Below are 270,618 nucleotides of genomic sequence, written 5' to 3'. Positions count from 1 at the left end.
TTTTCCCAGTTGTTCATAATTTATGATTCATAAATTCCTTGACTGCTGAAATATTGCGGTGACATCTTGTGCCAGCTTCCCTCAGGATGCAGAAAGTTTATATCAAACTACACATTAGTTCAGTGCCATGGAGCAAGAGTCCTCATCCTTTTGGTGGCAGCCTCCCTTTCAGGTTTGTGGATGTGTGCTGTCATTTCTCTCTTAGAATGAAAAGGTTTGAGCTTCCCTTTACAAGCCTCAGGTCCTTGTCAGGAGTGCCTGCAGTAGTAACAGCTCCTGCTGTGTTGGTAATGTGTGTGGAACTTGGAGACAGTGCAGCCCAGGGACATGAGGTAACCTATACCTCATATATAACCTAGACCTGCCATGACTCTGAGAAAGGCTTCATTCCATGTACTTGCAGATAGAGAAGCATGTTTATCATGGAAAATGTGAAAAGGGATCTATAGATATGCATTAGTATTCCAAAGCTGTAAATTCTTCTAACCCATGCAACCTTAGCAAATACAAAGTACAAATATAATTACGTGCCTGAGTACCTTGAGCTGTTATGTGCTACAGGCATGAGCCAAGGAAGATCAAGTCAGTGTTTGTTCAGCTGAGACTTTTGCTCAGCAGAAGGGTCCTCTGTGCCCAACTGTCCTCTCTGCCCAACTTCTCCATCTGATTGGCCTCATGGGCTTCAGCAGCCACATCCAAACCTACGTTTGTTTGTAGGTTTTGTAGGCTTGGATGTGGCTGTAGGCACAGGCAGCTGAACTGCTGTCCAATTAGCTTTTCTTTTGGTAGCTCAGGTCTTTGGGGAGATAAAGAATGTCATCAGGTTTTATATACCACTAGCATGTCCTTCATCTTTTGGAACCCTTTCACCTTATGTGGTGCTGGAAAACCAGAAGCTGGTTGAGCAGCTGTGGTGCCTACCTCATTGGCATGGAATTTCTGTCTCCTCTCCTACCCTCGTTTTCACCCTCTGAAAGGATCTAAAAGTCTCTGATTTTTGCAAATGTATATGTAAGTTATTCCTAATGCATCTGAATTAGCCCAGTAAATTGAATTAGACTCTGTGCTTGAACTCATGTGGAAGGACTGGGTCTTCTAATTTGTAACTTTAGTGCTATTAAAGTTCTGAACACAGAGAGACTGAGAAAAATCCAGATCTTGCTTGGACTAGTAAAAATCAATGCACTAAAACTGCATCTGGTATTGTAGGAACAACTTGTCTGGCGAAGTGAACATTTTCTCAGTCTGGATTTGGTTAATTAACAGTGTCCCTTGGTCTGCTGCTCCACCTTCCCTGCACATGCAGCTTTAGGGAGGTACAGTGAGGGCTTGATTTGGGGGGCAAATATTTTGCACTAAACCACTATTATTGTAAGCTAACTTTGATTAGAATTGCTTCTTTTTATCCTTTTAAGTGGTACTGTCTGCCCTATTGTTTTAGAAATATTAAACTAAGGAAATAAGAAATTTTCTGTGTACATCATCTGGTTCTGATTACCCACTTTATTTTCTGAATAGCAGTGGAACTTGTTCAGAAAATCAGTGTACAATCCATAAATGCGGTATTAATTAATGAGGTACATGCTTTGGACTTGGCTGCCACCAGCTCAGTGGTTTCTGAGCATGTTGATGCATTGCAGAGAGTTCCTGATTTCTATGGCTACCTCCCAGCTGGGAGTTGATGTTGCTTAAACTAAAGACAGGGCAAAATACTGAAGGAAATACATTCTTTGCTATGGAACATCATTCTGTATTGTGTTTATGGGGTGCTCAAAGGATCATTTTACATTAATTATGATTTCTGTAGAAAAAACTCAGAAGTAATTGGCTCGAGTTTTATAGGAATATAATTTAATTACAGGCATTAGATTTAGTGTAAATAAAGAGCAGACAATTTTCTAGTAATGTCTTAGTAGGAAAATTAAAAACCAAATAGTCCCAAAAGTTGCATTTCCTCTTTCAAAGTCACCAGTTCCTTTCAGAGGGCAGCAATAGACACCATTGAAAGAATTAAATAGAGCAAGTGGTTAGAAAAATCTGTCCAGGTAGTGATATCTGTCATCACAAGAGTGATACTTGAGAAAGTAAGAAATTCTTGGCTTGTTTTATGGAATATACCATTGACATGTCAAATTTATTTGAAAGGGTACTACACATATCTAAAATGAGTTCTACCTTTACCATCTTTTTATTTCCTCTGCTTGAGGACAGCCCTGGGAATGTATTACATTAGTGATGGGTGCTGTGTTCCCTTCCCAGCCATTCTGGAGGCTCCAGCCAGCCCCTGCAGAGCTCCCCAAGGCTGTCAGGTGGGACTGGCCATGTGCCTCTGAAGAGAACATGCTGTAAGTCCCCAAACCCACTCTCAACCTGTGAGATGTGTCAGGGCATTTGCAGGAGGTGGAGGAACAGAACAAGCCCAGACCCACTTGCCAGGCTACTGCTGCAGTGTTTCCCCTCTCTGAAAAAGCAGAACTGTAACAGAACTGTGTCCTCTGGACACTGGAGGTAGATTTACTGTCAAGCAAACCTTTCTGAGTATTTAACTCATATTTCTTTTATTTATAACCATTACACACAAGCATTGTGTGGTGTGCCTTACACCCCTTGCTTCCAGATACAGCTGTAGCAAAAGAGTACATAGAAAATTAAATTAGTTAATTTCTAATAGTCTACAAACATTTGAAGGATGCTGTGAACTTTCCAAACCATTTTTGAGGTTACTCATTACTTGAATCAATTAATCTTTGTTTAAATGCAAACACAGCTGTTTTGTAGCTGTGTTGTTTGGTTTTTACCCTACGCACGAGGGACTTACAAGCTCAGCAAATGAAACACTTTGGGTTAACAAACCCTATTTCTCCAAAGCCCATAATCTCAAATGACAAATATTATTGCTCTTAGAATTTGGGGCATGAGGGTGGATGGGAAATCAGCCTGGGTTTTGGTTGGTTTTTCCTGATGTTGTTGCCTTTTGGTTTATAACCCTCCAAGCCACCATAAAATTCATAAACCTGAGCATCCAGTAATGGCTTTTAAGATGGATTTTGTCTCCATCAGTGTGTCAAGAAAAGGGACAAATATATTTGCAGTGTGCTCCCTGTGCCATATGTGGAATATATATTTGGCCTTACCAGCCCCAACAATCCTGGTGCTGATTCTCATCCCTGCTAGTGCCAGTGACCACACACAGCCCCCTTTGCCCCAGATGATGTTTGTGCTCTATTTAGGCAGCAGACACCCCTGGGATTACAAGACAGGCTTTACCTAGTCTAAAGAAGCAATGATAACCTTTTTCCCTCTAAAAACTTGGACCTGCCTAATATTTGCCAGTACTTTCAACCCCTCTGATCTACATTATGCACATTGTAGCCCTATTTCACTATTGGTTTACAGAAAATAGCCAGAAATGCCCCCTGTTTTTGAATCTCTCTCAGTAACAACCTTCCAAGAGGGCACTTCAGCATTTCTGAATTGTTCATTTTTTCCAGATTTCTATTACTCTAGTTTTTCTTCCCTTAAACAGATATTTCTTTAATTTACACTAATTTTCCTTTATGAACTTGAAAAACTAACTTTTTTTGTGGGCAAAAAGTAAATACAGGATTAGCAAACTTGCACAATGGCTTGGTTCACGTTTCATTCTTTGCAGTGTGATCTCATTAATGAATAGTCAAGTTGAATTTGGAAAATGAATACAGGATAAAAAAAAGCTGCTTTGTACCACTCAGATTTTACTTTAGAAATAATTAGTGTTGACTGGATCTAATAAAAAGGTAGGCTTTTCAATTTATGATTTTGAATTGAATGTTTGCTATGGAATTTCTTATTCTTCTAATTTCTTGAGAAATAGCAACACCTAAAGATCCCGAGATAATTTCCTTGGAACCCTGCTGATTTCATTCTTACTAAATTCTATAGATCTGAGCCTGTAGTTATTATGAAACTTAAAGGAAAATGACAATTCAAGTGATTATTTCAGTAAAATGTTAGGAAAATTAACCTAATCCCTATTGTTGAGCAGACAGATTTTTTTCCTCTATGGAGAAAAAGGTTTTAACAAATAATTCATTAAAAGTTTTAGTTTTCTGAGTTCTGTTAAGCTATTAATATTTTAAACTTTATTTTGATGAGAGCCACATTTGCATTAGTCTAGATGTGGTTTCCTTGTAACTCTTGAATCTCTTTTAAAAGGATGTCAGAAACAAGCACATGTTTTAGATTCCTTAATGAAGGCAGCCTACTTGTCCTGCTCAGGTTTGCTTCCTTGTAATGAATATTTAGCACATTAACCTGAGCACAGTGTCTTGTTCCATATTTCAGGCTGGATACCAAGCAGCTGTGAACTCTTCTATCTCTTGCATTGTTTGATTCATTGGGAATGGGAGAAGTGTGTAGAATTGGAAAGAGCAAAATTCACTGTTCCTGTCAGGGTTTTGCTTGGGCAAACTGTGCCTCACCTATGAGAACCACACATGTGGTGTCCAGAGCCTGATTGTTTGTGGAAAACAAAACAGAAACAAAACAGTTTCCAGATGCCATCTATGTTTTCCTTCTCCCTAAAACTTTGATTTTTTTTAAAGAAAAAATTGTATTGGTCTAAGGCTCTAGGTCCTGTGAATTTGGAGCAAACTAGTAAGATAGTAATTAAAACAACAACAGATATCAAAACAGATGAAAGAACAGCAGATGCTACAGAATAGTCTTACAGAATAAGACTTCAGTAAATTTACAGGAAATTAATATCAGTTCTATAAAGCTCCAACTGATAATCATGGGACTAAAAATTTAAGCAAAAAAGGATCTTCTACAGAAATAAAAAAATCAAAGCTTAAGAGTAAAACCCAGAGTCAAACCTAACTGTTGCCCAAGTCAAACTTAATCTGTTTTTCTCTGTGGTGTCATCTGCTGTGTTGCACATGCAGAGTTTTTGGGTCATCTCTGGTTGAACAGCTTTTCATTAATTAGTGTAATAAAACACTTAGAAAATTTTAGTAATCTTTCAAGTCCATTTGATGTGCCTGCAGGAAGCCTCCTTTCTGTTCTTTCCTATTCTTATTTAGAACAATGACCTAGACTGAATTTGTTGGCTTTCATTTTTTGGAATATATTTTCAGTCGATAGATCAGTAGGGTCTTAATGTGAGATTCTTGTCCCTGTGCATTTGTGCGTGATCATCTGGATCCTCTTCCCTCCCTGGTGCTGCAGGTGGCCCAGTGTGAGTTCAGGGAAAAGGCACAGCAGCTGCCTCTCCCACTTGGCATGACTGCCTAGGAGGGAGTTGTACAAAAGGGGAGAATTGATTTCTGCCTTGGTTCCGTGAGAAAAATGAAACTTCCTGCAATTTCTCTGTGTGTGTCTCCCTCAGCCCCGCTCCCCTCCCAAATAACTTTTGAACCCTTCGGTCAGTTTTGGCCCTGTTGGATCAGGAGGTTGCACTGCAGGGAGTTAATTGAGATGAGCAGAGAGTCTTCATGAACATCCCAGTGAAGAGGAGGCTGTGGCTCAGCACTAGAAGATTCATACGGAAAAGGGACGTGAATGCTCCAGGTAGATGAAAAGTAGTCATCAGACATCAAACCAAACCCAAAAAATTATGGGGAAAAACTAGCAACATTGTGCTGTGCATAGAACTTCTTGGGTTTCTTTCTCCTAAAAGCTTTAAGGAATGGGGTTTTTTAGCCTGTTCCCCTTTGCTATTCACTCTGCTTGCTGATGCTACTCTTGCAACCTGAGCGGCATCTGGGAGTCTGCAGATTGCTTCTCTCTTAACAAAGAGCTAAGCATGCTTAAAATTTATTTCTCTGGATGCAGGATTTCCATGTTAATACATCACACAGTTGTATTTAGTCTGGAAAACTATTTAAGCACTTCTGAAATTTTTGGAATGTAAATAGGAAGCTCTCCTTTTTTGACATGTTTGTTTGCATTAGTATCCATCTCTAAACTGAGGTCTCAACCATGGTTATATTATATTTAGCTATCTATAAAGAGATCTTTGCAGCATTTCTACAGGATCTACTGAATTGTTTTACCTGAACTGTGTAAGTAGCTTGATTTACCTCTGAGCTGAGAGGGGCAGCTGGAAATCTCCACTGTTTGTATATCTCAGCCCATCTTTAATTATTTTGTAAGTGGTTCTACTTATATTGCACTATTCTGAGTTGAGACGTTTTTTGGAACATTCTTTGCTGGTTAATTGGAAAGTTATTATTTATGGCTTCCAGGTGATTTGCACTGATGGGCATTCAGGGTGGTTTTCTGGCTTCATTTAACCAGTTGATTTAGAAGTGGGTATTTATTTTGCAGCTGATGTGAGTTTTTCTTTCCACTTAATCCTTGAGATCAGCTAGTAGATTTCATAGAAAAGGAAAGATAAACTGTCTGTGTATCCTGAGCCTACTCACAGAATATGCAGTCCAGAAATAACATACTGTACAGACTGATGGAGCAAGCAATATGAAAATTTTTCTTTCCTACAGATGTGATAGTTCTCAGAAATCCAGCTTTCATTTGCACTATGCCAAGTGAAAAAGGGCTCTTTTCAGGATGGGATATTTTACGGTTTAAATAGTCTCTTTGTACTAAGAGCTCATGCACTGTTTTTTAGTGTTTATATTTTTGGTATTTTTCCTTCTTTGAAGTGATGGGGGAAATGGAGCAATCTGCAGCTCACAAAAAAAAAACCCAAAAAACAGGAGGCTAAAGCAATGTTTTATATATAAAGCAATGTGCCCTTGGACCTGCTCTTCACTGTCTTTGCAGCTGTGATCCCAACAGTCCCTGTGCTCCTGCTCAGTCACAGGGCAACAGCCCAAGGTGTCAAACCCCTCTGATCCTCCTTCTGAGGCTGGATTCAGTTGTCTTTCATACTGAGAACTTAACATAATTTTAACAAATAAGAGGAACTTTGTGCTATGTTAAACTTCATTTTAAAAGTGGAAAAGGAAGAGCTGTGAAAGATGTCCCTGCTTTCCCTGTATTTGTTCCATAGAAGAGCTAGGACTGCAAGGAAGAGAAGAGTAGGGCCAAGGAAGCTCAAAGGACAGGGGAAACTTAGCCTGAACAAAACCTTTTGTTACAGAAGTGTCTGACTTTGGTGAAAATTATATATTGCTTTTGACTAGCGAACTTTATGAGAGGGCCAAGTTACTTTATTATTTTTAAAGTCAGTGGCTAAAAATGAAAGAGATACCATTTCAGATAATGTTGGAGAGTTTGTTTGTTGGCTTGTTTCGCTGGTTTGAGGAAGACATGAAAACTCCTTTGGTCACTAAAGGAAATCAAATAGCCAAGATATTCAACGCTTTGATCACAGTCTCGAATCTAAAAATAAAATAAACTTAAGTAGCACTGCAAACAAACATAAGTTGAGGCATCAATAGCAGTAACTGATAACCAGCTTTATGGCTGGATAATTTAGCTAGTTTAAATTAAAGGAGCTAGAGTGTAAGAAAGCCATTTTGAAAAACTGGAAAAACCTCTTGCTTTTCTGGGCACTGCCTCCTACCCACTCCTTTGTTGCTGCTCTCATGAAGAAATGAGATCAGTCGATGGCTGCAATGTCTGCTCTTGAATGATAAGCCTAATTCTTAGTTACACAGCTTCAACTGGAAGGGTCAACAGGAGACAAAGGTCATGGCTCCAATAATGATAATTCCTTATATGTTAAAAAGCTCACAATTCTTTAAGAGTTTGCATTTTAGAAACTAATAGAATAATCACCCTCAGCAGTTTAATGCCATCAGTCTAGAAGTATTTTCTTTGAACTGCTGGCCACTGCTTTATTTGTTTATTTACCTATTATTTTGGGAGAGGAGGAAGAGGGTGTAAGGGGAAACCAGGAATTGCTGCATGAGAGCTGAGCTGTCTCGGGTATCACACCAAACAAACATCTCTTGGGAATGTTCTAGGTGTGGCTGCAGCTCTCCTAGCACAAGGGACAGGCTCTGAGACAAATGGGAGTGAGATTTGGGTGTATAACATTAAAACTTCATGTTCTGAGCATAGAAAAAACTCTTGAAGAAAAGTCCTGCCCTGTTCTCAGTGGAACTGCAGTTCTGGGAACATCTTAAACTATTTATTCATGTATTATCTGGTTTTGCTATACGCAGATTTTTCCCCCAGCCAGTTCCCACAAAAGCAATGGGAGCTTGTGTTGGCACAGGAGATGCAGCAGCAGGCAGCAGATGTTAGCTGGGAGGTGGGAATTCTTCTTTCCATGGTGGCCACTTACATGTTCAAAGCATTTGAGAAACCACAGCCTCGGGAACTGCTGATAGGCAGGTTCCAGAGCTGTGGGGTAACTTTCCTTACAGCCACATGATGGTATTTACCTAAAGGGCTTCATTCCCCCTATTACCAACAATATTAACAAGAAATTCTTTGTAAGAAGCTGGGGCTACATTCACTTTCAGACCACACATACAACTCAGAACACTGCTTATAGCAGTATTTTAAGATTTGGTGCTTTACCTTGTTGCTGGCCTTGTGACTTTGTGACCCTGGACTATAAAGTGAAAGGGTGCTTTGTCAGTGATTTCTGAAGAGTAGGGATTTCATCCTGAGTTGGCTTTACAGTACAAACACAAATATTGTTCATTATTTCTGCCCTCTGATAATGATTTCATCTTGTGAAGAGACTACTGTGACAAGCTCACCCCTTTATGTTGGTGAAGAAATTAAAATGCAGAGCTGTTCAGAGTATTATTTAAATGTCTTTTGCAGCCTTAGAGGGGAATGACCTTGCTGCCCTGGCTAAATTCCAGTTTACATCATTACAGCCTACTACTTAACTCCTCAAGGAAATGCTGTGCAGAGGCTAAAGCTAAACCTGCACTGTTCAGTCTGAACTGGGATTTCCACAGAAACCAGTGCTCTGCAGGGATTCTGCACTGGGAGAGGGGTTTGCTGTGAAGCACTGGGGTGTTAGCTGATGCACAAATTGCTGCCTTTGCTTCTGCCATCACCAGAAAGACTCAGATACTAAAAGTAATCAGCAAGGAGTACAAGCCAGAACAGAGAAAGAACAGGCTTTAGGACTTCCCAGAAATGTATTAAATGGCTCTGACATGTTTTGCCCTTGAAATTACTCATTAGTAATATTTGACCTTTAAGCAATTACCCCAAAGAAGGGCTGAAGGACAGTTCTGGTGTTGCTAAGGACCAGGGAAAAGCAAAAATAAAAGTTATAAGGGATGTTATTTTATTTAAAGGAAATAGAGAAGCATGCTTTCATTTTTTTTATACAGACTCTTAATGACAAATGGCACAGAAATTTTGCAGGAAAGATTACTTTTATTAGGAAAAACTGTGTCTGTCAGAAAAGGTAAGCACTGAACAGATTCCATACCATAGAATGGCTTTTATCAGAGGCTTGCAAAATTAGTCTAGTATCTGTCAAGAACAAATATACCTCAGTTCCTCTGCTTTGGGGCAGAAAGCCTGTTCAGGGTTTCTCTGAGTTATATTTGAAGCTGTTGTTTTCCTCTGTCCTATTCTCTGCTGGTTCTAACTCTGGCTGTTAGCATGCGCTTTAGGCTCACTGCAGACTGAGGTTTGGCACACTGAGGTATTGCAAGAGCCTCCCCAAGGCCAGACAGACAATGTGATTGTTGGCTGAAATACCAAGATCCAGGTGATCCTAAAACACGCGGCACAATTTGCAGGCTTTTTTCTCCTGTTCTTGAACTCAAAAAACCATAGCAACTACTGCCCTTCTCTCATGGCTTTCCTGCCAAATCTGCCCACCAAGGCCAGGGCACGTGCTGGAGTTGCTGTTAAGCAATAACTGCTTTGGGCCTCACAAAATGCCAGTGAACAGCAGTGATTTCAGTCCCTGTGGAGCTGCACTTGACTGGAACACATGGGCTGAAATTACTGGGCACCTCTGCAGCATTTAGAGCAGCACCTGAGCAGTCTCAGGGGAGCAGCCCCTCAGTTAAAGCCCATTGCCATGATGTGCTCCATAAGGCCTTGCCTGTATATTTATTTTTTTTAATGCTTGCCATAGCTGCTGAATTTTCAGGCTCTCATGTTTATCCAACCACTTGTCTGAGTGGAAAATTTGGGAAGTAAACAAGTCCCTTTCCAGGCACCTGCCACCCTTGTGTGGTCTGTCCCTCAGCCTAAATAAAGCTGTGACTGCTTCTGTGGAAAATGGTGTCCTGCTGTGATGCATAGGACACCCACAGGTATTGAACACTGACCTCTACATGCTGCAGAGGTGTTTTTTTACCTGTTGTATTTATCATGTAACTGGAATCATGAGATTAAGTTCAATCTTCTTCTCTATGGTCTTTTGTGTCAAATCTTTCTATAAAATAATAAAATCTTGTAAAGTAGCCTTTAGAAGGAAGAAGGAGAAGCCAAAAAATTAAATTAAGATTTGACTTAGGGCATCACAGTAAATACAGGGACTGATTAAGGCTACTGAGATACCCAAGACTGAAATTTAAAAAAAAAAAAAGGAAAATAATGAAGGAACAGCAGAGAACTGTTTTAAAACGAAAGCAGCCACAGACAAATCAGTAGCAGCCCTCCCTCTGTATTCTTCATTGTTGTAATTGCAATATCAGTCAGAAAATGTTTTCTAAAGGGTTGGTCAAGAATGTGCCTATTAAATGTAGTAAAACTGTAACCAAAAATGTATTTCCTTCTTGAGCAGAAAATACAAACTGACAGAACTACAAAGTCAGGGCCCTCTCCCAGTTTGTTCAGTCTGCTGGGAAATGCAAAACTAAGTCAATAATGACAAAAGATTTAAGTCTAAAAGCTATATATATCTTGATGAAGATTTCTAACAAACACAATGCACTACTGCCTGAACACAAAACTGCACCTTCAGATGCTGACTTGCATGTGAACTGTCTCTTGCTCATGCCAGCCTGGCTTCCAGGAAAGCACTTGACTTTCATGTGAATTTAAAAAAGCCCCACATGAACAGATAATAAAGTTTCCTCCTTTAAAGCCACACTTAAATGTTGCTGACACAGTAACACAACACCAGGCTTTAAAGCAGCACTTTTGCAACAGCATGTGTACAGATCTCTGCTCAAGTCACACTTGTTTTTCCCAGAGCTGGTCTGATGTTATTTAAGAAAAAATTCCAAAACCTTTCAGTGTGTCTTTCCTAGTATGATGCATATTTTGGAGGGGGAATCTTTTTATTTTACTGTACTTTCTTAATGTTTCTGAATTCTCAAAACCTATCATTTGTCAGTTAGAGTCTTAAATAATTTACCCTATTTGTTCTGTTGAAACTTTCAGGGGAAAATCCACTGGGTCCACGGTTATAAAAGGCTGTATCAGTTTCAGCTCTGCAGGTAAGAGGGATGGAAATAAAAATTGCTAACATTTGGGGAGCTGTGATTTTTTTGTTTCAGTTACATATGAGGTTATCTAAAAAGCTGTTAAACAAAGGGAGCAAAATGTAAAAGCAGAAAACTGGCCAGAGTTGCGGTAGGGTGTGTTTTCCTTCTCTCCCTGTAAGTGTGATAGAAATAAGAGACATGAACTTACAAGCAAACTAACTTTGAAAAACTTTTACAGGTCTTAAAATGGAATTTTTCTGCCTACCAAGGCCCAAACAGGAAAATGCCTAACTATGATAAACTTCCCTTAAAAATTTCAGTAATACTAGTCCTAGTAAATAATCTATGAGAAGAAAATGTCACAGTCATAAGTAGTGGTAGTCTAAGAGCTGTGGTGCCTGACTATTGTATGAGGAGATGCAGAAGCCCCTTGATGCCATGGGAGTAAGTTAACCCTGGCTGCTTTAGTCTGAAACTGGATCAATTAACTATTTTTCACATTAATGTCTGACTAGAAGGAAATACAGAATGTGCAAGGGACTATCCTCACTTAATTCAAGTTGCATAGCAGACATTCCAAAGCTCTTTACATAAATTGTTTTCTTCTAAAATATCTTCATATCCTCACATTCGTGTTTTGACATCTATGATAGTGAATTTACAGAATTAAAAGGTAATTTTCTGTAACAAGTTTTAAACTAGTTTTTGGCTTATTTTTCCTGAGGCCAGCACTCAGACCTAATGGTGGAATTGTTTGTAAGAGCTCTTTACAGTGCCCCTGTCTCTAGGGCAGTGTTTCCATCTCCCAGGGTTTAAGACTCCCCCCACAGCCTCAGCATGGCAGGCCCAACATCCAAAGTACCTCACTCCTAAATGTACAGCTCACTGTTGTGCCACATTCTGGGTGCTGCTACAACATCCATTCCTCCCTGGCTGCAGCCTGGACCTGTTTAACCCTGTGGCAGCTGATGATGGACCTGCCAGCACACCAAGGGAGCAAACACTGCCTTGGTGTTCAAATGGGAGAGGTAAACCTGCTAGAAAAATGATTCTGAGCTGCTTTCCTTGATGCCTAAGGATGAATTTCAGCATTTCTATACATGGGTGGAAGTGACAGATTTTGTCTATTGTAGGGTAATTCCCCCAAAAAAGTTAAAATTGTTGCCACTAACTGCCTTCCACTGTATCATGTTAACACAAGAGAGGAAGCAAAGTGTCCTCTACTTTGTTTGAAAGGTAGAGTAAGGAGAACTCAGGTTTCACTGAACATTGGATTGTTCTTGCTCCAGCATTTTTAATCTGAATAGTTTTAGCACCACAGAGATTGTATTTGCACTTGGGCCCTCAAATTCACCACTTCAAACCAATTCTACACTCTGTTATGAATAGTTAAGTGATATATTGGAATTGCAGCTGATGCATTAAAGGCCTGTTAAACTAGCTGTTGCATAAACTGATGCATCTCCTACATGATGCAGTTTTCTTGAGTTCTGGAAAGGTTTCATAGTGCTCTGATACACTGTGCACCCTCCACCTGAGAATCTCCATACTCTGTGAACTCCACAAGCGTTAATAGCTATATTCTCTAACCAGGCATGTTAAACCACTTTTCATCTGTCTCAACAGCTGGAGAGGAAGTGGTGGGGAGGAGACTTGTTACTTACCTGCATACAGCACCAAGAACCACCCTGACTTCCCCTGCCACACCTTGAGCTAAGCTCTGTCACCAACTGAAGGCAGGCATTTGCTGCTGCTGCTCTGGCAGCAGTAACCCAACCTCAGTGGGGAAAATTTTTAGCAGCTGAGCTGTCACTTTGTTAACTGATCACAAGCCCGATAATGAACTCAGTTTTGCTATTAGCCTTTTAAATACACTTGCAAGGGGGTGGGGAGCCCCCAAACCAGGTTAAGCATTTTCTAAGGTCACAGAATCAGTAATAAACTAGGAGCAGAATCCGCTTTTCAAAACTTTAATCACTCCCCCTTGTTCTGCATTCCTTTGGAAAGAGAAGCTGATAAAATTTTTGGCCAGAGGACATGAAAAAAAAATTTAAAAGTATATTTAATCCACAAAGCTTCAACTTGCAGTATAAAAAAAGTAAGATGTCTGTTCAGAAGGCTGATAACCAGCTGTAGTCCATTTTTCTTATTTTTCGTAGCTCCTTTTCCTGGGATTTAGACAGTTTACATGTCATCTCTCCTAATAATTCCATAGGGCTTGTATCTTCTTCTTCCATTGCTGTGACATCTTCCTCATCTGACTCATCCTCTGCTTTTTCACTTTCCATTTCTACTTCATCAGCAACTTCTTCAGCACTGTAAGATGGTTGAAAACAACCCAATTAATAGGTACTTTCACATACTACAGTAGTACAGGGGAGAAGTATCATGCAAACAACTAAGTAAACAAGATTTTATCTTTTTTGGTTTTTTTTCATTTTAGTCTACCTACTATACTTCTCTTGCCAGCTCAATTTCAAGCCATTTTTTAAATAGCTCTCCTCTAAGTAAACTTAAAATAGTTTTCTTTCTTGAAATATAGTAAGTGCAGAGCAGGCAGGTCAGCATTTATGACAAATGTTACAACATTGCAGTCCTACAAGATCAGAAATGTTGGATGTACTGGTAGATAAGACAGTGTTCAAGAAGGTCACTCTTCTCTTTCAAATCTGAAAAGGGTCACTTGGTCTTAAAAACTGCTGCAATACCTAGAGCGTTACTAGGAAAGAAACAAGTTCCTTGGTTGTTCGGATTTTTTTCTCTAAACATAGAGAGATGTTTAAAGTGGCTGTTCCCTTTTGTGTTTAAGAGTTTTAAGCCTGTGCTGAAATAGAAAGCACAATTCCAACAAATTATATGGAACTCTTATAATTTAAAATGCATTAATCAATAGTATTAATTCAAGTGTCTGTTGTATAAATATTCCAGATCTATAAAGAGTGAACTGCATGGCAAAACAGTAGTGGTCTTCTAAAAATCATCTGTTCTAACACAAACTATTCATCACTCACAAAAAGTAAATGGAGAAGCACACAGTAATATCATATTGCCAAGAAAAATAGAAGTATTTAATGCTAATAATATATCCACTGTATAATATATACACTGATAAATTGTAGTAAAACTTCAAGGGCCCAATGCTTACAATTACATGTACCTTTAAATGCACAGCCACAGCAGTCACTGCTGCTCTGCAAGTGCAAATATTTACACAGGTCACTGAACTCCCCCATTCTTCAGGACTGAAACTAGATTCGAGTTCCTATGTATTAGATTTCTGCCACTGTTCTGTGGCTGTTTTGTTGTGCTGTGCAGTCAGAGATCTTGCAGCAGTGGCAGCACAAGGGGACAGAAGCCAGGACACAGAACAGGCTGTAGGGCAGAAGCCAGGGCACACTCCGGGGCTGAGACTGTTCCTGGGTGAGCTCTGGCCCTGTGAACCACCCACTCACCCATCTGGCAAATCCACACCAACACCTGATTGCAAGGACAGGCTTTCATCCCTGGCCTGGCAGAGTTTAATGAAGCACTTTAAAGAACAGATGGCACAAAAATGCAATCACTGAACTGGCTTCAGTGTGAGTGACAAGATATTAATCCTAAAACAAGACCACTGTCATAATCACTGTGCCTGCATTCCTTTGATCCCAAAGGAGAAAGCTGCAATTTTAAGTACCTATCAAACTCCTCTATTAATTTGGCATTAATGCACTGTAAGCCAAACTTAGATGTGCTTATAGTATACCCTTTTATTTTGTAGCTTAATTAGAAATGACATTTGAGTTCTAAACCAATTCTCAAGATCAAGCTTCTAACCTACTGGTGTATCTAGAAACTGAAACCAAAAATTACGCAGCAAGTCACAGTAATTTCAAATGAAGTTGAGAATCTAATATTTAACCAAAAATAGCACTAAGAAGCCATTAAATCCCTGGAATAAAGTTAAATTCATAGAGAACATTTGAGTGTAAAAGGCAGTGTTTTGCATATAAGCACATTATGCAAAACCCAGCAAAAACAACAGCAACAAAAGAGCCAATACACTGAACAGCCAGACCATTACCGCACTGAAGTATTCTACTAAATTTCTGAATAGATAAAGAGTGTTGGAAAACTGCTTTTACACTTTGAACAAAGATTCACATAATTTAAAGTAACTTTGATAACTAAGGAGAGTTCTTGAACTTTTCTTACCTTTTGTTCTCTTTGGAGATGAGCAATGAGTTAATAAATATAGTGCAGAGGAAGGAAGCAGATGGCAAAACGTGTGCTGGAGTGTGCAAAAGCTGCAAAGATAAAACAAAAGCTTTATGAAAGGCTTTGTTTGTCATTATTTTGCTTGTAATTACTTTTACTGTAATTACTCCTACCTCTTTGACAGCAGGTGAAGCTTGTTCCTGCCTATTATGAACAACTGGTTTTCCAAGGTCTGTATCCTCCTGTGCTTGCTGACGTCTGTGCTTTCCCAGCAGCACACTAAATGGTGTCACAGGAAGACTTTCTTCTACTGCCAGCTTGAAAAAAATATAAGTAGAATTTTAGTGTCACAAATCTAAGTTCTATCTCCTTTTAAGTTACCAAAATTCAGAATAAACCCAGATGAGAAAAGCCTACACTCAAATTTAAGTCAACTGAGCTATGTGGCTCTTTGTACTCATTCTCTGTCAGGTGTCTGGAGAGAATCCTGCACAGAGGGTTACAAAACTCTCCAGAATATGGCCCCAAGAACACTGGATTTTAGTTTGCTGATCTACCTATTAACTTCCAAGTATGGAAGGTGGTGCATGTGCCAGAAAACCAAAGGATGGTTTTTTCTGATTCCACAGAACCAAAAGATCATTTATACTCCAGCATCGTCTGCAGAGAGATTCAATTATGCAATGGGAAACAAAACATGGTACCTTGACTATTGGCATTTTCCTGCATCAATATACACTAATCTGAACACCAAATTATTTCCCCACCCTCCAAAGAAACTGACTGCTTATGCCCACAGTCCCACAGCATTTTATATTAGAAAGATACTAACCTCTACTTTGATCTACTTTATCTGAACAACCAAATCAATCAAATGCTGCTGTTACAGTTTTAACTTCTTCAAAATGAATTAAAAAAAAAAATCCAACTTCCCAGACTACTTCTCCACAGAAATACATACTGGAATGCAGTTCTGGAACGCCTTCTCACAGGTAAGTCACAATTGACTGACAACTGTTCATCCCCATAGTTCAGACCACACTCAAGGTTCCAAGTGTTACAGAAACCAAGATAAGGAAAGAGCTTACTCAAACGTTTAGCTTCATTTGTGTAACCTGAAGATTTTAGAAATTTTTTCCCCCCAGGCAAAATGGAGAGTAGCTCACTGATACTTAAAAAAAATTGCAAACAGCAATTCTTGTCAAAAAATAAGCAAATCCAATTACTGCCCCTTCAGCTAAGTGCCTGTGACTCCAGGTAACGATCTGGTGAGCATTTTCATGACAAAAGGGAATTTCAATATGACAGTATAACCAGCATCAGAATTTTGAACTGCTCTGCCCATCTCAGTCAGAAATTCTATGAGAGGTACCTGTTTGCTTGATGGTGTGAGCCTTTCTTCCAGAGATTTTGTGCTAAGTGTCATTAGCTCCTAAAATACAGAAGGATGTAGCAGAGTTATCATATGTGAAACTGCTTTCTATATTTACATAGCTTGCCTACAGAAGCTTCCAACTGGCCCAAAAGTTTTATCAGTCAAGTGGAAGAGGAAAACCCATCTCTTCATCTTTATTTTGAAAAGAAACTGAAGAGAAGCAAGAATGGACCTAGAGGTTCTATAAGCTTTTTGGGAAAACAAACAAAAAACCCACACCTCCATCCAGAAATTACAGGGAAACTGAATATCACATGGAACCTGTGAATAATCAGCAATAATCCATACAGCTTCTAGGTGACTGTTCAAGTTAAACCGCATAGGCAATGTTCCCATGTTATCTAGTGTCTTGTATCAATGAAGCAGCATAAAACTATTCACAGGAATAGTAGAAAACCAGTAAATAATATAATAGGCTGTTTTGGCAGTTAAAAGCTTTCAACAAAGCACAGCTTACAATGAAATGAAATCAAAAAAGGAACTCCTATGCTCATAAGCAGAACTCTGAGTTCCTATAAATCCATTTTAAAGAAAACAGTTTTTCCCCGGGAACCACCTACCAATTACTATTCCTTACTTGTGTATCTGTAAGAAAAAATAGCTGGGATTTTCTTAGCCAAAGGTATTTTTCTGAGCTTATCATTTCAGGTTCATCTCTTGGAACGAAGGCAGCAAGCAGGATCTTTTCTTTACAAAGATTTCTCTGGATGTAGACTGGCCATGGCTCACTTGGTTTAAACACAAACACTGCAAAACCAAAAATATCTTCTTCTTAAATCAGGAAATTCTTATGCTCCTGGCCAGCTGTCAAAGCCCTGCATATCACAGCCAGGAAGGCTGGACAGGATTGCCTCCAAGCACCACTTCACAGGAATTTAACTGGCTGACTTTACTCAATAATAGAAGGGACTTTTCACAATACTCAGTCCAGAGAACACACTTGGAAATTAACATTTCTGTAGGAAGAGTTATTTAATTTAATGTCAGAGTATATTTAATTTAATGTCAGAGCTCTAAAATGTAGCTGGATAGTTCTGCATTTACAAGAGAGGGTCAAGAACATTTGAGACCTTCACCAGGAAGTGTGGTTAATCCTGAGATCTATCCTGTACCTGAAACTACCTGCTGCAAGAAAAGGTAACACACTTTTTCTGAATGCTGATGTCAGATATGGCTCAGTTTCCACAGGTGCAAGCACACACTGAAGTCCCTCTCCAGCTTTTATGGTCTGAATTCTAAGAAAACCTTTTCTAGGAATTGTGCTTCCCCAGTTTTAAATTCTGCTGATTATGACTAGTGAAAGAAGGCTTTGTACTTACAGCTGGACTCTTTGGAGAGCCATGAGACTGCAGCAATGTGTTCAGAAAGAGGATCAGGTTGCAGAACCACGACGTTGAGGTGGGCACTCCACTCCACTGAAAAGCACAGCAAGAGGCAGAGGTGAAAAGGAGCCAAACAAAAGGTCAAACAAACAACACAGAAGGCCTTAGCTGCTGCAAGAGGCAGTCCCACCCATTCCCTGGTGAATTAAAACACACAAATGCTTCCAACTCCTACACAAGTGTAAGAAATACTACCTATTACTGGGTTATCATTCACCTAACCCAAGATTTATTCTGCACACACAAAACACATGCACAGACAGTATCCTACCCTAAGTATGAAAATAATCCCATTTCCACAGGGCATTTTGTAGTGTGTTAAATCTGAAACTGAACTAGAATGATTTCAAGGTTTCACAATAATTTCAAGTAATAAATTACTCCAGCACACATTCAAGCTGATCTTACATGCACAAGTGAGCAGGTTCCAGCAGCACAGAAAGCCATAATCAGTGGCACCAATAAGGTACTTGGAACATGTTAGTCTCCCAAAGCAGATATTCCTACAGAAGTAAAAAGTCACAACAAATTAGTCACCTTCAGAGTTGATCTTTGTTTTTCTATGTAGCAATTACAACTCACAAAAACCACTTAGTTATGATTTAGTTTTGGTATTTAAATCCAAAGTTTGCTTTTTGCATTCACCTCTAGTGGCATGAAACTCCACACACAACTATCAGATAAGTCTGATAATTTAAAGAGTGCATAATTATGTAAGGATTACATTTTTCTACAGCATTCCAATATAAAGGAGGGATTTAAAACTCTAAAATACATTACAAACCCATACATAACTGTAAGTATTCACATTGGGATTGGAAAATAATTTAATATTTAAAGAAGCCCTACTATTGTTTAGGAACTAGAATGAGAGAGGTAGTTAAAAAAGGGCTGTTAGAACTCCAGTTGAAGAAAGCATGTGATTTCATTTCTCAGTCTCTTGTTTGAGAATAACAGAACAGCCTTAGGACTTCTAATGATAAAGGATTTTAAAAAAAGCTAATAAGGGACAGAATTTCTATATTAAAGCATAGCCCTTTGACATTATGCAAATAATACAGCAATTCATTATATTCCTAGAGTAATTTATTTCTTTTTAATATAACAAACAGTAAAGTTTGTAAGAGGAGGCAGCTGGCCTGGGAAAAGCTTGCCACTGCACAAACTGGTGGCTCACATGCCTCCCACAGTTTTCCTCCACAGCTGTTTCAGAATAACATTTCTCAATTTCTAATCTTAGAGGACCAACATAAAACAGATTTCATCACACAAAAAAGGCGCTTACAAATATACACACAGCACATGGAAGGGAGAAACCTCTGTATGCTGCCATGATTCTTTGTGCCAAGAGTCTTTAAAATATTGTGACCATACAATGTTGATGTCTTTTATCATGACAGCATACAATGGAGCATTGCTGGGATAGTCTGCCAGGAAAACATGGATTTTTGAACAGAGGTTACAGAAGATCAAGATATGTATTTCATAGTACAGGTAAGGTCATCATGCCTTTATGGTTTATTGATATAATTTCCATTTGCATGCATGCATACACAAATAAAGAACCAACTGTTTGCATTTACACTTCTCCAGGACTTTGATTCACCCCTGGATTAATGGGGGAAAAGAGAAGGGCTATCAACACACTACTTGTGTTCTCCATAATACAGATTTAAGGATGACAGGTACAAGAGACATAAGCAAGTAAGAAGGAACTGCAATGCTCAAAATAACCAACACCTAAAAGCCATTTTAGTATTTTCTATATATGAATTTAAGACTGATAAATTCAATGTTTATGTGTATATGTTACGAACATATACAAGGTCTTGGACTGCTATGAATTGATTCTTTCTTTTCTCAAGAGTTCAAATGAGACACAAAAGAGCAGATGAAAAATGTACCTTATATTTCCAGGGGGATGGCAAAATGTACATTTAAGATCCCAAGTTAGTGAATCCCATACAGTGACAGTTTCTTCAAAGCTAACAGCCAGCAAAGAGCCATCTTCTGAGAAGCAGCAGTTTGTAGCTTGGTAGTTGTGGTAGCTGCCTACAAAGTCACAGCTCCAGCTCACACTCTGGTGTGCTGCATTGAATGAACAAGCCAGTTAATTCAAATCCATACATGAAGAAAGAAGAATTCAATTATTACTGCAAAACAAGCTCAAGGCAAGGCGGTTTTCTTTACAATTTTTGAAGAGTAGAGAGAATCTGCCCTGGTATATGAGAAACAGCTGATAGGGTTTTCATTTGTCCTCAGTTTTGCATTTGAACAGAGAACCTTGAGACTGACATGGTACAATATTCATGTTTAGTTTGCCAACTCCATTAACTGTGCTCTCACAGAGGCAGAGGTTAGGTAAAATGATACCCAAGTAGATTCAACACTTACTGTTCTGGAAAAATTGTTCTGTCATAACTCTAGCAAGAACACAAGAGCATTACTCAAAATCTGAACACAGCTTGCCTTTGAGTCCAACAAAGCTCATGGTTCATTTACAGAGGATTTGAGGATCATCAAGTGACCCATCAGCATATTCCTTTTGTTGGTTCACCTGCCACTGCATTCTGTTTGGACACATTTCCCACTGTTGGTAGTTACCAGAAAATAAACTGGAACAAAGTGATGTACTTACCACATTAACATACATTTCCTAGTATAAAATAATTCCTACAGCATGCTTTTGAAATATTTGAGTAGGATGAGGAAAAAAAAAAAACAAGGAAAATCACCCTATGCTAAGCTACCCTTTATATAATGGCTAGAAGTTGATGATTAAAAGACCTGCCTAAAAAAAAAAAAGAAAAAAAGCCAGAAACGATTGAGTACTTCCAACTGCATGGCACCACCTAGGGGCCCAGCAAGAGACCTGCTCTTTGCTGAACTAGTATTTTGAACTAGTACTTGCTGCACAGAAGCTGCAGCATGTCAAGCCCTTCTACCTAAGCATTCCTACTCTGCCCCACTGGGCAGATACACCACAGCAGCCACCACTAATTGGTGGCCACCACTTTCACATATGCCACGAAACAGAACCCTGTAGTCACTCAAATACAAACACCCTCATGAGGCCAGGCAGCAGATACAAAACTATTTTGTGGAAGGAAAAAAAAAAGTTTCATCCTCAACTGACACTATACTCAAGATCAAAGTATCTGCTCATTAAGTTACGATATGATTTAGCCTCAGAATAATTTATTAAAAAATGCAAAACCAAACACTCTTTCAGATACCACTGGGGAGATTACTACTAATACAGTAAATGACACGAGTTTTGTCTTTCTTCTCATGAGCAGCCACAGTTGAGGGATAAAGAGCTTGGAAAGAGAAAGTCTGGAAAAGTCTGCCAAATGGAAACCCTAGTAGCTCAAAAGTACTTTTGAACATGTTCTCACCTGCCCATGAAAAGACAAACAGATTACTAAACTGCAAGCAGTTCAGCAACACCACTATCACAGCTACTTAGGAACATGAAATGACAAGACAGCCAAGTGGCAGGAAAGTGCCACCTCACTTAAGTGTGCCTGACATTGTAATAACATTTAAGTAAAAGGACATTAATATGTTGGAAATCTTGTGTATTTCATGTCCTAAGGAATACAGAACAATCAATAAACATACACAGGTGGTGTGTTTGAAAGAAGTGAACATCAGCATGTCTTCCAAGAGGTTAAATTTGGTTATTAAAAGTATCTCAGAAATACCTAAATACCCATTCTATGATGTTCAAGTACCTAATGGAAAGGAAGGGTGCTCAAAAAATGAACTCTGAAGTGCTATTATTTTACTCTAATTCAGCTCAAACACAGTAACACATTTCTGTACCCTGCTCCTTTGAGCAGGAGTCTCAAATGAAAAGCCAACGCAGAGGACTGACAAAAATCCATTTTCTCAGCATGGAAAAATCACTACCACACACAGTTCTTTAACAAATGAACACAGGCTGCCACTCCCTTCTGCAGCAGCTTGCCAAGGTCTTTGGTTATATCAGGAACCTCCAGACCAAACTAATACTGTGGAACTATGGCAGAACTCCATCACAGGATGCTCAGGAGAACACAATACTTCATGCAGCAGCAGAAGCAGATGAATGCAGGGGACTAGGCAAATGAAAGTAGGGTCTTGATTTCTACAGCATGACTTCAAATGGCATTGTAGGCCCTTTCCAAATCAGGTTATTCTTACAGCTCTATGTTACAAGATGAAGTAAGTTATTTTTTGGCCATGCTTACCTTCTGGATCAGAGTCTCCTACCATCACCCAGACTTTAAACACACAGTCTCTGCCAGTTGTTACCAGTATGAGGGAGTCATCTCCCAGTTCATCCATGTCACGAAAGCACATGTCTGTGATATGGTTGTCATGGGGTGTGTTTATTCTGGTGTTCAGTGCAAAGCTATAGGAAAAGAAAGCAAAAGATTGCCATTCTATTTCATTTGGAACCTGGGGAAGAATTCAGTTCAAGCTGATTCTGGAATGGGCAGGGAGAAGAGCAATCAAAGGAATTTCTAATAAAGACAGCTAAATGGTATTGCATTAACAGATCAGGTTTCCCTAGTGGCTTCCATACAGTAGCCCAGCACCAAAAATTATCAGTAGACAAGCATCTGCCAAACACTCAGCCTGAAGCCTGGGCAGTCTTTCCAGTACTTAGAAAATCAGTCACGTGGTTGATCTGTGTAGTAGCTTTCTTCGGCCTTGTTTCTTTAAGAAAATAATTTGTAGTCAAAATGTAATTTTTTTAATAGGAAAATTAAGGAAAGGCTATTAACCAGGAAAAGAAAATTAAGGAAAGGCTATTAATGCATATGTTAGCTAAAGACAAAGACCAACAATACAATTTATAATCTTCTGAACCTTCTGGAGAAGGACTCTTTAATTAATGATTTAATTTCCCACAGAGGCGGGAAAACTATATGAGCTACAGAACCATTCTGTCAGGTCCATAATTCTTCATACCATGAAAATATGTGAATTTAAGTCCCATGGTTACAACAGTCTTTAATTACTGTAAATAAAATAGATCCAGAGCAATTATTTCCTGTGTGTATTCAGTGCAACTCTGTGCTCTGCTGTAGATGCTGTAGTGTGCATGGCAACTTCCCAGATCTGGGAAAACTCTGCCTTTGCAAGGCAGTATGTGTGTAGGGATTTGTGTGACTGACAGCTGGAAGGCCAGCTGTTACCATTACCTCTGTGTTTCTTCACTGTAGAACCACAGCTTCAGCTGTAGCTCGGGGTCAGCCACTTCCTCACTCTCCTCCACCGTGGCCAGCCAAGTGCCCCGCGCGCTGAACGCCACCTTCACCAGGTCCGACTGCTTCAGGCCCGCCTGGTGGATGTACTGCCGCTGCACGATGTCCAGCTGCAAAGCAAGGCCACAGGGGATTGAAATGCAGGTGCAGCTGGAAGAGATACCACTCATGAAACCACAGAGGAAGGAGGTTCTGAAGGCTCCAGTTAGACCTGACTGGGCCGTGGCATGAAGAAGTATGCCAGGGTGTGGGGAAAGCACAATTAGAGCATGTGCATTCCACAGTGATGCAAAGTGTAGGAAAGAATGAAAAATAATTTGAAGGTGTTTTACCTACAAATTTTTGACATTTAATAGGATAGCACATTGTTTTAGAGTACTTTTTTCAGTATCAATATTTAGATTTGCTTAGCACATGAATAGAGATAAACCCAAGAACATGTCAGCCTAGAATCCAGCCTTGTGGGATAGCTGCAAGGTTTTTTTCCCCATTTTCCATATTAAGTCTTCAAATAAATCCTGATGCACAAGTTACTTGACTGAATAAGGTAAAGTTTTGGTACAAGCCCATCCAACTTACACTGAACAACTGTTGGTCACTTTGGAGGGAATAGAACTGCAAGTGGCCTGGCTCTCCATTCAGGACCAAAGCTTTGGTTCTGGGATCAACCACTAGGCCAGTCTTGACATCCCTACCTGGAAACAAAATTCAGGTGACAAATGACCAAAGCTGTCAAGTGACACATTCCACCCTCTAAGTGGAAGACAAATTTTACTGCACTTACTTTTGATTAGCCCTTGAATACTTCTGGAAAACCTTAGGTTGCTGTTGATTATTGTTATTCCTGAAAGAGAAAGCAGACCAAGTCTCACAAAAGGCACACATCTCATGGTGGGAAAGAATGTAACCATCTGTACTGTAGAGGTATCTTTTCCCAGTTTATGACACCAAGGTGGAAAGCCAAGTTACAGTCACCAAGCAAATTCACAGAACTCATCAAAGAGCAAAAGAACAAGAATCTGTTTTTGCAGATCACTAATGAAATTTTATGCAGATCTTAGTTAATTCATCCAAAATCATCAAAATAAAGCTCATACAGATTTGCATTTCCACTGAAGTGATACTAGGATGTGTTTTGGCTTACTGTTGTCTGTGTGCAGGGTGCAGCAGAGAACGCCATCAGAGGACATGGAGATGCACTCGATGGGAGACCCCAAACGAGGCAGGAAATCCTTCTGGCATGAAGATTCATTGTGCCACTGGACTAGAACAGATTCAACTCCACCACTCAGCAACCTGGTTCCTTTTCCAGCAACAAAATACAGTTAAAAGGTTTTGCTTAAAAAGAAATGAAATCAGCAGCCTGTGTCTTTACAATGACAGATGGACATGAGTTTCTCAAAACTTTTTAAACTGAGAATGAGAAGACATGTTTTTCATTATCTCCTGGTAAATTGCTAGAGAAACTTGGATTAAGTAACAGGAACTTGTGTCTACAGTGAAATTTCAGCAATGCTTTGGGAGTAGTAGATCCCATCACCTTCTGAATCAGCTGAATATTTGTGTTAGGATATGGCTAAATTGTTCTCCTTCTGTGAAAAGTACTCTGCAGTAAGAAATACCTTAAGAAGAATAGTTCAGATGACACAAATCAAACAGAAGTGTATTATTTCTGACAGCAGGTTTGAGCTCAGACAAGACTGACTTGTTTTATTTGGATGCAAGAACTCATCAGTACTATTAATAAAACAGAAGGGGACGAAGAATGGAGGTGAGGGAGAAGAGGTGAGAGAAGGGGTTAGATTTCTCCTTCTACAGTAAGAGGAAGATATTTGACATTATAAAGCCAATCAAAATGCATATAAAAAATAACTCCTTTAGTTTTTATTTCAGATCCTTCCTGGATACACTTAAAATTCTAGAAATTAGCTTGTTAGTAAGTGGACAGACTTGGAGCTTCTACAGATTCTTCCTTGTCTGCTGCAACACTTAAAATTTGAGAAGGTTTTGTTTGTTTGATGGAGATTTTTGGGTTTTTTTGGTAGAGTTTTTTTTATTGCTTTGTTCTGGTTTTTATTTTTCTTTTACTCACCCTCCAAAGAATAAGCCAGATCCATGACAATATCATGATGCCAGTGCAGTGCAGAATATGTGTATGCTTTCTTGTGGTGGAAATTCCTCCTGTGTGGAGAGGAACAAAACAATTCTTTACTCACAACATCAATGACAGAGTAAACCAAAGGAGATATTGAACTGAACCGATTATATCATCCTGTCTTCTAACTTCTAGACTGGTTTATCCTATGCTCAATGATGCAGGAGGAGAGAAGGAACCACACTACAGGTTTTCAGAGGCCTCGTGGTCCACACCTCACATCTTAGATGTACAGAGCAACTGAGCCCTGGAAGCAACTTAACCATGTAGTGTTTCTCATCATGTATTCCACTGATGTGCTCTCCTTAGATGTGCCCATAAAGAGTTATTTCAGCTGTTCTTACATTACCTTTTACACATAAGTTTAGATTTAATGGAGCATAACTTAACATAGGCATTTTTTCCACTTGACATATAGACTGTCAGCACTGTAGGTTCATTGCTTATTCTGACTTCTGAAAATGGAAATGCTAAGGACAAATTAGACTGCTTTGCTAAGGTTTGACTTAATTCCTACAGTCAGAGGAGTTCATGGGATGCAGTTAACCAAACTGCACCTACCAGAGGCGAATCTTTCCATCAGCATGGCCAGTTGCAATGCAATCCTCCTTAGGATGGCACACGACACAACTGAAGCGATTGTCTCCTCCTTTTGTCTTCGCTGTACTTAATGAAAACCTTCAAAAGTTAAGAAAGGAACTTTAATTGTAAGAGTTAGGTTGTTTTTCCTAAAACAAATCTTCAAAAGGATCAGCTAGTGCACATAAAAAAATTCTGATTAGAAAAATTAAACATTTTCAAGTTGTTATGGTTACATGCACTCTCAAAAAATAGTGACAGCCTTATTTTCCTCTTGATTTCCTTAATTCTTCACCTTCAATCAAGGTGAAAGAGTTTTTGCTTTTGTCTTTCTCTCCCTCTCCTTTTCTCCTGCTTCCCTCCTGCTGCCTGGGCCCTGTCCAAACTATGTCACTTGTTTCAGGTCAGCATCAACCTAAGTATTTAACTGAAGAAAATACATTCCTGAGCTGCAAAGGTAAGGTACCACTGCCACTGGTCTGCTCACTGTTGACTTCTACAGGAAGTTTCTCATACAGTGACTACATCCCCTCCAGCATAAAACCAAATATGAGACCATGTGTGCAACACATCATGAGTTAAAAACCATTTAGGATATATCAGACTGAATCAATACCTGATATTTTGGTTCTTATTCTTACCTGTTCAACAATTTCTGTTTAAAAAAATAAACTTGGAGATTCACATCCTTCACTGATACCACATATGAATCCTGTGAAAATAAAGCCATTTAGGACATATAGATTATGTTTTCACACAAGAAAAATATAAAGTACATTTCACTACAAAATACTTTACTCTGGAGACAACATATAAGCTGACATTGAGTAAATATTTTCCCATTTTAAGTGTCAAAGTTTCCTTTTTTTTTTTTTTGTAATATTAAAAAAACTATAGTTCTTATACTGATTAATTTACTTTCAGTTTTGTTTCAGTACTGCTGTGCTTGTATAAAGGTATAAACAGCATAGAGTTCATCTGAGAGGGAAAAAACCTCCAACCAACCAACACCCAGAGAAGAAAAAAACCCAGAGGTGAACATACTTCTCTTCCAAATGCAATTTGCTTTGGTGATGCACCCACACCATCCAGAACCACTGAGAGCTCCTTGCCTTCCAGATCTTGGCCTGCTCCTTTTGTCAGCTTAACTGAGACCAGCTGGAATGTATCTGACCAAAGAAAAAAATCTGCCTGAAACCAACAGTAGTACTGAAGAACAAGGACCAGACAGTGTCAGCGTGTCAGTGCAAGTGTAAGCAGAAGAATCCAAGGGAAGCTGCAGAGTATTTGCTCTTACTCTGAAGTAGCAATATATTATAGTACACAGTAAGGCCAAGCTGTATGTATTGCAGACAAAATCCCATTAAAAAATACCTAGGCATGCTGTGAATAGGACAAGTCTGTTTATGGTATTACTGCCTAAGGTGGGAGAATAATCTCCAGAACTCATACCCAACTTCAGTAGTATAACCTGAACCTTGGTGAGCACTGCTCAAAGATGAACTGCATCTACGAGACCACATCCATGCAGTACATGCTTCAAAAGCAAAGACAAGCAGTCTTCTAGACAAATATTGGAATGACAGATGTCACAGAATGAGAACGAAAGAGGTACAAAGTGCAGTACTAGACATCTGTCACATGATTTAAAAAATATTTCACAATGAATATATTAAAGCCCATTCTTGCAGCACACTGCTCACTGCTGGAACAGTAGCACAGACACAGAATGACTGAGATGACATGGATGATGATGTATTTATTGCAGACAAAATCTCATTAAAAAATACCTAGGCATGCTGTGAATAGGACAAGTCTGTTTATGGTATTACTGCCTAAGGTGGGAGAATAATCTCACAGACTGAGAATGACTGAGATGACATGGATGATGCTGCCTGTACTGTACCTCGTTCACCCATCTTTGGAATGACAACAAACACCGAGTCCTCAGCACTAGCAAGTGCGTACAGTGCCAGAAGTTTGGATCCTACAGTGAAAGTCTGAAGGAAAGAAAAAAGAGAAGGAAATCAACAATTACTAGATTTGTGTGTATGTCTTTAAAATAAGGAAATCAGGTCTTAAAGAAATGTTCATGTATTAATCAAAACTGTTGATTCTAAAACAAATACACCTTAATTCTATTAAGGACTGATAAAAACAGTACTAATGAAATATGAGACATCAGATTTACTGAAAAACCTCAGAATACCTTATCCCTAACACAAAGCAGAAGGCACAGCCAGAGATGGGTATTTGGCAGAAAATATGAGCAAGAGTAAGCAGGCCACATTTTCAAGCCATTGGACCAATTTCTATGGGTGTATCCCGAACTGCAGAACAATTCCCAGAGCTACCCTGGACTCAAAACTGCAGCAGGTAGCAAAGTCAGTATGTCAGTACATCTCCCATCTTCTTCCCCAAAGGATCTGCATCATTATCGTCATCACACATTCTTTTACTGCCATAATTGGATGGGTTTTAGTTTGTGTTCATAGTAGAACAACCCATCTCAGACTGATTCGTGTCCATTTTTGACATGCTCTTAACACAAATAACTCAACATACTTTAATGGGAATGCCGTCCATGAAGTCCCACAGCTTAATGGTGCCATCGAGAGAGGAAGAATAGAGCTGAAGGAAAAAAACCAAATAAGTAATAGCAATATATAAAAACCAGATTCTACATAAAATCACAACCACATAACAGAATAATAAAAAATACAGCACAGAGACCAGCTCTGTGCTGACTTCAAATAAAGTGCAAACACAACACCATTACTCTAGTTCAAAATGTACATTGTCACAAAGAGTGAATGCACAGATACCCACCATGTGAACATCTAATTTTACAAAGCTAATATGCAAATCAGTCCCTCTTGGTAAGTAAGTCTGGTTTATATCCAGACACCAAAAAAGCCCAAGCAAACTAGGAGAGGGGAAGGCAGGCTGGGGGCAGAGGGAGCCATTGGGCAAGTTAAAGGGATTTAGTCACATCTGCATCACTACCAGCAGATACAGAACGGTCAACACCAACCACAGTATTTCTGATCTGCTCACATGCTTCTTTTACTCTTTCATTCAATTTTAACCGGAAATTTTGCTGTGTTTCCGTTTTGTTGTCATTCCATTCAAGTAGTGTAATCCACACGACATTTCACGTTTGTGTTTGTAAGAAACTGACATAGCTCTACCCTTCTTGTCAAATTTCAGCGCAACATCAGCTCCACGATGCCCTATCCACTCCCAGCCCCTTCCCAAACCCCAGCCAGCCCCGGCACAGCCCCCGCGGTGGCACACAAGGGTCTGGGGAAGCCCGGACCTCCCCCCGCAAACCTGCATGTGGTTGTGTGGGTTGAGCTGGATGCCGGTCACCAGGTCGGCATGGCCGCACAGCAGCCCCAGGGTCTCCTCGGTGTTCACGCTGTGCACCTTCACGAAGTCCCCCGAGGCGTACAGCAGGTACCTGCGGGGGGGAAACACCGTTACCCCGGCCCAAGAGGCCCGGGCGCCCCGCGGCAGCCGCAGGCCGCCGGGACACCGGCGGGCAGAGCCCCGCCCGGAGCTCAGGAGCCCCCTCGATCGCGGCAGCCCCGGCCCCCCGTGCCACTTGCTTGGAGTCGGCGGAGAACACGGCCCTGGCGCCGCGCTGGCCGCCGCCACCGCAGCGCACCACGCGGAGCGCGCCCGGCGACACCATCTTGTCCCGCCGCCACCCGCGTGCCGGCCCCGCCCCGCGCCGCGCCGATTGGCCCCGCCGCCGCCGCGTGCTGCGCGCGCGCCCCCTCACGGAGACACCGGGGCGGCGCAGGAGGGGAACGGCCCCGAAACGGCCTCATCCATCACACGGAGCGTGGCACCCAGCATCCAGACTTTCCCTAAACACCTCCAGGAGCTGCCACCTCCCCGGGCAGCTCCTTCCAAACACTTTCTGTAAAGAAATTCTTCTCAATGTCCCATCCAAACCTCCGCTGGCACAGCTTGAGCCTGTATCCTCCCGCCGGTTACCGGGCAGCAGAGCCCGCCCCTCACCTGGCCACAGCCGCCCACCAGGTGATTTGTACGGGGCGTTCCGCCCTCTATTAGTGCTCCTGCCGACCACCCCTCGAAGCTCCGGTGAGTGAAAGGAGCTGTGGAGCTTGCGGGCATGCTGCCCGTGCCCACTACCAGGGTTTTCATCCAAAACTTCCCCCGGCTGCTCTCCGCGGCCATTCCCAGGATGAAAGGCGGTGGGGGCGCTGGGCAGGGCTGTGCCGGCCCGTGAGGGGCTGTGCCCCGAGCACTCCGGTCCCTCCTGGCCTCAGCGCCTGGCACGGGCAGCCAGGGCACTGCAAGGGACAGTCCTCTGCCTGGGTCTGGAATTGCACCTGTCTGAGGAGAAAAATGCGCTAACTCCCTTGTTTAAGTGAGCAGAAAGTCTAAGCAGGGGAAACCGATGGGTAAGCTTTGCTAAAACCCCCCCCTTTGTTCGCCGACTTGGACGAGCTGTGGGTTTGCTGAGTTACTGAGCACATCGTGTTCTCGTATCTGGAGGAAAACCGCTGTCAGGAGCAATGCGAATGTCTGGAGTACAGCGTGATTTATGGTGTCTGCGCCCTTCACTGCTGCTCCGGAATGGCAATTGCAGTTCTTGCACAGCTGTGAAGTTTTGGCTGCTGTTTAGGCGATTGAAGGTATCTCTGGTATGCCTGTAATTGGTTTTTAAACAGTCGCCCTTCACAGACAATAACAGGGACAGGTTATGAGCGGGTAGTTGTGAGCATCCCGCTGTCCCCCTTTTCTTCCCTGCTGGCTGAATCCTTTTTCGCAGGTTAAGTGAGGATTGTGCAGGGGCAGGAGCACACACCGTGCAGTGTTGCAGTCATAGGGAGCTGGGGATGGGTGTGAGAGGGCGCAGTGCACCCAGAAACCTGGCTGCCATTCTCAGATGCTTTGACAATTAAATAGTGCACTCTCTCCGGAGCTGAGAGAAGAATTTACAAGTGCTGCCTAAATTGCAGTTGGGTGCAACAGCTGTGTTGTGCTCTCATTCTGGTGAATATTTTACAACCAAAGGCAGATGCAAGCTAGTGCTCCTCCTGTATGGGACAGTACATTGTGTCCAGGTCCTTAGCCACAGACTCTGAGTAAAGACAGAGGGGGAAAAAACCGAGGTCTCCAGGAAAAGCCAGTCCCTCTAATCCACATTATTATGTGAATGGGACTCTTTTGTCCGGTCTACACTAAATGTAGTCAAGTTTTGTTAAAAGACAGGAACTTGACATACTTATCCTTCTCCTTGATAAGGGAGAATTACAAATACCTTGTGCATCGTAATGCATATGTTTTTGTGATATGCGTTTATTTTTATAATTTTAGGAAATCTGCCCTAAGCTTTGAAGCTGATAAACCATGTAGAGATCAGGACTACCTCCAAACATGTATCCTAGGGCAGGAGCACAGAGTGATAAACCATAAACTCCGAGCATCAGTGCAGAGCACTGTTTCCCCACAGGACAGCCACTGCTTTCAGCACTGGCTTTCTCTGCTTCCAGCAGCATAATTAATTCAGTTTTCCTTCCCTCACTTCAGCAGAAAACCCAGTAATGCAACTACAGTTAATGTGATTTCAGTATCAATTTCACTAGTTGTAGATGCCCTGTGTAATTGTTCCAAGTAATGCAGCCCAAAGTTTTTAGTAGACCTATTCTAAATATGGAACGTTTCTGTGAATTAAATTGGGTCACTCTGGTAGAGTTTAAAAGACTTTTGTATTCAAAGTTAAAATGGTTGCCATAAATTTATTAGGAAAAAAATGAATAATAATTGTAAATAATAATATATAATATAGAATTACTAATAAATAGTAAACACACACACACAGAGTGTGTTTTTTTTTAAAAACTTTTTTTTTAGATGCACTCAGCCATTTAGTTAATTGTCACAACCTATATTTTAAGCATGGTTTGATGCACAGGTGTATAAAGAACCAAAATTTAGGTGTACCAGTTTTTGGAAGTTGAGGTAGTAGGAGATACTGAAAGTATCTGATTTGTGGTGCTCAATGGAGAAAGGAGCAAAACTAATCTAACCTGTTGTTTGGTTTTATTTGTTTGAAGTGTTGGCCTTGTATGCTTTTTCGAATGTTTTTTTGTTTAAATTTACGTCTTCAGTATACAAAATTCATAGGTTTGTCTGTCTGCATAAAGTTGCTTTTGTCTTTCCCAAAGTAGTGACTTGATTCAGTAAGGATTCTAGTGTATTCAGTTGATGCTTAGTTCCTTTAGGAGGAATTAATCAATAGAATGATTGAATGGTAGAATCAGTTGAATGATAGAAATCAATTCTATTTACTATAGAATGTAATTGTAAATACTACAAGGTGTATTTTTGCAAATTTTTGAACAAACATGTTGCAATGAATTGAGCAAATAGTTCGTAATTCATAACAAATAGTATTGGCCAAAGATTTATTTGCATTTAGAATTCACTGTGTGATTGTGTAAGTACAGATAAACTAGTTGGAAAGAATGCAGCTGTAGTTCTGAGACATCTAATTTAAATGTTGTAAATAAAAATAGAATAACTTTAAATATGTTACCAACTTAGATGGAAATCCTTCCAGGCCAAGAGGTGAGTTCTTTCTAAACAAGGGTTACTAGTTAGGTTTATGTACTCTGCCTAGTCTGTGAGTTTCTAAACTGTCCCATCACTTGTGAAATCCCATGTAAATAATACAGTGTAAGAGTGATTAAAGGAAAAAACCATTGTTGGGACTTCAAGGGAGCAGAATGATTGTCCTTAAGGAAGGGACTGTCCTGAAGAACTGCAGTACCACTGCAGTTCATTAAGTCCCTAGTACAACACAGGGCAGATATCTGATTTAAAATGCTAATTACATTTTATATTTGACTTGGTTTTCAGCAGGTTTCTTACTTTCCTATACCCTATTTGATCTCAGCCTTGCTCCTTAATAGACTGTCCAGCTCTGTATCCCTGTCTGGAGCCTGGGAGCTGTGATCTGTCACTCCGCACATGCTGCTTTCATACAAATGCTGGCTGGCCAGCATGGGGCAAAGGATCTAGTACATTTCAAAATCTGTTCTGTTTGTAAACTCCAACGCTGGTCTCGAATGGCTTTTTGTCTCCCATTTTGTTACCTTCTCAGCCAGCTTGAGGCTGCAAAGAGGAGAGAGGGTTCTGAAATACATGCCTTGAAGTCTTCTGTAAGGAAATCAGGGATAAGAAAGGCTGCTTGTTTAATAATGCCTTTGTATAGGAGGTGATGTGACCGACTCAAATAAATTATTACTAATTTGCCCAAGTATACAATACAATGTGCTCATATGTTGACTTCAGTTCAGGGGATATATTTATTTGAAGGGAAGTCACACTGTTTTCTTCGCGGTAACGAAAAATTCACATCTCCTTTGCTGAAAGAAAAACAAACGTGACAGAGATGAGAACGGAGTATGCGGCAGGAAGGCGTGGTGGGGTGGGACGCTCCTGCGGCGGGGCACATCCATAGTGTTCAAGTTGGCAAAGCAGCTCTGCGGGGAGGGGAGGCTCGCCTTATGGAGAGATGGTGTCCTCACTATAGTAACGAGTCAAAGCCGCCGCGGGCACTAGAGGGTGCTGGAAGAACGACTGCAACAAGAACAGCTCCGTGTTTGAAGCGCAGAAACCCGAAAAGGGGAGCTCGCCAAAGGCGTGGTGCCCCTCCGAGCTCTCTGTTCCGAGCCAGCCTCGCCATAAACAGCACACTGCTGTTCTCCTGGTGCATCCGCTGCTGTCAGAGGGAGGGCCGGCACCTTGGAGGGACTCTGCTGTTACTGTTTCCTTAGCAGTGCTCAACAGGTGATGGCAAAACAAGAGTAAACACTGCAATCACTTTTTCAAAGGAGTTTTGTTTTGAAATATCTCTGAATAGAGGGATTGAGCATATGGCGAGAATGAGTAGAGGCAAGCTTGATAAATGGAAATTTGAATCTTGATAATGATTCTGAAGTGGTCTTTAAAATAATGTCACATATGTTTTGGTGTCTGATAAATTGTGACTGAGTAAATAGTATAGTTTCAGTTTAATTTAAATAGTTGCTTTTGAAAGTACCTTTTTCTTTTGAAGATTATAAGACTGTTTAATACTACAGAATTCTTGATTATAATGTCATCCCATACTAGTTTGATTTTCCAAGTTCTTTAAGTACTTTGGAAATATTGGCCAATAATTACTGAAGTACATTTAGTTTGATGATAGAGCTGTTTGGAATTTTTGTTACTAACATTTTAAGGTAAGGAGATGTCAGTTACCTAGTAAGGAGGTAATGACACAGTGAGAAGCCTTGCAAGTAAATAAAATTGATATTTCATATGAGAATTTGACAACATGAATTCCACTGAAATTTCTTCCCATTTCATGTGTTCCTTTTTTTTTCTTTATGGTAAAAAGGGAATAGGATTTTTTTTCTGGCCATTTCTAGTAGTTATAATAGAAAAAACTGTAGAATGTGACAGCAGAAGCCCATCTTGAGGTGGTGTGAATGTACTTGACCTTTTCTTCATTCATAGGGTTGTGCCTTTCCCTTTGGAAAGGGCATTTTTTGGAGATGTGGTACCACCTGACCTCTATGCTAGCACAACTGTGCTTCTGTGTCCAGGTTGTGAACAGTCTCAGAGCCTTGCTATGGGAGCTCTGTATGGTCCTGTGTATGTGCTGTCCCAGATGGTGGTTTGTACCAGCTGTGCATCAAATGCATTTGCTGCATCTGTGTGTGCCTCACACCAAGGCAGTCACTGAAGAGACAGGGTTTCAGCTGGAGAAACAAGTGCCTGCTAGATAAAGTGCCAAGGGTCTTCTAGATTACCCCAACAGACAGAGTGGGGACAGTGTCAATCCACATGCGTTTTACAGCATGTTTTCCTCATTGAAAAGCAGAGATGATGTCTTGCACACGTCTGTCATGGCAATGCCAGTCAAATCCCATCACTATTAACTGCTTATTAAAACCAGCCAGGTGTAGAGGTGTGATGCTGATTTTGTGTTCTGATGTATCTCCTCTATTCTGATAAAGAAAAGAAGCTCTGAAATAAATGATAATAAGTATTTCCTAGTTAGCTGTGACACACACAGACTTTAAGTTGCTTTATCAATAAGGCATTGGCTACTGCTGCATACCTTTTCCTTGCCACAAAAATGCAAATGGAGCAACTCATAACAGCTGAAACAGATGCTGAGTATTCAAAAGATAACCTGAGAAGCAAAGCAGAGCCTGTGCTCCTCTAACTTGCTTCTGAACTGAAACTGTTCAGTGACAAGACTCTGCTATAAAAGGACAGGCATATACTCTATCTTATTGTTTACACTTGAAGGAAGTGTAAAGATATAATATATCTTTACACTTCCCTCATGTGTTTGTTCTTTAGGCTATGGCTGTTAGTAAGCAAGGATAGAGTTTTAGGGGAGCAGAGCTAAAATGGGTCCCAATCTTTTTTACATCAAGCAGCTGCTGAATCTTTAGTGTCCACTGTCCCATGTCTTTAAAGATTTTTTTCCCCTTACCAGTAGCAGGGGAGACAAAGCTTTGTTCAGCTAGGGAAGGTAAGTGCTGCAATAGTTACAAAAAGATTCTAGCTTAAAAGGAGAGGCTCTCAGTCTTTTAAAAGCTTTATGCCTGTAGTCTAACAAATGTTCACAGCCTCTCCTGTGATACAAACCAGCTGTAACCATGCATTACTGTGTGTAAACAGTGTTCTCTTGCTGTAAGTGTTTCCAACAACAAAGCAGGACATACAAGCTTTACTGTTCTCTTCTCAACTTGTGTTAATTCCCTACTACTGATAATCACCCTATTTTTAAAAATCCTGTCCCATTCTTGAAGCCAGCAAGAGGGGGACAGCAGAGGCCAGCACTGGATTGCATGCCAGCTGGGATTGCATGCCCAGTGACAGGCTGAAAGCTGGCCTAGGAGACTGGGGGCTTGGTGCAGCTTTTAGTATCTTTGGGAAAAATCTCATCTCAAAATCTTTGAACTCATGGAAACAATGTACTTTTGATACATTAGTTCAAAACCACGGCCCTACTTTTCAAGAAGTAATTCATCAAGCAAGCATAGGCTCATCTTTTTTTTCTTGTGTTTCATGAATTAACTCTAAAACATTCCTTACTGGAGGTGGTTATTTTTAATGGTAGTTATCTTCTCTCAGAGAACTCTGAGAGGAGCCTCGAGGGTTCACAGGTCAGAGTCAGTGATACTTCAGAACTCGTGGGTGTCCTAAGTAATGTAATATAATAGGTCAAGTAAATATCCACTTTCACTTTTCTGATAGTGCAGCTAGCAGAGTTACTTGTTTTTTTCTTCTCATATGTCTGTTTCTTACAAGAAATGTACCCTGATGCCTAGGCACTGATGCCTTGGCATTTGTGGCATCTGTCTGACACAAAGCGGCTGATTCTAAAGGGTGAGTGCCCTTTACTATTCACATGTCTCCTCTGAGATAAACAATGCCAACAGAACTCTATAAGTGTGTTCAAACTGACGTAAAATTCATTTCCCAAATGATTTCCAAGCAACAAGTCCAGATGCCTATTGTTAGGGTTTGGATTTTTCTCTTGCAGCAGCTGCAGAGTGGATTTTTTTTTTTTGACAGTTGTATCGAGTTTCATAGAAGGGAAAACTGTTTTGTTGCCAAATGGTTGTTACCATGATTTCTACTGAAAGAAGGATTTCGGAGGGGAGAGTGAGTCCGAATGTGTTGTTTATTTCAGAGTTTCGTCGTAACTTTTAATGCACAATGTTTTTAGTGGTCTGGGTAAATGCTGCTGCTTTAGCTAACAGGAAAAACCAACACAAGCCACGATGCACTCTGAACTGGGACTTTAACTGTTAGAAACAACAGTCAGTCATCATGGAATAGCTTTGTACTGTAAGGCCTATTGAACTGACAAGCATAAATTAACAGGAGACTATCTCCTAGCTTGCATGCAAGTAACAGGTTGTGTGAAATGTGGTTTAGGCATTATAGCCTCCAAATTCTGTCTTCCCTGACCCACACATGGCTGCTTACTTGTAGTGCTGCATACCTGCTTTTAACAGTCTTAATCCACAGGCACCAATTCTACCTAAGGACCTTCTAAAATGGTAGGCACATCTGTTACATCCTTTACATGCCTTTTCCCAAAGTTTACTGGAACTTGGTAGCTGGTGGAGCAAGGATTGCCTTTGGGTTAGGGCTCATGTTGCCTTTAGCAATTGTTGATATAATTCATATTCCTAATATTCTGTAGCTTCAATTAGAGTGGGTTTTTTTTCCTGTAGGTTTCATCTTCTCCTGGCACAGTGTGCTCCAGATCCACACAGTGCACTTGGAGGGGCCTGAGAGAGTGAGAGCTCATAGTTTTGACCTGCAGCTGATTTTGTGGCTTAGAAGAAAGGCATTGCTCCAGTGAACTAATAAGGATGGCATGAGGTTTTAGAAGGCACCAGCAGCAGCAATGTCTTTGCTGTCTTCAGATGATGGCAGGTCTTATTGAAGGATCCCAGCATAAGCAGTTCCATGAATTTCTGGATTTGTTTCATGCTATCCCTGAAATGCATTCTTGTAGCAAGAACCTGGGGTTGCTACAGACCATGCTTTTGGTTCATCTGGAGAGAACACTGTTAAACCCTCCTACTTTTAGAAGTCACAGAAGTGATGGAGTTTACCAGGTGTTAGATACAGTTTGTAATTAATTAAAGGCAGGTGAGAAAAAAGGCTCTATGCAATGGGAGCATTTATTTGGGTTACTTTAGTATTGTTCATGAACACTAAATCAGTCTCCTGTTCCAAATTATGCTTAAGTATAGTTTTGCTCTCTGTCTGTTGGACAAGTCTTTTTATGAATAAGCACCTTAGACTGTATTGTTTTAGGTCACCTTTGTACGTTTATGCCAATTTAAATTCTTTAATATTGTGGTAAAAGTAATCTTAATCTGATTACTCTAGTTGTCCATACTTGTTATTTCTCTGAGAGAGAATCTCACTGAGATACCTGTTCTTCTAAATACTTACCTAAAGTTATTTTGGTTGCAATCATTTGCTTATTTGTCTTGATTCCATTTCTTTTTTCTCTTCATGTAAATGCCTTCTCCTATCTTGACTATGTGTTTAATTTGTGGTTTGCTGTGGGTAAGTTAATACATCCTCAAGCTATTAGGGTTTCTATTGCAGATTTTAGTTTGGTCTTATTACTTCTACTCTCTTTAAAGGTAATTCATACAAATTCTTGTGGTATGCTCTGTGTAGTTTCACTTCTAGATTCACAATTGCCTTCCATTGTCTACAGTGCTATTCTGCTTGTAAACTGCAGTAAAACTGTTAAATGTGTTTCAGGGTTTTTTTGTGAAGATGAGTGTGTTAACTGTGCTACTTTTCCTGCTTAACATACAAATTTTTTTAATTTTCAAATTGCTTTCTTCGAAATTTCAAATCTTTCACTAGTTTCTTGACCAGTATCAGAGGTAATAAACTTCCACATCCTAGAAATGTCCCCAGCACAGTCCACAGGCTAGTGTATGGTGTGTCCTTTTGTTTTGCTGCCATTATAGGCAGGTGTCTAGGGAGCTAATGCCCTTTAGTTTCAGCAAGATCCTGCCATGTGCCCACTCCTGTCAGTCAGATTGACATACCACACAGATATTTCCCATCTCAGGGATGAATAAATAAGATCGTGTTTGACATTTGTGGATAAATATTTGGCCTCCACTCTTCCCTGAAACTTGCAGGTGTCATAATTTGGGAGAACTCATAGTTACTGGCTGTGAAAGGCTGGACAGAGCTCCTGCCAGAGCCATGAAAATCTCTTTTGTCAGCCAGCAGACAGGCGGTTGAGCAATCTGCGACCCTCCCTTCCCACAGAGACTGGATACTGTGTTACTGCAGTGCTTCCAGGCACTCCTGCATGGAGGAGAGAAAGCCGTCGGAAATGTTTGGTCTCTTACATGATGGTACAGGAGGAACTGCAGAATTTGGCTGGCAAGGCAGAGTTTGATAAGCACTGAGTCTCTCTATAAAATAGATTGCTTGTTAGCCAATTGATGACTTCTGTGGAGTCTGTGCTGCTCAGTAATTGTCAGGCCTGAGGAGCAGGACCAAAGGTTATAGTTTGCAGGTTAAATAATCTGTTTTAAAGGATGTGCAGCTTTTGAAATACTCAAAATAATCTAGACTGTCAAAGTAAAATAGCAAAGGTATCAGCTATTTTGGCTGAATTTTCTTCCTCTGTTGAGCAATAAGGTCTGTAGACAAAAAAAATAATTCTGAGAGCCCCACAAGAGAGTGGCTGCCAAATACAACAAAGGTTTCCTGTGCAAATCTAGAGAGCTAGGCTTCAGTCAGCCTTGTGGCAATTACTGGAATTTGCTTACCTCTGCATTTTGTTTGACTGGGTATCCTTCAGGCCCATGTGGGTAATCAGTTTTAACTTTGTGAATTACGAATTTTCAATGTAGATGGAAAAAAATGCAGATAGTGTTAGAGAAAACCATATTAGATGGTTTGAGCGAAATGTGGTTTACTTTTACTTGTGCCATTTATTACAAAGAGCCCACAAGCACAAGAACTCTCATGCTGTTGTATTTATAAACAATTTCCATGGGCAGTGCTGCATGTTCTTCCTGTTTTGTGTTACTTGAAGCCAATTGAATGTTAACTGGTGCAAGGTGATTTCTGGGTATCGCTCTTTCATTATGTTGTAACAAGAAGTGTTTTGTTCCCCTCTAGCAGACCTTCCCAGCTGGCTCTGCTGGGCAGCTATCTGGCACCAGCTGCTGTGTTGTGTCATTTTCCTTGTTGTTCTTTCCTTGTTGTTCTCTTCCTCAGCATGACATGTGCTGATGTTGTAAGAAAGATTTCTCACCTGCTTATCCCCCACGTCGTGGGTGTAAGTCTCTTATGGGTTTGTGCAGGAACTGTGGTTGAGATACCAGTGTGTGGAAGAAACTGACATGTAAGACAAAATAGAATGGAATAAATAAGAAAGTTCATCAACAAAAATATTTCTCTCTGCAGCATACTATCTGCACTTCAGTTGTAAGCTAGGCTATATTTGCTGCCTGGGAAGTCCAAGGGAAATAAAGGTTTTATGCTTACTTTGTCACACTTTAGATTAAATGGCCTTTCAGTGTAGACCCTCCTTTGACCCAGGACGCCCTGATGTCAAAAACAGAGTCACATGAAACTAACTTGGAATAATCTCGAAACAAAATTACTGAAGCTTTAATTTCCTTTTTTATTTGTGGATGCATATGGAATGATAATTTTGCTTCGTAATTTCAAGCTGAAAGATAGCTTTTCATATCTATCAAGATTTCCTTCAAATGCATTTAGTCTTTTATCCTTGATTCCTAAGAAGCACATTAACATTAGGAACAGGGGAATGAAAAAAGACCTCCTCAAGGACAGAGGAAAAGTTTTTTTTAATTGCTTAATTTTTTGTCTTTGTGTGACTTTGAAAACTAGAGGACAGAGTTTTCCAGCAGCAAAAGAAGCAGGAGGCATATATAAAAAATATAGGAGGCAGAGCAGGAGAGTCAAGACAAAGAAGCAAGGCAGTGTGAAAATAGAAATACCAAGTTTTCCTTTTAACAACATTGAAAAGGCAGTAGGTGAACAGAGCATATATTAAGTGAGGGGACAAATCTCAGTGTGATGTTACAGCTTTCTGACTTGTTAAGCACACCAGGAATTTGTAGAAAAGAAGGAAAGACAATGTTCAAAGCTGAATGTTTTGAACTATAATTAGTTTGAAAAGGCAAGTCCCCACATTGAAACTTTCAGACTTAGCAAAGAGGAGTCTTTCCCTTTGTGCCCCATATGAAAGGATCTGAGAAGACTCAGATCAGGAGACAGAGGAGATATTTATGGAATGTCAACAGCACACCAAGAAGCAGTTTGTACTTGTGCTTGTGGTGGAGGACCAGCAGAAGTAGAAAGGACTTAGAAGGGCGTGAAACTGCATTACTTTCATTTGACCTTTTTTGTGGATGGTCACTAGCCCAGAGCTCTGGAAATGTGAGGAGCCAGCTGAAGAGATGCTGTACTGCTGTACACTGTGTGTGCTGTGTGGGTGAAATCAGAGATCCTGCTTTTCACCATCCTCTCCCACTTCATTAGCCATAAAATTACATATAGTCTCAAGAGAATTTTAAACAGGGAAAACTGCCAGCCTGATCTTTCACAAAATAACAAAATTAACCTATTTGTGGCAGCAAAAACAGACCCTTTTTTAATCAGGGGCTTTGTATCCCTCCCAAAGGTTTTTCACTAGCAGTCTTAGTACAGCACCTAGTATGAGCATCTAACTTTTCAGCTTGCACAGAATAATCACAGAATTGCATGCAATCACACTGCAATTCCATTAAAATGGACAAATTGCTTAAGTACTCAAGGTCTGTTTAGCTGGAACAGGAGGACAGAAGGACATTTATAGAGGTTTATCTCTATATTCCTTGTGGATGATGCAACATGCATAGAGTGAAGTGAACTTACCTGAGGGGAGGGGGAGCTTGGTGATAAACTTTTTTTAGGACTTTCAACATCATGCAGTCTGGAGGAAACCAGCTCTTTTGGTTTGGGGATAATTTGAAAAGCATCTGTTTCCAGATGCTTTCATTAGGTCATTCCATTAGAAATGGAAGTACTGGAAATATATTTGATGGGAATTATGCAGTGGAAAAAGAATGCAGTTATATTTTATCTTTAAAATGGCTTTGTATTTCAAAGGAGTTTACAAAAAAAGGTGGGCTTCTGAGCATGCCAAGCAAGTTTGAAGATCAAATTTGTGAGTGGACTTGGTAATTGCATTTTCAGTTCTGATGTAAAAGTAGCATTTTGATGAGCACTTTTGTTACTCAGTTTAAATTATTGCACGTGGAACTCATTCTTGTATTAAATTAGAATTTTATCTGGAACTCGTATTGATTGAGACTAATGTAGATGTGCAATGAGATGTAACCTTGAGATGTGTTTTTAAAAGTGATTTTAATCATGATACTGAGGCCATTCTATTCTTTGAGAGCAATTTTCATAGCTGGAGCCCTCTATGCTGACTTGTTGAATGTGAGTGAAGTCCTGGTGCCAGTGTCAGAACTGGAGCATTCTCTTGCAGCAGACCTGCGGAGAGGAGACAGAGACAGGTCACTAAACACCACCTGCAGAGGGTATTGCCAAGGTCTGCAGATAGCTGAGACCAGCATCGTGTGATTAATGAGGAAAAGGACAGATTTTACACTGAGAAGGTATTCTGGGTCTCTGCATCAAAAGGGTCAAATAATGCCTTTTTCTGTCATGCAGATAGGAACATCTGTCATTGGTACAGCACATGAGAACAGGCTGGGGCAAATGGTGATTGTCTGTAGGAACTGGAAGTGATGGATTGCCAGGTGACTGTGTTGGAGAGAGCTGCCTGGTGCTTGAATGTGCCTGAGGAGGACATGGGGACAATACCTGTGTTTTCCTACCCTTTCCCTCTCAAGTTACTCAGTTTAAATGCATACCTTCCATTCAAAATGCATTAAAGAAACTAAAACTAAGAGCAGCTATGATGTCGGTAAGGCTTATTTTCTTAGGTAGCTAGGTCAGTATTTACAGAGAAGACCTGTTTTCTCAAACCTTGAGAGCAGTGTTAGCAGTTTATTTTCAAAGATAAAAGGAAAAAAAAAAAGGAAAATCCAAAGAAAAATCAAAAGACAAAATTTGTGTGGTCTTAATTTGTTAAAATGCTAATTGACGGAGATGAGAGAAGGAAGGTGCAGGACACTCTGGCTATTAGGGCTAGTATGAAATGAAATTTGAAAACAAATGAAGACAGGAGGTAGGTAAATAACTTCTGTGCAGCTTTTGGGTGGTTCTGTAAGTTGGTTTGGGGTTTTTCTGGTGGGGGGTTGGGGTTTGTTTTGGTTTTTGTCTTGGTTGGCTCTAGAAATCTTGGTTTCTGTACAAACTGTTAAAGGTATGGAGTGCTAAAGGAGGGAATCCAAGTGAGTTGGATGCCGGTTTAATTGCTCTGCGACTGACAAGAGTGTGCGACCCCTTGGCAGCTGCCCTGCCTGCTGGCAGCAGGCTGAGGGACAGGCAGGCAGAGGAACAATCTGATCAGTTTTTCCACTGAGCTAACTCCCAAGCACCTAATGTTACACACTGGTGTTTAATAAATCAGCTCTCAGAACATGAGTGGGGAGAAGTTACAATGTATGTGCAGCAATAGAATATATGTTTAAGTACACACTGTGTAGGTAATGATAGCTGCTCAATAGTCACCATGGCAGGTGCTAAAGGACATCCCTGTGTCTGAGTTTTGGGGAGAGTTCATCTGTGATATACATTAGAAGTCTGCACCAGATCATACTGTTCCATGGTGTTTTTTAGTTCACCTTTGTCTACTTACACTTGCAATATCCCTTTCTCTGCTTTCTTTGTGCCAGCTCCTGCTTTTGGGTTCAGGGGTCAGCCCTGATTGAGTAAGTTCACATGAAGTCAGCTCCTAAGTCATCCTCCCTACGCTCTGAGAGGGGCTTTGGCATAGAAAAGAGGAGTGGCTGGAGCCTAATGAGTCATACTCAGCTAGTAAGTAAGATTTATGTTGATAATAATTAAAAGTTAATTGAAAACAAAATAGTGACATTTTTGTTTTGAATGCACTGCACAGTCAAGCGTCCTTCAACTATTTTCCAGCCATGTTTTTTAGTCCCAGGAGACCTTACCATAAGTAAAGAAAAGGTTGGAAAGAACTTGTCCTTTGCTTAACCTTACTTTTAAATCTGTCCCCTGTCAAACAGAGGGTCTGCTTTCCAGAATGTGACTCATAATTTTTAAAGAAAATAAAATACTAATTACTAGCTGACAATGCTAATTGCTAAGATATTTGGGACAGTCTTCTATAAAATTTAAGTGAATTCCTTTTAGTTCTCTCTACACTAAGTGAAGCTTGAATTGTGTGTTTCCATTTGGCCTTTGGGAGTACAGCTGAGACTTGGAAAGATGCACTTGAAGAAAAATGTTTTGTCTTGGAGAGGTAATCACTTGTTCTGAACTGAGACCCGAGTGGCAAAATGTGTATGGTGCATAGACAGGAGAAGGGCAAAGCCTGTATGTCACCCTAAATAAACCAGTTCCTCCTAGGTGTGTAGGAAAAAGATTAACTTGTTCTAGGCTGAAAGGTACAGCAGTGTTACAAGGAAAGGTTTTCAGTAGTTAGGAGTTCTCCAGCAGTGAATTTGTTGTGGTCCTTTTGTTAGTTTGTGAATGATAATGAACTACTTTTGGATTGAAAAGAAACACCATTCTGCTGCTTCTACCTTGCAGGTGGAATTTTGACGTGAACAAAACTCTGGGGGTCTAGAGCTGCACTGGTTAATGTCTATAGTTATCAACATGTATTCATTATGTCAGGGGGTTTCTTACCTACATCTGTCATTGCATATCCCACATTCTCCTTCTGGTGAAACTTCTCACTTACCAGTATTCTACACATAGATTACTTGAGCTTATAAACTGTTCTTTAATATTTTCAGTTATTTTTGAGCATCAAAACAGATTTTCTTTCCAGTGTTTACTTAGAACTGACCCTCCCAGAGAGGAAAAGAAATATCCAGCCCATGTTATTTTTAAGGTGTTGCCTAAACCCATTCCAAAGCCAGTTCTTCAGAGGAAAGCAGAGACATAATTCATCTGCTAAAAAGGAATAACTTTTTTTTCAAACTATAGCGGAAAAATCATTCCCTCATTTTGTTAGACAGCCAAGCAGATCCCTGACAAGTAATTAATCAAAATAATATATCGACTTTTAGTAAGAAAAAGAGAAGAGTTGTATTCCTACTCAAAGAGATGTCCTAATGTTTTAGCTATACTGCAAAATATGTATTTGTATTAGTGATTGTAGGGAGAGAATTTGATTGTTGTAGGTTTATTTCTGTGGGCCTATTTGAAAATCAGGGTAAAATTTTTCCTTTGGAATAGTTCAGACACCTACAGAATACCTTCCTACATTGAACAGGTAAGAGCCAGCATCATCCAAGGACTTAACATAATGCCATATCAAGTGATATTTGTCTTCCTAATTCTGGGATTTTTTTTAGCCACCCATCTTCCTGGGAAATGTACATGATCCACTTATTCTGAGAACCAGGTTTTAAAATTCAGGATTGCAAAAAGAGAAATATAAAATTCTCTATGTGTTCACTTTTGGCTTTTCCATGTTCACCTTTCTTGTAGGGGTTTGTTGCTTATAAATATTGTGGATTCCCCCACCTAACTTTGACTTCATTGCCCTGTACAGCAGTTCGCAATATAAATTGTCATCCGGGCTGGGCTTGCTACCAGAGATGATGCCACAAAAGGTGGGGATGGGAGAAGCTGCAATACTCTAGACTGGAATTTACCTTTCAGGATGACAACAGTAGTGCTATAGTAAGTGGATTCAGGAGGTAAACTGAAAGAAAAGTATTTGTATGTTGCACACTTCAGACTAGTTCAGTTCTAAAGGCAGTTTCATGGGCTATGCTTGCAGGCACACACCCAGAAGAGAAACTTGAGAAGCAGCACAGGACCCTCATGGTGTTGCTTTACTTCACGTTCCACTGCTCTCTTCACCAGCCAATGGCATTTTGCAGACTTTGTATGAGCACCAAACCTTTTACTTTTTGTAGAGAGATTTGTGATTTTCCAGCAAAATACTATTAACACAAATATTTTTCATTCTTGCTTCCACCCAGCTTTGGTCAGTAGTGGGATAATTTGATCTTAATCCCCTACATTGTTTTATGAAAATGTGGCATTTTAAAAGGGGCATGTAAGTACTAAATACCTGAATGAACAGTATTGGTTTGTATTCCTGAGATATGAATTAAAAATGAATGAAAACAGATGTGTGTTATTTTGCATTTAAGAATGATTTTTTTTAAAGCTAATAATTAAATTATTCTTTGTTCAAGACTCTGAGGATAAAATACAGAACACAAAATACAGTTGTGCATGTCACTATTTTCTGTCATATTTGCATATACTGGGTGATATACTGGGAAAATCCCAATTCATGTTTGACCTGTATATGTCATTGTCTCCTAGCACCTGCTGTTGGCCAAGGTTGGTGTGCTCCCAAACAGGTACAGCTAAAGAAGTATTATACCAGTACCTCTGTCCCCAAGGACAGGTACAGCCAGAGGTAGGAGTTCATCTGTTCTTGCTGGTTTGGATATCTTCTGACTATTCTGCTGCTGTCACATACATCATTAAAGCAGTTTAAAGGGAATTGTTTCTGTACGTGGCTGTAGTGAAACAAAAATTTTCACTACTGTCTTGACTATTATTTTTCCATTACATGTTTGAGATGAATGGGAAGAAAAGTATGTGGCAAACTTCTACTGTAAGATAAATTAGGTTGGTATGTTTCAAAACACTTGAGAACTTTTGTTAGGAAGTTGACTTACAGATAGGTTGATTTGTTTATACAATGCACATCAGCCATAAATATTTTGAATTTTTGTTACCAAACCAAAGATGAGTTGATACTTTTTTTCCCCCAAGATGTCTATTGCTTTTGATTGTTCATTAGAATGCCTTGTTCAATACACATAACAGTCTGCCTTGAAGCTGTGTCAGTGGCTGTTTGACCTGTTAGCTGGCCATGTCAAGGTGCCTGCTTTTTCTTTAACCTGTCACTTACACTCGACCTGGTGTCCTGTACATTTTGAGAAAAAACAGGTAGTTAACACTGCCGATTTTTCTGCTATTTACAACGGTGTTCCTTAGCTACCATCACCGGAGTTCAAAGCACAGTTGTTCAGGCTTCTGTATGTTTGGGCAAGAGATTGACAGAAATAGCCTTAATGAATGTTTTTTCTAGAATTCTTCTAGCAACTGCTTTTGATGACAGTTTTAGTACCATGTATATAATCTCCCTTTTTGGAAATTCTAGTGACCCAATGATTTGTAGATCTAAAGTAAAACTCTTCTATATTCATCTGTTCTCTGGCCTTGCTGTGACAAAGTGAAAACCCTCATGTCTATGGCATGTTTTTTTAAGTTTAGGGGGAAGAAAGCATATTAATTAAACATTTACCAAAGCATGCCTTTGAATAATTTCTGTTCATATCTTCTCAAATATGTATGTGCTGTGAAATGTGTGATTTGTGCATGAAAATGGATTATTGGCAACTTGTCTTCTGATCAGTATTGTCAAGCACAAGTTTTTAAAGCTTTCTTCCCTTTGGTGCAGCATTCCACAAGAGATTCTATTTTGAAGGAACACTGAATTTTCTCCTGTATTTCAGTCCCAGTTTTTCTTAATTAAGCTTCCCCCCCCCCCCCCCACCCCCAGCAATGGCCTTCTCACTTTTAAATCTAGTGTTACAGTGAGTTCAAACTGATCAGACATTTTTCTCATGCAGTTTTTTTTTTTTTTTCTGGAGCTTCAATGCTCCTAAACCGTGCATGCTTTGGAATCTACAGCATTTCTCAGTAAAACAGATGCCATATATCAAAATCCATTTATAAGGTGGTGTAGCTTGCCTCTGCAATCACAAGATTCTGGTTTGGGTAACAGCTTAAGTTCTAGGTGTGTATGTTTTTTATTTTTAATGGGTCTGCTGGAGTGGCAGCCATGACATCAGTCCAAAACAGAATTACACAGTCACTGGAAAATGTACACTTTCATTAGCCAGCAGTGAAAGAAAGAAAGAGTGTGTTAGACTGTCAGAGTTTATGCTGTGGAACAGATAAAAGGCCAAGTGTAGCAACTGCCAGTTAAATAATTTCTAAAATAAGCCAGTGGATTTTTTTTCAATTGAGAGATCAGTTTTTCCATAACTCCTCTAATCTTCTAGTTACAGTTCCTGCTTTAGAAACACTACTGCAAAGCAGAGGCAGCAATACATAATCCAAGTTTTTTCTTGTTAATGTAGTTTTTATTTACACATGAATACAAGTTATATGTATATAATTTATTTTTTAAAATCACTCTCATTGCAGCCTGAGACACTATTTGTCAGTCTGCCTTGGTCTGGTGAATTTATTTTTTAAGCCTTTTTAAAGAACTTTGGGAAATGTGTGGCGTCTCAGATGATGCAATCAGGTAATGAAAATGAGAGTGAGTGTTGTAGAGGTGGAAATAGCTTCCAAGTATTGAAGACTTGGCTTCAAGCATATCTGAAAGTACTGATGTAGGACAACTGGCAACTTCTCCCCCTTCTTCTGAGTCTGGAGCTGTCTGAACTCTTTTTTCAGGAATTTTGGAATATTTTTTCTTCAGTTCTAAAATGTAAATTATTTTACAGGAAAATTGTCAAACAGCATCTTAGTTCTGTATGTGATCTGTCCTACTGTGATCTGTTCTTGTTGCTTTAGCTTCAGAATTGAGACTAAAAGTGATCAAGGCATTCAACAAAACCCCTTTGCATTTGAGTTTGGAGTAGAAATTTCCTTCTATCTGAATTAGCTGTGACTTGCTCACATTTTTGTCTGTGCTTACAAAGCTTAGTCCAAGCAGGATAAAAAACCAAAAACCAACATTTTTCTTCTCACCAGCCTTTGGAACATTTTGTGCTATTTATTACAGCTCTTTCCATCCACAGTGTATTCAGTGGCAAAAGACACATTACAGCTAAAAACCTACTTCTGGCTTTGTAATCCCGCTTCTGGTTCCAACAAAACTCTCAATACAAATGTGAATCCCAACCTTGTCACAGGTTTGTAAGAGATCAGGCATGCAAAAATTAGCTTAATTTAGTAATTGAGCTATTTGTTCATTTAGAACCAGCCTTCAAAGGTCTCTTTCAAGTCAGACTTGGGAGTTAAATATTTTGAGTCATAGCCTGCTTTCTTGGGAAGTGTAGGATTCTAGGGTCCAGGATACATTTTGTCTTTTGTCTTCCTTCGTGTGTTTTTGCTAGTTAAAAAACAAGGCTATGTACGATTGTCTCTGGCTTTCATTCTTTTCATATTACTTTTTTTTCCCCCTCTCCCAAAATAAAACTAATCGTGCGCATATAAAAAAGATGTTTGGAGCCTGATGGACCCTGGAGTTTCCAATCTTTCAACAGTTTAAGTATTCATACACTGTAGATTTAGCTTTATCAGCTTTGCATACATAGAAGCAAAACTTGGTTGGATACATACCAGCAACTTTGCAAGACAGTAAAACGAAACAAACTTTTGAACCTCTTTAGTGGAGGTTATACAGTAATTTTTCTTTCTATTGTATTACTCAGTTTCTGGCTCTGTGGAGGATTCATTTTTAAACTAGAGTTGTGTTACCTTACTACTCAGGCAGTTTCTTTCTGTTTCAGGGTTGCTTTGCAAATCATTTGGGTAGGTTTAAAGTACAGCAAGACAAAGTTTGGAAAACTTTGTTGCAGGGGAATGAAAAGTTGAGGGGTTTTTCTCCACTCTGTAGGAGGTATAAAACTGCAAAAGGAGAATAGACGTGGGCAAACTGTAGTAGATATTCCACAGATTAAGTCCAACTGGTTTTGATGCCACAAATAGAAATTCAGAAACATTTCAAACTCTTGCCAGTCAAACAAAAATCCCCTGAAACTAACCTTTGAGCTTCATTGATATTCCTTGGAACTGCATTGACCAAGTACATGGCATAGCAGCTGCCACTGCTTTGTAAATCAGTAAGAACTTTATTTACCCATTGATTTCAAGCATGTAAGAAATTTCCTTTCTGGATCAGTGGCAAGCATGTTCATGGGCTTATGTCTGTCCTCCTATAAATCTATCTTTAATATGCCAGCAGTAGGCTAGCTGTGCAGACATGCTTATTTTTCTTCACATATCACCTTCTCTGCTGTCTCCCTTTGCTGTCTTATGACTTTAATTCCAAGTCTAAGGATTTACTAAGCAGTTTTATTGTATGCTTGCTGTTAACACAACTCTTCTACCCCTGCTTATGATGAATCTGCAACTGAGCTCAGAGTTGCTGGCACTTTACACAAGTGTATCAAAGGACCATTTCCTCACAAAAATAGATTTACCACCAGAATTTCTGGGGAACTGAATGCTAAACTGCCACCACAATAAATGCTTTAAGAGAAAGGAAAATAATAGGAGACTTTTAGTATATCTTTGCATCTGGTTGTGCTTATGGCCCTTTCTGAGTATGAAATAACACGTAGCGCTGTCACGATAGAATTTTCCATGACAAAACCTACTGGCAAAGCCTTGATTTCTGCTTTTGGAAATTATTACCTATTTCTAACAACTAGGCCATTTCAGACAGATAAATTATTCACATTATTGAAATATTAATTGCACTAAGAAATCATCTCTGGAGATGAAATGTAGGAGTTCAGTTTTGAGAAGTCTAGTCCAAGGAGATCAGTCATTAATAGGACTTAGGTCTGTGGCAGGGCCAAATAGAAAAATGAAGACTTATGAATCATATCAACAAGTATTTTCTGAACTATGAAGAATATGTTTTGAACTGATATTTTCATTGTTGATTTTTCTATCCAGCTAATTCCCTGGAAATTATGGAGAGAAGATGAAGTTCTATTATATGAAAAGGTAGAAATGCCCTGGCTGTAAAAAGCTATCAAAATGTGTATGAGCCTGTGTCACACATTGGATTTGAGAGCCCTTACAGAAAGACAAAATACCTTGCAGATTCCCTCAAAACACATTTATGGTAACTGCTATTGTAATAGGCAGAACTTTCTAATATCGGATGGCCACAGAAATGTAATCCAATTTCAAAAATCTTTCCTTTTATATTTGTAAATCAAACCCATTTTTAACAACAATAGCTTCTAAGGAGTACCTCTGAAATATCTCTCCACCCTTAACTCATTTATCCTACATCAGAGGAACCACATAGATCTCTTAATACCCAGCTGACCAATTTTTGGTCTGAAGTCTCTTTCAACCTCTTTACAGGATTTGAATAAAGGACCTCAAATATGTATCTAATAAAAAATTCTATCATGGCCAAAGGAAATATCTTTTATCTGTGTTCAAATATTCTGTTCTGACCCACTTTCCTAGGCATCCATTAATTGCAGTATTTTTACAGGTGTTAAAGAGTATGACTTTATTTCAGTTTTTTGCAAGCTCTAAACTGAAAACAAAGAAATAATCAACAGCCTGGTAATTATTGTGGAGATAGAAGTGGAACAGAACACTTAGGAATGTTTAATATGCTCAAAAATAATCAGGAGCTGAACTTGTCTGGCCTTCTCTTGAAATAATCAATTTTCTTGTTGTCCTTTGTGGCCCTTCTGTGTGCACATCAATGCCAGGTAGCTTTGTTCTTCCCTATAATTTATAAACTACCCTTCAAGCTGGTTTTAAAGATGCTTGCTTGAATTCATGGTATTGTGTTGTTCCCTCATAAAACATATAACTCCTTAACAGCAGAGGGTACTACATCTATGTAACAAGAAAAATACCATCTGTGGTAGATCACAGAGTAGAACACACATGGTTCAAATAAGGAAAAAAATCCATTGTTTACTAGAATTTTATAATCTGCAACAAATACCACATGAAACTTGGGCACTTTTTTTCAGGCTGCTGTGTCAAATGTCAGGGAGAAAAGCAGGAAGAATGCATGAATTGTGGCATAAAATCTAGTGTTACATGTCTTACCTCTTGAAATATGCCAGAAATGTGTTTGTTTTCAGAAAGGGCAGCTGTATAGTGGGAAGGAAGGACAGAAATACTTTCTATGACTGTCTAGGAAGGCAAGCTTAGGACAGCCCTAGGTATTCTGTGCATGTCACTATGTTCACATGGATGTAATAAAGCTTTCCAGGCTTGGATACACTCCAGACTTTCATCCTGACCATGCAGTTTGGTACTCAGTGCACGTCCTGCACAGCAGATGAGTTTTCCATTGCTATCAGTAGTGTGGTGACATGTATATGGCCACCATCACCCCACCTATTTCATGGAAAGCAACAAGAAACAACTTCATGCTATTATGTTTCCCAAACTACTTGAAGCAGCTGTGAGGAATTTTTTAAAATTTGATTGTAAGTTGAAAAACCCCTACCTCTTATTGTAAAAATGAAGGTGCTGTTAAAAAAAAAAAAAGATAGTTTATATTGTCAAGCATGCTGTATGTTTGACTTCAGGGTGAGAACCTTGCAAGGGCAGCAGATTTGGTTTTGCCTGGAATTCTGTAGATTTATATTCACTTCTAACAAACTACGCTTGAGTAGGTGTGTGTTAGAGAATGCATGGTCTGTTGAGAGAAAGTTTTGGAGGCACATATCTGCATTTTTTGGATTTGTTTTGGGTAAGTAGCCAAAAATTGCTGTTGTTACATGATGGCTAAGTAAGGAATCAGCAGAGATCTGGGAAAAAATGTTGAGAATCTAACTTATGAGTAGTGCTGAGCTAGGTGGGTGATACAGGTAGGTAATAGAGGTACAACACAGGCAGCTTTTAAAGGCAGTGTGTATGGGTTGGAGTTTGGCTGTTCTTTATAACCCTCATGGCATCATAGGATGTTCCAGGCTGAGGTTCCTGGGTGCCCAGAGCACAAACTCCAGATGGAGTCATAACCTGTCTGGAGGCTTCTGTGAATGCATACAAGGTTGGTTTGAAAGCAGACTCCAATCACTCCTTGGGGTCTGCAAGCTGCCTTTCTGTATGTACAGCTGGAGCTGTCTTGCTGTAAAACCCATCCAGAATGCTGAGAAATGAACATGTGAGTGTTTTCACACACATCAGTGTGTGGAACAGTTGATACCAAGCGCTAAATCTCAGCGCTGACTTAAAATCCTACCCCAGTGAAAGCAATGGAAGACTAACAATTGCTTTGTTTATATTGGTACCAGGCTTAACTGAAATGGGTAAAACTGCCTAAAAAATAAGCACAGTAGACTGAAGTTGGTCTCAGTAAGATTATTATTGTTCCTAGAAACTCTTTTAGTTACTACCTTTGTGTCTTGTTTAATACCCTCTTATTCAGAAGTCAGCTGTCCCACTGTAGAGACTGTAGAGGGAGCAGCAATCTCTGTCTTGCTTTTACAGTGCCTGTGAAAGGGTTCTGGTTGACAGTAGTGGAAACTCAAACCTTTCCTTGGCCAGGCCTTCGTGCCAGCGACTGCTGGACAGGGCAAACTTTTCACTCTGGCATTGTGCCTTTGCCTAGGAACAAACCCCTCCTGGTGCAGACTGCAGTTCCTGGGGCCATCCCATGGCTGTCGCCTTTCCTGGAGCTGCTGGTGAGGTGTTTGCTGTACCTGGGAGAGTGGCCAATGCAGGGGGATCAGAGACTGCCAGCTTGGTGTTCCAAGCTATGCTGGATAGGAAAGGTCACACAAAAGAAAACTTTGTGTAAATTGCTGTTGGTAAGAGAGTAGGCTCTTCTTTTGTAGCAGACTAAGGAGGAGATACAAGATGAGTGAACAAATGTTTATTCTGGTGGTTGAATGTGTGTTACAGTTAACTGTGATGAGAAAGGCTGGGAGCAGAAATAAGCTTGGGCAGCTTCTTTTAATGGAAATTCTTCAAAGATAGGCACTTGCTGGTGTTGTACACAGGAATCAATTTAGAATTCATTAAATTCTTAGTTCTTGTTGTAGAAACTAATTTTTTTTTTCTAGTTGAATTATTTGAAATCTGAAAACCATGTAGTATTAGGCTCTAATGGGCCCCAAAACTGAGGATGTTTTGGAAGTGCCTGTGGGACAATGCCAACCCCTCCCTAGTCCTTACAGTTGTTTTCCAGAGACCTGGGTTTATAAGAGCATGCCAGGAAATCCCTTAACTATGGAAAGGGTGGGAAAAAGGGAAGGAGCATGACTGAGAGCTTAAAGAAGTCAGAAATAACTACATTGAAGTTATTACAGAGAGACTGCACAAATCAAAAATTGCATAATGATGGGTCCTGAATTTTCACACACACTGGTAGAAGAAAAATATAAATGTTATATTGCAAGCATATGAAAACAAATGTCAATTTGTAGTTCAATGCATTATTATTATCATGCAATAATGTTGAGTTGTGAAATTGTAGGGAGTCTTGGTTTCACTATGGCTGTAGGTTGTATCACAGGGAACCTGGTTTCTTCTTGGCCATACTTGGTAAGAGATGTAAAGATATAGAGCTCAATTAGCAGTTAGTAAAGGCATAATTCAAAAAGATGATCTTTCTCTTGACACTGAGTGTGCAACTGCAATATTCTGTAGTAAGCCAACCTGTAAAGCAGCCACCCCAAACTGCTGTTGCTGTTGCAGGCCAGTAAATAGGAAAAAAACAATCCATTCTGATTGAGTAAGCTGTTAGTGTAATGATGACAATCTGGAAGTGAGACAGAAAATAAACCAAAAAGGACAGTCTTTACTGCAATGTAACATGACTTTAAATTATAAAATGCTGTGGGGACTTTATTTGCCATTCTTGCCCAACTGTCTGCTACTGTGCTTTAATTCCCCTCCCCCAGTGAATTCCTTCCATCTTATCTATTATCTAGAGAAGGAGAGTTTCACCTTGTCTTCCACATTCTTTGCTTTACAGTTATTTTTCAAAAGTAATACTCCTAACGTAGGGCTTAGAAACTATCCATAATTTAAGTGCAATTTTGTAGTGGCAAAAGCAGTCAGTAAAATAAGGTGCTATAAACTGTGTGCCTTTTATATTTGCTCATATTTCCTTAGAGCAGAAGCTGCTGCTTGTTAGGGATCAGAGAACTGCAATGTCCTGGCACCTCCTGCAAGCAGGAAAATCACAAGCCTTGGCCATGCATCTGCTGAATTAGCTGTGGTATTTAAATAAAGGTCTTGAAACCTTAATTAAGATGAAATGAAAACTAATCAGCAACACTTGGCACTGATCAGGCAAACCATACTTCATTTTATTTGTCAGGCCATTGCACCTCCTTCCCTGACATGCACTCAAAATCCTGAATAGTGTTTTTCCCTGAATAGTCCCCTATATGGTTCTGGGATTTCAGTATTTTTTACTGTCTCAATTATAAAATAAAAAACAAAGGAAAAAATAAAACTGAAGAAAAAACACAAGCACAACTCTGTGTTCCAAAACCTCAAGACTTCACAAAATGAGTGCTTTTCCATTCATGGAACTTGCAGAGTTTATTACTGTTTCCATGTTTTTTAAAGATGTGGGGTTACAAAAGTTATTCAAAGTGCTCTCTTTGGATGGAGGCTTGGTGTGTGTCTCTCAATCAGGCTTTACTTGGGTAATCACAGATTTTTGAGGCAATGTTAAATTGGATTTCTTAAGGTAACAGAAACCTCTTTGTCAGAAACCTTCAATTCTAGAAATACCAAAGTGCAGTTTAGAGAAAAGAAATAAGAAACATCTGGTAAGTCAGGATGCTGTCTGCACTGGCACAAAGATGCAATAATAAAAAGCCACTTTTTTCCAAGTCTGTGCTTGCAAATAACATTATTACAAGAGTTTGCTGGCTGCAGAGTGCCTTATGGGAACAAGGACATGTTGCAAAGTATTTTGCTGTGAGGAACAGCTACATTTTGGAAATAGTTCTCTGTTGGCTACTTGCATGAGAGAGTAGTGAGATTGGCTTATATTTGGGGCAGGTTTGTGCATCTCACACAGATGTATTTGAGCTAGCAGCTAGTAGCAGAACTAAGGGCACTGTAAAATCTTAGTTTCTTACTTGGTAGGAGAGTCATACTCTGTTGTAATTGGTTCTTCATAGTCTTCAAAAGTCTTTTAAATACCATTGGGATCATCCTCTCTGCTGTGTCAGCCTGTCTTTGATATTTGTGGCAGTGAAAGGCTGTGGCTGACAAGGAAATGGACATTGGAAATGTGCATGTAAAGATTGCACCCCAAGCCCTACCTGTGCTAGACTCATTGATACATATTGGGCTCAATGCTCCATTGCCCAAGGACAGTTTGTTCTGGGCAAGTAGCCAAGAAGTGCTGGCACAGAGGAATTCTCCTGCCCACAAAATTGGGCATGTAGTGGTTGCAGCCATTCAAGCAAGGTAAGCTCATGCCAGCCACAATCTAAGCCCTTGCTTTCAGAATGAAACAACACTTGTGCTTTTTCTAGTGTGCAAGCTCTGCTCATCCTGGCACAGATTATTTTAATTCTATTCTTACAAAAATGGGGATCTCTGTTTTAGCAGCAGCTAAAATGATCTTGTGATATGACAGCCAATTTCACCATTTTGGAAAAAAGTGCATTACAGAAAAAATATTATTAATGTTCTCTCACTTTCTTCTCCTGGCTTTTAGTGTGTCCCTAGCATTTTTATTGTTTCATTTCTTTTCCCTGTAGTCAGACTCTGCTGTGGCTTGGTGCTGAATAGGAGAAGCTGATTTATCTTAGCATCAAACGAGCAACTCTTCAGTGAGGTGACAAGTGAGACCTTTGTCCCCGTGTAAGATGGCTCTGCTGGCACCAGATGTCAGTGTTGGGCCGTGCTAACGGGGCACGGGGCCGGGCACGTCTGTGTGGCCCCCTCCGCCCCAGGGGCTGCGAGTGCCTCAACAGCCTGGGAGCTGAGAGCCTACCTGTGAGGAGCCATCACCTGCAACTGAATTAGATATGAGAGCTGCCTTCGGATTAGGGGTTCTTTAAAGATAAAATCATTGCCGAAAAAAGTGATTTGATAAATTGTATCAACAAAACAACAGCCGTTTTGCTCAGTTACTATGAACTGTTGCTATTTAGCCAGTTCTAGCTATATTTTACCTCCAGCTGCTGTAACTATACTGAAAGTGCAGCTTGTGGAAATCTTCACAGATTTTGCATTTATATTGTGCTAGTTGTTCACAGGCAAATTATTTTTACTAGACACTGATTACAAAGAGCAGAGTATTAGGTTTACCAAGATGTATTAGGTTTACCAAGATGCCTCATAACTAATAGAAATAAATGGTCATTATTGTAAGTGAATAATAGTCCATGATGTAATGAATGACACAAATGATGCCAACTCAACCCATTGAAGTGTGTCTATGTGGGAAAAGGAGTTTGGATAAGCTAGCAAAGCAGATGTTTTGAGGCCAGTGACTGAATCAGATTTCTTGGTCAGGTTCTGTGTTTCACCTTTGGGAGGACTGTAGAGAATTCTTGGCTTGTGATCTATGAGCTGAAAGAGCTTTTGACATAACTTTGCTAGGGAAAATTACTCTGTGTAACAGAAGCAGGCTGGCTTTGCTTTTAATGGCCACAATGATGCGAAACCTTGTGCCAGTGTGTTTGGCCAGCACTGCTGGTAAAGGATGGCATTCCTACATAGTAGAGAGTCAGAGTTCAACGTTAGGGATGCCATTTCTTGACTGACACACTCCCTTTGAGGGGAGTAAGCAAATCTGTTTTGAAGTCATTTTAGTGAACCCAAGTACACCCTGTCTGTGACTTGAATTGCCTCTAGAGGTTCCTATTCATCTCTGATCACTGAGGGGAATACAGCAAGCAGTACCTTGGGTTATGTAGATCAGCCAAGTGCTTAAGATTTAATGTGATTGATATCTTGTTGTTTAAGACATCTTGATAAATTTTTCTACTCTTGCCACTATAAAATTGATATTTTCTACTATCAACTTATACAATTGCATTTTGCATTAGGTTCTCAGAGGAGGGAGAAGGTGAAGAAAAGCAAATGAGTTAACTTCAGCTTAATAGTACTAAAAAAAGAAATCTCTTTGCTAAGAGAGAATACGGACTGTGAGAGAATTGGAACGTTGCTCTAATTGAAAGGAATGCTGAACTAATGTTTGTATTAGAATAAATTACTGGAAAAAAACAAGAGCAAGTATGAAAACATATCTAGACCACAGAGTCAAAATAGATTAAATTTTAAGAGAACATAGGAATGAACTGGAAATTTCCTGTTATTCTCCTGAGTTAGATTTGTAATAGAAATAAGAAAGTGGTCTTAGCTAGAAATGTATTCTATTCTTGTCTCTTTTTTTCTTTTTTCATATTACCTTGAAAAAACAGGATAATGGGTACCAAAAATAAGAGCTCCATATGCCCTAGCGCACATGCTTTTCTGATTTATATTTTTGTTGGAAAAATTCTAATTCATATTTGTGATGTAAATTTGGGTATGAATGATATGAAAAAAAACCCCAACTTTTTTCCCTAATTGAGAATAGAGGGTACTCCCTACCCTGCCATGCCCCAGGATCTGTACACAGAGCAAAAGGACATGAAGGAATGGGAACCCTTGAACTTTAGAAAATATTGAAGTATTATCATTTGTTGTTTGATGCTGACATTCTCTAAAAGGAGACAGTGGCTAATAATAGACTTTAACCTTTTATGTGAATTTATGTGAATATTTATATCAGACCTTTTGTCTGTGCTTTTTAGCAGTGAGAACTCCTACAAACTTGGGCTTTTTGGCAAATATCAAGATTTCCATCCTTTTTTGGGGGGAGAGAGGAAGAAGACCAAAGGGAGACCAAGCTCAAAAATAGGCAAAGCAGAATAAGGCTATATCATTTTATGGACATTGTTGCATACCTTTTGTAAACTTACCTCAATGACAGCTCAAGTTGTCTTGCACCCAAAAGCCTGTTTTTCTTCAAGGAAAGTACAAAGAGTTTTATCAGCTATAGGGGCTGCTTCTGAGATGTTTGCTTCCAAAAATATCCTACCTACTACTCCATTTCACAGTACTAATTTAATTCACTTCTAATCAGTAAAGATGTTTTCTCTGACACTCCCTTTTCCAAATGAGTTTCTAGGTTGGAATATGCAGCTATGAGTAAGAAAGGATCTGGATATTTGTATTGTCCATTTAAAAGTTGTATTTCATATACTGTTGCATAAACTATCCTGTCAAGGAAAAACCCCTTACCCCTGCTCCAAACCCCAACCCCTGCCTGGGGCCATCTTTGTAATTCCTGTCAACCTGTAGGTACCTCAAATACTCAATTTAGCCAGGAGATTATTTCTAATTTTACATTGCTTAGTCATCCTATCTGCTTATTCCTTTTTTAGTTCTGTCTGTGATTTGCAGTCCCATCTCTTACACTCATTTCTCTCTTACTCTTTCCTGTTTTCACCATAATGCTGTTACAACATAAACTTTGCCTGGTACTTCTAAGACCTTCCACAAAATAAAATTAAGTCATCAGTTGTTTGAGTATATTCTGACAGGAGTAATTTAAAATATGTTCAAGCTGCAATAACTTGGTTAATAAATGGAAATACTGGTCTATTTTAGAAATATGTAGAAGCCAAAAAGTAGCCACAGCATATATTATAGCTTATAATTCTTGAAGAATTACAACCTGTCAGTGTATTTCTAGTTGTGTAGTAGGACTGCAATTTAAATACTCTATTTACTGAAATATTCCTGCTTGGTGGTAGTATGACCAACTGAAGTTATGGAAATGGTATGTTAATAATGTTTTGAGAGATGAAGTAATATTTTGAGTACTAAAAAGGATTGTCTTTCTTTAAGGATTTTTGTCTTGATCTTCTGAAGAACTGAAGAGCTTTCATTTGTGTGGATTTTATGTGTTTTATCCAGAGGGAAAAAAGTTATCATCTTCTAGTTCAGTGACACAGATCCAAATCCTATTGAAGTTTAAGAACTTGCTATCTGTTTCTGTAGATTTTTGCATCAAGTTAGAAGAGAATATCCCTTTGACTTTCATGCAAAGTGATCCACTTGTGTCTCAGATCATAAATCTAACAAGCAGTGGAAGTCAGACAGAAGAATGCCTCTTTGTAGGCACTGAGCCATTGTCTAGGATTTTTACACACACTCTTTCTCTTCTTGTTTGCAAGTAATGACTGAGCAGGACTCTGCTTTCCAGGGGGAAGGGCTGATGAATCTCTTCTTCCCCATTTTTTCCTCAGGGAGCAGACAAATCCCATCCTTCCCCAAGCTTGCCCAGCATGGTGTCCTCCTAAGAAAGCAAGAATAAGAAGAATGTTTAGCACAATTCTTTCTCACATTTCTTCTTTTAATAAGTCCTGTGTTTTATTTTCCTTGTACTGGATTTACTCCAAATGTTTCATCATGAGCTCAGAGTTTTACTTAAATTGTACATCTGTTAAATTAATCTATTTGTGTGTGGCAGACTGCTACAATGATTAATATTTCCCATCTTGGTGTAGACAGTTGATGCAAAGCACAGGATAATATATTTAAAACTGAACATTTCTAACTAGAATCCTATTAGTCATCTTTTCTAGACAAAAATGAAGGGTCATGTCTACACTCAAACTGAGGTTAGTTTAAAAAGCAGACAGAAAATATCATGTAAAAGCTCACAGCATTTTCAGACCATGCATTGATATATGTAGCTTTAAAAAATTCCAGGGTGTGAGTTTTTTCATTTCTGGAAGAAAATACAGATGTTCAAACTCCAGCATTACCCACAGCCCTAGTCATGTTTTCCAGGTTGGCTTCCTAGATGGACTGTGGCTTCCAGTCTTATATCTCTGGGATTCCTCTTCAACTACATCAATATCTGGCACAGTGATTTTATACAGTTTTGTTACTACTTTCCCCATTTAAAATACATACACCATGAAAAATATTACAGGATGGTGACATATATTATCATACAAAGGAAAAAGGTTGTGCTGCAAAACATCACCTCTGCTTTAATGGTTAAACATGAAGATTTAAGTCATGGGAGGATAGACACCCTGGTCATAACTTTGATTTAATTTTATTTTTCTTACCACTGAATAAGAACTTTGATCAAACAATAATCAGTAATAACCTAGGCATCTGAGTCATGCAGAATGACCAGTCTGTGGAGCAGTGGAGACACCAAGGAAGTTTTCAGTCACAGCCCAGTGACCTTTAGAGGGCTGCTGTTGTCCAGGCCTCCCTTTAGCAGCACTGAAAAATGCTGCTGAGAACAGAAGGTTTCAAAGAAGGGAAAGTCAATCATGGTTCTTGTTTATTCTACTTAAAGATGATAAAGCAGGTAAATAACCCATGTGTTGAACAAAATTGAGTTTTGAGAATGAAAATAATGCCCAAGGTGAATTTGGGGCAGATGGGATTGTGACAAAATCAGTTGACAAAAGGTGACTTCATAGAATTACAGACTTGGTCACTTTAGATCACTTCTACAAGTCTTTAGTTTGCAGCACCCAAATTGCAGGGGTTTGTCTTCAGTCTTAAATCACTCATTAAAAAAAAAAAAAAGACATGCTGTATTTCCATTGCCTTTCTCAATTCCTCATTTAAAACTATGGCTTTTATGGCTTTTATACATTTAGTTTTATATGAGGCCTGTGCTTTATGATGTCATATAAGGTAATTTCTACTATTTCTGCCCAGTTTCTGTCAGAGTTTCCTTAACATGTAGCTCCATGTGCTGCAGATACAGTTAGAGCTGCCAGAGCTGTATCTCCATGTTACCAACGTGGCTGAGCTGCACATAAAGTCATCTTGCTGGGTCTCAAAGACCAGGGGTTTGCAGGACTTAACTAGCTTGAACTTGGTGACTTCCAAGGATACTGGTAAATAAAATGTCTCTGTCAGGCACATTAAATATTTCTATTTTAGATTAAGGAAGAGGAAAGTAGTAGCTAGCCAACATTCTGTGTTTTAGTTTAATTGCAATTTGTGTAATCAAATTAAATCATCTAGTGCCTTAGATGTAGATTTCAGAAATTGATTTAAAATTAATAATAACAGAACTATTAATTCTTACATTTAATCTAGTTCAGACTGTTCCACAACCCAAAGCAAAAAGGATGGCTTATATGAAATTTTATCTTCTAAGTTTTTCATTTAATTAAGTAGTCCTACATGTCTGTCTTTTTCTTTAGTCTGACAATGGTAATTGGAATTCACCACTTCTGTGGAATGAAGGAGGGGAGCTGAATTCTGAGTACAGTAGTAAATGTAACTACCTATATTCCTTCCTAACAAGGAGTACCCACTGCCCTGTAATTCAGAGAGGGGTGGCCAAAGCTGCCTATAAGCATATAGTCATAAAATAGGAGCCCCAAACATTAAACCTTGATGTTTTCTTTGATAAGAATGCATCTGAATAAATCAATTAATAAACACATTTATTCCTCCCAAGCTCTCCTAGCAGTTATGCCATTGTAATGTCTTGCTTCCTGCTCTTCCTGCTTGCATTCTCAGAACTTTCAGAGTACAGTTTGACTTTCTACTGTAGCTTCTCAAGTTTGCCAGAATTTCTGAACTGTAGTCATCTTTGTAGCTGCAATCATGGCAAAGTCTCTTGTCTTGTGCTCCCCTGAGAGTGCCTCTTATTGGGATTCTTGGAAAATAAATCAGTGACTGTTTCAGCCCACGTTCTAGCGAGTGGCCGACCTCTGTATCCCTTTGGATAGCTCAGAAGTGACTCACAAGTCTTGTCCAATCCTGGCTTTCCTAGCATTTTTCCATTCACTTCAGTTGCAGAACAGTGTTTTTCCCTGCACTTGGGCTCTGAGAACATAAGGGAATTCTATTTAGCATACATTCAATTAGCAGACTAAGTCTGTGCTCCTTACTAACCTCTTCACGTGGCACTTCATTTCCTTTTCCCTGCCATGAGCTTCTGAGGTAGAGTGCTGAGCAAGCCAGGTGGGCATCTCCTGGCTGGCCCTTGGCTCTGTGTGCCAGCAGTGTGACTGACTTCTTCTGGCACTCCACAGATTGCTGCCATGCTCAGCCTGATTTAATTTACCCCTTTGCACAAATTGTATTTTGAAAAAGAAATCTGGCCACACTGATATGTGGAACAGTGCGTTGACAAAACCTCTGTGCTGCACTGCAGGAAGTTACTCATCTGTTTGCAAAAATGGACAACCCAAGTAAAGTATGCAGCCAGGACATAAGATTTTTAAAGGTACAAAACCCTACCAGGAATACGGCAGACATTAGACTTAGTTCTCATACAGCATTTCCACTAATAACCCTTCATTGAAAACCAGTTACAGAAAATTATATTCCATTACATGTACTCCACCAGAACAGATAATGAGACCTTGAGGGCTGTGGGTTCACCATGAGCAGGTTTCTGTAACTAGGAAACCATGGCATCAGTATTGGCTCCCCACATTTTGGGGAGGTAATGAATTTCAGCAATCTGCTCTATAAGACAGCTTTGTCCAGTCCATCAACAGAGTTCTTTTCAGAGCTTCCATAAACTCTATCTCAGTTTACAGTACTTTGTAATTTACTCTATCAAAGAGCGTGATTTCTTGTAAGAAGTAAAACTGAATGTTGTAATATTTCATAAACTATGAAAATGTATGATTTTCTTTGTATTTTTCTAGTTTTGGGAATTTATCATAGGTGTCATACTTTGTCAGACAAGCAACCTGAGATTTAGAATCATGGGATGATTAAACCCAGGTTATTGGAAGTATTTATTCATCTTAAGAGTCACATCAGATGTCTAAGGGCAGATCTAAAAGACATTTAAACAGCCAACAAAGTGCTGGTTTTGAATGCTTCATTTCTGCTCCCTCTGAAAGACTTTATAAAAAGTGAGCCGTGCCAATTTTAGTTTTGTTCAGGTTTTGAACACAGCACGAGTGTGGTTGCTGTACCAGTCCCCTGCTCTTGCACAGAACCTCCTGGGTCTGTCTGGGTAGTCAGGCTGTGCCTGGGGTTTCACTGATGTCAGGTTTGGGTTTTAGTCCTTACCTGTTTCCGGTTATAGCCCAGCCTCAGTTGCTGGGTTGTCCTTTCCATATTGCAGACAAAATCCTGTCAAGCCAGATTTAAGATCATACCACATTCCATATAAAACACAATATCCATCTGCTGTGACAAAGTTTAGCAATCACAATGATGGATTTATTGTGTGGTGTAAAAGGAGCAGGTCTCCTGATCTGAGTCCTGAAAATCATCTTGTATGCATAAACATGTTTATGAAACAGTCATTACAGAGGGGAAGGCTCAGTTGTTTGAAAACAAAATGTGTACTTTTAAAAATACAATTTTGTAACTGGAAATTTTTATCAGCAGATTTGATCTACTTTACAAGAAAGATCTATTTTGATGAAAAAGATTGGATCTGAGTGATGGAATCTTTATTCTCAGGGAGAGATTGTATGCAGTAAGTAGCAGAAATATTTTGTGATTCTTACTATATTCTTCAAATGTTTAAGACTCCAGCATAGTGTGCAGTAGAAATTATTTTATTGAGGCTGAGTTAATGATGTTTAATACTACTAGCTTCTGGAATGGCTAGAGCTCAATTTCTGTAAAGGGTTACCTGCCTTACATAGTTAATATTAATTTGGCTTCCCCCCCTCCCCCCACCCCTTTCCAGTTGAAATGACCTAGTTTTAGTCATTTAACAAAATACTGTTCTATGGCTTCACAGAGCTGAATCCAAGGGCACTGATACCTTTCTGTATTTACAGTACCTACTGCATTCTTCCAACTTTCACTTCCATGTAGTGGGTGAAAGAGAAGACTCACTGATCTCAAGTAAAAACAGCTCTCAAAGGTGCTGAAAAATAAAGATCTGAATGTTAGATTAAAAATATAAAGCTGCATTTCATTATAACAGCCAGCATTGCATTTCATGTGTTCCAGTATCAAATGGAGCTTTCTGTGCTAAACCCCACCCTTTTAAAATTTGTCCTTTTTGAAACACTAGAGATTGTTTTTTTTCAAATAGGGTAATGTCTTAGCAAACCTATGCCAGAAAGGTGTGTCTTTTTAAGAATAATTAACTGCTGAGAAAAGACAGCTTTGAAAAAGTATAGCAACCAATAATTGCAAAATGTTAATTAAAAAGCTGGCTTTACATCTGCAACTGATTACATTTCTGGGATTATTTTTCACAGCAGCCAAGAAATAGGTGCTTACTTGTTAGCAAAAATAAATTTTAATGACAGCTCTGAATCATCCAGGTTGCCAAGAGGTTAATTCGCAAACCAGGTGGTACTAGGTGGAGTGGAAAAAGTGTGCCAGGCACTGTAGGAACTTTTCCACAAGCAGTCAGGAGACTCTTCCAGTACCATGCAGCTGTGTCAGCTGGAGGGTCAAGGTAGGTGAATTGTAGCCTTCACAAAAAGCTTGGGCAAGTAACCCTTGGATGCACTGTCTTTGACCTGGACTTCTAAACCTGCAAAATGTTAAAGGAAAAACCAAAATGAATCAACTGCCAAGTGGAGGAGTTGATCTCTTCCTGTTCCTGAGAAGTGATTCAGGCGGCTTCATTTTTTATGTATTTCACTTGCTTTGAAAACAGCAACAACAAAAAACCCAACAAACCAAAATTCCACACCAAACCCTGCCTTCCCAGAATCCAGAAAAGCCCCCACCTGAATATATGCATCTGTGAACCAGATTTTTATGATGTTTGCCCTCATAGAGCTTGTTTGTGATAGAGTATCTGCAGTTTCTAATCTTCCCTCATATATTTTCCAGAAAAAAAAGATAGATATTAACTAGAGCAGTAATAGAAATTGCTAAAAAAATTACTTTTATCTTTTTGAAATAACCATAAAGAGCTTTCTCTGCAAAATTCTACTCTTTTTTTGGGTGGGATTTCTACTTATGTGATAGGACTTGACCACTTGGTAAAAATTACCAAATCCTCTAGATTCCAGAAATCTAGAGCTATGTGGGTGGTGTTGCCACCAAGTCCAGATAACTGAAAGTATCAGTTCTGACCTCCTCTATCTTGATTAGAACCAAAGAACTCTTCAGAGATGCCAGTTTACTGCAGTGATAAATCTTGAGGAGTGGAATTTTTATTGTTTTCTGTTAAAGGTTTTAAGAACAGAGTGTTGCAGGCCAATTGCTGAAGTTTATGAATCAGAGATGTGACACAAAAAATCCCACAGGTAAACTCCCTGTGCCTCTGGGGCTGGTAAATCACCCAGTATGTGGAATGCTAAGGGATCAGTGGTAAAAACTGTAAAATCAGTAACTAGTTGAAAATTTTTTGTATGTGCCAGCATTTGTGTCACAAAAAATGTGACCAGTTTTTGAAGGGTTATCTTAAATTCCTCTTTGAGTTTCTTTCTGCAGGCCTGTGTGGTGTCACTGAACTGCATTTACCCAACAAAATTGATTTTACAGGTGGGATATTTTGGATCAAAATGACAATCCTGTTTGTACAGAGTTTTGTAAGTTATAAAGACATAATTGGGCATTTTATATGAGCAGTATCTAAGAATGGTTGTGTTTTATCAATTTGGAAAGCAGTAAAGCTTGCACAAATTGTTTGCATTAGCCTTTGAAGTCTGCTGTCTTAACATCTTGAATTCTACTTTGGCTTCCTGGCTTTGTGACAGAGATGCTCTCTGGAATAATTAAAGAATGGTAGCAACTACACTTGATCCCAGCTGCTTCAGTGAATCCAGGCTTTGGTACATGGTTCTTATGACTTCCAGAAAAAACTATAATTTAAAATTGGCCAGAATGAGGAAGTCTCATTTGTAACATCAGTCATAGTAACACACTCCTTGTAACTCCTGCCTGCTAGAAAAGTTGCAGAGTTAAAATTGTATGAATTTGTTCTGTATTTCTACGAAGTAGAGCAAAAATTCTAAACTTTATGTTCATAAAGTTTGATATCATGTTCTTTTTGTTCCCTCTCTCCTCTCATAGGAGCTTAATAGGCACTTTAGGCATTGCAGTAAGTCACTGCAGGTTTGATGCTCTTCCATGCTGCACAGATGTGTGGGGTTTTTTCTTAGCTGTGATTCTCATCAGGTAGTTTGGACTCTAAGTTATGTAGCAGAGGAGAAAAGAGAAGAGGCTTGTGAAAAGAGAGACATGGACTTTAAGACCAAATAATAAATGGGAAAGGAGAAGAGAAACTTTGTTATCTCCAAAGGAAAAAAAAAAGGTGGGATTTTTTTCCTACATTTCCTCCATATTTGTTAGACTATAATTTGCACATTGTCTTACATAATGTTTTATTGAAAAGTCATATAAAACATGATTTTTTTTTTGTTTTGGGAAATTTTATTCTAAAAAAATTAAGGTTTTGCTGTTTTAACTGGATGACTTATTTTTAAAGCACTTCTGAATTCTACTGGGTTTTATGAGGAAGACTTTCACAGCTGTATGGTGAGGTATTCCCACTCAAATTCAGCTGTAGTTGAACACTGAACTCCTCTGGAAACTTCCCAGAGTACATTTGAGTATTGGGAAAGGGCTGCATGGCTCCCTGCAAGCTTGTGCAATGACTGGAACATTCAGAGAGCAGCTTAATTTGTGGCTTCTAAAATCACTGTTTGTGAAAATGATTAATAAAATGTGGGGAAGGAAATATTTTAAGAATTACACTGATGAAAAATTATGAGAGAACTTGTAAGAGAGCAACAGCCAAAATAACCTGAGCAACAACAAAATTCCAAACCAACTGAACTGCTGATATCAGTGTTCTGTAGTTAAAAAAAAAAAAAAGCGTACACCCCACACCCCCAAAAAACCCAAAACCAACTCAAACCTGAGATTCTGTAGTGTTGTAAACCCATGGTATGCTATTTTTAATGTGAAAATTCAAAGTGACTGAATCATGCATTCCCCCAGTTTAATAAACATATAAGCCAACAGAATATACTTCCTAAAACTCTGACTACAATTGCTCTTTTTAGATTAGGCTGACAAACCAAAAATTCTATCTGTTTATTAAGGGTTTTGTTTTCACAGTGGGTTAAATTGTGAACAGACTATTTCCCTGAGCATCCTTGGAAAAGTGAAATTTCATATATATTCTAGAGTGTATTTTTGGAGTGAAAAAGTTTTATAAATACTCCATACCTGTAGTACAAGAACACTGTAAAATTAGAAAGGTGGAGAGGGGAATGCAGGGGAGAACACAATGCTAAATCCCAAAGAAGCTGTGTTTTTCCTCACCCCTTTTTGGCAGTGGTGTGGGAGCTGTTGTCACCTTGAGCTGCTAATCACTTCCTGGGTGACATTTGCTGACAACTAACTTTACAGTCATCAGAAGAAAATTCTTTAAAAGGCACTTGTAAATTACCCTAGTTCCCTTATTATATTCTATGTATTAGTAATATAACTCTCCGAGTTAAAAAGGGAATTAAGTGCCTTTGATGTAATGCATTGAAAACCCATATGGGCAGTGGTCTCAGGGATTTCTGATGCCTGGCACTTTGCCCTGGCTCATGTTTCCACAGATACTCTGGAGATGAGTAAAAGGACACTTTTCCTTCAGTCTGTAAAAAGCTGATGGAGCATTGCTTTGGTATGAAAGACAAAGACCTGTCTATGAATTATGCAGTGGAAACTATATGGGAGAAATTAATACTGTAGGTATGGCTCTCCTTCTGCTGGGTCTTGGCAGTAGTTCCAGGATATTCCTGTGCACAAGTGCTGTGTGTTACTGACAGAGGGGGAAACTTCAAGGCCCCATGCAGGTCTGGAAAATTGCTTTAGGAAAATTCAGTCATGTCAGACCAAGTAAAACAGTAATGCAGAAACCGTAATAGGAACAGCAAAAACATTTGCAGTGTCTGCCTGCCTGGTCTCCTCTTGCTACTCTTCCTTTTCACTCCTGAGCATCTCATGGCTGTCAGAACTTCTTGGTTTTGTCTGTGCAACTGCTGCTCATGTTCTGATTGACTTACTGAGGAAAAAAATGAAAACCAAAACCCTCCAGAAATTAAGATGAACAGTTCCTACAGAAAGCAAGAGTGAAGTTTAAAAGTGAGGACTGGAGAGGACTTTGACAATTCTTGTCCTGACCTCCTTAATGCTTTATCTGAACTTCTATCTGAGTTTTTGTTGAGGATTTTGGGCAAAGATTGATTTATCACATATACAGTTTTCATCTAAAGCTGCACTCAAGTCATGAATGGGTAGGATAGGATTTGCTTTTGTGATGGCATTATAAAAATAGCACTGTCTGGAAGCAATTGAAAGAGTCCCTGCAACATGAACAGCACACTTTAAAGGCTTTCTGACTTATAAAATATTTTCTATGCCATCAGACTTAACTCTTCAGTGACTGTAGATGTGTAGCAGTAGACAAAATACATACAGTGATGTGATCTAGCAGGAGACATGCCACAAAGGACATAAAATTAAGATATTATAAAGTCAGAGGTATGGGTATTCCAAGGATGTGAGGATAAATTATTCATCTAAGTAGCATACTGCAGATTAAATGTCCGAAATACTTGTGGGCTTTTACTAAATATTATATAAATATCATATTTACATAGATGCATAGAATTGAAATACATGTGTGTTTCGTACTTTAGATACATTTTTCATGAATATTAACTGGGTTTGAAGTCCAGAAAATACTTGGACTTAAACTGTTAACAAACACTGTCCCAAGGGCACTTTCTTTAGAGAGAGCTTTTATGTAGGTTGGAAATGCTTTGCTGTTGATGCATAAGTGCATACACAATATGGACATTATAGGTGGGTGTGTAAAACAGCATCTGCAAGTGGTTTGTGGCCAGCTCAAGCTGCAAACTTCCATCTGTGCCCAGGGATGTCACTTCTTGTAACAACAATGAAAAGTGTTTCGTTTGCTCTAAAACTTTGGTTTCTCAATTGCATTTTTAGTATAAATAAAAGATGTGTCTTGTCTGGAAGTAGCTGATAAGACTATTATTCTTAGCTTTGTGTTGTCTGAGCTGCTCCTGAATTGAATTGAAGTCCACTACAATTTCCCTTGTAGCTCTTAAAGAAAAGTGAACTGTTGGTTTGTGTTTCCTTAAAATTGTGTGAATTGTGCCAGCTGAGGAGATGATTACTGAATATTCCAGTTGCCTCAGGCAGCTGAGGCGACTGTCTCAGCAATTTTCCCAAGCCAAGTCGTTTGTCTCTGTGGTCAGTGAGCTATGGCTTATTTCTCTTTTCCAGTGTATTTTGGACTTTAATGTACAGCTTTTTCTATTCCTTTTTCCTTAAAGAATCATGAATTGCAGTGTTACTGTGCTGAGAAAAAGAATGGCTGGTGTCCCAATAAAGGCCTGGTGGCTGAGGCAGGCAGGGCCAGTGTGAGGAAGGGAAGCTGCTGCAATGCAAGTCCTCCAGACAGGGTAGCACAGAGAGGGCTCGGATGGAGAGAAGTTTACTGCGTGTCTGTATAGTCTACATTGAGGAGAACATCTTTCTCCATTGATATGTTGTTTTCCTATGTGATTGGATAGATTATCTTCTCTAGCTGAAAAGCAGAAGGCAGAAAAATGCAGTATATTAGAGCAGGCCAGAGGTTTCAGGTTCTATGAGCAGTGAAACACATTTCTGGAGGAGCATATCTTATTGCATAACCTCTGCTTAGCAGCTAAAGGAGAAAGCAAGCACTTTCTCCAGGCTAACAGCCACTCAGGACATGCTTTTTACTCCAGTCTGAGAAGCTCACAAAATAGCCATTTACTCTGTACAAGTTTTCCATGTGAGCTGAAAGAATAGCTAGAGAAGATAATCTATCCAATCTGCAGCTATTACTTTCATCCAGTGTCAATGCTGTGTTCCAAAAGGTCTGTGTTTAGTCTCCAATGAATGAAAAAAAAAGTTCCCTGCTCCTACTGAAAAATCTTTCATCTTTTCCAAATAGTTTCTGTGTGAAACAGAGGATGTGTCTGAGCAGTAGAGGTGGCAGCAGTTATGCTATGCTTTGGCTACAACGGGAATTTGCAAAGTTCTCTCTGTCTGTAATCCAGGCTGAACAACCCTGCACTTGACATGCCCATGAGAAGGCAGGATAACAGAAGGAAACCATGTCCCTTGTGCTCCCTGCTTAGGGATGCACACGAGCAAAGCCCTAAAGGACCAAAGCCTGAGTGAATTTCAAAGTGCTTTCCTTTTATGAAATGTTTGCTGCTTTACATATTAGCTGTTCCTCTTTATTTATATACCACTAAACAACTTGGTGGAGGATATCTAATTAGGAAAAAATATTGCACCTTCAATTTTGATTTTTATTTTAAATTCGTTTCTAAGATTAAAAGTGCAAGCATTTTACAATAATGATTCTTTAGCATTTTAAAGAAATATTAATTCAGTGGGATCTTTTTTATTTGAAAGTAGTATTGAGACAGCCATATGGCTGTAAGAAGATTTTTAGGTTATTCCAATCTGAAAACCAGAATCAAAACTGCATCGTGTCCTTACTGTTCTTCATACTTGTACAGAAGCAGTTTATGAAGCTATTGTGTTAGAGAGGTGGGGGTTTTACACTGACCTCCACCAGGTAGAAATAGGTCTGCAAAGAACAAAGCGGAGGGAATCAGTCTCTGGTGGCTCAGTGCTCTTTAACAGCTTTACATATGACGTGCAAGTTCTCCATCTGTGTTTCAGAAGAGAGGGGTTGGTTACAGCAGTGCCCTGGCCAGATTCCAGCAGGGAACTCCAGAGCTCCATCTGCCAACTCCCTCCCGCAGTTACAGATGGGTAACTCTTGCCTAAATAAAGCATCCACCCACTGCAGACTCACTCCTGTGCACAAGTACATGCAGTATGCACAGTTTAAGTGTCTTCATGCCTATGTCTAAATAATCTTCCTGTTGTGATAGCACAGGAGCTTCTCATTGTTGTGTGTTACATGGCCTGGATGCTTGACCCCCACCAAATTTTCTGAAATGCCTAATTATTTTCTTTTTTTCCCCTCATATTTAAGCATGATTTTGGCTTTAGAGAAATTTTTTTTACTCTCTATCAAGTTCAATACTGAGGAGGAAATTGGCAGGAATTTCTTTTGTGATAATGTCTAAAAGTATCAAGTGCAAAATGAAGTACTATTATATAGGAGCTGGCAATCTCTGTGAGGTAAAGCAGAGAAGGCCTGGCATCTCTCAGCCTGAGGATACTGGAAGGAGGGAAACTTCTCTCTCCATCCAAAAGTAGGATTTAGGTTTTACAGCAGACTTTGACTTTTGAAGACATGCTTCAAAGAAGCAGTGATTGTAGTTTTACCTTCAGGAAATCTACATTGCTTGTCATGGACAAACTAAACGTGTGTCTTTAGCAGGATATAACTGAGCATTTTTTCCAGCCCTGCATTTTGTCTTTGCTTATTCCAAACTGCTCCTTTGAACAAGAGACAATAAGAAAGAAGCTATACAACAGCCTCCCAGGAAGGAAAATATTTGTTTTAATGAAAAGAGAAAAAGACATGCAATTCAACAGAGGCTTCTGATTTGAAGGACATTTGCAGACAGTGGCAGAAGGCAGTGTTAGTCTGACACAATGAACATCCTGGGCCAACAGTTGCGTTGCCTTTTTATTTTTGCTGTCTGCAAACCAGAGAAATTAAGTCAATTTACCCTGAGCATTAGTGTTATGTATATGGTATTTGCAGGCATTTTCTGACTCCAAAAGAAGTAATGAACATCTTTATTTGTTGCTGAAATAATATTTAATATTACTGTTCGAATGTATGTTTCTACTGTTACAGAAAAATAACAATTGTAGAACCATTGCCATGCTGCTGCTTCTACATTATTTTTAGTTGGATGTGAGGGAAAATGAAGTTCCTTATCTCTAGTTTTCAATAGATTTCGTTTTCCCATTTCCCCAAGGTTTGAGAAAGCAATTGCTCTTTGGCAGTCAAATTTGCAAACAGATTTCTTTGGCATATGTGCTTCTGGCATGGCTGTATGTTGATAATCAATTTTGCAACAGAATTGATACAAGAAGTAGATGATGGTAATTTAATATTTCTTGGATAATAAAAGGGTTATTCAGTATGTATTTTTGTACCCTAGCCCCAGACTTATGTTAATTGTTGCTAGACTCCTGCAGAATTCAATTATTTATAAACTCTTGTCATTGTCAGAATAATGGACAGTAGTTAAACATCTGGGCATATCAGATGCTAATAGGACTTCCAAAGTGATAGGATTTCACCCTTGGATTATGCTGAGCGTTCTCACTTGAGAGATGCCTGAAAGCTTAAGCAATTTCTCTTTTTTTTTTCTACTGGGAAATAAGTTGTGTCAGGCTTATGTCAGAATCCATCCGAGTGGGTATGGAAACAGGCAAGTTCCAAAATCACTTTAAATTAAAAATCAGGCCAATGATAGTTCACATTCCCTGCAAGCAAAAATTTCTCAGTATCCAAATATAGCTTTAAAATACATGGCCCCAAGAAAGGATTAGTACCATCTTATGATAAATATGATTAAATAGAAGAGTCTATTTGAAGTTCCTCTGGAATTTGCCACTCCTATATTTGCACACCTTTAGCTACTCCTGGAGGAAAGTGAGTGAAAGGAATTTTCCTGGGATTTGTATTTGAAAACTTCTAAGAGCGAAGGAGTCTTACATTACTCTAAAATTTATTTGGAATATGAGAATGTGAGTCTATTCTCTTTTTTTGTATTTTATCATATTGCTGATAAACAAAATATTGTGATATTTCAACCACAAATCCAGAAAAGCTGTCAGTCTTGTAATGCAGTAGAAGGTTTGGGGAAGTTTTGAGTGAATGGTTTCTTTTCTGAATGTCTAGTAAAATGAGTGTGAAGAATACACAGATTGAATTTACATTCTGAAACAGAATTTTGTGTTGAAAATAAGGAAAAAAACATGCAAGGGCTATCCTCTAAGCAACAATCACAGAATAAAAGTATGAAAAAAAAGTATTCTAAAATGTATCATTTTAATCTCCATGTTTTGTGAGATGTAGGAGGCTGTCACAGTCTTGGCAGAAAATGAATGCATTTAAAACTTAATGTGAAAATACTGGAGGGCATGACACAGGCAATGGATGTTCAGGGCGTTGAGTACTGTGGTGGTTTGGTAGATGATGGCACTGTGTGGCTCAATGGATCTTCTCCCTCCCTCATTTGGGTGATTGCTTGACACCAGCAATTTATTTACAGATGCAAACAGGACGGGCCTGCTATGGAAAGTGTCTCGAGCTATTTATTTTTTTCAGCATCAGTCTCATTACATGATTATGATGATGGAAAGATGCTAACAGCTCACAATCTAGGCAGCAGGCTAGAAAACTTAATGTTACAATATACTTTATAGGCTTCTCGACCAATCAGGCAAAGCAAAAGCATATTGACAGTAGTTGTATTCAATCACCATAAGCACACGTAGCTTTGGTTAAAACAATGCTTGCTTATTTCGAATTCAATACCCGTTTGTAAGAGACAACGCACAGAGCTCCAATCCTAAGCTTAACCTTCCTAATATCTTGCTAGATAAACTTTCTGCAACTTAGAAAGCTATTCAGACAAGCACTAATACATAGATTTATTGTTCTATTTGCCCTTATCTTTTCTACAGTTAAATAATTTTTTATGCTGACCTATTTCAAAACTGCTGCTTTAGCACCGTTCACAATTCTGCTGTATCTGAGGCCTGCCTTTTACAGCTTTCCTAAAACCCTCTAATTTTATAGATTCCCACAACTCCTCATATCCTCGGGACTTTTGTCTGAACAATTATTGTCATGGAAATCACCAGGTGAGCAGTTCTGTAAATGATTGGTACAACAGGTACAGAGGTAGAATTTTTGTGGCTGCTAAAGCTGTTTAGCCATAGGCATACTTAAGGGATCAGGAATAAGTGTTTCCCTGTTGGATGCTGCCCTCGTACTTCATTCTGTTTGTGTGGATTCTATATGTATGTATAAATATGCATGTGTAGAGCGCATATATCATGTAGAGTGAGTGAATTTTGTAAATGGAAAATTCTAATTTGGCAGCATTATTAGGCAAAATGGTTGGGAATTAAGGAGATTCTGTCAGGACAGTAAGGTCTCAGATTTTTTTTTTTAATTTAACCAGACATAATACTTGTGAGAGGTGTCATGTTGATAATACTAAAAAATAAGATTTATCTTTTATGAGGACAGACTCAGTTTGAGCAGGTATAGATCAAGCTGTTAATTTACTTACCCTAATTCAGAGAGACAACTTTAAAACATATTGCAGCCTCCAGGGCATCTTTTGATGGATAGGTATGACAGTTTATGTACTAATAGCACTTGTTCACTAGAAAATAATTTTGAAACCATAGATTGCCTATGTAGTAATCCCACAATTTAACTATCCATCGTTGTTGGAGTCAACTGCATTTGAGTCACAAGCCTACCAGTCAAAATTTTTATGTTTCTTTATGAACTCTCTGGTCCCGTTTTCTCCCCAGAATTATTTTATTTAGGCAACTAAATAAGCTGACATTTATTTTAACATAATTAGGGTAAATAATATTGGTAACTTAGAAAATCAAAGTAAAGTAATCTTGGGCAGGGTTATGAGAGATGAAAGGTCAAGCTGGTGTGTACAAGGTGGGTGGCCTTTACAAAACAGAGCAAATTCATTTAATAGTGTAGCTTTAAAAATTCATGACCTTAAAAATTCATTCAGGTTGCTGGTGTCTCCTTTGCAGTGTAGGTAAATAGGCTGCCTTTGACAGCTGCAGACACCATGATAGCATACAGGCCTCATATTTACTGTGAAAAGATTGAATAAAAATTTGCAGTTCTTTGACATTTCTGCTACTCTTAACACTATCATAAGTGCTTCTTCCCTCTTGACTGGCTACAGTGTTCCTTTTTTATAGTGGAAAACCATGGCTGATGGTGAATCATCAGACCAGCAACTACTGGCCTTGTCTGTAATGATGTAAGTGGTAGATGCATGTGAAAGGTAGTCATTATCTGAAGCAATGCTGAAATTACAATATTCTAGACAAAAAAAAAAAACCAAAAAAACCAGCTGCCACAGTAAAAAGGTTGCATTTTGAGCAGGATACTTAGGTTACTCAGGATACTCTGAAAATTATCATAGAGTGATGGGTCATTTCTTGTTTGAAGCAGACGGGGTTGTTCATATGTAAGTCTCCTGAGGAGCTTCTGAGGAACTCTAGACATGATATGTCGTATTTGTCCTATAATTTTACTATCATGTGCTGTATTGCTGTGCAGTTGACTTTAAGTTGCAGTTTTAGATGTGTCCCTGATGTGTTAAGTTTAGAGTGATCTATATTTAGCAAGTGCCGTGGTTTTCAGGGTAGCATTTTTCAAATTTTTTTTGGCATATTGTTCTGTCAAAATGCAGGGATTGAAACAGGTTTGTGCAGAATTCAGTGCTTGCTGAATGGAAGTCCATTCTTAGCACCTAAAATGGCAGCAGGTCCATGAGCACTGAAGATTCACAGCCTATATATTTTTAAACAATGGAGAACACTTTAAATGGACCACATTTAAACGTTGTACTGTCATGGAGGTACTATTAATGCTTTAATTAAGATCTGTTCTTAGTCTGCTGCTCAAATGCCTTTCAGACTCAAACTAGAAATGCAAAGCGCTTCAATGCACAGTTAAATGACTTATGCTTGTGTTGAGTCACATCCTGCCCCTTAAAGGAAATGAACACTGGAGACATTAGATTTTATGCCAGCAATGCTTAATGTGAAACACTTGGCCCTAACAGACCTCATTTTCTTGCTTATGCTGATTTTGCAGATTGGTAACTGCACTTATTTCAGTGGTGCTAGTGAGATTTCATCTTGGAGAGCAAAGCTGTGTTCACAAAGGGTAGAATGCAATCTTCAAAATGCATTAACAATGGCTTTGGGGAGAGCAAGAGTTTTTCATTTTCTACTCTACATGAAGATACCCATAATTTCTACACTAAGCTCCTTATGCTGGCTGGGAGAGGCAGTATGAATTCATTACTGCCTGGATAGAGAAGGTTGCTCTCAAAGAGAGCTTGAAACAAATAATTGTAATATAATTTTACTTTATTGGCATTGGTAATTAGGCACAACAGTTGCTGTGAAGTTCTGTAGGTGTTTTAGAGACAGAAATAAAATTAAATTATATATTTTCTGTGTCTCTACAAATCATTCTGTGAAAATCTGTTTTTTAATGAGACAGAGCTAACAATTTTTCTATCATTAACCACACCAAAATGTGGTGTAAGATGACTTTAGTTAAACTCTTGAATAGTTTCATGACTGCCTTGAGATTGCAATTAACTTTTTGTTTCATGGAGTACAATGTTATTAATAGCCAAGAGAACAGTGAGCTAACATTGTAACACAAATGTCTTGCTCAAATGGAGAATTAAAAATGGGAAATGTTAATGCTGCAGTGGTCTGTGAAGTGAATTGTTTATGGTTGATCTGTGCTGATAAAAGGTAGTTATCAAAAAAAAAAAAGATGGTGGGAGAGGTGCAGTTTTAGGGAATTTGATGACAGATGCCTTGAAGGTGGAGAGATGCTCCCTTAGTCTGGAGAAATTGTTGTAAGCGCCCAGAAAAGTCTGCTCCAAAAGCAGCATTGGAGAAACAATCAGCAGAGTTTGTCCAGTTTGTGGCAGCTGACAGGCAGGAGGTGACTCTGCTTTGCTTCCTTGTGGCAGGACAAGGCTCTCCAGCTCCTCCAGAGAAAGGGGCTGTGCCTGGAAGTTTGTTCCAAACTTTTCATTCTGGTCATAGTGCAGTATTTCCCTTTAGGTTCAGGTTTCAAACTTTTGAATGAATTTTTTAGCAGTATTGAGAGTTTGGACACATAATTTAGAGTTTATACCAATTTACTTTTTAAAGATGTGTATGAGGTTCAGTTCTTGCCCATGTTTGCTCAGCAAAAGTATTTTATTAATTAGGCAATGGAATATGACTGCCACACCTAATTTAAAATGTTGTAGGTACTTTTAAAGTCAAGAGGTGTGCAAGAAAGAACCTATTCAAATTTCTTTTTTCACAGAATCATAGAATGGTTTGGGGTAGAAGGGACCTAAATGTTACCTTGTTCAAACTCCTCTGCCATGGGCAGGGACACCTTCCACTATCCCAGGTTGCTCCAAGTTCCATCCAACCTGGGCTTGAACACTTGCAGGGATGAGGCATCCACAGCTTCTCTGGGAAACCTGTGCCAGGGCCTCACCACCCTCACAGTAAAGAACTTTTTCCTAATATCTAAACTAAACCTGCCCTCTTTCAGTTTGAATCCATCTCCCATTATCCTATAACTAAATGCCCTGTTTTTTCCTATACAAAGGTGTAAACCATATTTACAAATCTTAGAAATTTGCATTTCTAAACTAGCAGATTTCAAAAGGGTACCATCTGCACTGTTTCTTGAAAACATATTAAAAAGGCAAGACAAGTGAACTGTTCTTTAAAGAAAAAAGGATATTTTAGAATGCCTGGGGCTGCACATATACAAAATAAGGTTGTTCTTTCCTCATCTTTTTCCTTTCCTTCACTTGAACATAGTTGTGGAGAAGCTTAACCACCCTGGAATACCAGACTACTTTGGTAGGAACATAAATGATGACAGATGCAGCTATTTTAGGGACTCAAAGATGCTAATCCATGTAATTGTAAAAACACATGAAACTCCATAACAGCTTTTTTGTACACTGAAATGAAGATGTCCACTTGCACTTCTCTTTGAGCTTAATCTTAAGAACTCAGGGCAATCAGACTTCCCAAGAAATGGGGGTACCTCAAAAATAGAGTCAAAATTTTGGCAACCCATCTAGCAGTAAGTGGAATAGGCAGGTTGTGCTTTCCCTGCAGTGAAAATCCAGCTGTGATCCCTGAGGATGTCTGCAGGCAGCAGACCCCCAAGCTGGGTCTCAAATGACATTGTTTAGGATCCACTGCATCACTGTAGTCAGAGTATCACCTACTACTCTCTGCTCTGAAATGCCAATATTTGATCATTTAGAGTCTCCTCTTAGAGGGCACACAGCTGTTTCCTTTTATTATGCGTGGCTGCACATGTGAAAAGGCATCTCTTCTATAAGCATAGGTTGGAAAAAATTCCATCAGAGAATCAAACTTGTCCAACCTGTGTAACTTGGACAAAATTTTGCTTGGAAGCATAGATTTTTGACATAATCTGTCAGTGATGGGTACAAATCAAATTAATTTGAAGATCAGAACTGTAGAAAAGCCAGTTGGCTTCCAGGTTAAGAATAAGGTGGATTGAAATCTATTTAACAACAATTAATAATATCTGGGGAACAAGATGATCTACCAAAAATATCTGTAACAATACAAATAATATAAAGGTAAATATAAGTGCTATATATTAGAAATCCATTACATAAGTTTTCAAGAAAGAGAAATGACATCTGTTTTTACAGAATGTAAAAACATTTGCTATTTCATGTAACAAACAGGACACAAATTCAGTGAAATGTCAGTTTAGAAAATGTTGCACAATTGCTACATTTTGTTTTTACATGACAGGCAGATAGATTTCTCTGCCTGGAAATGGCCTTCATAATTGCTGTCCCTGTTTGTGCCACTGAGGTGAGACATCTAGCAAAGGGACAAACATAAAAAGGAAATGTCCATAGGGAAATTCTGCACAGAAGTTGGGTGTGCTGATGGAAGAGCAGCCCCCATTATATGATGGTGGCTGGGCTGGATTCTTCATCACTGGTTTTAAAGGGCAAGAGTATCATCCAATTGAATTTCTCCTTTCACACTAGGATACCATCAGGTAAAACTGAGGTCTGCCTGAAAGAGTTTTGTTCACTATCAATTAGACTTGCAATGACTGAAAATCATTGAAATAGCAGGCAACTGAGTGGAAAGACTTCCAAAGTAAAAAGTCAGTTGCTTGTTTTATACAGTTTCTCAACCTGTGTGTTCCCTGTTCACTTGAGAGCATCCACAGATGCTTGGCAGTGCAGGAAATGATGCATAAATCATTACTTCAAGGTTAGTAAATTTACTACTGGAAGTTAAAAGTTACTTGTGGTCAGAGAGAAGCAGTAAAACCTTTTAAATAGAGGCTGAAGAATTGAAATAAAATTTGAACAAACAGACAAATATTCTAATATTATGTATGTGTTTCTACTTTTCTTTAATAATGGCTAATTTAAATTTTTGTGTTTAAGGGAAACTGCATCTTTGGCTCTTTGGTCTTTTCTGAAAATGAGAAATATCACCATTAATGTGGAAACCACTTTTTATGTTTTATGGGAAGATTTTACTCTCTGTATTTCTATAGTGGTGATACTTCAGGTAAAGCTGTGACATTCTGTGTCTGAAACTTGACTTTTCTGCCAGCAGCCCACGTGCCCCTGGCACTGTAGCTGCTCTCTGATTCTTAACCCCTTTTTTCCTGGCTGGATCTGTTTTGTAGGCTCTTGGAGGTATAAAGGAGCAATAGCAGCACAGAGGTCTCGGTGTCTCTGTTCCCCCTACTTACATCCCTGTCAGACAGCTATGGTTGCCCACTCCTGTGGGAGCTGGCAGCAGGGATGTAGCATGTTCCTGTCAGGCTGGATAGGTATTTCACCATCAGGTATTCCCAGTGCTTTGGTGAAATGCATTGAGGCCCAACAAGCTTATTCAAGGAGTTTCATTTAATTCAAGTGCCCTTATTATCCCTCAGTTACCTGCTCCCATTGTGATGGTGATGCTCATTTCATTTCTGTAGGGCAGAGCTGCCAGGACATGGGCACAGTCCTGGGTAAGAGCTAAAACACTGGTTCACGGAAGGAATTAAGAATTTGCTTTTTGCTTCAGCCTTCTGGTATAGGGCAATTACAAATTGCAGCTTCCAGAAAAGGCACATCGCAGCACTGCTCCCCTGCACACTGATGCACTCTGAGATCAACAATCTGGTCATTCCTTCCAGCTCTGGGAGTATGAATATTACATGGACACGTGGATGCTTTTAGGCACACAAATAACTTTCATAATTTTCTTGTCTCTCTTCCTTGTAGTTATTTTGTATTTTCTTCTTATTCTTTTACTTAACATTTGTCTCAGATGTCTTTCTTACTGCCTATGGCCTTTATCTGATTGCCAAGGAATGGGGTTTGGGTGCTGAATCTTCTGGCTCAAGTCTTCTTCCATCCCTAGCTCAAATAAAAGTGAATTGCTTCTACAAAAATAAATGCAATAGAAGCACTGAACAGTATTGAGGACAGGAGTAATTTTTTATAAAGAATAACATGTGGCCAGGGTTTTTTTCCCCTATTTCAAGACATGTAATCAATACTGCTAGTTTTCCCAAAATACTGTTTTTACATTTCGAGCTTGCCCATTCAGGAATGATAGTATACCTAATCTAGGACCACTAATGTAATGAGTGGTCCTAGCTCCAATTTTTCCTACTGTTGGCCTGTCCTTTTAACTTTGCCTTGCTGGGTAATTTTTTAGTGTAATGGTCTGTATTCACTTCTGGACCATCATCTTCATTTATCAGGCAAATTAAAGTTTTCAAGTTTTCCACATAGGCAAACTGATGAAACTCTCATCTGTTGACTTTGGTAACCTTCAGTCAAGGCATTGCTGATATTGCATCTGAATCTGCAGCTTGTGATCTGTCATGACATCCCATAATGTGGATTTTTCAATGGTTTCCAACATGCCATCTGCAACTTTTTATATGCAGTTGTTATTGCTGTCTTTCCCTTTGCTAATTTGTTAATTTCAATTTTTTTTTTTTGTTAATTTCAGATTTTCAGAAAAATTTATGTTAGGAGCTATCTCTGCATGCTAACTAAATAAACTTCAAAAGCCTGAGGATTGTTATGAACACTGACTCCATCCAAGTCAAATTTTATTGTGGCTATTAATATATGGATATTGGTATTTTCAGCTGTGGGCAGAGATCCAAAAATCCATGCCCATTTTCCTGTCTGATTTACTTACTGACTTGTGTGTGCATGTATGTGTGTGTGTGTGTGTGTGTCAAGTTGAAATATTTTATCCTGGACCCAAGGCACAGGTACTGAAGCATGAGAATAAAGGATGAAAACAATTAGGGAATAAACACCATTGCATGGAAAAATACCATTGCACAGTGTTATAAAGTAAGCTATGGAATTGGCCCAAGTATGCAAATATTTTCTAATCTAATTTTGAGTAGGTAAAGATGTGCCATGCCCCAAATGCACAATTGTTTTTCCCATTACCTGTACTTGAAGAGAAATAGGGCCTCTTATAACATCAATTTTTAAAGGAGGGCAGCCTAGCACAAGGAGTGTCCACATAAAACACATTATGTTTTTTCTCACCTTAGGCAGCTGTATGTAACCTTGTCTTTAAGCAATGTAATCTTTATGCTAAGTCACTTTGGTTTAATGCTTGTAGTGCTCATGGGAATCTCTCAGTTCAGCAGCAGCCTCTGTGTCATAGTCTTTGAGGTGACATGATGCATCTCAGAGTGACATGTTCATCTGGATGCGCTTGAAGAATTTTTAAGTGAGATATCATCTTCCTCTACAAAAGTAAAAGGCAACAGGTTTTTAATTGCTTCAGTTGCTTCCAAAAAGTATTATTTTTCTCTTATCTTTTGCATGTTATCCAAAGATTAATAAGCTTTAAAGTCTCATTTTTAGCCCTTATTAAGACCTTGCATTTTAAACCATGTTGCTTTAGTGTGGAACCATCTCTTCACTGGATGTTAATAAAAAGCAATTGCAAAAATAAAAAGCAGGATGTAGTTATCTCTCTCTCCTGTTTACTTTTAATTAATTTTCACACTTTTCTTTTCATGTAATGTATGTCTGCCAGGTTAATTTAAAATAGGGTTTCCTTTTCTAGGCAAGTAGCAGACTATGTGTTACTTTTGAGAAATATTTTGGTCATCCTTTCACAAGACTTATTATTTCTGTACATTAAAAAGGTAACTTCTTCAGAGCTTTCCTGGAGTCAGGAATACCTTAGCCATTGAGTCAGAACCTCTTCATTCTGCCTTTTAATAACTTTCCAGTTGCAATGATTGTCTGCATTGTTTTTTCTAAACCCAAATATGTAAAAAAAAAAAAAAAAAAAATTCTAATTAAGTGAAAACAGACTGAAATGTGACTCATCCTTCTTGTCAGGGATTGGTTTGCAGCTGTAATTTTACTTTCTATAGCCAAAACCTGAGAATAGTTATAGCTAGTCTAACATGATATTATGTTTCTGCTCAACTAAATTAAATCTCAATACTTGTAAAAAAAGTTTCAATAAGAATTATTTTCTTGCAGCCCTCCGTTATTAAGTAAATTTGAGCACTCCCCAAATCAGTCCTGCACTCCTGCATGTTTCACTAGAACTTAAAAATCCAGCAGGGAATTTTTAAATAAAAGAGCAGCTTTTGTGTTGCAGTAAGAGGGATTCCTGGTTGATGACTGCACAGCTGTAGTAACCTCATTGTTCAGGGGAAAATGTGGTATTCCTTAGCATAATGCTGAATTTCCAATCTCCCTCTGTATTTTCTGGGGAACTTTGCTCTGAGACCAAAAAACCCACTTTCAACATTGAATTGCCACAGAAATACACAGGAAGTTAATTTTTGATACATTATACATTCTTTGGTGCCAAAATACTTTAGCTCACAATCTCTTTGCTTGCCTTATTATTCTATTAGCCTGGCTGGGAAAAAAAAGACTTTAAAGTTCTTATGTGGGAGGAGGAGGGAGGAGCAAATAGATTAACATCTGAGAGAGAATTACAAAGCTGGGAAATAAAAATAGCTTTTGGGACAGTATTGTGAAGTGAGTCAGACTTTTGGTTAGGGACTTAGATGAGGCAGGGCTGGGTAAGGAAAAAGCCATCTGCTGAGGGATGGCGTGGTGGGAGGATGCTTGGCCATCTGATGGAAAGGGGAAATCTCAGGCATGTCTGCTGCTTGAAGAAAATGATTTATTTCATGTTTCTCAGCTCTCCTAATCTAGCCAGAATTGTGTTTCTTGGAATTTGCAGACCTTTGAATGTCCTCGGTTGGGCATGAAGCTTGCACAGAACTGTCTTTGAAGCGGTTTTTGGCTTTTGAGCTGGTTTGAAAAAGTTCTGGTTCTCTGTTTGGCTCTGCCCTAGCCCTGACCTGCTTTTAAAGCCCTAGAAGCTTTCATAGCAATTTAAAGGGATGTATTTGGAACCCTAGTGAGAGATGGAAATGGGTCCTGAGGAAAGAGGACCCTGCCAAACAAGGGATCAATTGTGTCCAATCCCCAGAGCTGCTGCGTGAGCCCTTCTGGAATTTCATCACTGGGAGCAGACACCAGCAGCTCTCCTCATGGCCAGGTCTCTTTCTGAGAAGTGGGAAAGCTCAGAAAACAAGAGGCTGAGTCACATGGATGAGCCCTCCTTTGAACTGGCACGTGTTGGGCTGCCAGGCTGAGTCCCTTGCTGTCCCCTGGCAGTGTGGGGACAATGGGAGGAGCTGTGCTAGTGTGAGCCACAGATGTTGGCAGCTCCAGATCCAGCTCCCAGAGCTAAGTCTAAGCTAACACAAAGCCAAAAAAGTTGATTAATCTGTTGAAACATACTATGGTTTTTGCAATTTTAAATTATAATCTGGCCTACAGTCATAAAAAGCCATGAAAATGAGCAGTCGTTCAAAAGATCTGCAGCTGTAGGAGAGTGTTTTGCTCTCAACAAATGTATAAAATGTCAGTTAAGTTTAATGAGACTTACACAGGTGCATGATGACCTTGGGATTTCAAAGTATTTAATTTTTTGTTTGAGTACTAGTGATTGAATTTTCTTGCCTGGCACACAGCTGTTTTTCTTACAAAAATATTTATCTCCAGTTAGCCATTTAAACCCTTCCCCATTTCCACAATGGGAACAGAGAATTGCACAGATGAGGGACTGTGCTAATTTCACCTGATTTCCCCAAACAAGTTCTGTAATTACTCATTGAGTATACACATAATTATAAAACTGAATGTGGCATTACACCCTTAGGGAGGGTCATTCCACAGAAATTCTGCATTCATCAGTTCAAATGTGAAAAAGTAATATTTACATGAGTTGTTTGCTAGCTCTTTACTTTAGAAGTACATTTGCTTTTAAACGGATACTGTGTCACTTTTAAAAGATATGGAAAAAGTATTCACTGGGAACATTTTCCTAGATTGTTAAATCACAAACTACTGAAGTGCCGTAGACATAAATCTTCAGAGATGGAGGAAATAGGTGAATTCCTGTAGAATTCCAGGACCAACAGAAATAACTTGGAGGAGGATCAAGCTCCATAGGCCTGGTGTAGATCATGAACGTTTGCTAAAGAAGCAGATCAAACTTCAGTTATGTCTATCCTCAATAATATGGATAGATACACTTCTGAATAAAAACAGGAAAAAAATATTTAGGGCATGCTTGTCAGGATAAGTACTGGGCACATGTATGGTTAGAGAGGAGTACTGTAGACAAGCCAAGCTGTAGGATTAAAGCCTTCCAGTAGCCCCTGTGTAAATGTGAGTGAACAAAAGACAGAACTTTTGTTCCGTCCAATACTTTTGGTATATCCTTCTTATTGATAATGGAGAATGATTTCCATGAAGGCTGGTAAATATCAGAGAGTTTAGTTTCAATAGCACTTACAATAATGGTTTCCACAGTTTCTTTGACTAATTTCTCACCATCATTAGAAAAACATCATTTGACTTTGAGTTTTCTGACATTGGCTGACATCTCAGGGCATTTAGAGCTGACTTGATTCTGACTGTGTAAATGTGACACTAAATAAAGCTTGAAAATAAACAACTGCAAACAGCCTTTAGATGAATTGAAGGATTTACTGAAGCATCCACTGTTGTAGAAACTAATAGTTCTTTGGGTACAAAATGCAGTTTAAAACCTTACAATAGCACTAAAGGGGTATGCTGTTGGAAGGGATCCAGCTGTGTGAAAATAAAGTAATCATTCTATGATTCCTTTCTATTATTTTCTTTCATATATAACTTTGGGTAGTGACTTTTTTTTTGAGTTTGAATTCTTTAGTTCCTGCAAAAAGTGCGTGATTTGACCATGTTCCTGTTTATAGAGACCTGTTCTCTGCCAAAGAAAATATTTGTCTGTGTACCACTCTAACTAAGTACTTCCTCTAGTCTATGTGTGTGTTAGGTTCAGCTTGGTGTTCTGATGGTCTGTTGGAGCATATACATATAAGATTGTGGGCTTTTAAAATTCCTTGTTATAGGTCCAACAGCAAGCATTCAAATAGCCACTGCAAGATTGTCATAACAACATTGTATCAAGGTCTGACATCCACAGAGAGTGTAAAAAGCTCCATCTACCTTGTTGGTTTTTTTCCTACTGGAATCTGTATTTTATTTTGCTGGTGACAGGCAAGTTGATTTCCTTTGCTATCCTTTGGTGGAAGTCCTATGCCAGGATATGCTTTAGCAGGTCAGTGGGCTGAGTTTCTTCTACTACTGATCCTGAAGCTGTAGTGCAATGAGCTCTTTGTGGTCTATTGGTCCTCCCATCATTGGAAATGGCTTTATTCTACAATTTGAGTCATTTTTCAGGGACCTAAAAATTCTCCTTCGTGAGTATAAATAATATTTTTAAAGATCTGTGGCGCTGAGAGGTTAGGAGTAACTTTTCCCCCCTCCCTTCTCTTTCTATTTTCTACACATTAGAAACCTCACAAGATTATTCAGAAGGGCTGATGTACAAGCCTCAATCTAAGATTTAAAAAAAACTAAGAAAAAGAGAAGATGTATTAAATAAACTGGGTCCTGAAGACTGTCTAAGCCCTAGGGATATTTGACCAAATGCTGATAACTTTTTAAGAATTTGCTATATCCTTGAGTTAACATCTGCATGGAGCCCTGTGGCTTCAGTGGGGAATTTTTGACAATTCATAAGGGAGTCTTGCAGGTAAGACTGGGATCTTTGTCAAGTTCCTGACAGGACTTTACCTCTGAAATGTGTTTACTTTCTCTTCAGAGGGACATTGTCACAGGCTTCCTGAATGCAAATAAATTAGATCAAGATTTTATATTGAAACTTTTTCTGTGTTAGAAGAGTAGGGCTAGAATTTTACAAGTCTCTTATTCTTAGGTGTAATTCTAAAAGGAGTTCCAAGGCACAAATGAAAAAATCTGAAAATTCTTCCAGCTTCATTAAAATTGTATATGAATTGATATTTTCTATTGCAACCTTTGTCAGTAACAATAAAAAATATGATATGAATTGATAATAGCAGATAGTTAAAACTTGCATTCTAGCTGCAAAGGATAAGGTTTTTTACACTAAGCAAAACCACATACTTTATCCTGCTTGAAATGATCCTTCATGCAATTTAAACTTTGCTCTTCATAGGAGAATTAATGCATTGCTGAATGTTGGAAGTATAGAGAAGAAATTGAATGAGCATTTTCATCTGTTTTCTACCCAGTGTAGAGATGTTTAAGTATAAGGATAAAAATAGCCAATTACAATCAAACATTTAATTCCCAGTATCACAAAATCTGTGGAACATCAAGTACTTGGTAATCAGGCCTCTCTTCTTCCTAAAGATGTGATTGGGAGTGTATTTTAGAGACAATAATAGTCACATTAAATAACAAAGCCAAACAATCCTTTTGAAAGTACCCTGAATGATTGGTAAGAATATTGTGATCAAAATGATAATACAATATGAAATATCAATATGAAATATCAAAACAATATGAAATATCAATAAACCAGCCTGATCACAAGAAATAAGTAACTCACAAGTAACTCATACCTCTGCTTGGTTTTGTGGATATGCTTGTGCTTGAATTAAGTAAAAAAAGCTTAGTCCAGTAAGTTTGAATATATGTGACCATTAGAAATATAAAATAGTGCACATGGAATGAAGTGGACAGAGACTATTAAAAATCTGTCTTCCTACTGCCCATGTGCAGAGTGCCCTGCAGTGCCAGGCCTGTGTCCCTGAGCAGTGGGGGCTGCACTGCATGGGTAATTTCCCACAGGACTGGGTTTGGTTAGGGGACCCACATAGAAAGCACGTTAGCTGATGGAAATAAGCATGGTGAGAGAGATCTCTGGGGTTTGCCCACATTTTGTGCAGAGCTTTTTCACACATGGCTCAGCTTGCGTGGGCTTTGCTCTGTCTAGCAGCGATCAGATTTGATTTGCCTGCTGAGGTGATGTGGGTGTAATTTAATGTCCCAGCAGATTTGAGGAAGAGTATATGTGACATGGTCTGGTACTTTTCAAGTACCTGAATATGAATAATTTATGCAAACCCTTGCTTTCTAACAAGAACTCTCAATCTTTTCCAGATAGCAAACAGCCATTAACTCAGGGGAAAACGAGCAGTCCAGTTACCTGCTGTGGCTGTCACTTATCTCTGGGTGCATTTCAAACCCCCACATCGCTGGATCCAGGGCTACAAGGTGAGGTTGTGTCCATGTGCTGCAGGGCCACCAGGTTTGAGTATTTCAGCTGCTGCCAGAAATGATGTAACAAGAGGTATAAGAAGATTTTGTATGGTATTTTTTGCCTGCCATGAGGATCTTAGGGTAGGGGGATTTTTGAAAAGCAAATAAGTTATGCTATTGGGGAAATGTACAACCATCTTTAAGCTTTAATAACTATTTTCTAAAATGACTGAGGCTCATCTAAGCTATCAATCTTTAAAAAGGGTAAGAGGCAGATTTCCTGAACTACATCATGAAAGCAATCAGTTGAGTCAAAATAAAGCATATCAGTGAGTATGGAGAGTAGATATTCTCTTCCACAATCTGCTTCAGTCCATTAACCAGATGAAAATCCACTTGGTGATGGGTCATAACTTAGAAAATAAGCCTACCTCATAAAGAGTTCTGCATTGAAATAAAAATTTAAAATTTTTTTCTAAAAGGGCTTAGTTTGCACATTTTTCCACAGAAAAAATTAAATGTAAACTTGATGAATTGTTTCTGAGTAAACTATGTTTTCAATTAGCACTTAATGTTTAAAGGCAGTCCAAAATGTGCTCCACACATGCATTGACAGAATCTTAGTGCAGTAAGGCTCATAAAAGCTATAAAATATTGGAAAGAAGATAGCATGGAAAGGAAATAGAAAAGTAAAGCAGGCAGAATAAACCTCTTTTGCATTCTCTATTTGAACCTAGACACAGCTGTACTGACATTTATTTAATGTCCTGGGCTTATAGTTCTAGTAGTGACACCAACATCCCCAGTGCTAGAATTATACCTCTGTTACAGAAATTTTTCTTTGTTTCAGCTTTGTGTGAATGTGATGCATAAATTCAAGTCTTATATCCCTGACCCACACAAATTCTGATTCCTTTTTTCCTCCTTTTTCTCTATTACATCCTTCCACTGCTGTTGTTATTCCCATTTCTTTTATTAATTATCCATAATTTTGTCCATGTTGGCACAGTTTTCCCCTGTCTGCTTAAAAGAAAGAAATAGGGAATATCCATGTCAATATGGAAAACACTAAAAAGTTTTCCTTTTCCACAAGTTTTCCTTTTTCATGATTTTTAAAATTGCTTTTAAATTGGGTTTTATGAATGCCCTAGTTTTCCATTTATCAGATCTTACTACCTGATAGAGGTAGATCCTATTTTATAGAAGACTCACTTTTAAGAAAGAAGATAGCCTTTATATAAATTACATTTTCTTGCTAGAAGAAAAATAGTGCTCAAAAGAATCTAAAAGAATCATCTCGATTATTCCAATCCTTTAAAGCAGATGAAAGTTTATGTATTAACAGAGTGATGAAAGGATGGGTAAAAAAGGGGTGGAAGCTTCCATGGGAAGAGAAAACATTAATTCAGGAGCTGAAATATTGCTGTTAACTTCAACAGGGGCAATCTTTCACCTCTGTGTCTACTGCTTTGAGTTGTTGTCAAAAATGCCTGCCCCAAAATTATTAAATCTGTTTTTTTCTTACTAATTAAAGATATTGAATAATGTATTTTAAGAAGGTTACCTTATAGAAATCTGAGCAATTTCAGTAAGATGCTGAGCAAGGTAAGTTCCTTTTGTCAATGGAGCCTTTCCCAATTTTAAATGGTAAGTAAGTGGAATCAAAGGCACTTCAGCCATCCAGGACAAAAACCAACATGTTTAAAATTGGGGTTTTTCTGGAAAATGTATATTTAATATAGGGCATTATATCATAGAATATCTTAAGTTGGAAGGGACCCATCATAATCATCCAACTCATGCCCAAGCACAGCACACCCCAAGAATCCCACCACATGCCTGAGAATGTTGTCCAAATGTGTCTATAGATACTGAACATTCACTAAACATCTGCTAAGGTTTTTTTAACATGGGAAACAATATCCTGTGTAAATGGATCCCTTCAGTCCTACTTTATAATGTGTGTAAAGTCACAGGCACTTTGTTTCATATGGATGTAGTAATAAATGTGGGGTTTTAGGGGGGAAAATATATTCCTTATTTTAGTGGCCCTTTCCATGTGAGGGAAGACACTCCTTGGACCTGTCTCCACTTTTGGCTCGCACAGTGCCCCATCTGCTCAGGACACTCCCTTCTGCAGGCCACCCAGTGTGGTTCCCCCATAGCTCCCTGCAGGCAGCAGGCTCAGGCCCAGAGCCACTGCTGACAAAGTCTCAGTTTGAGCTCACACACATTCCAGTGCATTTGGTCACCTTGGGGTTTATCTTACTTGGAAACTTAGTCTGTAGAGCTTGATCAGTAACTAACTCTCCTTGGAGCATTATGTATATATTTTTCTCTAAGATTTATTTTAACATATGTGTTCTGTGACTGGCTTGGTGATTCTAAAGTCCCTCCTGGAGCTGCTTTAGCCATTCTCCAGTCACATCTGTAGGCCAGCTCTGTTAATTGGCATGTAGTGTGTACAGGCTTCTCAGCATTTTTATTTTACCAGGAAATCAGATGTAACTTGGGAGCAGTGTGGTTTGTAGGACTGCATTCTGAACTTCTTGCTCATGTTATGGTTGGTAAGAATGTTGCTACAAACTTAAATGTTTCATTCTCCAGTTTTCAAGTAGATGAGTCCATCAGCTTTAGATGTTCTACAAATTCAATTCTAAGGCTGAAGATCAGTGCTTTAAAAATAGGAGTGTAATGATAGGGAAAACAATTGGCTGGGGTATTTACTATACTTTGGTCACAGCCTGATAGTGGCCACTGGGATGTTAGTCCATGAGACCAAAATGGAAACCATGGGCTCTTTTTTTACCCAAACTGAAACAATTATAAAGACAGGAGAGCTGAACACAGGCCCAGGCAGCATGCTGTGCTAATATGACTATTTTTGCTTCTGGTAGTTGAGGACACACACTCTTAGGTCCATACCTTGCACATGAATACGGGTGACTAAAGGGCTCCATCTGCATGGGATTTCAGATAAGAGCGTGGGCAATGAGTTTAAGTGAGCTCCACATCATCTTCCTGTTCTTTCAGTGGGGTCATTTGTGCTTCTTACGTTGTGAGAATAAATTCTGTGATATTTCTGAATATGTGAAACCTGCAGCAATTTAAATTTTAAATTAAAATTCACATCTGTTTAAATAAACAGCAACAGATACAAAACTTAAACAACCATAGGTGAAATCAATGCATAAGATTTTAATCATGTCCTTAGTTTTCACAATTTAAACTCTCAAAGACAGATACTGTGGGTTTTTTATTCTTGAAGACATGTGTTATACTAGAACATGATGACAAGTTACCAAATAGCTCATTTAGTGCTTGGGGCTGCACTGAGCATATTAAAGCATAGTTCAGTGGTCTGAAATCTGTGTTAAGACAAAGTAGTTCTACATAGTCTTGGATTTGAATTTTAAGATAGAAAAATGAAAATGAAATAATACTATTTTAAAACTGTGCATAAAGTTTAGTGGTGGTGATTAAATAATCCTGAGCCTCAATATCTTATAGCAAGTTTATGCCCACAAGAGAATAGGGTTAAAAATAAACTTTCAGCCAAATTCTTTTTTTACAGTCCCATTGGTTTAAGTGATTCCCTAGGTCAGAAAAATTATTGGAGTTATGAATATGCTTGTTGCATAGGTCTTTAACTGCTTTTTCAGGGACTTTCAGTCAGTGAAAAGGAACAAAGTAAGCTATCTTAGGGTCCTCAGGTAAATTATTAAATATTAGGAAAAATAGTGAACGCCATCAGCTGGGACCCATTTGAATTACTGATTAGCATTTGCCCTTGCCACTTAACTGGGTAGCTTGCTGTGATCCTTTTATGTTCTCACTTAATCAGTTTAAGTTCTTAGGCAGACAAAAGCCAGCTTGACAATGAATTTGTAATAAAGAATAAAATAATGATGCTGTTTTTCCTGTTCTAGGTAAAGAATAAGTATAGTTTTCAGAGGACTTCATCAAGACTTTCCCTAATTACTTCCCTAGTTAATTCCTTGACTTTTTTGCTTAGATTAATGTTGAATTTAATTTAATTGAGACATTCTAAAGGAAAGGCTGCCAGTGCCAAAACCTTATTGAACTTACTGGGTTTGTAGCTCCTCATAGCAAAAGCCTATTTATGGTGACTGACATAATCCAAGACTCCTCACTAGCAGTTTTAAAGCAAAGTATCATCCTGTGTCCCAAAATTAAAAATAAACTGAAACATTACACAGATTGCATGCAACCAAGAAAGATATCTTTCCTCTATTAGAACTTGAATCCATTTATTAAACCTTCCTACTCAAAAGTTGATGGGAATATTCTCCTACAACTGGGCAGCAGTGTTACTGGTGTAGCATTGTTTAAATCTCTACCTATTCTAGTTTTTTTGATGGATTTCTCAGCAGGAAGATTATGATTTGGAGGCTGTGCAGTTTGCAATCTAGTCCATTTAAAATATGATTGAAAAGTAGTGTAATATTCTTCTGTTTTCATACTTGCCCTTTTCTGTAGTTTCCTATTACATTTTCTCATTTTAAATAGCAGAATTTTCTTTCCTTTTACTATGTGAAAGACCTGTATAAAATGGGGAAACTGATTCCTCATGCAGTAATGGTCTTAAAAGTGCAAAGTGAACACACTTCAAAGGTAGAACTATTTTCCTCTCATATATTATTTCAGTCATGTTCTTTTTAATGATTAATTCCAAGAAAGGGCAAGCATTTTATGTGGACTATATTTTTGCAAGTTAAATATATGGTGTGGAAATTTCCTGCCTTTTTTTTTTTAAGCTAAGTGTGTGATCGAAGAAGTTATACAAGGTGGAAATTTCAAACAGCACTTACTGTGGATTTAACTGCCTACATAAAACTTGATGGCAACTCTCACATTGGCGTGAGCTCCCTTTGGTGAAACCACACTGCTTTTGAAAATCTTGCTTGTCTTTGAACAGATACCCTTTGAATTCAGCTAGAGTTTATTTCCAGTTTCCATGAATCCACTGATTTCATATTGATCTAAAGCACTGGTGCAGGTTCTCATATGTAGCAGATGGCTCGCACATTTACGTGAAGATACTTTCTATCAACTTGGCACAGATTAGTTTAGAACAGGAGCACTGTCACTCTGTATGTAAAACAGTGTGAAAGGTGAGAGAGGCTCTTAAACTCCATTGGAGAGACCCTCATGGAGATTGGATTTTAATTGCTCATATGTATGCATGCTTGGATGCATCTGAAGCTGCTAATTGGGTTTCTCTGGCCCGACTTTGAGATTTTAAGTGTGTGAATTATATTTTAATATATTTCTGTGTCCTCACAATTACATAAGAGTATTCCCTAGCCACATCTATCACTCACAATGTGCTTTGACTTTTGAGTAATTTTGAATTTTACATGTGACTTTTAGGTCAGATAACTTACAGTACTGACTTACTGGCTGAAAGTAGGTAATAGCAGCAAACAGGATATTAGGGAGTATTTAGTTATATATTTTTTCAGAGCACTGTATCTTGACATTTCTAGGAGTGTCCTAGCTTTGGGGAGCTCTTATTTCACCTAGACTTTTTAGAGCTTATCACTGAGTAGACACTGCTTCTGTGTGAAGATTTTGCTGTTGTGATTTGTTGTTTCCCTACCTGTTGTATAAAGATTCTTAAAACATGAAGATTGCTCTAATGTGAAGCATGAAACACCTCTCCTGTGGCGACAGGCTGGAGGAGTTGGGGTTGTACAGCCTGGAGAGGGCTCTGGGGAGACCTTATAGTAACCTGCCAGTACCCAAAGGGCATCTGTCAGAAAGATGGGGACACATATTTTGGCAGGGCCTATTGCAATCGGACAAGGGGTAATGGCTTTAAACCAAAAGAATGTAGATTCACACTAGGTATAAAGAAGACTTCTATGATGAGAGTGGTGAAATTCTGTAGAAGGAGCCTCAGGGAGGTGGTGGATGCCTCATGTCTGGAAATCTTCAATGTCAGGCTGGACAGAGCTCTGAGAAGCCTGATCTATTTGAAGATATCCCTTCTTGTTGCAGGGGGCTTGGACTAGATGACCTATAAAAGTCCTTTACAACCTTAACTATTCTGTGATTCTATTAGAAAGTGATTTTTTAATCATGTCATATCACTTTTTCATCTCCTGTGAGTAATCAGCCACAAATTGATAAATGAGGCAATCCTGAATTCAAAGTGTCTCCTGCTGGTGGAAAGAGCCTGATTTTATTTCCTGCTTTTCCACATTTATTCCTCTACTGAGATGGACTAGACCAAGAGGATTCAGTCCTATGACTTCTGCAGTCTCTCTGTCTACTAAATTACTGAGGACTGTAAGCTGGATGTGTAACAATGAAGGTGGATTGGGGAAGAATCTGCTCCAGGAGTTGGGGCCCAGGATTCTCCTCCCAAAGAATTTTCTTGTTGTGTAAGTTTTCCTTGGCACAGAAGAAAAATGAGCTCCAAAAAAGGCTTTACTAGTGAATCCATGACCTTGGGCTAATTTGCGAAATTCCACATTCCTCTGATCTTACAGAATCCTAAAATCTATGGAAAAAAGTGAAAAAAAAAACCTTGGAGAGAAGTTGCTGCATAAATATACAATATTATTCTATGCAATGTTGGCTTCTCCCCTATTCAGAGGAAGAAGGGAGAAGTGACTCTGAGCATACTTGGACTTATTTATCTGCCCACTCTTAATTACCTGGTCTGACTCTATTCACAGTAGTGGTACCTGAAGATTTTCTCTCACTCATATCCAGTGGAATGCTATCAAATAGCTTAGACCTGGAAGTGAATTTGTTTAAATGAAAAATGATAGACTTAATGATTCCATATGATGCTTGTAATAAAACTGAAACCATCTCTAAATGCAGAACCATGATAGAAGGAAGTATTTATAAGGGAGCATAAGGGCATGGATTCAATTTGTGTCCTTTTCTATTCTGTTGTACATCTGTTTCAGTTACATGTCATAAATTGGTGGTGGAACCAAAGCAGAAATAGATATGAAGGGCAACTTTTAGATATCACTGTAGGAATCTCTTCTAGGAGTGAAATCACAGAAGCTATCTTTGAATACCTCAGGGGAAAAAAAAAGTGTCAAGGCAGCTTGGTGCAAGAGAGTAGAGAACTTTGATGTTGTTCTCTTTCAGTGCATTTTTATGGTCATCACTGGTTTTGCTATTCGAGTAGGTTTGATGTAGCATTGCAGGACTGTAACCCATTTTCTGGGTTACCTTTCTTCTTCTGGGCATTCTGGTCCTTTGAAGAGACAGAAGAAAACTTCACAGGTTTTAGAATTCTGCATCACTGAGAGGTGCTAAATCATCCTGTGATTAGCCAGGGAGTTTCCAATCTGTATGAATCCAGGTGAAGATGTTTACTTCAAATAGGATTGTTCTCGAGCTGAAATAGCTGAACACAGAAAACCTTCCAGCAGATGAATCTGTATTTCCCTGCAGCAGGTATAGATGACCCCATTCTTAGCTAATGAGGGGATTAGTGACTGAGCTTCCTTTCAGCAGACCATAAACACTGTGGGAAGAAAGAAATTTAACATTCTACTCCCAGTTGCAAGTGATCCACAAAAGAGAGATTTGCTTAGTGCTCACGCTAGAATGCTAATTAAGGCACATTGTTAAGGGCTAAATACTAGGCTGGGGCTTAGGTAGGTTTGTCAGGGAACAGGGGCAGAGAACCCTGAAGAAAAGCAGGTATTTGAACAGGCATTCTGGTATTAAAAATGTAGAGCATCTTCCAGTGATTTCCAACAGTCTGTCCAACTGGTAGGACAGTAAATATAAACCACGTAGGCATTCGAGGAAAGATTATTCAGCAAAAGAATTCATTTGAGAATGATTATTTCCCTTTGGGTGAAGGGGGCTTATTTCCAAGTTGCTGAAGCAAGCTGCCTTATTTTAGCTCTGTGAGCCCTTCTCAAGGGACTGGAGTCCCTATTGATAACACAGCGAGGCAGGGGGCAGTTATCAGGGGAGAAGAGGAAATCCTCCTCTGGCGTGCTGGAAGCGATCGAGTTCCTAATAAGGGAATCGGCTCCAAGTGGGGCTATACCCTCCATTTCCAGGAAGCGTGTGCTGGGTGTGGTAAAAGCAGAGCTTTCTCTTCCTGACAGCTTCTTAAAACTCTGCTTTTGCTTGCTTAATAAATGGTCCTGAAAAAGCACATGCACTGCACAGCAGCATGAAAGTATCCCGCAAGTGTGCTCGTAAAGAGAAAAGTTCAAGGAAGAGTGAAGCCGGCTCTGATTCGGTTATTTACCATCAATCAGACTGTTGCTTGGCAGGGAGTGGATGGTTAGGAGCCTGAACGAGCTGAAAAGGGGCAGGAAGAAAGTGGAGGCAGCATTCTTCCTATTTAAAGCTGCATCCCCTGAAAGGAGTGTTTGCAGACTGCGCTGGAGCTGGTGCTGAAAAGAGGGCTCGCAGACTTTGTCCTGGAACTGATGCGGAGAGGCAGAACGACTCCTCAGCTGGCTTCATGGTGCTAAAATAACCTTACGATTCTGCACTTTTTGCTGCCCAGGGAGGATACATGCCTAATATCTAGGCATGATGGCAGTCTCGGTACAAACGAGAACTTTTTTCATCCTCGCTGCTTTATTAGGCCGATTTGTAACCATAAAAGCGCAAGAAGTGGAAGAGTATGAAGGTGGTGAGTTTCTCTCTACCTCTAAAACAATTATCATAATCCCCCCTCTTTGCATGCGGTGTGTTTATTGTGAGATTTGGCTAATAAGTGGAGCGGAAAACCTCTGGGATACCAGAGTAAGACTTTTGCTTTCACGTTTTGAGAAGGGGGCAGAGAGGGGTTTGCGCTTTGGCTTTTTGAGCGGAAGACCGAGGTTTGCGGCGCTCGCTGCGGGCGCAGAGCGGGAGGGGCGGTCAAAGGCCAAGTGCTGCCGCGGGGCGCTCGGGCTGAGCCCCCGTCCCGGCGGGGCTGCGGCCGCTGGGAAGTTCCCAACAAAAGAAAGGGCTTGGGACGCGGCTGGAGGACAGCTGGGCAAGCGAGCTGGGAGAGTAAACAGCGAAGCCTCGCGGGGTGGAGTCGTTTGCGCTGAACTACATCTGCTTTCTCACATTCTTTGTTTTAGAGAAATGCAGAAACGTGGATTCTCCCTTTTTTCACCCCTCCCCCTCCTCCTTTTCTTTTCATTTTCCTTTCTTTCCTTCTCGGGCTCGTTTTCCCCCAGGCTCTTGCGGAGGGGCTGCCTGACGCCGAGGATGGCACGGAGCCTCCCCTCCGCCCGGGGGCTGGCGGAGCGGGGCAGCGGCGGCTCGGGGCGAGCTCCGTGCGGGCAGGAGCGCTGGCGAGCTGCGAGCCTCACCCGCCCGCCTGCACTGACTGCGGCTGCTTGGTAGCCCTTCGTGTTTAGTGCCATTTCAGTCCCTGCGAGGGAGACACTGATGGTCAGGAGAAGGCGTAGTGACTGTACTCTTTCATCAGTCGGGATGGATGTCGTGATCTGTGTTGATTTCCTGAAATGTGAGCAGGCTGGTGGTGGGACAGTCTGGAGCTATTGTACTCCGGAGCGTACTTCCTAGCCTTCTTATATGTAACGCTGGCTTCTTTTCCAAATTATACCCCACAAAGTCGCTTTGTAGGGCATTCCAGCACATTGTAGGATGTACCCTACAATGCAGTTTGCACTTACTTTATCGTGTATTTTTAAGAGTCTAATTTTTCTTGTAACTGAACCTCTCTGGTAATACACTGGATTGCATAAGTGAGGAGGAGTCAAAGCCTGATGAATAAACCAGTGCAATATTTCTGAAACTTTTGTTCTACAAAGCAAAATGAGACTGTCGTGCCCGTGCACAGCTGTGTGAGAAGTCCCATAGAGGGGGCACTTTATATAAACTTGTGAGTGTAATTCATATACTTGCTATAAAGGGAGGCATATATTATGCACTTTTCAGTTACATGTAACAGCAAACAAAACACTTGTGAAAGTACTGACTCCATTTTTGGTACCCATTTAATAAAAATTATAGCTTTTTGCCTATTTAAAAAAATTGCAAAATTTATATGAGTTTTCTGTGGGGCTATTACATTTACTAGATTTTTGGAATGATGGAAATTATGGGATAAGCCAGTAATGTAGCAACACGTTCTGGGATGTATTTCCAATGTGCTGATGGCTGAGGCCACTGAGACCTACGTGGTAAGTCAGAGAGCAAAATATGTTGTAATAAATTAGTGACATCTGTTTACACTTACATCACTTACTCATCTTCCTGTTTGAGAATTAATAGCTTTTGTCTATTATACAGACCCTTTTCCAATGTTCATTATATTAAAAGAAAACCAAGCCCAGACCTATTTTAATGTGGTGTGAGGGCTGGTGCAGTGAAGGTAGAAGTAGGGTACATTCTACACATTGGTCTGGTTTAATTGTATAAGAAAGGGATTTCACCCTTCATTTAGTTCCTGATGGGTGGGCTGGAATGCTGAAGGGTGGGCAGGTTTTACCCTTAGTTTGTCTTGGGTTTGGTATTTGTGTAGAGGTCTAACATCAGCCAACATTGTATTTTACTGCAGGTGACATTGTCTGTAGAGTTGCTTTATTTCTCATTCATTTATGTACTACTTGAATATAGGTACTATCAGATAAACAAATATTAGAGGTGCCTGGGAAAGCAAGAAGGGCACTTCAGGAAGTGTAGCTTAGAAAAATCTATCCATCTTTCAGAAAGGATGTAAACCAGTGTTGTACCAGTCATTTTTCATGACAGTCCTAGAAAAAATAAGGGTTGAATGCTGCTTGTCAACTTTAGATGCAGTGGCAGAAAGAAATAGCTTTTGTGGTAGTATGTTACAGAATTTATCATAAGGGGGATTGATATTGATAGATAAGTTGAATATAATAAAGCAGATAATATGGTTAAAAAACCTTAATGAAACAACTGTAATGCTTCAAACCAAACATACTGCTTAACTTTCTGGTACATACCATTCCTGTGCTTTTAAGCTATGCCAATTTCTTTATTATTTTTTTTCCTCTTGAAACCCTTGCAGATTGATCTGTTCTGCTCAAGAGCACTTGGCTGGTAGTGCTACATTGTGCATGTGCTTAAAATGCATGTAAAAATGTGAAAACCAGACACTTCCAAACCTATTATAGCAAAATTGGTCATTTTGAGACTGTTTAAATGTGCCTATTTAAAAGTTATTTCTCAATAAAGTCAGTGCTGCAAAATCCTAGAAGGACTGAAAGATCCTGGTTTTAATTTCTTTGTAGAGACCTGGTCTAGTTCAGAAATGCAACAGGATCAGAAATTTCTCAGGAGGTGACTGAAATTTTGTGCTGTTTAAGTGCTGAATACCTGAAAGATCTGAACCTTTCATACAGGGTTTTCCACACAACTCTACAATCCTTCCTCTTTCCCTAGTGCTTGGCATAGAGGGAACTACTAGCAGAAGCAGGATGTGCTTCTGGGATCCTTTCCTGTCCCCTTGGGAGTGTAAAAGTTTTTAAAAAATAAATTAGAAACACACCTTTAGTGGAAAATCAGTACACTTGAATCAGATTTGAAATTGTGGGAATCACCTTGTTAAAGAAGAATTGCCTGTGCAAATTGCATGTAGGTGTGGCAGTGGTGGTTTATTGCCACCATTTCCCATAGTTCTCTTCAATTCTATACTTGCCTTTGGTTCTCATCAGTTTTTGCAATGTACCTTTGTCTGAGTTATATTTTCCTGTCCACCTCTTGTGGTGTCAACACTCCTTCAGTTGAGATAAGTGTGAGCCCTGTTATTGATTTAAAAATATCTAATTTTTTTGATAGTGAACAAAGGAAAAAAATAAAGGGTCATTGTTCTGTTTAGATTAATGATCCTCTTTGCCTTTTTTGGATTCTCAGGATCTTTCATTTTGTCTGGAAACCATGCAAGGGAGACAGGATTGGACTGACTTTGGAGACACAAACAGCTCAGCTGCTGGAATGGGGGCTGTTAACTGTGTCCATTATCTTCTCACTGATATTATCTTTAGGGAGATAAGGCCTTATTACATTGCACAGTCCCAATAATGGGGCAGATGTTGGGAATAAGATGACAAGTGAAAGTCCTCTGCAGCTGTGAGAAAGTAAAAGAATTATTTAGTGTTTGTGCCAAATGCTTCTTTGGATTCTATAGGTCTTTCATCTGTGTAAATAGTCCTCATAGCTCCTAAGGAGAATGATATTGTACAATTCTACATGAAAGAGGAAAAGCACCCCTGTTTTTACAATTGTCACAATTTTAGTGAGGATCTGATAATACTTAGAATTACAGAATTATTGTTTAAGTTAGAAAAGACCCTTAAGATCATTGAACCCAACTGTTTGCAGAGCACTGCTTCAGCAGATTGGTGCTCCAGCTCAGCTTGGTGCTGGCTGTGAACTTGCTGTGATCCCCTCGTGCAGATCATTGGCAAAGATGTTGAACAGGACTGGGCCCTGTACTGAGCCCTGGGGAACACCACTGGTGACCAGATACCAACTGGATTTAACTCCATTCACCACCAAACTTAGGGCTTGGCCATCCAGGCAGTTTTTTACCCGGTGGACAGTGCACCCATCCAAACCATGAGCAGCCAATTTCTCCAGGAAAATGCCTTGGAAAACAGTGACCAAAGCTTTACTAAGTTCCAGGTAGACAACATCCCAGCCTTTTCCTCATCCCATAAGAGGATCACCTTGTCATAAAAGAAGATCAGTCTGGTCAAGCAAGACCTGCTTTTCATAAATCCATACTGATTGGACCTGGTTATGTATGTAAATGTAAATTATAATCCCCTGGTTATGCTGTATTGTTTTTTTTTCCTCCAAAAGTTTCAGATCCCCAGCTTATGTTTTTACCTCTGCTCTATTATGTCTGTACCTCTGCTTTCTTAGTGAGAAAACCTGCATTTGTGGTAGGTATATGTGTTTGGGGGTTTAAGCATAGTAAATAATTCAAAAAATAGGAATTAATACAACTCTAAGCAAGCAGCAAATAGGAATCTAATATCTGTTAGACAAAGTTGTAATTCTATGGGGACTAACTCATTGAATTAGAAAATTTGGGGTTGACTTTCCTGACTGTAAAAGTGTGGGAAGGATACTCTACACAGAAATTTCTACAAAAAGATTCCTCAAGAGGATTCCTTCTGTTCAGCCTGAGCAAAACTAAGCTCAAAATTATGGAATACTTAAAATTGAGGGTCATGTTGAACTGCCTACATTAACCTGTAGTTTTTTTTGGAAAATACATTATGATTGAAGAATAATTGCACGCTGTGTTTGTTAGTGCAGGCATTTTTTTCTCCCTGATGTTTACAAATATTGATTATTGCCATAGAAACTGAATGGTCATTTCATGACTCATGTTTTAACATGCTCAGTCTTCATTTCTTGGTGAGGTCTTCTCATCCTTGCAATTTGTTTCACTGTGATAACGTTCTATCATCTTGATTTGTTCATGCAAAACATGCAGGATCGGTCCTGTTTAACAATAGTTAAATGTAAGTTGGTTAAAAATACATACTTTTAAACTTGCTAATGCTTTAGAAGTTTTCAGAAAAAAAGAAATATCTACTAAATCCCTTGACTGATGATAAATGCTCCTAGGAAACCCTGCTTAGGAACAACTCCTGGTGTTGAAGTTGTGTTTACTATCTAGGTAAACTATAAGTTATGATTTTTCTGTGGTTAGAATTAAAAGTGGTCAACTGGACACATAACTTGGTTTTTGGTGGTTTGTCAGAAAAGAAACAGATTCTTATGTGTATGTGCAGGGAAGCAGGAACTGCAAAGGCAGATCTTCATGCAACAATATAATCCTTTTAAAAAACTGAGCAGATGTTCATGGCCTGTATACAACTATTTTTCCATATACAGAGGAAGGCAACAAACTCAGTGCCAAGAAATAACAAAGTAATAAAAAATAGTCGAAATTCCAGCTGGAGGCATGTGATCTATCCTTATATGTGCACTATTTCACTTATGTTTGTCATTGTGACCCTGTACATTTTTGTGTGTAAAGTCCTGATGATATAATTTTCTCAGAAATTCTTCTTAGAAAGAATAAATCAAAGTGTTATTCCAGTGGATTTCTCAGTTGGGTCAGGGAAGAGAGACTGGACTTGCAATTCAGTTTATTGTGTAGACAATCCCCCCATTCTTTATACAACCAACAAGGCAAACCCAAGTATCCTTTAATGTAAAATGAATAAATTAATCAGATTAACTTGGAATTTCAGTTTTTGACAAAGGCTTCTTGGAGTTTGAACTTTCAGAGCACGAGGAAGGATTGTTGCACTGCCTGAAATCTCAAGCTGCAACAGACCCACCTTGTTCAACTGTCCTTGAATGCCCTGGTGAGGCTGTCATGTGCAGAGGGGCAGGTATGATTTGAGCTGGAAACTAGGATGCGTTCATTCCAAGTTCAATGAAGAAAATGTATTTCTTTCCATGGCATAAAATGAGAAACCAGGTACTTTCAAGCAGGAGAAAAATGGCTCTTAACTATGACAGTCATGTAACGCTTAGAGGAACAGAGGTACCCCAGGGGGTGGCATCATGTATTATTTATGTCTTTTATGTAATCAGTGCATTGCGTATGTACAAATAATACCATTTCTCTAGATACTGGTTTTTTTTTTTTTGGTCATGGATTGTTTTGTGATTCTGTGCTTTTCCTAGCTTAAATTTAGAGAAATTTGAACAGTTAGTGCTGTTCCTGAACTACAAAAAAGGATAAACCAGTGGTACTGACTATAGGAAGTAACACAATTATTTTAATATAAATGGTTATTTTATAATGTGATATAATTATGAAAACAGTAATGTGCTGGAAGCTTTGAATGACCATAAAGGCTTGATTCTGTGGTAATTAAAATATCCAAACCGTTGCTTACAATTATCTCTTCTTAGTAAGCAACATACATTTTTCATAGCCTGCTGTGCTGCCTTTTATTCTGCAGTGAGAAACAATTCCATTATTCCACTATCCCACCCGCATTTGCTGCAGAAAGGTCATGTGTTATATAAGCACCAAGACTAAGAATGATTGTCAGAGGGCCAGTGGTGGGATGCTCCCTGTTCAGGAAACTTCTATTCATGCAGACCCTCGGGATTCTGTTTGTATCTGCTGCTGAAGATAGGTCTTGTCTTTGGAGAGCTGTCCTAAGATTGTTCCGTGGCCATGCTGCTGCCAGCTGAAACTTGTTTGGAGCTTTGGAGAATTTGCATTTTTCTGCAGCTCTGTGTGAGCAGTATAGCTGGGAGAGTGATATAATGAAGTTGTTTTCATACTGAAAAGCTTTCATGGTGGTTTGTGTCTTCACTACTTTTCATTTATAGCCTTTGGACTATGCAGCACTAGCATGGGAGGACTAAAGAATTAATTTGAATCTTTGTGCCCTTGTTCTTTGGATAATGTGGCTGAATAGAAACACAAACAACGACTCTGATACTGCTGGCAGGAATTCAGAGCTTTGGACATGAACTCATTTAGAGTAAGAACAGAAGAGTAAACTGTGTCCCTGAGGTCTGCTCCCTGCTGAGCAGGAGATGTCTGGCAGAGAAGGTCCATACAGTATCTTCTCCAAGTATTCTTTGGTCATTAAGTGCTTGCCAGCACCCTTCAGCAAGCTGACCACCTGAAGTGCAGGATTGTGGGCATAATGGCAGTGTAGTGTAGGAAGAGATTGAGGGAGAAAAAGGAAGAGTCATCACAGAACTGTACGGGTTAGAAGGGGCCTTGAAGCCCATCCTGTTTCACCCCCTGCCATGGGCAGGGGCACTTTCCACTGCACCAGCTTGCTCCAAGCCCCATCCAACCTGACCTTGAACATTTCCATGGATGGGGCAGCCACAGCTTCTCTTAGCAACCTGTGCCAGTGCTTCATCCAACGCACAGGAGAGAATTTCTTTCTAGTATCTAATCTAAACCTGCCAATTTGTGAGTTTGTCCTGGCCCAGTTGCTCCAAGATTATTGCTTCACATTAAAATGATAGTGAAAATCCAGCTAAAAGTCAGAAGGAAACTGTTCCTCATTTGAGGAGAACTGTCTTGGGCCAGCTGTATCATTGTAGGTACTCAGAGATTATGCTGAGGGAGCATTTTGTTTAAAGCAGTTCTCTCTCTTTCAAGAAATCATAGACAAGCTTGATTGACATTAAATCACTTTCTAGTCTGAAATCTCATGTCTCCTGTCCCAGTAGATCAAGAAAAAATATTTAAGAAAAGAATTAAAGCAGAATCAGCAAAAAGAAGCTGTTTTACACTCGGCTTTTCACAAATACTTTCTTTACAGTATTCCATCAGATCTTCAGATCTAATAAAAATGTGCTGAATTGCCATAGTGATTGCTATCCTATGACAGTTATTTATGACTTATTTTCTGTCTACTTTAAAGTAGGAGTTTTTCCCTTCAGCTGGAGTTTCTCATTTTCCAAATACTGAGGATGATTTAGTCATCTTTAAGCCATTTATGCTATTTCAGAAAAATCAAGTTACCCTGAATTTAGGTCATCCAGATTATGAATTATAGTTATTATTCACAAGTGATATAATCAATAAACCAATAAAGTTCTGGGTTTTTTAAACCAAGTATAATCTATTTTTGGCTTTCTTGCTTATATCAGTGATGAGCCTCTTGGTAGGAAAGATACCATTGAGTAGCTGGGTTATCTCACTTCTCAAGGGCTCCTGAAGGCTTCCTGAAATTTTTCTGAATAATCCTCAGTGTGTCCAAAGCTCTGAGAATACAAGAGGAAGGGAAACAAGAGGCAGGAACTTCCAGAGGGGGGTTGGTAGTGTGATGGGGCTTGGACCTCTCGAGGAGCCCTCAGCTCCATACAACTGAGGGGTCATTGTCCTGTTGTGACTTTGGGCTGTGGAAAAGGGATGGGAATAGTCTGCATTTTCTACTCCTTCATAGTGGAAAAAGTGCAAAGGAAAAAAAATGTTATCTCTTTTCCTCTGTATTAATTTTCCATTGGAGTGACTTCTTTTGCCCTTAAAATTCCCACACCAGCACACATGATGCATGCATTGAAAACCCGTTGGTTTCTAATACTAAAAAGATTTCATGTGTGAGGAAGAGAACACAATCCTAAGAGTAAATAACTGTACTTTAGAACTCTCTGGAATCAGGAGTGTTGTGGTTTGTAAAGATCCCCAGTATGTATGCTTACATCTTTAAAGAAAATAGCATGTTTGTAACTTACTGCAGGGTAAAGATTAAAGTGGTTTAATATATGGTGTGTTAGATTTTTTTAGGGCATTTTACAGATGTATGTGAGCGTGGTGTCTTTGCACTGTATGGGAACTACAGTGCAAGGCAGATGCACCTCGCTGGTGAAAGTAATGGAGGATGATTTCCAGATGTTTAATGCTTAATGCTTGCTTTGGCAAGAGGCAGAAAGGACTGGAACATGCATTGGCAGCAACAAAGGCAGGGAAGAACCTGATGTCAGAGGCATTGAGCCTGGTGACAAGCAGAGATGAACATGGAAAATGGAACCATGTGGGGAAGGAAGAGCCAACATGACAGTATGGCTGCTGTCACCACACTGAATCTTGGAATTATAGCGGTGCCTGGCAGAGTGGTGGGAGCCTACTTCAAAAATTAGGACTGAGGTTAGACAAAGTTATTCTTTACCCTTTTTTTCCCTTTTCTGTAATGATAGAAAATTCCATCTAAACCTGGACAGTGAGCTTGAATAACTTTAGCATGCTTTGATTTTATATTTTCTCTGTAAAGTGCAGGGCCTTCCTATGAATTTGTGCAGTGCAGAGCACAAAGCATCCTTGATATCAAATGTAGCCTTAGGGTACTACTGTAATATACATACTGAGTCATTGTGCTAATAATACATCTCTGGAATGGCATGGATTTTCATGTTGAATAGCTGGCTGGTTTCAGAAGTGGAATCTGGCTCCTCAGCAAAGAAATCTCTGGCTAGTGAATCACCTGCTTGCTGTAAGGTTTCAGTAAGCACCTCTCTGGGGCTGGCTGTCCTTTTCAGTGTACACGCCAACACTGCAGCCTTACCACATTTTAGCAAAAACACTCACAGTTCTTGGTTTGGTTTGTTGTTGTTTTTTGGAGAGGAGTGCAAGGTGAGATCGTGGGGAGAGAAGAGCTAAATCTTGATCTCTTTAGGCTGTGCATGTTTGCCCTTATGAAGAGTGCCAGGGCCAACCAGTGTGAGAGGCACTGCTTTAATGTTAGTGATATCATTCTTGTGGTTTTTAAAATGAGGGTATGGAGCACTTAGTTCTTGGGGTTAGCTTTTTTTTTTTTCCCTCCAGCTGTTCTCTGTTTCTTTGAGCCTTTCCTGGTTTCCTAGGAAACCTCTGCAGTATGGAATTTATCTATTTTACAGGCAGTTTATTTTTTTCTGTTTGAATGTAATGAACATGGGAAGTAAATATGGTAATTTGTTACAAGTAAATGTAATTTAATTACAAGTAAATGGTAATTTAAATCTCCCTTTCAGGAGAGTAGTTTAGACCCTAACTTGAGGCACATGAATAGTCTTATTTATTTAATGAGACAACTTATACTTTTTTTTTCTCCTTAATGAATGAAAAATTTAATTATTTCAGTTTTTCTTTTAAAAGAGGGCAACAAGCTTCAGGATCTTTCAAGCTGAAGTAAGATTTGATTAGGTGAAATGATGCAGCAATGAGTTGTCTTAAATAGAATCGCTTTCTTAAATAACTTTTATCAGTTATACTGACATTTTTGCACAAACTCACGTGGTTTGGTTTCCTGTCATCAGTAAACATCAGTACAGAAACACAGCCCAGTTTCTGGTTTCACTGGAAACCAAGGGAATATTGGTGGTTTTGGTTTGAGTTTGCTTTATGCTCAAATCTGACATATTAAAGGTTCTTGCATCATCTCAGATATACATGTACAGAAGAATATGGAAGTTAAGGCTTTTGGAGTTCTCAAGATCATCTGTGTGCCTAATAATGCTTAATGTAATAGATGAACTTCTGGTAAATTTTACATGAAGCTACAAAAGATTCAGGAAAGGTTTAAATTTGGGACAGACTTCAGCATACCTTAGTCTGGAGAGTGACTTGGCATTTGGTGCTTCTAACATCCTGATCTGTAGCTCTGTCTGGAAGAATGCTTTGGGACCCCTAGGGCTGGAGTGATGATAGCAGAAGGGAATGTGACTGCCTGGAAAGGGGATGCTCCTATGGTCCTGTTTTCTAACAGGATACAGCTGTGGCTTAGTCTGAGTCCTATAAATGTGAGTGTTGACTCAATGCCATGAGAGGAAACTTTCTGGTGTGACAGTACCCTGCCTTTATTTTACTGGGGTTGGAATCACACCTGAGCAATTCCTGACACGCAATTTCAAAATGCCAGAGAAGAGAGCACAACTCTGTTGCTGCTCTTCATGGCTGCATCCACATCCCTGCATTCAAAGCCCAAGTTACATCATTGGTACTACCTGCCAAGTAGAGTTCTCTTGAGAAAAGGAGTAAAGCATTCTGCCTGGGCTGCTTTTTTTCTCTTTTAAGTCTACTTACCCTATGGGTTAAATGTTTAAACTTCTGAAAAGGAGTCTGCAAATATAGCTGAAATACAGCCCTGCTTTTGAGCTGAAGCTGGTCTGTGGGCTGAAATATGGGTTGGAGTGAAAGCATGCACTCTTAAATAGTATTGTTATCCAGACTTAGTATTTGCCAATAGTCAAATTTGCTGGGGTGGTCTTAGGATGCAGGAGAATAGGTCCTGGAAATGTGTAGCTTCATCAAATAATGCCCTCTGTGCATTGCTCTTGGACACAGCTGGGAGACACTGTGCAGCACTTACTGTAGGGTATTACAGTAGATGTATGGGCTGTGCTGAGCCCACATTTAAAGACCTTTACCCAGTTTGTCCTTTGGTTTCCACCCTCACATAAGAAAAAAAGGTCTGGCTTTAATGGATGCCTGTTATCTCCCAGCATAATCATATAAATCTGAGTCTGGCTAGGATTAATGGAGTGGTTCATCTTCTGACTTTCAGCTGTTTACTTTGAAAGCACAGATCTGGGGCTGCTTTAGCAAAAAAATATGCTTCTACTAAAGTTAGTTTTTAGTTTGTAACAACTGCCCCCTTATGCTTCCAGTCACCAAAATCAAAAAATCAGAATTATTTTTTTACCCCAAAGTGGATTTTATTTCCTCATGAGATGGCTAAATAAGTCTTATTCTTGTGTGCATGTACTTTCTCTCTCTCTCTTTCTTTTTATTTTTTTTTCCCCTTAAATCTCCTCCCTTCCGGAGGCTGAGAGACTGAAATTCCTCCTTGAAGTTTGCATGACTTAGAAAATTCTAAGTAACTTGTTTATACAGTGGAATGCAGCTCACAATGAGATGTAAATACCAGCGCACTGATCCTCTGGCTTTTGCTTTTGTCTTGAATTATAACTATTTATTGAAATGGCAGAGTGAGCTTTAGGACATTTTGTCAGAATCAGGCAAGACAAATAGCTAATTATTATGAGCCCTTTTGATATCTAACAAACTGTGAAGTTTGAAGCTAGATCTTGCTTTGGCCTGGTTCTTTTTGTATTTGTCTCAGGAGGCACAAGGCAAGATTTTTTCACAGGGTGATATAAGTTTGTTAGATTTTTGGGGGAATGGGCATAGGTTTTTTTTTTCTCCTTCTTCCTGGAGTTATTTACCATAAGGAGGATGAAGATGTACAAGGGATTTCAGAGCTAATGCTGAAGAAGCTTCTCTTTCCTTTTCTGTGTCCTGTTAAAACAATGCTTCTTGTACTTCTTGCCTCGCTCTGAGAAGACATCAACAAATGGTATAGGACAAGCCTGGTTGAGACAAATTTAATAAAAAAAAATTGCAGGTGGTTCTGGCTGACATTAGCCTCTGTCACACTGAAAAACTTCTCTTCAGTTTGATTAGGAATAGAATGACAATGTTTCAGGAATACAGATATGAGAAAGAAGAATCATCTGCTGTGTCACTTATAGGTTGTTACAGCAATTATATTTTTGTGCAATGCAGCACAATATCTTCAAGCACCTAAAATGTTTCTTTCAAGTCTTAATGAACTAAACATAGCCCCTGACCCTGAGGGTGATGTAGGCGTGCGCCGTTCTCTGCTATACATTTTTGTAACCCAGTAGGAGATGTGAGGATGCAAGAAATTGCAGATCTAAATATTATCCCTAATGATAGATGTACTACTAAAGAACACAATGCATTTCTTCAAAATACCATTTTTGCTGTTCTAGCTTACACTACTTTTCTTGTTGGTTGTTGTCTTTTTTTTTTTTTTTTTCAATTCCCATCCTGTGGGAAACTTGTAGGAGGCTGCAACCAGACCGATCTGGTTTTGGAAATGAGAGTGTCTTCATGCAAAGTGCCTGAAGGGTAATGTTCTCCTTTTAGTCCAACTAAATGCATAATGAGTTTTCCAGTACCTGTGTTAGCACACTCAGAGCTATACAAGGAAGAGTCTGACATGCTTGCAAAATGCAGATTTTTGTAGCCTGTGAAATTTCTGGCACGTCATACGTGACTAAAGCTCATGGCATGTGTTATACCAGGGCTTTAGACTGTGTTTACTCAGAGAAACTTTCTGCAGAAAGAAATGGAAGTAGTATGGACTCTAATGTGGACTGTTTGGTCAGGGCATGAATATTCCTTTTCTAATAAAAAAGAAAAATTTAATGATGTCTTGAACAGGCTGGTCTATAAGTTATGCAGTCTGCATAAGAGTATAAAAATAGAACACAGAGCAGAAAATGAAACATATTGCAGCTCTTTTTGATCCAAAACCGACTTTGCTTAATTCATTGGGAATTTGAATTTGAATTCATTCATTTGAATGAATTTCTGCTTAATTCATTGGGAATTTGAATTCTCTATTTTCCTAACATGTGAATAGTTCAGCAATTACCTGGAATTAATCTGTTGTTGTGTAAGAAGGTTTCCCACTCAGCTTAAGGTGTTACATACCTTCATAAGAAGTTAATATTAGGGAAGATTGTACCAGGACACCAGGTGCTTTTGAGGCCTGATTGAAATGAAGTACATTTGTAAAGGCAGTTCTGGAGCCTGTGTGAAGCATAGCCTGGCTCATGTGCAGAGCACTTCTGAGGCAGTAGTATAAGCTTTCCTGGACTCTTAGGCTTGACACTAAAATGGCAGGAATATTCAATTGTGTAGCTCAGTTGCAGGAGGATGTTTTGCAAAAGACTGTTAGACATTTTTATGTGCAGTCCTATTTGAAAGAAGATGCTCCTGTAATCAGATGGATGAATGACATCAATGCTATTCTGTGCTTTCAGTGTTTATTTCCAGGTGTGCATCTGGGATTTAATTTGTTGCCCTTGAGAGATTCTCAAGGGTAATTATGTTCTGAATAAAGCAGTCACCAGTACCTTACCAACTGGGTCTTCTGCCTCTGTGCCTTTAGCACTGGGCTCCTCAGAGTGTATTCTTTTCAGAGATAGCTTGCCAATGATCAATGAGGCCTTTTTCCAAATTGACATCAAACTGTTCTCGATTACATAAATCCAGGCAGCCACAGCGATGAGATGTGCAGAGAAAATTTACTTCATGGAGGGACTTTATAGAGCTTACAGTGCAGTTAAGTTGAAATTACATAACTGTTATGGGAAATGCATGGTTAGTTATGCCTTCCCTCATGCTATGCCTTCCCTCAATTCTGTGCCATGAAAGAAACACATATCATTCACTCCAAGTTTGTTTTTCTTGTAGATTAATTACTTTGAAGGTAAAAAGGGAGAACTAGTTTCTTTAATATGTATCAATTCCCATTAGTGAAACAAACAGAAAACTAGTGCTTGACTGCTGATCCTAATTATGATTCCGAGTTGATTCCTACATTGGAAAAAACAGAATAAACATGTACACTTTCATTGTTTGCCTTTATAGATCAGCATGAAGGTAAGAAAAGTGATTAATTTCAAGTAAATGTTTTGAACAGTGAAGTTTTATTTTCACAACCAAGGAGATTGTGAAGTGGAAATTTGATTCTGATATGCTTGGCACTGAACTACTAACCTTAGATATTTTACATGTAGTGAAAATACTATTCACTGAAATAGCTTGAAGGAGAGCCACCTGTGCAGATTTTGTGTATAACTGAGATGATAAACACTTTATTTGAATCTGATATTTATAGGTTTATTTGTACAAGAAAAATTTTGGCTGAGAAAATGATGAGTGAAGCTTTTTTTTATTTTTATCATGCAGCTCCCAGGTTTTATTTGTTCACATGTTTTTTATTGTTTCACATGTTTTATTTATTTTTCCTCTGGTCTGCAGAATGTAGTGTAAATTCAGAGTTTGATAAACAGTGGTCTTTGGAAAACCGCTTGGAAATTTCTCCCTTTTGCCAGAAGAGTTTGGGCCTGATGTCAGTGCTGAGACCCAGGAGCTGATCCTGAGGTGACATCCAGACTGCCACTGTGTGTGATGAGCCTGCTCCCTTCTTTTAGGCTGTTACCTTTAAATGTCAAGCCAATCTTTGTAATTCCTGAATTTGACTCAGAACCAGTGAAATAAGGGCAAGCCACCATTTATTTACTTCAGCTTTCATGAAGGAGGCCTATCCCAGGCTCTAGGCAACCTGCCATCAATTATCCATACAATTCATAACAAAAAAGGCAAAAAAGCAGTAAACCATTCCCACGTTTGCCAACTGCCTTAGCTTAGGGGTAATGAAATCATCCAGCCCCTCGCATTCCCTTAGCCCTCTAACTCTGCTCCTATCAAGCATTTGTTCCAGAGACAAGCTATGTCTCTGTTGGAGTTAAAAATGTACATTTTAATATATTCCAACAGATAATGAAATTTCCTAGTTTAGAAAGCTGGCTGTGCCAAGCTCCTCTTCTATAGACTATAATTTCCTTTCTGAAGAGAGAAGGAGCATCTGGACCTACTCAGTCCCCAGCACAGAGCTCGTCCACGTCAGCAAACTGGAGCTCCAGTGTGGCTGCCCAGGGTCAGCTGTGGGCTGCCTGGAATCTCCTTATTAAACAAGCCCAGAATTTTGGATCTGGACCAAGCCCCTAGAACTGATCATGCTGGGACATTTGAAAAGTCCCGTTTCAATACCAGAACTCAATTGCAAAAGGTCATTGATGCATGCTGCAGACATTTCACTGTGTGCTCCAAGTCTCAGATTTCGAGTGCAAAATCTTATCCGAGCATAACTATGATTAAAAACACAATTAATGGCAGGGTCTGCTTTCATTCATTTCTCCAGTGGACAAGGGAATAGATTGTGTTTAACTTTAATGATCTTAAACTGTTAGTGTAAGATTGTCTTGGTTTCTATAGAAATATTTGTTTAGAACTTATATTCTTAGCCACTGACACTTGATAGAAATTTTCCAGCAATTAAACTTCTGTCAAAGGCCATACTTGAATTGCGGTAACATAAAGTTACAATTTGGCATTAATGGTAGATTATTAATTTTGGGGAGAGGCTGGTCTGAATCTAATTTCAGTCCTGGTTCTGTCTCCATGGTTCTTTCTAGATGACTGTTCTGACTTCACTAATAGAATATACACTAACATTATTTTTGGCACTAAACCCAAGGATTGTTGGCTACTGCCATGCTTGGGTAGATGGAGATATACAAATGGGATCCTCAGTACACATTAGTCAGGGAGATTGAAACAAGATGCTTCCACGGGACAGCAGTTGTCTCTGGACCTGATTGCCTCAAAAAAACCCAACCCCAAACCCCACACTAGAGACCCAACCCTCTTATCCCTCAAAGAAAACCCAGTACCAGTCTGGGTTTTCTGGGTTTCAAGGTGCTGTTGGCAGCCAAGTCCCACCCAGGACGTCTCTGAAAGGCTTGTTTGAGCAGTGCTGAACCAAGGTCACATCTGCAGTGGATTCTCTGGGGTTGGTTTTCAACACCAAATAATCTTGCAGTATATTTTTCCCTAAATGGCAATTTCATACTTAGGTTACTAATGCATGAAAAAAATGTACTGTCAAATCAGATCATTTGACTTACTCTCCTGACATTTCTGTTTGGAAGAGGCAGATCTTGGAATAGGTCTTCATCTGGTATAAATTACAGTGCTACCGTTACTTCAGTGGAACAATTTACGCAAGGTAAAGATCTGTAAGATAATCCAGAAACCAGGTGCGCCCCCTGTTCTGTGTTTGTTACACATTGTCTGTAAAATATCATGTATTAATGACTGATGAGATCCTATTGTGGTATTTCTTGTGGTGTCTATAGCTAATGCTGATCATAGTTAGCAGTCACACAATGAAATTCTTATTACTAAACTTAGCTTGCATGTAAAGGACATGCATGAATTTGGAAATATTTCCTAACATCCCGGCTATAATTTGGGGTTAGGAGAAACTTCCACAAAGCACACACACTTCTAAACTGGAAAAACAACTGAAAATGTAAGAAGCTGTTGTTGGCTACTTTTTGGGTTCTCATCCAACACAGTCCTGAAAAGCCTGAATAAAGGTTTGGATTAGGGACTAATCCAACAACTAATAACATTAGTTGTTATGATGTTGTTACTGAGATTCACAGTTCTTTTTCCTAATTGGAGAACATGAAAAATAGCTTTTCTTCCCTCCTGGGTGAGAAGTTGGGCCCTGGTATGGCCTTGTATTGAGTGATCAGTGGATACCATTTCAGGTACCATGTGATGTTGCACAGGAAGGGAACAGACAGGTTTCAGTGTGTTAATTCCTGTTCAGAAGTAGCTAACTTGGTATTTTCACTGATACCATTGTAATGTCTTAAAAGAGGAGCAGATCTTTTTGCCTGGTCCCTCAGGAGTTGGGCAAGTCCTCCTTAGGACTGCATGTGTTGCCTTAGATTCTGTGATATTACTAGAATTACTAATAGTACTACCTAAACGTAACTGTAGGAGGCTTGTTTGTCTCCTCCTGACTGAAATGCTTTGTTATTTAAATAAAGCATTGGTATATCATCAAGCTTGTGGTCCATTGAAGTGAATAAAATTAGGCAAATTATGTCCATGCTATTTTCTGTATGTTAAATCAGCAAGAAAAGCAACTGATAAGATTAATATCCAGATAAATGAACATTTGAAGTTCTTGAGATCACGTAATCTCCTGGAAATATAGAAATGTCCTGATTGCTACAGAGCTCTTCTTAATAGACTGGGGTAAATGCTGAAGTGTGTGTGAACAAATCTGTGTATGCATATGTGGGACAAAAGTAAGAAAAGCATTGACTATGTTGATGAATGAATATTAGAGTGTATCACTTAAAAAGAAAAGCAAGGCTTTATGAATGTTGGCATAGTGAGATATTATTTATTTTCCTCCCGCAATTTTTATGGAAATGTTTAGGAATAACTTATGCTTTAAAATTTCTTTATTTTCTGGTCAAACTGTATTCCCAAAAAAGAGGCAGAAAATAGCATAAAACAAATTTAACTTATTATGAAAAATTAAACTTTTATGTCAACAAATTTAATTATTAGACAAAAATGTGCTTAGAAATCAGACTTTTTACCATAGGAGAATTGCATAACTGGTGGTCCTGTGTAAGTAGTCCTTAATACAGTGAGATAAGCACCCCCCATCTCTTCCACAACATTTTTAACTGCTGTCCCCAGAACCAGGAAGATCTCTATCCTTGCTAGAGCACTACCATGGATGTTTCCAGTGTGCTGAATTGATTCAAAAATTATGTAAACAAGAAAAATGAACATGGAGCCAGAGAATTCACAAGCTGTGAAACTCGGGGGGGAAGAGTTGAGCCCCATGTTGAGGGGAGACATTTGTTGTTTCACTGGTTCCTTTCTTTGCAGCATCACTCAGCAGCACTGGACTGTTGGGGAGAACTGGGAGGGGAAAAAAGGGGGAAAAGAAGAGTATACCTTTCTTTCAGCCTTGTGCTAAATCAGCACAGATTTCAATTAAAACTAGGGATTTTCTCTTTGTTAAAGACCTTAATTTTCTGTGCTACTTAGTGTTCTCTGGAATTGTCCCAGAAGTTGGTAAGCAATGTGATTGAATTTAAGTCATTATTTAATATTGTGTATTGGTTAATAATATGCCTTGTGTTCCAGAATGAAAATAATCAAGAAAACATACATAAAAAAAAATAATGGCTTGACATGCTTTTGTATTTAATGACTAATTATAATGAGATGAGATACATTTCTTTGTTTCTCTTAATAACTATCTTCCCTCCTTTTTTCCCCCAGTTGATAAGCATAGTTTGGGAAAATGGAAGTATGAAATATGACACTGACATCAGATTTCTAAAATTATATTCTGACAAGCATTTTCTATACTTCCATTAGATCTTGACAGAAGTGCAATCAAAATATTTTGTAGCCAGTGCAGAAAGGCAGGAAATACTGTTAATCTTTGTGGGCTGGGGTGTTTATTTTTATAGCTCTGGATTAAAGCTGTCTCCTATATTTGGCAGGAGAACTTATTTGATAATGCTTAGTAACTTGGCATCACATTGGTTTCCATAATTGCTTTTCCATGTATTACACTGCAGTTGTTTTTTTTCCCGTGATCCAGGTATTGCACTCTGAGGTACCTGAGATGAAATCCCTGTGCTGTGTTAACAGGTATCTCTCCTGTGGGTGTAATGGTGGCAAGGCCCTTTAGAAAATGACTTTCTGTATGTTTAAAAATGAGTTAAAAGTGTAGCTCTTCATTTGGAAACATTTCTGACTGTAAGTATGTTTGTCACTCCAGTGTATGGAATAAACACTGCAGGTTCTGGCTTGTATTTCTGGAGGGTCAACATAAATGCTTATTTAAAACAATAACAACAAAACTTGTGTTATCACACAAGGCTCTTTGGTTATGATGAAAGTGTAAGTAACTGTGTGTAGCAGTTGATCCTTTTTTTCATGTGCAAATGTTTAATGTGGAGAAATCATATTTCCCTTAGTTATGGAGGGGACTAATGATAAAGTTTGTAGAGTAGAAAAAATAGGCAGAAGTTACTATGTAGTGTTTGAGAGTAAAATCTGTTCAAAAAGTGCACATAGAGAGTTTTAAAACCCACCTGGGGAGTGTCTGTGCATGAAAATGGGGGTTTCCACCTAGAGTAAACTTCAGCACCTTTGAGGCAGCCAGATACCATTTTTTCTTTTGAAGCAACTGTACCAGAGGATGGAATGTCCTTGCAAAAATATTCCTGTGAGGAAAGGTACCCAAACCATGAGAACTGGACAGCTTTGATTGCATTTGATAATCGCTCGTGAGATGAAATCAGACTGAGAAGTACCTTTGCTTGGCTGTTGTCTTCTGTCAGGATCAAAATGTAGTTAGTTCAGTGTGACGAAATAGGCCATGCAGTGTATTACAGAGACTTTTGGCTGTGAAGAGCAGGGATTAATCACCTTCTAGTAAAACTGAACCACCCCCCCCGCCCCCCCCAGATATTTGTGGAGCATCTCAGAAAAAAACAGATTTTTCTTTTTTTCCCAGTAGATGAAAGGTAGGTGATTGACTGTGTCTTTTCAATAAGTGTCGTTAATGTTGCATGTGATGAAGCTGTATTTCTAAGTAAAAGATACTCCATTAAAAAAAAATAATCTCTAAAATACTTTAAAAAAATTAGCAAAATATACTCAGCAAATTTAACTTCTTGTCCTTCAAAATCAGGTGAAATTAAGTGCAGTCATCTTGAGTACTTTTAAGACATGACCAGAGAGGCAGATCAAATACAGTATTGCTCCTGTAAAATTCTGGGAACAAATTTCTTTCCAGGAAACAGAACTAAATGAGTTCTCACAATGTGTGATTAGGCAAGCAATGGTGAAATGATTACAGAATTTTACATAGAATATCTTGTGTTAGACAGGACCTGCCAGGATGGTGGAGTCCAAGTCCCATCATAACATGAACACCAAAATCATCATCATTATTATTATGGAGGAGCAAGTAAACTAAGCAATAGTTTTCAGTCTGATATTGAAAATACTTTCAAATTTTATAAAAGTTATTAATTTAGATAAATCAGGTGTTAAATAGACTCTAGCTAAAAAGAAATTGAATTTATCTTTCCAGCTTAGTGCAGACTAAGGTCAAATTTCTGCTAAGTGACCTCTGGTTGGCCTGCCAAAAAAAAAAAAAAAAGAGGAAGGAATGTACTTGATGAGTAGCTGTCCTCACAGTATCTCAGGGTGAATGGGCCTACTATTTTGGAGAGGTAAAGATTTCAGTGTTCTAAATTGGGATACATGTAGGCCTGGATTTTTGAAAGAAGCAATTTATTTGCCCTTTTTACTTCAGGTCGAGTGGTGGTTGTGCATCATTTCATTAGAAAACAATAAAAGAAGTCTTTCCAGCTGAACAACCACAAACAAGGGACAAATACTTTCAAATACTACACATTCCTCAACTATAATATAGGAACAAAGTAATATTATATAACCTAAGGGCTTTTTTTTGAAACTTCAAAGTATTTAATATCCTTTGATGGAAATAATTACATTTCAAAATGTTTTATGTAAATTAAATGTCATCTTCAAATTGCTGTTTCATGGTATGATGGAAAAAGATCGCCTTATGTTACAAATTTATTAAATAATTTTCTTTAATGTTAATCATAACTAAAAAGGTAGCATGCTCAAATCACATCTGTGCATTTGAAATACTTTAGAATGTATACATAATAGATGCATGGTACAGAATTTTTTCAATACAAGTACAGAATCCTGATCTTAGGAGGAGATTGTACAGGACACTTCATAAAGTCTGTCTTTTCTGAATTCATTCAATGAACAGAAAGAAATCACCAGGAAAAAATTATTTTCAAAAGAGTTATCTGAGAACAATTAACATTAGTAGTTTTTAGACAGGATGTGTGCAAATTGTATCCCTGATTCCATTATTTGTCATGCTACATCAAATGTTTTAAGGACTTCAGAATTAGCCAAGATACTCTGCCTTTTCTCTGGAAGGCATGACATACCAGCAAAATATTTCCAACTTCATTAAAATTTACAGCAAATGGTTCATGTTAATTATGCAAAATAATATCTGGTAAATGATTTTCGTGTTCATAATACGAGTAAAAACAAATTATGGTTTAAGGCTCTAAATAATTTTGCAACTGGAGGATTACCTAATGGTTGTATTTGAATTCAAATATCAGGTTTTTGCAAAGCCAGACATGTGCAAGCTGAAACTGGAATGGAGTCAAACCAAAACACAGGTTATTCTACAAATATTAAAAACCCCCCAGCCTTGTGTGTAGGTTATTCAAAAGTCGCATGGAGCTTGCACACCAGTGCCAGCTAAAATCCTGAACATCCCAGCATGACCCAACCTGCTGGTGAAGCCACATGACAGCCTGCTGGAGGCACACACACTTGGAAAAGTAGTATTTGTTATCTACTAGGTCTACTTAGAGGTTGTCCACGCCTTGGTATCCAAAATATCACTAGAGGACCCATATTTAAGCAACTGAATCAAGCCAAAAATATTGATGAATGTGTTTAAATAGCTATTTGTGCCTACTTTGCACTTGAAGTAATATTCAGACATTATTTTTGTTTAGTGCAAACCTGCAGTTTTTTGGAGGGCAATTCACAGCCACATTTAAATTACTAATTCATGTTATGTAGTATTTTGAATCTTATAAAATGCCAAGAATTTTTTGAGTGAAATATATTTTACCTGTACTTTTGATTTGAGTGTAAAATTGGATAACTGATAACGATGATGTGATTACAGAGTAAAACCAGCACACATGTTAATAGTCACCTGTGCCAAGTCTGTATTGAGAGGGTTACAGTGAACCAGTTGGAAGATGCATAGCAGGTCATGAGAAATGCAGCCCACAGCAAGGTTCTCAGTGACACACAGACATCAAGGGAAGTCAGGGATGCATCAGGAGAACTAGGGAAGGAAATCCTGAGCAGGAGCAGGAATGAGGGCTCAGGAATCCTGAGCTCAGCTGTGGGAGGATGTATGTCAAGCAGAAAGTAAACCAAATAGCTTTCCCTTATATAAATAGCATAAATAAATATAAATAAATATCTGATATATCAGGATTTCAGTTTGAGGGAGACTGATTGTGAGTAGTGCAGACCTGCCAGAACCTGACACAAAACATGCGAAAGGCAGCAGGCCAGGACTCATCATTAAGCTTTTTCTGTTCTCATGACCTGGAAAGGATTTAACAGCAAAATACCTGAGCTCCATTTTATTTATAATTGAGTTGTTTTCTAAAAGGTGGGAAGGTAAACTAAGTTCAAGCTGCTTGATAATGCAGAAAACCAGTGTCCCCTTCATTTTTTTTGGATCAAGGCATATGATGAATGCCTGTTGCTCTGATGCTGACTAAATGGGAATTTATTAGCTGTGGTTTGCTTTACATTGTTTTGTGTGACTCTGCAGATGGTTTGTGGGAGGAGAATGTAGGAGCAAAGGTAGGAGTTGGAAAATTATTAGATGCATCTGATACATATATTGTTGATGTTAGGCTTTTCTTGAAAACTGGGGAAATGCATGTGCAGTTAATTAAGACTTGGTTACTAATAAAGCATTTTGAAATGGAAAACTAGCACTAAACAAAAAGAAAGAACATTCTGATGCTGATAATGGTAGATGAGGTAAATGTCATGAAACTAAAATACAGATAATGCTGCGTCGCTCATTAAGATCTTTAATTCTATGAAAAGTTAGCTGCTAAAAGTATAAACCATGACTGAATAGTACATTTGGTGCCAGAGATGACATTATTAAGCTTGTATTTTTTTGTTTAAAAGACTACAACCTCTCAGAAACAATAGATTAAATGCAGCCAAAGTGGGAGGATGCTTTCTGTTTATGTACGGGGGAGATGAGCAGACAGACATGTGCAGTTCTTGCACTGACTGCTCTGTATGAAATCTGTGTTTGAGTGTGACAGCAGCAGAGCAGGCCAGTGTGTCTTGTGTTCCCTGGGGCTTGTTCATATGTGCAGTCAGGTAACTGCAGTGTTCTGTGCAAGGGCTGAGTACTGGGTGTCTCTTACCACCACCATCAGGTGTGGAATGGTTTGGTTATCGTTTGCTTCATGCATTTTTTTCTTGCTCAAAATGTGTCAGTAGGTTGGGCTGCTGCTGTGGGAACATAGCAAAGGTCTCTTTTTTAGAAGGTCAAGACAAACAAACCAAAAAAGAGCTTTTCTGAGTGTTAGGAATTACAGAATTAAGGGTCCAGTTTTGACAAGGAACAACTTATAATTCAGAAACATCTTAATATCACCTTAGCAGAGCCTGTCTAGAATTTTGCCTGACATTTGTAAAATTGAAACGACCTTTTTCTGGAATTCAGCTGTGGGTGGGACTCTACTGTGTTTAAAGTAAAAGGTGCAAACATAAGCTTATCTGGGAAGAATTCCACTTCTATTTTTCCTTAATTTATTGATTTGTAGATTGATATTTTTCTTTGATTTTGTGTGTCTAAAACAGAAAAATCAGGAATAAACCTGTGTGGTAGTGAGGCTGATTTTATAGATGTCTTCTGTCCATTTAGCTTCGGGTGCCTAAAATTGCAGTGGTTAGCAGGTTAATGATACACCATGTACATTGATAATTAAATAATTAAACATCACGTATATGGATAATCAACACCAAAGGTGCTTCTGGCTTCATATCAGCCACCAAAATGAGAGTTTATGCATTCTAAATGAATCTGTGAACTGTTTCAATACTATCAGATGAAATATATTTGAAAACTGATTTTGTGCCAAAGTGAACAAAAAGATAGCTTTGTCCTCAGTGCCAAGAAGATGTGTTTTCACCACCAGATAATTAAAGTGCGTTTACTCATGCCAGTGTGGAAAACCAGCCTGAATTTTGCTGTAAGGTAACTGTGTGAGATAGAGTTACTCTAATGGTGGTTGACCTTGTCTCCATTGGGATTTTCAGTGTACTTTCTAATGCTAGTTCTTCCACGTTGAAAAAAAAGTCCAACAAAGGAAAAACTAAAACAGCTGTTTTGCTCTCACTCTAAGAAACCAAATTTATATTTATAAAGATTTTTTTTCATAGTAATAGTTATCTTAGTCTATATTTATTCTTTTCCAAGCAGCTGCAATCATACCAGGCAAGGAACATGAATAGGACAGGACTGGTCTGAAACTGGAAGCCCAGATAGTGAGGGAGAGAGTGCCAGGTGTTTCTTTACTTTCTGGAAGGACAATAGAGAACTTAAGGGGATGGTGAAGGAATGTTTTAGGGAATGAATGGAACTGAAATTCAAGGGACAGAACATGCTGTGATTTGGTAAGAAAGGGGATGCAGTCCTGACTACACACTTCTAAAGGGATTGCTGGAACAGAAATGTGTCAGTATTTCCAATGCAAAACCTTATGAAATCATGAGTCATATTAAAAAAAATTAAAGTAAGATTAGCTTTTAGTTCTCTTCACCACTGGTTTAGGCTTTTAGTTGTCCCTCCATGCTTTTTTCTTTTTTTTTTACATTACTTTGTTTTTTAAAGATTTCCTTTGCATGCTTGGGGCTAAAATTCTCTTTTTCATGAAAGATTAAATCCTCATAAATTATATGACCCACAACCTAGAGTTTTAATAAAAGCACTGTGTATCTTCAGTCCCATCATCAAATCATGACAGGAGATACAGTAATGTATCCACTATATCTTACTCCTTGGTACTGACAGATTGTGATTATGTTTGGATGATATGCAAGGTGGAAATGGGTAGAATTCACATTAAAAAGCAATTTAACAATGGAATAGTTTATAATAATCTTTATTATTGCCATTATGATAAATATGTTCTACTCATGACAAGCAGAGAAATAGATGACTTCCTTTGTCATGGTGAAAACCATGTATGTTAGACTAGTCAGTGCTTATAATTTATTGTCTCTCTGTAAATCAAAATTTATTTAAAATGAAGATTTTAAAACTTTTGCCTTTTATTTTTAATTTACACTATATTTGTCATTTTGAATTATGCAGAGATATATATTTTCTCAAAGTAGGAAGGAATTAGAACACATAATGCAAGTATTTGATATACCAGGAAATATCTAACCAAACTAAAACTTGGTGTTACACCATACAACATGGTGTAAAGTTTCTAAATGCTTTTTTGTACCCTTCCTCTTAGAAATTTCCAAGGCTGTTCACTATGTGTAAGAAAAGATGATACTGATCAGACTTCAGAAGCAAATGACAGATAAGAAATAAGGCTCAAGAGTTTAAAAATAACCACTGAAACACTCTCTGAAAGAACTATTTTTGGACTGCACCATACCTTAATTTTTGTGTATGTGAGAAAGAAAGAGATGCTTTAATGGATTTTTGTCTAACTTAACTCTAGGAAATTATTCTCAGGTGTGAGGCTCCTGTAAGTAAGCATTGGAACAATGATTTTTGAGGATAATTGATAAAACCTGCCATCCTTTATGTAACAATTAAATCCACACATAAGTAGGGGTTTGATACTGATTTGCCTCAAAGGGCTTGGAAGTTTTCAGCTCAAGGGTTGAATGCTGTGCTTGGTGGTGTTGGGCTTCTTGAATGCTCTTCTTGCCCTGGTTGTGTGAAATAATGTGTCATCAGAGGGAAAACTGTGTAGCGGTCTCTAAACCAGTACAAAGAGACACAGTTTTAGAACTGTGTGCATCCATCCCCTTTCATTATCATTGCTACCAATATATTGATTTGTGCCTGAGTGCAAGCCATGTATAAATTCTACATTGGGTTTTAATATACATATACATACACACATATATATATATAAATATATTCATATCTTGTGGTTGTAAGCTGAAAAGATGGGAGGGAGGTGGTGTGATCTTTAGTTGTGCTATTTCATCATCTCTAGGGGGAAGAATTACTTGTATAGGAAAGTGCTCTTCATAAAGACCTAGTGTGTTAGCAAGGGACCTTTTGTGGGAATTTTGCCACCATGGACCCATTGTTGTAAGTAACTTCTGTGGCTAGTAACATGTATGATTCTGTGTCAGTGAGTGCCACGTGTCAGAAAAGGTAGCCATTTTACATGTGAGGAACATTTTTAGAAATAAAAACCTGAAGCAATTGAAATTTTACAGGCAGGAAAACAGGGGTCTTTGCTTTACTGAAAGGAAAGTGCTCCACCAGTGCCTGCTCTGCATTTCCCAGACACACTGTGTGGTGAACACACAGTCACCACACTGAGGAAGCCCTGAGTGTACTTCATTAAAGGCTTGTTGGAGCTGCTGGGGTGTTCATACTCTACCATTCCTACAGCTCTCTGGAATTTTTATGCATTTACTATGATGTTCCATTTGCTTTATGAAGTAGATGTTGGTTAATGCCATGCCATGAAAATGGTGTCTTCTCACCGCCTAGCTGGTACTGCCTGCTGGCCATGAACTACATTCCCCATAAACTCCCCTTTGTTGATGTGTTTGAGACTAAAAAAAATCAGGGCCAAGCAAGCAGCTGACTTAGGGCTCAGCCCAGTGGTGCATCTCTGCTGGATTATGCTTTTCTCTTGCCATGAATGGCACCATTTCAGGTGCTGTTGGCTAGACCAGGCTTTTTCTTTATTTTTGAGTAAGCCAGGGTGATAGCCTGAAATAGAGAGGAAAAAATGCACAAGCAGTGATTTGTTGAGTGTAAATGGGAAGGGAAGTACACCCTGGCCAAGGGCTGAAAATGAATCTCATCAAGCTAACCTGGGCCTTCAGACTGATTTGTATTCCACATTTTCTGGATTTAATCTGCCTTGGGATTTAGGAGATATTTTTAAAAAATGGAATAGTTTTCTGAACTCTGGAAGACTGAAGCTATTTCCATTTGAAATGGCCTTCCTGGCTATATCTCAGTTTCCCATATGTACTAAAATACTTGAAAATGCGCTTTAGTTCTTTTGTAGTATGGTGGGATGTAATCAGTCATAAAGACACATGAAATGTAGATTTTTTTTCCCCCCATGCTTGGGTTAGTAATTATCACTGTCAGGAATTTCCCCTTATCAGTCTTTCATATTTATTTATTTCTCCAAGTACAAAATATATGGGAACTGCAGGGGGCAAGGGTGCGGTGACTGCAGGAAAGGAAACCCACAGATATTTGCTATGAGTAACTGATCCCTGGGATAATGGCTTTTTGGCAGTTTTTAATATGTAGGCCCTGAAAAATGTTGGGAGTGCAGTGTACTGCAGAGCATTTAAAATCTGCAAACAACACATTGCTTTTCCCTCTGGCTTTCTTTAAAGTGAGGGGCTGAGGTGCATCTCCTGTGTACATCTCAGTTCTGTGTTGGAAAAAGAGGAAATTTCCACAATTCTGGCTGGTTTCTTTGCTTTTATGCCCTGAGTTTTTTTGGGAAGAAGTGTCAGGGGCTGACTTAGAAGTAAGCTCTGATGTCGTCTGGTCAGGGCCCAGGTTTGGAATGTCAGGACACCTGGCTTCAGCCAGGACACGCAGCTGCGTTTACATTTTATGCACTTCATACACAGCTGCAGTTATCTTAGGGGACCTCTGTACATTAATAATGGATACATGAAATCCATTTGGAACTATATTTAAGAAACTATTTAAATAATTTGAGTTTAAATGTATTTTTCCTGTTTCTTATGTAATTCAATGTGTATATTTAATATGCTCTGAGTTTGATAAGTAAACAGTTGTATTTGCATGTAGTTCACAGAAATATGTGAATGATTTGTGAATTTAAGTTTGGTAGACACACTTATAAGACCATAAAAATTGCGATGGAAAAGTGATTGGAAAGACATTTGCTTGATTATTTTGGATTGAGTATTGCTAGAAATTGGTGGCCATGATAGCAACACTGGAAAAAAGAAGTATTTTCCAGAAATCCCCCCCCAATCCACTTTTGTTGTCTTTTCTGTCAGGAAGTTTTCTGTCTTTGATGCCTCTTTGTATTACTATACTTGGATAAATAGAAAATAAATAGAATAAAATAATTATTTACAATAATATAATGTATTCCTAATAAGAATATATTGATGCCTTCTCTCAAATTAGTTTGATTTTTTAAAAAATACAGCCCTACTGTCCTGATTTGGTCCTGGCCTCCTATATTATTATGGTATCACTTTTTTTAACTGGTCAGAACATGAACGAAATGTCTGTTAAATACAGTAAGCTGAATCTGGTACATTTCCAGACTGGCCTCTTTGAAAGACAGAAGGAAATTTAATGCATATAAATCCATAAAAAATTCAGAATGAATGAAATCCCAGAGTGATCGTGTCTGTTTTCCATTTATTATATATGCTATCCTGCACAGAGCAGGATATTATAAAATAATGTAATGCATAAGTCATGAAGAAAAATTTTGTGAGGGATTTTAATTCATGGAAAGAAAAAGGAAAACTCTGGCTCACATTTCTTGAAGTCACAAACTCCTGAACAGGACCTTCACCTGAGGACAGCAGTGTACATTGTAACCTTGTTGTAGGGTGGTACTTCAAGTGAACGGGTTTGTAGAAGAGATTCTGCACATCTGCCATGTATGTATCTTTTGGTAAACAGTTAAATAACCCACTGTGTCAGTAATTTAGATTTTGTGTTGCCAACAGGAATTATTATTTTGGGTTGTTAAAAATTCTGGTTTAGACTCAAATCCATATTTTAAGAATTTCTTTGTAAATGTGAGATAATTCTTGGTTTAGCTTAAAATAGGAAGAGAAGAAGAAATCTTTTGTTACTTTATGCTGTTTACCATTATTGACAGATGTATGAAAGTACTTTTTAAAAGCAGTTGAGGCCATTTCCTAACAAATAAAATAGATCCCGAGCAATGTGCTTGTTAGGTGCAGGGTTGTATCTGATTCAGCTGCTTCAGGTTTCCAGACCATCCAGCAATGGAAAGGGATGCAATAGGTTCGAGTCTCCTGTTCCCTGAAGTAGGATTGACTGGAGTCTTAGGGATGAAATACCGGAATCACAGCCTGGCTGTGATTAGCAGCCAGTGCCAGAAGATAAGTAAATAGCAGCAGGACATATTTCTCCTCACCATATGAGACAGAACACTTAAAAGGCAGAGCTGCTAGTAAGCTCTAAATAGAAGAGTCTGGAAAATAAATTCCTGCAGCATCGTTTTGATTTTCACTACATGTCTCAGAGCTTTGAAGTTGTTCTGGCAAGTGATGATTGGTTTGTTGTTGTTGGATATCTCAGCATGTATTCATTATGCTTACAGCACACATGAAGATTGCAAATAAGTTAAGTAAACCATTTAAAATATGCTATGTGATGTAGACAGAGGAAATTTGAGGAATGCGTTTAAATTTTAAGCTCTCACCACCTGTTTGCAGTCCAAAAAAAAGCTGATAGGTGCTGCCTCCTTTTTGACCCTAAGTTATGGGTAACTTCTGTGGAGGGATTCCTATAACATAAAAGTTGCTTATGTCATGGGGTAAGTGTTTTTCAAAGTGGTATTTCAAGCTCCTTCACATACATTCACACACACAAAAAAAGGGTAGTTTTTGTTTGCTGTAGTCAACTTCTTAAAATTTATTGTAAATAATTTGTTAATGATAGTAGAATTTTTCTAGATGTATTTATTACACTTAATTATGGTGCAACTGAAGCAATCTAAATTTACAGAGAGATCAAGGAAAATGGACTAAAAATTGAAAACCAAAGACTGAGCATCAGTAATGGTCTGCAGAGGGCAATTTTCATATGTGTTAAGGTGAAGAGCTGATGCGGAAGATTGATGTGTACTGGAACTTCAGTTTGCAAAACTTTGATCAGTGTTTTTTTTAGATAAATTCTTTGATCTGTGTTAAACCAGAGTTCCTTCTCTGGGTATTTTGAAGTGTTCACCATGAGAAGCTACAGTATGAGTGGGTGGATCTGGCAGGAAATTACCACTTTCAGCCTAGAAAAATGATCTCCTGTGGCATAAAAATAGATATAAAATGTTGCACAGAAGCTCTTTTGTCTCTTGGGTTTGGCAAGCTTTCTGTGAGGATGGAAATTTATGTGAAAGTGCTTATTGAAGGTATTGATCAGAGGTTTACCAGTCATCCACTGAAGGAAAATGAAAGAATTGCTGTACAGGTGGTTTTGAACCACTTGGGATTTGAGAGCCAAGAAATACATCTCCAATAATTGAATAGAAGTCTAAAGGTGTTATTTGAGTTAATCTTACCTTAAACAAACACAATTATGGTAGTTTAAACTAATTTAAGTCTAGTTACTTTTCTGAAATGCTTTGTTAGAAAAATCACTTTTAAAGCTTTTAGAACAGATTTTCATGAAGAATGAGAATCATTGAAGGATAATTAAGGCAGATTTTAGCGTTTGATTTAGAAAGGGACTTGTCTGTTATTGCAGCATAGGCAATGGTGCATCAGTTTCAGAGGACAATGTGCTTTGCTTGGTATATTGAAGAAGTCATTGGTTACCTCTCATTCTTGTCAAGTTGTTTTTGGACTGTTTTGTGAGATCTGACATTCCCAGTGGGTGTTTGTAGCCACAGGTCAATGTCTTGGTTTCTGCATTTTATGAAGTAGATGTCAGTATTTCAGTTCTATTGGCTCATGCTGTTGAGATGAAAGCATCCTGCAGAGCATATGCTGACAATCTAAAAAATGGCAGTTTTGTTGAAAATACCCAGTTTACATGTATGAAAACTTTTACATACCAACGTGGCAATAAGCATCTCTAGTAGGGAAAAAAGTAACCAGTCTGATTTAGTGATTAGAGACTAGTTATTTCATAAAGCTTAGTATGCTGACTCTCCAAGCTGTTCCATTGGCCTGGGCATCTAGGCAGCTCCCAGAGGAGCTGCTGGCTTGCTGCAGTCTGGGGCTCAGCATCCTGCTGGCTCTGTGCCCTTCCAGCCTTGCTCTGGGATTTGTGCTGGAACTGCCCCAGGCTTGAGCACACCCTGCAAGCAGAGTGCAGGTGTGTTTGGAGATGTCCATGGAGAAACTGCATCTGCCTGGGCAAGCAGAATCTCCTCCACAGATCTTAAATACCCTCCTGCTGCTCTCTAATTGACTCAGCAGGAGATGGAATTTATCACTTAGGGCTGCTTTTTTAGGCACTGCAAATTAGGCTCAGGTTGGTATGCCATGTTGCCCTGTGTGCTAAGAAATTTGTAGAAATCACTGGTTATGAAAATACTCAGGAATGACTCTTTTCAACATCCCCAAACCTTACCTGGATTTCAAATCCTGGACCATGTATTCTCACAAGCCATTATGATTAAGTGAGGAAGTTTTGCTTCCCTCTTTTATGATCTGAGGTGGCATCTTTGGCATTAGGCTAAAATGGTTTCCTGTTTGTGGAGATGGAAAAGTTCCCACCTGTTGAAAGGAGCATTATAAGACAGATGTGTTAAGGCTGAACCTTGCTGTTTGAATAACTGCTTAGTGTCTGTGCCATGTATTGTGACTTCAGGTTGGAGCTAGAGTTTCAGAAGGCAAACATGGAACAAACATTGCTCAGTTCTATAGATGGTAATATAGATAAAAATATATATAATACACACACAGTGAATACAAAAGGTTGGGGGTCCTTGTGTATTTACTACTTTTAAACATAAGTGGTCAGTGCTGAAGAGGGATTTTCATCACTATGAACTGATGTTCACTATATGAACATCATATCACAGTATGATGTTCATCTGTAAGCCATGGGTTTCGTCCCAGAACTTTTCTCCAGTATTTAAAGAATAATTCTTCCTAAGTATTTGAGTGAACTACTTATTCCATAGCACCAATAAAGGATCCTATAAAATTATACAGTTTGGAGTAAAAATAAATCATGTTGCCCAAATATAAATATGGGTATGTATAAACCAGAAATTTCTGTATCACTTTGTTAAATTTCTGAAAGATTATTCACTGGGTTCTTACATTTGGAGGTGAAAGTAATTGTTAGACCATCCATTATCTAACCCTTTTATCTCATACTTCATTCCCTCTCACCACTTTACCCTGAAGCTCAATATTCTTTGTTTTTATTGATAACATCACTATTGAAAAATGTAGTGTGCCTCATTATCCTAGTTTTTCCAGAACTGTTAAAGGTACCTTTTAGTTTTTTGGTGGCTCCTCACCTATCTAGCTGGAGAATGTGGTCCCTCAGGGAGGTTCTTGTGGATACTTGGTTCCCATCTGTGCTTCTGGATAATGTCAGTGGGGTCTAGTATGTCTGGTGTGATCCAATGTCATGTCTGTTTGCAGGCTGGAAGTCTTGGGGTCTCAGAGATGCAGAGATGTAGAAGAGTCTTGTCTGGTATCTCCACTCTCATTTCCTAACAAGACAGAATCTTTATTATTCTTTAGTACCTTGGTGCTAAAGCTCAGAAGTGACTTCTGTTACTTAGAGTTTGAAATTTTTACGTTAAATCAATATTCACGTTGACTTGAAATTTTGTCCTATGATTGTTTGGGGGTTTTATGAAGGCTGACTACAATGTGGTTGTTCTCTAATAGTGGATCCCATTATAACTTGGGAGGTTGCACTGCCTCTTACAGTGAGATTTAGTGGTTTGTCTTCAGTGATATTTACCTGGATCTGTGGAAAGCCTCAGAGATCAGCTCTAGTACAAATAACTTCCTTTCCAGTTGTAAAAGTCCTGGAACTGCTGCTAAACCAAGTGTGATGAGGCACAAGTCTCAAGTAAATTACATTATGGATAATAAGAAAACACACTAAGAAATTATACAGAATTTAAATTATTTTTGAGAGAAATAATTTAATATGATCAGAATCCAATTGGTATGCTGAGCTCTTATTTCATATCTAATATTATTTCTTTAAAAATGAGCAATGACTGGCCTACTAACATAATAGTTAAGAAAATATTAGATTAGCAGCATAAATTGAAATATTGTTTGAATCAGATCTTGAAATGTAATTACTATGTGCTGTGTAGTCACTATGGAGAATGTGGTTTCTGCAGATGTACCTGAGAGCATACAGAGGTGATCTATACCGAGCCAAAGCTTTCAATTAATTTGACAGGTTATATAATAAAATCAATAAATGATGGTGTCTAAGAATTATTTTTATGGTGTAATAATTTCAGTTAGATCATTTGAAAGCATTATTATCAAATGATATCTTGTTTTATATATAGAAATTGTGTATTTTCTGATGATTGAATAGAAACTAACAAGTGCAGGTATTTCTGGATTTTGCATTCAAGCCTAAAGAATACCAAGTCTTTTAGCCTGTTTCAATGGCCAGACACTCAGCAGCTAGCCAAGGTTATTTCTTAGAAGGGACATTTCTTATTTATGATTAGTTCTTTATTAATGCCACAACTGTATCTCACTCAGCAGTCACCTTTCTGATTCGTTGGCAAGATTTTATGAAGTGCAACAAGCAGCCTGTGAGCTACGTGCTTTTGTAAGTTGTTATATTTGATTTATAGACTGTATGGAGTGTCAACTGCACTGCTCTGCTTAATATCAAGAGTATAAGGGACCCTGAAACAACAAGGCTGTTTATATTCTTCAAGTGTTGATATCCAAGGAATGCCTCAGAGTCAGGTTTGCTTCAAACACAATATATTTGTAACTTCATTAAAATGCTGCAGCCAAACATGTGGAACTTGGGAATATTTAACTTGCATTGTTCTTCTAGTACACTGAAAAGATCATTTGCATCCCAGAACCTTTTTGATGCAGCTCTGTCAAGTTACAATCTTCTAACATATGACTGGATAATTTACAAAAATGAAGGTATACTTTGTAGTACCAAAAGAAGTTTATGTTTTTGGCATAATATATTTCAAGAACTAAGTCAGACTGACTTCTGGTATTTGCTCCTGATAGGAAAAAAAATCAGAAAAGCAGCAAATTACACTGTTCTGGTTTTAAATTACTGGATTTCTAGTAATTGGTGAGTATTGTATTAAAACCAAATCAGAGTGATTTCTATGTAATATCAGGCTTATCAGGTGTGCACAGTGGGGTGTTTCTGATCTTGAAAGTAAGCTTCTCCCTGTTTCTCTTACAGTACCTCCACAGGGAAGATTCTTCACGCACTTCAAACCAAACACAAATCTATATCAATTTCTTGTGTTTGCATTTATGGATTCAGAATTGCAGAGGAGGCTGCACCCCTGCTGAAATGTGTAGTCTCCTCTGCAATTCTCCTCTCAATACTCAGCTACATCGGTCATTCACTCAAAATTTTTTCAAAAAAAACCCCAGCCAAACCCAAAAAACGAGAGTCTTCAATTTTCTGAAAATTGCCTCTTGGGGGAATTTCTCTATCAAAACCCCCATGTATGTAATTTGCATAATATATAATTTAATATTTATATATCTATATAAAGTTAATACCTAGCTTTAGGTGGGTGCAGCCTTTGTTGCACTTTGTACATTTTCATGGTTTACGTATGAGAGTAACTGCAATAGCTCATGGCATCTGATACAAATTTAATCTGTCATGTTGACAGTGTTTATTATTCATTTTCAGTGCCTTCTACAACAGTAAGAAAACCAAAACAGCCCGCCAACTGCAAATAAACCCTGTCAAAAATTCCCCTGTCAAGCAGTTGAGCATATTCCTTGTCAAGAAAGGGTTTGTGATCCATATATAGGAGAAAATTCAAATACTCCAAAGTTTCTAAGCAGAAGAGCAGAGTGCTAGTCAATGTGAATTCTAAATGTACAAAGAGGAGCCTGATCCAAATTTATTGAAGCTAAAAAATGTTTTTGTAATTGTTGAATTAAGGGGTTATAAACGATAACATTAAATTCTGGGTTGGATCTAGAACACAGTAAGAGGCACATTGTTAGATTTATTTTTTCATATGTCTTCAAAATAATTGATTTTCAATAGATAAAGTTAGTGAAAATACATTACATTATCCCAGGTAATCATCAGTACTAGATCAAAGCAGTCAATGCTTTTGGGAAGGACAAAGCTGAACTAACAATTTCCAAAATGTATCTGAATGTGACTTGTTAACTTGGGTTTTGTTTCAGCAGTAATGAAATCCATGCTGGCTCATCCATTAGAGAGAGATTTTTACTGGGATTTTTTTTAGGACTGACCCAAATAGCTGTTTTATCTGTGTTGTTTTTGGTTTCTAACAGGTCTTATCCTTGGTTGAGGAGTATTCATATAAATATATTTTGTATCTGCACCTCTGGGCATAGATGGCACAGTGTCCAGTGCATTTTGAACAGGACAGGGATGCTGTGGGTTGGGGCTCTGTGTCAGTGAGGTCACTGCAGCAGTGCCTGAACAGTCACCCAAGCTGGTTGAGGTACAGCCCTGCACATCCCCTCCTTTCTGTCAGAAATACCCTCACACCCTCTCCCAGGCTGTCCCCCAAAATACCTCCCCTCTCTCTTTTCCAATGCTAGCTCAAGGATTACTCTTCCCCTGGTTTTTCCAGGTTATTCTGTGGTTTTATCTTACTCATTGAGGTAGAAATGTTGGCTGCCAGCTGGAAACTGCTGGAAACAGGGAGGCCTTTTATGGAAATGCTGACACAACTTTATCTATAGCATAGCAGTGCAAACCATCTGTTTCCAATAAGATGCTTATTATCTTTTCTTGTCAAACTTATCACTACAAAAATATTTTGCTCCCTTTAATATAAAGGGGTGCAGTTATGGACATGATAAGGATGAGCTTTATGAAGGATGGTTTTCCCTTCTGATACTGATTTATGCGTGTTTATTTTATTGCCAGAGGCAAAAAGCCATATTCCTTTTATATTCTCCCAGTTCATCTCTTTTGGTAGTTCTTTAGGGATACAGCACAGAGGACCACACTTATACATGTGTCTTATTCTGTGGCTTTTAAAATTGCTGCAATTTATTGTTTAAAAACTGGTGCACAGGTGACTGTGCTGAAGGGCAGTGGTAAACAGAGTCTGTCAGTGAGAATGTTGATCCATTAACCTCAGTGCAACTCTAGTTCTTCACACAAATTCTGTGTACTTAGTCTGTGAGAATTTGTCTGGTCTTCTGTTTTGTTCACTTAATGCAGTTCTGTCTGTTGTTTTACCATATGTAAAAGTAAGAATCATGACAACAGGTAGAGGTTAGGAGAGTGCAGGCTTTGAAGGATTTTACTTTAAACATTGAATAAGGCCTTGGTGAATAGAAGTAGAGAAGAATTAATTCATATGATGATACCAACTCAGTGCTGAAGGCCTGCTGCTTGTGGGTGGTCTATGAGTATCAATTTGTTTTATTACATTCATCTCCTGTGTGTTGCAACATTGCTGAAAGCCTGAACTCTCACATGAAGTTTTGAAAGGAGCCAGGCAGAAAGCCCTCTCCCATGGAGATGTTCTTTGGTGTGTCAGCACGTCGCATTTCCATCCCTGCTCTCCTTCAGGCAGAAGTTACCTTGTACCTGAGGGCTGGTGAAAAGCTGTTTTGGGGTACTGCCTGTTCATTGAGTGTTTGGGAGGTCTGGGTGCAGCACACAGGTGAGGCAGTTCTGCCTGGGATAAGATGCAGAGCTCGGTCTCACTGCATGTACGATACAATCTGGCTCTTTGCTCATATCTTGCCTCAGTGTTGGTGCAGATCAGTTGTGTCTCTCTCATGTGTTGTAGCTCCACTGTGGGGCACTCCTTTCTCAGAGTGCTCTGTCTTGAGCACTGGTGTGCATCTTTAGTGGGCTGAAATTGTCACTTCTTAAGCCCTGCAGTGCATTTTATTTGAGAAAACTTGATTATAACAACCCTTTAATGAATTTGATTCCAAGCCTACCAACCTCGTAGGATTAGTGATAATATAATGTAGTGATGACATGTTTAGCCTGATTTGCAGAAAAGATTGTTGGCGGTGGTTGCATGAGGCTGTGTTAGCCCAGACCACCAGTGGAGAAGGAGTTAGTGAGGCAGGGCATTGGCAATATTGCATTTCTTCACTAGTGTAAATAAATCTAGCAATAGGGCACTGCGTTCTGGAGATTGTCACAAACCTCTTTATGGGTAGATGCCAACTATTTCTAATCCTTTGGGAATTGTCCAATAGGTAGGTATCTATGTGAAAAACAGCTCCTGAGCAAGGGAGTGAAAGCCAGAATCTTCAGCTAGTGTTAACTGGAGCAGATACAAATTTCTCAGAGCTGGCTCTTCAAATTAGGTGTGAATGCAATGTATTTCCAGCCATTTTCTTCAAGAAAAATGAGTAGTTCTGGTGGTACCCTTGGTGATTTCAAAGTTCTAAAGGAGCTAAAAGATCAGATTTGTTTCAAAAGTTCTGCTAAGTCCGATCTATAACATCCTTGACTGACTAATTGAATTGCAGAACCAGGTAGAAGAAAACACATTAATTTGCAGAGATGTTCCAGTGTTGCTTTACAATAAAATGCAAGTAGTGACCTAGGCAATAAAGCCACCACTTAAAGAACTTGAACATAAATATCTTACAGGCTTTGAAGAACCAAGATAATGGTTTCACTTCCGTCCTTCAATGATTACAAGCATTGGTTTTTACTGTTACCTAGAGGGTATTCCAGCATATTCAGTGCTTGGCTGAACTGGATTCATATTTCTAAATTCACAGTAAAAAGCAGTCAAATGATTGCCTATTTAAGGTGTTGAGGTTTACTTCTTGCTTCAGAATTATCAATACCTAAAAGAGTCGAGCAGCTCTTAAATGGGAAATTGTAATGTTAAAGTGCCTTCTTGGTGTAACACTCAGATGTGTGAGGTGTTGAAGTAAGGCAAATATATGGGTTTTCCTTAGGGAAAAAGTTTCAAAGAAGTAATTTGGGGCTTGAATGGAAAAGTTGAAGTGGAAGGGTTTTGTGGTTCAGAAAATGAAAATATGTCAGAACCTTAAAAGATAGGAAATGAGGTTACTTTTGGAGGAAAAATAAGACCGCTGAAGACTCTGATGAGCTTGTGATAAGCTAGAGTTTATCTGAACCAAGCAAAACATTATTTGAGCTTCCCCAGGGACTGATTTGAAAAATATTGCAGAGATTTGGTGAAGGGACTTGCATTATTTTTGTATGCCAAACTGCTGTTTCAATCACAGTATATTGTTTTAATGCAAAGCCGGCAATAATTCCTTGTGCAAACAGAGCCCACAGGGCCTTTAGGTGGACCTTTATGTTGTTTATGAAAGTCCTGAACTGTAAGGTTCAAACAAGTGATTGGGCTCTTGTTATTTGTCGTTTGTATTGCAGTCTTAAATGCTGTGTGAAAGATGCAATTTGAGATGCATTTCTTGTACCACAGATAATCACTTCTAATGATCCCCTGCATTAGAGAGAAGAAAAAAGCCAAACTATGCCAAAAGGTGTTTATAAGAAGTTGATGTGATGCATCATGAAATTTCAGTGCCTCTAAATGTAACACAATTATGCTTTACATGGGATTAAAGCCCACTGACATTAATAAGTGTTTTTTGATGCCATTGGGTCTGTCCCCAAGGGTTTATCAATTAATGGCACTGAAGTCTTAAGTAAAAGAAAAAGGCTGGTTTACAGCTGGGTTTGTGCTAAATTCTTTCTTGAAACCTTTTCTCTAAGGAAAATGTAAATATTTGTTTTACTTACTATCATGTAAATTTGGAGATGGCTAAACTAAGACACTTCTACTGTCAAACTGGGTCAAACGTGTTGTGCAGGATTCCTGGCTTCCAGATGATGATTTCCACTTCAGAGCCCAATGTTTGGTCCTGTTAGAGCCCAGTTTTATGTCAGGGTTCCCTGTATGGATTATACTGGTTACTGAGTGCAGTGAAGACCAAGTTTTGATACCAGCAATGGGGCATAGTCACATTAGAGTGCCCACATACTGTGAATTGTTCCCTAGATGGTATCTTGAGCCTAATGCTGGAGTTGCATCCCTTAAACACGGATGCTTCTCTCAACCACACACAGGTTTCCATTCTTTTATAGAAATGCTTTATTTTCTCTTTTCTATTTTATGCATTTACATCACCTAATTTCAGGTCCTAGCTCTGCTTTGGAGTTAAGTGGTGCAACAAGATGTCAGTATTCAGAGTGCTTTGCTTTGGAAAAAAAATGTTATTGTAACTTGGATGCTGCCTCCTTGGGCTTTTAAAGGCCCATATCAAAGAAACAATAGTATGGTAAAATTAAAAAGATCTGAAAAATGATGAAGTAGTTTTGAAAGGAGGAAGTAAGGGAAATACTAAATAGATTAAGTTCAAAGCAAACAGTAGCTGGAGGTGATGACGGCTGGTTTGTTTTAAACTAGGCATCCCTACTTGAATTTTAATTAATTCCAAACTTTTTAGTATGGATTATTTGCCTGACAAAGTTCATAATGCTTGCTCCCTGAAGTATGGAATGATGTCCAATGATTAGAGCAGGAGAGCCTGCAGAAAAGCCTTTCATTTCCTCTGTCCCAGAAACCATAATCCTGCAGCAGAGCTAAGTAATGGCTGGTATGTATCCATTTATCACTGCTATGCATCTAAATGACAGGGTGGATAGTATGTCTTCTTTGCTGACCTTTTTCTTTTCTTTTTTTTTCCTTTTTAAAACATTTGTATGGACTAAGAATTGGGACAGTACCAAAGACATGTTAAAATTAAATGGAAATAAAAATATGTAATTTTTTCCAGTGTGTCATACCGTAACACAGAGTCTTCAGGTGGCAAAGATACCTGTAATTCTTCTTTCATGGGATTTTTCTTACAAAGTTAATGTTACCATTTTCCACTGTTTCAAGGCAAAAAAAAAGAAAGTGGATTTGGCTTAAAATTATTTTTTAAATGTGATGAAGTTATGCAGCATTCTGAAAATGGAATGAGGATGTTCTTCCCCTGACCTAGCTCTGTTCTTCTTCCAGTGGGATTTAAAGTACGTTGGTTTGCAAATATGAGTCTACTTGAAGTCATCCTTGTTGCATTGTACAATCACCAGCCTGTGCTAGAGGGGAAGCTGCTCTTAAATAACTGAGTTTTCCCTTGCTAGCCTGGATGAGCTGGGGCAACCTTGAAAAGGTCTCATGACTCAGAAATGATGAAAAAGATGGAATTGGGTCAGGTTGGTGAAAACATTTTTCTGCAGCTTGACTTAGACTTTTTACAAGGTTTTTATTGGTGTGAGGTTCCCTCTAGCAAATCCCAGTGGGTTTTTTTGACTGAAATAGGTGATTTCAAGTATCCTGAGAATGAAAGAAAAGGTTTTCAAGTTATGTAGCTAATAAAAGGACTGTCCTTGTTATTTCAGTAATGAAACGCTCTCCAACAAAAAATACCCTCAAAAAACCCACAACCTACATTGTAGAAAAATTCCTGAGCAATTCTAATTGTCTTGCTTTTATATTCAGTCTTAAGTTTTTTATCCTAAACCTTTATTGAAATGAGCTGAGTCCTACTCACTTGTTACTAACATTGCTCCTTTTACACACTGAAAGGAGGGAAACCGCTTATTGATTCTATATCGGTAAGTAATAAATAAGTTTAACTCTCTCTTGGGCATGAGACAAGTCCAAATCTCTGTCTCTTCCTCATGTACATGTGTGTGATTATCTTCAGGATGACACTTGAAAACTAGGGTGCTCCTTTAGACCCTCCCTCCCTGATGCTGTGTGGAAAGCTGCCATGGTGCCCTGAGGGCTGCCAAAGTCTTTTCCATGTCAATTAGGACCAGAAGTTGCTGACTGAGCTGTCTGAACTGTGGTAAAGGTAGTGGTGGCAGGAAAGAAACAAGAGGCTTTGTTCCTGAAATTTTTGCAGATTTTTTGCTTACCATTCTTCTTTTTTACTTTCTTAGAGGCTCAGAATTTCAGCAAATGAATGGCTTTGCTGTACAAACAGCATATTATGAGTACAGCTTTCCAGCAATACCTTCCTACTCCACCCAGACACTGGGTAGTTTTCACTTCAGTTTGAAATGCTGAGCCTGTTGGAATGCAAGGATTTTTAATTATGGAACTGAGTTTTCTTGCTAATTACAAATCTTTATTTTTAGTTGAAAAGGAGGGTGATATTAGCCAGCAAGGATGCATTTAGAGGATTACAGGAGTCCATTTTACAAACCACAATGTAGAATAGCTTTGTGGAAAAGGCAGGGTGTAATGATAGGTTGCTATTGAACTTTGATGTGTATGGCTTCAAAGAATGAGGGTGTTTGGGCAGCAGCAAGTGTTTCTCTTAGATATAATAAGAAAAGACATCCATATGCATTTTGTGTGACTTCAAAAGAGCTAAATCCTGCAAAACAAGGAAGGCAAACCAGTTATTTTGCAGTTCATTGCTCTTTTACCAGTTAGACTCAGTGTTAGAGCATATGTGAAACTGGAACAGGAGAACTTGTAAGATTTGGAATAGATGGGTAAGAGAGGAGCAGACAGAGCTAGGGGCTATTTATTTAATGCATTTTCCCCTTTCCATTGAATTGGTTAAATCTCATTTCCTTCTATGAGATGATTGGCTTGGTGCACAAGTGAAGCCACTGTTTACTTTTGGTTCAGCAACGCTTCTGACACCATCTCCCACAGCATCCATAGAAAAATTGGAGAAGTACTCACTATGGTACTGAACAGGTGGATAACAAGGTGAATGATGAACTGGTGGGACTATTGAGTTCACAGAGTAATGGCTGGCAATTCTGAGTCCAGCTGGTGGATAGATCATGGTGATATTCCACAGGGATCTGTGCTGGGAACACCAAGAGATGGTTGTTTCAGAACCTGGCTGACATAGTGCAACCTTACCCTGCACGGCTTGTTCCTCAGGCCATAGGTTTCTGGCTGACTGGACAGCCAGGGTGGCTTCTTGTGAATTATCCCTAGATTTACTACAGGATTCCAAATGGGCTGTGAATGGAAATTGTGTCTAACTGATAATGGCACAGGAAGTAGCTGAGAGAATTTTCTTCACAGCCAAAATGCATTATTTTTACTAAATCACAGCAGTCCAAGTCTAGCTTTTGGAAAGATAAAAATCAAACATTTATGGATTCCAGAAAGTGAGCCAAAATAGACTGTAGAATAATATTACATTTTTACTGTAATCTTGCTATTTTAGACTTAAGTTTAGAAATATTATGTGCAGTCATTATGTTGTGATCACATTTACTTAAATTTCCAGTAGCAGCAAGTTGGGCAGGATTTCCACTGTTGGGGTGTGTTTGCTTTCAGAAGGTTTCAACCTCTTACATTTTGGGAAATGTGCTAATTTGCAGGTTTAGTTTTGTTTTAGTTTTAAAGACAGTTCCTGCATTGCTGAACTTGTGTGTGTTCAGCAGTGCCAAGCCTAGGCCCTGCCTCCGCTGCCTGAAACGTGTTTGCTGTGTGTTCTCTTTGTGAGCTCCCCACCAAAAGAATCTGATGTTTCTCTGGGACCAGCCTGTCTTCATGCAAATGAAGTGATTCCTCTTAAAAATGTCATTCCTTAGTCAAGAATGTGCTCCAACGTTTTGCTTATAAAACGGAATGATCTCTGTTGCCTCAAGCTTCTTTTGAGATAATAAACAGAAAAATTGCCCATGATAAGCACTTTGTTTAGGCTTTTTCCACACTGAGTCAGCAGTAGCTGGACTGACTTGAACTACCTTGCATGACAAAGTCAAAGCAGAGCGTTTGTGGCTGTGTGGGCTCCAGCAGAGACCAGGGACCCTGCTACCAACTTTGCCTTTTGACTAATTTGCTCCAGCTGCTGAAATCTGCAGTAGTGTTTTCTCAGGCATGCCCTGAATGCCTCTCCATGACAGTCTCTGTGCAGCCTTGGACATTTGGAAGTAATATTTTTTCCCATTGTATGCTGGAGGCTTGAATGTGGTCATCCAAGAGTATTTGTATAAGCACTGCTGGCATATCAGTCACTTCAGCTCCCTCCTTCACCCAATTCTCCTGCAGGCACCCAGCAATGTGTCCAGCCAGCCTACTTGGGAACTGAAGTAAAAACAGAGAAAAACAAAGTTAAACTTGTTTACATCTAACCTTGTTCATGGGATAACTCTAATGAGTTAGTTTAACTGAGTGCTTTTGAAAAAGACACGTCCAAGACTGGGGTAACCAAAAGGAAAGGACCAGTCTGACTAAACTTTGAGCAAGGTTGCTTTTGCGCAGTTTCCTGCCTTGTCTGGAGTGTTGACTCAACAAGGGTTGAGGTCTTGTTCGGCAGCTCAGGACCAGTGAGGTTAAGATGCAGATACAACACCATGATTTGCTTTTAGGGAATTGAATAGTGTATTAAACATTGGATAGTGCTGTGGGACTGGTGAGAGAAAGTATTTTCTGCCTTTGTATTCAGCATGTGTTGGATCTTGTAATAAAAACATTGTTGATTGTTCTGTGTTGGAAATGAAAGTTATCCATAAAAAGGCAAGCAAAACTTCTCTTTGCTCTGATGGAGACATAAATTCATGAACCAGTGAGAAAAAGGAGAAATAGGGACTAAGAGAAATAGGAAATAGGGAATGAAGTTGCATACTTCAGATATTGATTTATAATTACTTTGGAGGTTTTTAAACTGTATCCTAAGCATAGTTTTTCCTATTCAGTTTTCCCCATTCAGTCAAAATTGAAATCACAGTGCTGAATGGAAAACAGATTTATTTATTTATTTATTTATTTATTTATTTAGGCACAATTTTCTGGAAGAAACAAACCCCAGCTGCCAGGTGGCACTAAGAAAGCCCTTCTCCCAAGTCAGGGTATATTGTTCTGCTGTTGCTTTCTGTTTCTGGACTGCTGTTTAGAGCTTGGAGGCTGGATTTTCTTATTTGGTGAAAATCTGAGGTTGAACTCCCTCCCAGCCAGAAGCAACTGGCCAGATGCAGTGTATGGCTTTAGGAAGGCTTCATTGATGGTCACAGCAATTTCAGCAATTAATTATCTTCTTGGGAGCTGACTTGCACCTTGATGCTTCACAGTATTAATTCATACTTAATGGTATTTGTGGCCTCTGCAGAAAAAGCAGTTGAGCCTGTAATTTTTCAGTTGAAAATACATATTTTAAAATTATCTACATTATTTAAGAGAATACCCTGGAACTTTTCTACTTCTAAAGTCTTGCAGCTCCTTGTCTAGAGAGCTGACCTCCTCAATCACATTGAAACTCACTTGGACTTTAAAGCATTCAACACCTTTTATTCTGTGGAATGCTGTTAAAAAGGTTTATTAATTGTCAACTTTGCAAATTATCCCCTAGGATTTTTTAAAGCAGGAACATTGGAGGATGGATTAACCCTCCCCCACCTCTTTTCCTAAGAAAAAGTTCTGATGAAGTCTGGTTTCCTACAGGTTTGTGTTTTAAACTTTGTGCCTCTATAAATTCCCATAAATACAATGGAAGGGATTCGTTCTTACTCACTTTTTTACAAGGGAAGTTGGGCAGTAACTTGGAACTCCCTTCTCTTCCTAAATGCTTATGTGCACAAGATTGGCAAAACTGTGTATCAATTCAGTCTTTTATTAGTAAAGTATTCCAGGTTCATCCTCATGTATGTAACTGTAAAGTACTTATGTGAATTCTCTCTGTTAATCATTATTAACAAGAATTGTTTCTGTGCAACAAATGCCAAATAGATTTTGTATTTGTCAGCACTCCTGAAAACTGATTTTCAGAATAATTGGTGTTGATATTACAATTTACAAGTCACAGTAATTATATATATTAGTATTATAAATGATACATATTAGTGTTATAAAAGATAATACTTGATTACTAAGAAAAAGAATAACAAAAAAAAAAAAAAAAAGATTCTTATTGGAGTGAATGGTTTTTCCCATTGATTTAATGGGATCTGGATCATGCCCTAGATTATTGTTGCAGCAGGCTGGCAGTCAAACATTATTAAGCCCAAGGTCCTCTTGTCCCTGTCCTGGCAGTCTGTACACATGCACAGCAGTACATCTGCAGAATGGTTGCTAGCACGTATCATCTTTCATGTTGATTTACTTCTGCACCTCTGCTTTGTGAGTCAGCAGGATTAACTTTTGTAATTCATATCTCAAAACTCAGCTTTTCATTTTCTAGCTTTTTAAACTTTAAAACCACTGTATCTGTGTAATCTTATATTTCTCTATGCTTTTCACAAGCTAGCATGACGATGACAGAGAGAGGATGAGAAGACCCCTGTGCAAGCAGTTTTATTTCCAACCTTTTTTCATTAAATAACTGTACCCCTTCTGTTCCAGTCTTTTTATGTTAAACAATGCAAAAGAATTGGACTTTGGTTACACTATGCATCAAGAAGCCCCTCCTGGCAGAAGAAAGCCTAAAACTGGCAGACTGCTTTCAGTACCAGTCATCATCTTTTTTGCTTTTGTTGGACTGTGCTCTCTACCACTGTAGGTCTGTCAGCCTCTAGATTCCTTTAATTAGCACATTTGGTAGGACCAGTAAAAATGTGATGAAATGGAGCTGCTTTGATGCCAAATCCTTTTCTTTTCCTTGTCATTTCATCTATGACTCAATGCTGTTCATGTCTGCAGAAAACACTCATATAAGCAGGTTTTGCTCAGGCCATTTATTTTCTTCAAGTAGGTCATTGAAAGATGTATTCCTGTCCTTCATATATCTGCCATCACCTCAGCTGAGGTGGTGGTGGTTCACTTATTCTACTTTTTATGGTACACAGTTTTGTGTTGTCATTTCCCCTCTTTCTTTCTGTCTTTCTTTCTGTCTGTCTTTCTTTCTTTCTATTTGTTCTGCTTGCTTCCATGTCCAGGCATTACTTTCCTTTTTCCATGTACAAGTTGGGAACCAGGAATCAGTGAAAGCAATATGGGCACAATAATGTGAAGTAAGTAGCCTTAAACAACAAATGAAGCAGCAGTAAATTTTTAGGTTTTGCTTTCAAAATGATGCGGTGAAAAATTGAAATGATTTCATATGCTGTCTTTTAAAACCCTTGTTCTGCTGTTGGCTTGAGAATTAACCTTGAGAGAGATGTACCTGAAATGAAAACAAGCTCAGCACAAGCAGCCCAAAGGAGGTTTTACACACCTGGTCTGTGCAGGACCTTTGACACTTGCTTGTGATGACTGATGGACATTGACAGCCATCTAGTGGCTGGGATGGCATGTTAGGTCCCCGTCCCCTTCCTCCCCTCTCAGTAATTAGTACAGCTTCAGTGGTGCCACCAAACTGGCTATGGCAGTGCCTGGTGTGATTTTACTTCCAAGCTGCTGATGCTAGCTTCTGCATCTGAGAATCTGGTAAATTAACTGTAACTGACAGTTTGACTGCTGATAAATTAGATCTTTAAAGTTAAACCATACTCCAATACATATAGCAGAAAAAAAATTGCATTTTACCTACTGTGCTTTGCATTGAAATTCTCTTTCTGAAGGTTGGTTGTTGTGTAAGCCCATGGATGAATGAGTCCTTAAGTGTATCATTGAGTATCTCTCCTACCTTGCCTTTTATATTTGCAGACTGCTTTGAGACTCGGCGGGTTTGAATCCTGTCACTTTAGTCGGGTCCAATACCAACTAGAGTTGTATTTTTTGTTGGTGAAAAAGGAATTAGTTAATGGCCTAGCAGATCCTTTTGCCTCATTAAAAATTTCCAAATCTGCTTCTCAAGCCACTCAGCACCTAATGTTACAGCTGTAGAGGTAGAAAGAACATGTGATATACAAAGAGTTTGTAACTTGGTCTCTGTGAATAAAACAAACCTGCACATTTGCAAGGCAGAGAGGAAATGGTAGAATGGTTTCCTTTGCTGCCTTTGCTGCTCTGGGTGTAGCTGGATAACACGCCTGCAGTTGAGGCCTGGGAATAGAATGTCAAAATGTTCTTGTGAAAGGAGCTGGCTTTGAAACAGCTGCCCTTTCCTACTCTTTCAGTGTAATGCAGTCACAGCAGAAAACAACCCCTAGGAGTACCACATGTAAATAAAAGATGTATCGTTGTGTTTTCTGACAATATTACGAGGTGGTATGTTTTTTTCTTTTTGTTTTGGCTTGTTTTTTGGATTTTTTTTTAATTGCCATCATATCTACAATCTGATAGGGAAGCAGACTTCTTAGTAGCTTTCAGAAGTTGGTATGTGCTTTTCCCCCTGCCTTTGTCTGCCTCTTTCCCAGCCACTGAGCAGGACCCAGGCAGAAGCTAGTCACCATCTGGCTCAGCTCTGATTTGCCAAAGCAGTTGCTATGTGGTTTATTTGAAGTTATGACAGAATGCTGACTTTGGGCTCAATAACTTAGAAATTTCATTTATGCAAACTGTTGCTCTTTTGAACAGCACAACGAGTTCTGTGGGTGATATGTTAAAGAAGACATAGACCATATGCCAGACATCTGGGGGGAAAAGGCTAAATATGTCAGACAGTGCATTATGTCATGCTCACAAGGGAGAAATGAGAAGAGTGGTTTCCAAAATACGATCTGCAGTTTGGAAAATGATTCTCACAGTGTCATAAATGGACTGTGCAGCATACTTAGTTGATGTCTTTACTTCACACTGAAAACATTTCCTCCCGAGCTTCTGCAGCACCTCTTCGAGTCATTTAGTCTGTTGGTGTGATAAAGCAATTGAAGAGGAGTTGACCTGGTGAAAATTTCAATTTGAGTTTGTGTTAAAAAGCTGTTAGTGATGGCAGGCAACAGTTAATGACACATCTGCTCCCTTTCTTCAGGCTTTGACTTTGATGGAGTAACTGGGCTTGAGATGAGGCACAAAGCTGAAATTCCAAATCTGCTCCTATTTATTACTTTGTGATTTTCTATTTACATCTGGTTTAAATTAGGACGGGAATATATAGAACTGTGAAATTGTCTTTGTGCTTAGAGCTGTTAATTTTTACACTAGTAACAGGTTTGCTTAAACAAACAATGGTTATGATCATTGATTAGGCAGATGTGTCCTGTGTATATAATTGACTCTACTCCCAGTCTTGTATCAGTTAGAAATTAGACCTGTTTGGGAACTTTCAGTAGTGCTTTTAACTAGATTGTCCAATTTCAAAGATATTTTGGATCGGAGGGATTTCTGTGGTCAGATGAAGCTCCCACCCACGTAAGATCAGTCTTCTCTGCAGCATCTCAGGGGTCAGGACAATAATTTTTGGACAGTGTGTGACAGCTTTGCCGTGTGTGACTCAGACACTGTCTTGGCACTGGGATTCTTGGTTTGCAAGTTGCGACACATGGTCTGTGGACAGCCTGGGGATGGTTCTTTGGTTTTGCAGCTGCTTGCTCCTTTAGGGGATAAAATATTTCATATTTGAGAAATTTCATTTCTCAAAATGAAAAAGTCCTTTCTTGCTACTAGGGTATTCTGTGAAATGTTGGATACACAAGCAAAACTTTCTACTTTACTTGTTTTGTGATCTCTTTCTCAGACATATTTTAATTTTAGGAGAAGATACTGAGATATACTCAGCTCATGATTAAAAAAAATTCCAAACATATCCAGTGTGTTTGGCTACAAAGTAGGAAGAAAACAAAGGCAAAGACTTATATATGGTAAAACAGTACAAATATGAACGTGACTGTGTGAATAAGTAAATAGAGAGGATGTATACATATAGTCAGTCCATACTGGTCCTGTATAAAAATAGTGACAAATATGGTTATGGTCTTTCATATGGTTAAAATATCTAAGAGCTATTTTGTATGCAGTTAAGAAAAATCCATGGCAGTATTGTGTGTGTGCTGGGTTAATCATTTGAGGCTATGACGAGCTGGATTATAAAAACTGGACATAAATCATGTGAGGAGCCTCTTGTTACTCAGGTGGAGACCCTGCTGCAAGTACCACTGTACCTGCTGTTGCCTCTGGACAGAGGCTGGCTGTCCTGTTTGGAAGACTTGATTCTCTATGCTGGTATTCCCCCACACCTGTACAAAAACCTCACTCAATAAATGAGTCTTTTATCTTTCCCCCAACTGCTGCTGGGTCTGTTGCGCCCTGTCCCATCTGGCTGTGTAGGCCAGCAGGGAGCAGGCAGCCTGTGCTGTTCCAGACAGAAGTCACAGGTTCTTGTCCCCAGTCAGACTCTGCAATGAGCTGTGCTCAGCACTTACACAGAGCAGGGAATTGGCAGGAGCTCCTCAGGGCAGAGGTGACACCCCACTGAGCAGAATGATATCCAAAGACTCATGAGGCAAAGTTCCTTTGATAGTGTGGGGAAATTGGGGACTCTATTTTACTTCTTTCTGATAAAGAAATGAGGTGGTAAAAGAAGAAAGACACATCTCTTAAAAGTCCTTAACATCAGCTATGCTGGTGCGTTGTTTTCTCTGTGTATGTAATGCTGCTTCTCATCTCCAGATGGGCTCCTTCCTTGTCCAGTCCCATTCCTTCAATTTCATGGTTGGAAAATGTGTTGTATATTCTCTCCTCTGTCCCAGGAGAAGATGGTGAAGAAATAGCCTGCACTCAGAATGGACAGATGTACCTGAACAGGGATATTTGGAAGCCCTCACCGTGCCAAATCTGTGTCTGTGACAATGGAGCTATTCTTTGCGATGAAATCCAGTGTCAGGACCTGCTGGAGTGTGAGAACCCCCAGGTGCCCCCGGGAGAGTGCTGTCCTGTGTGTCCCCACACACCACGGGACTTTGACCCCACCATAGGTAAGAGCCTTTTCTAGTTTGAGAGGAGAGGCAGCCCAAAGAACTAGAAACCTTGTGATACTAAAGTCCCTAAAGCTGTTTTAATGGTGAAAATTTAAGTCTGAAAATCGCATATACTTGGCACTTATCCTCCCTCTTGGGCTGCCCCATAGCCAACTCAAAACCGTTTGCTTTGGAACCATGAGTCTCATATAAGCCCAAATGGCTTTAGAGCTAAAAGGTTGATCTGCAATGTCTTGATGTTTTGAGGAGGTTGAATTCTGGCTTCTTTTTGTAATAAATATCTTATTAAGATATATAAATATCTTAATATGTTTATTACATATACTTCTCTTTCATCTGAAACTGAAAGAGAAGTATATATAATAAACATACTAAGATATATAAATATTGAATACATAACTATATATAATAAGTGCATTCTTTCAAATGCTCAATTCAGGGACCCTCTAATAAATGTAAACTGAGTCAATGTAAAATGTTTCCCCAAAGTGAAAACATCCTTTTGTGAGATATAAAAGAAGCATGAAGTATTATTGACTCCCTATTTGCATCTTTTCTATTATATGCCTTAAGGATTAAGTCTTTTCTTCCTGAAGAAACTTAGATAAAGGAATCCCCTTCAATTTTCCTAAAAGAAAATTTTTCACCTTGCAATTAAAGCCATGTAACACTGTGTATTGTATTATTAGAGCTACAGTCAATGCATAATAATTAATTTCTTCGGGAAATATAATTGCTGTTGATCAGCTTAATATTGAACAAAGTAGAGATAAAGACAAAAGCAGGGACTTTTGTAATTGAGCAGTGGAGCAAGATGTGGTGAGCATTAATAAATAGATGGTGCATCCTGCTCTGTGTTGGGAGGCATTGGGCCAACACCAGCAGGATACACCCAGCAAATATAAAAGCAGTATGGATACATTCCCAAATTCCTTATTGTTATTCAAGGCATTTATAAAATTTTTTATGAAGGATTTTTGTGGGCATGAGTGTGGCTATATGGCTCTGAATGCACACTCATGGTAGTGCAGGTGCTTTCTACAAAAAAAAAAAAAAGGCCAAAAATCCCTCTGTGAACTCTGTCTTCTGAAAAATACCATGTAATATGTTGTGGATCCATCAACAGTTATTGTTGGAGTCAGTAATAAAGCTTCCCTTGACTTCCTGTCAGTCATTAGGCCAGCATCTGACAATCCCTCACAAGATACTCTGCTTTCCCAATGTGTTTTTTGTTACTCTGTGCAATGAGGACAAAGGCTGAGAATTAGAGGACATTTTTGCACAGTGTTGTGATTCCTCACACCCAACCCAGGGAGTATGTGTGTCCCTGGGAACTCTCCCAGCTCCCTGTAGGTGATCCTCTGTCTCCAGGATCAGGGATGGCTCTAGGTACAACACCTTCACTCAACTCTTACTATTCTGTCTCTCAGAGTAAAATCACTAATTTCTTCTCTTTTCCTCTTTTGTCCTTTCTCATAGGTAGAGGAAGAAAGGTAAGATTTCCTTTACTTTTTTTGTAATGTATTACTACCATTAAAATACTCCCATGCATCTCCTTGAAGCATATCATAAAAGACACACATAATCTCTGTTAAAAATATATAGTTCTTTCTCTTGGCCTTCCTTGGTGGCAAGGGAGATTGCAGTCCACATGAAAAAACATTGGGATGCAGGCAGAAATCCTGATCTTAATATAGAGAATCCCCTGGCTGAAAATCCCTGCTGTCTACATCAAAGGAATTCCAGTTGGAGTAGTGTGGTTGTGTCACCTCTAGCAGTGCCACAGGCTGAGGGAAGGGACCATTGTGTCAGTAGATGCTAAACTGATAAGGCTTGCAGCTGGTTTATGTGCTGAGGCTGAGCTGCCCAGTGGGCAGGAGGTGGCACTGGAGTCATGTGTCCTTGCCCAGAGCCAAGGTTCTGTGGGCAGCTTCTCTCATTGTGTGCAATTAAATAAAGGGAAGACCTGCTCTTACAGAAGAAATGTAAAGGCATTCCCATAAATAGGCTTCTAAGATAGTAAGCAACTGCAAGAAATAATTGAAATAACTTTTAGATGATCCATAACTTTTAGTTTATGGAAATAAATGCACTGTACCCACCTTATTATTTATTATTTGGTAAGCAAGGCAGGACATTTTTTATCTTTGCAAAGCCCTCTTTTTTTCCTTAAAAAAACCAGTTACCACCAGTGGGTCTAAACCCAGTTATTTGATGTAATCATTGTCAACACATTCAACTCAAAGAAAAGTCAATTGTCAATTGCAGTTGTCCTTCACTCTGAAGCTATGCAATATCATTGTATTATAACCTGTCTCTAGGCTGCAGATGGATTTCTATATCTATGGATTTGATGATATGTATTTTAATTTAGTATCTTGAAGAAATGGACTCTAAAGACTGCTCTAGGCTCTGTATTTCACATGAATCAAGTCATCCAACAACAGAGCTCCAATGTACTTTCTAGCACTTTCTAGCAGTTCTAACAGAAAAGTTTCATGTTTTTTTAGTTTGATTATTCTTTCAGGCAGTATGTTATGCAGCTAGAGGATAATGTTAATTTATGGCCTTCATTTAGTCAGTGTCCTTAGTCATGAAAATAATACGGATTATTTGTCACAGGTACTTTAAATTAGTCTTGTTGTATTTTTAAGCAAGCCTTACTCTTATCACAGTCACAGGGATGGTGTTGCTGAAACTGGTACTGGTAATTGCACTTCTTTTCTGGCATCTGATGTTCTGGTGTCTTTTTCCTACAGGGACAAAAAGGAGAACCTGGAATAGTGCCACCTGTAAGTCACTATTTTCTTCATCCATCAGCACACCCTAGAAGTGCACATATTAGTGCTTTAAAACAGAATTGCAGTAATAAAGTAAATACAACAAAACCATACAGCCTAGGAATGAAAGGAGTGGAATTAAGTATGCTGTTTTACATATATAACATTAGAAATTCCTATTATTTGTTAGTTCTGCCATAATTATTTTTATGGTTAGATTTTTGTAGAAGTGTAATGGTAAATTAGTATCTAGAAAGGAGTGAAATATAATTTCGTTACCTATTTAATCCTTTCTAGTGTGAAGACAAACAGATTTAAATAATCAATAATTTGAACCTAAACAGTTGTAATTCACTTATTTATTTAATCTTTTTTAGAGGAGCAGTGATCCTTCTAAGATTTTACTCACATTGCTAATAAAAAGACTGCAAACTGGAAAAAGATAACTAGTGCAAATTATATTAACTACATTTTTTCCCCCTTTTCCCTAAAAAGCCTTTTAGCATGCTTGGTACTTTAATGTCCTGCCTTGCTATTTGCTTTTCAATGACTGATTTTCTGTAGGGCAGTCAGGACAGATGCAGCCATGACATGTGGTGACTTTAATTTATGTTCCCTGCTCTAGGTTTCGGGCATACGAGGCCGCCCGGGACCAGCCGTGAGTACTTTGTAATCTTCTGCTTCTCTGATGAGGCATCTGCCACTGCCTGCCATGCCTGCTTTGTGCTGGGAGGGTGATGTGAAGGAGGATTCTGGATTCTTCCACCCCTCAGTGGGTGCTATCTGCAGAGCCTCTGGCTCTGAGGAGGCAAGAAGATGATGGGATGTTTTTACCAGTGTCAGTTCAGCCCATGCCTGGAGTGAATGGATTGTGGCACATGGACATCTGAGGTCCTTAGTGCTGGGTGCTGGGGAATGCCTCCCCAGCTGGGTCCAAGCAGGAGTAGGAGGAGCTGCAGGATGCTCTGTGCTGTGGCTGACCACAGAGCAGTCCTGGACTAGCAGGGAGGGTGTCTCAAACCCAGCATTCAGAAAACCTCTGCTAGATTAACCTATGAAGCACATGAGAGATGAAACCATTCTGTAGATCTCTGCATCATGGTTCTACTCCCTTCAGGCAATGTCCAGTTGAGAAGAAATATTGAATACTTGGTTATTATAGCTGTCATCTTCATGATGATGTAGGAAAAGACCCACAAATTATTTTTCAAATAAGCATTGGATTTCATATTTGCAGAGCTTTTAAAATCATTAGGTAGTTTAAAAGAGACTTAATGTTTCTGGTCTTTCTTTTAGGGACCTCCAGGCTCACAAGGTCCACGAGGAGAACGAGGACCAAAGGGAAGACCTGTAAGTTATTAAATATCTCAGAAATAAAGTACCTGAAGCAACTTCAAAAGATTAAATGGCTTTAAACTGTCTCCATGTCTTCTAGAGTTACCAAAACTGTCCTCGTATTTTCCAGGAATCAGGTAACAAAGAGGAAAACATTTGTACTTCATCATTACTGGGGTAGATTGAACCCTGAATTTTTTGAGAAATGGACAGGGGTTTAGCAGTAATTCCACCACAGCCATACTTTCTCAACAAACATTCTCAGACAGAACTAGAACATCACATTCTCTTGATTAGAACTCAATGGTTGCTTGCTGGTGACTGCTGTGCAGCAGAAGCAGTGTGAGCTGCGTGGCTCAGAGCACTGCAGGAAGCTCAGAAGTTAGCAGGAGTTAATATGTGACTACATTTGTTGGTATGCTGGTGAATAATGTAACCAGGATTGCTCAGTGGAAATAAAGACTTCATAAGGGAATTTCAGTGTCTACATGTGGAGAACCACAGAAAGGCCAAAAAGGAGTGCTTGAAAATACCCCAGATGACATGTTCCTTTTCAAAAAGCTAGGTTGAAGAACAGAAGCTGCTAAAAGCAGATTTGAGAGTCAAATCATTGTAATTTCAATGTGGATATTTTCCTAACCCTCAGGAGACAGCAAGCCAATACTGAGGTTAGGCATAGGCCTAACTCAGACTCCCTTGCCCTGTTTCCAGTGTGTGCCTGTTGTCTGGAGGTGGTAATGACGTTGTTAAAGCAGTGAAGGAAGTGTGCAGCCTCTCTGAGATGCTGGCCAAGCCACTGCTGCTCTTCAGATCTCCAGAAGACATTTGTCAGAAGAAAGAGTATCAAAATGCTTAATAGAACTCTTGGAGTCCTTGTGCAATCTTGGGGTGCACAGAGAAATCTTGACTTGTGTTTTCTGAATGGGGCTGTGTCTGAAGTGCTTTCCTTATGTGCAGTATTCCCAATGAGATGTTAAATAAATTCTGATTCCCTGCCATTCATCCCTGCCATTCATGCCATTCATCCAGAGTGGTTGGTGGCCACAAGTACCTAAAATCCCAAGAGGCTGTAAATGGCTTTGAGTCCTTTTGACACAGGTTATTATTCAGCTTTCGAGGAATAACACAGGATTGAGAAATTGTCAGCTTCTTTGCAAAAGTTCCATCAGAGTTTTTGATGAGCTGTGTGTATGCCAGAGTGTGGGTCTGAGACCAAGACCACTGAGACACAGTGACTGCTAGTGTAGGGGTTTATTTTTACTTGTGGAAAAGAAATGTTAGCTCACACCTGCAGTTTATATTATGGAAAAAACCCCTCATGGAGCAGATAATCTTGTACAGACTGCTCTTGTAAAATTAATCTGGTTAAATACATTACTGACTGGGGATGTTACTAATGCACTAAGCACATTTCCAAGCTGTTTATTTATTTCTTCAGATTGTTTTTTGTTGTTTAAAGTCAGGCTCCTGCTGACTAGTGAGCAGAAAGAACTCAGCCTTGCTGTGAGTCTCCACCTTTTACAAAAGCAGGACCCTTGGATGTAAAATTGATCCAGGAATATTAGCATACTTTTTATACCAGATTCTTTGTTAGTGTAACAGTGAGAGACAGCTAGGGAATAGTATGGCTGCATTTTTAGAATGCATCTAGGGAGGGGGAGTTTTGGACAATGATGACATTTTAGTTGTTAACAAATGGTCTTTTGAGGACAGAAAATAAACTTGGACATCCTCAGACCCATTCATATGTTTTTCTTTCCATGTGGATTTACACTCAATTTTACTTGCAGTAGCAGTTTGAGTAAATAGAAATTTGGGAGTGTCCTACCGTGAGCTTCTTTTTCCTTTTTTTTTTTTTATTATAAGCAAAACCTTTAATTGTTTCCTGACCAGCAGCAGCAGTGGGCCAGAATGAGAAAATTGTGTTTAAAGGCTGCCACCTCGTGGCATTTGTGAGAATGTTTTTCCTTTTTCCTCTTTTTTTTTTTTTTTTTTTTTTTTTTTTAAACCTTACTGACCTTGAACTGTTGAAAGAAAACGGAAGGGTTTTTTTCTATACATATAATCTATAAATGCTGAAAAATAAATAAATTGTAATCAATATTTTATTAAAAACCCACCAGATTGGTTACATACCACTAGCTACCTACAAATACAAACATGCATTTTGATGACTTTTTGGTATTGAGGTATGTAGTTGCATTTTTGCTTTTGAACCAGCTTGAGTTTTGGTGACTAAAAAGTAGGTCCTTTTATAAAAAGGATTTTAAAAAGGCTTTTTTTCTCTATTAGATTTTGTTAAGGTGTCTTGTGTGGGTATTGAAAATCAGCAAGGACACAGACTTGCCAAATTCTTTATAGCAAGCTGTGGTTTTGTAGGGTTTTTTTCTCTAATGCTTAGCTTTGTTTTCTTTTTGTTTTGAGAACAAACAAATAAGGTATCTCATTCTTTTCCTCCTTGGGACAGTAAGCACTTTTAGATTTGGCAGTGTGTACTTGTGTTTATAACAGATACATTTAAGAATGAAGTTTTGTGCTGAAACGTTCTGCTTCCATCCAAGATGCACAGATCTTCACATTTGTTCAGAATACCATCTATTCACTGCTCCTTCTGTGAGCCATACTAGTTCAAACCATACCACTTCAGACATAAATTCCACTGAAATATATTGCAGACACAGCCCTCACCTCATGGAAATCCCAGCAGTCTGATTGTTAATTGTGTTTGAAAAGATGACTCAGTGAGCCAGGCTTCTAAAAGTCTATGTTTAAGGATCCTTAAAATGGAAGAGCTCATTACATAGTCTAAAACTTTATCTTGCCTTGGTCAAGCATGTTATTCTAATGAAGAAAAGTAGTAACAAGCACTTTAAAGCCTGTATTTATGATTGAAGCATGTCTGTATTGGTCCCATACCTACTCATTTTTCTCCACTAATGTTTTATTAGTTGCCTCCATATTTAATTCTAGTTCTTATATGAGTTGAGTGCAGTTTGGGAATTAAAAGTGGGAGACACATTAAAATGAGAGCTACAGGATGGGCTCTAACCTATTCTGTAAATACTGGCTAGAGGTGGCTTCAACGCCAGGTAACTTTCCTTGCATTTCTGGCATTACAACTGTGTTAAGAATTCAACAGTGCTATGAACTGGCTAAACCATTCATGATATCAAGTAGGCTTTAAAAATCCAGCATTACTCTGGAGTTTCCTAAGCCTCTGTGTATATTTACACTTACCTGAGCTGTACTCATTTTAAAAGTGAATTAACTTCATTCTATACAGTGGGCAAAGCAAGGAGGTTTTTGAGGAATAGTATACTCTAGTGTGGAATGATAGGAAGCCTGAGTTTCTAAAAAAGCCTGTGATAGAAATTACTACAGTTTACTTAATTGTTGGATCCATGATAAATTTCAGTCAGTGCTTCTGATCTGAGGGTGGGAACAGAGCTTTAGGGATGTTGTTTTTTTGAAGATCTTTCTGTAGAAATACAGATTTATCCCAAAGAGGCAAGTGTTTGCCAGTTACAATGATTTCAGTGAATACCTTTGCACACTGCTGGCATTCCTGATTTTCTTTGTAGGGTCCTCGTGGTCCTCAAGGGATTGATGGGGAACCTGGTATCCCTGGCCAGCCTGGTGACCCTGGTCCTCCAGGGCATCCCACTCACCCAGGACCAGATGGAATAAGCAGGGTAAGTTTACATTTGCTCTAGCTCAAAGTGGAGTGTTAGGCCACATCCACATGATATTTATTTGCATAAATGGTGATTTTCCTTTGGTTCTGTGACCATGGAACGCTGTGCCCACTTCTGTCTCTCAGTCATGAGGGGCAGCAGAAAGTGGCACTGCAAATTCTGCCAAAAACTGGGACAAGTTCAATGCGAGAAACCTGGGAAAGGATGCACCTTTCACAGCAGATTTTAGCATCTAGCAAAGCCAAATTGCCCTAATCTAGAACCACCACAAGGGTTCTTTTACTTTCACCAGCCAAGGCATCTGAGCAATAGTACAGAGGAAATGAGTGCACCAAGTTAGGAACATAGAAAAGTAAAAATTAAGATAAATGAATTAGAAATAACTAATGAGAGAAACTAAAATGTGGTTGATAATACTTCTTGCTGGAAGTATTCAGACAAACACTGAGAAGATTGAGAAATTGTTTGTGAAAGCAGTGCTAACCAGCCTTATAGATACAGACAAGGTATTCTGCAAAACTTTTTTTCTCCTCCTCCCTCTATTGGATACTAATTATGGTTGATAATTAAATACATCTTTGAATTTTTCAAGTGTATTCAGTTATGCATTTATTGCTGTTTTGATGCCTGTTATGATTTCTCATTCCATTGTTCCTGAGAAGTTACTGAAAACAATAGTTATGGTGACAAAAATCTGCAATCTTCATGTTAGGCCAATAGCTTGCAACTTTGGGCAGCATTTCATGACCTAGACACATTTCCCAGCAGTTCTGAATGCAGTAGACTCAGCCCAAGTAAATATCTTCAGCACACAGGAATCTCTTAGAATCACAGAAGCACCATAATGGATGCTAGGCTGTTATCCTACATAGAATTCCACAGAAAAATGGAAGAAAGGTGTGGCTGGAAATCTAAGACATTTTTTGTTTGTATTCCTGTCTCTGACCTCAGCTCTGGCCTGCTGTGAATGAGGCTCTGGCTCTGAATGAAGCAAAATAAAACTGTTGATTTCAACTATTTGCTTGCATAAGAAGGAGGGCACTGAAGTTTCTCCCTTCATTGGTCTCTGTTAATTAATAGGAACAGCAGTGGCTTTCAGCTTTGCTGGATAAGGGCAAGATGCTTAAAAATTCTAATTTGTCATAATGAAATCAGTTACATTTCCATTTACCTTAAGATATTTCTGAACTTGAAGCATGATAAGTGAAAAAAAGCCTTAGAAAACATGAAGGAATATGGCAGTTTTGGTCTAGATTTGTAAGTCATGAAAAAATGTAATTAATTTAGTGGGAGGCTTTCCTCTTTTTTGATAATTTTATACTTTTTTAATATTAAAGTGGAAATAGAATAATAATAATAAATCTTTGAAGCTTTAAACACCTCATATTTAGAGGAGAGATAAATTTTGGTTTAGTGTTTAAACCAAAGAATTGAGCTGTTATCACTGCAAAAGCAAGTTAAATGATGAAGATGTGATTGCATGGATTTTTGCCTTACAAACCATCAACATAACTTACAGCTGAAATCATCCATCTTATTTTTCCAGCCCTTTTCAGCTCAGATGGCAGGACTGGATGAGAAGTCTGGACTTGGTAGTCAGATGGGACTGATGCCTGGTGCAGTGGTAAGACCACATTAGCCCTGTACTGTAAGAGATGCTGGAAGTGGATTGCATGTCCAAAAACCTGAAAGGGAATTCATCCTCTACAGCTTCCTGTGCCTCTAGAACCTGGATGTACAGTATAATCTAGGAGAGTTTTGCACAGTACCTGGGGAAAAAAGTTTTTTTCTATTAAATGACAACTTCTTTTCCCACCTCTATCATCTCTCCTGAAATTTAGCAGCTACTAAGAGTAAGGTACAGGAGAAAAAAACAGCTCATTGCAGAGTGACTTGAAGTTGTCAGGTATAACACAAAGCAGAATAAACAAATATGTAACTTCTTTTCACATGTGACATCAAATCAGGGTTTTTTGTTAGTAATTAAAAAAATTTACGTTCAAAACCAACTCTTAACTCAAATCTGTGCTTTGTTGTTTCAAGACAGACTTCCTCTGTCTCTCCAGTCAGTCCAGTTTTTGCACTGGCATCCCTCACTATTTAGATATGCTCTTTACTTTGAGTGCACTGGGGACTTAACGGTAACACTGAAATTTTCTGTTGTCTCTGAGAGCTGTTTGAAGAGATATCTGAAGAGATAACCACCCTAAGTTATCTCTTCTGGAACTCTTGGGGTTTTTTCTTAATAATACCTCTCTGCCCTCGTGCACCTCTCTTCACATTTGATATCTTGGAAATACTGTTACCCTCTTCGCTGATATTTTTAACATCCATTCTGAAGGAAACCATCCTTTAGTGATTGTATTGCCCATGAGTTTGCCCACCTGAATCTTATCCAAGTCCCTTCAAGTAGCCTTCATAATCAGTTCCAGTGCCATGTGAAAGGTTCCAAAGATAAGCTGATACTTTACCTTAGGACTAACTTTTGCAGTGATTTCTTTAAAGAACTTTTTGATGAATGTCTCTCTTCAGTGAATTTGCTTTATGAACATAAAATGATTTGTTCCACAAGTCTGTCCAGTTTGGCCTGTCTGTTGCTTTAATTGTTTTGCTTAATCCTTTCACTCAGTTTTTCTCAAGGTGTTGCATCTCTTGTGCTGCCTCTTCTTTTATCATTCTCAAATATGATTAAATTTAATATTAATATATCTATGGCCTTACACAAAGTCTGCTAAAGTCAGTTGGCACTCACTTGCTCTTTGTCATGTTATGTGACATTCTTTTTTCATTCTCTTGTAAACTGGGTAACTGACAGCTGAAAGAATGTTTTGCTTCTAATGTTCATTAGCTTTTTTTTTTAAATGGCCCATTGCTAACTCTTCTACATTCGCTTTTTAAAAAATAGTAAAAAATATATTAAATTTTAAAAGACATAATTCTTGAATTTCTTTCAAAATGAATGGTTGTCTGTTATAGATATTTTTGTATTCCTAGAACCAAGATAATGACTTTCAAATAAGTTGATATTTTGTGTTACAAGTTACAATTAGGTTTGAGATTGTTCCTAAAAGTACCATGGCACTTTCTGAGGGACAATCTGAGTTTTGTGTAACTAACCACAATGATTTGGAGAGCTCTTTTGGTGGTTTGTATGATACATTTAAACACATCCTTTAATTACTGCTTTTCAGCTTGACTGAGAACAAGAAGATTAATTTAATTTGTCATTGATTCCATTATGAGATTCATCTGGGTAATGACATTCCCTTCAAGTGAAGACTATTCCCCTCAACTCTTACTTTGTTACTACATTTTTTTCATGGAGCTGGACAGACACTTTGGTTATTGTGATTCCAGAGACTGTGAGGTTGGAGGAAGCAGCCAAGTCCGTATTTTCAGCTGCTAATGAAATTACACTCCTGTGGCTTTTGGACTTTGAAGATTTCATTCAACATCTGTTTGTGTTTCATAACGCCAGTTTTCTGAGTAGAAACCTTTCAGGCTGTAGAAATGCTGGTGGTCACTATCAGGCCATTTTGCCCTTTCTAGAGTGAATCTTACTTGGGAAAGGTTGTTTTCCAGTGTGTAACAAGTTGTGTGTTCAACAGGGTCCAGTGGGTCCAAGAGGTCCTCAGGGTCTCCAAGGAAAACAAGTGAGTGCTTCACCTGAGGGGATTAAATTGGTCAGAGATGAGGGCAGAGCTTGTGGTGAGAAGGGTTTGTGCATCTCTGGGGCAGTGTCCATCCTCAGTGACTTGTGGCTGAGTGCACCTTCACCAAGAAGGGAATTTAAACAAGGGCTCTGCTCCAGATGGACTCCATACACAGGAATTGGCTCCAAAAGAACAGTTTATTAGATCTTTAACAGGGTTTTAACCCAACTTGTTTTTTAATGAGTGAGCAGCAATGAAAATGGAGACTGTTCTTGTTTCAGTATTGGCATGGTGTTAAGTTTCCAGTGGGGTTTGTGTATGGCACAGAATTTATCTACAGCTTCAGGGGAACTTTCACTCCTATGGAAATGTGAATTGGTTCTGAATTAGAATCCAGACTCTCAGCCCTAGGCTGTGATTTTCCTGGTCATGGATTTTAAATTATATCCTTATAATTGCTTTTGGAATTTGTAACTGTATTAATCTTTGGTTAATTTTAGGGTGGTGCTGGTCCCACAGGCCCACCTGGTGAACCTGGAGATCCAGGACCTATGGTAAGACCAATAAATGCAAACATTTCTACAACAGAATTGCAAATATGCTATACTTTTTAATTTCAGAACAGAATTTTTGTCATGTTGTTTCAGCTGAAACTATTAAGTAACTTCAGTGAAGACTTGTGCTGTTTAAAGCATGTTGTCATGGATCAGTGAATTTGAGTTGTTTTAAATGTGAATAGCAATGATTATATTAGAAACAATCATTCTCACTTTTCCAACACAGGCCTGAGAATGGTTAGGCACTGGTAAAACCATACCTGATAGTGTAACTTATAAAAAGGATGATGAAAATATTTTTTTTGAGGCAACAAAATGAAACAAAAGTAAAAGCAAGAGCCAGAGATTTGAAGCAAACAGCAACTGTGATTTTTAATGTTTTGGGTTTTTTTCCTAAAGAATCCATCCTGTATTTTCTTATAATACAATGCAGGTTTTCTAGAGTCAGGATGGTTAGAAAGAGCACCACAAAGCTGAGCAAATGTGCTTAGGCATAAAATCGTCCTTTTTCTACATCTGTTTTTGTAAAACCAGACTTTGAAATGAAGTAAATAGATATTTAAGTGATGGCTAACCTGACTTCTCAACAAATATATTAATTTCCTAGGGGCCAGTTGGTTCTCGTGGACCAGAGGGACCTCCAGGCAAACCTGGTGAAGATGTAAGTTTGTTATTCTTTGTATCTTGTTTTATTTTTAATAAAACAAACATTGGCATCTGTGAGGCAGTGACTAACCAGCAGATGTGCCTGTTCTAACTATTGTCTGCTTTCCTTTGTAATTGTACTCCTCATTAAATCCAGCATCTCAGCTGTGAATCTTGGCAACCATTCCCCAACCCCTCCTTTCTTTTCCTTACATGTCATCATCATACCTAAAGTCTACACCATCTCTATTTCTTGTCTCATTAAGTTCTTAACTGAGACAATCTTTCTTGAAATCAAACATAAAAATAAATCACTGGGAGTCATTTGGAGGCATCTCCTCTCTTTTGGGATTTTATGTTGGGTTAGAAGAGCAGTAATGGCAGCACACACGTGCGTCTGGATAAGATTTTAATATTTAATTTATTTTAAAAAATTATAATTGATTATGTTCCTAACTGATTTTTTTCTTTATCCATGTATGCATACATATATATGTAAAATGTACGTATTATATATATTGTATGGGTGTATATATACTGCTCAACAGTAGCTTACTGGTGGGTGTATGTTAGTTGTTTGCAAATCACACAAAATCCATCTAACTGTAATTTATAGCTTGGAAATTAGTTAGAAAACTGCAGATGCCATTTTAGTATAGAAATTAGTTGTGTAACAGCTACCTTCCCATTAAATTGTACAAGGTTAGGAATCCTTGGCAATAGTTAACTCTCAGTGCAGGGAAGTCAAATCTTGACACTGCTCTAAGAACTTCCCCCATTTCCTTCGTTTGGGTGTCTTTAATTGCATTTGTGAAGCCCTTTGCCTTCTCTCTGACCTGAAATTATTTTTCTGAAGCCTTTCATACTTCTGCATTCTGGTGTCCTGGGTATATTTGAACTGACTGATGCATGTAAAGGAATATTTGGCTGTGACTCTGGTGGGCTTTGATTCATCTTCAAAACATACTTGTTGGTTTCACCATATTGTTTTCCCTATTGCAATACACAGAAAATAGTCACTGTCCTAGAATGAAATTATACATATATTAAAACATTTAAACAGAAGGAGACTCACAAGCTACAATGCAGGTAGTTTTAAATTGCTGTTCCAGTGGGAAATAACAGCAATTTGATGCTCTGTGAGAAGATGACCTAAAGTTGACTCATTAATTCCCAGGAAAACCAGGTGGCAGCACCATCTCCTGATGACTGGGATACATTGTGGGTTCAGCCTTTCCCAGTTCTTGGTTAAAAACCCTTTGTGAGTTAATGTGTCTAATGCACGTTTGCTAGGCACATATTCAGTTGACTTATGTCACTGACATTGTTTCAGCAAAGAGAGTGCATAATACTGATGTGATGTCTTCATTTGTTTGAGTGGAAGAATGATACACAAAGTCCATTTTAAAATCTCCTCTTTTAATGAGTTCCTTTTCTTTTCTCTTTCCTTAGGGTGAACCTGGTAGACCAGGACAAACCGGTGAGCCTGGATTTCCAGGATCTCCAGTAAGAGCATGATCATTGAAATTTTAGCAAAATAATCATATGTCATCATATGATACTGGTTCCTTATTGCTTCATAGTGATGTGACTCATCAGTATTGCTTTTAATTATGGGTGCAAAATTCTGCCATTCAGTATCTGAAGTCCTTGTCTTAGCTCACTCCTAGGCTCCAGGTTGGTGTTTGCTTTGTTGCTGAGAGGATAACTGTTGTTATCTGAGATTTCTGCTCTGAATTCATATTGCCAATATTCTGACACAAGGCACTTCTGTTAGCCTTTCCAGAGAAACTTGGTAGGAAGCTAATTGCAAGAGAGCTTTGGTTCAGTTGCTAAATATGTTTTGGTAGCAGTTGTTTATCATGCTTTTGGACTGACATATTCTGAAAGAAAGAACAGGTACAGTTTGCAGGTCTGAGTATCTAATTCATTTTAAGTGTTTGCTCTGAATTTTGATCTCAGCCTAAGTAATGTTTGTCCATATTAACCCTCAAAACTTGACCTGCCACTCATCTTATTTCATTATTTTTGTGAAATTTGAACTTTGATCACACAACAATATAAATGATAAAGCTTTTAATGTCAATGAAAATGTGTGTAATGCTGAGAATAACTTCAAGGCTGTATCATCTGTGAGCTGCTCAAATGCTGTTCTTCACTATGATGAAAATTAAGGAGTGTTAGCAATATTAGTATTGCTGCTGTCCTTATCCCTTTTAGGACCATGATTCCTGGGTTTATCTGCAGAATCAGGATTATATTTGTTTTTTTTCTTTTTCATACCTAGGGCCCTCGAGGCTTTCCTGGTGCTCCTGGTCTCCCAGGTCTCAAGGGTCACCGGGTAAGAGACAAGGTTTTCCCTCTGATATAGATGATGTCTCCTGGCAGTTTCAGAATGAAGATTTTTCTTTGTATCTGTGCAGAATTTGCCTACGCTACAGATGAGGCAGCTGCAGCAAAAATCCTGGCATTTGAGAGAAAGGGGACCTTGCAGAAAATCAGTACAATTCCCCTTTAAGCTGACCTTTGTATTACATGCTCCAGTGCTTTTTTACTCTATTTCAAATGTTCTGGGAATCTGGAAGGAGCTTGCATGAGCCCTGCCAAGCTTCAGGAGGCGCAAACCTGACAGTTCTCTCACTTTGTTGGCAAGTCTTGCATTAGGGTGGGGAACTTGAGAGGTGGATATGTTTGCAACATGGAGTGATTACAAATTACCAAGTTTTCTGGCCAGAATTTTACTTCAGGGAGGAATAAATTGGTTTCCTATGGCTCAGAGCCTCCTCCTTGTTGTTTTAGGATTTTTTTTAAAAAACTTTTTTGTTTTAAAAAGGAAACCAAATCCAGGGAAATGTACCTTGTACAAATGGTTTCCATTTAGGAAATGTTTAAAAACTTTTATTCCATCTGTTTTTTTTCTTCTTTATTTTTTTCTTTTCTTACTCTTACCACCTCAGATCCATTCTTAATACTTTAATATCAAGTTACTTTAACAATAATAGTGGGAGTGCTCTCTGTGTGTACATATATAAATACAATTCCTTTATCTTTTTATAATTTACAGGGATTGAAAGGCCTTGATGGTCCAAAAGGTGAAATTGGAGCAGCTGGAGCAAAGGTATTTTTATGGCCAAAACAAATAAATGATTAAGCATGTTCTGTGTAGTACCAAAATCCTGAAAGGCAGGAGATCTTTTGAACACAGCTTTGTACCCCCTCTGACCTTTATATGGGGGATAGAATTCAAAGGTGCCAGTCCCAGCTGCAGCTGGGGCTGCTTTAGTCCTGTGAGAGATCACTGGGTGAGCTGAGTGCTCTATTTGTGACATGTGTGTAATACTGAACAGCAAAGTCTGTTAATAAAGGCCCCATGCACATCTTGCAGTTCTCCACTTGGACAGTTCATGGTTCCTGTTGGCTCTATGGGACCAAGTTGAACATTTTTTATTATAATCAAATAAAGCAATGCATAACTAAAACCTGGCTGTTCTCTTTCAAATTGTGATAGATTGGCTTAAAAGAAACAGGCACTGAAGAGGAGATGTATTGTAATCAAACAGACTATCTTATTAGTTTATTCTCAGAATTTTTCATCTCCATTGGCACTGCACCACTCTTACAACTTCAGATCAAAGCAGTGGTAACGCAGGATAGCCAGTTGGAGTCAGTCCTTTCAAGATAGGTTAAAAGATGTTTTAAAAGAGAACAGAACACTTTTTCAGGCTTTTCCACTTTCATCAGTGCTGATGCTGAAACATTTTTGGCCTGGCATAGGTGATAATTGAATGTGGGAGAGAATTATTCCTTTAGATTAAAAATGTAGTGAATGAAGTGAATCTTCCAAAATCTAAATTTAAGTGTGAGATTAGTAGTTAAGGAGAGTTTGTGTAAAAAAATGTTTCTTTCCCAAGATTGCCAACCATTTCCTATGGAACAACAACAGCAGCAGTCTTGGCAGAGACCACATAAACACTCAGAACACATAAACATGGCATTTCCATCAGAGTAGAGAGCAGTGTCCTTGCCAGGTGTGATGCATGCAGGTACCTGTGCAAACCTGCCCCTGAGGTCCATCATAAGCACAGAGGACAGGGGTGAGATGTGACTCCATTTTCCTTTCACCCATTTCTCTAATAATTTCATTTCTTTTTCTAGGGAGAGTCTGGACCAACGGGAGCCATGGGTCCAACTGGTCCTCTAGTGAGTGTCACATGCATTGGGTGTTGCAGAAGTGATTGTCAACACTACTGGTAGTGGGAATTGCAGGGCTTTGATATTTGTATCTGAGCTCATGGAGCTGAACTTTCTCTTCATGAACGCTTGGTTTCTGTTACTCTGACAGTGAATTTGGTCCACTGTGAGGTGTTCCTTCCCTCCATTCACAGACATAGGTAATAATGCTAAGTCTGAAGGCTCAGCAGAGACTTGGCTGTAGGTGTGGTGATGGTTTCCCAGCTCATGTAAGTGTAGGGTGATAGTGTTTTTGCATGTTGATGCCTCATGTGGAGTGATTTCAACATGAGAAATACTGGCTTGGGTTGCCCTGAAGTAGAACTGGAGTAATTTAGATCAGGAATGAACTGGCTAAGAAAACCATGGTCAGAGGGTTTTGGAGGTTATGGTGAGGGTAAGTATGCATGACCTGGAAGTGAAATGGAGAAACTTTTTTTTAGAATACTTTTCATTCACATGTAGTTTTGGAAACTGAATATGCATGAGTAGTGTTACATGACAAAAATTGACTCTCAGCAGTGCTCCTGGAAATAAAGCCTCTTTCTGATATCAGATAATGGCATCTCTCTGTGAAGCGCTATGTTGTGTGTAGAATTTAATATCCCTGAAGTGGAATCTAATTTGTGAATGAGATTTAGTGAAAGAAGTTGCATTATTGTCACTGGTAAGTATATAAAGAATTTATTCTAATGTGTTTAAAACTGGAAATACTGTTAGAATGGAAAACCAGAAATTACAGTTTGTTAAATTTCCACTGGGCAAGCCTGTGAAGCTGTAAGGATTTTTATGAGCTGCTACTTCTTTTCTGCTGTAGGACAAGATAACTTACTCCTGTGGGGTGAAAAAAACAACCCTTTTTTAATTCTGACATGATGACCTCCTGAATAATGCACTTTTTGATCTTTCTTCAAGGGACCTAGGGGAATGCCAGGAGAAAGAGGACGAATTGGACCACAGGGTGCCCCTGTAAGTAGAATCTTCCTTCTCTCTTGTTAATCCTCTCTTGTTAACTTAAATTTAAATCTCTGAGCCTGAAAGTGTTGGTTCATGTGACTTGCCAGTCACTTATGTTGTGAGCTCTGCTATAGCTTAAGAAAGTAAGGGCTGAGCAGTTTTGTGGGGTGAGATCTGTTCCATAAATTTTAAAAGTTAAAAACACTTTTAAAATGAGAGTGGTAACTATATGGTAGCTTCTCATAGCAGAGCTTCCCATGAGTCCAAATACCCTCACAGCACGATTTTCTGGGATATAAAAATGTCTTCTATGTTTCTATTGGATTTCTTGTGAGAGATTCTTTTCAGCAAAAATTACTGAACAGGAAATAATGTTTCAGTTTTATCTGGAAAAAGGTTTAAAATTAAAGTCAAGATTAAGTCTTTTAATTCAGATTTCAATTTAGATGAAATCTAAAAATTTAATTTCAAATAATAAGGCTATCTTCTTAAAAATATTTTGATTTTCAGCAAAAAGAGGGATTATCCTTGACATGAGATCATATTTGAATTAGAACTTTCATCCTGCTGCTTTTATATCCAGTGTCAAGTATTGTTTTTCTGGCATTTCTCCCCTGACTTTTATATGATCCACTTCATGTGTCACGTGCCCCATACAATGACACTCTCAAAATATTGTCCTTTCTGAAAACAGAGAAATCCATTAACTCAAATGGGAGAATAATTTCTTCCAGAAGTTTTCCATGCCAGTGTTTGGAGGAATGTGCAATCCATCGTTTCTTCAATCACCTTAGTATATACAGTTTTATCACAAATGCTGACAGTAAATAATTAAAAAATAGGTAGAGTTCTTGCAAATACTCTGTGTTTTCTATTTTCCTGTCTAGGGTGGACGTGGCCAGCATGGTATGCCTGGGAAGCCTGGCCCAATGGTAAGTGACTGGTTCTCAATCAACCACTTTTTCACTCTATATTTCCACTTGCCTTTTGACACTACCAAAAAAAAAAAAAATGTTGGCAGTTGCTGGTATCAGTTAAGTGCATCTGGAATTAATTATCTGAGAATGATTCCTAGTTCTACTCATTTTAGTTTTAGTGCTGCCCTCTGCAAAATTTTTCTCTGTAGTTTACTTCATCTAAAGGTTTTAATTTGCAGAGGAGTTGGCCATAGCCTCTCCTGGGGAGGTGATGCTCTGCTGCTCTTATGGAGCCCATATGGTGGGGAGGAAAGTGGCCCAAGTCCATGCACTGCAATCTAAAGCAGTTCATAATTGAATGTTATCTTCCTTCACTTGCAAAGCTGGCAAATGAGGCTTGTTGTCAGCAAGAAGAAAGGCACTCACTGATAGCACAACTTGCTCCCTGCAATTGTTCCATTACCAAATGTATAAAAGGGACTTTTAATTAAGGACAGTCACTTTTTGAACTGAAGGACAGAGGCCTGTGTCTGAATGTCTGCCAAGCTGAGAAAGCCTGGCTTTCAGGGCTGTTGAAGTTCTCCCACCATGGCAGCAGGGCTGCAGAGGAAGACATGGCTGTTTACACTTAGACTGTCAGTGTAGGAATGTTGGTGTTGATCCCACAGTCCAATCTCTCTGCATTTGCAGAATACATTTGTGTGAATTCACATGAGTCAGGAGTGTTTCTCACATACAGTTAATTTTGTGTTGCTTTTGCATGTGAAAACTGGTGATGGTTTTGTACTATTTGTGCAAGGCCAACTTCCACTTTAAAAATGTGGTATTTATGTTTGCTTTTTTTTTCTGAAAGCATCACTTGTAGGATATGGATAACAGCTTCTACCCATTGATGTAGTCAGCCTTAACCATTTTGTGATGTTCAGCTTAGAAAAAACCAAAGACCAACAACCAAAACAAACATCCCAAAAGCACTGCACAAAAAAAAACCCTCAAAACCCTAAACCACACCTACTTGCAGTTAGAATTTCATTTTGTGCATACTTGTTATTTACTTGAAAAAGTTCTGAGAAAAATACACTTACCTGTGTCATCGTAATGAACAGACTGTTTTATTAAACACTTCATTGAGAAATAATTAACTGTAATAGAAGCTCAAAAGATGAGTGTAAATGCCTAAAAGCTACAAAACTCAATTATTTAGTGTATCATGAAGGAAAGGTAAGTTGTTAGGAAAACCTTTCAAACAAAGAAAATATTTTTTTCAGTATTTAAACTACACAGTTAAAGGAAGCTGGGTGGCAAGCTGTGAGGTATGACACAAACCTTGTAATTTTTCTTTGGCATAAAATGTGAACTCAGCTTCACTGTACATGATAAGTGGTTGGCTAATATTTTTGGAAAATCCCATCAAGTGTCCCAAGGGAGATACTCATCCTTAATGTTTCTCACTGGAGAAAGTGTTACTGAAATGTGTTGTTATTTGGGTCAGTGCAGTGGTACAGCTTAATCCTGGAACTCTTCCTGCAACAAGAGAGGAATTTGGCAGACATTATTTGTGATCCAATAAACTGGGACATAGGTTTTCAAAAATATACTTGGTGAGCTGTTGCATCATTTCTGTAGAAATCCAGTGTAAGGTCATGGCAGAAATGTTGTCTGTAATTAATGCTCAGTGGGACAGATTGTTCTGATTAAGTTTGTCAGGAGAGCTTTATTACACAGAACATTTTTTCTCAGTACGAATCATATTTTACAACAAGACAGAAAATCAGGAAAAGATAAAGAGGAATTATCTGGGACCAGTGTTGCAGTGAGTATTGATAACCACTGTGTGCCGCCCTCCCAAGCCTTTGCAATACAGTAGAAAGTTCTCTTGAATGTCTTGTACACCACAAGAGACATTATGGAAATCGAAACATCTTTGTCTCTCTAGCCCTGAAATTTTGATACAAAGTCTGTGTTTTACAGCTTTCAAATGAATTTGCCTGTGTGTTTAGGAATCTTAATTCTATAATTGTTCACCGTGGATTGTGTACATTGCAATTCAGGCATTAATAGGTGAATCAAGAGCTGTAGCTTTGCTGAAGTCAGCAAACACATTGTTAAAGAACTGCACCATAATTCCATAAAATGTATATATATTGCTTAAAAACCTGATATTTATAGTTATTCTGGTTTTGTTATAACCAAATGTTTTATGCCTAAAAAATACAGGTAATTCTCGACCCACATTTACCCAGTGATGGGATACTAATCTGTGTAATCTAAATCACTGAATTACAGCTTTGTGTCTGTCTTTTCTAGGGACCACTTGGTATAACTGGATCTCCAGGTTTTCCTGGTATTCCTGGCCTAAAGGTAAAAAAAAAAATGAAAGTGTCTTTTTAAAATGTCTAACAACACACAACTAAAAATGTGTAGTAGACTGCACAGAGCTCAGGCTGACATGTGCACAGATCCCCAGGAGCTGTTGTGAAATCAGTCTTAGTTAAGACCTTCAGACAGAAGATAAAACCCAAAGCCAAATGAAGCAATTGCAATTCACCACTGTTAAGACACTTTGCTTTCCCATTTGCTCATGTCAGGAGGTGATTAAAAGATGACTGCCATGCTGTGCTTCAGGAATCTTGTCCAGAATATTCAAAGAATAGCAAGATACATTGATAGAAGTGAGGTTGTGAGGGCAAGTTGAAGACAATATGGAGGCAGGACCTTCTAGCTCTGGAACTGCTAGTTTTGGCCAAGAACAGTTTTTGAGATGATCTAGACTGGTAAGGGGGAAATGCCTGAACCCCCAAAGAAATGTGCAGCTCATCACAAAAGAGCAAATTACAGGTACTACCTATTGTGGCTCGGAGTGATTGGCATGAAAACTTTTCACTTGTTGTAGCACTGTCTTTGTGGCACTTCCTTCCTTCTCTCGCTTTGGAAGAAAGCGCTCTCTTTTGTTTTTTTTTTTGTTTTGCTTCTTAGCCTTGAGGCCAATGTCTTCAGAGATAGAAAAGACAACTCATACAGTTTCCTTAGACTTCTTATATATGCCCTGCATCCATGATAAGAAAATGTTATACAAGAATTGGTCAGGTAGCCAAGATCAGCAGATGTTTTTGTGTTGTTGTGAAGCTGGCAAGATTCATGACACTGTTTGGAAACAAGTCTTAATAACAGTATCAACTTAATCATAGAGTCATAGAATAGCAGGTTACAAGGGGACCTCTAGGATCATCTGTTCCAACCTTTCTTGGAAAAAGCACAGTCTAGACAAGAGGAGTGTACAGTTAAATGGTAGCCCTTGTAGTGCATGTCATAAAATGTTTTAGTATGGCTCAGCATTTTACCTAAGGAAATGTTTAAAAAGCTGTCACATGATGAATCACTTAGAGCTTTTGAAAAGGAGAAGTTACCTTCAGTTTGATCATCAGATGATGTAAAATTGGAATAGTTGAACTCATAAAAGCTCAGCAGATTATACAACGAAGATGTAGATTTGTTTTATGAAGATGTGACATTAATAGCCATCAGATCCAAAAGGCATATTTCCTATATAGAATTAAAATTCAATGAAGATTCTGGGAGGAATTTTTTATCATCCAGTCTAATCTTACAGGGATTTGATATTTAATGTATCTGGATTGGTATTTAATGTACACTGTTGTGTAACAGTGAGTTCATCTGTGCTGTGCAAAAAAACCCCCAAACAAACAAACAAACCAAATCAACCAATCTCAGATGTGTTACCATATCTAAATCTCAACAGCCTTGCTGTTAATGAAGGCAGAAAAAACTTGTAAAATTACAGACACTTAGTGGGATTTTAGAGAGACAGGTCTGTTCTTGATCTTATTTGGACTCCTGGATAGTGCTGCTTTTCTGCAGAGTTTCCTTGTCTTGTATACACTGAGAAAAAATCCTGTCTATACTTTTAATGTTCTCATTCACCTAAAAGTAATAGAAGCAAAATTAGGTAAGCAAAATTTCATTTTAAGGGTAATAAACTATTTCAAACATGAATTATTTTTCTGTTATAAGTTCAGTATTCCTCTTGAATTACTTTGTAGTGCTGCATTTTAGAGCAAAATAATCTGAAGTTGTTTTCTCATGTGGAATCCTAGGGTGAAGCAGGTCCAACAGGTCCTCGAGGTCCTGAAGGTCCTCAAGGACAAAGAGGTGAAACGGGTCCTCAGGGCCCAGCTGGGTCACAAGGTCTTCCTGTAAGTACATTGAATTGAGTTCCTCAGTGCTCAGCCTGTGCATATTCATCTGTTTATGGGGGTTTTTAGTGCCCTGACAGAGTTTTACTCAAATGAGACCTCTTTTCCTTTTCCCAAGGAAAAGAGGTCTCATTTGAGTAAAACTCTGTCCTTTTCCCAAGGAAAAGAGGTCTCATTCATTGGTTTTGTGCTTTTTTTATTGACAATAACTATTTGTTGTTTTATTACAAGTTGGAAAACTGAAAGTTGCACAATCTCAATACACTCTCAATCCTCAAAGAATTTAAAACTTAAGCTTAAACATAAGATCTTCAGCATTAAAAATTACTTTAACTTGCATGCTTTATTGCTCTTTTTGGCATTTGTGTATGCTGCTATATTTATTTAATAGCCTTTATTTTCTGGTCTTGTAAAGTGGATAAAATAACTATCTTCTGCTTTTGTGATTGATGCCCATCTCATTAAAATTATTTCTAATGATTGATACCTTATCTTTAGGGTGCTGAAGGGACAGATGGTTCCCCTGGTGCAAAAGGCCCTACTGTAAGTAATCATATTTCCTGTTGAAGAAATTGTGTAAGTTAATTTATTGTATTTCCTTATTTTGATTGCATTTCCTTACTGTGCTTCCTGTTTGTATTTGTAGGGATCTCCAGGCACTGGAGGCCCCCCTGGATTATCAGGCCCCCCTGGTTCCCCAGGACCACAGGGCAGCACCGGCCCCCCTGGGATTCGAGGCCAGCCGGTAACGGGGTCTTTGTCCCTTTGGGAATTGTAGTGCCTGGCACGTGTCACTCCATGGAACAGGGATTAGCAGTGGGCTTCCTTAAATACAGCAGTAGCATACTCAGATCCTGTGAATCTGCTGTGTATCCAAAATACAACTACTTCTTTCAAAAAGAAGTGTGTCTTTAAAAACCTCAGAAAAGAGATTTATTTAAGTTTTTTTTTTATATAGCATAATAATAAACAAGCATAATAAAGGTGAAGAAAAACCATTATAAGCATCATATTATACTACCTACAATTAGTCACTTAGCTAGGAAATGTTTGTTTTATGGCATAATACAAAGTGAAGTGGTTTATGCAGACTTTTAACTTTACTGGTGCTATTCATATGTTTGTTTTCAGGGAGACCCTGGTGTCCCAGGTTTCAAGGGAGAAGCAGGACCCAAAGGTGAACCTGTAAGTCTCCATATGCTTTTTAAGATGAAGAGGAAACACAGAGGCTTATAACTATGTAATTTTTGGGAGATAACCAACCATGCAGAGTTTGAGTTGGTTTATCAACCAGTCTTCAGCTTTTCTTTCTCACCAATTAAATAATCATTTATTATGTATATATTAATCATGTATTAACTGACAAAAATATAGAGGTGAAGTAACAGTTTCTTCACAACTGGCTTCTCCTTTGAAAATTTCTATTAGTCTCACTGGATTTTGACTCCTTTAAAGCTTGAAAAAATACAAATTATAGTGGGTGATTATAAGAAGCAGTGTCCGGCCCATCTGCAGAATTACAGTTTATTAGCTTATAAACATTGCAAAAGAGAAAAACAGATGCTGAAAAGCTGTTATTTTTAACTGATCCAAGACATAACTATTTTCTTCTCCTTTATTTGGAAAAATGTTTATAGTGTCCAGAAGAGAGTCTGTTTCAATATGCCTGAGAAATGGTGAGCTTAACAATGTTTTTTAAAAGAATATTTTATTCTCACTAGGGCCCACAAGGTCCCCAGGGTCCCATTGGGCCCATAGGTGAAGAAGGGAAAAGAGGCCCTCGAGGTGATCCAGGGTCAGTAGGTCCACCAGGTCCTGTTGGAGAGAGGGTAAGAAATCTACAGGAATAATATATTTTAAGAGATGCACTGCTAAGCTGAAAAACCTTTTGACCTATCCATGGATGTTCTTACAGCTTGATTGTGTATGTAGTCAAACCTTATTTTCCTAACAGTAGTTACTACTATGTGTTATTTTTTCACACTGGATACTTTTTTGTGGAGATTCAGTGCCCAGGATAGTATGGGAGGAGAAAGGATGGAGATAGGACAAGTTCATTACAGACTTTTTCCTACACCTGTACAACTGCTCATCTTGGCTTTCCATGAGGCTGTTCACACAGAAGGAGCTGTCCAGCATGCATGAATGAGACACTGATGTTTTTACCATTCTTAAGTCATAAACTCACCCGCACTCCCCACGTTAAAGTACTGAAGTAAGAAAATTGTAAGGAAATGAACTGAATCTTCAATCCACAAATCTGGCCCTTTATTTGTGATAACCTATGTAAAAATTAAGATAATTGTCTCATACCTACTGCTTTTCCTAGGGTGCTCCTGGTAACCGTGGTTTCCCAGGTTCTGATGGCTTGCCTGGACCAAAGGTAAATTAAATTGAAGTTTCCATCATTTATTGTGTAGTTTGTTAAATCTTCATATATATAGACATATAAAAGGGAAGTGTTCCATTAAAAATTTCTGCTTCTGGGCAAACAGGCAGATCCAATTTACAAATGCTAAAAGGGGATCTGAATGTTTTGAGACAAAAATTTTTTGGGAAAAGTCACTTTCAGTTCCCATGATGTTCAGCTGTGCTTGCTTGTCCCTGGCTTAAAGCTCCCTTGTGTAGAAATATGCACAGTGAAGGATTGACCTGTTCTACTCCTATATTCTTTATGTATTACTGTGTAGGAGAGGGCTCTGTGAAAAATTGCCTATTCTTTGTGTGTGGTGTGATTTTCTAGACTTGTCCCTTAAAAAGATGGGTTTACCTGGCTTTCCTAACTGCTCTAACACTTCCAGGGAAGTGACTCATATAGGCATTTGTCTAGTACTTCTGTAAATTCCTACCTTCTTGGTAAAAATACAAGGATTCTAAAATGCTTATATAAACTTGCTTTAAGGAAGATAAACATTTAAGCAATAATTTTGGGGAGAAAAATAATAATTAGGAAACTAATAATGGTAAAAATATTAATGATTTGTAACTTTGTTTGCAAAAATAGGTCCTTAATAGAACATAATGTTTTATTTCACCTGCTCTTCTGTCACTGTTCTAGCTGTTAACTAGTAGCTCACTTGTGTCTTTTTAGGGAGCCCAAGGAGAGCGTGGTCCAGCAGGATCTTCTGGACCTAAAGGAGGTCAGGGAGATCCTGGACGTCCTGGTGAGCCTGGCCTTCCAGGTGCAAGGGTAAGGGACTGCTAGCAGCATAAACCCTATAAACTGTGGTGCCTTTCATTTTCCAAAGGCAGCAGTGAATGCTGGGGAATTCAGAAACTGTTATGCAAGGGCAGACAGTGGGGCTAAAGGCCAAGAGACCTGTCTTTATTTCCTGCCAATGGTGGGAAGAACAGGTTTTTTCTTAGCAAAAGGAGAAATAGCCCTGATTGAGAACAGCTGATGCAAAGGAAGGATGTGTGTTTGTAAAGCACAGTTGCCACAGGGAACATGGATTGAAGGCCAACCTTCATTGACTTGGTGATCGTTCCATAGAAGATTGAGTGGTACATATCACCTAGAGATTTTTTTTCAGGAAAATTATTGGAGGACAATTCAAAATATCAGAAAAAGGGGATAAAAGGAGCAGTAAAATGTGATCTAGATCATGGCAGAAATAAAGATGAGCCTGTGAGAAGCTCAAGAGGTGTAAAGCAAGAAAGAATAGGAAGAAGAAAAATCAAAGACAGTGAGGGATGAAACTGTAAAGTGAATAAAAGAATGAAGACCTTTAACATGGAGAAGTTTGTGCTATAGCAGTAATAAAGCATTTCTTTGGGATTTTTTAATGTTTCTTGATTATTATAGAATTATAGACCTAACACCAATACTATTCCTGCTTTTAGGGTTTGACAGGAAATCCAGGTGTTCAAGGCCCTGAAGGAAAACTTGGCCCCTTGGTAAGTGACAAAAATTAGTCTCTTCAGTTAATGTCACAGTAATTCAAAGGTCCCATCTCACTGAAATTGCCTTTATTAACATGAGTTTTCTTTATTTATTAAGGCTCTTCTCTTTTGATAGTTCACTTTACATTCCTAACTTCAAAATTAGGAATTAGTACCAATAACATTTGTTTAGTTTTGTCTGTATCACAGTGTCTCTTGCTTACCTGCTGCTGCATCATTGATAAATGTTTGAACTAAATATTTTCCTAGTTGTTGCTTTAAGGACACAATAAATTATTTGTACACGATTCAGTTCTAATAACTGCATAGCATTTGGTTAAATCCACCAGTATGCCTATTGTTATATCTGCTGTAAAGACATTTTGACTAATAAGTGAAGCCCCAAGCCAGGTTAATGTTATATTTTTATAAATACAAGAATTTTCTTGGGATTAATAAATTCATATGAATAAATAGGAATAAATATATTTAGAATTTAATGTGGGAAATGCTTTATCTCTGCAGGGTGCTCCTGGGGAAGATGGACGTCCAGGCCCAGCAGGTTCCATAGGAATCAGAGGCCAGCCAGGCAGCATGGGCCTTCCTGGGCCAAAGGGTGGTAGTGTGAGTATGGCAATCCCTTTTTGACTTTACCCACTTTTGTATATTTTATGGGTGAAAAATATCTAAACCTGGTCATTTTTATTTCTGCAATTTAGGGTGATCCTGGAAAGCCTGGAGAAGCAGGCAATGCAGGAGTCCCAGGACAGAGAGTGAGTGTAGATGTTATTTGCAGTGTTTACGGAAAATGGTGCGTTTCTGTTATGTGTGTTCACTACACAAGATTTTTTCCCCTGTCATTTTAATGTAGGGAGCTCCTGGTAAAGATGGTGAAGTTGGCCCTTCTGGTCCTGTTGGCCCACCAGTAAGTCAGTTTTTACCTCTCTGCCTGCCTGCCTGGTACTCTATCTACTCACTCCTCTTTTGGCTTCTATTCTTATCAATCTTCATGCCAGTTGCTGATTCCAAGCAAAAAATTCCAAGAACATTTAAAGAAAAATTGTCCTAGAAAAATTGCCAGCTTTGTATTAAAATATATATCTTTGTAGTCTAATTCCTTTTACTAACCATTACAAAAAATAGTGCAAAGAGTAAAAAATTATCATAGTTAATTTTCATATCTTTCTTGGTTTTAATGGAACTGAATGTTTTCCTGTTACCAGAGAACCTTTAGGGGAAGGGTTTAAAAGAAATTATACACATCTTATTACATCTTTTTAGATAGGCTATCTTGTCCTGGGATAAGTAAAAATGTATAGTGAATAAATACCTAATTGAAAATATGCATATTCAGAGAAAAGAAAAAATTGTGGAGCCTGCCTGTATTTCTCTTCTGTTTACTTATTACTTTCTTTTGTGTAGGGTCTGGCAGGAGAAAGAGGAGAACAAGGCCCTCCAGGTCCTACAGGGTTTCAGGTATGTGCATCCATTTTTAATTTTTTTTAATTTAAAAAATAAACAGCCATGTCTTTATCAACTTAAATTGGAAAAAATTCAATCAAATGATGCATAATATAACTTCAGAACTAAGGCAAGGATATTCAGAATAATTAATGATCCATAAGTTTCATATCAGCTGTGCACTAAACCAAACTGGCAAAGGCTTAAACACCAGCTCTGTATCCCTTGAAAGGACCTTTGATGTCAATCAGTTTTAATTTGAAGATTTTCCAAAAAGGTTCCAAATATGTAGCAAAATAATTGACTTGATAATGAAGTATTAATTAAATCAATATCTTTTTATAGATAACTTTACTTCTAGGGCTGAGATGTCCTGCAAATGTTAAGGAAGGGCTGGTATCTGATTTAGAGAGGGGGAAGCACTTTGGTGAAATATTCATGCAACTCTTTCCTTTGAGAATGCTTGAGAGTGTGCTCTTGTACTGAGTGTACAGCAACATTCATGATCTTGGTGTCCTAGTTAAGTCTGGATTTACATAACTTTCTATCATATTAGTGACCATTTTATTTACTTTTTACAGGGCTTGCCTGGTCCACCAGGTCCTCCAGGTGAGGGAGGAAAGCCAGGTGATCAGGTAATGTATGTGTAACATAATATTAAAAATACAATTTATAAAGTAATTTTATGTTTTCTTCTCTCTCTAATTGAATTTCCCACTCTGTTTCAAAATACTTACTGATTGATGTAGTCTGCAAGCTAATTACTGCTTTGGCATAAAATAATGATGAGAATCTGTGTTCTTGGACTGAGCTGCACTATCACCTCTTGTCATTGACAGATAGGATTTAGAACTGGCCATCTACATTCACAGTACTTTGGAAATAAAAATGTTTGTCTCTAATTTCCATAACTATAAAATTATGAATAGTGACTTCATTCTAATGGTGAATTTTTGTTTTTAGGGCGTGCCTGGAGACCCTGGAGCTGTTGGTCCATTGGGCCCCAGGGTAAGTGTTTTCTTTCAGAGTTTAAATATTCATAACAGTTCTCTGAGGTTGGAAGTTGATGCATGCCATAGACTTTAACAGCTGAAGTCAGTATTTGACCTTTTCCCCCACCAACAAAATGAACAAAATGGTTTTAAATATGGATGTGTTTTAAGCTGGTTTCTGTAAGATCTACCACCTTTAATAATTTTGAAGCTCCTGAAGTGGTGTTGAGTACTAACTGCTAAATGATTTGGTTTATGCTGTAAATTGAGAGTTTTTAGTTTGCTGAGCAACATATTTTCCCCATGTCTAACAGCAAAAGCATAAAGCTAGTTTTTATTTAATCAGTTCTCCTAGAATTTTTTCACAGGCTCTGCTGCATTTATGGTGTATTTAGGATTTTACCTAATTCTACCCTGCCTTGTAAATAAATTACAATCTTCCATTTTGTAGGGAGAACGTGGCAATCCAGGGGAAAGGGGAGAACCAGGTGTCTCAGGTCTCCAGGGTGAAAAGGGGATGGCTGGAGGCCATGGTCCTGATGGCCCAAAGGTAAACTGAGTAGAGATTTGCATTGCTGCAGTGATGTGATGTATAATTTTGATCATTTGCATGAACATAAGAGAGATTTTCAATTATAAATATGAAGGCATCTCTGTTGTATAAGGAAGGACACACAATTCCAGTTATAACAATATTAAAGACTTGCAACGTACTTAAATGTTGAGAATTCACAGTAGAACTGGGCAAAGCCATTTCTGAACTGCAGAAAACCTTCTAGCAATGGTGTAAGAGCCATGCCAGTTTACACAAAGACACTTGGCAGGGCTAAGCAGTTAAAAGGAAATGCTGAAAGCTTCATGCCTGCATGCATGTATCTGCTGTGGATGTGACTGGGCCAGCAAAGTCAGGTCAAGCAGAGAGTGCCTCTAGTTATGTGAGACCTGTAATAGACATGAGCATGTCTGCCCCTGGCAACTTCTACCTGTACCTAGTTTCTATACTAAACCTATGTGACATCAATTCTCAAGCTTCTTTTTTTGTCTATTTTTATCTCTGGTATGCACTGATTAAATATTAATGTATTTGGAAGAACTACGGTATTACAGTTGAACTTCCTGAGTAACACAATGGGAAAAGAAAAGTATTTGGATGTGAATAAAGTCCAAATTTCAGATAAAATTATTACTTAAAACTGTACCCCAGAGACTTCAACACAGGCACAACATGTTCTGCAGCCTGGAGACAAAGATGCTTCTCAGATGAATAGGCAACAACTTGTCTTTTGTTCCAGGGAAGCCCAGGCCCTAGTGGGACACCTGGAGATCCAGGACCACCAGGCCTTCAGGGCATGCCTGGAGAGAGAGGGATTGCTGGAACACCTGGCCCTAAGGGTGATAGAGTAAGTGTATTTATTGCTGTCCTCTTGAGTAGCATGACCTGTCCCTTAACACCGAAGTTATTCCAGGGTATGACTTACTCAGCATTCAGTGCCATAACTGGGACTTTCTGGGTGTTTTCCATAGGGCGGCGTAGGTGAGAAAGGTGCTGAAGGTACAGCTGGCAATGATGGGGCAAGAGTAAGTACATCTATCCTTCCCTTTAGACCTGCTCTGCTCTTCACACACTGTTTGTGTACTGTGCTAGGGGACTCGGCTTGTGGAGTTAAACACAATGCAGTGTTATCATGGTATGTCATATGTTTACAGTCATTACCTCACCCTCCAAATCTTCAAGTTTTTCAAAACTGCTGTGCACAACGTTTTGGGGTCTCTGTGTTCCAAGCCCCTATTTGGTATCATCAGTAATGCAAGTTAAGAGCTCAATGGAAAGGATTCACAGTTGATTTGGGATTCGTCTAAGTTCACTCTAGTAAAAAATATGAACAAATGAGCAGGCAGATCTTCCAGATCTCAGTCTTGGACTAAGACTCCTTCTCCTTGTCTCCATCGAGTTGCCCACAATCTCTCCTAAATTTCACAGGTGAAAATTCCTGTCAGTGTACTAAGCTTCACGTAAGCAGTAATTTGCTGGCACTTCTAGAAAGTTTTCAATCTCCATTGCATTAATAAGGTCTCTAATCTGCTCAAGCTGTGTTCAAGACACATTGCACACACTCTGCTGCACAGACAGTTGGTGTGTATTTATAGTAATCTCTATTGCACTGGGTTTTCTTTGTGTGCACTGACCATTTTTCCTTCCTAGAAGTTATTCAAGTTACTTTTTACATGAATTAAGAATATATCTGAGATTTGTGGGTTGTGAAAACCAGTTGGAGTACTAGCTGCTAAGCATTTGGAAACCTGAGGTACAGTCAAAATACAAGGATCCTGTCTAGACTACATTTATTGTTAAAGAGAAAAATTTTTTCTGAGAAACCCTATTTTACAGAAGCTCTAATAAAGTTATCATCTGTGAGCTGGAATTGGTTATTTAAATCAAACATTATCTAAAGATACAGAGCAGTTCTTAGTCATCGTAAGGGATGTTTAGAGCTTACAGTAGTTAATGAGCAGGTGAAGTAATGGTGAGCTGAAGGATCATTATGTGGAGTTGGTGGGTTTGGATAGAGAGTTTGCAACCTATATGCCTGCCTTATGAAGGGATAAAAGATATTTTTGAGTAGTTTGTAAGATCTAAATGAATATTCAGAAAAAATGATGGATACTTTAAAACTAATTAAAAAAGTTAAATACTAACATGAAAGAAACAGAGCACTATGCAAGTGGGAAAAAATACTTGATTCCTTTTTGAGAGAGTAAAATAAATCTGGGGCTTTTTTTTTAATATCATTGCCCTTATTCATGAATACTGCATAAAGCAGATGATGAACTTAGAGAAGAAAGAGAGAATGAAGGAAAGCAGATATTTTGTGGGGATCTTGGTCATTGGGAGAGGAAATGCAAGTCAATTTTAGACAAAGAGACAAAAGAAGTTTCCAGAGATAAAGTAAAATTCAAAGGAATGAAAAAGGGAATGGTAATATAGGAGAAATTTTAAACTGTCTTTTTTGCAGCATCACTTTTCTAACTTCCTATCATCTTAATTTGTTCAAAAGGGTCTCCCTGGTCCAATAGGCCCAATGGGTCCAGCAGGTCCCACTGGTGAAAAGGTAAACAGATTCCTTTCCTTGCTGAAGTTTCTTAATATTATCAGACTTCATTAGCATTTTAATGACCAAACAAGTTAGTAACTTGGGAAATAAAATTCTTTCATTTTATTTTAAGGGTGAACCAGGTCCTCGAGGTCTAGTTGGTCCTCCTGGTTCCCGTGGAAACCCTGTGAGTAAACATGCTTTTTTTTTGTCTGGTATAAGTTTACAATATCTAATGCTGATCCAAACTCCAGGCATTTTTCTTATTTGCTGATATATTTTCCCCTTTTTCTTTGCCTTTCTCTGTAGCCAAGTGTAAATTCTGACTTGTTGCTGTGCACTTGCAAAAGTATTACCAGATTTTCCTTCTGTGACCTATACTTGTTTTAGGGCAAACTTTATGGAGTCACCCTTCACTTACCTCACTCCTGAAATGATGCCACCACTTGTAATTGTGTCAATGTTTTTAAAAGCATGCCCCTAGCAGATACCACTGCACATAAACAAATATTTAATGGGCAAAGCACAGAGGTAATCCTTAGTTCATCCAGTTATGTAACTCTTGTCATCTTCCATCTATTAGTGATTTGAAGTATTTTAAGGGTTGACTTCAATTAGGGAATTAGAGGCTCAGTCCTTCCAGATCCTTCACACTGCTTGAAATTGATTATGTCCCTGTCATAAATCAGAACACTCTTATTTCCAGTATAACTTGGAGGAGCTTCCACCCTTTTAGGGAGTGCTGGAGTTGGCAGCCTTCAGCTACTTCTTTTCCAAGCAAATGTTGAGTGGAAAGCTCAGTCAAAGCCTGTTGTGACCTTATAGAAGAGTACATCTTTGAACTACTGTGTTTTTTCCCCAGTGTGATTGGAGTGGTAGGTTGAATGCAGTGTGTGCTCTTTGGCCATCTCTGGAAGGGGGGGTGGGTTGTGACCAGAATTTCTCCCAATGCTGTTTTAATACTCACCTGTGCCTTCCATTTCTGAATTCTTAAAGCTCAATATACTCTTGAACGCATGGCAGCTTTTAACATCATAGCTAACATCCTTTATTTTGTGATTAAAAGATCATTTGATTCTGATTAATAGAGCAAATGTATAATGACACTTATGATGGTAAATAGTTTTGATGTATTGAACTGTAACTGATACTATCTGTAGAAAGATGATTTTTAAATACAGCTATTTCAATTTTTCTGCCCAGGGCTCCCGAGGAGAGAATGGCCCAACTGGCGCTGTTGGTTTTGCTGGCCCCCCGGTATGTGTTTTGAACACTAATGAGTTTCCTTTCCTCAAGCTATGACACACTTCATTTCCTTCATTATGAATAATATTGTGGTGTTCTGGATCAGGAGTCACATTTTTGCTGCAAAAAGAGCTGTTTTTTCTCCCATTAGTATATCAAGTGAAGGAAAGGGCCAATGAGCACCCTAGACAGCTGAAAAGTGGTTTTCTTGTTAAGATTATGTAATTGCTCACCAGATTTCATATTTTCATTAGTATGTTATGTTACTCCTTTGAGATTAAAATGAGGGAAGTTAAAATGTGTCTATTGAAGGTAGCAAAGATTTATGCCATGAGAAGTGAAGGCTGGAATGAGGTTATGGACCAGATGGACTGGAATACCCTAAGCTTTCCCACAGCCTAAGTATCCTGTTTCAGGATCCCTTTCACAGTCTTGCACCTGCTTCCCTTGATGGGAAAAAAAGCCTTGAAAAGACAATGTTTGTTTTGTAGCTGCTGAGGAAAATAGAAAATCTAAAGAGAAGAAAAATGTGATCTAGATAAATAAAATATTTAAAATGGAAATACTGGCTTCACAGTATTAGAAAGATTAGAAAGATATTAGAAAATGTCATGTGTGGTCTTCCAATGACCATGCTGAATTGTTAAAAAAAATTGCAGTGTTTTCTGGACTGATTTTTACCCCTGGTATTTTATTTTTACCCTTTTAAAAATTTTCTACAAAATTATTTTGTTAGAAAAGATTTGGTGTTGCCTGCCCTGATGTTTCTTCTAAATAATTTTTCTTATAGGGCCCTGATGGTCAGCCTGGTGTGAAAGGTGAACCTGGGGAACCTGGACAGAAAGGAGATGCTGGATCTCCAGGACCACAGGGTCTTGCTGGGTCTCATGGTCCCCCAGTAAGTACAAATAAAATCTTCTCAGAATCAGTGACATAGGCTGATATTTTTCATTAAAAAAGTTCTGGGTTTTCACTATCATCCCTCTCTTTCTCCTTTCCTTTTAGGGCCCTCCAGGTGTTCCTGGTCTGAAAGGTGGTAGAGGAACTCAAGGTCCACCTGTAAGTAGATATTATGTGTTGAGACCTGGCTGCAGATAATCTAATACTGAAATTTTATGTAATGTGTGTATTACTCCTTATCTCAGCTTGTTTTGTCAGTATGTAAATATAATTTGCTCAATAATTCAGTCAAGAACATTTGAGGTAACTAGTGCTGTGTTTCTTTTGATAAAGATGGCATTAAAAATGGGCTTTTTTTTAGGGTGCTACTGGATTCCCAGGATCTGCTGGAAGAGTTGGGCCTCCAGGACCTACTGTAAGTTAATTATAATTTTCCTAGTAGGTATGTTTTATGAAATGGTCACCAACAATCTGAAGGTTAAATAAAGCAAGAAAAGTGAAGCAGTGTTTATGGCCTGATACTATTGAAGAGAACATTTTGTCAGCACTGACTTCTATGACTGATTGCTTGCATCATTAAATAAAGCTCATTAGTCTTCAGCTTGGTCCAATGCCTGATATTGGTCCAAGGCTTTCCATTGGGGTAAGTAGATTTTCAAATTGCTGCTCAAATTCCTCCAATGACTTAATTGCTTAGAGGAATAGAAAAACCCAACTTATATTTTCCTCTATATTTTACTTTTTGTCCTTTTAGTGGTGACTCAAATCACGACAGTTTTTGGAAAAGAAAGAGCTTCTACTGGGCTCTTTCATTGGTGGAGTTACTCATAAGTCCCATTAAAATAAACTCAAACCGACAAACACAAAATCTCTTCTGTTCAAACATTTTCAGAAACACTATAAATAAATACTAGCTGTGGATCAAATTGAGGGTTGACCACACAGAGAACTGTGTCATGTTTCATATCCCTTTTAATGTTATGATGAAAAAAACAACTTGCATTCATTGTAAGGTTATCAAATGTGAAGTTTATGGAAAACTTAAAATGCTTGTGAAGTCTTTTAAAAGTATTTGAGAAATGAACAAAGGTCTGTTGAAACAATAATTTGTACCATGGAAATGAAAAGTTTGGATATAAACTTTAGCTTGATGATAGAAAGAATGGGCTTGGGTGCGTTTTCTAGCAGTGGTTATATACTTGAGGTGAAAGAAAAAAACAAAAAAGAGAGAAACCAAAAAGGGTCTTTTAAAGAGTGAGTTTGGAATTGAAAATTGAGGGGGGACATGGGTGGAACTTGGACATAATTTGATATTTATTTCATTTCATTTATTTGATCATAAAAGAGATGATAGCTTTTAGCTTATTCCCATTTGTTAGCCTCAGAGCATGCATTTATAGCTAATTGAAACACAGTCCTTAGAGTTTTATTGTCCTGGTCAGAAAAGGGCCCAATGTAATGATGTGTTTTCATTTTTTTAGGGAGCCCCAGGGCCTGCTGGGCCTATTGGTGAACCAGGAAAAGAAGGTCCCCCAGGTCTTCGTGGTGATCCTGGTTCTCATGGCCGTGTGGGAGATCGAGGGCCAACTGGGCCTCCTGGCGGCCCTGGGGACAAGGGTGACCCGGGCGATGACGGGCAGCCGGTACGTCCCTTGACTGGCCCTCCACCAGCTCCAGGCTCGCTCTCTTTGTTCATTGTTGCTGACATGACAGTGACATTACTTCCTCCTCTGTGGATTTCAGGGCCCAGATGGCCCCCCTGGCCCAGCAGGAACTACTGGTCAAAGAGGAATTGTTGGAATGCCAGGACAGCGAGGGGAGAGAGGCATGCCTGGGCTGCCAGGGCCTGCAGTAAGTGACCACCAGGCCATGTGCCACCAGCCTGGGATCTTCTGTGTGGGATTTGCCGGGTAGTGCTCCTTAGCATGAGGAGAAAGCTGGAAAACTCCAGTTGCAGGAGTGAATAGAGAGAGAATAGTAAAGAACTTAATCTCATGCAGAAGCATGAGATGGAAGGTTTACTTTGTTTATTTTTTCTGCCATAATGGAAAGTCTGAACCTGAATTAAGAGTAAGTGAATAATGGCATTAAGGCTCTGCCTAAAATGTTCCTATTTGACTTAAAACTTGATCCCTGAAAAAAACAGCCTTACACTGTCATTAATGTACCCAAATGTCACTTGAATGTGAGTAAATACTCTGCAAGCACTGTTTTATAAATTGTGAACTACAGCCTTCCAAATTGTCACTTGAGCTCTCTTTGCATTCATGTAGGATTTATAGATATTTGTTAGATGGCATAATGATCCAGTAGATCAAGCAATTAAATAGTAATAAATCAATTAGTAAAAAGATTGATATGGAGGATCTGGATCCATGAAGTCACTTTATAGCTAAAGTTCGCCAGAAATTTTTCCAGGCTAACAAGGTTTGTTGTTGTTGAGACAGAAAAATCATGTTAATTATTTCAAACTTCATTATATTTTTCTGAAATCTAAAACACCTTACCTATTGCAGATAATGACATCAGACTTACTGATTTATCAGTAACTTCTTAAAAATACAAAGCATATTAAATATGTATTCAAATTATGTAAGAACCTTTTCTTTAAATATCAGGGTTTTTTTTTCATTCACAAATGTAGATGGTATTTCAGTCTGGCAGTACTAGTTTTGCAGGCAGCAGGTTTTTAGTGCTTTCTTTGTTTTGTGATTAATATTTTAATATGTATTTGTCATCTTTGTTTAGGGTACTCCAGGAAAGCAGGGTCCCACAGGGCCACCTGGTGACAAAGGTCCCCCAGGACCTATTGGCCAGTCAGGTGCCACTGGGCCTGTAGGTGAAGCTGGTCCAGAAGTAAGTATTACAGCAGTGTAGCATGCAAGAAAAGGCACGGTCATTCTCCTTGACTTGAAGTTAGAGGTGGAGAACAACTTTCTAATTCTTCTAGAAATGCAGGATTACAGAGTTAATCAATAGCTTTATTTTTATTCCATAACTCCAGGGACCTGCTGGTAATGACGGTACTCCTGGACGAGATGGAGCTGTTGGAGAACGTGTAAGAATATATTCTCTTCTTAATTTTCTTCTGCAAACCCTCATTTTATTCTTGACTTATTGTAGATTTTCTTTTCATTCAGTTAACCTGATGGAGAGCTTGTTCTGAAAGTGTTTCCTAGCTTTGAATATAGTACCTCTCAAAGCTGAGGATGCCTGGCTAAGAGGCTAAGAACATCTGCTTCCACAAACTCAGACTTGAGTTCTTGCAGCAGGAATATCTTTGTAGGTTGCAATTGCTCAAAAATAGACTGGCAGTGCTACACTTTTGTTGCATTGGTCTAGACCAGTCCTCTTCAGATAAACAGTTGAAATTCTGCTTTGCAGGGTGATCGTGGTGAACCTGGCCCTGCAGGCTTACCAGGTTCTCCGGGAGGTCCAGGAACTCCAGGTCCTGTTGGCCCCCCAGGAGATGCAGGTCAAAGAGGTGAAACTGTAAGTGACACTTTTTTAAAAAATACTTTGTTTATCAAAAACGATTGTGTATGGTTTTCATGCATTGCCTCACATTCTTTCTGTATGCAATCTTTGTAGGGTTCTCGAGGTCCCATGGGTCCCCCAGGCCGTGCAGGAAAGAGAGGTTTGCCTGTAAGTTGCCCATGGTCACTGTGGTTTTGTCTGAGATACCACTGAGGAAAGTGTGTGAGGAATTCAGCCCAAATGAGAATGCCAAGCAAGGCTTCACCTTGTGTTCTGGCTGCAAGTGGGTGCAGGTAGTTCTGAGCTGCAAAGCTGCACAGATTTGGATATTTGGATACTCCAGTAGTGCTTTGGAAGCCTCTTTATTTGGAGCATGTTGCTGTCTGGATAATGGTAGGACCTGAGTTGACAAATGGCTGGAGTCTGGTCTAAATAAGGGGTAAGGAATGGAATACTTAACAAAAAGGGACGTTTTTAGATAAAAATGGCAGAAATACAACAAAATCACCTGTTCCCATTAAAAGGCCTTAATTCAACTCATGAACTTCCAACTTCAGTCTGAAAAGGAAAATAAACAAAAATCCTCTTTTTTATGTTACATAAGTCTTTTACATTCCAAGCCTGGAACAGAAAATTAATTGCAAACTTGGGAAATTCAAAACAATGTTGTCCTGTCCCTAAGCAGATGTCATTTGAGAGACAGTAAAGTTTATTGAGTAGTTAGTGATAATGATGCCATAGATAAACTATTTAGAATCTGGCATTGAGAAATTTAGCATGTAATTTGGGCTGAGAAATATAGAATTGAAAACAGCAGCCACATTTTGCAAGGATTCTTGAATTAGTGTAAGAAGTTTGCAATTAACAAAGCTAACAAGGAAATTGTGAAAGTAATAGGAACAAAGTATTTGTGCTGCCTGGATGTTGTTGTCTGTAGTTAGGGAATGTAACTTCAGTTGTATTTTAATCATAATGAAGGTGAAAGAAGCTGTGAGAAGTAAAGATGCAGCCTGGATGATTTCATACTAAAAATATGCTTTATCATAATGAATCTGTGAGAGATCCTTAATATTTCAATCTCATTAACAAAAATCATCTGCCATATACAGTAAGGTGAAGAAATACATTGATATTTTAAAAATTGGTTTTCTAAATTATTTATTATCATTAGTACAGTTCCATGGGGTTTTTACTGTATTATGTAGCTAAGTAGAGTAAATTTGCTACAACTGTATTTAAGCACAGCACAGTTTTCTGTAATTATTTACCTATTCTTTGGTAAAAAGTTAAGATTCTTGTAGCTGCTTCAAGATCATTATAATTTCCATCTCTAAAAGGGAAGGAGGTCTGAGTCCAGTGTCTAAAATCAAATGAGAGAGTTTTGAGGTTGGAGTTTTTTTCCCATTTCAGAATTTCACTCTTCATCATTGATATTTACAGGGTCCCCAAGGACCTCGTGGTGACAAAGGTGACAATGGAGATCGAGGTGATAGGGGCCAGAAAGGACACAGGGGTTTCACTGGACTTCAAGGCCTTCCTGGTCCTCCTGTACGTTGTTCTGCTTTTACTATAATTTTATTTGCTTGGTACTTAAATGGTGTATCAGGAACATAGTTATTTAAAGTGGAAAAAAAAGCAAACTAGTTATTTTTCCCCACAAGCTGTTTGAGTGGCCTGGTGTCTGTACTTGCTAATATTTTTAATGCAATTTTAAAATACTGTTACATGATGAGGTAAACCTCTTGTTGCAAGATGTGTGTTCTATTCTTGTTCCCTTTGCAAGGCCAATCCCTTACAGTTCATGACCTGTCAGCACAAGATGGTCACAAAAGCTGGTAGTTTGAGATAAGCAATTTGGAGTGTGAAATGCTTTTTGGCAGTGTTAGAATTCATTAGAGTCAAGGAACCCAGTGCAAAATCCCAAAAGGACTGTGAGAGCATCTCTTTCTAATATTTTCAAGAACTTTGTGATTTTGTTGTCAACTGAATGGAAATATCATGGAAAACTTGCTCTTTTTTTAAACATTTATTCACTGGTGCTGGGCAAATGCTGGAAGTTTCAACACACAGGAACAGCAGCAACAAAGAGAGCCCTACATCCAAATTACCTTTTCACTTGGTGATAGAGCTGTCATTTACTCTCTTGCGAGCCACTCTGATTAGAAATACTTCCAAACCAGGGCTTTTCTAGAGAAATAGCTTTACAGCCAAGCACCAGTGAATTTAATTAAGTTACTAAGGGATTAAGATAAAGGTACCACCCATTGTTTATGTACCTTTTAATCCTATTCATACCAAATTGTGTGTATCACACACTAGTGCCTTAAAACTAAAGCAATATGCTCTAAATGGCACAATGATATAATAATTTCTTCTTTTTAGGGTCCAATTGGTGAACAGGGCAGTCCTGGCATTCCAGGCCCATTTGGTCCTCGGGTGAGTATAACTTTTAAGGTTTTACTTGCTTGGGGTTTGTTTTTTTTTTTCTTGCTCAGATGTCTATTTCTGCATCACTCTTATTTCAATGACTTTTATTGACTTTGATATCATGTGATCATTACCCTAATAGCTTTTACTGAGACATCACCTTGTTTAATATAGTAAAGCTTTGTCATGAGTGTAGTTTTTTGTAGCTAAAGATGTTGGGTCAGAATGTCTACAGACCTGCAGTCTCTTTTTAAAGACACTTTTGCTGCAGCTGATACAAAGCCATGCACGTGGCAGCTCTGCCACTCATCCCCCATGTATGTAATTTACTCAAAAATAAAGGAGAAATACTGTCCCTTGGGAACATCCAAGGGAGGCATCTACATCTACCTCTGAGCCTGTATCTGAGGGTGTACAGAAGCTACTCCAGTCTGCACAGCATCTGGAACTGATCTCACTTAAATGGGATCAGTTAAGGAAAAAGATATACATCTGAACCGAGTTATATTATCTGAGGTGATTCCGTTCAGAAGAGCAGCTTTTAAACTGCCTTCTTACTTTTACAGAAGAAGAAAAAAGGTGATTTTTAAAAGTTTGGTAATAGGCATAAGTAATCAGATTGGTTCCTGACAAGATATTGCATATAATGGGCTGCTTTGTAAAAATTTGTTACTAAATGCTAAAATACATTCTATCTGTCTCCTATATTTTCTAGGGTCCTCCAGGTCCAGTTGGTCCTTCTGGAAAAGATGGAAGTCCCGGTCCACATGGGCCAACTGGGCCACCTGGTGTTAGAGGGACTGTGGGAGAGGCTGGACCTGAGGTAAATTGATGGGAATATGGGGGAAAAAGTTATCTTCAAATAATCAGATTCTTTTTTATAGTCCATCACATTATTTTCTTGAACATCTATGAGCTCGAGACAAATGATAAAATGTGGTAGTTTCTCCAAGAAACATCCAGGGTAACTGTACTGGAAGGTTTCATTTCTTACTCGTTTCCATCTTCTGAAGCTGGGATGATCCTAGCCTCATCCACCTGTGCCCTTTTTAGGCTGAGCTGGATGTAGTTCTGTGGGTGGCTTACTGGATCCTGCTGGATCTGTGGTCCAACATGGCTGTTTGGCCACTTGGGTCCTAAACCTCAGGCCCAAGCACAGGCCAGCAGTGGCTCAAAGCTGGCAGTCCCAGAGAGTGAGCACAGCCACCTGCCTGACTGCCAGCACCCTCCTCCACTGTGCCATGTGTTAGGGAGATCCTTCACTCCAAATCAACAGCCCAAACTCTAACACTGAGCCCAGCTGACCTTCATGCTGGGCTGAGGTTTACAGACACCAAACCATGAGCTGATTCACTACTGATGAAAACTGGTTTGATCAGTTTGGAAAGAGTTCTAAACCTTGCTGAATGCTCCAGGCATATTCCACACGCACCAATTCAAAATACTCAAAAAAGGGTAGTTAAACTATTTGAAAGAAGATAAATTTTAAAAAAATTAGAGAATTTGAGAAAAGAGTGATCTGGGTGGTCATGGGGAGAATTAAAAAATTGATATTGCTTATTTTGTGGAAGTGATAGAACAAAATAATGGGCAAGAAAAGGCAGGCAGTTTTGGCTATCTTTGTCTGGTAAGACATGGGGTTCCTTGTGTTTATCATGTGCTGATATTCTGTCTATTTCATTTGAATTTCTGCTAATTATCAGTATCTCCACTTCTGCCCAGACACCAAGACCTGTATGAAAAGTCTATGGCAGAGCATAAGAATAAAATATGTCTCTTTCAACTGTGTAATGAAACCACACAAGAAATATCACATTCTAGTATTTTTAGTTTTGCTTTCCATGGGGACTTGCATGCAGCTGTAAGTTGGAACTAAAAAGCAAGAAATAAAGGTTGAGATTTCACTTTTCAGACACAGTGTGTGTTAGTTTGGGTGTGTGCTCTGTATGTGCATTTGGAGCACTAGTTGTGAGTTCTGAAGTAATGACTCTCAAAGGAAAGGCCAGTTTTGATCCACCACCTGGTGCAGCAGAGCATCAAAATTCACCTAGAGGTACATTACAGACTTTGTGCTGCCAGAGAAGGGCTGGCAGGGTGAGATATGTTTATTAACAGATATCTTCTCATGTGTCCTGGTTCATGGTGACAGAAGGACCTCAGAACCCACCATTTGGGAAAATTTACTTAGTCAGGAAAACGCCTGCTCTTCCAAGTAAGGATGATGTAGATTCTGTAACACAGAAAGACCAGAGTTCTGTGGCCAGAGAGCTCAGCACTGTGCTGGATAAATATAAAGATGTTTCTAGTGCCAAATTTTCCATCCAGGAAAATGATCCAGAGGCAACTTATGGAAAGCAGGAATTTTAAGAAATAAAGTTGTTAGGCAGGGATCTGAACAAGGAGGGACAGGTTTAACAAAGGAAATGAGGGCATTCCTTGGAGACCTTTTCCAGCTATTAGTCTTAAAATCAGGAGTAAGAAGAAGTTGAGCAAGGCATTAAGGCAATCAGAGAGGACGTGAAGCAGAGTGAATACACACCTTAAATGCAGTTCTTTGAAAGGTGAATTCTTAATATCTGAATTTAGAGTGACTGGCCCAGAAGTTTTTGGGGTTTTTTGGTGGCAGGCCTTGCTGTCATTGGGCATAGTATTTACTCTGCTGGACCTCTGTTGCCTTCTTGTTTTGAACCTTAGGGCCCACCAGGTGAGCCTGGTCCTCCTGGCCCTCCGGGGCCCCCAGGCCACCTCACCGCTGCCATCGGTGACATCATGGGACACTATGACGATGCCATGGCGGATCCACTCCCAGAGTTCACTGAAGATGAAGCAGCCCCTGATGACCACAACAAAACAGACCCAGGAGTCCATGCCACGCTGAAGTCTCTGAGCAGCCAGATCGAGACCATGCGCAGCCCCGATGGCTCCAGGAAGCACCCAGCGCGCACCTGTGATGACCTGAAGCTGTGCCACCCCTCCAAGAGGAGCGGTGCGTGGTCACATCTCTGCTCTGGGCCCTCTGAGCCTGCCACGTGCCCAGTATGCCCTTGGGCACTGCTTTGCACTTCTGCAACATCATTCTGCTTGTGTCTTCCCAGTTGTTTAAAAAAATCTTTGTGATGCAACACAGTCACGTTTTATGTTCTTCGCAGGTGAATATTGGATTGATCCTAACCAAGGATGTGTTGAAGATGCTATAAAAGTGTACTGCAACATGGAAACTGGGGAGACCTGCATTTCTGCCAACCCATCCAGTGTGCCCCGCAAAACGTGGTGGGCCAGCAAGTCCTCTGACTTAAAGCCTGTTTGGTATGGCCTTGATATGAACAGGGGATCACAGGTAAATAAATACTGACACTCTTAAAATTGGCTTCTGTGTATTGTGGTTTGGAACTTTATCTGTTGCTCTGAGATGGTTCTGCTAGAGTTACCACATTATACCTGATGATTGACTGGCTTATAGTTGATTGATTGTTAGTATCATATAATAAAGATAGGAAATAACTGGGAAAAAACAATGCAAGTGCATCTAATGCAGGATTGGCTAAAGCAGACTACTGCTGGACAAAAACATCAGCTTCTCTATCAGTCTTTTACTAAATCTCTGTCGTGTCTTAAACAACTGTACTTCTACCCTGATACATAATGAGATCCCTGCTGTTTTAATTGAATTCTAATCTTCCTTTCAGAAAACTTAATACTGCTAAAAATTACAAAACTTTATAAATTTGTTTTTGAATGAAAATATGATTGCTATCATACGATCAGGTTGATCCATGATGAATCCATCAGTCTCTAGGCAGATAAAATTTCACTCACGTTTCTGCTGGGGTTTTCCTCTAGGATAACTTCTAAGATTAGGTTTAATGATCCTGACAAATAACAGAAGTTTACCCTATGTGAAGTATATAATTTATTAACTAGTTTTTGCTATTTTTATTTCTAGTTTATCAAAAGCACAGAGAATATCTTCAAATGTTATTTCATAGAGCATTATTATCTTTAAATTCAGTATTTGGTGTGTGAAAAATAACGCTGTTATCAACTGGATTACTAAGAACAGTTCAGAACATTAACAGCTGAGAACAGATATGATATTGATGGCTTTTTTGAGAAGCTTTCACTTATTACTAAATTCAGGAAGTCTTGCCATGACCTAACATATCCCAGTTGATGTTTAGCTGCCTGCAGAGCTACACAGAGGGGTTTGCAAGGCAGTTGCTCTGTGGAGGAACAAATTATCTTCAAGAATACTAAAAAAAGAATATTTCAGTATTTTTGAAACACTGTCAGATTTTGTAACTAGTATGAGCTATATAATAGTCAAGTGCACTCCTTATGGATTCTAAGTAATAAATGTGTCGAAGATTACCACACTTTATACATTATGACAGTACCAGTAAATAGGATTTTCTCTTCACCGTTTTCAGTGAAATGTATAAATTTTTAGTAATTCTTGATTGTTGTTCTTATGTTGGATTGATTCATAAAACATGAATAAAATGGAGCCTCCATGAACAGGGTAAAAAAACCTGAGGAATTTCAGAATTTGGCTTACTGGTAGAAAAATTGATTGTTTTTTACAGAAGCACTGACACTTCGTGAAACATTTGCCAAACTTGTGTGCCAATTGATTAGTTTATAAGGCTCATATGCAAACTTTGTTTATAAGGCCCATATAGTCAAACTTTCTTCTGCTTCGAGATACAATACAAACCCTACAGGAAACAAGTTAATGAATTGGCAATATATCAGGTGCATTGTAAAAGATGTTTCTGTGCTTGATGTTTCTAACCTGCTTCAAGGTTGCTTTAATGCATTATTTCATATATAAGAATCCCTTTCAGAAATGAGGCAGAATTCATTCCAAAGCTTGGCATATCTGTGGAGGCCCAACTTCTTCTGAGTTCAGTTGCAGAGAATTATGATCAACATTCTCCAAAATTCTCCCTGTTACAGAATGTCTAAATTTCTTTGTCCTATCTGGTGGCAAATGACAAAAGAAACCACTCGTACATTTTATGTAATAAGGCTCCTACTGGTCATGTCTGAAAGATGACAATAATGGCAGATGTTTCTAAATTCATCAACTCTTAATTTCAGTGTCCTGTTAATTGACCTATTTCTTTATCTCCAAAGTTTGTGTATGGGGATACAGCTGTCACTCAGATGACATTCCTGCGCCTCCTGTCCAAGGAAGCCTCCCAGAACATCACCTACCTTTGCAAAAACAGTGTTGGGTACCTGGATGACCAGACAAAGAACCTGAAGAAAGCTGTGATTCTGAAAGGGGCCAATGACCTGGAGATCAAGGCAGAGGGAAACAGCCGCTTCAGATACACTGTTCTGCACGACAGCTGCTCTGTAAGTTTGGGGGCTTTGCCCAAAAGGACTTTTGTACATTTTCACTTCTCTCTTGAATTGGAGAAAACATCCACGCAAGGAAGTAATTAAAATTCCACAGGATTTTGTAATGAATTGTAGACATAACTGATGAAACAGGGATTTTGTTATAATTCTAGCTTCACATAATAAAAGTCTGCACTGTTTAGTAGCTATTTGCAAATTCCTTCTTAGTGAGGACACTGAGATACCCATCTTGGCATTTTGCATTTGCCAGTACTTGTTTAGCTCTGAGCTGAGTGGAATCATACAAACTGGTGAGATAAACACAAACTTTTGTCTGCCAGATGGGCAAGATTATTGCAGCAGTACTGTGGAGGAAACTCACTGAGCTGGAAAGGAAAACTCGCCCTAAAATTTTGTGGTGAGCACGGAAAACAGAAAGTAGTAGATTTTTCAGAAACTTGGCAGTTTCAGCCAAGACCAACATACGGGCAAATATTCCTAAATCTAATCCTGCATCTGAAAAAAGTTAAGTATGCTTTGTGCTTTAAAGTAAACCCACAATTATGGGTGAAGGCACACATTATGAACACGTAGAGAAGAATTTCATAGCATAAGGGAAAAATCAGCCCTGATGTGTCAGTCTGATAGATTTGCTCATTAGAGACATTTCAAAATAACCCAGGTGTAGTGCAGACAGCGTTGCTCAGTGTTACTCAGCAAAGGTGCAGTTACACCCTCCTGAACAATCAGACAACTGACTCACCAGTTGCACTTCAGTCTGGTTTTGACATGAGCCTTGGCCTAATCTTTATCTTTTCCCCCCTTCTTTTCCCTCTAGAAACGTAATGGGAACGTGGGCAAGACAGTTTTCGAGTACAGAACGCAGAACGTGGCACGCTTACCCATCATCGATATTGCACCGGTGGACATTGGCAGTACCGACCAGGAATTTGGAATTGAAATTGGGCCAGTTTGCTTTGTGTAAGAGCAAGGGGGGAATATAACACATTACCCAGCAACAGCAGCATTAAACATGAACTTAGACTGATTGAAGTTAATCCTGAGACTCTTGAAGTAATGGCTGATATTGGATCAGCATTGTATATACAGCTCTTTCTAAATGCCCAGCCTCCTTTTGAATATTTATTTTACTTACAAACCTTCTGTTTTCAATGATTGAAACCAACTGTTTAATACAATTTTAAGAGGATTGATGACAACCTTCTAAAAGTAATATGAATCCTTTTCCTTGGTTTTGTTTCAAATTATTTTGACATTTCCAGGTATTCAAAATAGATAGATTTAATGTGGAACTATGTAAAAGCTCTAATGATTATTTCTTTTGCTTTGATGTGTACTGAATAACAGAAAAGTAGAGCACTTTTGTGAACCGTTGGCTGTACTTCAATCATACCTGCTCCCTGTACCCCAGTTTGTGTTCCTGTGGTTGCCATTCACAGAAAGCTGTGTCTTCTGTAAAAGAAAATCTCTTCAGACAAGACCATCTCAATTTGGCATTGTTTTTCTTGCACTTTTCTATGTAAGTCTGCTCAGAAGAGTGATCCATAGCCATGGTTAATTTATGAAGTAAAAATATTACTCGGGTAAATATCGGTGTCCCATAGTAGGGGTGTCCCATATCTTAACTTTTAAGACTAGATTTCACTTCTCACAATGTATCTATGTAATTCCATTAAATTATCCTCAATCTTCAAAATATGTCTTAAACCCAATACTTGTTGATTTTCCAATATTTGCCCATCTAAGAAGCCATTACATATCAAATTATTCAGATGTCTTATATATGGTGCCAATTTCTGTGTGTTGCAGACCATTCACATGTATACCAGACCGATTGCTAATAAAGAAAGTTTAGAAATTCCTTGGTTTTAGCTGACATCCAGACATGCATCACCAGTAATTTGACTTGCTGGCCTTGAGTTGTCAAGGCAGGAAAGTTCCATCATTTCTTAGCATAAGCTACCTCATCTCTGGAAGTTGGGATGCAATTAATATTCCTGGTTTTCTTTTAGGTATTAAAAGGTGCTATGCTTCTGTTGTTATTTCAAGATAGGAGATAGGCAGGGCAAAAAAAAAAAAAAAATCAAAAAGTGATGGTGCTAAATGACTCTCTAGAAGGCTGATGAAATAAAGATGCCTGCTGTCAATGTCATGTTCAGAGCTTAGCTGTTAGGCTTGCAGTGTTTGAGAGAACAATGTTACAGTGCATTTAACTGTTGGTCATTCAGTATATAGAATGTTTTGTACCTCAACATGCTTTATTTTGTAAAGTATGTGGGTACAAACTTACTTAGGTTTTTTGTTTCTTTACTGCATCTGTGCTCTCCACGTTTTTTTGTTGTTCCTTAAAAAAAAAATAAACAGCTGGGGCTCTCCCTAAAAAAAGTCATGCACATAGCTTTATTCATGTATCTTTTGCAAAGCATTTAATTAAATACATGCTTCTCGCTATGTAAGTGGTTTCCTTTTTGTAAAACTCCTTCCAGTGTGTTCATTCCATATCAGTTCATTCCCAGGAAATTAAAAATAGAAGTACTTAATTGTTGTTTGTTTGCTGTTTGCATAAATCATTTGCAAGGCATTGTGAAATATTTTGAAGGCAGGAGTAAAGGAGTATTTGTAAAGTACCTTCTGTGTCAGTTTTTACAGATAGGTGTCAGTTGTACGAAGGAAATCAGCAGGCCTAGATAATCTACATAAGTAATATTATTCGAGACTCCAGAGAGAATTTTTATTCAAGAATGAAACGTGATTTGGCCAATTCTTAGTGGCAATAGGAGTTAACACTGAGAGGAGACAGCTTCTGGACAAGACATAAAGTTGCATTTGTAGTGAAGCAAGCAAAAACTTCCCTTTCCCCCTTCTGTAGGGGCAGGGTCTTGGCAGGTTTCTAGATTGTCCAAACATGTGTCCCTGCAAGGGAGGTAAGGGCTGGGAAGTTGACAGGTTCATGCTGATGTTATCTGTTTGCTTTTACTGCCCATGCAGGAACTTTGATTTCTTTCTTACTGGCCTGAAATAATTTCTATAAATATGTGACTGAGAGGTTAACTTGGCATACTGGCTCCTAGAGAACTTTTAGATAATGTTAATTTCAAGCTGCAGTGTAAAGGCTTGCTGCAGTATGTTCAAGCAGAGGTGGCTGTGGTCGTATCTCTACAGCACGTTTATCCAGATGCACAAAATGAATAATATTTGGAGGATAGGTTTATATTTGTAATTAGTTTTAATCTCTAATTTTAATCAAGTATAATAATCCACGTTTAATATAAGTAGTTTGTAAGGTTGTTGAAGGAGAAGATTATTTGATTATGAAGAATTCATTTTCTTTTCTTTTCAAGTGTCTCTTTGCATCTCTATCTCCATATGAAGTGTGCAGTATTTCCTCAGCCAGGTGCTTTGAGCACTGAAAAAGAGCTGTAACTAGAGACCCATCTGAGGTAATATTCTGTAAAAACCAGGGCTGGAGAATCACTAAAGGAAAGTCTGCTCTGAAGTGCAAGCTCTCAGGTAGTTAACTGAGGAGTCTGTAATGCAAGTGGTTGGACATGCTTTTCTCTTCTCTTGACTCTGTTTAGAGCATACATAGATATTGCACCTCTTTCCCTGTTTTTGCATTCCTCAAAAGTATTGTAGAATCATATTAGGAAGGAAAAAACAAAAAAAGTGTGTGGGGGGCATTTTCTTATCCAGGAAACATGGCATAGCCTCATGTAATATAGCTTTAATTTTGTGAATGAGCTAATAATTTGTTGTTTATGAAGTAACATTAAGTAAATGTCAGCTATAACATTTAATGAAGTTCTGCCTTAGTGACAAATAACTTCAAAAATGGTAGGAAAAAGCCACTTCAGAGTGATTAAAATAATATAGTGATTAAAATAATACAGTATCAGACTGAATTTAAATTAAATTAAGTTACAAGAGTTGGTTCTGTTTTCCTTAACTAATCTGTCCTCAGGGAGAAACAAATCCCAGGACTGCCAGCACTGACAGAAACCTCTTGGTTTCTCAAAAGCAGTAGTGTAATATTTGTTTGGCAACCATTCATTAAAAGCTCATCTAGAAATTAAATTTCCAAACTGCTTCCCTGCCTTCTGCTAGCTTCCTTGTGGCTATGATAAATAACCAGCTCGAAGTTTTCAGTACTAAAAAGGTTCTGGAGAGCACCAGCAGTACTACATACAGTAGAAGAATGTACCAAGAAACACAGAAATCTAACAAAGACAATGTCATGGCATTACAGCTAGAAACAACACAGCCAAAGTCCACAAAACAGCAAGAAAATGGAAGATTTTTCTTCTCTGCAAAGGCAAGTAAAGAGTCTAAAAACAGAAGACTGTTTTTCTTATTGTTGTAGAATAAGAGCCCCTATGGCTTTCTTTTATCTCCTATAACTCCCTGAGACTGAGCATAGTAATTGAGCTGGTAAACACTCACATAACCTCTGGATATTTTAATTACTTTTTCAGGAAGTGCAGGCTATACTGAAGGTTTAATACTCACTGGGCAGTTTTTCCTCACTGAGAGAGTATTCCAGAAAGAGTAAAACAATTGCAAAAGGAAAAGCAAAGCTAAATGGAAATGTAGAAATGCTAATGAAGGAAAAAGATTCCCTGCAAGTAAGCAAATATCACAGAGAAAAAAATGGTAAAAATTAGAGCATTAGGTGGTTTAAAAAAATCATGAGAAAAGATAAAACTAAATCAGCAGTTCAATAGCTGAAATAGAAATGTCTTAGAAGCTGTAGACCCATAGACAAATTTTATTGTGAATTTGCTGCTCATTCATGTGAGGCAATTACTGGACAACATCTTCAGGATCAGTAAAAGAGAAAAAAAACAGTTTTTGCTTTTTCTAAAAGCCAGAAAAGAAAGGGCACAATATGAGAGCCAATGGCCTGTGCAGAGCTCAGGAAAACCTGAGCTGAGTGGTGCAAATATTAAAACTGAGAAGTTTTATGATATTGCACAACTCCAGAGAGCTTGATTGCTGATCTGTCTACTGTGCTCTTGGCATTACATGTTTTATCCTTTGCTGGGAGAAGGTCTGGAAAAGTACAAAGGCATCAGGCAACACTAGTTTGGGCAGAATGCTAAAGAGTCCAAGTTTAACTCCCTCCCCCATGTTTATTGTGTGCACATTCCCATTTCCTTGCTGGTAGAGTTGGAAGCCATCTTTCTATAAGCTCTGGCTTAAGTTTGGTTATGTTTTCAATATCAGAGAGTGGTGCACTGTCAAATGTTTCTGTTGCAAAATTAGTAATTTGTTCCTTGATAAATACTACTGTCCATCCTCCAGAAAAGGCTGCAGCCTTGTTCAGGGATGATTGTGCAGAGAAAAAGAAAAAAAACAAACAAGCAACTGCTTTTTGGCCTCAGTCAACTGAGTGAAAAGAATCTGATACAAACCCAAATAAGTACAACAAAAGAACATAACTACAATTCTAGAAATTCATTGAAATATTTCTGCATGTTTGGTATGGTACAATCTTCCCTGCCACAAAAGAACATGACAGTGACAGAAGATGGTGATGACTGCAGGACCCACCACTATAATTCAGGAGCCTCTGCCCTCTGAGGAACAAGCTGTGTGACTCTACACAAAAATCAGAGAAAGTCTGAGCATTTCTTTCTGCCATATTGCTATTTAACCCAGCCCTTAAACACCAGACAGGCACTTGCCTAGTCCTCAGCCCCCTCAGTGGGGCAGGGAGGAGAATTGGGGGGGTAAAGAAAACACAAGATTAATTGGATGAGAGAAAAGGAAAAGAAAATAACAAAAGAATTTAAATATACAAAACAATCGCGTAGAATGCAGTTGCTCGCCCCCCCAGTGACCTATATCCAGCCAGTTCCTGAGCAGTGGCCCCTGGCCAGCTTCCACCACAGATTTATGTGTGAGGATGACTCCATGTGGCCTGGAATGTCCCTTGGATCAGCTGAGATCAGCTGTCCTGATTGTCCCCTCCCAGCTCCCTGCGCTGGCAGCAATGTGAGAAGCTGACAAGGCCTCAAGGTAAGCACAGCTCAGCAGCCTGTTAGCAGCAAGATTGTCATCCCAAATCCCAAGGCGGTACTGGGAAGAAAATTAACTTTGTTGCAGCTGACACATATCAAGTCGGCCATTTCCTGCTAGGAATAAATTCCTGCTTTACAGATGCACCCAAACTGAGGAGTGAACAGACTTTTCCAGGTACCTTGGAAATGTTATAACAAATGCAGTAAAGCTGAAATGGGATATTCACAAAAACCCACAGGAAGCACATCTCCAGTGCCTCCAGGAGTGACCTTTCATTGACTGCCTTCTCAGTGGATGTGGACTCAACAATAAAACTTAAACTTTAATCTAGAGATGTCCATGGATAAGGGGTGTACTGAAAGGAGAGAAAGTTTGGATAAGCATAGATTTGCCAGATAAGACTGCAGGATTATAAATAAAAAAAGAAAAAAGAGAGTATCAGTGGGTTTCTCAGAAGGAGCCAGCTCAAGCCAGAGGAGCTTCTGTGATGGGGAAACAGTGTGGGTTACAGTCAGTCTTTTTAGACAAGACTCTAGGGTGAAGCTGTTGCAGGATGAAGAGCAGTTGGGAAGACAAGACCTACCAGGATTTTGTTCTGGTGGACTTCATCCATCCTGGAACAGCAATCCCCCAGTGTAGTGTGAACTAGTTTTTGCTTCCTCCCAATAAAGAGGTAGGTAAAAACATAGAAAGCATCTCTTCATCTCCCAAATCCTAAAACCTGCAAAATATCTTTCTCTTCTGGTACTTTAAATAGCGGTATCTACAGATTTTTCTTTTTAAGATCATAACAAGATACAGTTGAGGACATCTGATTACAATCTCAAGTTGTATTAAAATGTTAGATCATGATAAAAAATTTCATACACTCTGTAGCTTAAGATTTTTGCAACATTATGTATCTCATGAAATTTCCAGAAGAGAGGCACTTGGTTTAAATATGAAGTTTGCCAAACCCAACTTCTTTTCTGGTGCAAAGAACTGGATATCTCATTGAACCATCAGGCTTCTGGTCTGGGTTGAAATGAGTATGAAATGTGTATTATTAAGAAATATATTCTAATTTATTGACTACATTAATGCTGTCTTATTGCCATAAATAAAAACCAGTCCTCCAAAAGAACACCTTTTCCAGTCTGTATGAATAACATGCACCTGACAAGGAATAATGGACCTTACATTTTCCTAGTGAAGCTATCAGGACAGCCATAGCATGGCAAAGTGTTGGGAAGAACTTCCTCCTTTACTAATGCAAAATTCTTGTAGACAGCTCTTCGTCCAGGTTGCTGCCTGCAAATGGAGGCTTAATACTATTTAGCTGAAAGCACAACAAAAGAAGAGTTGCAAATTGCACCCAATGCTTATTTAAAAGTTGATTTTTTTTAGGAGGGAAAGGTATTTACAATTTTCCAGCTTTCAGAAGAAATTCCTAGCAGCTTCTCAAATTCAGAAGCCATCATGAGTCCACTCTAAGTGCTGCTTTATCCTTGCCTGGCTTTAGGTGCCAAATTATGGCTGGGAGAGGGGACCTGGGGGGGATTTACGGAAGCTGGCAGCCGTGGTGGCCATGGAGAAGCCTTACATGTCTCCCAGGGGAAGCTGAGGGTGTACACACTGAGTTACAGGTGTTTACAATTTGATTCCAATTAGGGCCTGATGAGGTAGCAAAGTTTTTCACTTAGACAAGGGCTGGCTGGATTCTTGTCATGTTCTAGAGTTTTTTACGCATGATTTTTGTAAAAAACCAACAAAATTGGATGTTGCAGTAGTCCCTGTGCCACAGACCATGGGATATCCACGTTCACTGGAAGAAAGGCTCTTATGTCCTACAAAACTGCTCCACCCTGAGATGACAACTTGCAGTTAACTGGAAAGGCAAATTCCAAGGTAATATTAAAGGCTAAATTAGTGATATTTTAAAGTCATTGATATGTCCTGAAAAAATCCTTGAGGAAGGGCGATTTCCTCTTGTTTCTTTTCTTCTCTCAGAGAGCCATGGGAATATGGTGCTGTGAAGTAAATGAGATCAGCTGGTGTAACAGAATGAGAAGCTGTAGATCCGAATTAGAGATTTCTTCTATCAGTCCTATTACTGTGTGGGCAACTTCTTTCCTTGATTTTTCCTGCCTCTCATTCAGGTTCATGCCTCTCTTTCAACTATGTGGAATATAATATTTTCTTCTTTTCTCCAGGGCACCTTGAAATTTAAATCCTTGAACACAGGTGTTGGTGTTTTCATCTAGAACAGTTTATACTGAGCAGTTCCAGAGGCTTAGGATGTAAAGGAAGGCAAACAGGGAATTCATGGCTTCAGCCCTCTCTGGGTGAGAGGCTTTGTTCAACCCACACTTTTGGATTTGTGCACCTCAGTTTTAGACTAACAGTGAAGAAAAGCTTTATTTTTATGGAGTTTTCCCTCTATGGAGGGAACTAAAAAGTCCAAAGATGGATTTAGAGCAAAAAAATATTATTCTTTTTCTCCTACTCTAGGGTGAGGGCCCCTGGGTTTCTTTTTTCCCCTTTAGCTGCCTGAGACTGAGCATAGTAGCTATTAGACTCATAATCTATGGATATTTTAATTAATTTTTTCAGGAACTTGATGCTATACTGGAGGTTTGATATTCACAAGGCAGTTGGTCTTGCAGAGAGAGGGTTCCAGGAAGACAGAGGATAAAGCAGTTGCAAAAGGAAAAGTTAAACTAAATGAAAATTTAGAAATGCTAATCAAGGAAAAAAAGATTCCCTGCAAGTATGCAAATATCACAGGAAAAACAAGGTAAAAATGATAATTAGACAGTGTTGGCATTATAGTTTAAAAATCATGATAAAGGGTAACAATCAGCAATTCAATGGCTGAAAATTATAGTAAAAGATATAATAAAATATATAAATATAATAAAAGATACAGTAAAAATATATAGTAAAGTATATAGTAAATATAAAGAAAATATAGTAAATATATAATAAAATACATATATAGTAAAAAATACATAGTAAAATATATAGTAAAATACATAAATATAATAAAATTATAGTTAGACAATGTTGGTATTATAGTTTAAAAATCATGATTTATAGTATTAAAAAAAGGTAAAAAATTACAATGTTGGTATTATAGTTTAAAAATCATTTTCATGGCTGAAAATTATAGTAAAATATATAGTAAAGTATATAAATAAAAATATATAGTAAAGTAAATAATAAATATAAAAATATATAGTAAATAAATAGTAAAACTATACAGTAAAAATGCATAATAAAATATATAGTAAATATATATAAATATAATAAAATGATACCTATTCAATGTTGGTATTATAGTTTAAAAATAATGACAAAAGGTAACAGCAATTCAATGGCTGAAATAGAAAATGCTAGAGAAACTGGGAATCCATAGATGTTGTCCAAATGGTGTGCTTATGCTAGAAAGAAATAATCTTGGATTATTTCTTTCACAGTTTGCTTGCTGGGAGCTCAAAGGTTCTGTTGAAGAGTGTGATTTCAGTCAGGTCCTGCAGAGTTCAGAATATCCACAAGGAGGCTGTTTGGGCAGAATGGCTATCTGAGTACCAGAACATTTAGACTGTTTTTAGCCTGCCTATTTTACCTGCTGTCATGCTATTCAGACATTCAGCCTGTGTTAAAATCAGAGGTAATGCTTCTTAATGTATGAAATAAATATGAAAGAAACATGAAGACTGTGCTGAATTACAGCTGAGAATCACCTGTGTTAAACCCTGCCCCAAAGGAGAACTTGTGTGCACAAAGGGAACACCTCAAACAACAGACCAGCTTTCTTGTGAAGCTGTTGTCAGTCCTGGGAGGAATTGGACAGCATCTTTAGGAACAGCAAAAAAAAATCTGCTTTTTCCACAAGCCAATGAAGAGGACACTGGGTGAGGAATGAGTCACAGGTGTTTATCATTTGTTAACAAGTAGGGTCTAATTAGATAACAAAGCCCTTCTGTTGGACAAGGGTTTGCTGGATTTCTGCTGTGTTTTGGAGTGTTTTAAAATAATCTTAATTAAAAAAGTTCAGAAAGGAGATGTTGAAATAGTCCTCATGCCATGGACTCCAACAGAAGAAAAGCTCTGCTATCCTGCAAATGGTGATGACCTGTAAGTAATTGGAAAGTTGAAGTTTCAAGACAATATTGAAACGTATATCAGTCATACTTTGCACTCCTGGTACGATTCAGGCAACTTTTTGTGGCAGGGTTTAGTTTAGGGAGGGTTTGGTAGGTTGATTTTTTGCTGGGGTTCTTTTGGGGGCTTTTTTTTCTAAGTGTTGTTTTTTTGGTTTTGCATTTTGTGCTTGTTATGGTTGAGTTTTTTCTTGTTTTCCCAAAATAGTAATGTGGTGATATAAAAGTACAGATATGTGACAGCCATGGTAGCCTAATTAGTGGCTCTGAAAAAAAATGAAGGTTTTTATATCAAGTAAATATTTTGTGGTTGTTGGTTGTTGTGTTGGTTGTTTCTTTTTTCTACAAATGTTCCAGAAAACCAACTTTCATTAGCAGACATCATTAATGGAAGACTTGATGAGTGTGTGTGCTTTAGAAAGCAGCCCCCAAAGCTTGAGTTTTAGTGTTGAGCCATTGTTCCCAGCCCCAGTAGCACTGGGTATTGCAAAGGCTATTTTCTTCTATTCTGTCCTGGCAGTTAAGAACAGGTGTTTCCAATGCATTTTTCCACAGCCAGCATTCTTACCAGCTGCTTTTATAAAACTCCAATCAAAGGCTTCCTACCATGTAATTGATGTCAGATTAATATTATTTAGTACAGGCAATTTGCATTTTCCATAAACAGTAGTTTATTTTCACCATCAAATGAGGAGGTTTCCTGCAAGAGCCAGTACTTTTTTGGAATTGTTGGCATTGCTGTTATATATTGCATTAAGTACAGTCACGTCTGTGGTGATGCTGCATTTGTGCTGTAAGGGCCTCCCCAGAGCCTCACTGTTTTCCTTCTGTGTGAGCAATGTCCAAATTTACAGTGCCAAAGCAGGGCAGTGTCTTGGCTCAGTCTCAAATCTGGTGGGATATCTTAAAAAAAACCAGCATTTCTTTGTTCATTTATTTTTTCCTCCTTGAGTGAATCAGAAAGTATTCTCTGAGGATGCATAATCCATATTGTCAAAGAGAATTTTTAAGAATTGGATTTTTTAATCCCTAGTTTTTGTTATCTGATCTTGTTGTAGAATATCTTTAATGGTCCTGGGCTGTGCAATAATGATGTAGGGACAGGCTCTGCCCTTGCTCCATGGGAAAGGCTGAGTGGCATTTTCAACATTTGACTGTGGGAGAGCGTTCCTGGCCTGGGCTCCATGGTGCTGTTTAGTTCCTTCTTCTGGCCTCAAGCTCAGGCACTGCCAAACTACTGTTGCTCATTAAATTTGCTAGGATCTGGGCATGACTGAGTTGTATAGCTCCATTGGCCATAAAAAGCTTTGTCAAACTGCTGGTGCTTCTGGCCTGCCCTGTGGGAGCCTTAAAACCTTTATCTAAGCTGCCCCCTGATAGGCTGGTAGCCTGTGACTGCCTGGTTATTCAGACTGAGGCAGGTTTCTTGGATTAGGGGAGGTTAAGATCTTCTATTTCCTCTAAAATGACCTGCCTTGGTGCATGGGCCCTGCTCTGGGTGATGCTGAGTCCCTGCTGACAGAGAAGCTGCCTGTGCTTGCAAATGTGAGTTACTGGATACAGAGGAGTAGAAAAAGCAAGAAAGAGAAAATGTCATAAACTGCATCCCTTAGGATTACCAAGTTTCCTTCAAACAGAAGAACTGATCTTTGAAAAATCATAGTGGTACCACAGCTGTGACCTGCCTTGTTCATTTGTTTGATCAAAGACACAAAAGGTAAAATTAAAAAAGAAAGTCAGTTTTATGAAACAACAAGAAATTTTATTAAGATATTTTATTATGTGTCTCTGTAAGGAATAGACCAACAACCATATAAAAGCTTACAAAGATGGTTAACCTTCAACACTATAAATGTGTTAACGTGACAGAAGAAATTCACAATTTTGCATCTTTTTTGACTTTTACAGAGTGAAGGGAGAAAATTCTCAACTATGACATGTCAATGACGATCTTTGACAGGAGACATTTACAATTGCTTTAAATCCTTTAATTTTTTGCTTTTTTGAGCAAGTCAATAACCCTGACTTGCAGAGTTAGGAGTGAAAAATACATTAGCACCATCATATTAGTCTTTTACACTTCCCTAATTTTAGTGGTCTTGACCAGCAATGACAGGAAAGTAGAGAAGCACCTTTGACAACAGAATACAATCCAACAATAAAATTATGGTGACTACTGACATTAAGGAATTAAACTCTTAAGATAAACTGTACCTTTCACAGCTAATCAGTACAGAAATAACAATTTTGTACCAAATGAATCCCTAGAATTGACCACTGGGTCCAATGCATTTTGATTGAATTGATTGATTTTTGGTTTGACTCATCAGACACATCCCAGTTTCTGTCCATGTTGAGGTAGTTGAAACAGGGAGGTCGTTCTAGCTTTATGGACTGCATCTTGAGAAAAGGGTAAACTTTGGTACTGGGAGCAATCAGTGCTTTGTAAATTGGCTAACATTCAACTAATAGAACACAGTGTTGTTTTATTAAGTGTTGAAGTTTCATTATAGCACCACGGAGACATGTTTTGAAGATGGAATTCAGTAAAAAAAATAGAGCAAAAAAAGCATTTTTACTGTATTTTGTGTAATAGCAAAAAAAAAAACAAACCAACCCTTGATATCAAATTGATTTTTCCCCCAGAAATTTTGTTAATAAATAACTGGGATACAGATGGGCACCTGTACTAGCTGACAAGGCTGAAACAAAGGAGCACAGTTGGAGTGTGAATCTGTTTGCTGGGGTTTCAGAAAAAGCAGGATCTTTGATTTATAAGAAGCAGACCGGGCCAATGTCCACGCCAAATTCCTGATCAGGACCACCAATATCTAATGGTGCAATATCAACCACCGGCAACCTCACAGTCTTGCGCGTCCTGTATTCGAAAACTGTTTTACCCCACTCACCAGTGTGCTTCTGTGAAGTTGAAGAGAAAAGAAAAAATTGTTAGAGACACAAGTGCTGGCCTACATGGCAGTCATCCCACAGCTTATCGGATTTCCAATTTCCTATTTCTGCAATAACAAACCCTCTCACCCTGTTGAAGGCTGGTTGCCATGTCTGTGGAAATGACCCCAGGAGGGAGAACTCATGGACAGTGTTAGAGTCGTCCATTTGTTACTGAAAAGGCTGCAGGTGCTGTCAGACCAGCATGCCCAGGGATGTTCCTGCTCCCCTCCAGGACAATCTGCTGCAGGGAAGCAATGCTGGATCTGCAAAATGACTGTGTTTGCCCCTTCCCATAACCACAGCCCATGGCTTCAACCATATAGCCATGGTTTGGTATGACTAGTTTTAGAGTTGACAGGGGATGGATGAAAACTGGGTGGCTGTGACTTCTCTGACATTGACTCTAAAGCAAGGAGATAGCTGTAGAGCACAGATTTAAGTGGAAGCGCACCTCACTTCCTACAGTTGCTACAGGAATTGCACTTCTGGTGCACAGAATCTAGGTTCCCCCTACTAGCTGTAGCTGTGTCCTTTCCTTACCCAGGCCATGCAAAGCTCTCTTCCTTTATCATGGGTCTAGTCATCTAGAGGGAATTATTTGTTAACTACAGCACTAAATTCCTGTTTACTTACAGTGCAGCCATCTTCCAGAACCGCATATGTGAATTTGCTGTTTCCTTCAGCCTTGATCTCACTTTCTGTAGAGCTCATGAGTTTCAGAGCTTTTTTAACATTCCCACTGTCGTGGTCCATGTAGGCAATGCTGTTCTTGCAGTGGTAGGTGATATTCTGGGAGGCACGGCTGGAGAGGATGCGCAGGAAGGCCAGCTGAACTTCAGAGACATCCTCTGGGAGCTCAGGATCTCCATAGCTGAACTGCAGAGTACCAACATAGGCACAGTGTTTGTTCAGTCATGTCTAGGCTTAGTCCACATCGGGATTTTTTCACATACTAACTGTCTCATTCAGTTTAATCAGAATTATTTTTTAGTGTGTTGTGTATGTTTTACTATGTACAATCTGGGCTGTTAACTGTGCTCATTTCTCACCTGGAAGCCTCCATTCATAGACTCTCCAAACCAAACGTGTTTCTTTCCACTGTTTCCACTGGTCCACCAGTTTTTCCTTGGCACAGTCCTGGGGTTAGCATTGAGGCAGGTCTCACCAGTTTCCATGTTGCAGTAGACTTTAATAGCATCCATCTTGCAGCCTTGGTTAGGATCAACCCAGTACTCTCCTAGAGGTAAGGGAAAATGTTAAGGGGTTTAATATATATGGAGAAGAACCTGACTGCATGATGGCCTTATTTCTATGAGAGATTTCTGAGCCAAATCAGGAAATGTACTAATTTTGACAGAAGAGATGCCACAGAACATAAGATGATATAAAAAGATACTCAGTTCATGTGAATTCTGTAAAGGGAATGTAATTTGGAATAAATTTAGAACTTGTAATATTTTTCTTTTTCTCCTAAAATGATTTAAACATATGTTCACTTCTAAGGACACAATTAGTGGAGTTGAAGTCAAATATATATTCAGTGTAAATGCATAGTTAATTATGTTTCAAATTGGTTTTACATTTATCATCTTTTTCATCACATTTGATTGAAAAAAAGTCAAATTTTTATGGAAGATATCCACATTTAAATTCTCAAGTTAGAAAAACCAAAACAGTGCCCAAGACCTGCTACCATTGGTGAAACTAAAACCTAAACATACCACTCTTGAGCTCGGGATGGCAGAACTTCAGGTCTCGGCAGTTACGAGCTGGATTCTTCCGTGACCCGTCAGGACTAATGATGTTTTCAATCTGGTTGTTAATGGATTTCATTGAAGAGACGATGTCACCCAGATTGATATCGTTCTCCTTGGGCTCATCTCGGTATTCATACCCATAGGAAACTGGACCTTTCTCACCAGCACCCAGGGCAGCTGCACCACCACCACAACATGGGCCAGGAGGTCCAGCAGGACCAGGAAGACCAGGCTGCCCTGGTGGACCCTAAAACATTAGTGAACAGGTTAAAACTAAAAGTCAGTGTGGGCCCTAGTCTTAAAAAAAATGAAAATTCTTACACAAATATGTAGTTTACTTATTCATTAATTAAACAGATGTATAAACATCTGTTTAATAGATTTTCCAGGCCTTTATTTTCTTAAAATTGTATTTTTTTCCCTTCATTTTGTCAAGTTTGACCATCTTTATGTGTGGGCTTTGAGAAGGAACCCTTTCCACTAAAATCCAGAGAATGACCATTTCTTGGCTTTAGCAGGTGACTGTGATAGTGACACCTTTGCAGCTCTGGCCTCTCTAGAGCAGTCTAGGAACCTCATTCCATGGCTTTTCAGACCCAAAGGGAAACTGAGAGGAGGAGATTCCATTGTTTGCAGAAAAGTCAATGATCAGCTGAGACCAACACAGCACCCAGTGCATCAATAGTTACACCAAACTGCAAACGAGCTGCATGGCTTTGGATTTAGCCTTGGCAGCTAGATAACCTGCCACAAATTTTGTCCATGAAATCGAGCGTTCCTGAGGGAGCTATTTAGAGTTGAGCATCCTCTGTTTCATGAATATTCCCAAAGATTTGCTGGTGTGAGTTTGCACCATTTACTTACGGCAGGGCCGCTTTCACCTCTGGTACCACGAGGGCCGGGAGGACCAATTGGACCTGGGTAGCCACTGGTACCATCTTTTCCAGGTGGCCCAGCTGGGCCTGGGGGACCCTAGAACAATGAAGAACACAGAATAGTTTATCAGATAATTCAGAAATACACTGTGAGGTATTTCAAATATTTCTGTATGATTTCTCAGGCGTTTTTTCTTTCTTCAGCTGCTGTCTGTTAAGATGGCCAATTAAAATTTGTGTCTATATCTATGTCTATATTAACTGAACAGTCTGAATTTTCCTTGCAGTTAGGCTGAGTAAGCAGCTTTTCTTACCCTTGCACCTGAAGCTCCTGGACCTCCAATTGCACCTTGTGGACCCAGGGGACCCTAAAAAAAAAAAAAGGAAAAGTCAGTCATACACCTCCTAGTAATATCTTGCAACTACCAGCACATGCCTTCAATAAAGACATTGAAAATGTCTTCAAGATTATACAAAACATATCCTTATAAAAAGGCTATGCCAGACATGAGAGAATGGTGGCCATTCTTTAATCAGAAAAAAATATTGAATGTTCTCTTACATGTTTTCATATAGAGATGTGCTATCCAAAATGCAAGAAAGCCAACTGACACCAATGAGCTTTGGATGAACCCTAATATTCATAAAAATACGTAGCTATAGCCAAAGTGCTGCAGTTTTAATATTACCAGTAATGTTATTTAAATAATTTGACAAACATTCATGATTTCAAATACTTTTACAGATTTGTTTCTTGTGTGCACTGCAAAGAACTAAACCATTTGTTTAAAAGTAACCTTTCCTCAAACGAGAATTTATCTTTTTCTTTTCCCTCATGTGATATGTTAGACCCCAGGTTCTATTGTCTTGTTGAATAGATTGGTACTGGTGCCATCTTTGGTATGTTAATTGTGTGAGCTTTGGTTTCTTGAATCTCACTTGTATCATGAGGGGATTTGTAGATTTTTTTAGAATAAATCCCTTCTTAAACCTTTACTGGTCATAAATATCTATGGCATGCCTGTCTATTCTTGACCTTCAGTTCTCTTAGCTATGTTCAAATGGTAATTCATGTTTTAGGGTAAGAAAGGGATAGAAAGAGTATGAAATTCAGTAGTTTACAATTTCTTGCCCATTTTGCCCCAGTATAAAAGATACATGGCAGAGGAGAGGTATTTGGACTCTGAGTAGCTTTAGTTGTCTTTCTAGGATAGATTTCTAACAGACATAGGCATTTCAACCCCTACCTCTTTCTTTCCTAATTAAATCAGAAATAGCCTGATTTTATTATATATAAATATATAAGAATTTTTTACTGAAAGGGTTGTAGTAAACCCATCTTTACTTCCTACCAGCTTCTTCCAGTTCTTTAATTATGCTTATGTCAGGTTGATTCAGGGAATCTGGATTTTGAAACATCTGACAATCAAATTTACATAGATTCCCATCAAATTAGCTAAGGTTGATTAGGTACCTGGGGCCTAAACACAGAAGCTAAGATCAGCTGTAATTCCCAATCCAATGCAAAATACTCACAGGAGGACCAGGGAGACCAGGGGTACCAGGAAACCCTCTGTGACCCTTTATGCCATTGCTCCCTCGTTCACCAGGTTCACCTTTATCACCACGAGGACCTTGAGGACCCTGTAAGGGTAGAAGGAAGAAGGAGATAAGAGCATTGCCCATATGACAGGAAATAGTGAATGGTTGACATCGCAAATACTTTAAATATGACTTACAGCAGGACCACGAGCACCAGCAGGACCAGTAGAGCCAGGAGGGCCAGGTGGACCCTGTGACATGGTAAGAATGAGAAGGTGTGGATCACTTGGAACTGCCTAGCCCACCTCTTTATTTCCAGATAAGCTGTATGTTCACAGCCAGCAGGCGTTGGGATACAAGGGGAAGCTCCACACACACTAGAATCAGCAAGAATCCTGGCCAGGCCATTTTTGTACCAATGTCAGCCTTTCTCAGCTGCCTGCAAGCACTGATCTGTACACAGGCACTACAGCCTTTCTTCCCTCTCTCAGTGAGGTGCTCAGTGTGCTGGTGTCAGCACTCCTGAGAAATAACTTGAAGGCTTCCAAAGTTACTCCCTTAGTTTAAATAAATAACACATTGCTTGTGCTGCATCAGCACCAGATGGGATGGAAATTAGGACAGGGCCTGGTGGGATGATGTGCTTTTTGGCATCCTATGGAGTACATTAATTTTGGGCTTAATTTCTTCAAGTTGTCAGAACATAAACTCTGAGATGTCTTTCCTCTGGATATTCTTGTAGAACCAGTCCTTGATATCAAGAAACTCTGACAATAACAAACTCTTTAAAACTTCCTCTCTATTCCTGCATGAAATGGACTTTGCCTAGGAAGGATATGTAAGTAAGCAGTAACCCATTTACTTTGGTCTTACCTGAAATCCTCTTTCACCAGATTTTCCAGGTGCACCAGCATTACCTGCAGGTCCAGGATGGCCAGGGGGTCCTGGAGGGCCAGGAGAGCCATTGTCACCACGGTCACCCTGCAGATAGTAAGGAGTAATAAACATCATGTTTTATAGAACTCAGTATGAGGAGTATATTGAGTGGAGCACAAGAGGTTCAAAGAACAAATTACATAGCATATAGATTGCATATTTGCCATGTAGTTCATGTCCTGTTTGTTGGGCAGTCTAAGGATATTGGTGATTTCTTACTTTGCCTCCTGGGGATCCGTCACGTCCAGGCAAGCCATCGGAGCCAGGGTTACCCTGCAAAACAGAGTGGCACAGTTTGTTCACGAACTGCATTACCAGTAGACAGCTTGTTTCCCACTAAGCTTGAACAATGCTCATCAAAGAAAGAGTTTTCAAGAGGGAAGAGTTGGAGTGGTTTCAAGAGGGAGGTGGAGTGGCTCCTAAAAGACCTGTAAGACCTGCATTATTTTGTAGGCAGAGCAGTTCCAAGAGCGACAGATGATGTTTGCAGGCAGAGAATGGGATAGCAGGGACAGGAGGCCACACCTTACAGGAGGGCAGAATCACAGGCCCCTGCCTTGTGAACCTTAAAGCATATTTGCCCCCAGAAGCTCCCATTTGTAATTCACAAGGTAGCAGGGAAATCCTATCCACTCACATCTCTGCCAGGCTCTCCAGGTAAGCCTCTTTGTCCAATAGGACCTTGGGGACCCGGAGCACCACGTTCTCCTGGGATACCATTGGTGCCTGGTTTACCATCTTCACCCTGAACAAAAAGAGAAAGGATTCCATTGCAGATAATGTTCTTAGGAGATACCAGTACATTTTGCATCTTATTAACTGTGCAGGGATTTCAAAGGAGACCTAATGAAGTGATGGGCCAACGTGGCTTTCCTGGTTGTGAATACACAAAACAAGAGATAAAAACTTGGCCAAACTGGTTTCTTTTCATTGCTGGTAATATTGATGCAAGGCCATTGAATGTTCCTCATTAACTGACAACTAAGAAATAATAAACAGATATATCTCTTATGTGCCTGAAAACAGTGGCCAAAGCTGTTAACCAAAAAATGCTGGTCTATCACTATATTAGTGATAAAATACAAACCAAGCCTCACTTCATCTTTTCTGAAGGGATGTGAGGGTACTTTTCTGTTTGGGTCATAATATTTAAGCAAGAAACATATTGAGAACTAAGCAAGGGTAAACAACAAGTGGTAGGTGATACTATGACTTGGATCTTGTACCCAGAAGAGGTTACAGCTTCCTCCTCCTCATGACCCTCCCAAAGTGTGTGAAGTGGGTAATATACTCCTAGATATATAATATATATAATATAATCTGAAATACAACCTCACATCCTACAGCAGCTGGATACCAGCCATTTAAAAGCCTGATCTTATGCATGTTATGTAAACACAAATAACTGTAAATTCTCTCATCTCTGGACTAGAAAGCATTAAACCCCCCAATACATTCATTACTTTTTGTGTCTCTAAGCTGTTTTTATCACTTTTTGCCTCTCTAGGCTAATTTTAGCAGCAGGGTTGGGGTTCTGTTAGGGTTGAGGCTGTGGCTGCAGTGAAGGGCTCTCACCTTGGCCCCTGCCATCCCGGGTGGGCCGCTGGGGCCACGCAGGCCTGGCAGACCCGTGTTCCCCCGGCCGCCAACGATGCCTTGAGGACCTGGCTCACCTGGAGCCCCCTGTTTGAGAAAAGGTCACTGCAGTCAGTGGGAGCACCTTCAACATTCCAGAGGTGGCTGCTTGTTCTGGACAGACATAATCCCTGTCTCCTGCTGGAACAGTCCCTGGCTGAAGGGACACTTACCCTTTCTCCTCGGGCTCCTGGGGGCCCTTTTTCTCCTGGTGCGCCGGGCTCACCTCTGATTCCAGCAGGTCCTGGACCTCCAGGAGCACCAGAACTGCCAGGGGGTCCAGGAGGCCCATCCTTGCCTGCAGGGCCTGCGTTACCAGGGGGACCTGGACTACCCTGGAAAGAGTTTTAAGAAGGAAAGTGTGAGCTGCACACATGCACTGGCATTGGTCTCATGAAAGCCAGCCAGACCTGAGTCATTGCCTGAAGGCAGATTTGGGGTCCAGCCCTGTGCACCCAAGTCTGATCTTGTGTTGTAAGAGAATCCTTTCATGTATCCCTTTCACAGCTGGCATTTTTTATCCCTGCTGTCTGGACATACACCTGCACATTTTGGATGCCCAGTGCCTGTAATGCATCCAACACAGGGTACACATTCCTTACTCATGGCTCTACCACAGAAACTGGAAATAGGCCGCAGGCCCTTCTGCTTTCTTGAATCACTCCTGCCATATGCCTTTAATATGGTGTCTTGGACATGTTCAGAATGAAGTGGCTTTCATTATAGTCTTAGCTGAGCCAATGAATGGAAAGAATTGCATTGACTCTAATGGTACCTTAATTAAAATCCTACTTTCTATTCCATACTGTAAGGATGATAAACTCTTTTTTGCAGATTTTTTTTCCTGAAGTACAACCATCATGTTCAGAATGTTTTTGCATTATATATTAATACACGTCTAAATGTATCCACAAAGTAAGACTAAAAGAAAAGGGGGATAAACCAACTTACATTGTTACCAGGGGGACCAGGTAGACCACGAGCACCAGGGAAACCAGCAGCACCCTAGAAGAGATCAATATTTTTTATTTTCTGAAAACTGGGAAACGGGAATAAATTGATTTTTACATACATCTGTGTTTAAATTATAGTCATGTTTTGTTTGAAATCTAAATTATATGTCCTGATAGGGAACAGAAAGTCAAATTATTATTTTTCTTTTGTAAGAGGAGGTCATATATCCTCCTCAAACTTGAGTTAGTGGGATTTGAGATAGTTGGCAAAGATGGCAAGTAAATTTAATAACTGTTGAGATAAGCCATTGTAGAGCTTTGGGTCATTGTGTCAAAAGCTATTTTGGCACCTTATATTAAAATCAAGGTAATCCAGATCACTAAAGACTTCTTCTTTAATTACTCCTTCTAGAACACTTTAAATATTTTTCAACTGTTAATACTATAGTCATTGAAGTTCTTATTTTTCATTTAGGTCACATTTATTGAAATAAATAGAGGCATTTAGCAGTGACTAAGTTGGAGAGATACTCACAGGCCCGCCAGGAGATCCACGGTCTCCTTTTATTCCTTGGGGACCAGGTGGACCCTACATGGAAGGAAGTAGATAAAGCAAAGGATTTGATAAAGATTAAAATTATAGGAAGTGTCAATAAGTTTCAGGCAGTTCATCTCCTTGCACTTGGGCCCACTGAGGCTGAGGGAGGGCTGAAGAAACCTCTCCATAGCAAAAAGGAACAGCAAACACTTACTGGGGCACCAGGGCCGCCCTGTGGACCAGCTGCTCCAGGGGGTCCGGCCTCTCCTCTCAGACCAGGGGGGCCTCTTTCTCCTTTGCCACCAGGTTCCCCATTTTGGCCCTGTAGAAAAATTATAGTGTTATATTACCACTCAAAAAAGCAGATGATATTGTGACAAGAAATGCTATCGAGGTACTTGTCTGAAGGGAACTTAAATATTAAATGAAGTGTGAATGCAGTCAAACTCTACTGCCCTACCAGTGCAGGAGAGGAAGGACAAAGCCATGTTGCCCTATGTGTGCCTGAGTAGTGCAGGAAGAGCAGTGCAGACACTTACTGGGGCTCCAGGGAAGCCAGCGGGCCCAGGAAGACCTTGTTCTCCTCGTTCACCCTGTAGAAAACCACATGTCAGCAATGGAAGATGTTAGAAAGATAAACTTCACTTTAAAAGTTAGAGAATACTGCTGTTAAGGCTGCTGAAGTTTCTTTGTCTTACCAGCCTGTGGAGAAAAACCCCACACATCTGATCCAAAACAACTTTTCCTCCAAAGAACTAAACACAGCTGTTCAGGAATTAACTGATAATTCTCTAAAATGGGGTAAACTTAACTCAGCTACACCTGTATGAACCCTGACCACAATCCATGGTGTTCAACTGAGATCCCGGAGTGTAAATATAAAAAATATAAATACAAAAAAAGGAGTCTTTTCGAAAGTTTACTTAACTTTAAATCAAGATGGACATGACTGTTGCTCAACTCCTGCCTTGCCCTGTCATCACAGCCCTCTGAACCCTTTGCAATGTTAAAAGCCCTGATTTTCTGAAGCCTTTAGTACCTATAAATCCCAAGAGTCAACAGGAGCTGAATGCGCTTGGTTTATTTACAGCCCAAGGCACATGTATTACTGATAGGTTTGGTGCAGCACTGATACCTACAGCAGGCAAGAGGAGCTATGGTGAGGTTATACAGGAAGAAAAGAAAGGTTCTGTCACTTACAGGACCTCCACGGGAACCCATTGGGCCAGGGGCACCTGCTGGGCCAGTCTCTCCCTGCAGGGAACAAACAAGGATGGTCACGGGGTGTTTGTCTGCTTCCCCTGAGACAGCCACCCCTGGGACTCCTTACAGTCCAAACCCCTTTGTGAGGATGCTTTACCTTATCTCCAGGTGGGCCAGCAGGACCAGGAGGGCCAATGGGACCTACATTGCCCTGAAAAATTGGAAAATGAGAAAATTATGTATCTTGTATCAAAATATGACAATGTTAACTCTTATGCTTTGATCAATAGTGTTTGTGTTTCAGTGTAAACAGGTTGCCAATGATAAATGAAGCAAATTACAGTGCCAAAGTGCATTTGCACACCATGTTTTGGAGTGATGCACTGAAATCACACCATTTTTCAGTGTGAGAGATCTCCAACTGAGTGGTTCCCTTTTTTTTTTCCCCAACCATCCAAACCTCATCCAAAACCACCTGAAATGAATAGGTGTCTTTCACTGGTATGCAATAAAAGTGACCTGTTGCTCCAATTTTCAGTTAGATAGTTGATCCACATTTCTTCAGCATCTCCTGACTAGCTCCCTGACTTATTTCTTTCTTGAAAATTTAATCTGTACCTTATGGTGTGAAATAAATTTTTTATATTTCCTCCAACTCAACCAAGCTGCATTTGTATATTTATCATCCCTCATTACTTTCATGTATATACTGCCTGCAGGTAGTGATTTGATAGATGTATGTATTTCAAGTGCCTATTTTATGTGTATTTGCTATATAGATGTATAAATACATCATATTTAGTAACCTGTAGGAATATTCTGCATGAGAATATTTACTACCAATGTCTTTTTGTGATTCATTATAACATCAGTCAGGTAGATTTTCTCTTTCATATGATTTCTTTCCTTCTAAAACATTGTCCCAATATTTCTCCAAAAAATTCCATTACATTGACCCAAGGAGTGGTAATCACAAAAACCTGTATTAGGCCTAATTTAGTTTACAAACCCAGTTTTGCACTGCTGGAATGAAACACAATGAGATTACAACTGTTGCTGTTGTAGGTCATTCAGTGTGAGGTTACTCCTGTTCTAAGAGCTGGCTGCATACAGCTGATGGATATACTGTTGGATGTTTAAATACTCACTCTCTCTCCTCTTGCACCAGGAAGGCCGTCAGCACCTTTACCACCAGGTTCTCCCTGGGAAGTTTAAGACATAAAAACCATGAGCAAAAAGGAAGCATGAGGAGATGAGCCTAAATGGGGGGAAGGATCTCATACTGAGGGGTCTCTCAATAGCCAGGTTTCCTTAATGAAATTGGGGATGATATTTTGCCCAGTATTCAGCGTCAGATACTACATCCTTTGATGAGGAAAAGAACCCAAATTGATTCAAAAGGAAGTCCAGGCCAAATTGTCTTCCCATGGTATGAACTATGCTCATCATTAATTAGATTCATTAGAACTGTTTTGCTGTACCCATCCCCCAAAAGACCCATTGCACCAAAGTATCTAGCATGTATTAAACTGAGGGAAAACCCCATATTTTTCAATACCTAGGACCCACATCCCATTGCTAAATCAACAGTGCTGCTACACAATCTGCACCTCTGAAATCAGGCCAAAGAGAAGACGTGGACAAACCCAGTGCCTTGTGGGACACTAACATTAAATCAGCATAAAATCAAAAGTGTGTGTGTTACCCTCTCCCCTTTTGGTCCAGGGCTTCCAGAAGCTCCTCTTTCTCCTGGCATTCCTTGTAAGCCAGGCAGTCCTGTGCCTCCAGGGGGACCAGGTGGGCCAGGAGGACCCTAAGGAGTAACAAAAAATAATTAGAAAAAAAAAATTAACCCAAATGGTAGCAGAATAGCAGAAAAGGAAGACATTCTGTGGGTACCTTGGCACCTTCTGTGCCAGCAGGACCTGGTCCACCTCTTGTTCCAGGAGGTCCTGGAGGACCCTGTGCACCACGTTCTCCTGGGATACCATTTTCACCCTGTGATAAGAAATGTGTTATTCTTTGTTTTCAGGCTCATATTTTGTTAATTAATTTATGCCATTACAAAATTTTCTTTATTATTTACCTTAGGGCCTGGGAATCCAGGTCCTCCAATATCACCTTTTGGCCCCTGGTTATGAGAAAATAAATGTAAGTTAGTTAGAACTTAGTACATCTGCATTGTGATTGGGATCCTGTTTCTCTCCCCTATGATTCCCCAAATCAGACTTTGCTGCTTTGAGGAGAGCTAAGAGCTGTCTCAATTTGGAAAAATAATTGAAGAAGAACTTTTCATTAGTTTTTGTTAAAAAAAAAAGGCAATTCACTACTTACTGGTTCTCCAGGCTTTCCATTCTCTCCAGCTGGTCCTGGTCCACCAGGCAATCCCTATATGAAAGAACAGGATTATCCGTGTTACACAGATAAGTTATGCATTTTACATCTTCAGATTTTTGCTTTTGACTCAAAGAAGTGTGGCCAACTCATTCCTTGTAACATTTGTCAAGTGGTTAATCTGTTGTATTCTATTATATTCAAAATATGGTGATATCTGGCACTCCAATATAAATGTTCAGATACCTTTTTTTTTTTAAATTTTGTGTGTTTGTGTTAGTCTATTAAAAAGAATCAGAAAACAATAAACACACAGCACCTGGAGGCCAGGTGGGCCTGCTGGTCCTGGTTCTCCTCTCTCTCCAGAAGCACCCTAGAATCAAACAAATGAGGAAGAAAATCCATGAACTTGCCTGAGAACACTTCAATATATAAACAACTCCTCACCACCTCTAATCTACACCTCCTTATTGTGACCTGATGATGACATTGCACAAGCTCAAAAACCAGTGTATGTTGGTGTTGTGGTAGTTGCTCTTTTCACTCCAACTCTTAGATGTGATTCAGCAGACACATTTTAACTTGATAGAAGTCTGAAATGCCATAAACATTAAAGGGAGCAACAATACATTTCTGCTTGAAAAGACCAAGAGCTCTAAATTGACTTTTCATTTCAATCTACACCGAGTATACCTGACTCATCTTTCTCCCACCAAAGTTTGTAATATTTGTTCATTAAAACAATGGCAAAGAAGAGCTCTTTTATTTGTCTTCATAAAAGTAGATTGCTTTGTATCATTAAGAATTTTTTCCTTCTGCTAAATTCCCAGTGTCTATCTGTAGCTGCCAGACCCCTGATCATTGCCTCAGATGGGACCACCACACTTACAGTAGGTCCTGGAGGACCTGGAAGGCCAACATCACCATTCTTCCCAGCAAGACCCTATTCAAAGACAAAATTAGGCTATGGTTAGAGAGTGATACCACTTTTGTAAGACTCATCAAGTTATTATTAATACTGTGTCATTATAAACAAAATATTAGCAAAACTTACAGGTGGTCCAGGTGGTCCACCAGGGCCTCTTTCTCCGTTCTTGCCTGGTGCACCCTTACAAAAAAGAAAGACTACATTTGAAATACTTGTTTATGGTCAGTGGACAATTGTCTAAAGCTGCAGTATGAGATAGCCCCACTACGGAGTAATTTAGTTTAACATTTGACTCACCAAACAAGGTGAGTCAAATTTCACAGAAGAGGAGAAATCCCACTCACCTCATTGCCCTTAGGACCAGGGAAACCCATCACACCAGGCTGGCCACGGGGGCCTGGAGGGCCAGGTGGGCCAGAGCGTCCAGATTCACCCTGATTGCCCTGGGATAAGCACAAAGAAAGGAAGATGTGGCATCTGTGAGGTGAAATAAAGCAATTCCCAGGACTCATTCAACATTGAGTGAGGGGGAGACACTGTTCAAAACTCATTATGTGCTCTGTTCTGCAACTGTGGCCCCTCTGCTCTGCATTTTACATGGTACCAAATGACAGAGTTTGCAGGCTGCTCTTACAATGATGCAGCATAAAAACGGCTCTGGTAGTTAAAGCAAACAGAGAGGAGGGAATAAATCTGGCTGTGATAACAACCTGTCATGTGGATGCTGTGGGATTAGGGTCGGGTTGGGTCAGCAGGAGGACTGGGGTAAAATATTTGCGCAATGTACATACGGGAGGGCCAGGCTTCCCATCGCTTCCAGGGCTTCCTGGAATTCCGGGCAAGCCCTGCAAATTGAAGGGAAAAAAAAGTGTTATACTTCAGTTTAAAGTGCACATTATGAAGTTTCAATTAATGAATATAAATATATAAAAACTGTTGCTTGTTATCATCCTCTTTAATAAAGATCTTTCCATTTCCCTCAGCCCATGAAGGTGAAAATTGGAGAAAGCAAACAAATTCTGCCATTATGGGTTTATTGTTTTTTTTTCTGAGAGTTGTATATCAGCAAGACACTAGATATTAATCAATTAGCACAAAAAAATTCCTTCATTATGTGGAAGAAAACCATATTTAGGTGGAAAAAAAAAGAAATTAAACAATTCTGACTACACACCTACTCTACCTAAAAGCAACACAATGTGCAACACTTTTTTCATTAACTTCTTTAAATTTCTAAATATAATTTTTGTTGTATTTTAAATAGTTCAGTTTCCTTGCCAATAAAATCTTTAGCTCCTAGCGGCCTGCATCTGGGCTTTTGAATGTCAATGTTGTTAGGAGTTGTTAATTCTTAGTACAGCTCCCAGAATGTTGTTCCATGTACAATTAGATGCTGTCTACACAATAGGCCATCTCTGAAATCTTACTGATATGTACTGTAAAAAACTGACCAACAGCTTATTTGCTCTAATTACAAATGTGCCAAAAATATAATACTCATGTATATTGAAATACTTATTTTCTAATTTAATTACTTAAGTCTATTTACATAATAACTGAAACATATATATAGAAACATATTTCAATAAAACCCCATAATACCTAATGTTAGAATTTGCTGAAATGCAAAGAGCTAATGCAGAAAATCACCCAGTGCTGACTCATATTAGAGTCATTTCTCATGGCAGAGCCTGGCATGCTCTGGGAGCCTCCCAAAACCTCTTGACTCTGTTGTGCCAGTGTCCTGGGAATGCCCTGTGACTCTGCTCCATTACCTGTCCCACCATGAATGGATGCTACTACTGCCTAAAGGAACTCATAGAAAGGATCTCTGGTTGGACTCCTCTACCACATCAGCTCAGATGAGTCATCTCTAGCAGAGTTTATCCCCTTTTCTCAGAGATGTCCTGTCTTACTCTCATTCCAGGAAGACCTGGGCCTCCGTCTTGTCCGCGCTCTCCTGCAGGTCCACTGGGGCCAGGGGGACCTGGGCTGCCACGCTCACCTGCAGGACCCTGGAAAGAGATGTGGAGATTCACAGCAAGGGAATCAGCATTGAATCTGAAATTGTCCATCCAAATTCACATGGATTCTCCAAAAGTTTGGAGGACTCCTTTGGAGGAAGATTTATACCTTTTCGCCTGGAAGCCCATTACTACCGGGTAAGCCACGGAAGCCAGGGGAGCCCTGCCAGATAAAAAACAAATTATGGATCACAGGCAGGATGACACAGGTAATAGCAACTGGGTTGTCTTCTAAACTATTTACCATTAGACTTAGCATTATGAAAATTAATGGGGAAAAAAATGAAAGTGGCATTTCAGTGTAGTAAGAAGATTATAGTGTTCCTGGTGAAATTATACCCTGTCCTCCTTTATTTTTAGCTGGCCCTGCATCATTATTTATGAGTTTTCTAAAGTACTATAAAAAACAAAAATCAGATTCAGTATTGACAATTATTTTCCTCTAATTCAATACTGAGAAGAGCTTTGTTGTATTGTTTTAATATTGATATTTGCTACTATCTTTATAAAAGAAATTTGAATTATAAATTTAATTTTGCAGCCCCCTTTATATGTTTAGTATAATTAATTAGTTCATTATGCATCTTTGGTTTCCTCATAGCTTCAGCAAATATTGCAACCAATTATTAAGTTAGCACTTTCAGATAGATCAGCACAGTTTCCTTTGTTTCTGATGGGAACAGAAATCTAAAATTTGTAATGATGTTGCTATTTATTTTGAATGAAACAATTAGTGGATTTCTCTGAGAGAATTATTAAATTTTTGGAAAATTATTTAATATACTAGCCAATAAACCTGTTTGCAGTTGAAATATTATAACATAGACAACATCCTGACAATACTGTTGTTACTGATATTGAAGATGTATTAGCAATAGAGATGTTGATATAAAGACATATCTTGAATGTAGAAGAATTTACATTAATTTCACTTTCCAGAGCAGAAATTCTTTTGATTGTTTATTTTTGTTAACTGAGAATTAATTTTGAAATTTTGATTATTCATTCCCCTTGTAGTTCTCATAGTTTATGATTGCTTCTCAGCAAAAATCTTTTGGTAAAACTTCCAGATATGTAAGATCACTGCTTCTTCTATATCAGAAACTGAAAGAAATTAATTTTTTTCCAACTGAGATCCAAGAGCTGCAATTCAGAGGAGAAACTAGATAAGAATTCTCCCCAGTTTTGTAACCCAGTTCACATGTGGAATTTTCTGAGAAGATACATGGAGCCAAACATCTCCTGCAAGTGTTTTGAATTTCAGAATTTTCTGTCTCTGTCTTGGCTCAAAGGGTCATGTACCACAGCTCACCCTTTCTCCAGGGGTACCAGGTACTCCGTTCTGCCCAGGTTCTCCATTTGCACCTCTCTTCCCTTCCTCACCAGGAGGCCCAGGAGCACCTGGGGTGCCGTTTTCACCCTGGCAACAGCAGAAACCAAGCCAATCAGTGAGTTGGAAGTCTCAAAAGCTCCACAGATTTTGTATGGGGAAAGATTAAGGGTTCAGGCTTCCCTGAAAGAAGTCTCTGGACACATCTTGAAATCACTTACGCGCTCGCCTTTTGGGCCTGGATCTCCTTTTGCACCATCCTTACCAGGGTCTCCCTAAAAAGCAGAAAATCCGATTAAAATTATGGGTTGCAGCTGGGCATCTTTCTAGATCTACTAGACATACTGAAATACTAGGAAGTAGACATGATATTTCAAATTATTGACTAATTTTTTTCATTTATTATTCTGCACAGGAATCAGCATGCGCTGGCCGAACCTGTAAGTGGAAGCCATGAGACTCCTTAAAAATGCAGTAAAGGAAAGAAGTGATACAATCTTAAACACCATTGAGTAAAATTTTATGTCTGTTCCTGAGCTATTTCAGACATCATTGAGTCTTTTGAAAGTCCCTGAGTATTTTCTCTAACAAAGAGCTACATGTGGTGTAAGGCTGTAAGAAAAGGGCCTGCTGGGGTAAGTGACAGTGAAAGACCAGATACAACTCACGGGGTTTAGTGGACTGTGGACTCAGCCCTTGGGAATTAAAACAGGTGAAAATAAGATTGTAAAACAGATTTTGTTTGATGTAGCCATTTTACAAAAGCAGTATCTTTGTTGTATCTGAATTCGTAGATAATTTAGGAAAGCAATTAGGTATTATCATCACATTTATGTATAATCTTTATATATAGCAATACCTATATATATGAAACAAAATATGTTATATATTTATAAAAATAATTTCCTATTTTCATAATAAAAGAATTTATTACACTATTTCAAGTAAATAGGAGAAGATCAATGGGGTTTTTTAACGGTACCAGGCTTACTTCCACCATATTTGTTGGTACAACCAGTGTAATTACCATCAATAACTCACCGGACTGCCTTTTGCCCCAGGGTTTCCACTTGCACCTGGAGGACCTGGAAGACCACGGCCTCCTGGCAGACCAGGAGCACCAGGAATACCAGAAGGTCCCTGCAGAGAGAGAACAACAGACAGAGATGAAGAGAGAGTGGCATTGGTGGACTCTACCCAGTCGAAACAGTGACCCTCACCAACAGAGTGCAGCAATGGCAGAGATGTGGAAAGTACCCACCATTTCACCCTTGTTGCCAGGGCTTCCAGCTCTTCCAGGAGGGCCCTGGAAAAAGAAATATAACAGAGTAACCAATGCTGCTAACCCAGAACCAGAGCAAAGGGCTCTGTGAAGAGCAGGTGGCACAGCACCTCTCAGGTCCCAAGTGCTATTCATGTACCTGAGGCCCAGGTGGCCCAGCATTTCCCTGAGGACCAGGTTCTCCCCTCTCTCCAGGACTACCACTAACACCAGCAGGACCAGGAGGACCAGCTTCACCCTATGGAAAAAAAAAAAAAACCCAGTAAAATGAGAAAATGAAGGCATTTTAGTCATCTCCATGGCAATCAGCATTAAATTAATGGTTTCTACCAATGGTTTTGTTGTGGGCATTCACAAAGATGATGAGGATTGGGTTTGTCTCATGCTGCATATAGCACATCTGTTCTAGGCTTGCAAGCAGTGTAATAGCAGCCAGGAAAAGGAGGGCCCATAAAATAATGATGTAGAGTGACATCAGCTGTGTAACTAGAGAAAGGACCAAATCCCATGTACTTATATGTCTTTAGTTGAATACCTTAAAACCTGGAGAGCCTGGAAATCCTGCGGTTCCAGGGGGACCTGGGGGACCCTTTAAAGTGAAAGAAATACTATTAATGCAAAAGGTAAAAGCCATATGGAATTAATCTTAAGTTAAAAAAGGGAGTCTGATTATGAGATTTTTCTCTGTGTAAGGAAACACCTGGAAACTAGCAAATATAAATCATGCTGTAAAAGATGAGATTTGGCTAGTCCTAAAATATCACACCTACATCTTAGTTACCTTGACTTTCAGATGTTCAGCTGAATTTCTGTGTTTTAAATTTAAAAACATGAAATCTATCATTAGGCAGATTAAGTTATAAAAAACTTTCAAAATTTGTTCTAATTATAAAAAAAGAAGGAGAAAAAACCAATGCAGCTGTTACACACCCAAGTGGACATGCTCAGGTTTCTAGGCAGATGGAAAAGAAAAATATTTGCCAACTCCAGACAGCAGAATAATTTATTTGATAAAATCATTCAAAATTTGATCTTCATGTAGTGCAGCGATTCCATCCATCTATATGTTCTCTGAGAATAATCTGGGTTTGGATTTTTGCATTTTCTGATTTACAGTGTTGAAGCTCTCCTATCACCCTGTGTCCTTTAAGTACATTAACCAACACAATGAAATATACACAATTGAAACACAAATAAATATAATGCTCATTCTTGAACAAGTGCACCCCAATTTTGGGTTTGCTGGCACTGCAGAACATCTGCTAGAAGTAATTGGATTAAAGCAACACAAATACTGAAAGTCAAAGTTGCCTTACAGGTGGGCCTGCTGCTCCTGGAGATCCATCTTTGCCGTGGGCACCCTACAGAAAGAGGAGAGGTATTAGGTGCAGAACACTACCCTGGACACAGAACCCACATCCTTTCATGTCCATGACTCAGGGACCATATTTTTGTGTCTGTTCTTTCCCACTTAGTTAACTAAGACCCAAGGATTCCTTAAATGAGAAATTCCAAAGTAATTATTAACCCTGGACACAGAACCCACATCCTTTCATGTCCATGACTCAGGGACCATATTTTTGTGTCTGTTCTTTCCCACTTAGTTAACTAAGACCCAAGGATTCCTTAAATGAGAAATTCCAAAGTAATTATTAACTGAATATTTTGTGAAGGAATATCCAACACTTTACGTGACTTGCACTGTGACAGGAAGATGTAAAAATACATTCCTATTAAATTTCTTAAGGAAATAACAGCTACATTCACGTTGTCTATGTGAATAAGTAAGATTGCAACAGATGTGTACTTCAAAATAACAGTCACTTCTGATTCACATAAAAGACTAAATTTCACTCCAAAAACCTGATGAACACTGATGACTTAAACCCTGTTGCCTGTCTTGTAGCCATATTAGACCAGACCCTCTGCTCAGGTTATGCAGTGTCTGCACAAACAAGGGGCTGGCTGTAAACTGCTTTGTTGATTGTGTTGAATGCTATGAAATAAGAGTTCCTTCAGAGAGAGGGATGTACCCTCTAACCTGTCAAAGGGGAATTTTATAGTTTCCCACAAGTTACTTCTGAGATTGCATTTTTTCTCTCTCTCTACCGTCCCCTGCCACTCTCTGCTTCTACTCCTCCCCCCTGCTTCTCTTTGCCAAACCTGAGCTTATGCTGAAACACTGAACTCTCCCTCAATGTGTAATCTTTTCATTTCAAAAAGCAAAACAGGAAATAAGGTAGTGAACGTGTTGTGGGTTAGAAGTGTTACATCTTTAATTGGGGACTGAAAAGGTTTCATGTGAGATTTTTTCATGCTATGTAGTTTTTTACTCCTTTACAATACAACTGCTTTAAGAAAGTAGGGAATTCTCAACATATTGAATCCACATATGTGCTGCCTCTAGATAAGAGCAATGTCTGCAATTACTTACAGGGCCACCGGGATTCCCAGGTCTTCCTCTTTCTCCAGCTGGACCTCTTGGTCCCTAGAAAACATAGTAAAAATGAATCTGTTAAATGGCCTCTAAAATCAGATGGCTGAGCAAAGAGACATTGCTCTTATTTGTGTAACTCACTATAGTCCACTGCATGTGGTAAAGTTAAAAGGATGAGGAACAACTCAGCTAACATTTAAACACTCCAGGATGCACATATTTACCGGTTGGCCTGGTGCTCCATTTACTCCAGGAAGACCAGTTTCACCCTGTTACAGAGAGAAAAGAAAATGAACTTTGGTTGGTGAGAACAATTTTTGGTTTATTCAAGGGGAAGAGACACTGAAAAAGCCCAACTTGTTATCCCTTTCTATGGGGTGCTGGGTGTCCTCAGCATGAACTGATTTCTGAGAAGTGTAAACAAGTGTCAAATCAAAAACTAAACAGGAAATAAAAATCAAAGAGTCAGCTTTCAAAATACTATGCAGGAAAGTCAGATGACCAAGACTTGTCCCTTCATTTTGGTATCTCATGTTTATTATGGCTGGAAAATTGGGACATGATGTGGTTCTGAATGTCTAACTACTTCAGAATGATTAATATTCTTTTCATGGAAGCATTAAATGGCTTTCTTTAATGACTATTGTATTTTTCTAATTGTTTAAGATGCAAAGCACAGCTATACAACAAATAATGGGCTCATTACTCTACCTACTTAGAAAGATGACACTCTAGATTTTTACCTTTGGACCAGGAGCACCACTGTCACCTTTGGCTCCATCTTTTCCATCAAAACCCTGTAGGAAAGTAAAACCATATCTGTGAATTGTATTCCTCCTGCATTCTGGAAAACTTGATTCCTCTTGGCAAAATATTAAGCCCCCAAAAGAGGCATATTTTCAATAATGAGTGCTATCAGCTGTTGGAACCCTTTTCAGCATTAGGGATGGAGCTCTACAACTGAGGTAACCAGAAAAAACTTGAATCTTTGTTATGGAAGTTCAGATTACATAGTGCAGAAATTAACTTTAGTTATATGATTCAGTCCTGGAAATGGCTGAAAGATCACAACTGTGCAACACCATCATTCAAGGAGAGTAACAGAGTCAGCTATAATCAACATACTCAATACTTACTCGTTGGCCTTTCATCCCAGGCATCCCAGGCATTCCAGGGTGTCCTTTGTGACCCTAAACACATAAATATAGAAATATTAATAAATAATGTACTTATTGTATGAAGAACACAAACCAACGTTCCCTGTGTGTCATGTTCATCCGACTAACTTGATGTGGGAAAACAAAACCTATGATTAGAAGACAATTGTTAATGGGAGATTTTCCATACCGGTAATCCAGGGATTCCGCGGTCTCCATTCCTGCCTGGTCTTCCTGGTTCTCCCTGTTGAAAGAAAATAATTTTTTTTTAGTGTTTTGTTATTGCTTGACTTACTGGCAAAGCACCAGTTGTGGTAGAACAAGGTGAGTTGGAGCAAACAGGTGAAACTTCCACCAAAGACAGTGGTGGTCGTGCAATTCCTCTCAGGGTGACAGTTCACTCTGTCACTGCCTTCTGGAAAACAACTGCCAGAATTTATAAACTCAGCCTTTAACAAGATTCTAGTTAATTTCTAAGCTGCTTCAAGACAATCTTTAGCAAGAGATGATCCCAGAAAACTTATTTTTCTCAGTAAAACACTCAAAATGGACACAAGGTGTAGATGTTTGTACCTTGGCTGGTACTCCATCTGTTCAGGACTCCCAGCTGTGACACACACAATGGTGTCAATGGCCGTAAGTCCCATAGTAAGATTTTAAGGGAGCAGAAAGCTACCACTACTGTTTGATTTTCTTTATAACTGCTAATTTATTTTGCACCAAATAAATTGCTTGTTTCATGCTTATGTATTTTTTTTAATCAATCAAATTGTCTGCTAAAATTGAATCTTTTATGGAATAGACAATTAGACCTCATGTAAGCCAAATTTATTTTCTTGAAGACATGTTGTCAAATAGAGAAATAGGGAGATGCTAAAAATTCTCAAATGCAATAAAATCAATGTCCTCTGTTGTCTTGCAACTTAATGAACTTTTTTATTCCTATTTATTAATAATGGGATGAATAATAGTGAACTTACATCTTTTCCTGGTGGACCAACTGGGCCTATCATTCCAACAGGGCCTGGAGGTCCCTGTAGAAAAGTAATTAATATTAACTACAATAACAACAAATATTAAGTCTTCAAGCTACAAATGCATTAGCCATCATAAATACTTTTACATTTTACATGCATCATAATAAACAACTAGGATAAACTGCAAAATTTCCATCCACTGCAGAGGTGACACAGATTCACACTTTTAAGGTCATGTCTCTAACATGCGCAGAGATACTGAACGGGTACATACGGGAGGGCCAGGTTGTCCTGGTTCTCCAGGGGAGCCCTGGTATCCAGCAGAGCCCTGGAATGCAGCAAAAAACTCAGTCAAGATGTGAACAGCTACATGCACCATTCCATGGTGCAGTTATATTTGATATAATTATATATTTTATATAATTTTCCATAATTGTAAGGAAAACTGTAGTCAGATCAGTCAACAAATGACTGAAGGTGAAATTACCAGAAACAGGTAGAACATGCCTCCAAGAAAACAGAATTAATCTGCTCTTCTAAAAGGAGATGGATGTTGAAAAACTCAGCCCCTTGGTGTGTTCACTGAAAGTGTATCCCACTTTCCTTTACCTTCTGTTAATATTTTGCATGGATAGACATTGGGAATGTCAGCAGGATGTCAGGCAGTGGCATGTCTTCAAATAATGTTAACTGACACCCCTTGGACTTGCAGAGATCTCAAGGGGTACACAAGGATTTAAGCCAGGACAGTACATTGACCTCAGCTCTTGAGTCCTGGCGATGGTACAGCCCAAAATGACATTTATGCATAAAATTCATCAGCATAGTATCCAGATTTATCAGTTGAAAAGGTGCTTAATGTTTATGACAGAGAAAAGGAGGAGCTCATGTAAAAGAATACAAGATGATTATGAAAAGATTAATGTTACTTACAGGGGGACCTGCATGTCCAGGTGGGCCAGGGGGGCCACTGGGGCCAGGGGGTCCTGGAAAGCCACTCTACAGTATAGATTAAAAAACAGTAGTTACATTAATGTAATATAGCTATGAAGCTTAATATAGTTGCAATAGCCATCAATAACTGTGAAATAAACTTTTACATAATTAGTTCAGAGAAAAGTCCTCAGTGACTTGCACTTGGTGCAGTAAAAAGGAAACAGCAGTATATTCACACAGTGCTGAAAAAATACATTTTCTAGTTGTCCCTTCAGAAAAGGCTTCACTGGGTTGCTCCTTGCAGGCTTGGCTAATATACTCCCAAGGTATTTTCAGAGCTGCAGCTTTTCATTTTTGAGTCACTACTGCCCTTCTCTAGACCCCAGAGGGATGCTCAGAACTCTGCTTTTCAGCTGCCTGAAGGGGAAGAATGGAAAGTAGAACTGAATTTCTGTTAGACAGAGAAAATGAGTGTCAGCTTCTCTGCCATGTAACTGAGCTTAATTAGCCCAACACTAGAGACTCCTCATGACCTAGAGATACACTGAATTAAGGCCATACTTTTGTTGTAGTCAGTAAGGCAAACATTTTCATCAGTGAAATATTTTCTGAGCTTTAACAGTATGAAGCCATAAGAAAGAAATGAGGTCTGAACTAATCAAACCTCAATATTTGTACTTCTTGTAGCAACAATGACAAAAGCATTTGATACTGCAAAACAGAAAACATTTATAAGTTAGCACAGTGGTTTACTGCAGCTATAAGGGGTTCTTTAAAAAAAAAAGCTTTTGTTAAACTCTTCATGTGTTTCCTACAGCCAAAAGAATCACATATATGGATGATACGAGGATCAATGTGTGCTGCAGTACTGGCAGAATATTCCATAATTAATATTGCACAGAATTTGTTTCACAAAATAGTGTCATATTGTGTCAGAAAAGGTCATGTATTACAATTTCATGAACCTAATTTTCATAATACAACATTATCAGTATTGCTGTACTATACTGGCATATGTAGGACAGTACCTTACTATACTACAAAAAAAAAAATAGTTCGCAGTTGTCTTTTGATGAAAAAATGTGTCACGTTAATGTTTGCTATTTTCTAGGAGACAAGTACAGCAAGAGGCATAGCTGTGAGGGTTTGGGAAATGGGGTTGCCTCTGATGTAAATACAACGAGCAGTCCCTGTTCATTATTAGAACTCATTTGGTATAAAGTAGCTATAGATCCAACCAGAATTAAAGCCATCAACAGCAATCAATCAATTACACATATAGCTATAAACAAACGAGATGTAATCTTTTTCAAGTTACACACTGAGGAGATAAACTGATAGTTAGGGGTGTGCTTGCTGCTAGAATCTCCAGACTTTGAACAGATGAGCATCCTCCAGTTAGAGAATGTGCACTGGTGGAAAGAGACAAAGACAATATGTGGAGGTTACATGGGCAAGTGAAGAGAAACTGAGATGTAAAGCACAAAACCAGTCTACAAGTGGTGTAAAACCATGGGAATGAATGCAGCAATGGAGAGATGTGTGACTGAGGAAATACCAGGCATGGTAACCACACACAGTCAATGCAGCTACTATATCTTATTGATTTGCTAGTATTCCAAATTATTTCAGTTTGGATATTTATTCATTAGGAGCATTTAAATTAAAATTGATAAATTTATAAAATAATAAAGAAATTAGTCTATGTAATGAAAATTATAAACATTATTTAGCTCTAGTGATTTCAGCCACATCTGCCTGTAACTGCTGGTACTTTGAGGTCATGTATGCTATGATGCAATATAAAAGCCCTTGTGACCTGAAAATATACAGACAACCCTGAAGATGTTCTAGGGTGCTCAATAAAGTAGTTTGGTGTGTTTTTTTAACCTGAGTCCAGGAGTCAGAGCACAAGAAATCACTAATCACTTCCAGGGAAAAAGCCAAAACAGAGAGGAGTTAACCACAGTTGTTAACTGAACGTGCCTCTGTTATCTGCCTGCTTCAGCACATCCCATATTAAGACACCAAGTAGCAGAATGCAGATGGCATGACAACTGTGGGTGAAAACTGTGAGGAGTGAATATGAATCAAAGAATAAACAAGGACAAAAATGGATGGTTGAAGAAAAATGCATGGATGATCATATTAGCAAATGAAGGAGGTAGAAATAGATTAAAATGAATGTGAGAAAATAATGATTATATTTCAGGAAAAAGAGCTGTTGTGATTAGTAAACCTTATTTCACAAGATGATCAAATGGAATTCCTCTCCTCTCCTCCCTCCATTTTCTTGGAACTGCCTTACTATGCTACAACATGTGATACCCAAACTATGTTATGCAGAATTGGGCTGAAAATAGTGATTATGCTCAATGAAGCACAGCCAATTTCCAGTTGCAGCAATTCACCACACCCTCTCTGTAGCAGATTGCCTGAATCAAGAACACTTCATGTTGAATATCTCTAAATCCCAGTGCCTAAAAGGAGAATAATGAGGTGCAACATTCAGATTTATATTACGCACGAAACATAGCTCAGGTACTGCTCTTTGAGGCAGTCCATGCTTTTTCTCACTTAAAAACCTGAAAATCTTGGACCAGGTCTAGCAGGCAGATACAGCATCCTTAGTACACAGTCTGAGTTGCTGTGGGTAAAAAAAATGGTAATTGTAAAAAGAAAAAGTGAAAATAGTTTGAGTTTTGGAATGAATAAAATTTATAAGAAGGGTTTACTCGTTATCAGGCAAGTTTGAATTGTGGAAAAGTTAGCAAGTGTGGAATATCATACTCAGTAAAAACAAATGATACTGAGTGGGTGAAGGAAGATTAAAGGCAGTGGAAGAGGTGAAAATTGTTGGAAGGAAAGGAAGAAATAAGTGGAAGAATATCAAGTAGATAAATGAAGAATGTACATGAGACAGAAAAGGAAAAATATTCAGGTAGTGTAAGAAGGCGAATCACAGACAGAGATCTGGAAAAGGAAGGTAAGAAACTGAAGAAAGAAAGTAGAAAATAAAAAATCCAGATCATCTATAGCTACTTTCTAGAACAGTGTTGCTGAACAAACTGGTGCCTTACATCACATTCAACTTCCAGGCAATAATTAAATGAAAACTTACATTGTTAGATTAAAATCAGGATACATACACATCCAAGGTATAATCTATGAGCAGAAAATATATTCTTTAAAAAGAAGAAAGGACAGAAAAAAAGGCTTTATCATCTTACAATGGGTTGCGGGTACCCGATACCAGCTCCACCAGCCTTCACATCATAGGAGTCATACTGTGGAGAAAAACTCTGTAAAAGAAATAGAGAAAAAAAGAAAGAGAAAAAAAAAAGAAAAAGAAAAAAAAAGTGATTGCTACATACCAAGTATTTTTTTACATTGGTATAACAAATGCATAGAAATAACTCATTTGTATCTGCTGAGTAGTACTAGCTTGACCTATAGCTGCCATATATTTACATAAGAGAGTCCCAGACAGTGTCTTCTTTCTGAGGTCATGGTGACATTAGCTCTCTAGGCTGGGCACATCCATTTTTCTTCTTGACAGCTGGTCCTTAGCTGAGCCACAAAATTACCTTTCTCTCTCCTTTTACTGTGGTTTGACTCCTTCTTAGCTTCTTTCCCATTTTCTCTGTCTGTCTCTTTTCTGTTGGACTTAGTTGTCACTCAAGGAAGTTGATGAAATATTTTTTGTTGCTCCAAAGAGCACAGCTGTTTATTATTATCATTATCATTTTCCTGATTTCTTTTAGCTGTGCCTAATGAATGACTCATTTCACATGAGCAGACAGTCAAATGATGCGGCGTTAGTGGAGTGATGCATTATTGGCCCACAGGTGGTTGAGCAGGAAGGGTTGAACACATGCAGTGTTCTGCCTGTTCCCCCAAAGCACTGTGGATCCAGCTCCTGCACTGACCAGGTGCAGGACTCCTGTGCTCTTGTCAGGATCCAACAGCACATCTTTGATACAGGGTTGGAATGGGAGGCTAATTCAGCCTGTTTTCCTCTCCTGTGTTTGCCTCTCCAAACCCCAAACCAGTGCCCACTGGGACTGGTAAGCTGATCCACAGCTCAGTCCTGCAGAAGCAATCCCTTTCAGGATTAAATAAAAATGAGACATCTTTCCTCACTTTCTGGCTTACCTGGGAGTGGGAAGTGTATATGGAAGTTATAATCAGTGTACTCAAAGGTAGCAATGATTTTAACATACAGTATATTTCTCAGCTTTGTGCTACAGAAGTCCCATCTTGTAACCCTGGGCTTGGTGGCCTGCATGGATGACAGGGTCACCCTGTCACAAAGCACTGCCTGGGCCTCAGTGCTAATACACTTCAGTTACAATCAGCTCTCTTGCTGGGTGTGCCCAGCTCTTCTGAAGTGACTTCAGCATCCAGTGAGCCAGAAATAAAGAGGCACCATGGCAAAGAGTACTTGCATAGCACTTCCCTGCCAGCAGAGGAGCAGTGCTTCAGTCTAGTCTTGTTGGAATGTTCTGTTATTAAACATGAATTGATGAAATATAGGACAGTAGGAGACTTCCCTAACTATTAAGCTTATGGAGAAATCCTCCATCACACTCTTTCCAATCAGATTATTTCTGAGTCCTTCAGCAGATCTGGCCCCAAAAGTTTAAAAAAATAAGGTAAGGCAGAGATTTAATTGCACTCCAGAGAAATTTTATGGACAAACACCCAAAACAAGAGCAAAACCCCACGTACCACCCATCTCTGTTTCCCAAAGGCACAAGTGGGATGGATGCCACTGAAAGCAAAGCACCTGGGAAGGTGCAGGGGACAGGTGCCTACAGCATTGCTTTGCATGGCTATGAGCACCAAGGGAGAAGCTGAACATAACAATGACTTACACCTCCACTTATACTGGGACATGACTGGCAGATTCCAGGGGGCCCAGGAGCTCCGGGGCTCCCTGGCTGTCCTGGTGGGCCAGGGGGACCATTTCTGCCTGGAACTCCAGGAGAACCCTGCGAAGACACAAACAGAGCAGACACAGATGTTGTCACTTGCCTCCAACTGCAAGGGCATTGAGGGACAAACCTTTCCATTCATAACAAAGGCCGTGTGTCTGTGGTGGGAAACCTCTCCTAAACAAGGCCACAACCAAACATTCAGGGAAGAGAGACAAAATTCACGCATGGAAACACTTGGGTAATGGAACCTTATTACAACTGATACATAATCAAACACATCAGAAATATTTAGTAGTTCAGTTCCTGAATCTGAAATTATTACTGCTAGTAGAGTCTTAAAGATTTTTTTTCTCCTTCTGTAAAGAAATATAAAAAAATATAACAAATGTGATACAGTTTGGATTAAATGCTGTTCTTTCAGTTTAAATTTTTGAGAGTGATGTTGAAGCTAAAGCTCCACTTCAAAATATCTATATGGTACAGTCTTGCTGCAGACAGTTCAGACATCAATGAAAGCAGGGTATCTTGGCAGCTTGAATGGGATATAAACCACTAGAAGAATGGGGTCTTGATTTTGTTGGTTTCCTTGGGGAAAAACAAACAAACAAACAAACTGCACTTACAGGATCTCCCTTGGGGCCTCGGCTGACTACTCCAGGAGTCTATGAAAAAAAAAAAAAAAAAATTGCACACAGTAACAAGAGCAAAATGCTTAAACATTTGATATAGTTTTCTCACATGAATTCCATTAATGCTTATTCAGGATATTTAAAAGCTGTAGGGTTTTTGGTCAGTCAAGCTACTATTGCTTGGATAATTTATAGAATTACACCTCCCCTAGAGGCAAGAACATGGCACTAATGAATTCAGTACAGATTTGCCATTGAGTGCAATGGGGACAGAATTCCACTGTGGAATGCTGTGATAGTTTTCTTGTGTCGTTCTCACTCCAGCATGTGAAGTGTGATGAGCTAACTTTAAATTCTCAGATCTACTGCAAACTTTAAATTCTCAGACCTACTGCTGCAATTTATTTATTTTTCAATTAATAATTCAGTTACATGGTACTACCTGGATTTTCAATTTTTGTCTTCAGCTGCTACCTTCAGTAGCAAAGAATATTCAGCTGAAACAATCTGGTATCTTTCAAGATGGCATTTCTCTATACACCACCCAAGGTCATCAGGACAGCTTCCAATGGCCTAACCAAACTCCTACATCAAAGAGAGAGGCTGTGGGTGGAGTTCACATGTTCTTCATTATCAGGAACTCCAGAACTGAAGAGTCTCTAAACAAAGAGGGGAAGGTATACTTGAATCTTCAGCATGCTTGTCTATACCATTCATGTCCACCTCTCAATATGTTCAGTGAAGTAGCTCAGGGGACCCTGGGTGCAGTGGAGTACTGCAAGTGAGGTGCAAATAAGACTAGGTGACATATCTGTGTGTGACATATCTGCATGTGACATTCCATGTGTAAACAGATGTGCTGCAGAAATGCATCTTCTCTCTCTCTTCCTCACATCTCTTTCACTCTTATTTTGTAGATAAGGATTTTTAATGTGTCTGTGGCAACCTAGGTACTTGAACAGAACCTCATGGATCTTTAACACTGGTGAAATGTTCAGATAAGCTGAAAGCTCAGTATAGCTGGCTCACTCCCTGAAAGACTTGGTTTGTATAATGTTGGTGTCTATAAAAAGATGGTGATAAATTAGGTATGTACAGTATAATCACCTTTCCTTTACAGGGCATTAAGTCAGCAATAAGACTGCAAAAGGAAATTCACTCTGTGATGACGTAGAATTGAGTTGATAAGAAATGAAGACTCAGAGATGCTATTAAAGTTCTCTAATTTTCTTTGACTCTGTGTTGACATTATTTTCATGGATTTGGGTTGAGTATGAAGTCAAAAATAAGGTGTTTGCATTATTCCTATGCTTTTCCATAAAATGAAAAATGTAATACTGAGTTGCTGCCTTCTGTCCCTTTCTACTATTTTGGTACTATTTGGTGTCCATTATCTACATAAAACTGAGTTGGAAGACTTAATATTATCAGCTGCATTGTCCATCCTAAGTATTTGCCTAAATTCAGAAAGTGGCATTGAAAAGAAAGCATTTAAGAAGACCTAAGCCAAAATGAATTGAGGTTGACGTGCATCAAGTAGGCAGAAAAACCAAAGAAACAACAGTAAGAATAAACTTACTCTTGGAGGTGGTGTTGTTGTTTGTGGACAAACTGGACAGCACTCTCCAAAAGGGATCTCTGGGTTGGGGCAGTCCAGCTCCTGATCATCACAGATGATGTCATCGCAGAGAACAGATCCCGAGTCGCACACGCAGATTTGGCATGGCTCTGGTTTCCAAACATCCCTGTCAGCATAAGCCTGCCCAAGATGGGTACATCCTGTGACTGAAAAGAGAAAAAGTTGTGTTGGACATTATTTCAAATGTGTTTTCCAAATTACAAATGAGTAACATGAAAGCTTTTGGATAGTTTGTTTGGTTTCCTGGTTCATGCATGTGAAGTAAAAGGCTAAATGTTGCTCTTCAGGCACTGGGGAATCTGTTACATTAATTGTAGAGTCCGCTCTGAGTTTATAAACAGACATCAGTGAAAACATCCTGGAGCTGAGCCAAAGCCCAATTAAATATGTGATAATCTTCTGTCTTGAGTAATTTTAGTGTCAGACAGAATTACTGTCTAATTAACAATCGAATTCTCTGCTGCAGCTAAAGAGTAAACAGGCCTAAGCTCTCCAGCAAGAGTGCCACCGGCCCCACGTGCCAACAGGAGCACTTGCACATGGATGTGGGATAAGCCATCTGTCCAGCACCAACCCCTGTCTCCAGCATCTTGCATTAATAGCTGCCACCAAGGGGCTTCAAAGAGTTTTTTGAAAGCCAGCATATGTGACAAATCTGAAAAAATGCTCACATTAATTGCCCAAATGGTTTGCAATTATTGTATCAGCTGGCCTGCTCAAATGTTACAAGTGTCTTTTCTTCAGAAAAAAATATTGTTCATCTGTAATATTCATGGCTTTGTGAATTCCTTCCAACAGCTGTTTTACTGATCAAACTTGTTATAGACTATGAATATGAAAAGGTTGACAAAAACTGCCTTGACACATTAAATTTTGGGATGGTATTTTCTTAAAAAACACAATCCAGACAGCCAGGTCATTTAAGAACCCAATGTAAAATAACACTAAGAGCATCTAATTTGAGTTTTACCAGCTCATTTAAGTTTTGTAGATGTTATTAGAAGTCTTAGATTGCAAACATAAGTATCACTGAACATCATGAATAATTTAATAAGATTTTTTTTTCATGGATAATTAAAAATAATTCACTTTATAAAAACAACATTCTGGAGAAAGAGCTATTTTTGTGCCTACATCATTCTAAAACTTTAATATGAGGATAATTTACCTACTATACCCTTCAAAAAGAAAAAAAAAAAGACAAAAGATGTGATTCAAAACTCTGACGTTAAAATTGCTGCTGGCTCCAGGAAAAAATTTCTGAATATCATCAAATTGTAATGGCCACAATTATCTAGCATGAGACTGAGCCCAAATTTATTGCAGTTTGTATCCTATGGGTTTTTCTCCCTCCCTGCATTTTTAATCTTTCCATCATTGCATTAGCATCCTGGTCTCTTTTTTCCTTTTTCTTCCTCTCTGTATTTGTGGGTGTGTATTCCCATTCCACACCAATATTCTTTGGCACACGTAGATGTATTTCCTTTCTTCTCCTGCCTCCTCTGCATTTCACCTTTCCCATAACACATAACTTCCCTTTTCATCTTCTGCAAATCCTTTCATTTTGTACCTGAGCAGTTCCCCTTCTTTATTGCCAGGTGCTCAACTGAGCTTAGTTTGCCCCTTCTGCTCCCTTCCCACTTTCTCACTCAGCTGGTTTTGCTTGGTCACGTGGACCTGACATTTTCCTCTATTTCACCCATGGAATTCATTACCTCCATTGAGCTCTGGAAGGGCAATGGGGAATACGATCATGGCTCCCTGAGGGGAGAGCCAGAGTTCAGATCCTGGGGCAGAGCACTCCCTGGAACAGGAGGGTTTATATTCCCAGTTTCAATCCTACTACAGGCGGTCCATGTCCATGCACACCATCTTGTGGGTTTTTTTTTTTTTTTGCACTTTCAATTGTAAAAGAAGGAAAAAGGAAAATGTTGACTTGCTAAGGCTGGCACTCCTTATGGTTAAGAGTTGATTTTGACCACTGTCTTGATTAGAACAACAAAGCTTCAAAAACCCTTTCCAGATATTTTCAAGCCAATACTTTTTTCTTTGCTTGATATCAAGCTGGAATCCAGTATTTTACCTTTCTTTGACCGCACAAAAAATCTTAACATGGAAAACCTTCCAATGGCATATGAAAACTCATTCCCCTCAGACATTCTCTATCACTTAGAAACTCAGATTTTCCTTTTCTGCCCCTTTTGGGCCTCTCTGGAAACTTCACATTCTGCACAAGAGAGATGTAGAAGAGCAGCTGCCCATTTTCAGGACAGCCTCTTCCCCACACCCACATGTCACAGGGTTATGGCATCAGAGGATGCTTCTTCAAAGGACCTAACAATGTGTACCCTCTGAATAGGGTCTAGACCTCCTTCCTAATCTGCCAGGCTAGAGCTACTTTCTAAAAATGTTGCTTGCCTTCCCAGTTCTCACCCCACAGAACCATATCCATGGAGCCCAGGGAAATAAGCTGATTCTCTGCTTAGTTAGATGCTGACTGTTCCTGCAAGAAACATTTTCCTCCTTTTCAAAAACCAGGATCTTGCTGTGGGCACTTAGGGAAAAAAACAGGCTGCCCAGTCTTGTCAAGGCTAATGACAAACGTTTCCTGACAAACAGGAAGGCTGAAACATAGAAGTGAAGGATTATGAATGAAATCTTGAAGTGACTCAAGAGAAAAACCAAATCATAGAGTGGCTCATTGCACATGTGGAGCCCTCGAAAGCTGTGTGCTGTGGGAGGCAGAGCCTCAGCAGAGCTGCTGCGGAGGTTAGAGCCTGTGAGCCATCCTGGAGGAGTGGTTGGATGCACCCTGGAGAGCATGGAGGGGCACAGATCCACACCACCCAGAGCAATGGATTGCTTGGCTGTCACTCTGCTTGAGCACCTACCAGCTCTGCAGCTTAAAATGCCCTTTTCATTTGGAACCATAATAAGGAAGGGGAGAAATTCCTTTTTCCTAGGGCAAGTCATAGTTGTTAAATAAAAATACCATTGTATGGACTTAAAAGAACCTAATACTGTTACTATTTGCACTTGTATGTACAGTTATATGAATTGCATACACATATAGAGAGATGCATAGCATACACACTTTTCTGTACCCAGATGTGTTTGATTGATTTTCAGCTTTTTCATGACTTTCTTAGCCTTTCAAAACCACATATTTTCAAACTATGTGTTTAAAACAACAAGGTCCTTATTTATTAGGAAATTCATATCCAAGGATTTGAGCATTCCTACATCAATTTTTTCATAATTCTTACTTTTTTTCATTTATTTGTTTTGTTGTTTTAGTTTTTTTTTTTTTTCAGAGATGTGATCTTGCTGCCTTACATCAAAGAGGCCAGCTCCAATGAGGAGCAGAAAAAGGCTATCTTTCCCCTGTTTTTGCACTGCTAGTTAATAAAGATTCTTTTTCCAAGACAGAAGCAGTCTTTCCTCAGTGCCCAATTTTTTACACTGTGAATACTCAGCTGCCATATATTATTCAAATTATCAATAAAAACCATAGAAATTTAAAATATGTCACAACGCCTGATAATTTTACATTAATAAGGAAATAAAGGAGATTTCTCTGCATTTTTACAAGCTTGTCATTCAGTTATGCTACAGTAGATGGCATCATTTAACAGGAAGACGACAAAAATTTGAAGACGTATGGATGTAATGATATTCATATTTGCTTCTAACTTTCTGGACATTGTTAAATGAATTAAGAAATAAGCTAGGAGAGCTGCAATGAAAACTGCTGTGGCCTTTGGCAGAATGAAAGTGTTAAACAGATTTCCAAAGGAAACTTACATCTGGGAAGACTCTGGGTGTTAAAGACACCTCCTCTGTGCTCAGATGTAGATCTGTGTGTCAGCATGTTATGACATAATGCATTTTGCATTGCTCATAAAGATTAACTGTTTGCTCCAAAATCCTTTGGAAAGCTGATTTGTGCTAAAGCACTGGTGAGTAACATATAGGAATAATGAGGTTATAAAAAAGCTGACTTGTCTGCTTCTAGACTTGTGGTATAACAGCCACATACTTGCCTTAGCCAGCTTTTCTTATTGATTCCTAACATTCCCATTAGCCTGAGATTTAAGAAACATTAGATCTCAACAGTATTTGTCTATGGCAATGCACAATCTTATTCTTCCTCCCAAAGCCCTAAATATGATAGCTGTACAGCACTTCACTTCTCTGGCACTTACTGCAATGCTTTGTTGGAAGCCCTGTCAATCTCTTGTGCACTGTTATAAAAGTTTAATATTTTAAAGCCTGAATTAATTTGAAATTATGCTGTTTACCAAGCACTCATGTTGTTATAGGTTTTGCTGTGTGTAGCACTTCCCTGGGCCAGCCCAAATACTGAATAAAATAAAAAAAAGGCAAGACAATAATTGTTGTATGTTGGTTTTGAATTATTTCCCATTCTAGGAAGACTGGCAGCTGTCCATAAGCAAACCAATATTGAAAGCTGAAAGGAAAATCACAATTTAGTTCCAAAGGACATATAAGTGGGGTACATAGAAGAGCCCAAATGTGTGCAAGGGAAAACACAGATGGCCATTGTCATATGGCCTGAAAGATGACAGATGTCATACAGGACATAATCCCAGTCCCAGTGAGGTAAAGGGGAATTTGTTATCATATGAGGCTCTGACCTGCTCTGTAGTTGGTTTTGGCTTTGCATTTGTGCAAGTACCATGATCATCACTTAACCACAATTTTATGGCAAAAGGAAAAAATTTCCTAATAGTATCCTCAAAAACCACAGGCTTTTCCACTTTGGAAAGGCAATGTCCAGCTATTGCATTAGTAGCAGACTTGCATATCCCATTTACAGAGAGGTGACTAAAGGGTTAGAAATTAAAAAACATCTTGAACTTGTCTGGTTCTGCCTCAGAGAGGGCAATAGTCCACACAGGGGTGACTCACGATCCTCCAGCAGCTGCCTGATGATGGCCTGGGAAGCAAAACTGAGGAGCTTTGGTCTGTGAGAATCTGATCACAAACATAATGAGTCAAACAAACAACTTCTGCTGTATTTAAAGTGAATCTGGTAAAGGCTAAAGCAGCAAGATGAAAAGGCCTTGCCTCTAACTTTCACAGAATCCAAAGCCTGATGAAGTTAAGAAAAGCATTTGTGTTACTCTTTTAACTGTACAAAACCTGTGCTTCCTCACCCTGACCTAGTTTTGGTCATTTCCTTTGCAGGATGAGTACTTCAAAAATTGTTTTACATTTCTTCTGTAGTAAATACATCTGTTAATTGCATACCCCAGCACTGCCTGATACATTGTTTAAGCAAAGCACAAAGTAGAAGGAAGATATGTTGTCTATTTTCAATACAAACACAATCATTCTCCCCTACTGGAGTAGGTGGAGGAATCCACCCCAGCATGTGCAGCAATGCTGCTTTCCATTTCCTGAGCAGAAAAGAATGCCACAGCATCTACCTCGAGGCAAATGGTTTGGGCTCCCTGTCTGGTATGAGGATGATGTTTACAAGAAACCCAAACACACTCATTCCATCCCATCATTAGTAATGGAAACAGGCAGGCTCATAATGAATGAATTGGCTGAAGCAGCAGGGATGGCCTGGTCTGTTGGCATGTCTGGTCAGTGCTGAGTACTCAAAAGGGCTCAAACCCTGTCTGGGTCACAGCAGTCAGGAAAAGATGTGGAAAAAAAGGAAAAGAAATCGTTTAATCAGTTGGGTTTGTTTTTTTTTTTTAACTGCAAAGCCTTCAAACATTCTCTCAGCTGGAATTGTCTTAATCAGCTAATTAATTGAATCCATTTCACATGATGCATGAGGACATAAGGGCCAATTTAGGTATCCATACATATTAGGATCTTTTCAGGTTTAATAGTAATGATGGAATATTTTGTAAGGCTTGTTCACATGTGATTGAAGGTAATGAAACCTCCATTTATTAAACTCCTAAATGCAGACCTAAACATCAAAACGTTGACCCAAAGTGGGTCAACCATAAAAATCCATTGATGCTCTGGGAGCTCTGGAAGGAAGAGCTGCTGTCAGGTGGGATGGAAAAGGAGCACGAATGAATAGTTCACAGACTTCCCAAGTTTCACACCAAAAAGGACAGCTACATCCCATGCTTTCAGAATGAAACTGAAGCTTTCTTACTTCTAGGGATTCTTGTCTGCCAAGAAAGCTGACATTGGAACAGTTCTGCTGCTGCGCTCGTCCCAGTTTTGCCGTTTTCTCAGATGCAGAGTAAGAAAGAGAAAGCTGCTTAAAAGAATGCTGGTTAAGCATTCGGAATACTGTACTTGTCTGTCAGAGGTGTTGCAGGATGGAGTCATGTGCTGTTTCACTGGCAATGTACAGAAGAGTCTGGATCCTCAGGTGAAGGATCCTTGTGTCACACAGCCAAACTGTCCTTGCTTTGAGACCCACCCAGTGTGTATGTCAGATTACAAAATGAATAAGAAAAAAGCAAGCCTGCACCGGTACAAACAAGTGCTTGCATTTTAAACGGCTCATTCCTTGTTCCCTTCATTTGTGTTTATATGCTACAAATGCCACAACCTTTCTGCAGCCTTTAGAAACTAAGAAATATCAGGATTAGAATATATCTTAAGCATGTTTGTTACCAAGTATAATACAAAATTCCTCTATTTCCCCTGTAGATTACTGGGTTTTTTCTAATATTTCAAAATGTGATTTAAAAACTCTAATTTTTCTGTTTTATCTTCAGAGGTTTAGGTTTCACAAATTGCTCTACTTGGGCACACATGCTGACACCCTGGAATGATGTTCTTCATACAACTTCCAAAGCTCACCCTGCCACAGCAGTGCTGCAAGGAAATCGTGACCAGAGATATCCCAGCAGAGATGTTGTTACACAACAGCCTCCCTGCTTCAGCTGGCGTCTGGCACGACAAACCATGGCAAAAGAACTGGCTTGTTTCAAAACTGGTAATTAGCAAACAAAGTGCAGGGTGGTTTCTCTGCTGGTTTAGTTGGAGAGGGTTGTTTTTTGGCAGAGCTGTCATTTCAAGCTGAGTCATACAAGGGGCAGGACAGAGCAGACTGCTCTATCACCTTGCTTCTTTCTTGGGGCTGCCCAGAGAAACGTTGACTGTCTGGTCCTGAACTCATAAAAGTAATTTTGAGGAAAAACTTCTGCTGCATTCAAGAGACAGTTATACAGTTATACCTTTTTTTTTCCTAGCTATTCCTTGACAACATCATGGGTCAAATTGCTTTTTGCAAGGGAGGAAGATATTCCTGGAAGACCATCTGTATTGAGATGTTACTCTGCGATTTCCTCTCCAGTGTCCCCTCTCAACAGGCTGACTATGGGACTAAATTATAATTATGCTTCTGTCTTTTCAGTAGAGATCAACCTCTTTTCTTCCAACAAAGCTGCAGAATTCAGATAATTCCTCCCTGATTAAGGGTGACCACTGCCTGATCAGAACCTCACTTGATTTTACTGGGCTTTGAATCAGACCTAAAAATTGTTAGCTTCTAATCATTCTGGTGTTAACTGAAGCTCTTCATTGCCTAAAAGATCAAATCTTTTACTAAGGGTAACATTAGCATTAGAGCAGGACACAAAGTAAGGAGACATTTCATCATAATTCAGACAAAGTCTTTTAGAGGGATCATTGCATCATACTTCAGCTACTCTTCAGTTAATGGTAAAATGCCTATGAGAGTTTTCCATCCCCTCTGTTCTTACATTACAATATTTTTTGGCACATCACTTTTTGTGCCATGTGGTGTTATGTTAAAAATAAGGAACAGGCTGCAAGAACTTCTTTTGTGGCTATTTAGTTGTAGTGCTAGCCTAAATTCTAATACTACTCTGCAGAAATATGATTTTAAGGTACTTCTTATCATTAGAGTGAATGATACCAAATTCTTCCATAAAGACTTGTGTCTTCAACTAAGCAAAAATGGACATAAATTCAAGGTCCAATATGATTTCTGATGATTTAATGGATTTATTAGTTTCTTTAAACATGTATTCTGCTCATTCCTTAGGCAGTCAATGAAGACTTCTAGAGTCAGAATCCAAGTGTAAAGGTTATGTTAGTTTTGAACACTTGACCACTTCCAATTGTATTCCATAAGAAGCTGGCCTAACATATTTCTAAAGAAAAGTGATAGTTCAAGCTCAACATTACTAGGATCAATTAATGGGAAAAATTTATTAAAATACAGCACGAGATTTTGCCAAACTTAAAAAAAAGTCAGCCCGAAGGTGTAGCTCAAAGACATAGTTCTGCATTCCTGATTTTAGCTAGGACCAGGCAGAGTTTATAACATTGGAGGGTTCTTTGACACATTTCTTGAATAGGTCTGTCCTGGGAAGAATAAAGAAAAAACTGGACAAGTCATTGTGCACAGGCTTCCCAGACTCTACAACCACTCTGACAGATCCAAAACCTCATGAGAGAGTGGTTCAGCTTTTGATCTGATAAGAAAAAGGGAACGAATGCAAATTGATAATTGTCGAAGTTTGGTCCACATAGAATCTCATTTAAAACACCGAACTATAACTCCTTAATTAATGATGCTTTAAGCTTCCAGCATGATAAAACCTAAACACTGTGTGGGGAAAAATGTATGACTTTTGTTTTGCATTGTCTAAATTTGTAATTAAAACAATTTTTGGCAGGTAATTAAAATTTCAAGTGGGACATGATCCTCTCTTTCCCCTCAGCTCTGTGAGAGAGTGAACAGATTTATGCAATGCCGTTTCTGTGGTTTGCCTTGGAAGAGATCAGCCTGATTCAATGCTTCTCTCCTGAGGCTGAAGCAGATGGGAAATGTTACAATGGCAGTATAATACATGTGGTAATATCATTTATATTTTCAGATACCTTGGACAAAGTCACCCCAATATAACTCCACAGCCATAATGGATTTACATCTGAGATGAGTAAAGCAGCAGGGGGGCAAATTCTACGCTGGCTTAAGTCCCTGCACGATTTTATTGGTTTCCCTGTAATTTCAGAAGTTGGAAGTAAATGAAGGATTTGGTTCTTGCATTTCATATTCCAGTGAAGGATTAAAGTGCTCTGGCATACTGTCTAAAGAAAAGAATCATATCTTTGGCTGCCAATAAATTAAGGGTTTTTGTAATTCAGAAGGTTGTGGTGGGGTTCTAAATGCATAGAGCATCATTAACCTAGATTTATCTGCAAAACAGTTTGTATTCATTCACTCCTTATTCCAGTTTGTACTAATTCACCCCACGTCCATTTTGGACAGTTTGTTGGATATGGATTGCAGTATTTGAAATTCTTCTTAATCTGCCTCATAGAGGATATTAAATGGCTATTTGTACCCTGGATACAACGCTCTCATTGTCAACCTCCTAGGGCTACTAAAGTAAGTATTGTGAGGGTTTTCTCAGGGTACTAAAGACAATTTAATTTTGGAGACACTTTTAAATATCAAGTTCTATGTCTGGCCATTTTTCAAGCACAAAGACCTACAGATCTTCCTAACTAATTCCCTTGTGAGGTGAAAATTCACACTTTTGGTGCAGCGAAGAGCCTGCAAGCAGAGATCTGGCTTTTTATTAATATCAGAGGTCAGCAGCCTTGCTACTGAAGTGGCTGCCTGAGGCCTGGCACACATTTAGCTCTCCCTGCTCTGTGCAGCAACAACCCCAGCTGGCACAGAGTGAGAATAAACAGCACCATATAGCCCAGGAGGGCTGGAACATCTGCAGCAGACACAACCTGATCCAGCACAGTTTATCTGTTGCAGCCCTTAAAAGGTATGAGTGGAAGAGCGAGAGCCAGAGCACACCTGATAAATGAAAAGGATCTGCACAATTCACTTTTTTTGATTCTTCACTGAAAGACATTTACAGCAATCTTTCTCTCTTTGGCTGCTCAGAAATAATCAGTTGGACTAGAAAACCTCTCTTCTTTCTTCCCCCCACCCCTCTATATTAATGCTATTCTGTTCATACAAAAAAGAGGGAGCTACAAAGAGGACCACCCTGCCAACAGCTAAGCCACCAACAGCCTTAGAATATTGTGCAAAGAATCTTCAAAATGTCTGAGCAGATTTCAATTACTCTTTTCAAAGATTTGCAATTCCCACTACACAGCCCATTGTTTGCTTTCACTAGGACATTCCTCTCTTAAACAGCTGGCACAGAATGACTACTGCTCTGCAGGGAAACAAGCAAACACCATACAGTAGATTAAAAGCCAAAACCAGAGAAGCTGTAGTTTTTTTTTTTTTTTAAAGAGGCTCTCATGAACATAAAAGTGTTTTCCAAGAAAATATGAATCCTATTTTTGCTGCTTATAGCTGAAGGACAGCATGGGGGATGTAGTTTACTCTCCTTTGATGCTCAGCATGGCAATTACAGTGAACATCAAAGGAACAATGAGCGATGCTTCCCATATTTCCCATTAGCTCTGTTCGGATGAGCAATTGTTTCTGCCTCATCTCTTTGAAAAAAAAAAAGATGCAATTTTGTTCTTGCTTATTTTCCTAAAAGAAAATGGAAAGAAGGAGAAGAGAAGAAGCAGCACAAAGGGAAAGAAGAGAGAAAAAAAGATGTTTGCCGCAGACAGCCTTCTAATGCACCCACTGGTCACTGGGCGTGAACTGCGGGGAGCTTCAGTGGGAACTGATTATGTCCAGGAGTTTTCCAAGAACTGCCAGAGCTGAATTGCTGTGGGAAGTATTTTCCAGACAGAGATCATCCTTTCATATCTACTGCTGCAAAACGTGCCTGGGTTGTTCCTGTGATTCTGCTGCCCTTTGCAGCACTGGACTTGGGAAAAAAGGGGTGCCTGAAGCTGCCCAAATAGCCCAAGAAAGGTTTGCACTCAGGAGGAAAGGTTTCACCTGATGGGAGAGCAGAGGTGACTGCTCTCATCCCTCCAGGGTGGGATGCACAGTGACTTGAAAGAGAAATCCAGCACCAGAAAGGGATATGTCTTCAGTGGCTGTGGATAACTTTGCATTTTGCTGAAGACTAAACTCTGCTAAAGTCTTAAATCTAAAAGTCACATCCTTCATTTCTTGACAGTCATTTGGGTGCCCTTTTAGCTGTAGGAGAAGGCCTAGTCTCTCAAAACAAAAAAGCCACATTCAGCCTTGAAATACATATATTTTCATTACCCTCACATTCTTCCTGTTCAAAGTCCTGTGCATGCTTTCTCCTTCCTGGCAGACATCTCTTCATGGAGTATTTGTGTGAATTAAAGCAAGACAAAAATGTGCAGACATTGTTAAAGGAGGTACCATTTGCATTCTCATTCTGATAGTTCATGTTTAAATGAAGGGTTTGACATAAATGGGGGGAAATGGAAGTAGTCTCTGAGCTAATCTGAAAGGAATCTCCTCTGCTAAACTAAACAAAGCCAGAAGTCCCAGAGCTGAAGTTTATCCAAACTAAAGCCAACAAGCGGTTGTTGTTGGAGGGGGTTATATCATGTTTTCCATTGTCATGTTGACATGAAACAGGCAGAGGCTTCCACTTTGCAAACTCAGAGACAAGACTGGCTCTGAAGTGAAAATAAATAAAGAGAAGCAGTGGCTGGAAGTAGGTTAAGTTTCCTCTAATCAAAATTCAAAGAACCTTTCCTATAAAAGAGAAGATGAGAAAAAATAATGACTGCTTAAAAATATAAATGAAAAATACAATGTACTATACCTATATGTGAAAGATGAGCTGCTCTACAGCCAATGATGGATCTCACTCCTCCTAGCACACTTCCAGCATCTAAGATTGGGTTAGCAGACCTCCTCCTGTCTCTCGTACTTTCTGATTCCAGTAATTCGTAATTTTTTACTCGGAGGTTCTCTCTTGATTAACCATAGTCAGAAGCAATGCAAGGGTTAATATTTAATTTTTTTTTAAAGTACAGTCTCAAAGCCATGTGAGAAATATTAATAGCATGGCCACCACATATAAATCTTATTTCCCTGAAACAAAGTCTCACCGTGTTGAATGGAGAAAAATCAGGAAATTCTGTGGGAATTCCTTACAGACTTTTCCAGTGACAAAATGTCTCTTGTCAGGGAAGCCACAGAGAGGACAGAATGGAAAGCTTCATGAACCCTGTGCATCAAAAGACTGAGTGGAAGAAAATCCCTAGAGAAGCAGCTGTCCTGCAGCAGTCACCAAGGCTGTGGGAAGCCACCAGCAGTGAGCCACCACACAGCATCTCTGCCACAGGGACACCACTGCTGTGACAAGCATGGCCCCAGAGAGCCAGCCCTCCAGGAGGAATCCACGGCATCCCCTGGGATGCATGTGGGCAGCACACTGAGGGCCAGGGCTGCAGCATGGTCTGCACCCAGCCATGGTGCCCTCAACAGCCTGACCTGCAGTTACAGAGGTAAAATAACCCTTTGTGCACCCATCCTGGAGCAGGAATCACATCTGTGCCCAGTCCTCCTTCTGTACAAGGTGTATCACCATGGATATGTAGAAGCAGGGATAGGCTGGCAAAGTATTGCAGCAGGTAAATGATGACACTGAAATTTGTGTTCCATTTAAGGTTGAAGGCTATTTATCATCTGCCAAAAACCAAAATCAGAATGTCTCAAAATTATAGACAATTGGTGGTAGATAACTGAACTCTAAACCATGTTAAAGTCATGTAATCTACAATTTACCAGGCTACAATATGGAGAATGGGCTAACAGTAACAATGTTGAATCAGAACAGATTTTATTATACCTTTCTCAAGTCTGTTTTATTTTTTTGGGTGCCGCCAATAATAAATTGAACTGTGTCCACCATATCAAACTGCAATGGTGTAGGACCCTAATCCAGTTACTTTAAGACCATAAAACCCCCTGTTTGTTAACAACATATCTTTGCCATTGCCAACAATTTTCCTTTCCTTAACTGAGATCTTTTGCCTAGTTTCTAAAACAAGCATGACTAAAGGACAGCATAATCTGGAACATTAATGGCATGACCATTGCATTAATATCTAATTCTGTGAGCTTTGACAAGTTATTACTCCAAACCAACAAATTAAATCTTGCAACTCTTACAGCAGCTGTGGCTTGTGCTCTTCAGCAGACTAGGAACCTACCACAGAAACATCAAGAGTGATACAGTGCTCCAGGTGCCCGCTAGCCTGGGAAAGTGCACTTTGTTATGGTTTGCCCTTCCTGGTAGGCTGAACCTTTCAACTCTGAAGAGGTTGCTTTTAACCCCAAAAGCTAAATGGTGCTCTGCATTGCTTCCATCTCCAACCCTCAGTATGCTGTCCCAATTAGGAGGGCAGGTATGTCCCATTTTCTGCAGATTTCTGATTAAAACAAGGTGTGAACAACACTAGCACATAACTGGGACAATGGATAATGGAACAGTGTCAGTCTGGTTTCTCAGCTAGCCTGTGGAACAAAAAAGTGACGGTAATTTCCTTTTTTTTTTTTGAGCAGCATTAATTACAACTCTCCCCCAGCTGTTGTGTAAGGCTGGCATCAGCAGAGTTTGCAAGTGACACCTGGCTGCTTATTTCAAACCTCAACACTTTGGCAGAAGCTGGAAGAGGAAACAGGATCTGCTTGTAATCTGCAGCACTAAGAGGAGAGCAAATGTAATGACTCTGACCCAGGCATCAACAGTGAGGTTTGTGCCAGCAACAACACCCTTCTACCTCTGCCTCTTCCCCCTGTAATAAAGCAGTGGATGTTTCCAACTCCACCTCCTCTTTCAGAAAAATCAGTCTGTGTAGATTTGGTGATTTGGTCTCAAGTCAAAAACAAATCTGGAAAATAATGAAAGGGTTATATAATAGTCTCATTTTCCTAAGGCTAATGTGTTCCAGGGGTGTGTGATATAAAATGTGTTTATGAAATTTGTCCTATTTCCAAGAACATATATATAATGTCTGGAAGGGGTGGATTCCCCAGGCTTTCATTTAGCATGATTTTTCCAGACCAGAAAGCAAAGTTTCAATTTTCCTAAGCATAACCTTGTCTGCTGTGTGCTTGGTAAAAAAATAGCTAGGAAAAATGGAAGAAGAGGAGCAGACCCCAGATATTTCATTACTTTGCATAGTCCAGGTTACTTACGATGGTTAATTATCTCTTGGCACACAGATGTGCATCATCTGGTTTTACTGTCAAAATTCTGGAGGGAAACCTTTCTGAGTTACCAAAACCTTTGAGGAGAGATAGTTCTGTTGTTAGCATTACCGTTAAACTGGAAATTTATCAACAAAGAGCACATGTGTGCAGTGTTCCATACAGCTAACTGCTAAACATGACAGTCTGGCAGTCTCACAAATAAACTACATCTGTACAGTACCCATCCACTTCACATGCTATCCAATCCTTCCCAGTTAATAAGAAAAGAAAGCAAAATGGCCAAATCAGCTGTTTACAAGTTTTCTTAAAGTATCATTTTTTTCTCTGAGATCAGAAATGGGTGCTCAGCATGAAAAGTAATTTGCACGCTGCCTCCTGAAACCTACATGTAATGGTTATATATCATTTTAAAACTGCAATTTGCAACTGAAAGTAGTATGAAAGGTCAATAAGTCTTGTCAGAGAGATTTTAGCATTCAGCCATTACCTCAGAAATGAGTTTCCTGACCAAACATCCAAGATAATACTTGCATTACAAGGAAAACACTAAATTACCTTAGAGCAAAAAATTACTTGGACTAGTATTGAAGGGTTTCTGGCATTGCTGCCACACTGCTTTCAGAGCAGTAGAGTTTTCCTAATGACCTCTGCAAAGTTCCTCAAGGACTGGGGTGTACCTATGAGAAGTGTCCTGCTCTGCCTCACTGAGGCGTCCTTTAAGCATCACAGATGCAGCTGAGACAGGCCCAAATCCATCTGACTTCCCTTTTGGCACTGATGTGAGGGCACTGTGGATGTGCTTCCTTTGTAGGCAGGTATTGCCAAATACCTCCAGTCTGGCTAGCTAAAACTTATTCTGTCTTCTGGAAGTAACTGTCATGATTGCCTCTACAAACTCAAGACAAATGGGATGAATGCAGGCTGCAAGGCTTAGCAAATGCCTGCACATCTAGGGTGGAGAATGGATTTCTTTCCTAAAGAAGCATTCTAATATCTTACACTTTTTTGAGTAGTCTAATATGCAGGATGCAAAGGTGCCTTCAAAGGGTGGAACCCAATGTACATTGCTGGACTCTGAATCATCTGTCATGTCCTGAAGTCCTGGCTTCATGTCCTGTCAGCCATCAGGGGGCATCTTATCTTGGACATGGGCAGGGCTGGAAAGCCCTGACACACATCAGAAAACCTGGATTGTGTCAAAGTGATTTCTCCTCCAGGCTAAAAACATCCTGGTGGATTACAAGGACACAGTTTTTGAGTTCACAGAGTATTCCTTGCTGCACAGTACCTTGATCCCAAGCTCTAGAAGAAGTTTAGCCTGAGGCTGTACTCAAATCTCCATTCCAAGCTATTACAGCAAGACAAAGAAATGCATAGCCCAGGGGTACATCTGACTACCCTAAACTCAGTGTATACCGAGCAGTTTCCTTAATATCTTGCCAAGTCTTGTGTCCTGGAAGGCTTTCCTAAGGAAAATTTTATATTCACTTACATTTGATACTAACCATATAAATGTTTTTCTTGACAAGAGAGAGCATTTCAGCATGTCTGGAAATTCTCTTTTCAGTTGTGGAAAATTTGGTTTCCCAGTCCATTCCCTGCCCTGCACATGAATTAGTGATATGAATAATCAACTCCTTCAATTATTATTTTCTGTGAGAAAAGCATATTCAAATGTGTGGAAAGAAACATTCTAAAGTGAGGAGAGCATCCAATTTTTAAGGGATAACTAGTGATTTATCAGTCTCTCTGTATAACCTCATCCCTGTAAATAGTATGGAAGTTAGCCCAGTAAGGAAATGTTACAACACCATGAAACAGGAATGTGGCAGGGAAAAGAGAATACTCATTCACACTTCATTTGTGTATTGTTCTTCTACCCAAAATTTACCATTTATTGAGTCAAATATATGTTGCACCTCAGAAATGTCCAGGGATATGACTAGAGTGAGGGAAGGAGACCTGGCACTCAGGAGGGGTTTGTTTATGGAGAGAAATAAAACTGATGTTCCTTCTCTATATTTTGGATTTGCTCTAAGTGCTTATCCTTCTGATGATAGACACAGGTATACAAAAAAACACTTACTGCATTTTAAATAGAAACAATATATATATTGTCTGCTGCTGTATGCAGAGAAAACTCACAGCACACATTTGCTCCAATTTTATAATCACTGAATTTTATAATCTTTACTCATTATTGGAGAGTTTGTATACGGCAAAGCAGAAACAGAAAAGGGTCAATTCACAGTAAATTCTGTTTACTCTCTACAGAATATATGCATTGGTTGGGGGTTTTTTCAATAGACACTTAGGCTTAGCCTGTGTCTGTGCTAGGTGAGGGGGGCTGGTGCTGCAGAGGCTGTTGCCTGCTTTGCTCATGCACAGATCCTCCTGAGCTCCAAGTGATCCAGTGCCAACAGGCTGCTCCTGGTGGAGTCACTCACTCCTCGGCAGAGGTCCCTGTCCAGGTATGGTGAGACAGATGGGTTTGCCATGAACTGGCTCAAGTAATTGTTTTCATGATGTGTGTCATACAGAGTAGTGAAGGGTGTGATTTTTAAGGCATTTGGCTTTCCTTTACAGCACTACAGTTTCTTTGGCTGCTGCTTAACGAGTTAATTGTAAGGTTATTCCTCGCCTCTCTGTAGGAATAAATAAATTGCTGATCTTTCATACTTACAGGAGAGAAAAGTGTTTTATCTTAAGGAAGGACTGGTTTACAATATCTGGCAAGCAGGAACTGAGCACATCCAAAAAAGGTCAGCTGTACTTGTGGAATGTCATCTGTTTAACTTAAATACTCATACCACACTTATCTTCACTCTAGGTTGAATTCTTGTATACAAAGTACTTCTCTCCCCTCTGAATTCCATGTTCAGTTGGTTTTTAGTGTTCTTGCTCTCTGTAAACATGCATGCACACACTCACATGGACTTACACATACCATCAACTGCTAATCAGTCTGGTGAAGGGCTGAAACAGCCTGCAGATGCCTGATTCAAACTATTGCAGCTGAGGGAATTAATTTACCCTTCTGTTCTATGCCAAAGTAAAAATTCTGTAAGCTGACATATTTTCATATATCACTCTTAAAAACTCCTTCAACAAAACCATTCAGAATTTTAAGGCTCTCTTTTCCTGCATGCAAAGTGTTGAAAGAAACCCCCACGCTGCCAGTGTAAGACAAACAAGTACAAAGGAGAACTCCAAATAAAATAGCTGGAAGCAAAGACTTATTCCTTCTGAAAAAGAGCTTTCAGGCAGCACAGAGCTAACAGTTATAATGTTATTCCAAGAGTTAAAAGAAAGAGCTTAGAATCTCCTCGGTGTCTGTAGCAGGAAAACAAGTAAGAACAAGAACAAATGCAGCCAAGGCAGACAGCACTGTACAATCCTTCTAACTTTAAAGAAAGCAAAGCAAAGCAAAACCTTTGGGATCATACTGCAAATCCCTGCAGCTTTCAGCTTCACCATTAAACATCTGACTGCTGAATTAGTGAAGGAAAAGTGTTCTGGTGAGATTCGTGCATACACACTTCTGACAAGCTATTAAAATTATTGGTAAAAATAAAAATAAAATAAAAACATGAAATTATAAGAAGCTTGAATTACTCACCGACTTGTTGTGCCAAAATAACTGAGGGTTGAAACACGGCAAGAATGAGCAAAGTTACTTTTTGCACAGAGCTCATCATGTCTAAATATTAGACATGAGACTCTCTGTGCAAAAATAAAAATGGGGGGGGAAGAAAAAAAATCTGTTCAAAATAGCAACATCGGTTGTTCCCTGCCCTTCCAGCACCGGGCCATGTACAGAACTCAGCCACAAGCATTCCCCAGCTTTGGCCTTAAATAGGAAAAAAATTGGCTTACTTTTCTTTTCCACCCCCTTTACTGAAACATGAGAAGAAGACCCATCCCCTAACAGTAAATGAATGATTAATATTTCTTTTGGCTTTACAGAAGACTAAAGTCAACCAAACAAGATACACAGCACATCTGGAACTTTTGTGTGCGTACGAAATGCATGCTGACACTGTATATGAGCAGTTAGTGTGCACTCTATGTGACATATATGCACATGAAAAAAAGCCCCATGCCAAAGCACCCGGGGTAAAGCATTTTTTCATGTTAATTAGGAGCCAATGGGTAAAACCCAAAGAGAATTTTTAGTTCTTAGTGCTCCCTAACAAAGATAAAAGGTAAGTGGAGGTGTAGCTGCACAGACTGAAAGAATCCCAGAAGTGGAGAAGCAAACCTGGGCATTTCTGCTAATGTGCAATCAGAGTTAATGAAAGGAAGTTCTGAAAATCGCACTTCTGTTCCAGGACTTTTCTCACATTTCCACCTCACAACGTGATTTTGTGTTACCTGGGGAGAAAGCAAACATTAAAAAAAATTATGAAGAGAACAAGATTGCAAATCACAAGTATCAATCTCTCAAACTAAATCTTTTCAAGTAATTCAGTTTGATGCTGTCATTACAACATTTGAAAGGAATGCAGAACATTTTTTTTTGTCTGTTTGCTCCTCAAACAAGAAGGTAGAGAAGACAAAGAAAAAAAAAGAAGAAATCTTTAAACTACTAATGCCTTTTAAACCTAGTTATTTCTTTGTTCCACACAAAACTTCACTGAGAATAAGATCAGAACATACAAACTTGTTTTCCAAATCAGATGGCTTAAGCAGGTTTTGTTATCAATCTAGTTTTCCTGGGAATATAACCTTAAAAGACCCCAAAGTGAATGCAGAAAGCTGCCACAGTGGACATCTCTGCTCAAACAATGATCAAACCAATTGCTGCTCTCAGTCAATCAATCTGATCAAGGTCATGTCCTGCAGAAGTGCTCATTCATTTGTTCTCAAGTGTTGCTGAGATTACAGTGACCCAGGGAACCATCCTTCCCCTCAATGATTCGTGAGTGCCATGAACTGTCATCCAAAAAAGGGGCCCATAGCTCTGTGTGCATCACAAAATAAGAACAGCCTGAAGTTTAATCTAGTAGGTACAGGATCTCATTGCAAAACCTATTTGTCTGAAATAAATTTTCCCTTAAACTGAAACACCCTTTTCTGCTCGGGTCACCTGAGGTGGAGCAGGTTGAAGCAAGTGTGAAGAGGTCTTGAATAATTTGTCACTTTTAACATATGTCACTTTTAACATATCCTGAGCATTTCTTCTGTGTCTTAAATGTTTATAAGGTATGAATGCCTTGATACATGCCAAAGGAATTACACACCACATTTTTTTCCCTGGATCTCCCAATACTTCATGCTGTCTCTGTTGCATTGGCAGAACTATTTCCTGCAGGTTTGGGTTTTCATATCTAGGATCATATCACTTAACAGGTTAGGTTATTTGGTTTATAGCATTCAAGTAGCTACAATCAACAAACAGATAACCAGCTCCTGCTGAGCCATCCTAGAATATAATACAACAGGCTTCACATTTTTATGCAAGGTTATGAAGTTATGCTTAGAACATAAAATAGTATAAGAAATAATTCCAAGAACCTGGATTTGTTTGTGTCTCTTCAATAGAAATGTACAGACATATCAAACCCTGGATAAAAACCATTCTCAGCTATAGAAAGAGAATGAAACTGAATTAACTGTTATCAAGATCACATGCAGGCCAATTTTCTGTAACAATGTCTACATGTTTGCCACAGTGATTGTTTAATTTTAATGAGGCCTAATGACTGTTACTTGGTAAGTGTTCACATTTGAAGAAAAAATAGAATTCATTCAAGGTCTTTGACTTAAAGACACTTTCATATTGAGTTCTGCAATTTTTTTTAGCCTGTTTGACAATAATAAACATTTCTCTAAATTTCTTAAATCTAAGCTTTTAAAAAAAGAACAATCTTGGTAGCTCCCTTATTTTCACTAATGCTTGCCTTCAGTTTTTACACTGCAACACTTGTCTGAGTAAAATTTAAATTTTGACTTTTCTGGATTGCCCACCTTAAATATTATGCTATTCTATAGCTAGATTATGAACCCAAATTTATCCCTAACACCTACTATTTTCCATGGGCATTGGAGTATCAACATGTGTTGATTCTCCAATGTATTCTGTACAAATCAAGTTGTGCTTGAATTTGAACAGAAATGAATCCTGGGGTTTCTGTATAGAAGTATAAACCATATCTTTGATGATTAAATCCCATAAAAACAATAATCCTTACTTGGGGGCTGCAGTGTATTTGCTGTGGTTCAAGGAACAAAGCACATCAATGCTCAGTTACATAAACACTCCTCATCAGTGTTACCTTCATGTAATAATGGTTGTAGAATTGATTTCATAACTCTAGTGTAAAACTCTGGAAATTGCCACTTACTGTCACAAGTCGATTCCTTTTGAGTGGCAATCACCATTTTACTTACATGGCCTGAGGAGGCTGTGGCACAGCAATATTCCTTGAACATCCTCTGCACGCTTTGGGTTCAAAATCTTCCTTTGCACATCCTCTGCACAGAAACAGCCCCCCTAATAAACAGGTTCTTGAGTCTTGCAGGCAATTTTGGATTATTTAGTAGGTGGCTCTTGTTTAATACATCTTCCTAGGGGTGCAATGTCTAGGCATCTGGACTAAACTGGAAAAGGTACTCACATCAAAATTGGGGCAGCTTTGATGGAGGAACCTGAAACAATTGCTTGTAAAAGTTATTGAATGCATTTGTGCTCTATGGTAGATACCATAAAAGATGTGTAGATCAAAACTGTTGGCTACCTCTCCAGCAGATGCTGGAATATTCATGCAATCTGGGATTCCTTGTGCCTGTTTGAGTATTGTGGTTAGTGACATTCTGCCTAAGAAAGACAAATGAGAGATTTGCTTTTACATATTTATCAAGTGACCTCTTATCCACCCTGCCAAATGATCAGTCCTTATGTAAGTAAATTATATAAGTGTTGCTTTAAAAGTTCCCGAAGTTCTGGCCTGTAGAATCAGTTGATAAATATTCCTTATTTCTGAGAGCTTCATGTGAATTGAGAATCTTCAAATTTTGCCACTGCAGTTACTCCTATGCCAGTAAAAAGAAAGGTGTTTTTTTTTTTTGTTCTATGTGGATTTTAATAATAGTAAAGAATCTCCAAACTGGAAAAGGAATGTACAGATTCTCACAAATAAAGCACCATGAATAGTGCAAATAGTGACAGAAAGCACAGTGGGGCAAAGAACCCCTAAGAAAAACTGCATCTAAAAAAAGAAAACCCCAAAACACAGCCGCATACTTCTCAACCTTTCCTGTTTGTGAGCTAGAAGCAATGCAAACTATGACTGATGCCCTAACGGACTATTACAGAATGAAGGCAGCCAAAGCAATGAAATGGTTTCGTTCTTCTCCCATCTTTCCATTTTCACTGAAATTTTATCCTAAGACAATGGGAAATCAAGTTTGAGACCCAGCCTCTTGTTCTCATGTCCTCTTTTTTGAGCTTTGCACATTCTCAAGGTTTCCACAAACTAAAATTCTCTTTTTTTTCCAAAGTCCTCTGCAGATTAAATAAAATCCTTCATCTGAGTCATGTTGGGAGCTAACTGTGTTACAGCACAGCTGTGAAGGCTCTTAAGGGTGAGCCAACATTATGACTGCATAGGGGTGAAGCAGAGACAGCACCCACAGCATTTTCTCTTCCCAGCAGGAGGGACAGAAGCCAAAGCAGTTTAATGACCTCTGGGTGTACTGAGTGCTGGGGAATTTGACATCCATGGCCAGGGCGGGGTTTCTCCGTTCTGAGCACGCACCTTCCTCTGTCTCCAGGGATGGAATCCATTAATGCAGAACTTTGGCTCCATGCCTTTGTGAGGATGCTCCTCCTTTTCACCGAGGTGTCAAAATTATTTTGAAAGGAATCCTTTCTTCTCATCTCTAATCCAGATTTCCACTTGGCAACTGGAAAAAACCCCAGATCTGCACTTCTTAAAGAAACAGCACGGTCCTGTGCACGTAAGGAAGTACTTGAAACAGCTACAAGATTTTCTGTCAGGAGAGTGTCTCATAAAGGCTTTTTTGCTTTGCAGCTAGTGATTGTTGGACATCAAGATAATATAGGATGGCAGAAAATATTTATTAATTTAAGAGTAAACTTGGTTTTGAATTTGTGTGTATGATTAATTTTATACAATCACAAAAGAAATAGTATTTTGATATATCTCTAAGTAACAAAAAATGTGTTAAATTCTTCAGAAGAACAGTCCAAGGATGAATTATCATAAAAAGCAGGATATCCTTTTGACCTTGGGGCTGGTGGAGAAAGTGGAGGTGCATCATGCAAATCACTCCTTCTTGTTGGCTCTGCTCAAATCATCATTGCTCCAGACAGCACATGTGGGTCCCAGAAGTGCCCAGGTTTATTGTACTTTAGCTGTTGGCTCCTATGGTACCTCACCATCAAAAAGTTCCTGGCTTCAGCAATAGCAATCCAGAAGATTTTGGGAGCACTCTTTTTTGGTCATCCCTTTTAAATTAAATTTTTTTAAAAAATTAAGTTAAATTCAAACCAAACCAAACCAAACCAATAACTTTAAAATATGGCAAATATCTTTTAACGTCATTGTTTCACATTTTTCTGTTTGCTGATTTATTGTTTTCCTAATGAGGGAATAAATAATCTTGTTTGAATTTACTAAAGAATAACAAAAGGCCATCCGTACTATGACTCATCCATTAGAAAAAACAGAAAAGAGAAGAACACAGGATTAAGTGTTTTAACTCTTGATCTGTTCAATATTAATGGATTGGGAAGCAAAAAATTACCAAGGCAAAAAAAAAGGAAATCTTGAAAAAACACAACCTTTTCTAAATGAAGGCCACTGGAGATGTGCAAGAAGGTCAGAGACCATTGCAATACAAGAGTCTTCCACTAAAAATGAAATCCCAGTTTGAAAAAAGAAAAGAAATAGCAGTCTTCAGGAATAGAGTCAGCCCAGTTTCGATGGTATGAGGCAGGTATGACGTTCTCTGCTGGACTGTAAGTGTTCCACATGTCCCAAAGTGCACACTGATTTCCTAGAAAGGAGAAACAGCATCCAGCTGCTTTTCTGGAAAGAGGGGAAGCGTACCACACTGGGGCCAGCCCTGCTGCTGCTCACACTGGTGGGTGGACAGTCCAGAGGGCTGACTGCAAGGATTCTCTCAGCGTGTATTTGATGGGATTTTTTCTGATCTGTGACCTTCTCACATTCTTTTCTCCGCTGTTAACTCCAGTATCCTGTCACAGAGCCTGCTATACCTCTGCTGTTGGAAACTGGCGTCAATTATGAATTCATGTCACGCATGGGGCAACAACCTGGGACCCTAATTTAGATATGTGGGTTGGTCTGTTCTGCTTTTCAAAGGCAGCTTTTAAAACACATTTCCTTTCAAGATGAATCCTGTCCTAAGAACATTACATCACCACCTGGTATTCGAGAGTCTCAAAGTCTACACCAACAACATCAATTATAATGGCATATAAAGAAGATATTAAAGAAATATAAATAGGTATGTAGCTATGGTATTGATCTGAACTGATTTTATGGTTAAACTTTACATGGGCTTGCAGGTTTTATTTAAATATTACAGAACTCAAAACCCTATATCAAACAGATCAACTGTATGTCAGTAGAACTGTCTGGGCTATGATAGGAAAGGGGGGGAAAGTTTTCTTAGATATACAGAGTAAAAAATACCACAACCCTACAACCACCCTTGCTCCCAAAGTAGTAACAAGCAAGTTGTGGTAGGCTCTGGTGACCAAGTTCAATAGTTAGGAAGAATCATCTGAAGAACCAAATGAAAATACTAAACATTTGTTCATTTTCATCCTTGCAGACTCTGTGCCATGAAGAGTGGTAATAACATAATTATTTTTAAATTTTTACTTGAAACCCTTATGTAAATTGGATTCAAACTTTTCTGTGAATCAGAAAATTTTTATGCCTCATTCAAGATCCACTTGCTCTTTGTTTCTTAAAGACAAGGAATGTTTTCTATCTCCTTTCATAAAAATTGTCTCTCATGAAAAATAGAAATAAATATAATAGGAAAAACATGCTTTTAAATTGGAACAATACAACTTTTTTCCAATAAACAGCTTTGAGGTGTGAAATCTTCTTACTCCTAATATAAGAATGTACTCTTCTCAACACATCATTTTCTACACACATGGAAAATTCAGAAAAGTGCCTCCTCCAATTAATTAAATCCTTATTTGAATGGTATTGTCTTTTTTTTTTCAAGTGACAGAAGAGTGAATAGGCTGCTATGATTACAATGAAAAACAACACTATTAGGCCAGCATTGTGATTACGGAAGAATACTGCAGCGAGCAAAGAATTGAGAGCATGCCTTAAATGAAGACACATCCCATCCCACATTTCCAGACCAGCTGAACCCCTGTCCTCAAAGGGAACTCCACCAAACTCTTGCTAGAGATCACTCAAGCTCCAGGACCCACACCAGTGAAGAAATCTCACATGCAGAAAATAAACAGAAGGAGCAGTAGAAAGAATTTCTTGGTGGATGCCACTATGCCCAATGAATAATTATTGCAAGGTTAGAGATGTGGTGTGGGTGACTCTTTCCTGATGTTTACAGCAGTGGCAATATTCAGCCAGTTCAGCTGGCATTACAGGAGAGAAGCAGAGTCTTGATTGCAAAGAGGTTGTGGGAAGAGAGGACTATATAAATCCCCCCTCTCCAGGGCAACTCTGCATCCCAGCAGCATGGAAAGAGTGCCAGTCCCCTGTCACCCACCCTGCATCTGCCCGCTGGTTTCTGCTCCTTCCCAAGGCCAGGAGAACACACAGCTCTTGGGAATGCATGAAGCAAGAGCATGCACTGAATGTCTGACCCGTTGCTACAGAGATCTCAGGTTTTTTGCACTACAGAGAATTAAGCCTGTTTCCATTCCCAGAACTTCTAGTGCTGGTTTTGATTTAGGAATTGCACTTCCTAATTTCTAGAGGCCAGGAGGTCAGGGTTGTTATTGTACTATGTTTCCCATAAGCTGCCGTCCTGCGTGTCTCCATGTTTTGCCATTTTGGACTAAACCACTGCATTCCAAGAATTTTCCAGTTCCCAAGGTGTCACCCATGACCATTTTAACTACTCAGAAAGGAAAGATTTTCCTTTGGAAGAGTAATGAAATTTCAAATAACTAACTACTTCACACATTAACCATCTATAGAGGTCAGAGAACTTTATCAAGTACTATTCTTATGTTAATCAGCAGGAAACTACAACATAAGGATGAGAGAATATTTTCTAAAAATACATACATGAGCAGAATAAGCAGGAGCACTGGTCCTGATCCAGTGCCACATTTAGTGAATTACTGTTTATGGAGACTGTCAGGTACTTCAAACTCTATACTCACCAGCCAGATAACACTCACCATTATTCTTCAGAAATATAACAGGCATTCCCATCAAATTCTTGGTACTTTTGGAAACAGAACTGTGAAATCAGGGAATGAAACAGCACAACATTCTGCAGTATTACACTGCAAATTTTTTAGTCCTATGCTACTGTTCAGGTAGTGCAGATCCCCAGATTCAGCTCTTCTATACTTTTGGCTGAACTTCTGAAGGAAAAGAAAGGCATTTCTTAAATACAGGCACAGCATAGAAGAAATTTCTGAGGATGTATTTAATCACTGTTAACATTTCTAAAATCTTGCATGTGCAAAAGCTACAGAGAACTGCATTGCTGTTGAGGTTCATCTTCCAAGTTAAATTGGGCATTGCAGTACAAAATATATCAATGAACTTACCAATTTTATTAACTGATATGAAAAATATCAATACAAATGATAAATGGCTTTCTGCCCCATTCCTGTTCTTGTCAGTAAGTGCAATTCCTTCCGTTTTCTGATTTGCAAAGATTGTTCTAGGGAAACAACAGAAAAAGCCAGAAGATACATGATGCTTTCCATCAGTGTCTGCTCTTGTGCTTTTTAACCTGGGGCAACCTCAGGGCAAAGTTTTACAGTAGCCTTCTGCAGGTGTGTGCATGCATGTTAGCCTGGGTGTGATACAAACCAGGGGCCCTGTAAGTTAAGTATGAAAAACATACTGACAGGAGTATTTACTTGGTTTCACATTGCAAAAGAGAATAAAAGATGCTTTCCTTTGAATCGCCCTGAAGCTCCCTCTTACACACCCTTTGCTGGCAGAGTTGAGCAGTGCCTGGCTCTGGGGACTCAGGGCTGCTGTGTCTGTGCAGGAAGGCACAGCAGCATCTTGAAATTTAGTGGGAAAAGGATCACCAAGTTTGCCACATGTTGCAACAGGTTGCCACATGATATAGTTTGTGATATTTAATAGTCACCTCCTGCTGTAAAATGGTGAAAAGCCTGTGTGTGGTATGCCACTGTTGAAATTAAGGACAGGGGAAGATCATGCAAAGGTTTATGAACTTTGAGTGGGATAGATCTCACTGTCCTCAAAGTCAGAGCTGCTTTCTGTGTAAGCAGCTGCTGCTTAAGCAGATACCCCCTCCTGCCACACCTGCCTGGAACAGGTATCATGCTCTTCAACAAAACCAAGAGCAAGGACATACATCCTCAAGAAACATCAAGAGAATGAAAGCTGCACAATATATTTGGTGAGAATTTGCAACACTTACAGTGTATGAAATAAAAATTGGTGCCATGTGATGATATCACCAAAAAAGTTTTGAGTGCCAGGACCTCCATTTAAAATAAAGTCTCACAAATTATGTCATGGGAAGGCCTGAGTTTCCCTACCCCTCAGTGCAGATGATATTGTGATAGAAAGAAAACATTAGTACAAGATATGTGTGTTCAGGGCAAATTTATGGCACCATCATTTTAGTATATTTGTGAACTTCACCTTAGATTTCTAATAAAGATAGATGAACATAGAGCATGCAAAATTTCAGCAATGGATTTTGGTCATATTACGCTTTGATTAACTTGAGAATAAAATGTTATATAGGTGAAAAAACAACATATATTTAAACCAAACATTTCCTATATGCTAATATGGGGGGGGGTAAGAATGGGGTATTTTTTATTAATTTTGTTAAAAAAACTTTTCAAAGTTGTGATAAGCTGTCCTTTCAGAGTTCATCTTTAAATCCTTATTGAAACACTGTTTTCAAACAAACGACCTTCAGGAAAATTCACCTCATCAGTATCTTTGAAAAGCTACAAAACTGTCAGCAGCAATACTTAAATATTCATAAGATGCTTTTAATGTGATACCCGTGAAAGTACACAAGAAGGGTGGACTGCAATTTCTTCTAAGCAAAGAGTAAAAAATAATTCAAACCATAAGAATTCAGAGAATTTGACCTTGAATAACTTATAGTTATCAACCTAACAATGTGCCCTACTTTTTCTTTGGACCCAGTGCTTTTCTATTTTGGAATACAATGAGCGAGGAATCTTTAATCTGTTCATGCAGAGCTAATGACACCTCCAAAGAGAAAAAAACTATTAATCCTTCCCAGAAGTTTCTGCATCTGGCTCTTTCTGGAACTGATATTGAAGTATGGCATTCTGATATGTTTCAAGCAGAAAGGCACCTTTGAAGATTCTGCTTAAAATAAATCAGAATTCCAAAATATATAGATGCTCATTATGCAAGCGTTAAAATAGATAGGAAACATATTTATAGACAAACCAAGGTCTTCTTAATGAACTGAGTAGTGGAAAGAAAGAAAAACAAGCAAGAATTTTTTTTCTATTTTCTGTGTCTGTGAAAGTGTCAGGCAAAAATGGCAAGTGAAAGAAATTCTTTCACTGTAGAGTTATTTCTACCACTTCAACAATGGGTGTGGGAAACAATGTTAGTTATTAACATGTAAGTCAGACACTTGAATATGTTAAACACAGTAGAACAGCACGACTTTATCATGCCAGTACTAAGACACTTCCCACACTCCTTATCATTGAAGTACTTCTGATTTCCCAAGAGTTACACTAACCATATCTAGGCTGGCTTGATCTCCTTGGGAATCCAGGCTCAAATGTATCTGAACTGTGCCTTGATGAGCACAAAATAAAAGATTTTTTTTTTAATTGCTATCAATTTGTCTGGATAGAACAGCTACTATGAGGTTGAAATAAGACCCCAATACATATTGTCTTATTTACAAGAGTAATCTGTGAGCATCTGCAGATCTCAAGGCTCCTGGATGGTGAATCTACCTGCCATTTTTACCTGCTGCATTTGCTTTTTTCAGAGCTTCTGGCCTAGTTCTCATTCCACTTACACATCATTTAGTTAACTAAGAGCAGTGGGACCATCTGGAGTCCAGTTGGACAAAAGGAAAAACCCCAACAATGAGACTGAAGAGGAGCTATTCAGCCCTGTGGCAGCTGAAGAGCCTGCTCTCCAAAGCCCTCACCCCTGTCCCCAGGGAGCCATAAAGCAGCCCCACAGCCAGCCAGCAAGGCACAAGCAGGACACTCTGCTTCCACTACTTGGCTGACCCTGCAGGCTCTCAGTTATCTTCAGGGAATCAAGAGCTAGAAGCTGCTTGCTCTTTTAACATTTCTGAGTTTCACAGTCATCACACTAATGATTTTGTTGTAAACTACTTAACACAATAAAAATTTAAGGAAGGCTAAATCGGTGCTTCTTTGTGTGTTGCAATTTCACTGCAAGTAGGTTTGTGGCATAAACAGAAAACTTTTCCCCAATGAGTTCACAGTATTTCTCTTTTTTTTTTTGCTTTGACAATTATGTCAAATTTAAATTAATTACTCAAGTTTCATGCTTTTAGCATTAATTTCAGATGTAAGAAATGCTTGTGTTTTTACACACCCCACAATTTTTAAGCCAGATGTACTGTAAAATGGTCTGCACACATGTGATATTGTAAAATAAGTGTTGTAAATTGTTCCTTTGCACATTGTTACAAATATTTTGGATATTTTCACCAGTGATCTTTATCCTTAGCCAGCTCTATTTCTATGAAAGCATGTTTGTCTGCCATGGGTTGCCATCTAACCTCTGCTAACTGGGCAGTTCTGCATTTTTGATCTCCCTTCAAACAGAACTAATCTTAAACCACCAAGACAATCACCTGTCTAGATAGGTAACTAAAAACTTACAGTGTCAGCTATTCAAGAAGGGAACTCTCAAGGTGTGTAGGATGGGTGGTGTTGGAGTAACCAGGAAAAGGGATGCTGGGATTCTGAGAGAGCTGGGTTTTGGGAGGAACCAGACCAAGCAGTTTTGCAGGCAAGAGGTTGACATTTGAGCAATGGACTCTGTGAATGGAGAAAACTGGAACATCAGATCACATGAGGACAGAGCAGAAATGTAGAAAGGCTGACACCTCAGCCCTGCCAGCCCTCCTGGAGATTTCTGCTCCATCAGTGCCTCTGTGGGAGCATGCTGGAGGAGCTCTGCTCCTGTCTGCTGCCTCCAAACTCATGAGGCAAAGCCAGCAACAACAGAACAGCATATTTTCTTTACACATGACAACCTCCACCCATGGAACTGAACCAGAGTCAAGACATTTTGGCATGTTAATAAATAAAATGTGCTCTGTCTGAAATAAGTTAATATAAGGACTGATGCATCTGTGCTCCAGGATGCACCCTGGAATGAGATAACCCTACAACAAAAACACTTCATGCACTTCACCTTTACCTTTTGCCACTTAATGCATACGGAAGCTTTGGGATTTGCACAATTTGAGCTTTAAAAAATTATCTTAATAAAAGGACCTTGCAAATCATGAGTAGTTTTTAATGACATTGATTTTTAGAATGATAAAATGACCTATTTGAGTTTCAGACAAGTCTTATTTTCTTAATTCACAGGGCAATGAGAGTTATACTTTCCTGCAGATCAAATGAGGCTTTTAATTTTATGGTTTTAGCATATTCTCTTGGATGAGAATTTAAAAAAAAAGTTAATCTGCATCCATCTGAACCCATAATTCCATATCTGAAAACAAAGTCTCACTCTGTTTTTCCTAATGACACAAACCATCCTTTTTTTAGAAGTCCAACTTCTTTAAGGTGTATCTTGCCTTTCTGCCTTTAAGAGTATTTTTGTACTTAATACACTTGAAATAAATATGGGTTTATATAATTTATTTTATTATAAACTGCCCTAGCTTTCCCAAGATTTGGGCTGTTTCATGAGATGACTGCCTTGGAAAGCATATTTGGATGTCCAAGTTATTTTCACAGTTGCTAGCTATCCTTTCCCCAGTTTCTGTGTGCTTTGGGAAGGACAGGGCCTGGACAGAGTCACAGCTATGAGAATTTGAAAAGCAAAATAACCACCCACAAAATGAGCAGCCACTTTAGACCTTGCTGCAGCAGAAGCAGAGAGGTATCGATCTGTCTGCCAACCTTTTACCAGTCCAGCCTTGTAAGCAAATTTCTGCCATGTCTGCCATGTGATCTACTTGAAGGACACATGTTTATTTAAAAGCTGCTTTGATTTTTTTTTTCTTTTTAATTTATGGCAAATAAATTGATTACATGCTGTCCAGAGATTCCTTTTCTAGGGTGTGCAGTTTTTTCAACATTTGTTAATAATTTTATCAGGAGCATAAATAATGTGTGTAAACTCAGTGATTATTCTAACTCACCTGGATAAAGTGGTATTTTTGGTGCTGCAGACTTTGGCATATGCAGTAACATGGAGAGACCTCTGTGTTCTACAATAAATGGACCCCGGTTTCTTTGAAAACCTAAAATTAATATGTTGATTAATTAGTCACTGAACAGTAAAATCAGGGTGAAAGCAGGTTAGGAATTTGCATTAGATGGAAATATTTTTGTCTCCTCAGCTTTGAAAATCTCTCTGATGATCGGAATACACAAAACTAAAGACTAATTGTGTTGAGGAGTGTTTGCAAAAGATGTTACTCATTTCCCTGGAATGTTTGGATTGTAGATCCTTGGTCCTGGCCACATCTGTCTTTTCCATTTTGGACTGAGCTTTACACCTCTGCCCTCTTAATTATCCTGCACTTTTATTTCCATCTTCAACAGCCCTATTTTGTATTTTTTATTCAGATAACTCAAGGAGAAATGCAAGAGATTTTTAAAAAAGTAAAATATTACCAATCCACCATTTCCTGCAGCCTTTTCAATAAAGATATCCCTGATATTTTTGAATTAGAAAATTTCAGACTATTGCTGGCTGAACTTTCTGAGTGAATTAAAAAATCTGGGTAACTAGATCCCTAGATTGTATCTGCAAAATTAGTTTCTTTCTCTGCTGGCAAATAGGAAATGATTATTTTGTTTACTATGCTTAATTTTTTTTTCCCTGAAACCCCCATAGTAGTATCTGGACATAAAGTTAGTCTTAACTCCTCAGTTTTGGTTTCACACTTCATCACTTTGGTTTTCACCAGTACTATAATCCTCAACTGGCCAAACATCTCTTTTCTTACAAAACATTCCACTGTCTTCCTCTTCAGTTATCAAATGCCCTTCTAGTACCTTCACCCAGCTCATTAAAAACCACTTTACAGGCTTTTTTTGTCCCCTAGCTTCTGTAAAATGAAGCAAAGAAGCAATGTTGAGACACAACTTTTTCTGCATGTCTACAAAAATTCCCACTAATGCTCCTCTCTTTTGTGGAAGTCTTAATGGCAGAGAAGCACAAAAAATTTATAAATATCATACAAAAGCTGTCACAGAAGTTAGGACATTGGTCTTAAAGCATTTTTATTATTTTTCTGGGAAAATGAAAAATATTTTCTTCCTGACCTCTGTACTAAATAATAAATATTTTGTAATTGTACACAGCAGCTCCTTCACTTTCCAAATTGCTATCGACAGAAAGTATGATCAGAGCCTCTGTATGGTCAGGAAAACTGTAGACTTGACCAAAGAAAATTATGTAAAGTTTATAAAGTCCCATGAAAATCGATACATATGGAAAGTTTGCTGTAAATTAAGTTGGGAAGACCTATGTAGAGAAAAATTTGAATCTTCAATGTTCTGTTTATCTGATACTGAGGCTTCATTGTTTACTTTACATCAGTCTGTGTTTACAGTGGGTTTGTGGACATTAGATTAGATAGCAATGAGATGTGTAAAAGCCTGGGAAAAAATGAAGAGTTGACTTCTAGTTCCAGAAAACATATAAACTGTCAGTAACTTTTGACATCATAATGACCAATAAGTACATGTTATTAAGTAAGCTTCATATATTTCAGCTTCTGAGAGGATCTCTGTGGGTTTTTTTTTGTGGTTGGGTTTTGGTTTTTTTTTTTCAGTTATAGGGTATTCTTTTTAAGGCAATCATATCCAGAAGAGCTCTTGGTCTTTTCCCCAGAGCCAATAAAAAAAGGACTAGAATTTTCAATTTGGTGTTCTAAATTGATGTCCATTCTCAAATATAAAAATAAGACATTTTTATCATTATAACCAATATATCAGCAGAACAAAGTTGAAAATTATTTGATTCAGTGGAATGATTGGAACTAAGTCTCCTGATTTCTAGGTACATCTTTCAAGGTAAACACAGTATTTTATGAATACCTCTTGGTTCCTATTGTCAAATCCATTTCCCTTGCTCTCATGAAGACCTAACAATCATGGCAAGCTGGAGCTTAATATTAGGAGAGGTTGTAAGCAACTAAATTGACAATGTAACAGTTTTTAGAAATTCTGTGTTTATGTATGTTATAAACAATTCCTTGTACAAGGTATAATTCAGCATAAACATCTTAAGACATTTAATGTGTTTTCTAACTATGTGTAGAAAATACGTCCACTTCTGTAGCTGTATACAATATTTCATTTATGCTGGTTTGTGTTTTTTTTTTTTGTTTGTTTGTTTGTTTTGTTTTTCAAGGCTTTCTCAATAGTTAAAGAGACCTGAAATAAAAGATAAAAAGTTATTAGGACAAAATATGCGGCCCTGTGTTAGGAAATAGATTTGGTGGATAACCAGCAAAACTTAGAGAAGTGCAGTTTCTAAGGTCTTATATCCTCAGTCTCAAAACAAGAAGAAGAATCTCCAAAGAGAGCCTGAACAGTTATTTAGACAATTAGCAGCATTTTCTACATTTTGAAAGAGAACCGTGGCAGTTTCTTTGCAAGTGCCTTAGAAGAAGGAAAGAAGAAAGAACAGGCCCTGGAAGTCTATGCAGATGTCAATGTACCAAAGCATTTGTGTTTCCTCTGCAATTTTGTGAGCACAGCAGCAGAAATTTTGGACCTCCTATGTACATCCAACCATGAAGAGACATTTCTCTGGTTATCCAGAAACCTTATGCCCAAAAGGATTTTAAATAGCAAACTCTCACTTTTATGGTAGCTCTGATAGATCTTCTGAGGATGCTTAACTACCTTGTACCTTGCTACATTGATGAAAGGTGTTTTGGAACTTAGTTTTGAGGACTGAATCTCATGAGGATCCCACTGACAGGAACAAAGTAACTGTAAATCAGTTAAATCTGAGAAACATCAGGCCTTGTGGAGGGAAAGGGCTGAATCAGGAGTGAGATAGCATGGGAGATGGCCTACAGAGCCTCATCATAACAATGTTTGACTTCTGGAAGACAAGAAAAGATTTAGTTTGGGGATGTTGTCAATAAAGGCAGAGCTCTGTTTAAAAAAAAGAGAAAAAAGTAAAAACAGAAAAGAGACAAAAGTTCGTGCTTCTGGACAATTCAAATTGTCAATTTTACTCTGTTCCCATACTTAGAACTATGCAAGTTTGGATGCAAATGGATCTGATAAAAAGTTGAAGAATGAGCTTCAAAAGGTGCTTTTTTCAGTTCCAATGTAATTCTAAGCCAAGATTGCTGGTTGTGGTCTTAGTCTGAAAGGAGAATATGCCAAATCTCCAAGACTTTATGGTAACTCAGATGAACAAGACAAGCTGAATCTGCAAATGAGAGACTTTCTCCACCAAATTTTTGACTGAACTGATAAATCATGCTTTCCTTTGTACATGGCACAAAAAGGCAGTAGGTAGATAATTAAATTTAATTAAAAATTAAATTAAAAAAATTAAAAACAGAAATAAAAACTGCAGTGCACAATCATGCACTGGCAGATGTGTTAACCGGGTGACCTAAAAAGCCCTTTCCACTTCTAGTGTCCAAGACTTTGTGAGCTTTGTGAGAGAGTATTTTTTTATTAAAAAAGCCAACTGAAGATGAGTTTGTTTGGAAAATGAACAATTTTTGTAAAAGAGAGGAATAATTCTCCATGCAGGCTTGTGAGCTGTTGACACAGCATTTGACAGCATCCAGGGCAGTAGGCAGCTTCTCTACAGGCAGGCCAGAGCAGAGGGCTGTTTTGACAACAGCTTTTAGCAAACCTAGTAAGTGCTTCCCCCATATGCTAAAATAGGATTCTTACAATCTGCTTCCACTTTCTACTGCTTATGTAGTGTTGTCATTATAGTGCAAGAGTTCCATATTGCTAGAGTTTCATACCTCCTTGATGTTTCTCGTAGGCAGCTCCTCTAAGCACTGACACTTCCTTTTCCTCACAGTAGCCAACTGACTCCAGTTTCCCCTCAGCCAACCAATCCACTCTTTTATAACACTCTTATTGGCTACAGGTGTGGCCTGTTAAAATCAGGCCTGTTCCCAATCTCTAATAATTGGCTCATCTGTAACTCTTTAGGGGGTAAGATTACTTTCTATACTACCTTTATTTACTTATGTTCTATCCCCCTACAATGTAGCACTTGAAATATGAACTGAATATAAAGGTGCAGCACTCAGAAGTCTGATCAGCCCTCAAAGAAAAGAGCTACAACTACTAGGTCATGCTAGAGTGCATTCTGTACACAATTTCACTGAAAGGGAGTGAATACATTACTAGGCATTACCATTTACAGCTCCCAGGTGATACTTTTTCCCCCCAGTACAGTAAAGCAAAAGTCTACATGCTGCTGGCAAGGAGAGCAATCTTCACCAGAGACAATGAATGGTTTCCTTTCTGTTTTTT

At 38.9% G+C, this 270,618-nt stretch overlaps 3 protein-coding genes across 3 annotated transcripts; 1 reads left to right on the top strand and 2 right to left on the bottom strand.

Annotated features, from left to right (window-relative positions):
• Nucleotides 1-13,266: 13,266 nt before the first annotated feature.
• Nucleotides 13,267-30,035, bottom strand: WDR75 (WD repeat domain 75). The gene is made up of 21 exons (XM_066553684.1): nt 29,930-30,035; nt 29,652-29,781; nt 28,884-28,949; nt 28,225-28,318; nt 27,363-27,487; nt 26,960-27,030; nt 26,301-26,417; nt 25,677-25,765; nt 24,729-24,887; nt 24,369-24,428; nt 24,164-24,279; nt 23,522-23,694; nt 22,562-22,725; nt 20,231-20,414; nt 18,735-18,829; nt 18,264-18,359; nt 17,522-17,691; nt 16,882-16,941; nt 15,683-15,826; nt 15,507-15,598; nt 13,267-13,628 (listed from the first exon to the last, which is right to left on the bottom strand). The coding sequence occupies exons 1-21, from the start codon at nt 30,013-30,015 to the stop codon at nt 13,424-13,426; spliced, it is 2,496 nt and encodes an 831-aa protein (XP_066409781.1). The 5' UTR covers nt 30,016-30,035; the 3' UTR covers nt 13,267-13,423.
• Nucleotides 30,036-96,644: 66,609 nt separating this feature from the next.
• COL5A2 (collagen type V alpha 2 chain) lies at nt 96,645-194,914 on the top strand. The gene is made up of 54 exons (XM_066553142.1): nt 96,645-96,869; nt 146,410-146,634; nt 148,117-148,130; nt 149,397-149,429; nt 150,043-150,075; nt 150,714-150,767; nt 154,334-154,444; nt 155,994-156,071; nt 158,056-158,100; nt 158,601-158,654; nt 159,265-159,318; nt 160,755-160,808; nt 161,590-161,643; nt 162,367-162,420; nt 163,458-163,502; nt 164,448-164,501; nt 165,377-165,421; nt 167,714-167,767; nt 169,522-169,620; nt 170,119-170,163; nt 170,267-170,365; nt 170,752-170,805; nt 171,342-171,449; nt 171,950-172,003; nt 172,712-172,810; nt 173,464-173,517; nt 174,028-174,126; nt 174,222-174,275; nt 174,374-174,427; nt 174,925-174,978; nt 175,545-175,598; nt 175,927-175,971; nt 176,407-176,505; nt 177,248-177,355; nt 177,480-177,533; nt 179,012-179,065; nt 179,181-179,234; nt 180,251-180,304; nt 181,083-181,190; nt 181,298-181,351; nt 181,554-181,607; nt 182,674-182,835; nt 182,936-183,043; nt 183,941-184,048; nt 184,197-184,250; nt 184,577-184,684; nt 184,784-184,837; nt 186,110-186,217; nt 187,052-187,105; nt 187,812-187,919; nt 189,791-190,082; nt 190,246-190,433; nt 192,233-192,457; nt 193,281-194,914. Exons 1-54 carry the CDS (start codon nt 96,767-96,769, stop codon nt 193,425-193,427), a joined length of 4,491 nt encoding a protein of 1,496 aa, XP_066409239.1. The 5' UTR covers nt 96,645-96,766; the 3' UTR covers nt 193,428-194,914.
• Nucleotides 194,915-204,369: 9,455 nt separating this feature from the next.
• On the bottom strand, nt 204,370-253,396 carry COL3A1 (collagen type III alpha 1 chain). Its single transcript, XM_066553125.1, has 52 exons — nt 253,318-253,396; nt 244,987-244,995; nt 235,570-235,773; nt 233,989-234,017; nt 233,303-233,419; nt 231,656-231,727; nt 228,423-228,488; nt 227,764-227,817; nt 227,493-227,546; nt 226,703-226,756; nt 226,492-226,545; nt 226,099-226,152; nt 225,580-225,624; nt 225,353-225,406; nt 224,235-224,279; nt 223,454-223,507; nt 223,058-223,156; nt 222,898-222,942; nt 222,678-222,776; nt 221,858-221,911; nt 221,619-221,726; nt 220,416-220,469; nt 220,199-220,297; nt 219,074-219,127; nt 218,627-218,725; nt 218,409-218,462; nt 218,244-218,297; nt 217,674-217,727; nt 217,355-217,408; nt 217,107-217,151; nt 216,920-217,018; nt 216,726-216,833; nt 216,169-216,222; nt 215,178-215,231; nt 215,018-215,071; nt 214,357-214,410; nt 214,032-214,139; nt 213,815-213,868; nt 213,278-213,331; nt 212,500-212,661; nt 212,267-212,374; nt 211,329-211,436; nt 210,911-210,964; nt 210,629-210,736; nt 209,953-210,006; nt 209,750-209,857; nt 208,528-208,581; nt 208,203-208,310; nt 207,303-207,585; nt 206,631-206,818; nt 206,215-206,457; nt 204,370-205,548 (listed from the first exon to the last, which is right to left on the bottom strand). Exons 1-52 carry the CDS (start codon nt 253,394-253,396, stop codon nt 205,402-205,404), a joined length of 4,380 nt encoding a protein of 1,459 aa, XP_066409222.1. The 3' UTR covers nt 204,370-205,401.
• Between the last annotated feature and the right edge of the window lie 17,222 nt (nt 253,397-270,618).

This window comes from Molothrus aeneus, chromosome 7 (assembly GCF_037042795.1).
Source record: "Molothrus aeneus isolate 106 chromosome 7, BPBGC_Maene_1.0, whole genome shotgun sequence".
In the NCBI taxonomy this organism is placed as follows: Eukaryota; Metazoa; Chordata; class Aves; order Passeriformes; family Icteridae; genus Molothrus; species Molothrus aeneus.
This window is presented reverse-complemented; position numbering and strand designations above follow the sequence as displayed.

What these genes read in the sequence shown, in the direction of transcription:
- COL5A2 (XM_066553142.1), top strand. Translation starts at nt 96,767, where the DNA reads ATGATGGCAGTCTCGGTACAAACGAGAACTTTTTTCATCCTCGCTGCT. An exon ending in CCACCCCTCCAAGAGGAGCG is followed by an intron (nt 190,083 to 190,245) that starts GTGCGTGGTCAC and finishes TGTTCTTCGCAG; the next exon opens with GTGAATATTGGATTGATCCT. An exon ending in ATATGAACAGGGGATCACAG is followed by an intron (nt 190,434 to 192,232) that starts GTAAATAAATAC and finishes TTATCTCCAAAG; the next exon opens with TTTGTGTATGGGGATACAGC.
- COL3A1 (XM_066553125.1), bottom strand. Translation starts at nt 253,396, where the DNA reads ATGATGAGCTCTGTGCAAAAAGTAACTTTGCTCATTCTTGCCGTGTTT. An exon ending in TGGGTTCCCGTGGAGGTCCT is followed by an intron (nt 214,411 to 215,017) that starts GTAAGTGACAGA and finishes GGTTTTCTACAG; the next exon opens with GGTGAACGAGGAGAACAAGG. An exon ending in CCATCCCGAGCTCAAGAGTG is followed by an intron (nt 206,819 to 207,302) that starts GTATGTTTAGGT and finishes CCTTACCTCTAG; the next exon opens with GAGAGTACTGGGTTGATCCT.
- WDR75 (XM_066553684.1), bottom strand. Translation starts at nt 30,015, where the DNA reads ATGGTGTCGCCGGGCGCGCTCCGCGTGGTGCGCTGCGGTGGCGGCGGC. An exon ending in ACCCACACAACCACATGCAG is followed by an intron (nt 28,950 to 29,651) that starts GTTTGCGGGGGG and finishes TTTTTCCTTCAG; the next exon opens with CTCTATTCTTCCTCTCTCGA. An exon ending in TCCAAAGATGGGTGAACGAG is followed by an intron (nt 27,488 to 28,224) that starts GTACAGTACAGG and finishes TTCTTTGGTCAG; the next exon opens with ATACATTCCAGCTGGTCTCA.